The 288358-nt window shown below is 44.9% G+C and overlaps 3 protein-coding genes across 29 annotated transcripts; 2 read left to right on the forward strand and 1 right to left on the reverse strand.

Moving 5' to 3' along the window:
• The first annotated feature begins 23499 nt into the window (after positions 1–23499).
• Positions 23500–190623, forward strand: CAMK2B (calcium/calmodulin dependent protein kinase II beta). Of its 26 annotated transcripts, none has more exons than XM_073653781.1 (24): positions 23500–23626; positions 23837–24089; positions 45140–45234; positions 110721–110780; positions 113673–113727; positions 136405–136470; positions 148217–148289; positions 149267–149369; positions 150225–150308; positions 152860–152954; positions 153073–153195; positions 153333–153416; positions 153501–153543; positions 155730–155804; positions 161975–162012; positions 166033–166104; positions 168778–168822; positions 172016–172064; positions 174015–174143; positions 178256–178375; positions 180852–180927; positions 183909–184003; positions 185496–185730; positions 189819–190623. In XM_073653781.1, the coding sequence occupies exons 2-23, from the start codon at positions 24031–24033 to the stop codon at positions 185726–185728; spliced, it is 1872 nt and encodes a 623-aa protein (XP_073509882.1). In that variant the 5' UTR covers positions 23500–23626; positions 23837–24030; the 3' UTR covers positions 185729–185730; positions 189819–190623. The 26 variants fall into 26 exon arrangements, with proteins under 26 accessions (XP_073509882.1, XP_073509884.1, XP_073509883.1 ...); XM_073653783.1 differs by having other exon boundaries at positions 23575–23626; positions 23993–24089; XM_073653782.1 differs by lacking the exons at positions 23500–23626; positions 148217–148289 and adding an exon at positions 137654–137726 and having other exon boundaries at positions 23633–24089.
• Positions 190624–204700: 14077 nt separating this feature from the next.
• MRPS24 (mitochondrial ribosomal protein S24) lies at positions 204701–214013 on the forward strand. Its single transcript, XM_073650882.1, has 4 exons — positions 204701–204828; positions 205687–205767; positions 207838–207949; positions 213590–214013. The coding sequence occupies exons 1-4, from the start codon at positions 204715–204717 to the stop codon at positions 213871–213873; spliced, it is 591 nt and encodes a 196-aa protein (XP_073506983.1). The 5' UTR covers positions 204701–204714; the 3' UTR covers positions 213874–214013.
• Positions 214014–232837: 18824 nt separating this feature from the next.
• Positions 232838–252155, reverse strand: SLC20A1 (solute carrier family 20 member 1). 2 transcript variants are annotated; one of them, XM_073653806.1, is made up of 11 exons: positions 251997–252155; positions 242748–243369; positions 242519–242659; positions 241538–241623; positions 240292–240388; positions 237199–237318; positions 236598–236867; positions 234721–235282; positions 234170–234355; positions 233851–233935; positions 232838–233755 (listed from the first exon to the last, which is right to left on the reverse strand). In XM_073653806.1, the coding sequence occupies exons 2-11, from the start codon at positions 243091–243093 to the stop codon at positions 233594–233596; spliced, it is 2055 nt and encodes a 684-aa protein (XP_073509907.1). In that variant the 5' UTR covers positions 243094–243369; positions 251997–252155; the 3' UTR covers positions 232838–233593. The 2 variants fall into 2 exon arrangements, with proteins under 2 accessions (XP_073509907.1, XP_073509909.1); XM_073653808.1 differs by lacking the exon at positions 251997–252155 and adding an exon at positions 245027–245155.
• Between the last annotated feature and the right edge of the window lie 36203 nt (positions 252156–288358).

Below are 288358 nucleotides of genomic sequence, written 5' to 3' on the forward strand. Positions count from 1 at the left end.
AACACACCCTAGCCAGAGACCGGAGGCCGTGGGCAGCATCTGCCACGGCCACCCATCACATCCACCCCGAAGGCACACCACACGAAGGGTCAGGGAACCCAAGGCCAAGGGTGTCCCAACAGAAGGCCCGAGGGAGCTGGACCTAGGTGGATCACTGGTGGGGACGGCCAGAGAACGGGACAGAAGGAGAGCTCAGGGCCACGCTCCGGACTTGTTTGGGGGTTGGCTGGATCCAGGACCTGGTGGACGCAGCACGGCTCGGGTGGTCACTCGAAGCTGGAGTGACCAGTACAACATCTGCAGTAAGTAAACACCCTTAACTGCACAACCCGACTCTGTCTTCATTGCCGGCTGCACTGCACCACCACAACCCCCATCCTCTGCACCTGTCCCCCCTGAGGCTATACCCCTCCCGTTGGGGGTTATCCCACCAAGCTGCGCACCCACCATCAGCCTCAGCGGACCCTGCAGCAGCGGCGGCCACAGTGACCGCATCACAACGGGTGGCGTAGTCGACACAAAAGAACTCTTAATAACATCTGTAGGACTGCCACATAACACTGAGTTTGACGCCCTGGGCACGGGCCGGGTCACAGCCGCTCGGAGACTACAACCCCCCATCTGATCCGGTGCCGGGTATTCCCCTCAAAAAGGAATATGTCCCAGGGGGCGCGTCAGTAGCATGAGATGGACTCTGCAACCCACAGAAGTTGCTCAGGTGGTGCAGCTCATCCAGGATGGCACATCAATGCGAGCTGTGGCAAGAAGGTTTGTTGTGTCTGTCAGCGTACTGTCCAGAGGCTGGAGGCGCTACCAGGAGACAGGCCAGTACACCAGGAGATGTGGAGGGGGGCGTAGGAGGGCAACAACCCAGCAGCAGGACCGCTACCTCCGCCTTTGTGCAAGGAGGAACAGGAGGAGCACTGCCAGAGCCCTGCAAAATGACCTCCAGCAGGCCACAAATGTGCATGTGTCTGCACAAACGGTTAGAAACCGACTCCATGAGGGTGGTATGAGGGCCCGACGTCCACAGATGGGGATTGTGCTCTCAGCCCAACACCGTGGAGGACGCTTGGCATTTGTCACAGAACACCAGGATTGGCAAAGTCGCCACTGGCGACCTGTGCTCTTCACAGATAAAAACAGGTTTACACTGAGCACATGTGACAGACGTGACAGAGTCTGGAGACGCTGTGGAGAGCGATCTGCTGCCTGCAACATCCTTCAGCATGACCGGTTTGGCAGTGGGTCAGTAATGGTGTGGGGTGGCATTTCTTTGGAGGGCCGCACAGCCCTCCATGTGCTCGTCAGAGGTAGCCTGACTGCTATTAGGTACCGAGATGAGATCCTCAGACCCCTTGTGAGACCATATGCTGGTGCAGTTGGCCCTGGGTTCTTCCTAATGCAGGACAATGCCAGACCTCATGTGGCTGGAGTGTGTCAGCAGTTCCTGCAAGACGAAGGCATTGAAGCTACAGACTGGCCCGCCCGTTCCCCAGACCTGAATCCGATTGAGCACATCTGGGACATCATGTCTCGCTCCATCCACCAACGTCACGTTGCACCACAGACTGTCCAGGAGTTGGCGGATGCTTTAGTCCAGGTCTGGGAGGAGATCCCACAGGAGACCATCCGCAACCTCATCAGGAGCATGCCCAGGCGTTGTAGGGAGGTCATACAGGCACGTGGAGGCCACACACAATACTGTGCCTCATTTTGACTTGTTTTAAGGACATTACATCAAAGTAGGATCAGCCTGTAGTGTGTTTTTCCACTTTAATTTTGGGGGTGACTCCAAATCCAGGCCTTCATTGGTTAATTAATTTGATTTCCATTGATGATTTTTGTGTGATTTTGTTGCCAGCACATTCATCTTTGTACAGAACAAAGTATTCAATGAGAATATTTCATTCATTCAGATCTAGGATGTGTTATTTGAGTGTTCCCTTTATTTTTTTGAGGAGTGTAGTATCAGTGATCAAAAAAATCACAGGTTCAAGTCTCCTAAGAAGATGTAAAAATTGAAAAACATTGTTAAATATATATATGGTATACAAAAAATCAGTTCAAAATTAAAGTAACTGAAATATTTAAAAAAATTCAAAATTGCAAAATTACAACTGTGTTGAAGAAATAAAAAGTGAGGTTTTGAAAGAACAGAAGTAAAAACTGTAATCACATACATTAAAAATCACCAAGTCTTAAAAGGGTTAAAGCATTATAAAAAAATAAATAAATAACTGTCTTTGTGCCAATAACAGCCAATTACAGAGCAGCTTTTATTTTAACAAAGTAATTTGAAAAATGAATTCTGACCTCTAACTGGTTGTTAAGGCAAACAAAGACAGTTTTTCTTTAGTCAGTTTTGATAAATTTGCCCAATGATATCAAATGCAAACAAAACACACTGGGAATAGGTAGATTTACTTAAAGGGGTTGTCCAAGTTTGTCATTAAAGTCTCCAGTCACTCTATGTGACTGTAGACTTCCAAATACTCACAGAGTGCACATTGCTTTGTCAGGATTCTCTGCTGCCAGCACCGGGAGCAGGCGGTCATTTGACTGCAAGTATGCAATATGCATAAGTCTGGCCACATACCAACTAGTCGTGTGCAGCCTCACTCCATTCATTTGTGACTTTCATGATGAACCTGGTCAGCCCCTGTAAAGGGGTATTCCAGTTGGTAGAAGTTTTTACCTATATACCTGATAGGTGATAACTTTTAGATTGCTGGGTAAACAACCAGTGGGACCACCCACTGATTACCAGAATTGAGCACTTTATCCCTTTTAGAATGGCACGGCACCGCACGTGTGTAACCGCTGCTCTATTTACGCCCTATGGGACTGCCAGAAAAAGCCAAGTACAGCCAGTGTCGGACTGGGGTGCCAAGGGCCCACCAATAACCAACTCCAGGGCCCCAGTGTTCACCTACATGCAAATGAGACATTATCCTCAATCACAAATTTATATAACAATGAGCTGGGTAGGTTATTAAATGAATAATGAAATGCCTTTGTCTGTACAGAGTGACTCAAGTATATTGTGCCAAGTACTGCTCATATAAGAGGGTGGTGGCCCACCGGAGGATTCTCCTGTTCTCCTGTGGGCCAGTACAAGTCTGAGTACAGCACTCCGGCAGTCTTATGGAGATTCAACTCCATTCTAAAAGTGATATAAATGCCTATTCTAGAGATCCCTGGAGTTCCTAGCAGTTGGATCTGACGTGCCCCCTGGGCCGTGGGGTACTCGGCAGCCGGGCCTCTGGTTGCCGGGGAATATCACGGCGTCCGGCCCGGTCTGTGACCCAGGGCGGTCAGTAAAAGGGGGATAGATATGGGGAATTTGGACAGTTAGTGACGCCACCTGTGGAATGCGGCTAAGGGATGCCGCCGCTGCGGAGCAGCCCTCTGGAGCTGGTGTTACGGCAGCAGGGATGGTGTGGCTCTCCACAGGAAGAGCTAGCTCCAGGGCAGCGTGGGGTGTATAATGGATGGTGGTGCAGGGGAGAGACGGCAGGACAGTCCCGGAGGAAAGACGGACACTCACACAGGGATAAGCTTCAGTACCTTTACTGGTGATGCTGCAGGCACGGTCCAGGGTACTCCAGGTGAAGGGCGCACTTTTGGACTCTCCCCAGTGAGCGGGTATAGGGCCTCCTGATCCATTGCTTTACTCTCTAAGCTTCTGGCCTGCCTGGAACTAGGCCTAACTTGGTTACTGTCTCTCTTGGCACCTGCTGACTTGGTGGTAGGGCCTTCTCTTTGGAGATCACTCTCCCTGGACGCTGGGACCTCCGTGACTCCTAGCCCTGGTACTGCAATCAGCGTTTGGTGAACCTGGGACCTGTAGTCCTCCAGGGGTTCCGGTGGTTCCTATTGGGTATAAATGTCCCTGTAGGCGCGGACCCGGTGTCCGGTATATATATTGGGGTGAGCCTGGTATGCTCCTCTGCCCCCCCTTGCTACTTCTTCCTTCTCCTCTCGCCTTCAGCCCACTCTAGGCCCTCACTAGGCCTTCACATGTGCTGTAGGCCTCGGCTTGCCTAAGCACAGCAGCCAGCGTGCTGCTCTCTTCACTGCTCTCTGAGCGTCAGCACGCTCTCTGCTCAACTCTGAGCTGTGTTCCTCTCTGTCTCTGAACACTAATCTGAGCTGCCTGGCTCAACCCTCCCTATATATATCCCTAACGGGCTCCCTCTGCTGGTCTGAGGTGGTAGGGTGGAGGTGTGTGAATGTGTGAGGGCCTCTTGTGGAGAAGTCCATCCATGCACCCTTCTGGGTTCTGTGGCACCAATGCGCAGCAGGGCGCCACAGATCCCTACTGGTCTAGAAGTTATCACCTATTCAATGGATAGGTAACTTCTACCTGCAGTATTCTGTCTCAATGTATCCCAAATAAACTGTTAAAAATGTCTTTGTCAAATTTTTTATGTGTATTAGATACTCTTTAAAAATACAAGTTTAAATTTTAGGGGGTCTAAAGTATTTAGACTAAAAGGTGGTATTATAAAAAGAAGTATCTAACGTGTAGAAAGCTGGACCAAGTCGATCACACTGTGGGTGCCACCATGATACATTTTGTGCATCTTCAGCTTGCCTGGTCCAGTTTTACAATTGATTGATGCTACCCGAACAACAGACAGCATGAATTTAGAGTCTGGCTCCATCATTTCAGACAAGAATGTTTTACGCTGAAATGTTTCGGTGTTTCAGAGAAAACTTACATTTAAAAGCCAGTTGGAAACCATGTTACTCAGATGACTAGTCTAAGAGGCTTGTCCCCTGTGGCTTTTCCCCACCCCGCAAGAGAAGACACAGGAAACCAGCCTCTAGGACTAGTTTTCTGAGCAGCAAAGTTCCAAACTGGCTTTTAAATATATGTTTTCTCCTGCAGTTTTTCAGATTAAAATATACCTGTCTGAAACTACAGAGTCCACGTCTGATACTTGCGGGTCGTTCAAGCAGAAAAAGTCAGTTGTCAAGTTCACTTTAAACTGTATGAGTTTGCGCAGGCGCCGGGAAAGGTCAAGGAGCCCCGGCGCCTGCGCACTGCAATACTTTACTGTACCCTAGTTAGGCCAGAACAGTATGCCTGCGCAGGAGCGCGATGTCAGGAAGACTGTGTGGATGATGTAGGGAAGCATCATCCACACAAAGCGAGAAGGATGGCATTGAAAGAAGAAGGGAGGCTTGGGACCAAGACAAGTGACGCCCCTCGGACCAGAACGCCCCCCAGGTGAATGTAATAAAAGCTCTTTTTATTGTCTTGCAGGTCGGATCGGGGGCATATCCAGCATTATAGAATACTGTATATAAGGGATGAAAGGCAGTGGCTGTATCTCATATCGGTCAAACGTGGTGACAGGTTCGCTTTAAGAAAGTAAAAGTGAGTTTTTGTCTTTCTTAGGAGAAAATCTAAATGAGCAGAATTATTATGTAACTAAATGAAAAATGAAAATTTTTCCATCTCACTTGTTTATTTGTATCTGTTAAAGTGAGAAAAATAACCAAACAGCTCACAATGTACAATTATATATATTTCTGATATTTGGAAAAAAAAATATCAGTGACCAATATAGCCGGCTTTCTTCTTAATAACCGTCATAAGCTCTATCCATGGGTTTCCTAATCTGTTCCTTTTTGAACAGCACCAACCACAGCCCCCAGACACTGATCAGAGAGGTGACAGTTTTCCTTCACTGTAAATCTCCAGAAGGGTCCACAAGTTCTCAATAGGGTTTAAGTCAGGTGAGGAAGGGGCCTTGTCATTATTCTTTCATCTCTAATAAAAGAGTAGCCGTCATTTTAATTTTTATTTCGTAAACCAATCATACAGGTTAAAATAAGCAACTTTGCATCATATCTTATCAGAAAAATTAGCTTCTTTCTCTGCCAAAATTGATCAGTTATTATTACCAAAATTCTCAATTCTGAGGTAAAATCTGTATTCAGTGAAGACAGACTTTCCTATTACTGAGATGGGAGATGGCAGCTGCTACTGCTTCTTTGGCAGAGAAAGAAGCAGATTTCTCTGATAAGATATGTTACAAAGTTGCTTATTTTCAGGTGTTCTATTGATGTATGAAATAAAAATTAAAACGATGGTTACACTTTAAGGCGTTTACTGGCAGCTGAGCAGTGGAGACTGTAATACTGTGATGGAGCCTTGTCCTGTATCATGGTTTTCTTGAATGATGCAGACTTTCCCTGCACCACTGCTTGAAGAAAGTGTCTTCTAAAAACTTGCAGTAGGTTTGGAAGTTAAAGACGTTATCCACTACCCTATCTCATTTGATTTTTATTCATTAATCTTGCTATTATGTGCCAGTAAATGCAACCATATTCTTATTGGAGTAATATATACCTTTATCACAGGGGCGGACCTACCGCCGGTGCAACTGTACCGGGGTCTGGCGGTGCAGGGGGGCCCTTGCCGGGCAGCTAATGATGAGGGCAATCTGGCCTGCTTCTCGGAGCCCCACGCTCCGGGGGCCCATGGCCAGATTGCCCTCATAATACCCGGTGGGCAGGGAGCGATCCCTCCAGCTCCGCTGCTGACAGGAGGAAAATGGCAGCAGAGCTGGAGGGATCCGTCCTCACCTCTGCTTCCTGCCAGATGCTACCTCCCTGACACAGGCCCGTGCTGCTTGATGATGTCATAATGTAGCGCGCGCTTGTGTCAAAGTGGAAATTACCGGAGACGAAGATGCTGCAGGGGAGCGGGCTGAGAGGTAAGTTGTGTCTTTTTTTATACTAAAACTCTGGGGAGAGGAACAGGAGTATGAGAGGAGGTGGGGGAGAGCAATGGTGGCAAAGCGGAGAGCAATGATGGGGCTGGGGAGAGCAATGCAATGATGGGGCTGGGGAGAGCAATTATGGGGCTGGAGAGAGCAATGATGGGACTGGGGAGAGCAATGATGGGGCAGGAGAGAGCAATGATGAGGCTGGGGAGAGCAATGATGAGGCTGGGGAGAGCAATGATGGGGCTGGGGAGAGCAATGACAGGGCTGGAGAGAGCAATGATGGGGATGGTGGGGATGGGGAGAGCAATGATAGGGCTGGGGAGAGCAAAGATGGGGATGGTGGAGTTGGGGAGATCAATGGTGGGGCTGGGGAGAGCAATGGTGGGGCTAGGGAGAGCAATGATGGGGCTGGTGAGAGCAATGATGGGGATGGTGGGGATGGGGAGAGCAATAATGAGGATGGTGGGGATAGGGAGAGCAATGATGGGGCTGGGGAGAGCAATGATGGGGATGAGGAGAGCAATGATGGGGCTGGGGAGAGCAATGATGGGGCTGGGGAGAGCAATGATGGGGATGGGGAGAGCAATGATGAGGATGGTGGGGATGGGGAGAGCAATGACGGGGCAGGGAGAGAGCAATGATGGCGGTGGTGGGAGAGCAATGACAGGAGTTGCTGGGAGAGAGCAGTGATGGGGGTGGTGGGACAGAGCAATGATGGGGTGCTGGGAGAGAGCAATGATGGGGGTGCTGGGAGAGAACAATGATTGGGGTGCTGGGAGAGAGCAATGATGGGGGTTTCACTTTGCTCGTACTGTGAAGCCTTGTATGTTTTCCGTGTGCGCATAGCCTTACAGTTAATTGGGGGGAGTCACAGAAACTGAATATTTTATATTATTGGCCGGTGTAGATTATAGTTAATGGGGACACAGTGCTGCTTATCACTTTATATTTTGATTACTAAGTGGCTAATAGTATATTAATGGGGGGGTTACATATCTGTAGTCGAGGATGCAGAGCGGGGGAGACACATGTATGCATACAATATGTGACCTTGTTATTTTCTAGGCTGGAGATCATCGTGACAAGACGAGTCGTGGCTGGGAGATGTTGACATGAAGGTCTGACCAGATGGAGAAGAAGCAGCAGAAACCGACTCTGATCAGATGAGACGTCAGCGGTAAGTGCCTGGATGTAAATATTATTCTATATCTGCACTGTGTGATTTGAAGTGATAATGTTATCTGTAAAATTCCTTAGGCAACATTCTCACATGTGTGTGAAATGCCTGTGTGCTGCCAGATTTTTTTATCAGATGGTCCACAGACTCATAGAGTTTTATAGATCCATTCACACATCCATGAAAATCATGGATCTAAGAATGAGATCTAAGAGGGTCAGAGAATGTCCTGTTCTGATCCGATTTTGAGGATCAGAACAGGACATGCTCAATGCGTCTGTAAAAGCGGGCAGCACACCGACACTGCACACAGATGCAGGAATGTAGCCTTATTATGTATAGCACAGTCCCTTAGTATATAGTGTACTCACTTATTATGTATAGCACCATCCTTAGTTACATAGTTTCCTCTTTTATTATGTATAACACCCTCCCTTATTACGTACCATCCTCTCTAGTTATATATGGAGCCGTCTGTTATTATATAGCTTCCTCTGCTGTTATGTACAGTGCAGTTCCTTACATAGCGTATTATTGTTATTTTTGTTAGTCACAGCGCCCTCTCTTTATTAAAAAGTCCTCTCTTGTTAGATATAAAATGACTGCTGATGGAGCAGCCAGTGACTAGAAGACCAGTCCATCAGCTCCTCCATCAGAAAAGAAGCTTTCCCATGCTCCATCAGCCGTCACTGTATTATATATCTAACAAGAGAAGACACTATATAATAAAGAACAGGGAGCTATAGACAATCCGATATGTAAGGGACGGTGCTGTACATAACAAGAGAGGGCACTGTGTAATAAGGGACGGCAATATACATAATAAAGGAGGCTATGTAAGAGGTATATATGTGTGTGTGGTTATATATACATCTGTAGCCTGTCGCCATAAAAGGTGGGGGGCCCAGACAAATTTCTTGCACAGGGGCCCCAAGCAGTCAGTGTCCGACCCTACTTTATCATGCAGATAGCATCACTTGGTGTCAGCCATCTGCAGCTCTCATGCTTACCTTGATCACTTCCTGTCCCCAGACAGACTACAAGTTCCATCATCCATTCTTCACCCAAACTCCTCACTCCCTCCTCGTTCTTCAGGACCCATGCTCAGCCAAGCTCTCATTCAATCCAAAACTTCTACACCCACCACCAGGAGCACAGTGATGACTTCCAAACATTTTGTACAATTCCTGTGCCAGAAAAGGAACTATCAGACAAAACAGGAGGAAGAAGAATCTCCATAACTATCCAGTACCATGTGATCCCAGCTGAGATGCGCTCGTAGAAGCTATACATCTAATACAAGTATATTACAGAATGTATTGTTTTCAAGAGCTATGATATATAATGGGGGTGAAAAAGTAGTAAAAAAAACATTTAATATTGAATCCATCTTCAATTTGAAAAGGTCCAACTAGCTAATCTTTAATAATCCCAGCCCATAGCAGTACCCCACCTCCATCTTGCTGGCATCTGAGTTGAAGTGGAGGTCTGTTCCTGTTACTGATCCAGTCATGGGGCCATCCACCTGGTCTGTCGAGAGTCGCTGTCATCTCATCAGTCCATAAAACCTTTGACAATTCTGTCTTCAGATATTTCTTGGCCCAGTCTTGACATTTCACCTTCTGTGTCTTGCTCATTGGTGGTCGGGTGTCAGCCTCCTCACCTCAGCCATGTCTCTGAGCACTGAACACCTTGTACTTCTGTGACTTGCTCAGTGGTGGTCGGGCTCAGCCTCCTCACCTCAGCCGTGTCTCTGGGCACTGAACACCTTGTACTTCTGTGACTTGCTCAGTGGTGGTCGGGCTCAGCCTCCTCACCTCGGCCGTGTCTCTGAGCACTGAACACCTTGTACTTCTGTGTCTTGCTCAGTGGTGGTCGGGCTCAGCCTCCTCACCTCGGCCGTATCTCTGAGCACCGAACACCTTGTCCTTCTGTGTCTTGCTCAGTGGTGGTCGGGCTCAGCCTCCTCACCTCGGCCGTGTCTCTGAGCATTGAACACCTTGTACTTCTGTGTCTTGCTCAGTGGTGGTTGGGCTCAGCCTCCTCACCTCAGCCGTGTGTCTGAGCATTGAACACCTTGTACTTCTGTGTCTTGCTCAGTGGTGGTCGGGCTCAGCCTCCTCACCTCGGCCGTGTCTCTGAGCATTGAACACCTTGTACTTCTGTGTCTTGCTCAGTGGTGGTCGGGCTCAGCCTCCTCACCTCGGCCGTGTCTCTGAGCATTGAACACCTTGTACTTCTGTGTCTTGCTCAGTGGTGGTCGGGCTCAGCCTCCTCACCTCGGCCGTGTCTCTGAGCATTGAACACCTTGTACTTCTGTGTCTTGCTCAGTGGTGGTCGGGCTCAGCCTCCTCACCTCGGCCGTGTCTCTGAGCACTGAACACCTTGTTCTTCTGTGTCTTGCTCAGTGGTGGTTGGGCTCAGCCTCCTCACCTCAGCCGTGTGTCTGAGCATTGAACACCTTGTACTTCTGTGTCTTGCTCAGTGGTGGTCGGGCTCAGCCTCCTCACCTCGGCCGTGTCTCTGAGCATTGAACACCTTGTACTTCTGTGTCTTGCTCAGTGGTGGTCGGGCTCAGCCTCCTCACCTCGGCCGTGTCTCTGAGCACTGAACACCTTGTTCTTCTGTGTCTTGCTCAGTGGTGGTTGGGCTCAGCCTCCTCACCTCGGTCATGTCTCTGAGCTCTGAACACCTTGTACTTCTGTGTCTTGCTCAGTGGTGGTCGGGCTCAGCCTCCTCACCTCGGCCATGTCTCTGAGCTCTGAACACCTTGTACTTCTGTGTCTTGCTCAGTGGTGGTCGGGCTCAGCCTCCTCACCTCGGCCTTATCTCTGAGCACTGAACACCTTGTACTTCTGGGCCTCCAGGGAGGCTGCAGCTCTGGAATATGACAGCACTGGAGGATAATGGCTTCCTGGTCGCTTCACGTTTGATTCTTCTCAACTCTTTCTGCGTCTTTTTCTCTCAACTCATTATTTGCTCCCTGATGACTATTTACACCAAAACCTTTGATTGTTTTGTGATCGCCCCAATATCTTAGCAATTTCCAGACTGCTTTTCAGAGTCAGGTAAATCTCTTTTTTGGTCCACTTTGCCTGAGGAAAACAAGCAGCTAATAATTCTGCCAGGGGCGTACATAGGAATCATGGGGCCCCATAGCAGAAGTTCTAATTGGGCCCTCCACACACACAAAAAAATAAATAAATATTTGTCTGTGTCACAGAAGAGCAGATGTCACAACTTTGCAGCCTTTACACAGTAATTTTCCTCCTGCTGAAGTCCTAGATTCTTCTTTCATTGCCCCATAAAGTCTGATGCCAACAAAAGTGCCCCCCCCCCCCCCCAACACAGTATGGTACCCCCATGGTGAATTCCTCCATATGCACAGTATAATGACCCTATTGTACCCAACTTCAACTCCCAAGGCAAAGTATGGTGACCCCAACACAGTATGATCCCCCAACTGTGACCCCCAAAGCTCTCCATACACTATAATGTGCCTACATACAGTATAATGGCCCGCACGAGCCCTCCAAACAGTATAATTGACCCCACACAACCCTTCACACTGTATAATTGCTTTCATACAGTATAATGGCCCCCCACATAGCCCTCAAAATATTATAATGGCTCCACAGCCTTCCATAGAGTATAATACACCACCGATAATCCTCCATATAGTATAATGCGCCCCCCATAATCCTCCATATAGTATAATGCGCCCCCCATAATCCTCCATATAGTATAATGAACTTCCCATGGTCCTCCATGGAATATAATGCACTCCCCATAGTCCTCCATACAGTATATTACACACCCCATAGGGTAAAATGCAGCCCCCATTTAGTATAATGCACCCCACAGTCCTGCAGTATTATGGGCACCACGTACTCACTGATTTTAAAATACCATATATTTTAAATAAGCCGACCCACGTATAAGCCGAGGCCCCTAATTTTACCACAAAAAACTGGGAAAACGTATTGACTTGAGTATAAGCCTAGGGTGGGAAATGCAGCAGCTATTGGTAAATTTCCCCATCCTGGTATGTGTGGCACCCCCTCATCCCCCAATCCTGGTATGTGTGGCCTCCCCAACCCTGGTATCTGTGGCCTCCCCAATCCCCCAATCCTGGTATGTGTGGCCTCCCCATTCCCCCAATCCTGGTATGTGTGGCCTTCCCAGTCTCCCAATCCTGGTATGTGTGGCCTCCCCAATCTCCCCCAATACTGGTATGTGTGGCCTCCCCAATCCCCCCAATCCTGGTGTGTGTGGCCTCCCAAATCCAGGTATGTGTGGCCTCCCCAATCCCCCCCCCCAATCCTGGTATGTGTGGCCTCCCCAATCCTGGCATGTGTGGCCTACCCAATCCCCCCCCCCAATCCTGGTATGTGTGACCTCCCCAATCCCCCCCCCAATCCTGGTATGTGTGACCTCCCCAATCCCCCCCCCCAATCCTGGTATGTGTGGCCTTCCCAGTCTCCCAATCCTGGTATGTGTGGCCTCCCCAATCCCGGTATGTGTGGCCTCCCCAATCCCCCAATGCTGGTATGTGTGGCCTCCCCAATCCCCCCCAATCCTGGTATGTGTGGCCTCCCCAATCTCCCCCAATACTGGTATGTGTGGCCTCCCCAATCCCCACAATCCTGGTGTGTGTGGCCTCCCAAATCCAGGTATGTGTGGCCTCCCCAATCTCCCCCAATACTGGTATGTGTGGCTTCCCCAATCTCCACAATCCTGGTGTGTGTGGCCTCCCAAATCCAGGTATGTGTGGCCTCCCCAATCCCCCCCCCAATCCTGGCATGTGTGGCCTCCCCAATCCCCCCCCAATCCTGGTATGTGTGGCCTCCCCAATCCTGGTATGTGTGGCCTCCCCAATCCTGGCATGTGTGACCTCCCCAATTCCCCCCCAATCCTGGTATGTGTGGCCTCCCCAATCTCCCCCCAAATCCTGGTATGTGTGGCCTCCCCAATCCCCCCCCAAATCCTGGTATGTGTGGCCTCCCCAATCCCCCCAATCCTGGTATGTGTGGCCTCCTCATTCCCCAATCCTACTATGTATGGCCCCAATCACTGCACACATAAAACACTTATACTCACCTTCCTTCCTCATCTCTGCTCCAGCACTGAGTCCTGTCTGCTGCAGTTCATGTCGGCATCTGAGCAGCACGCGCTCTCAGAAGCTGAGGTGAGCTGCTTCGGCTGCCGGCACATTCACGCTTCTCCATGCCGCGACTATGGGCATGGAGAAGCGTGAATATGCTTTCTCTTTAGCAGTGGACACTGACAGCAGGAGCTGGGGCTCAGCGCTCCTCCTCGGCCGCTACTTAAGAGAATGAATGACGCACCCCCTGGGCCATGTGCAAGGGATACCCGGAGCCGGATCTCGATGGGGGTAGTAGTCCTTGTGGCGGTGACCCGGTCCGTGCCCAGGGTGTCAAACTAAGTGGCAGTCTATGGCAGTAGATGTTAATTTGATCGACTACGCCACCCGTTGAGTGCGGCTTTGACGCCGCCGCTGCAGAGCAGTCCGCTGAGGCCGGTGGTATATGTGCAGCAGTGATGGTATAACCCCCAACGGGAGGGGTATGGCCTCAGGGCAGCAGGTGTGGATGATGGGGGTTGTGATGATGCAGAAAGAAGACTCAGAGTCAGGAGATGCAGTTCAGGGTTTTTACTTACTGGTGTTCTTTTGGTCACTCTGGCCTTGAGTGACCACCCGAGCCGTGCTGCGTCCACCAGGTCCTGGACTCGGCTAACCCCCAGGCGATTCCGGAGCGTGGTCCTGAGCTCCCTTCTGACTCTCTCTCTCTCTCTGGCCGTTCCCACCAGGGATCCACCTGTGTCCGGCTCCCTCGGGTCTCTTGTTGGTTGAACCTTCCCTGGCTTCCCTGACCCTTTGCTCGGTGTGCCATTCTGGTGGATTTGGTGAGGGTCGTGGCAGATCCTGCCCATGACCTCCGGTTCCTGGCTAAGGTTTGTTTTGGCCTCTGCCAGCTTGGGATCCGGTACCCTTGTCCGCCAACCCTTCACCCTTTTGTCTTTATTCTGGGGTCTTGGGGTTCCCTTCTTGTCTTTCTCTCTGGGTCCTTCTTTTCTCCTCTCTCCCTCTGCAGGCTTGGCTCTGGAGCTGGGCCCAGCCGGAGCCACAGCTCCCTGTCAGCCCTCCTGGCTGAGCTCCTCTGCTCTGCTCCTCAGGCTAAAAAGACCCTGTCCTAAGATGGTGCCCACCATATATACTCCCTCTATGTGTGAGCCCAGGTGACTAGCACCCAATGAGCTCCTAGCTTTACCCAGACTACTCCCCCTATCTGCCCCTACACTACTGGGATGTTCCACCCCCCTCCCACTCCAGCCAGGGACAGACGCTGTCGTACCTGCACATATACTGGTGGGAGTGCCGTAGTTCTGTCCCCTGGAAATGGGATGTATGTAGTGCATGCAGCCTACTGAGCTCAGTCCCACACTCCATCCTTACCCGGGAGTGGAATACCACACCTCTGGCTTGAGGTGTAATACCCCTGTAGCAGCCGAATCCTCAGGGTGCTACATGAATATTCCCTTTTCTCCACGCCCATGGGAGTAGAGAAGAGGGAATATTCATGTCCCTTTAGCAGCGGGCACATGAGGTAGCTGCAGCAGCGGATACTGGATGTGCCCGCTCCTCCACCGCCGCAACCCGATCCTCCGCCGCAACCTCCCTCCCCTCAATACTCACCTATCCTCCTAGTTCCCACGCTGTTTGGGGCCCTCCCGGCCCCCTTCCGGTCACGGGCCCCATAGCAGTGGCGTGGCCTGCCGCCATTGGCGGTACGCCACTGAATCCTGCACACCCTGATAAATGGTGTTGTATCCTTAGGTCTCATTCTCCTCATTACACAAATACACATCACCTGATCTGCTTCATCCAATAATCACTCACGTTTATACAGAGCGGAGATGGAAAATCGGCATAAAAATTATGAAATTAATTTTATTTATTTATTATATTCACTTATATAGCACCATTAATTACACTGCACTTTACATTTATTATCATCACTGTCCCCATTGGGGCTCAGAATCTACATTCCCTATCAGTATGTCTTTGGAGTGTGGGAGGGAAGCAGAGAATCTGGTGGAAATCCACACAAACACGAGAACATACAGACTCCTTGCAGATGTTGTCCTTGGTGGGATTTGAACCCAGGACCCCAGTGCTGCAAGGCTGCAGTGCTAACCACTGAGCCACCTTGCTGCCTATGGTCACAGTCCTCACTTGCCTAATAACAGCAGTGTTTCTTTGGCTTCTTGGGACATGGAGGGGACACTGAGATCATCGATTTTCATCTCTGCAACCACTGTTGATCACCCATTCTAAACCCATAGCCATTGATATGGAGTTGGGGACCTTTCGTACTTTTACAGCTTCCAATCGTCTACAAGATTTCGAAGTGTTTCTGTCGCAATTTGTCCATCCAGAAGAGTATTTGTGGATATTAGGGCCTAGCTTGAAATCTGTTGTATCTCAAAGATGTTGGTTGGATTGAGGTTGGAGTTTTGTGCGGACAGTAATGTGCTTAAACACCAAAGTTACCCAACCATGTCTTCATGGACCTTTCTTTGTGCTGGAACAGAAAAGGGTCTTTCCCAAACTAATCCCACAAAGTTGAAAGCTACAATTGTCCAAAATGTCTTGTGTGCTGAAGAATTAATATCTCTCTTCACTGGAACTAAGGGGCCTCGGCTGACCCTGAAAAACAGCCCCGTAGCATTATCCTTCCTCCATCATATTTACAGTTGGCACAATGCGGGCAGGTAGGTAATGTTCTCCTGGCATTGGTCAAACCCAGACTTGTCCCTCAGATGCCAGATAAAGTGTGATCCATCACTGCACACTACACTTTTCCACTGCTCCAAAGTATAGTGATGGTGGCTTTACACTACTCCGTCCAACACTTGGCATTGTGCTTGGTGATGTAAGGCTGCATGCAGCTGCTCAGCCATAAGGCTCCCATTGGGGACACAGATTTTGTGCTGATGTAAATACCACAGCAGGTCTGGACTCTGCAGTTATGGAGTCAGCAGAGGGTTGGTGACTTTTCTGCCCTCTGCTCCTCAGCACTTGGTGACCCCGCTCTCTAACATTATGGGGTCTCCACTTTGTGGCTGAGTTGCTGCGGTTCCTTCCACTTCTCACTGAATATCAGTCACAGGTGATGGGGGAAGATTTAGGAGGAAGAAATGTCACAATCTGACTTGTTACCCCGGTGGCTCCTATTACAGGACCGCGGGGGTATCAAGGAGATCTTTAGAACGGTTAAGGCAGACGGCATGGCGAGGACCGGATGTTATTGACGCGCCCCCTGGGCCAGTGTTGTTTGGGGGATACCCGGAGCCGGATCAGATGGGGGTTGTAGTCTCCGAGTGGCGGTGACCCGGTCCGTGCCCAGGGTGTCAAGCTCAGTGTGTGGCAGTCCTACAGATGTTGCTGGATGTTCTTTAGTGTCGACTACGCCACCCGTTGATTTGCGGTCAATACGGCCGCCGCTGCAGCAGGGTCCGCTGAGGCTGATGGTGTGTGTGCAGCTTCTGATAGTATAACCCCCAACGGGAGGGGTATAGCCTCAGGGGGTCAGTTGTAGAGGGTGGTGGTTGTGGTGGTGCAGTGAGGGTGGTATTAAGACTCAGAGTCGGGCTGTGCAGTTCAAGGTGTTTACTTACTGCTGTTGTTCTGGTCACTCCGGCCTTGAGTGACCGCCCGAGCCGTGCTGCGTCCACCAGGTCCTGGACTCGGCCAACCCCCAGGTAATTCTGGAGCGTGATCCTGAGCTCCCTTTCTGACGTTCCTTTTCTCTGGCCTTCCCCACCAGGGATCCACCTATGTCCGGCTCCCTCGGGTCTCTTGGTGGGTACACCTCTTCTGGGTTCCCTGACCCTATACTTGGTCTGCCTTCCTGGTGGATTTAGTGGGGGGTCGTGGCAGATCCTGCCCACAACCTCCGGTCTCTGGCTGAGGATTAGTGCCCTCCACCAGCTTGGGATCCGGTACCCTTGTGCCAACCCTTCACCCTGTTGCTTGTATTTGGGCTCTTGGGGTTCCCTCTTCTTCCCCTCTGGGTCCTTCTGACTCCTCTCTCTCTTCTTCCAGGACTGCTTGACCCTCTACAACAGACTGACTAGTAGCTGTCTGCCTGTCTGACCCTGATCTAAGATGGTTCCCACCTTATATACTCCCTCTATGTGTGAGCTCAGGTGACCAGCACCCAATGAGCTCCTAGCATTACCCAGACTGCTCCCCCTATCTGCCCCTACACTACTGGGATGTTCCACCCCCCTCCCACTCCAGCCAGGGACAGACACTATCGTACCTGCACATAAACTGGTGGGAGTACCGTCGATCTGTCCCCCGGAAATGGGATGTATGTAGTGTATGCAGCCTACTGAGCTCAGTTCCACACTCCATCCTTACCCGGGAGTGGAATACCACACCTCTGGCTTGAGGTGTAATACCCCTGTAGCAGCCGAATCCTCAGGGTGCTACATTCCCCCCTGGTAAATCACAGCACGTCCTCGGGCTGTAAGAGAATAAACATCCAAAACATACAAATTTTTTTCATAAAACATAAACATATAAAACAATATATATATCAGCATAAACTTTTCCATAAATAACATTCTTGTTCCTCCGGCCACGGTGCAACTTGTGACCGGGTAAAGTGCGACAGTCTCTTCAAGAAAAACAACAGTTTCCTATAAAACCGGTAGGGGGCGCCTTAGAAAGCGCAACTATATACAAGGGGATATGGCCGCTCTCAGTCCTCGGCCAGGTATAAGGAAGGAATGACCGCTCTCAGTCCTCGGTCAGTTGGATTAAGGGACACACAGGTTAACAGTTTACACTTGTCCCAACGGGGACATATTTAAAGCAGCAACAGTTCACTGTACCCCGACAGGTAACTATTTACAGTCTCTTTACCGTACTTTAACGACGGCGTCCTCCTGCTCCTTCTTTATCTTCAGACCCGTCCGGGTCCTCTTGCTCCTCCTCACACCGCAGCTCCTCCTCCGTCAGGCGATGCACATGGAGGGCGTAGGGTCCTTTGGCACATTTGTGCCGGGTGAACGTGACCTCGTCCCCTACGTACAGGTCACGACCTCTGTGTCCCTCCGGCAGATGGCTCTCTACGTCTCTGCGGGTTACAAAGACGTCGCCGGGGGTATGATGGTCTCTTATGAAGCCCCACCCATGCTGCAGGTTGAATTTAATCACAGTCCCGGTGGTACGGGGACCATGAGCTGCACGGGGGTTCCTCCTGGTCCGGCTCTTCTGCCCTGCGCTCTGTTCTTGCAGCCGCTGCTCTCGGATCCGCCTCTCTTTCCGTTCTTGCTCAAAGGCTGCCAACTGCTGGCGGCAGCACTCCACTCGCTCTGCTGCGGCCGCCCGCGTTTCTTGAGTGAACCCCATGAGATCTCCTCCGGCGGGGTCCCACTCGAATTGTGCTTCTTCTAGCGGGAGCGGGGTTCTCCTGACGGGCTTCGGAACCGGAATCAGGGGCTCGCACAGGGGCCTTGCTCTTTGGAGTTCCAGTTGGTAGTACTCCTGGGGCCATACAAAGGGCTGCCCATCCGGGCACGTGTGCTGGGCAAATAGATCTTCGCCCAGGTGCGGCACTCGAGATGTTGAGGGCGCGTTGATGGTAGCGGCGCCCGGGTTGACCAGGCCTTGCGACCAGGCTTGGGGCACCCTAAAGGTAAAGGGCACCGTAAGGACGGCGGCGCCCGGGGGTACTCGGCCCTGCGACCAGGCCGGTGGCTCCGCGGAGGTAGGGGGCGCTGTTGGAATTGCGGCGCCCGGAGGTACTAGACCTTGCGACCAGGCCGATGGTATTTCCTGCTTCGCCGCGCTCAGGGTCGAGGCGTGTGACGTCACAGGGGTCGCGGCCGCGGCTTCTGCTTGAGGCCTAATCCGGCACGGTGACGATGCAGTGACGGGCACGGCAGGGGGAATTTCGGGCTCTGCGACGGGGAGCTGGGACAGGTACACGGTTTCTCAGCTCGGGGTAGAGACGTCCCCTTTACCTGCCTTCGTCCGTTCAGCTCCCTTCTCGGCGCCGTCTCCGGCCTTCACTCCTCCTGCACCATCCTCAGAGGTGGTCTGTCTCCTCGTCTCGGGTGGCGTGCTCCGCTGACGGGTTCCGGTCTGCTGGGCCATCTCACGGCTCCACTCCGCCAGCGTGTCTTGCTGCACCTGGGCCATCCTCCGTGCGAGGCCCTCCAGCGCGGTCTGTGCACACTCCCGGTCTCAGGGGAGCTGTGCCAGGATTTCCACTAAGCCTAGTGGCGTTGTTGCTTGCAGCAGGCTCCTGACCACTGGGTCGGTGCTGCCTGTCTCTCCCTCCATCTCCGGGTACGCTTTCTCCGGAGTCCTCTCCAGACTTCTTTCCTCCGGGTGCGCTCTCTCCAGACTCCTCCAGGCTGCACCCATCTTCGTTCTTTTCTTCTGTCTCCGCCCACATTGAGGGTGGTCCCGGGGCAACTTTGTGATTGTCAGTTCCAGGGGCAGTTCTCTTACGCTGATGGACACTTCCAGCATCACAGTCTCTGTTGGTGGGCGCGGTTTCCGCTTTTGGCGCCATTCTTCGACCTGGCCCACGATGGGAGGTGGCCTCTTGCCACCCTCTGGCACGCCCATAATGGCGTCCGCTCTTCCAAGGCGGGAAATCTTTGGAAATGGCGGGAATCGTCTCCCAGTGGCGGGAAACTCCATGGATGGCGGGAAAAAGCTGCAAATGGCGGACAACCGGCGGGAAACGACCTGTGATGGGGTCCGTTGGCGGGGACCCTCCGGAACCGGCGGGAGACTTCTTTTTGAGGTAACGATGAACTTTTCTTCAGGCACGCAGTACCCGGTTGTTGCGGGCACGTTATCCTGCCGACTACGCCAAAGTTGACGCGCCCCCTGGGCCAGTGTTGTTTGGGGGATACCCGGAGCCGGATCAGATGGGGGTTGTAGTCTCCGAGTGGCGGTGACCCGGTCCGTGCCCAGGGTGTCAAGCTCAGTGTGTGGCAGTCCTACAGATGTTGCTGGATGTTCTTTAGTGTCGACTACGCCACCCGTTGATTTGCGGTCAATACGGCCGCCGCTGCAGCAGGGTCCGCTGAGGCTGATGGTGTGTGTGCAGCTTCTGATAGTATAACCCCCAACGGGAGGGGTATAGCCTCAGGGGGTCAGTTGTAGAGGGTGGTGGTTGTGGTGGTGCAGTGAGGGTGGTATTAAGACTCAGAGTCGGGCTGTGCAGTTCAAGGTGTTTACTTACTGCTGTTGTTCTGGTCACTCCGGCCTTGAGTGACCGCCCGAGCCGTGCTGCGTCCACCAGGTCCTGGACTCGGCCAACCCCCAGGTAATTCTGGAGCGTGATCCTGAGCTCCCTTTCTGACGTTCCTTTTCTCTGGCCTTCCCCACCAGGGATCCACCTATGTCCGGCTCCCTCGGGTCTCTTGGTGGGTACACCTCTTCTGGGTTCCCTGACCCTATACTTGGTCTGCCTTCCTGGTGGATTTAGTGGGGGGTCGTGGCAGATCCTGCCCACAACCTCCGGTCTCTGGCTGAGGATTAGTGCCCTCCACCAGCTTGGGATCCGGTACCCTTGTGCCAACCCTTCACCCTGTTGCTTGTATTTGGGCTCTTGGGGTTCCCTCTTCTTCCCCTCTGGGTCCTTCTGACTCCTCTCTCTCTTCTTCCAGGACTGCTTGACCCTCTACAACAGACTGACTAGTAGCTGTCTGCCTGTCTGACCCTGATCTAAGATGGTTCCCACCTTATATACTCCCTCTATGTGTGAGCTCAGGTGACCAGCACCCAATGAGCTCCTAGCATTACCCAGACTGCTCCCCCTATCTGCCCCTACACTACTGGGATGTTTCACCCCCCTCCCACTCCAGCCAGGGACAGACACTATCGTACCTGCACATAAACTGGTGGGAGTACCATCGATCTGTCCCCCGGAAATGGGATGTATGTAGTGTATGCAGCCTACTGAGCTCAGTTCCACACTCCATCCTTACCCGGGAGTGGAATACCACACCTCTGGCTTGAGGTGTAATACCCCTGTAGCAGCCGAATCCTCAGGGTGCTACATTATACTCTGGGGTCAATGGGACTGAAGAAAAAACTCAATTCAATGATTAACCCCTTCACGCCGTGGCCCTTTTCTATTTTTTGCACTTTAGTTTTTTGCTCCCCTTCTTCCCAGAGCCATAACTTTTTCATTTTTTTTCGGTCAATATGGCCATGTGAGGGCTTATTTTTTGCGGGATGAGTTGTACTTTTGAACGACATCACTGGTTTTACCATATCGTGTACTGGAAAATTGGAAAAAAAATTCCAAGCGCGGTGAAATTGCAAAAAAAGTGTAATTCCACAGTTGTGTTTTTTTTTTTTTATACCATGTTCACTAAATACTAAAACTGACCTACCATTATTATTCTCCAGGTCATTACGAGTTCATAGATACCAAACATGTATAGGTTCTTTTTTATTTAAGCGGTGAAAAAAAATCCAAATTTGTAAAAAAGTCGCCATTTTCTGAGACCCGTATCGTCTCCATGGTTCGAGATCTGGGGCCAGGTGAGGGCTTATTTTTTGCCCGCCGAGCTGACATTTTTATTAATACCATTTTGGGGGTAGATACAATGATTTGATTGCCCATTATTGCATTTTATTGCAATGTTGCTGCAACCAAAAAAATGTAATTCTGCCGATTTGATTTTTTTTTCTCATTATGCCATTTACCGATCAGATTAATTATTTTTTTATATTGATAGATCCGGCGATTCTGAACGCAGCGATACCAAACGTGTATTTTTTTATTTTTTTTCATTGTTTTATTTTGAATGGGGCTAAAGGGGGGTGATTTGAACTTTTATATTTTTTTTATATTTTTTAACACTTTTTTCCTACTACTTTTCACGTGCTTCAATAGTCTCCATGGTAGACTAGAAGCTGCGATCATCCGATCGCCTGTGCTACACGTAGCAGGGCTTCAGCCCTTTTCTGGTTACTGTACAGTATACTTCTCAGTATGGAGCTGTTTTAGGAGATATACTCTCTCCTAGGCGCAATGCTTCATGGGAAAAATATCTCCGTTATTCAATAGAGCGTGTTGCCAAATTAAGAGGATTCTTTTATTCAGCATTGCTGATGCTGGATTTCGTCTCATTATTACAGCCAATGGAGCATGCAATCATTTTTTTTTTGTCTGATATATACAAAATGCAACAGAAAAAAAAAACTTTGTGTGGCTATTTTTGACATTTAAAATATAGCTTGGGGGCCGAAATATTCTAAGGTTGCAAATATTACATTAAAAAGCTGCCGTAAAACCACAGTGGTCGCTAATATAGTGTATAAACAGGGATTGGTAAGTTCCCGTCACATCTGATTCCAGCAGTACAATGCTATCAAGGCAGAACAGCGGCCAAAATCATTTAAAATTTGCTTGAACAATTCCGGTGCTGATAATTATTTATTGATTTTATATAAACTGTATTTTATATTTGATTTTAAACTGATTTTATACTTTATCTTTACTATTTAAACCCAAACTGGCCAGAGACATATAGTAATTTTATATATTGATTGATGAATGCTGCTTCTCCCCATTCTCCTACAAGCAAAATAATTCATGGCATCCACTTAAAGGGAATCTGTCACCAGGTTGTTGCTACTTAATTTGAGAGCAGTATCATGTAAGGACAGAGACCCTGATTCCAGCGATGTGTCACTTACTGGGCTGCTTTGTGTAGTTTTTCTAAAATCACAGTTTTATCAGCAGGAGATTATCACTAGAGGACTAGTAAACCTGCTCTCAGGTAGTCCAATCCCACCCCCATCACTGATTGGTAGCTTTCAGCTTAATCTGCCAATCAATGGTGTGGGCGGGATTATACACAGCTCAGCATTCAGAGAACTGCTAGATCTGCAGCTGAGGGATTTTATCAAAATGGCAGCAAGCAGCCCAGTAAGTGACATATCACTGGAATCAAGGTCTCTTCCTCTACATCATGCTGCTTTCAGATGGGAAAGTAAAAACCTGGTAACAGATTCCCTTTAATTGTTTGCTGTAGATCCAAGAGACTTTTTTTTTTTTCAATTTGGCACTTGAGTTAATCATGTCTACCCGATCGCTGTGATTCCACGGATCAATTTCCAGTTTCAGCTAAATTGGAATCTTATGAAATTCTCCCAGTTTTGTCTAACAAATTAGATTGCCTCCTCCCCCTCTCGTCCCGGGGGGGACATTAACTGATGTAAATGTCTTCTCGTTATAGAGCTCTGGAATATGGGGGGCCTATATAAATAATCCATCTAGAATAGTTCATGCTATGGATGGCTCAGATGTAACCCGTCATATTGGGCCAAATATCATCCATACATTCTGACATTATTATATAGTTAGACATCCAGCAGTTTGTTGGTCTGGTGTGATGCTGGTGGCCAATGTTAACCCTTTGCTTCTGCATCTGCAGTGCTATAGGCGTGAAAGATTGGCCAGTAAATTTGAGCTTCTGTCCTGTCCTCACACTTTCTCTCCTGTCTCTCCCTCTGGTTCTGTCATCCCCCTGTATCTCTACTCTATCTCTGCCCTCCCTCTCGCTCGCTCTCTCCTTTTCTCCCTCCCATCCCTCCCTCTTGTTCTCTCTCGGTCTGAAATTAATACAGGCAAGGCACATTCAGAGCAGCTCCTGACTACCTTTCCTCTCTTTCTCTCTCTCTCTCTTTTTTCTCCCTATCTCCCCTAATTCCTGCAATCTCCCCTCTCCTCTGTCTCTCTTCCCATTACCTCTCCGACCTTTCTCTATTTTTCTTTATTTTTTTCTGGGAATTTTTTTTTATTATTTTTTATTTATTTATTTTTTTTGTTCCTGGTAGAAAAGAGACGCAGAGATCCCTACAGGAGGGGCACACGGGGAGAAAAAAAAAAGAAGCAAATAATAGGACTAGAAGGGTTGCAAATTACCCAGATCAGAGCCACTTGCCCCTGCCACTCTCACTAAATCAAGGCTGAAGAGATCTCTTCCTTCCTAGAGCCGAGAACCTCTGCAGAGCCCGGATCCCATGCAGACATGGCTGTAACCTGCACACGTTTTACAGATGAATACCAGCTGTATGAAGAGATTGGCAAGTAAGGCACCATCTGATTCCTCACCTGCAGCTGGAGCAATAAGGCACCCCGTGGGGAGGGTTACCCATAGAAGCCACCCCTTGATTCTAGCCCTTCATACCTCTGTACGCTATATGCACCATTTATGGGTTGTTGTTTTTTTTTAATACCGGGGGATGCAAACCCAGGCCTTCTGGCGCAGACGGGGACATGTAGGGTGTGTGATGCAAGGGGGGTCATTGGTGCTGAGTGAAGAATTTGGTAACACAACTCATGATGCTACTGCAGATATCTATACCTGTAGTACATGGAAAAACCGGTTGCATTCCCCCTACGTTGTGGATCTGTATACACGTCCACGTATAGATTTGCACAAATAATGTGTTTATGTCTGGGAGCCACTGCTGTGTGTCTGCGTATATTCCTTCGGGGGAGGTGATTCGATTCAGGGTGAGGTTTGGGGTGATGGGGGCTGGGGGTGGATGTAGAAAGCTACAGACTATTCATGGATTGCAGGGGCATTATCATAGGTGACGACTGGCACCCACTACTGGGCAGAAATAATGTGGGGGGGGAGAGGAGGAGAAGGTTGCGTACTTGTCAAATAGCCAGGGATAATTTAGCATTAATATTGATGATCCTGGGTGTACCGGTTGGTAATTGGTGAGCTATGTATGGAGCGTATTGAGTTATTGATACATCATTATTTTCCGGCTACCTATGTATGGCATGAGCTATTGGCAAAGTCTGGAAATGCAGAGACTGTCAATTAGGATATCAGAGGGAGTATCTGAGAGTGATTGATACAGCTAAAGTCCCTGGGGGGCGGATTACGGCATTTATTAATTAGTGTATTCGTTTTAAAGTAATTGATGGATCTAGTTCATAGATAATGGACTTCATTACTGATAAGTAATCGTGCGCTATGGATATTAATAATCTGAGTCGGATATCGATGAACAGTTAGGACGTATGGATGTGAATTACGGCCATATATGGCCATCTAACGGAGTTGTTCTTCGGCTACGGTATTGGATGGGCGATCGGTACGACTGTCTATGAAGATGAAGCTTTGATTGGCAGGTGCACTGGTATATCTCTGTCCCCTGGATGCTCTCCCCCTACCTCCTCCTCCCGCAGGTCCTCCTGGTTTCCTGAGCGTTATTCCGCCTCCTGTTATGATGTCACACTTCGCTCTCACATGGATGAGGTTTTCAGGACAGGGCCTATGAGATATAGGGTCAGGGAGCCACCAGGGATCCGAGACGAGGAGATAGGGAGAAGGACCATCAATGAATCAACTGCATACATCATTGAGGCTTGCAGTAGAATATGGCTAAATGTTTGCACCGATGCATCCTTTAATCAAATGCACTAAAGGTCCACTAGATATGTGATTTTTAAACATGTTCTTGCCAAAATATCCAAAATCCAGGACAGACTTTCTGCCTAAGCACCCCTGCCGTACAGGAGCTAGGTACTGTTTGGAACATCACAATCTCAATCTGCTCTGCGGAGAAGATGAAGGTCCAGGTGTTTCTTCATAGACATATTAATTTATGTCATCTCGAGAACAGGCAGAAGGTAACTGTGTTGTGGGGTCAGTAGAGACCTATATATAGATCCATGATGGATGCCGCGTGTACGAGGCTATCATACATATCTGCAGTTTCCATTGCTGTGCACCCAGCTGTCATTGTGCTACCACCATCCTTCTTCACACTCCATAATATATCACTGTACTATACTCATAAGGGACTATATCCATTTCTTCAATATTTTCCATGAATCTTAGGGCTATAAATTGGTTTTCTGCAGATACAATACTCTGGCTTCATTATACAGGGGTCATAGACCTAGAAGTAATTCACATTTAAGCAATTTATACAATTATACTCAGTGATCAAGCCAATGGAAAGAATACTATAAAATGGAAAGGAACCTGTGACAGATCATGATGATGACTATGAAGGGGATATGAATACGTTGCTGTTCATTAACATCTAACCTCTTGTGAATAATGGTTAATTAATTGAGACATGAGGTACGCCAGTGCCCTTCACAGGGTCCAATAAAAAAGGAGGGAGATTCTCCCCCACCCTTAAAATTTGTGTCTCAAATTTTTGTTGAGGACTCATTCTCTTTAATAGAGTTTGCCAAACTCCTTAGCATTCATGAAAGCCCCGCAACTAGATGTTATGACCTAAGAAAATGCTTTCCATGTCTTTTTGTCTTTGGTGCTGGTTTTGGAAAATGTAGAATTGCATGCCATGGTGCCCAGCAAAATTAATGGGCAAGCACTGTTACTGGTGGATGTTGGTGATGCCCATGAGTTGTGTTTCTCGATCAACAGATTCCATTGTTAGGCTTTTGATAAAGAGCTAAACTAGTAAATCTATACAAAGTTGACCTGTTACCCATATCAACGTAATATTTCTTACTAAACCAATTATATTCGGAAACTATATATGATGTATCAAATTCAACTAAGTAAAGGGAAGAGAGTGTTAGAGGTAAAGAACAAAAATTTATAGTCAATCCTGAGTGATCTATAATAACTCCCACAATGTGACCTACAAGTGATAAAAATTAATCAATCTCCCAATCGATCAAAAATCAATTCTGACCCTACTTGCGATCAGATTAGATCAATGGTTTACTGTGAGATGAGCGGATCGATCCGCTAAGTATTGAGTTCGGGTCAACTTTCCTGAAAATTGCGGTTTCAAGTGAATTCGAACATGTTGAGATTCGATTCACGGTTCACAAAAATGACTTGCCCGGCACCATTTCCCACACTGCTGAAGCATCAGAGAGCGGGCTAACATCATTATGTGTGGCCACGTCGGATTCCCCATAATACCCTGCGGCAGTGACATCTAGCGGATTACGATACCTTGTACATTGGTGGTCAGTACCGGGGCAATCACAGATCAGCAGTTCCCAGCGGAGCACAGTTTGTATGGCAGAGTCATTTTCCATCTTCAGTCTCTCTTTCTCTTCCTTCTCTACAGTGTAAGCTCTAATGATCAACAGGGTTCTCTCTCTCTTTCTCACTCACCTGTAAAGTGTAAGCTCTTATAATCAGTGGTGTCCTCTTTCTCTCTCGTCTATAGAGTGTTACATCTTATGGTCAGCGGGGTGCCCACTCTCTCTCTCATACACTTTTCCTCTCTTCTGTAGAGTGTAAGCTCTTATGGTTAGAGGGTTCTCTCTTTCTCTCTCTCTCTTCTCCCCCACATATATTCTTTGAGCAATTACAAGCTTTCCAGTATGAAGATTTACATGAATTTATCTGGTGCTAATCAAATTTTGGGGAAAATTTGACAGATTTGTTCAAAAGATCAGTTAATACACTGTATACAGTGGCTTGCGAAAGTATTCACCCCCTTGGCATTTTTCATGTTTTGCTACCTCACAACCTGGAATTTCACTTGTTTATTTGAGGGTTTGCATCAGTTCATGTAAGTAACATGCCAACAACTGTGAACATTTGTTTTTCTTTTTATTGTGAAGCAAACAACAAATAGGACAAAACAACTTAAAACTTCAGTGTGCATAAGTATTTACCCCCCTAAAGTCAGTACTTTGCAGAGCCTCATTTTGCTGCAATTACAGCCGCAAGTTGCATTGGATAAATCTCTATGAGTTTTCCACATCTTGGCACTAGGATTTTTGCCCATTTCTCAAGGCAAAACTGCTCCAGCTCCTTCAAGTTAGATGGTTTCCTTTGTTGAAAAGCAATCTTCAAGTCTGACCACAGATTCTCATTGGATTAATGTCTGGGCTTGACTAGGCCACTGCAAAACATTTACATGTTTCCCCTTAAACCATTCGAGTGTTTCTTTAGCAGTATAGTTTAGGTCATTGTCTTGTTGGAAGGTGAACCTCCATCCCAGTCTCAAGTTACTGACAGACTGAAACAGGTTTTGCTCAAGAGTATCCCTGTATTTCGCACCATCCATCTTCCCCTTGACTGGGACCATTTTCCCTGTCCCTGCTGCCAAAAACATCTCCACAGCATGATGCTGCCACCACCATGTTTCACTGTTGGGATGGTAATCTTCAGGTGATAAGCTGTGTTAGTTTTGTGCCAGACATAGCATTTATTTTGGTGGCCAAAAAGTTCAATTTTGGTCTCATCTGACCACAGCACCTTCTTCCATACATTTGGGGAGTCTCCCACATGTCTTTTGGCAAACTAAAAAGGAGCTTTACAATTTTTGTGTGTAAGTAAAGGCTTTTTTTCTGCCCACTCTCCCATAAAGGCCTCCTCTATGGAGTGTACGGCTTATTGTGGATGTATGGACAGATACTCCAGTCTCTGCTTGGGAAATCTGCAGTTCCTTCAGGCAGGGCCGGCGTCAGCACCCGGCGCACCCGGGCAAATGCCAGGGCCCTGAGCAGGCAGAGGGGCCCACTGGCGGTCGCGCACCCCGCTGGGCTATGGGCGGAGGAGAGCGGTGTCAGCGCCCGCCCTTCTCCGCCGCTTGCTCAGGGCCCCGGCAGGCGGATACTTACCTCTCCCCGTGCCTCCGCAGATCAGCTGTCTTCCTGCTCTGCGCTCCCTGTGACGTCTCAGATCAGAGGGCGCGGTGACATCTTTACACCGCGCCCTCCCCTGAGCCGTCACAGGGAGCGCTGAGCGGGAAGACGCCGACAACGCTGGAGTTCGGACCCGAGCAGCGGGCAGCAGGTAGCAGGTGAGGAGAAGGGAGGTGAGTATTTGATTTTTTTTTTTTAATGTATGGAGGCATGGGACAGTATAAAGAGAAGGGCGGGGGGCATCCTGCATGGGGCATTATAAAGAGAGGGGGGGACATCCTGCATGGGGCATTATAAAGAGAGGGGGGGACATCCTGCATGGGGCATTATAAAGAGGAGGGGTGACAGCCTGCATGGGGCATTATAAGGTGGGGAACAGCCTGCATGGGGCATTATAAAGAGGGGGGGGGACATCCTGCATGGGGCATTATAAAGAGGAGGGGTGACATCCTGCATGGGGCATTATAAAGAGGAGGGGTGACAGCCTGCATGGGGCATTATAAGGTGGGGAACAGCCTGCATGGGGCATTATAAGGGGGGGGGGCAGCCTGTATGGGGCATTATGTGGGGGGTAACAGCCTGCATGGAGCATTATAAGGGGGGGACAGCCTGTATGGGGCATTATATGGGGACCGGTATCCTGTATGGAGCGTTATATGGGGGCCAGTATTCCGTATGGGGGCCAGTATTCCGTATGGAGCCTTATATGGGGGCCAGTATTCCGTATGGAGCCTTATATGGGGGCCAGTATTCCGTATGGAGCCTTATATGGGGGCCAGTATTCCGTATGGGGGCCAATATTCCGTATGGAGCCTTATATGGGGGCCAGTATTCCGTATGGAGCCTTATATGGGGGCCAGTATTCCGCATGGAGCCTTATATGGGGGTCAGTATTCCGCATGGAACCTTATATGGGGGTCAGTATTCCGCATGGAGCCTTATATGGGGGCCAGTATTCCATATGGAGCCTTATATGGGGGCCAGTATTCCGTATGGAGCCTTATATGGGGGCCAGTATTCCGTATGGAGCCTTATATGGGGGCCAGTATTCCGTATGGAGCCTTCTATGGGGGCCAGTATTCCGTATGGAGCCTTATATTGGGGCCACTATTCTGTGTGGAGCGATTCACCGGTTTCTGAGCTATTGTGGAATTTACAGTAGATATCACTCATGTAATGTAAGAAGTGAAATCTTTGGCAGTGTACTATATATATATATATATTTATCTGCTTTATCTGTACATCATGAATCATGGTATGTGTTAAAGGGGCCCACTGAGACTCTTTCGCCCGGGGCCCAGAAAAACCTGGAGCCGGCCCTGCCTTCAGGGTTACCTTTGGTCTCTGTGCTGCCTCTCTGATTAATGCCCTCCTTACCAGGTTTTCGTGGGTGGCCCTCTCTTGGCAGGTTTGTTGTGGTACCATGTGTTCTTTCCATTTGATGATAATGGATTTGATGGTGCTCTGGGAATCATCAGAGATTTTTGTTAGTGGTGCCTTTTACTTAATGGTGTTGCAGCCTTTGTGGCCTTTCAGAAAAGGTAAAGTGTATATACTGACAGATCATGTGACCCTTAGATTGCACACAGGTGGATGTCCTGTCACTAAGCATGTGACATGATTGCTTGCACTATAAATTTTTAGGGGCTTCATAGCAAAAGGGGTGAATACATATGCACATGCCAATTTTTAGTTATTTGATCCCATAAATTTAATTTATGCCTATATTTTTCTCACTTCACTTCACCAACTTAGACTATTTAGTGCTGATGCATCACACACAAGTCAGATTACAAAAATATTTAAGCACAGGTTGTAATGTAACAAAGTAGGTAATAAGCCAAGGGGGTGAATAATTTTTTTTATTGTCTCAATCACTTTGCTACTACTATAACCTACTGCAGATTGCATATGTGTATGTAGACAAAGCCAAAATTATCACCAGATGTCAAGAAGCTTATTATTCTGAGAGTGAAGTCAGGCAAAAGGCAAAATGAGGTAGATATGGAATTCTCCTGTTCTCAGAGTCAAGTGTCACGTTACTCACATATATTAAATAAAGAAATAGAAGGTTATGGAACAGCTGACAAACCTGGAAGTGGACGACCCCAGAAAACTTCCTCCAGAGTTGATCACATTATTAAGAAAAAGTCAGTATCTGATGTCCATAAAAGTGCTGTACAGATTTCACACGAAATGGACGAAGAATATGGGGTCAAAGTGAGTCACTGGTGCAATGGCTAAGAGCAGTAGGGTTGAACGCACAAGGTCCAGTCAAGAAGCCTTTCATCTCTGCAAAGAACTGACTGAGTTTGCCAAAGAACACAGCCAATGGAAAGAGATAGATTGGTCTAAGGTGTTGTGGTTGGATGCGGTGCAGTAATTAAAGCAAGAGGTTATGCTACAAAATACTAAGTTATAGCATTGTAAGCAATGAATTACTCTCTACGTTGTGATCAATAAATAGTAGATGCAAAACTTTTGCAAGTCAGTTTTCTATAATTAAATGACCAGACCTACTGTATATGCAAAAGCATTTTGGTTAAAATTAAGGTCCTGCATGGTGACAACTTCCTGCACTTTCACTTCATCACCAGGGAAATGGCAGCACAACAACCAGGCAGAAGTCATCACACTTTAAAAAAATGAAAAACTTTTGGTCTCCACTGTATATATATATATATATATATATATATATATATATATATATATATATATATAGCATTTCAATAAACAAAAAAAATGGTGGTGAGGTGAAGATGACAAGTTTGGTTCTGCACCCTTGTTCCGGTCAAAAGACGTATCCACCACTAAATCTATAGGCTGCATTCTTTATCATTATAGTTTAGCCAACAAAATGTCTGTCTCTGGAATTTGGAAGTATGAACTTTGTCTCCTATCCTCAACACACTCACTCATCATCTAGTCTTCTGGTTACTCCTGAAATCATATAACATGTCCTAAGTAAGTCACTATTGTCCTCTCCTAATACTTTTCCCTCTGGCATGGCACTGTTTCTTAACGCAAGTCTTGCAGTACCTTCTAACATGCCATGCACTGAGGATAGGAAGACTCTGGGTACCACAGCCTTAATCAAAAGCAATGCAAACATAACCACCCTGCTGTTGGGAAATCCTTAAACCATGATCTGTTGAGGGCCATGAGGATTAGTGTTCCGAAATCTGTTCTAGACCATTTTTTCCACATGGCACACAGAAATAACAGATCAAGGATAAATAAATTAGACAAAAATATCTGCATACTAATACTTGGCCACTTGGATTCAATTTCCATTTTCAAGATTCGACACCATAGCACTAATTATGATGGTGGTGATTTTGTCCCAATTGTTATACGTTTTAAATGCCAGCCCATTATGGATAAATAATAGTATATGTAAAGGAGGATCTGCCCCTAGATTTCACAACACAAACGGTATACATTATTAAATAGATCACTAAGACCTGGTGAGGCTGGTGCACTTACTTTAAAAAATCCATTTCAGAATGGCTGACATTATAAATTAGTATTTTATGAGTCCAGCAAAAGAATGAGAGAGCTCAAGTCTTCAGTCTCCTCCCATCTAGCCTGATTGATAGTTCCTCAGTGTCCCTCTTCCTTGCTGCTGCTGCTGCTTAAATCTCACACTGCTCAGTACAGTAAGCTAGGTGGGAAGAGATTAGGTTTATCTCATGAGTAAGCTTAGATTCTCTCACTCCATCAGGTAGTAAGACTATAAAAAGGATTATACAGCCATTCTGATACGGGTATTCAAAGTCAGTACCCCGGTCTCTTCAGGTCTAATAGATCTATTTAATAATGAAGTACTGGCTACTTTAATCAGATGACAGGTCCTCTTTAAAGATTTTTTCATATTTCCGGACACAAATTGTGGAAAAAGAATTAGGAGTCTCTCATTTGATATTTAATTTATAGAAGGTCAAATGATCATGTTTGATTCTCTTCAGATTATATATAATAAAAGTGCTAAATATCATTTTAGATGTTACCAATTTTATCAACTAGAAAACTATTGTTAAATTCAGTTCTCATCAACTTTACACTCGCTCTTGTTCACTTAATCATTGAGGTGGGGGGGGGGGAATTTCCTTTGTCATTTAAGAAATATCAGACCATTATATATATATTGTAACAAAATCACTGGCAAAGTACTGGAGAGGAGATATGAAGCACTGAGATTGTTAGCTCCAGTAATATAAACATAGGAAAAATGTTCCAGCAAAAGAAGTGATGACTGGTTAATCAGCCATCTTTAGTGCTAGGGTGATTAAACACCTGCACAGAGCGAGGAGGTCAGAGGATGAAATCTAGCTTGTTAGAGCATTTGGTGTGGGGAGGGCCTGGGGGTGAAAGCTCTGGGCTGTTTGGCATGTGAAGGAAAGATAAACCTTGGGTTGTTTGTCCCTGAAGCAGGCGGTTACCCCGTAGCAACAAGGACTGTGCCATATGTTATGTTTTGTTTTTTGCTGTTAGGCCGGGAAGGCCGTGTTTGTTTTTGCTAACATTGCTGTGGTTTATGCAGCAATCTTAATAAACCCAGCAGAAGATTTAAAGAGACAGTGTTCCTGTGTATACCTCTATGTGCCACCAAGTGAGCCGAACTACCTCAATATATATATAGATACATATAACTATATATATATATACATAGTGGGAGCAGGACATGGATCGCTGCTCAAGGCATACCCAAAAATTATTTCAAAAGTTCTCTTTTTTTTGGCCATCCTTCTAATTAGCATAATTTGGTAATGAAAAGATTCACCGGAGATATAGAAATGAAAAAAAAATAGATAAATGTATTAAAGGAATAAGAAACAATTGATATAATAATGAAACAAGGAGCAAATAGTGGTCTGGTAAAAGTAAAATCTGCTACTAGAATACAAATTGTGAAATAAAATATGAAATGATTTTTTTCTTTAAGTTACTCCATAAATCCATAAGTTTATGTCAAATTACTAAAAGCTCTAGTCAGATTCAAAGAAAAATGTTATTGTCTCTGCCTTCACCACAGAAGCTTTTCATATTATTAACTTTCTTGGTAAAACATTCCATGAACTACTCTTACTGCAAAAAAACCCTTTCCTTTATCAATGATGGAAGTACCTGTCCTTCATGCCTAAATAAAGGCAATTCTATTATGCAATACAGTCAGTGTCACTAAAACTAATTAAATTATCCTATCCTAAATCCTGGTCACCAGACACCAGAAAGTCATCAAAATAAGGATCACCCACAATCATATCTCAATGCCATTCATTCAAAAATGTCACATAAAGTAAGGCAGCATGAAGGATCTCTGCAGGTCTGAGAAGACCTCTCCATGGCACCTGCTGACTCTGGCATCTGGTGTCAAACAATAGCCTGAATATAATTAGGCCGTTCCTTACTAAATAGCAGCAAGGTGCCCATAGACTTTAGATTTTAGAAGATTAAAATGGACAATTTCAACTAAAACGATTATTCGTCATGGAAAGCTTAAGAATGATCGTTTTAGGTGACCGACCACACACCGTCATCGTCTGAAATGAAGTGGACCATCTTTGATTATTTGGTCATGCTAAAGACCTTTGGTTAAACGGAAGATCTTTTCATCCACAAATGATCTTTCTTTGAAAGAATATTCCCAGAAAGATTGTTTGTTTCTCGCTATGTTATTGATCGTATACTGTATGGCCAGGTTATAAGTTATAAAGGTCAATGTGAACCAATATGTGGATGGCAGCATCGGCATAACGATCGTTCACCAGATCGATTGTTCAATCTTCCAGCTAATGAGCGCGGCCACCTTTAGTGAATTCTCCCATTTTTTCGCTGGCATTCGATCAAGATTCACATACTTTATACAGTGGGTTAAAGACGGTAGCAGAAGTGATACCTTCCCATTGAATGTTAGATGTAATTTTATTAGAAGAAAAACAAACTTAAAAAAATTAATTAGAAAAGTCAGCAGGAAATATAGTTGGCCTCTTGGTTTGTTAGTCTAAAGCAGGGATTTCAAGCTCAAATATACAGAGGGCCAAAATTAAAAGCTTGGCCAACCTTGATATTTATTAAAAAAAAATGTCTACAATTGAGGACGTTTTGCCTTATCATCAAATATAGTTATGAACTTTTTCATATGGAAACAAACTTAAAGGGGTTGTCCCACGTACGTTTTCATTAATAGATCTTAAATAAAATATTGGAATAATATAATATGTTATGTAAGAGGAGTAAAAAGCATATGGCCCAATGGCCTAATTTAAATATGTAATAACATAGGATAGAAAAACCTTGAATTATACACATAATAAAGTATGAAGTAAACAAAAGTGCCCCCAAACACAGTATGATACCCCACAGTGAATTCCTCCACACGCACAGTATGATGACCATACTGTACCCCTCCTCCCTCAATCCCCCCGACAAAGAATTGTGACCCCATCACAGTACGATTTTCCAACTGTAATCCCCACACAGCCCTCCATACAGTATAATGACCCCACATAGTCCTCCATACAGTATAATGGCCTCACATAGTCCTCCATACAAAGTAATGGGCCCACATAGTCCTCCATACAGAATAATGACCCCACATAGTCCTCCATACAGAATAATGGGCCCCACATAGTCCTCCATACAGAATAATGGGCCCCACATACTCCTCCATACAGAATAATAGGCCCCACATAGTCCTCCATACAGAATAATGGTCCTCCAAACCGAATAATGGCCTCACATAGTCCTCCATACAGAATAATGGGCCCCACATAGTCCTCCATACAGAATAATGGGCTCCACATAGTCCTTCATACAGAATAATGGGCTCCACATAGTCCTCCATACAGTATACTGGGTCCCACATAGTCCTCCATACAGAATAATGGACCCCACACAGTCCTCCATACAGAATAATGGGCCCCACATAGTCCTCCATACAGAATAATGGACCCCACATAGTCCTCCAGACAGAATAATGGGCCCCACATAGTCCTCCATACAGAATAATGGGCCCCACATAGTCCTCCATACAGAATAATGGGCCCCACATAGTCCTCCATGCAGAATAATGGGCCCCACGTAGTGCTCCATATAGAATAATGGTCCCCACACAGTCCTCCATACAGAATAATGGGCTCCACATAGTGCTCCATGCAGTATAATGACCCCACATAATGCTCCATACAGTATAATGGGCCCCACACAGCCCTCCATACAGCATAATGGCCCCACATAGTGCTCCATACAGTATAATGGCCTCACATAGTTCTCCATACAGTATAATGGCCCCACATAGTTCTCCATACAGTATAATGGCCTCACATAGTGCTCCATACAGTATAATGGCCCAACATAGTGCTCCATACAGATTAATGGCCCCACATAGTCCCCCATACAGTATAATGGCCCCATACAGTGCTCCATACAGTATAATGGGCCCCACATAGTCCTCCATACAGAATAATGGGCCCACATAGTGCTCCATACAGTATAATGGACCCCACATAGTCCTCCATACAGAATAATGGGCACCACACAGTCCTCCATACAGTATAATAGACCCCACATAGTCCTCTGTACAGTATACTGGACCCACATAGTTCTCCGTACAGTATAATGGACCCACATATTCCTCCATACAGTATAATGGGCCCCACATAGTCCTCTATACAGTATAATGGGCCCCACATAGTCCTCCATACAGTATAATGACCCCACATAGTCCTCCATACAGTATAATGACCCCACATAGTCCTCCATACAGTATAATGACCCCACATAGTCCTCCATACAGTATAATGACCCCATATAGTCCTCCATACAGTATAATGACCCCACATAGTCCTCCATACAGTATAATGACCCCACATAGTCCTCCATACAGTATAATGGCCCCATATAGTGCTCCATACAGTATAATGACCCCACATAGTCCTCCATACAGTATAATGACCCCACATAGTCCTCCATACAGTATAATGGCCCCACATAGTGCTCCATACAGTATAATGGGCCCCACATAGTCCTCCATACAGTATAATGACCCCACATAGTCCTCCATACAGTATAATGACCCCATATAGTCCTCCATACAGTATAATGACCTCACATAGTCCTCCATACAGTATAATGACCCCATATAGTCCTCCATACAGTATAATGACCTCACATAGTCCTCCATACAGTATAATGACCCCACATAGTCCTCCATACAGTATAATAGGCCCCACATAAAAAGTAAATAAATAGCCTTGTTACACTTATGGAGCAACACAGAGAACCCTAGTGAGAAGAAAAGAGACCCACCCACATTGCTCCACACCCTGCTTATACTGGCAAAAAAACAGTTACTTAAATATTGGCTAGACCCTAACACTCCCCCAATTGAAGAATTGACAGCTCAAATGAAACATTTTATGGGAGTTGAGCAACAAGACGCCCTTAGTAATAAGGAAACGCAAGCTGGCAAATTTCTCCCGAAATGGAAACAGTTTATTGTGAACTGTTGCTCATTAAATGAAAAAAAAAAATGGTGGAACCCTTCACTTCTACAGCTTGGTACATTTTTGAGGATCTTAAAAATAGTCTGGGACCACTGCGATTAAATTAAAGAGGGGGAAGAAAGAGCAGGGTAAAGAAATCATTAGGTAAGGGTTTATAGTACGAGTGTAAATAGACTATTTTACCAAGATGGCTTCAATAAATTAGAATATCAGCTAGATTGTATGTCAGCTAAGTTGACGTAAGTTACAAAGTTATATAGTTCTTAATGTTTGTATTGTTTTGTATTACCAGTCAATCCTATGAACAGTCATTATAAACCTTGTCGACGTACGTGTATCTGATTTTCACTTTAATCTGGTTTGTTATGTTTTATGAAAATACTAATAAAAATTATATATTAAGAAAAAAAGTAAATAAATACTCACCTCTGCCCGTTCCCCCGCTGCTCCTGTCTCTTCATGGTGTCTTCTGATCCTCTGCACATCTATAGCCGGCATCACAGGCCAGATATACTCAAGGGACCTGCCCAGTGTCGAGGGCCAAATATACTCACCCTGTGGGCCAGATTTGTCCCTTGGGCCAGATTTTGACATATGTGGTGTAAAGCAAGTTCCTGAAACACACTCTGCCAGAAAGGGGGGAGGCTCCTGCTGCAGCCAGATCACACAGGATTACAAGGAAGAGGGGGATAGATAAATGGCTGATTTCAAGGGGAATACAGAGAAAATGTGTTTTTATATTTATCAGTTTTAATTGTCAAATGACACAAAATAGAATGAAAGGAAGGGAACAGATTAAGAAAGGAGAGTTGGAATTTTTTGAGGGATTTGTTTTTATACTTTTGTGCATTTGTGTTCTTATAGTTAATTTTATTCTTCAAATTGATAATGTAATTCAATATTTTCACAAGTAGTAACATGACCCCATCACTAGTATTCTTAGGTCTCCTTATAGGTCACGTACATACGCTGGTTTATATTGCACCTCTCAATGATCACATGAGGTTTTCCCCCATTATCTGTACCATTCACGCTCTGACCGAGGACTGGAGGGATTTGTCTAGTACTTGGCATAGGGAAACAAGGGGGAGCTGGAGGGGAGCTCTTCATTGCACTGTTGTAAATGGAGTCAAATTAGGAAATTCAGGAGGAAAAGAATTACAAATATTGGTGGTAGGAAAAAATGAGAAACAAAACTGAAAAACATGTTTTCTAGTGAGTTTTGTTTTCCTAAACCAACCGATGATGATGACACCTACTGCTCTACGTACCAGGTCCCAAAGATGGTAGATGATATAGACGTGAAATTCAACCAATAACAAAAGTGCAATCATTATTTCTGTGGTCCCAATATAATCAGGTTAAGACATTTCCAACATCTGAAAGATTTATCAGCCAGTTTTTCATTATTTTGTTAAAAAAAATTCCAGTTCTAGTTATTCTAACGTTTTTTTTTTTTTTTGTTTAATCTGTGTAATTGCTGAATGTTGCATTGTATCACAGAATCTGGGGTATGCTACATTTTCTAAACATTAATTTTTTTTTGTTGTCTGTGATTTCAATATGGAACTTTACTATACAGCAAATTGCATATACAGTGGGTACGGAAAGTATTCAGACCCCTTTAAAATTTTCACTCTTTGTTTCATTGCAGCCATTTGGTAAATTCTAAAAAGTTATTTTTTTTTCTCATTAAAGTACACTCTGCACCCCATCTTGACTGAAGAATACAGAAATGTAGAAATTTTTGTAAATGTATTAAAAAAGAAAAACTGAAATATCACATGGTCATAAGTATTCAGACCCTTTGCTCAGTATTGAGTAGAAGCACCCTTTTGAGCTAGTACGGCCATGAGTCTTCTTGGGAATGATGCAACAAGTTTTTCACACTGGATTTGGGGATCCTCTGCCATTCTTCCCTGCAGATCCTCTCCAGTTCTGTCAGGTTGGATGGTGAACGTTGGTGGACAGCCATTTTCAGGTCTCTCCAGAGATGCTCAATTGGGTTTAGGTCAGGGCTCTGGCTGGACCAGTCAAGAATGGTTTCAGAGTTGTTCTGAAGCCTCTCCTTTGTTATTTTAGCTGTGTGCTTAGGGTCATTATATTGTTGGAAGGTGAATCTTCGGCCAAGTCTGAGGTCCAAAGCACTCTGGAAGAGATTTTCATCCAGAATATCTCTGTACTTGGCCGCATTCATGTTTCCTTCAATTGCAACCAGTCATCCTGTCCCTGCAGCTGAAAAACACGCCCATAGCATGATGCTGCCACCACCATGTTTCACTGTTGGGATTGTATTGGGCAGGTGATGAGCAGTGCCTGGTTTTCTCCACATATACTGCTTAGAATTATCACCAAAAAGTTCTATCTTCGTCTCATCAGACTAGAGAATCTTATTTCTCATAGTCTGGGAGTCCTTCATGTGTTTTTGAGCAAAGTCTATGCGGGCTTTCATATGTCTTGTACTGAGGAGAGGCTTCTGTCGGGCCACTCTGCCATAAAGGCCCGACTGGTGGAGGGCTGCAGCGATAGTTGACTTTGTGGAACTTTCTCCCATCTCCCTATTGCATTTCTGGAGCTCAGCCACAGTGATCTTGGGGTTCTACTTTACCACTCTCACGAAGACTCTCCTCCCACGATTGCTCAGTTTGGCTAGATGGCCAGGTCTAGGAAGACTTCTGGTGGTACCAAACGTCTTCCATTTAAGGATTAGGGAGGCCACTGTGCTCTTAGGAACCTTGAGTAATGCAGAAATTCTTTTGTAACCTTGGTCAGATCTGTGGCTTGCCAAAATTCTGTCTCTGAGCTCCTTGGGAAGTTCCTGTGTGCCTTTCCAAATCAAGTCCTATCTGTTTAATTAAACACAGCTGGACTCCAATGAAGGAGTAGAACCATCTCAAGGAGGATCACAAGGAAATGGACAGCATGTGACTTAAATATGAGTGTCTGAGCAAAGGGTCTGAATACTTATGACCATGTGATATTTCAGTTTTTCATTTTTAATAAATTTGCCAAAATTTCTACATTTCTGTTTTTTTTTCAGTCAAGATAGGGTGCAGAGTGTACTGTAATGAGAAAAAAAATGAACTTTTTAGAATTTACCAAATGGCTGCAATGAAACAAAGAGTGAAAATTTTAAAGGGGTGTGAATACTTTCCGTACCCACTGTAAATACATTGTCACATTTTTATAGATTTTTTTTATAGGAATATTACCCTGATTTGATTAGTTTAAGGAGAAAGAAACTATTTTGCGATACAACTAAGCCTCCCAGCATTAAGCTTCAATCACAAGTCCGGTTTTCACATATGAGTGCTATCTGTGTTTTTAACAGATCGCCCTCATAGCTTTTGGTAATCTATGGGGCCATTCACATGTCTGTGATTTTTTGGTCCGTGACTAAACCAGGAGATTTGTTCGATTTTGATCCAAGGGTTGGATCAAAATCTGCAATGCAAGTGTCATGGGTATACTGAGACTGAGATGGACCAGAATACCTTGGTGTCTGATTTCATGTACTCCTGCACTGATTAGAAGAACTTCACCATCATATTAAACAGTGCAGGTTTCTGCTAGCAGTGCAAGGGTTAATCTGTTCAGTTGAGAGCTCCAGGTGCTTTCCTGCTTTGATGAGCTCAGCTGTTCAGTGTTGGCTACTCGCCTCTGCTATATACTCACCTTTGGCAATCAGGGATCACCAGTGTTAGTTCAAACTGCCTGGTTCTTGAGTTGGAGGTGTTGGTTGTTGGAGGTGGCGTTTGGAGAGTTGTTCAGTAGACTGTTGCTTGGTGTTTGTCTATGTGCACATCCTCATCCTCTCCGATTTGGTTTCTCCTTCCTTAACTTTCCGGTGTTCCACTCTGTTGTTTGTGAGTACATATTTGTATGATTGGTATTTTCCTTTCTTTTAACCCTGTCTGTCTTCCCTTGTTTGTCTGGTTGGTGTATTCTCATACACTTCTACACCCCACTTCCCTGGGTGGGGGAGGGCACAGATAAGGTTTGATATAGGAGCACAGCAAGGCACGTGGCCCCGTCATCTTCATCATCAGAAGTAATCTGGGGAGCAAGAATAAACTAGGGCGCCCCCTTGCTTGAGGGATAGGGAAGAAGCCCCTAGCCTTGGGATATTCTGCAACAGTGCCGTGACAGCCAGTCTATGGTTCCATGAAAAAATTGGACTACACTCAGATGACATGTGAGTGTAGTCCAATTTTCACGGATAGTCACATAGGAGAAGATGGAGAAACTTTTTATTTTTTCAAATAAAAGAAAAACTGATGACACTCGGGCCACACTCTGATCAAACTCTGATGAAAGTCTGATCAAAATAATTGGTAGTTTTTCTTGTACATGAGAAAAATGGACACCTGATTGAGCCCTTAAGCTGATATTGGTTGGGAAAGATGTTGATTGCCAAACATATAGTTCTCCAATGCATGTATGATAGGGGAATAGGATCATTAGTTGGGAAACCCCTTTATGAAGAAGTCCATATATTACAGTAAGGCATACAGAATGGGTTTTCCTGCTAGGATACCATCTTACACTGGGCATAAAAAAACATATATGTGGGCCAAATAACAGGCTGTTAAGGTACAGAAAACTTTTCATGATCGTATTGGAAAATCTCCTTGCAGTGGCCCCAAGATTACTTGTTTATGTATGTGGATCACTACTGAAGTCATAGCCACGTCCTCTTGAACTTACACAGATAGAATAATTACATTAAAGTAGATCTGTCACTGGATTTCACAAAAAACTATATACATTATTAGCTAGACTTGATGAGGCTAATGTACTTACTTTTAAAATCTAAGTCTAAGTGTATTCAGATTCCACCCACCTAGACTGACTGACAGCTGGAGCTTGTACTGAGCAGAGTGAGATTTCACCAGCACCAGGGGCACTGAGGAGCTGTCAGTCGTACTAGGTTGGTGGAGATATTAAGTTTAAACTTTCAAAACGGACTATACGGCCATTCTGAAATGGATTTTCACCGGCCTCATCAGGTCTAAGAGATCTATTTGATAACCTATTTATTTTATATTGTAAAATCTGCCGTCAGATACAATTTAAAGGGAACTTGTCAGCTTGGAAAATGCTATTTAGTTATATAAATATAGAGTTAATCTGCAGGTAAATAGCATAACAATGCTGCCCGGCCAACTTATTGAAAGTGCGGCTACCAGGAAAAAATGAACTTACTTCCTCCCTGCAGTCTCCAGGGTTCAGTCACAGAGGCGTGCACAGAGCAATTACAGTAATCACTCACAATACCATTCACTATAATGTGTGCGGCAGCTGTGTGCACGCCTCGGCACTTTGATTGACAGATCAGATCACTCTGCACAGATGCGCTGCAGAGTGAGTTACCCATCACAGTGCCGAGCGTGCTTACAGCCACCATTCACTGTGTACTGAGCGGTGACTGTAGCAGTTTGGGCACGCGTCTATGACTGAAAGCCGGCGGCTCCTGGTAAGAAATAAGTTAATTTTCTCCCAGTAGCTGCACTTACATTAGAACGGCCGGGCACCATTGTAACGCTACTTACCTGCAGATTTACCCTATATCTACAGGTAAATATCATATTTCGAGGTGACAGGTTCCCTTTAATTTTTAGCCTACATAGATGAATCCCACCCATCTACTTGTGCTGACATGGCATATTTCACAAACAATATCATATACTGTACATTTGATGTCCATTGTATATTACCATTGCCATTGTTCTGCACCTATGATGTATGAATTGAGCCTTAAAGGATATGGAGATGACTTGCCCAGGGGGATATGGGGGACTCGGTACCCGGGCCTTTACCTTCTTGGGATGTCACAGCGGTCGGCTCCCGGGCCCGTACCCTGGGGTTCCTCTTAAAAAGGGGTTGTTGCTTGAAGGGATGATAACAGTTTTGTCTCGTGACGCCACCTGTGGTTCCCGGTAATGGGTACCGGCGCTGCTGCAGACCTCTGGAGCAGATGTTAGGGCAGCTTGGTTGGTGCGGCTCTCCACAGGCAGAGCACAGCTCCAGGGTAGTGTAGGTGCAGATGGTGAGGCTGGGCGTCGTAGTGCAGGAGCGATAACGTGGTAGAAATAACTGACAGAAACAGTGGGGTGCAGTCATCCGAGTTTACTCACAGTTATTTAGGTTCCTCAGGTAGCACTAGACAGCTGACAGTCTCCCACGTCGCGCTGGGTTCACCAGGCAGGGGTTCAGCACTCCCTCAAGTATCTCAAGAGCACTTAACGGGACCCCCTTTCTGTATGTTCCTTTCTTAGCCGACTTCCCGCACTGGGTCTCTCCCTCTTGTCCTGCGCCCCGCCACACAAAGTCCCGATCGGGTACCTTGAGATCCCTCTGGGCAACTTGAAGTTCCCGGACCTTGCTTGGTGTCCTTTTCGGCAGCTTAGGTGTGGATGTGGCAACTGCACCTTGAAAGTGCAGAAGCCTCCGGTTTTCTAGCTGAGACTTAAAGTAACTCGGCTAGTCCAGGGACCGGTTCCCTTCTTGCGGCCTGATCCCTCTGGCGCCTGGCAGATTTGGGCGTACGGGTGCCGTCCTGCACTCACCGTACCCCCTGGGATCCCTTCCGTTACTGGAGCCTTCCTCCCTCGCTCCCACTGCTCTCTCAGTCTTGGGCATGACTGGCCAAGCCTGCCTCCCGAGCAGAGCTCCTGAAGAGCCTCTGCTCCTCACGTCCTCTCACTCTGTCTCTCTCCGTTCAACTCCCCAAAAGATGGCTTCCCTATATATATATATCTTCTTCAAGTGCTCCCCTGGTCTGCGTCCTCCACCCACACCCACTACTTGGTTCCCCCTCTCTTTTGGTTCCCCCCACTCCAGCCAGGGACGGGGCAGCAAAAGAAGTGCATATTGCCCTTCCAGCCGGCCTGGAGTAGTGTAGTGTTGAGTGCAGGTGTTAGGGTCCCGGGCAGTACTCCACCCTTACCTGAGAGAAGGAGATGCCACACCTCTGGGTGAGGTGCAGTACCCCTGTGGCGATTGAACTCTCAGGGGCGCCACAGATACCTTGGTGGAAATGTTTTATCTAAATGTGCATATTATTGGCTAAAAATAATTAGTGAATTGGGTTTCATAAAAAAAATTTGCATTGTTTTCTTTCCAAAGCATGTGTTGCACTTGCTTTTGCTGGCTGCAGAATGAGTTCATTGAGAATCCATCAGTGGGCTTATTCTGGGATGGTTTACAACCCTTATATCCATTCTTCTGAGCTCCACTGTGCTGATTTATGATAACAAAGTTCAGCTCAACTTTTAAGTGATTAGAAATCAGATAAGAGGAGCTCAGAAAAACACTATAAGTGATAAATCGCTGGAATCTGGATCTCTGTCCCTACATCATGCTGTTTTCAGATTACATAGCAAAAACCTGCTGACAGATTCCCTTTAAATGAAGGATGAGATCCTGCCTTTGTCTGTACATACTGAACCAAGTGTATTGTGCCAACTACTTCCCATATAGGATGATGGATGTGCACTAGTGCACAGAGGCCCACCGCGGAATTTACCTGTTCCCCAGTTGGCCAGTCCGAGCCTGTGTACTTGGTTACATTACAGATCAGTAAAAAGGGGAAGTTTTATAAAGCTGTAACACAGCACCTATAAAAAACTATGGTCTTGATTTTTCAAAGCAATTTTGTCAGAATTCTGGCATAAATTGCATTGGAAAATTCGCTAAATTTTTGAGCAATTTTTGCGGCTTTTGCCATTTTCACATCTGTTTCTTCCAGCTGTGCCAAAATGGGACATCAAGGCCGGCGAGAAAATCACCAGTCTTGATGAATCAGGGCCTAAGGGTACATAGTTTGCCTCCAAATGTCTATGCTGATCTTTAACAAAGGTATAAAGAAGATCTTTCTCTATAATCTGCGCAGAACTTGAGAGAACAAGTGCCAAATTGTGCCATATTCCATTGAAGGCACTAAATAGATGCTCGGACATTGTAATGAAAGGCGATCTATTGATCTATTGCACCTAACCGTCTGTTTGTTATTTCCAGGGGCGCATTCTCAGTGGTCAGAAGATGTGTGAAGCTCTGCACAGGGCACGAATATGCAGCGAAGATCATAAATACCAAGAAGTTATCGGCACGGGGTAAGTGACAATAAAAATTAAAAATCAGTTTGACGTTCTGGTCCTGATGTTATCATACTCTGAACTAAAATAACAAATTCTAAACAAAAGTGAAGATTTAAACTGTGTAATAATTTTAGGATGAATTATAAAGAAATAGAAAACTATATTAAGTAATGAGGAGCCATTATCTGGATGAGAAGACTTATCACTAGGATCAGAACCATCTTCTAGGAAGGACCTCCACCCAAGATGCTACTTTGTTCTTCATTAGTATTGATGTAGACACAATTATTGTCTTGCTTTGTGAACACACCTCGTTACAATGCTGCAGTAGCTATTATATAATCCAATATATAAATGTACAGCACTCATTATTTGACATACCCACGGGAGACGCTATCCATATGCATCATTATCCTGGTGTAGCATATCCAAGGGATCAAGAGGATGGATGGCGCCTGGGCATGCCCGGGGTCATCACAATACAGAAATTGGGCAGAACACATGACTGCCCTGGCAAGACCTCTTCTGCCTGATGTGTTTGCTGCTTTTCAGTCCTTCATCTTTAATTTATATATTGTTGGCATTCTGTCTTTAAGATCTGGGCTCATTGGTGACTACAAACACGCAATGTAGTAAAGAAACACCGCCATCCCCATAGAAATGGGTAATACAATTTGTTCAACCTAGCAGAACTAAATAGGAAATATAAGTCTATGGGTAAACGAATGGTAAGTCTGGCCCTACACATTGGATGGCTGTAGGCTTCGGGTCGATCGGTCGTCCGAGAGCCATCTCGGCCGACTCTCCCATACACAAGAGAGCTCATTCGACCGAACGCTTCTATGTTCTCTATGAGAACGCTCAAGACTGACAAGTCGGCCTACAGTTTATTTCAAGCAGTGCGCGATCAACATCTCCCCGACCATCAGTTGGACGGCGCCTCCATACACGTTGGACCATCGGCCGAGCCCGTCGATATCGGCAAGTTCTGACGGCTTTGGTCTAATGTGTATGGAGGTCCTAAGTGTTCTTCATGTCTGAGCTGTCATGCTCACTATCTCTAGAACTTCTTCACTGTTTCATGGCTCTCTCTTACAAAACCGAGCTGTAATCCTCCTGTGGATGATGCAATGTGTAAAATGGCAGCAACATTCAAATTTTCCAGGTTCAGCAGATTCCTAAAAATTAAACAACAATTAGATTTGCATTGAATCGATTTGGCCATCTCTATCCTTCACCATTAAAACGGCAAAACGGATGCTTTGTTTACTATGCTAAAGCTTTTATGGAATTTTCCCTGCTTTCCCTGATTTTTTCTGATTTCAGATAACTCATTTAAAAGGGTATTCTGGATTGGTGGCCAGTATCTACCATAAGTGGTCAAAGAACCGGCAGCTGTAGAGCCTGCTATCAGGTCGTGGATACCAAAACCTCACTAGCATAGACGTAAAAAAAAAAGTTTTTGTTTTGTGTTGACATTTTTTGAGACCTGTAACATTTTTATGATTCCTTCAATGGAGCTGTGTGGGGCTTGTTCTTTGCGTGGTGAGCTGATGTTTTTATTAATATAAATTTGGAGTACACACAACATTTTGATCGCTTACTATTTAATTTTTTTATGGGAGGAGAGGTGAGAAAAAAAAACGCATTTCTGACATTTCTATTTTTTTTCGAATTATTTTATATTTTGATCATTTTAAAAGAACAGATTTTTACAGATACAGCGACACCAAATATATATATTTTTTTATTTAATTATTTTTAACAAGGGAGAAGGAGGTGATTCAAGTTTTTATTTATGTATTTAAAAACTTTTTTTATTTTTTTACTTTAACCCCTTTAAAGCCCAAGATGTATTAATACGTATCTGCGCCCTGGGCTTTAAGAGCCTGATACGTATTAGTACGTCTTTACGATCGCGCCCGCACACAGGCTGTACAGGCGCGATCGCCGCCGGGTGTGATCGCCGCCGCAGTCACAGCTGACACCTGGTGCTATGTTCTGGAAGCGTTCCCGCACCACTCCCGGCTCATTAACCCCCGCAATGCTGCTATCGAAGTCGATCGCAGCATTACGGGGGCAAGGGGAGGTGATCGGGATACTCACCTCTCCTGCCAGCGTCCAGCGATGTCTGCCACGGCTTCCCGGATGTGGCCATGACGACCCGATGTCGTCATGACAACATCCGGGTCACCAGAGAGCAGGAAGATATTTTGGTCATGCACAGTGCATGACCAAAGTATCTTCTGCATCTGCAGCACTGACAGCCTGTATAGCACAGGGATGGTGCTGCATTCCTGTGCTATACAGGCGATCAGAATAAAAAAAGTGAAAGTCCCATAGTGGGACAAAGAATAAAAGTAAAAAAAGTGTCAGAAAGTGAAAAAAAAAAAATTGTAAAAATAAAAAATAATCCACCAAAAATAAAAATATAATGTACCCATCAATAAATATTATTATGAAAAAAAACAAAACAATGAAAGTACACATATTTGGTATCCATCCGGAACGACCTGACCTATAAAACTGTCCCACTACTTAGCCCCTTCAGTGAACACGGTAAAAAAAAAAAAAAAGCAAAAAACAATGCTTTATCATCATACCACCAAACAAAAAATGGAATAATGGAATAACACGCGATCAAAAAGACGAATATAAATAAAAATGGTACCGCTGAAAACGTCATCTTGTGCCGCAGAAAACAAGCCGCAATATAGCTCCATCAGTCGAAAAATAAAAAAAATATAGCTCTCAGAATAAAGCGATGCAAAAAAATATTTTTTTTCTATAAAATAGCTTTTTTTGTGTAAAAGCGCCAAAACATAGAAAAACTATATAAATGTGGTACCGCTGTAAACGTACTGACCCGAAGAATAAAGCTACCTTATCAACTTTACCACATGCGGTTAAAAAAATATAAAAAAAAAAAAAACAATTCCTGAATTGTTGATTTTTGTTTATTCTGCCTCCCAAAAATCGGAATAGAAAGCGATCAAAAATGTCACGTGCCTGAAAATGGCACCAATAAAAACGTCAACTCATCCCGCAAAAAACAAGCCGTCATATGACTCTGTCGGCCAAAATATGGAAAAATTATAGCTCTCAAAATATGGCGATGCAAAAACTAGATTTTACAAAAAAATGTGTATTTTAGTGTGTGACAGCTGTCAATCATAAAAACCCGATATGATTCTGGTATCGCTGTAATTGCACCGACCCGAAGAATAAAGTTGTCTAATCGCTTATACCGCACAAGGAACGGCATAAAAAATAAACTCTAGGGTTAGGGTTGTGCTAGTGTTAGGGTTAAGGTTGGGGATAGGGTTGGGCTAGGGTTGGGCTAGGGTTAGGGTTGGGCTAGGGTTAGGGTTGGGATTTTTTTCAAAAGAAAAAAAAAAAAAGATGACGATATGGAGACTAGTGTTGAGCGCAAGTGCTCGCTACTTGAGTTTGTATCGGGTGCTCGGGTATGCACTGAGTATCACGGGTGCTCGAGTAACATGCTCGAGTCTCCGCCCCATATGCTTCGCAGCCCAAAAAAACTCGCGGGGATTGCCTGCCATGCACGAGCGATCCCCGCATGTTTTTTCTTGGGCGTCTAATAACAGTGAATATGCGGGCGGGGACTCGAGCATGTCACTCGAACACCCGCGATACACGGTGCATACCTGAGTACCCGATGCTAGCGAGCACTTGCGCTCAAGACTAATGACAACTTATTCAATATGATGACCTAATGTTATCAAATTCTGTGTCGTACCTCTGGCTTCAAAATGTTCACTATACCCCTTGATAAAATCCTTGAGGGGTGTAATTTCCAAAATGGGGTCACTTGTGGGGGGTTTCCACTATTTAGGCACATCAGGGGCGCGACATGGCATCCACTTTCAATTCCAGCCAATTTTGCGTTCAAATAGTCACACAGTTCTCCTTCCCTTCTGAACTCTGCCATGTGCCCAAACACTGTATTTTCCCCCCACATATGGGGTATTGGCGTACTCAGGAGAAATGCACAAAAGTTTTTGGGGTCCATTTTCACCTCTTACCTTTGTGAAAATAAAAAAAATTGGGGCTAAAACATCATTTTTGTGGAAAAAGTTTGATTTTTTTATTTTCACGGCTCCATGTTATAAACTTCTGTAAAACCCCTGGGGGTTCAGGGTGCTCATCTAGATAAGTTCCCTGAGGGGTCTAATTTCCAAAATGGTGTCACTTGTGAGGGGTTTCCACTGTTTAGGCACATCAGGGGCACATCCGCTAATTATTCAAGCTAATTTTACATTCAAAAAGTCAAATGGCGCTCCTTCCCTTCCGAACCCTGCCGTGCGCCCAAACAATGGTTTTCCCCCACATATGGGGTATCTGCTTACTCAGAAGAAATTGCACAACAAACTGCATGGTGCAGTTTCTCCTGTTACCCTTATGAAAATGCAAAATTGGGGGCTGAAAAACATTTTTGTGGGAAAAATGTGAAAATTTTATTTTTACGGCTTCTGTGAAGCACCTGGGGGTTCAAGGTGCTCACCACACATCTAGATAGGTTCCCTGAGGGGTCTAGTTTCCGAAATGGTGTCACTTGTGGGGGGTTTCCACTGTTTAGGCACATCAGGGGCTCTCCAAACACAACATGGCATCCGCTAATTATTCAAGCAAATTTTACAATCAAAAAGTCAAAATGGCGCTTCTTCCCTTCCGAACCCTGCCGTGCGCTCAAACAGTGTTTTTTCTCCACATATGGGGTATCTGCGTGCTCAGGGGAAATTGCACAACAAATTTTGGGGTCCATTTTTGTCCTATTACCCCTGCGAAAAAAAAAAAAAATTGGGTCTAAAGTAACATTTTTGTGAAAAAAATAAATGTTAATTTTTTTCTTCCACATTCTAAAAATTCCTGTGACGCACGTGAAGGGTTAATAAAGTTCTTGAATGAGGTTTTGAGCACCTTGAGGGGTGCAGTTTTTAGAATGGTGTCACTTTTTGGTATTTTCTGTCATAAAGGCCCCTCAAAGTGACTTCAAATGTGATGTGGTCCATAAAAAAATGGTTTTGTAAATTTTGTTGGAAAAATGAGAAATCGCTGGTCAACTTTTAACCCTTATAGCTTCCTAATAAAAAAAATTTGGTTCCAAAATTGTGCTGATGTAAAGTAGACATGTGGGAAATGTTATTTATTAACTATTTTGTATGACATATCTGTCTGATTTAAGGGCATAAAGATTAAAATTTTGAAAATTGCTAAATTTTCAACATTTTCACCAAATTTCCATTTTTTTCACAAATAAATGCAAGTGATATCAAAGAAATTTTACCACAATCATGAAGTACAATATGTCACAAAAAAACTATCTCAAAATCAGGGGGATCCGTTGAAGCGTTCCAGAATAATTACCTCATAAAGTGACAGTGTTCAGAATTGTAAAAATTGGCCTTGTCATTAACGTGCAAACCACCTTGGGTTGTAAAGGGGTTAATTTTTAGTTCCTTTAGGATACTTGAACCTGATCACCTGGTTGCTTATACTATACACTTCTATACTGTAATATTGCAGTATATCAGACAAATCCTGGTACAGAACCAGCACCAACATCAGTACAGAAAAACAGAACCAGAACCACCATCAGTACAGAATTACAGCACAACAACCACCTCCCCATGCTGCTCCCTCTCTATAATGTGCCCTTACACCCATCCCTTGTTGCTCCTCTCACACTATTCATCCCTCTGCATACTGTCCCCCCACACTTTGCCCTTAACCCCTTTAAAGCCCAAGACGTACTAATACGCGTCAGTGCCCTGGGCTTTAAGAGCCTGACCCGTATTAGTACGTCATCGTGATCGCGCGCGCACACAGGCTGTGCGGGCGCGATAGCCGCCGGGTGTCAGCTGATTGTCACAGCTGACACCCGGTACTATGTGCAGGGAGCGTTCCTGCACCAGACAGCAGGAAGATTTTTTGGACATGCGCAGTGCATCTCCAAACTATCTTCTCCCTGTCCAGCGCTGACTGCCTGCATGGCACAGGGATGGTGCTCAATCCCTATGCTATGCAGGTGATCAGAATAAAAAAAGTGAAAGTCACATAGTGGGACAAAGTAAAAAAGTAAAAAAACACCCAGAAAGTGAAAAAAAAAAAAAAAAAAGTAAAAATATAAAAAAAAAATATAAAAAAAATTATCCACTAAAAATAAAAATATAATGTACCCATCAATAAATGTTATTATGAAAAAAAAGCAAAAAAACAATAAAAGTACACATATTTGGTATCGCCTCGTCCGTAACGACCTGAGCTATAAAACTGTTCCACTAGTTAACCCCTTCAGTGAACAGGGTAAAAAAAAAAAAAAAACGAAGCAAAAACAATGCTTTATCACCATACCGCCAAACAAAAAATGGAATAACACGCGATCAAAAAGACGAATATAAATAAAAATGGTACCGCTGAAAACGTCATCTCGTCCCGCAAAAAACAAGCCGCCATACAGCTCCATCAGCCGAAAAATAAAAAAGTTATAGCTCTCAGAATAAAGTGATGCAAAAAATAAATTTTTTATATATATATATATATATATATATATATATATATATATATATATATAAATTTTTCTTTTATTGTGTAAAAGTGCCAAAACATAAAAAACTATATAAATGTGGTACCGCTGTAAACGTACTGACCTGAAGAATAAAGCTACCTTATCAATTTTACCACACGCGGAGTAGAATAAAAATTTTTTAAAAAAACACAATTCCTGAATTGTTGGTTTTTGTTTATTCTGCCTCCCAAAAGCTGGAATAGAAAGCGATCAAAAAATGTCACATGCCTGAAAATGGCACCAATAAAAACGTCAACTCATCCCGCAAAAAACAAGCCGTCACATGACTCTGTAGGCCAAAATATGGCAATACAAAAAGTAGATTTTACAAAATATGTCTTTTAGTGTGTGACAGCTGTCAATCATAAAAACCCCATATGATTCTGGTATCGCTGTAATCGCACCGACCCGAAGAATAAAGTAATCTCATCACTTATACCGCACGAGGAACGGCGTAAAAAATACATGCTAGGGCTGGGGTTGGGGTTGTGCTAATGTTAGGGTTGGGGTTGTTTTTTTTTTTCAAAAGTAAAAAAAAAAAGATGACGATATGGCAACTAGTGTTGAACGCAAGAGCTCGCTACTTGAGTTTGCATCGGGTGCTCGGGTATGCACTGAGTATCGCGGGTACTCGAGTCTCCGCCCAATATGCTTCGCGGCCAAAAAAAACCTTGCGGGGATTGCCTGCCATGCACGAGCGATCCCCGCATGTTTTTTTTGGGGTGTCTAATAACCGTGAAACATGCGGCGGGGACTCGAGCATTTCACTTGAGCACCCGTGATACATGGTGCATACCTGAGTACCCGATGCAAACTCAAGTAGCGAGCACTTGCGCTCAAGAGTAATGACAACTTATTCAATATGATGACCTAATGTTATCAAATTCTGTGTCGTACCTCTGGGTTCAAAATGTTCACTATACCCCTTAATAAAATCCTTGAGGGGTATAGTTTCCAAAACGGGGTCACTTGTGGGGGAGCTCCACTGTCTAGGCACATCAGGGGCTTTCCAAACACGACATGGTGTCCGCTAACAAATTAAATGGAAAATCGGCTCAAATTGTTAGCGGACACCATGTTGCGTTTGGAGAGCCCCTGTGTGCCTAAACATTGGAGCTCCCCCACAAGTGACCCTATTTTGGAAACTAGACCACCCAAGGCACCTATCTAGATGCATAGTGAGCACTTGGAACCCCCAGGTGCTTCACAAATTGATTCGTAAAAATGAAAAAGTGTTTTTTTTCCCACTTTTTCATTTTTACGAATCAATTTGTGAAGCACCTGGGGGTTCCAAGTGCTCACTATGCATCTAGATAGGTGCCTTGGGTGGTCTAGTTTCCAAAATGGGGTCACTTGTGGGAGAGCTCTAATGTTTAGGCACACAGGGGCTCTCCAAACATGACATTGTGTCCGCTAAGAAATTGGAACCATGTCGCGTTTGGAGAGCCCCTGTGTGCCTAAACATTGGAGCTCCCCCGCAAGTGACCCCATTTTGGAAACTAGACCACCCAAGGCACCTATCTAGATGCATAGTGAGCACTTGGAACCCTCAGGTGCTTCACAAATTGATTCGTAAAAATGAAAAAGTGGAAAAAAAAATACTTTTTCATTTTTACGAATCAATTTGTGAAGCACCTAGGGGTTCCAAGTACTCACTATGCAACTAGATAGGTGCCTTGGGGGGGTCTAGTTTCCAAAATGGGGTCACTTGTGGGTGGTTTCCACTGTTTAGGCACATCAGGGGCTCTCCAAACGCAACATGGCGTCCGCTAATTATTCAAGCAAATTTTACAATCAAAAAGTTAAATGGCGCTCCTTTCCTTCCGAGCCCTGCCATGCGCCCAAACAGTGGTTTTTCCCCACATATGGGGTATCTGCGTGCCCAGGGGAAATTGCACAACAAATTTTGGGGTCCAAATTTTCTTGTTACCCCTGCGAAAATAAAAAAATTGGGTCTAAAGTAACAATTTTGTGAAAAAAGTTAAATGTTCATTTTTTTCTTCCACATTTCAAAAATTCCTGTGAAGCACCTGAAGGGTTAATAAAGTTCTTGAATGTGGTTTTGAGCACCTTGAGGGGTGCAGTTTTTAGAATGGTGTCACTTTTGGGTATTTTCTGTCATAAAGACCTCTCAAAGTGACTTCAAATGTGATGTGGTCCCTAAAAAAATGGTTTTGTAAATTTTGTTGGAAAAATGAGAAATCGCTGGTCAACTTTTAACCCTTATAGCTCCCTTAGAAAAAAAAATTTTGGTTCCAAAATTGTGCTGATGTAAAGTAGACATGTGGGAAATGTTATTTATTAACTATTTTGTGTGACATAGCTCTCTGATTTAAGGGCATAAAAATTCAAATTTTGAAAATTGCAAAATTTTCAAAATTTTCGCCAAATTTCCATTTTTTTCACAAATAAACACAAGTGATATCGAAGAAATTTTACCACAATCATTAAGTACAATATGTCACGAATAAACAAACTAAGAATCAGGGGGATCCGTTGAAGCGTTCCAGAGTAATTACTTCATAAAGTGACAGTGGTCAGAATTGTAAAAATTGGCCTGGTCATTAACGTGCAAACCACCCTCGGGGGTAAAGGGGTTAAACTAACCACCCCCTCTTCTCTACAATAAAGGTTCTTTGTTTCTTCAGCTCCACTACAAAGTGTTTATCTTCCCTATGTTTCACAAACTCTACGGCGAAGCAGTGATGTGAACATTATGATCTGGTGACCTCATCACAATGCTATACTTTACCTCTGCCCCTGTAGTGTCGGAGCGCTGCTCATATCTTTAATTGTATTCACGCCTAAAAGATGCAAGTAAATTTTAATTCAGAAAACAAAAAGTCATGTTCTCTGAGCCAGAGTCAGTTTAACAACTGTTTAGAAGAACCGCTGAGAACCGTCCGAATCCCACTCATGTAGGGGGTGGCAAAATGAGAAACACCTCAGACTGCCGCCTGAGGCAAGATGATGCTCATTTTGGGTCATTACAGAAGCAGTCCTGGTTATATGCATGTACTTGTCAAGTCCAGATTCTCTTTATAATATTATAAAACTATATCAGAGCTAGATCTGTCATCAGAATGAAGGCGCCATTTATGGCAGCCTGTGGTCTATCTGTGGCCTGTTCACAGAGGCTGATGCACAGTAGGTATGCCCCCAGAAGAAGCAACGGCCAAACGCGCGTCGGGGTGGAGGGATGCAGCTCCTATTTGTAATCTACATATGTGAACATCATATTTAAGACTCAGGTAATATACCCATGCTTTTATTCTTATGATCACATCACTGTAGATACATGTACTGCTGCAGGGATATGTGTTTTGGTATATGTATTTTCATTTGATTTTCTCTACATCAGTCTAATTATTTGGGAAATGCCTGAGCACAATGTGCATCTATTATGATTATACGTATTTAGCACAACCATTGATTAATTGGAGCTGGGCTCCCTCTGAGCTAGAGGCACCCTTTTTGATTTTTAATATTTTGTATTATTGCAATAAACTAATGAAGTGAATAATTTTTTTTTATAAATATTTTGTTTAAAAAAGACACTTCTTTAAACACCCAGAAAAATGTCAAACTATTCTGGATAAATATATTGAACCTAAGCCATTATTCAGTAAGTCTTGAACCTATTATGATTCCGTCTTAATCTGGAGTATGTATTTATATTTATATGTAAAAAAAAACAGTATGTTGCGACTAATTCCTCCATTTCAGATTGACCAGTCGAGTTCCTGTTTGTTGCCATGATAATTTTTACTATTTTGTTAATACTTAATGTTGTCTATCATGTCTATCAGATTTTTTGTCTGTTTATGTTAAATTCTCGTTAATATGTTCGAATTTGATGTTCCTATTGTTTTACCTTTTGTTTAGAGACACCTTGATAAAGACCGATACAGGTCGAAACGTCGGCATATGATTGGCGATTTTTTTTCTGCCATTTAGGGGCTTTTTTGTTTAAATAAATAAATAACTTTCTTGCATCCCAATTGGAGTGCCGAAGTTCTTTATACTTATTGGATTTCTCTTTCTTCTTCAGAGCACCCTATTATTACAGTGAGCGACACTTCATTAGACTTTAAACTATTCTGGATGTTATTATGTTCTAATTCTTGTGCAGTGAAGAAAGGGATTGGTTTTTGTAGACTATTATGTTTATCATGTGCTTGGAAGAGGCAGAATAGAGATTTCCTCACAGCCCTGCAAGTTTGTAGCTAGAATTGCTCCTTCTTGGAAAATGAGTTATTCTCATAACACTATGTCCATATAATGGCTAAAAATAATAGTCAGGAACCAGTGGCAAATTTAATAGACCATATGTCACAGACTGTTCTCCAAACCTGCCCCCTTACCCACCATCACCCTGCGTCTATAGTTAACTCCATCTTACTGAGCGAGCATTGTCAACTGGGTATTACTATTCCCCTATGCTGACAATGCCCAATTATCACTGACAGTATCAGCCTTCTTGTGGAATACTACTATCATACTATACTATTCAACCAGTGACTCATAGGTAACATCTTGTCAGTGTTCTCTTTTCTTTTTTCTTCTCCATTAGGCCCACACAGCCCTGACAACCTCTCCTGATTACTACAGAGTTTGCTTCTGAGACATCTTTATCCCTTCATTTCCATAGAAAAAACAAGCAATTATAATAAATTCATACACCAGACCAGGCCCTTAAATATATTCAGACCCCTGACAAACCTATAATTAATACATACTCAAGACCACTAAATAAATTTAGAACCCAGTCTTCCACATTAAACCAAACCCTGGATTAAACCCTAAATTATTACCGACTCCAGACCAGGCCCTTAAATTAATTCAAAGCCCAGACTAGACCTCTAAATTAATGCAAAACCAAAAGAATGAGCCAGAACATACTGTGTAGGTGCACTTCCACATCGTGGCCATTTAACAGACGGAACCCAAGATAAAAACAAAATGAGCAAATACCCTATAATAAGTAGATAGTAATAGGGCATGTAAATAACATAAGGTACTTAGTTAACGCTATTTTGATCAAAAAAGAGTAAAAAGAGTAAAAGCCATCCCTCCGCGACAAGGTGTACCCAATCGGGATGGACCCTAACTTTTGTAGTTCACCCTCACTATGTGTCAGCAGACATCAAAATAGATGAGGTCAGAGCAGGACCGAGACGTGACTGTTCAGACACCTACCTGGTTGCCTAAAGTTCCTTTGCAACATAACTTTATATCAGATCAAAACATTAACATTGTTCAAGACAACAGACAATCTGGAAATAGAGAGTGACTTAGATTTGGAGCGGAAATGGCAAAAATGAAGAAAAATAAAGGAAACAGCAGAATTGCTGATAACCGAAGTAATGCAAAATTCAGGAATAGGAGGATGAACCATGTCTCCAGGGAAGAGTAAGACCGTGTTCACACTAGGTGTTTTTTTAGCGATTTATTTTATGCTTTTTTTATGCAAATTTTCAGCTGCGTTTTACAGTACCAGCAAAGTCTATGAGATTTCAGAAATCTCATGCACACACATTGGTTTTTGTGTCATGAGTATTTTTGTGTTTTTCAGCCTCTGAAAGTGATAGGTGGTGAAAAAAATCTGAAAAAACACCTAGTGTGAACATAGTTATCACGTTTTGCTGCGATTTTAGTGAAAAAAAGCAAGGAGATGCAGTATGTGAAACTCATTTATTTTTGTGATTTTACCATCTTGTCTTGGTCACCTGAGATGGCAATTTGGATTAGGACAGTTTTAATTAAATTTGTGATGTGTACAATTTTAAACATGGGCTGGGCTAAGTGTGAAATTGAAGAATCCCTGAGCAACTCAATGACAGGCCATAGTGTGAAAATAATTAATGTTCTACAAACTCAATGCACTGCCAGTGTCTTAGGTGAACTATTCCTGAACAATTCGCCTCCCCCCCACTGTTACATTTTTAATTCTGGTTAATATGGTTTCACATATGTCTTGCATTGGTGACCTGTGTTCATGCTTCTGTGGTGGAAGCAAAGCTGAACTTTGGGATCTTGAAAAACGCATCAAAAATGCACCAAAAAATGCACCAAAACCTGCGTTTTTGACGCAGCTTCTTTCCTGCCAAGAGATCAGGTTTTGCTGCAGAAAAAAAAGCTGAAAAAAGCCTAGTGTGAACATACTCTTATGATGATGAGAGGAGGTAAAAGAAGACTCCCCGAAACCATCACAATGACCCTTGTGAACAGACCCTGAATCTGTCATTACTAGAAAGAAAACATATCTATTCTGACGATATTTTCGGAATTGCTGATTAGGAATTTATGTGGTGGAATGGGATTATTAATGAGACTACCTTTGGAAAGCCGGGTAAGATGCGCTTACAATATAAAATGCTGACAAAAGCCTGAATCTGAGTAAGTTGCCAACATCTGTTGGGTAAATCCTAATAGCATGTGTAGCGTATCGCCACCGTGCACTTGCAGACAGGGCACTTTATCATACAGGAGGACATTTATTACAAATTGGGTCATGGCTGCATAGGTTATAATGTACACCGTCAACTATAAGGTACCTTTTTTATGTCCTAGAAAAATTAAGAAGTGTGATTGGTTGTAGTAACAGTCCCTTGATGTGCTCAGATTCATGGGACACAGGATATTTATGACATGAATGAAGGTGCTCCAGTTTTCATGAGCTTTGGTTATTCATAAAGATCAAGTTAGAGATAATTTTGCATGTACATACAGTACATAGGTTTATACCGTACACACTCTATCTAGGGCATTTAGAAGGCAACTAGAGACATAAAATTCTTCACCTTCATCCAACCATTATTGATCTATATACAAGGTCATTACTGTACTTATTAAATTAATTCAACCCCAATAAAAAAGACTTTGGTTTAATCCCAATTACAGCTAGAAGGACATTTCAGCTGTGCTAAAGAGACAGTGAATAAAACCGCAATAAGATAACATCAACTGTTCTCACCTATCTGAATACAGCCCCTATAGCTCGTAGAAATGTGGGACCATGACGGTGTTGGCAAGTTATGTACATACTATGTTAGCGTAACCCCTTCCCAACCAGGCGATTTATCTTTTTTGCATTTTGTTTTTAACGAGTCATAACTTTTTTTACTTTTACATCAACATTACTGTAGAAGGGCTTGTGTTTTGTGCGGAACAAGTTGTACTTTTGAATGACACCATTCACGTTACTATATAATGGGGAAAAAAATGAAAACTATTTTTTTCAGCCTCTAATATTTTGCCTTTCAAAATTTAGTGAGGCCTTGAGCGGAATGGGGAATTAAAGAAGCACTGCCATCAAAGTTTTTATCCTCTTAATGAATTGCAGCCATCTTATTATACAGCACTGTGTACTTACAATTGCTCATTTTGCCCTTCTACTCAGTTAATTCTTCTCTTTTCTATTAGGCCTATGACATCGAGTTGTTAAAAACAGACTAGCTGAATCCTTCTAAGCTCTATGTAGAAACAGGAAGTTTCTTTTCCCTGCATGAGTCATCAATAGAACTACAAATCTACTTCACTGCAACGGCCCTTGCAGGGGGTGGAACGGAGAAACTGGGTCAGGAGTTGAAGAGGAAGTGGAGCTGGGCTTCCATGGACTTTGCAGTGATGTAGAATTGTAGTTCTAATGATGACTCACTCAAGGAAAAGAGACTTCTTGTTTCTACATAGAGCTTAGAAGTATTCAGATAGTCTGTTGTTACTCACGTGATGTCATAGACCTAATGGAGAAGAGAAGAATTAACTGGGTAGAAAGGCAAAATGTGCAATTGTAAGTGCAAAGTGCCGTATAATATGATGACTGCAATATATTAAGTGGATAAAAACTTTGATGGAAGGAGTGTTTCCTTATTCTGTTGATGTGATGAGTTTTACTGGCATGTCGTATCAGTAATACAATGGATTTTAGCGATATACACACACGCACCAGTGCCTGAGCCCTAAATAATATCTGTGAGAGGGCTCCTGGATATATTGCTTAGGAAAGGGGAATTGAGCTGTGATTAATCATTAGAAGTTTATAGGTGGAGAGTAGGAAGGTGGTTGGAGAATGAATAATTTACCGTGATGAAGAGAAGCTCAATATGCGGCATCATCAGTCACTGCTTCATTCTGGAGACGGCATTGAGAGATTAATATTTTACAGTCGTTATCATTGGTACAAGCTCCTTTATTTCTGGGGCCGTAAAATGTAATGATGAATATAGTAACTTCAGTGATCTTCCTTGATCAAGGTGAGGTGGCACATGCCCCACTTTACCTTTTGGTGTCTCTATAACACCATTAAGATTTTCCAGCTGTAAGGGTTGCGATATGACATAGCATAGCATGGGTAGCACCAGTTACCCCCTTTAACAATGGAGTCCTAGATTCAGATCCATCCTTATGTTTCTTTGGGTTTTTTCTATATACTTAATTTTTCTACCATACTTCATAAACCAATGGTGTAGCCTTGGGTTCTCGGTATCAGGACAGTGGCACCAAAAAAGGAATCTGCTTTGGCAAGGGTAACTCCATATAGGGCGGAAAATTCAATCTTTGCCCCAGATTAAGGAAAAATTTAGCAGAAAATGAAGCTAGAATTAGTTTAGTGCCTCTCACCCTACAAAAAAATCCCTGTGTTAGGCTGTTTCGGTGCAGCAGGCAGATGAGGCAAGCGGGAGACAAGTAGTAGAGGTACCCACCCATAGGTGGACAGGAGACTGGGGGACTGGAAGACGCAGGCAGCCAGGAGATGTCTTGGAGACTGCAGACAGGTTGCAGAGATACTAAAGGCCGCAGACAGACAGGAGACTGAGGGACTGGAAACTGCAGGCAACTAGTAGACGTCTAGGACACCGCAGACAGGTTGCAGAGATACTAAAGGCCGCAGGCAGAGAGGAGACTGTTAAACTGGAAGCCGCAAGCAGCCAGAAGACGTCTTAGAGACTGCAAACAGGTTGCAGAGATACTGAAGGCCACAGACAGACAGAAGACTGAGGGACGGGAAGCCTCAGGCAGCCGGTAGAAGTCTAGGACACCGCGGACAGGTTGCAGAGATACTGAAAGCCGCAGGCAGACAGGAAACTGATAAATTGGAAGCCACAGGCAGCCAGGAGACATCTTGGAGACTGCAGACAGGTTGCAGAGATACTGAAGGCCACAGGCAGACAGTACTAAGGAACACTAAAGTCTTAAGACTTAGCGTGTGTGGTGTTTCTTATATAGAGTCTCGGGCGAATGCTCACATGGTATCACACCGGGCCATCTGTAAAGCCTGACGTGGAGCACAACAGAGTCTAGAGTCCCGAATCCAAGACAAGTGATTAACACCCTGTTTGCTGACATGCATACACGTATTTATAATTTAGCACTGTAATCATGAGTTTGCCCTGCTGGTGGGTACCTGGCTATGCAAAATGAGTCTATTGCCTAAATAGTAAGGTTCCCTATTAGAGAAGAGCAAATCGATTTGCAGTACCCTGGTCCAGCAGTCATGTAAATATTCCATGGCCATCAAATGAGAGGCCTGCAAACCTCCTCCTACCAGTTTGCAGAGTCCAAAAGATGCTGCAGAGCTGTGCATGTCAGAAAGCACACTGTAGCAGTGTAGCATAGCCCAGCGACATAGTAGTTCTGGGTATGTCTGGAGGCCCAGTAGTGCAGATCGGCAGATAGAGTTCCCAGCAGTATAGGAGAGCTGGGTATGTCAGGAGGCATTATTAGAGCTGGCGCAGCAAAGCAGTTCATGGTAGCGACCTAAACGTCAACTACCTAAATACTCAGGCGGCATCCAGCTGCCTGAGCCACCCTATAAGGCCAGGAAGCGTGATGTCACTGGAGACCACTGGGTCACTATGATAATCCGACACGCAGAAGAACAGAGGGAGCCAGCCGCAGCAGGAGGGAGATGGGGAGCCTAGTACTGGGTGAGTATCAGGTATATGGTTGGTGGGGACCCTATTACAGATTTTGCAATAAGTCCCATTAGCTTCAAGAATACTTAAAATAGAGTGATATATTGAAAATTCAAGATTTATAGTATGCATAAAAACTGGTCTGAATGAAGAATAGGATATCTAAGTAAGTATAAATATAGCTATTTTTTTTCTCCTTTAAGCCTATTATATAATTGAGAGAATATGGTATCGATGGGTTCCAGATTCTAACGATTTTATTGCATATTATTATGTCAGGATGGAGCCCCTGGGCCCTTTTGCAGACAATGTCATTGCTATAGCTGTTTCTGCACCATTGCCGCCTACTCAGGTTTTTTTTATTACCTTCTTAATTAATTAGATCATGCATGTTTCTTTTAAAATCCTGCTTGTTACAACATAATTTATGTCATCAATGAGTCGTGGCAGTAACAGAGCATCCCACCTGTCTTCATTTCATGTGTCTTGTTTGTACTTTCTGCAATGATTTTATTAAAGTGGTAAAATGAAGCCCAAACAGGGTCATTCAATAAGGTGAAGGGAGAGTTCAATCGTTCTTCTTCAGTCTTGGCGAAAAACACAATCTGGCAACAATTAGTCTAGGGATTAGGAGTAATAGGTATCGGTATTACCTATTTTAGGGCTCATATACACTGGCCGATCCGTGGCCTTAAACAACTACTGATCGGCTACATGAAAGTCGATGGGCAGTCGTTTAGTAGCACGTTCAGACAGGCCGACCGTGCTTCTGATGCGTTAAGAATAGAGATGGTGTAAATCGTTTTGGACGTCCCATTCCATTGGTCTATGGTTGCTGGTTGAAAGCGGGAGAACCGCCTCTTACCCGATGGCATCTGCGGCTCATCTTTTGATTAGCTGGCCTAGTGTGATATCATATGTGTATCATACCATAATGATGACGTAGCGGCAGGCCGCTAATCAAAAGAAGAACCGCAAGTAAGAGGTGGTACTCCCGCTCCCATCCAGCGGCACAGACCACTATCATGGTCTGTTGGAATAGGACGTGTGAATAGATTTCCACCAACTCTAGTACAGAACGATCACTCAAAGATCGTTCTGTGCTCATAGGCCGTCGCATAGGTTGTTTACGCAGGATGATGTGAACAATTTTTAAGCAATCTTAAAAATAATTTAATCTGATGAAAGAGTGTTTTGCTCGTTCGTCGGGTGATCCGCCGCTTGTTTACATTGCCCAACTATTGGAAAACCAACGATTCTAAGAACAATTGTTCCTGATAATCGTACAGTGTAAATGCACCTTAAGTGGCCATATTTATAGTGATTGGCCCATCAGCTAGACCACAGCATGGTGGCCCAAGGTTGACTATGAGATGCTTCTTCTTTTTTCTTTTTTTTAATTTGAGATTTCTAGAATTTTTGAATTTGTTGAAAGCTCCACATACACCAAGATTGTAGTTGCCTTCAGTACAACTTTGTGCTCCAGCAAGAAGCAGAGTAATAAAAAATAATGGATGATTCAGATGTACCTAAAAAGGGATAACTACACTACGCCCCATTTTTTGGTTTCCAAAGTCGTTGTCATTTCACTCCCTTCCAACTGGAAGCGAAAGGCATATGGAAATTTAAGACCCATGCTAAAGTTTGATATACGAAAATATATGAGAATATATATAGCTATATATATGTATTAATAGATTCGGAGTTGGGTTGTAGAGCATTGGTCAACATATGGTCGGTACTTTGGTAACAGCTAAAGAACAATGCTGCTATTTTAAGGCAGTAATAATTATGGTATTTCGCTATATCAGCCAGGTCATTCTGTAGTAAACTTACCATAAAGGGGCAGTCTTGAGATTTTGTTTAGAGAAACTGTTCCTCAGAGGCGGTGCTAATATGTGAAGAATGTCTGATTCATAAAGAATATGGAACATATCATTGACTCCGGCACATTGATGTCATAGAATATTTTTACTGAATAGGATTTAATTTCTTGGGTTTAGATTACTTCTCACCCAGTATTTTTATATTGCGTAGATTCCAACGTAAATTAGGGTCTTTTTTCTTCAGTTCTTCTTAGATCCTACATGAATACCCCTGCCGCCAATGTTCTCCATCCACTTTGGATGCTAATTTTGGGGTTCACACCACCCATTGAGGCCTCCTCACCAAACATCCAAAGAGCAATCACAGGGATTGCCTGTCCGTACCTGACATGGCTATTTTACGTTTTTGTTTTTTTCTCTCCTTCCAAAAGCCATCATTTTTTTATTTTTCCATCTACATACCGTAGCTATATGAGGGCTTGTTTCTTGCAGAACGAGTTTACTTTTGAGTGGCACCATTCATATTATCCTGTGATGTATTGGAAACCAGAAACAAAATTCCAAGTGCAGCAAAATTGCGAAAAAAGCACAGTTCCACAATTGTTTATTTTTATTTATAGCATTCAATAATATGGTAAAAATGACTTAACAATATGATTTTCTAGGTCAGTAAGAGTACAACAATACCAAACATGAGTCGTATTTTTATTTTAGTGGTGAACATTTTTTATTTAAATTTGTAAAAAAAAAATTTTTGCTTGTGTCGCCATTTTTGCTTAACCTGTAACATTTTCAATTGTAGGTTGATGGAGCCGTGTGATGGCTTGTTTTTTGCGCTCTGAGCTGACAATTTTATTGATAAGATTTTAGAGTATATGAAATGCTTTGATCATCTCTTATTCTATTTTTTTGCAGTGTTGTAGCCGGTGAAAAAAGTACTTCTGGCGTTTCGATTTTTTCTTCCATTACGCCACTTACCGGTTGCGTTAATTAATTTTATACTTTGACAGATCGGACTTTTACGGATGTAGCAATACTAAATATATGTATTTTTTTATTTCTTTATTTTTAATGGGGGAAAAGGGGTGTGATTAGAACTTTTATATTTTTTCTATTGTTTTCATATTTTTAAAAATATTTTTTTTTCACTTACTACTGTATTTATTCGTCCCCTTAGGGGACTTGAACCTGCAATCATCCAATCGCCTATACTATACAGATCAATACTACAGTACTTTTTGCGGATAGTGAAAATCACGGTCTCCTATGAATGCCAGCTACAGGCTGGCTTTCACAGGAGTACCATCATGACAGGCATGGGGATCTTCACCAGACCTCTGGCCATCATGGCAACCCATCAGCGCCCTGTGATCACGTTATGGGAGCGCCAATGGGCGCATAGAAAGATTCCCCCTCTGTCGTCGCATAGTACATGATGCTGTTGGAGACTGACAGATTTAACAGCTCCACCTGCATTGTTAGAGGCTGATGATGGCTGAATATTATAGCCATCATCTGCCGGGAAAGATACGGGCTGTGCTTGCAAGCCCGCATCAAAGTCAGGGAGTCGGCATATGACGTAACTGTACGTCAAATGTCGTTAAGGGGTTAAAGAGGACCTGTGACCAGGATAAAAGTGTCCAGTTTTTGTTCTCATTTTATTCCACAGCTCTACTGAATATTCTAGGTTCTTTTTTGTTTTCTATTTTAAATCTGCCAGAGATATGGACCTTTTTTTTTTGTGCCAGTTTTTATGGTCTTTATAATGAGCTGTGACTCACTGGATCCTCTGGGGCATGTCTTGAAGAAGCTACTCTGCATTATTAGCCTGTGAGCCACACCCCCTTGGTAAAGACCATCAAAATTATCACTGAATAAAAAGGCACCGTAGGGCTGATTTTTTAAAAAAAACGAGGAACAGCAGGAGTAAAATAACAGCTAAAACTGGACACTTTTGACCTGTTGGCAGGTCCTCTTTAAAAGAGTCACAAATGGTGGTGGTCTAGCTCCTAGGCCACCAACTTAAGAGCCTAATTCTACATACCATTTCTTCATCTATACTGGGACTGTAGATTATATTAGTACAAAATAAATCAGAGCAATATACCTTTCTCATACTATGCTAGTCTGGTCTGGGAGCAATGCTGCGAGCGTCCCTTTATCCCATACCCCACCTGTGCACTGGACAGATGGTGCGAGGCACAGATGGTGGAATGTACGGGCAGCTTCCCACACACTGGGAGGAGAGCTGCACCACAGCCAAATGTAGGGTGGAGGTTGGGAACATTTTGCTTCTGTTGGGTGGTCTGGATGAATTCTGCTAATGGGAAATGAATTCAGGTTCAGGGGAGAAGAAGGAATAGGGGTGTGGGGGTATTAGGTGCCCTGATGGGTAATTACCATGATAATCACATAGCGTAAGGGACGCTAATTCACCTAACATTAGGATTCTACGAGATTGAGCAAAGGTCCATAGAAATATTATATGTAAGAGTGGATGGAGGCTACAAGGCCGGCGTGGGTCACATCTGGATGAGTGGTGGCAGCGGCTGTGGATTCTAGGTCAGTACAGGAATAGCAGAGGATGGCGGATGGCACTGTGATACAGTACAAATGTGAGATCGAATCTATGGTTATAAATATTTCTCCTGCTGGCGCGTGCTCTGCTGACTGTGTGATGCTGGTTACCATGGATACCACTCTGTCGCATCTATGCCCCCCCCACCTTAGCCGATTCCTACAGCACCCCCTCCTCTTTACATCCCCCACCTCGTCGTCGATCTGGGAAATCAGCTTGTATACTGGATTTAACCCATCCCTGCAAAAAGAAAAAAGAAAATAAAATGGGAATAAATTCAAGCATCGGCATACGCATGTCCTAACATAAGTGTGTACGAGGCATCATTTACAAAGGAGTGAACGTTTGCGATAGCGGGAGCAGGAGACCTTAACATCAACGCATATTTCTGATTTTTTTTTTTCAAGGTGTAAATTATGTTAGACCTTACATAAGTCGAAAAAGTATATCTGCTGACCGGGTGTAGATAGGCTCAATCCTCAGGGCGGACCAAGTACCTGTGTAGCATTCCTACGAGAATCCATAAATCCATCTTTAGTCCAGCCACAGGAATAGAGCATCTAACCTTCATTACTGAGTGTTGAGTAAAAACGTGTTGCAACAGAGTAACATCATAAAAATAAGGTACAGAGCCTACGTGTTTTCAGAGGTTAACCTGCTCTTAATCTTGACGTACAGTGTTCACTGCAAATACACTGTGAACACTGTATGCAGGCTTGGACTGGCCCACAGCGGAGCAGGAGAATACTCCGGTGGGCCCCTCTAAAGGACTGTGAACTCTGTATGCAGGCTTGGACTGGCCCACAAGGGAGCAGGAGAATAATCCGGTGGGCCCTTCTGAAGGACTATGAACACTGTATGCAGGCTTGGACTAGCCCACAGGGGAGCAGGAGGATACTCCGGTGGGCCCCTCTGAAGGACTGTAAACACTGTATGCAGGCTTGGACTGGCCCACAGGGGAGCAGGAGGATACTCCGGTGGGCCCCTTTGAAGGACTGTAAACACTGTATGCAGGCTTGGACTGGCCCACAGGGGAGCAGGAGAATACTCCGGTGGGCCCCTCTGAAGGACTGTGAACACTGTATGCAGGCTTGGACTGGCCCACAGGGGAGCAGGAGAATACTCCGGTGGGCCCCTCTGAAGGACTGTAAACACTGTATGCAGGCTTGGACTGGCCCACAGGGGAGCAGGAGAATACTCCGGTGAACCCTCTGAAGGACTGTGAACACTGTATGCAGGCTTGGACTGGCCCACAGGGGAGCAGGAGAATACTCCAGTGGGCCTCTCTGAAGGACTGTAAACACTGTATGCAGGCTTGGACTGGCCCACATGGGAGCAGGAAAATACCCCGGTGGGCCCCTCTGAAGGACTGTGAACTCTGTATGCAGGCTTGGACTGGCCCACAGGGGAGCAGGAGAATACTCCGGTGGGCCCCTCTGAAGGACTGTGAACACTGTATGCAGGCTTGGACTGGCCCACAGGGGAGCAGGAGAATACTCCGATGGGCCCCTCTGAAGGACTGTGAACACTGTATGCAGGCTTGGACTGGCCCACAGGGGAGCAGGAGAATACTCCGGTGGGCCCCTCTGAAGGACTGTAAACACTGTATGCAGGCTTGGACTGGCCCACAGGGGAGCAGGAGAATACTCCGGTGAACCCTCTGAAGGACTGTGAACACTGTATGCAGGCTTGGACTGGCCCACAGGGGAGCAGGAGAATACTCCAGTGGGCCTCTCTGAAGGACTGTAAACACTGTATGCAGGCTTGGACTGGCCCACAGGGGAGCAGGAAAATACACCGGTGGGCCCCTCTGAAGGACTGTAAACACTGTATGCAGGCTTGGACTGGCCCACAGGGGAGCAGGAAAATACACCGGTGGGCCCCTCTGAAGGACTGTGAACACTGTATGCAGGCTTGGACTGGCCCACAGGGGAGCAGGAAAATACACCGGTGGGCCCCTCTGAAGGACTGTGAACACTGTATGCAGGCTTGGACTGGCCCACAGGGGAGCAGGAGAATACTCCGATGGGCCCCTCTGAAGGACTGTAAACACTGTATGCAGGCTTGGACTGGCCCACAAGGGAGCAGGAGAATTCTCTGGTAGGCCGCCCCTGTAAAGGAGTGCTGAATGCTAATGAATAGTGCTGTTACACTTGATTCATAATTTGCAGAAAAAGGTATCACCTAATCATTCATGAAACAAGCTAGCCAAATGAATATTACATAGTACTGCGGTCAGGATATTTTTGCATGTAGCTGAAATGGACTCCAAAGATCAATGTTACTGCTGAGCCTTTGCCAAACCAGTTTGATACTGACTATATGCCATGCTATGATTAACCCCTTAAGCCCCGAGGGTGGTTTGCACGTTAATGACCAGGCCAATTTTTACAATTCTGACCACTGTCACTTTATGAGGTAATTACTCTGGAACGCTTCAACGGATCCCCCTGATTCTGAGAATGTTTTTTCGTGACATATTCTACTTCATGATTGTGGTAAAATTTCTTCAATATCACTTGCGTTTATTTGTGAAAAAAATGGAAATTTGGCGAAAATTTTGAAAATTTTGCAATTTTCAAAATTTGAATTTTTATGCCCTTAAATCAGAGAGATATGTCACACAAAAGAGTTAATAAATAACATTTCCCACATGTCTACTTTACATCAGCACAATTTTGGAATCAAAATTTTTTTTTGTTAGGGAGCTACAAGGGTTAAAAGTTGACCAGCGATTTCTCATTTTTCCAACAAAATTTACAAAACCGTTTTTTTAGGGACCACATCACATTTGAAGTCACTTTGAGGGGTCTTTATGACAGAAAATACCCAAAAGTGACACCATTCTAAAAACTGCACCCCTCAAGGTGCTCAAAACCACATTCAAGAACTTTATTAACCCTTCAGGTGCTTCACAGGAATTTTTTGAATGTGGAAGAAAAAAATGAACATTTAACTTTTTTCACAAAAATGTTACTTTAGACCCAATTTTTTTTATTTTCACAGAGGTAACAAGAAAAAATGGACCCCAAAATTTGTTGTGCAATTTCCCCTGGGCACGCAGATACCCAATATGTGGGGAAAAAACACTGTTTGGGCGCACGGCAGGGCTCGGAAGGGAAGGAGCGCCATTTGACTTTTTGATTGTAAAATTTGCTTGAATAATTAGCGGACGCCATGTTGTGTTTGGAGAGCCCCTGTGTGCCCAAACATTGGAGCTCCCCCACAAGTGACCCCATTTTGGAAACTAGACCCCCCAAGGCACCTATCTAGATGCATAGTAAGCACTTGGAACCCCCAGGTGCTTCACAAATTGATTCGTAAAAATGAAAAAGTGAAAAAAAAAACACTTTTTCATTTTTATGAATCAATTTGTGAAGCACCTGGGGGTTCCAAGTGCTCACTATGCATCTAGATAGGTGCCTTGGGTGGTCTAGTTTCCAAAATGGGGTCACTTGTGGGAGAGCTCCAATGTTTGGGCACGCAGGGACTCTCCAAATGCAACATGGTATCCGCTAACAAATTGAATGGAAAATCGGCTCAAATTGTTAGCGGACACCAAGTTGCGTTTGGAGAGCCCCTGTGTGCCCAAACTTTGGAGCTCCCCCACAAGTGACCCCATTTTGGAAACTAGACCCCCAAAGGCACCTATCTAGATGCATAGTGAGCACTTGGAACCCCCAGGTGCTTCACAAATTGATTCGTAAAAAGGAAAAAGTGAAAATAAAACCACTTTTTCATATTTATGAATCAATTTGTGAAACACCTGGGGGTTCCAAGTGCTCACTATGCATCTAGATAGGTGCCTTGGGGGGTCTAGTTTCCAAAATGGGGTCACTTGTGGGGGAGCTCCAATGTTTGGGCACACAGGGGCTCTCCAAACGCAACATGATGTCTGCTAACAATTTGAGCCGACAGTTTGTTTGCGGATACCATGTTGCATTTGGAGAGTCCCTGTGTGCCCAAATATTGGAGCTCCCCCACAAGTGACCCCATTTTGGAAACTAGACCCCCAAGGCACCTATCTAGATGCATAGTGAGCACTTGGAACCCCTAGGTGCTTCACAAATTGATTCGTAAAAATGAAAAAGTGAAAAAAAAAACACTTTTTCATATTTATGAATCAATTTGTGAAACACCTGGGGGTTCCAAGTGCTCACTATGAATCTAGATAGGTGGCTTGGGGGGTCTAGTTTCCAAAATGGGGTCACTTGTGGGGGAGCTCCAATGTTTGGGCACACAGGGGCTCTCCAAACACAACATGGCGTCCGCTAATTATTCAAGCAAATTTTACAATCAAAAAGTCAAATGGCGCTCCTTCCCTTCCGAGCCCTGCCGTGCGCCCAAACAGTGTTTTTTCCCCACATATTGGGTATCTGCGTGCCCAAGGGAAATTGCACAACAAATTTTGGGGTCCATTTTTTCTTGTTACCTCTGTGAAAATAAAAAAAATTGGGTCTAAAGTAACATTTTTGTGAAAAAAGTTAAATGTTCATTTTTTTCTTCCACATTCAAAAAATTCCTGTGAAGCACCTGAAGGGTTAATAAAGTTCTTGAATGTGGTTTTGAGCATCTTGAGGGGTGCAGTTTTTAGAATGGTGTCACTTTTGGGTATTTTCTGTCATAAAGACCTCTCAAAGTGACTTCAAATGTGATGTGGTCCCTAAAAAAATGGTTTTGTAAATTTTGTTGGAAAAATGAGAAATCGCTGGTCAACTTTTAAACCTTATAGCTCCCTAACAAAAAAAAATTTTGATTCCAAAATTGTGCTGATGTAAAGTAGACTTGTGGGAAATGTTATTTATTAACTCTTTTGTGTGACATATCTCTCTGATTTAAGGGCATAAAAATTCAAATTTTGAAAATTGCAAAATTTTCGCCAAATTTCCGTTTTTTTCACAAATAAACGCAAGTGATATCGAAGAAATTTTACCACAATCATGAAGTACAATATGTCACGAATAAACAAACTAAGAATCAGGGGGATCCGTTGAAGCGTTCCAGAGTAATTACCTCATAAAGTGACAGTGGTCAGAATTGTAAAAATTGGCCTGGTCATTAACGTGCAAACCACCCTCGGGGCTTAAGGGGTTAAGAGCTGGTAAACCACTTGAAACGCGTAGGCTTGGTACCTCATTTATGATGTTACACTGTTACAACATGTTTTCACTCACCACTCAATAAAGTAGATTTTATGCTTTATCCATGTGGCTGGACTAAAGATGAATTTTTAGACCTCACATAAGACAACATAGGTGACTTCTCTATTTGCTGATCGACATATTTATTTTCTTAATCCATTGAATTCAGTGATCAAAAAAAGCCAAAAGGTTTTACACCTTGAATACCGCACAATCTAAAACCAGCTAGCTGTAAATCGTAATTCCTAAAATTCCATTTATTATAATATTGACCTGGTCAGAGGTCAATTCAGGCTATCCAGGTGTCACTGTTCGAGTGCAAAATGTGATTCACGGACTGGCTGTAGGTCTCCTGACCCAAACTTGACAGCCTCAGGCTGTGTGCCCACGTAGCGTTTTTCAAGCGTTTATGCTGCGGAATTTCCGCAGCGGAAACGCTTGTGAAACGCTAGGTGATCCGCACCCCATGGACCCCAAGGGGATTCCGCATGTTCTATGCACATGCTGCGGATTTTTCCGCAGCGTTTATGCTGCGTACAAAAATCCGCAGCATGTCATTTAATTTTGCGGAAGCGCAGCGGAACTCCCGCCATTGACTTGCATTGAAACGCATAGAAACCGCGACTGTACATTTGTACAAGCGGCTTCTATGCGTCTCTATGTGCAGATGGTACCCAGTTCTGGAGGAGAGGAGACTCTCATCCAGACCTGGGTACCATTGTACCTGTAAAAAAAGAATAAAATAACAAATAAAGTTTATACTCACCTTTCCGAAGGCTTTTCTCTGAATGCCGGCATCGCTTGAGGACCTCCGGTGACGTCACAGTCATGTGACCGCAGGCCCTTCACCGCTCTGTCTCGCGATATGCCGGCAGCCGGGAACCAGACAGGAACGAGCGCTGCTGCACACACCGGGGCCTCGGGGGTGAGTATAGCTTTATTTGTTTTAATTTTTACGGTTCACACTGTATAAATCCATGCCGTTTGCATGGATTTATACAGTGTGACCTAGTTGTCAAGCACTTTCCAAGTGATGCTATCGCCTGGAAAGCGCTTGTCAATCTGCATGCGGAAACGCATGTGAACCCGCATGTATTCTGCAGGAAAAACGCATGCGCAATCTGCATGCGTTTTTTCTGCCAGGGAGATGCAGAAATGCTGCAGAAATTTTCTGCTTCATTTCTGCATCGTGGGCACATAGCCTCAAACCTCAATGGCATATAGGAGGGTGTCAAGTTCAGGTCAGGAGAACCCACAGCTGGTCCATGATTTACAGTCCGAGTCCATACTTGGACCGTGACACACGGATGTGTGAATGCGGCTGTAGGGTATATACACATGGTGTCTTCTAGATGTCGCCGTACCTTCATCGTTTCTAAACCAGAAGACGTTTCAGGAAAATATGGGGGTGTTTTCCTTGAACAGTTTTTCCTAATGTCTTTTTGGACATTTTCCGAGGCGGTTTTGCCATCAGCGAGGTTTTTCATATAAAACATAGTGGTCGAAGCCGCCAGAAGAATGGAGTGGTCAGTTCTTTTAGCAGATTCATGGCTTTCAAAGCTTGAAGCATTTAAAAGAAGTAACAAAAGATGAAATATGTTCCCAGCATATACACAAAGTTTTTATACTGGTGCATGATGTTCATTCTTTTGGCTATTGTTAGAGCTTTTCCAGGTGGGTTCCAGGTGGAATCCACCTGGAAAAACCGTCGTGTGCACATAACATTAGGCTGAGGTCATACACAAAGGTTACATTGTGGTAATGAGTTCAACTGAGATATTCTCTTTTCTGTAGTTCTAGCAAACAATATTTAGAATGTGTTCACATGTTGAGGGTTTGACGCAGATTTTAGCATCCAATTCTCTGCTGACGACAATCCACATCCTATGCATGAGGGTTTCGCCACCCTGATTATATGCTACGAAAAATCTCTTTGCAGGAAAAAAAAAAGGCAAGAATCGGTAGCGTTCAGTCCGTAATCTTTGGGAATTCTTTGCAGATTTCTAGTACGGGCTCCTTCAGACATCAGAGATTTTTCTCGTCTGCAAAAAACGAATTTAATCAATTTTTTAAATCAGATTTTGGCCAGTGGGTCAGTTTTTAGCATCAGAGTTTGGTCAGAATTTCATCAAGTTTTTTTCAGATAAAAAAAAGAAGAAGGCTTCTAAAGCTTCTCCTGTCAAACAACCCATGAAAAACAGACAGCACACAGATGACATCCAAGTGCTGTCCGATTTTTTTTTCATGGACCCACAGACTTGCATTGGAGAGTTTTATCCAAGACTTGGATCAAAATCAGGCACGTCCTCATGCTTTAGTGTGGACTAAGGAAAAAAAGGCGCATGTGAACTACCCCATAGAGGTACGCAGTCTTGGACTTGCCCACAGGAGAACAGGAGAATCCTCCGGTGGGCCCCTGTGCAAGAGTGGGCCACCACTGTCTTATATGAGCAGTACTTGGCACAATACACTTGATTCACTATGTATTGACAAAGGCAGCATCTTATTTATTCAACAGTCAACCCATTTTATTGCTATAGAAATTTGTGAATGAGGATAAAGTCATATTTGCATGTAGCTGAAAAGTGGGGCCCTGAAGTTGATGTTACTGGTGGACCCTTGGCACCCCAGTCCGACACTGGAGGAACTAATGCTATCCGTGAGTACATGTCGGATACACAAAGTGCAAATCTGCCACTTGTGAACATACCCACACCGCACAACTACGACTACAGGTATTTTTCATGTTTAGACCTATAGTACCTACAGTTGAAACCAGAAGTTTATGACGCGCCCCCTGGGCCAGTGCTGTAGGGGATACCCGGAGCCGGATCTCGATGGGGGTAGTAGTCCTTGTGGCGGTGACCCGGTCCGTGCCCAGGGTGTCAAACTAAGTGGCAGTCTATGGCAGTAGATGTTACTTTGATTGTCGACTACGCCACCCATTGAGTGCGGCTTTGAAGCCGCCGCTGCAAAGCAGTCCGCTGAGGCCGGTGGTGTATGTGCAGCAGTGATGATATAACCCCCAACGGGAGGGGTATGGCCTCAGGGCAGCAGGTGTGGATGATGGGGGTTGTTGTGGTGTAGAAAGGAGACTCTGAGACGGGAGGTGCAGTTCAGGGTTTTTACTTACTGATGTTCTTTTGGTCACTCTGGCCTTGAGTGACCACCCGAGCCGTGCTGCATCCACCAGGTCCTGGACTCGGCCAACCCCCAGGCAATTCTGGAGCGTGGTCCTGAGCTCCTTTCTGACTTTCCCTTTCTACTGGCCGTTCCCACCAGGGATCCACTTATGTCCGGCTCCCTCGGGTCTCTTGTTGGTTGCACCTTTTCTGGGTTCCCTGACCCTATGCTTGGTGTGCCTTTCTAGTGGATTTGGTGAGGGTCGTGGCAGATCCTGACCACGACCTCCGGTTCCTGGCTAAGGTGTGCTTTGGCCTCTGCCAGCTTGGGTTCCGGTACCCTGGTCCGCCAACCCTTCACCCTTCTGTCTGTATTCTGGGGTCTTGGGGTTCTTTCTTCTTTCCTCTCTGGGTCCTTCTGACTCCTCTCTCTCTCTCTCTCAGCAGGCCTTGCTCTGGAGCTGGGCCCAGCCGGAGCCACAGCTCCCTGTCAGCCCTTCTGGCTGAGCTTCTCTGCTCTGCTCAGACTCTCTCAAAAGACCCTGTCTCTAGATGGTGCCCACCTTATATACTCCCTCTATGTGTGAGCTCAGGTGACCAGCACCCAATGAGCTCCTAGCCTTACCCAGACTGCTCCCCCTATCTGCCCCTACACTACTGGGATGTTCCACCCCCCTCCCACTCCAGCCAGGGACAGACGCAGTCGTACCTGCACATAAACTGGTGGGAGTACCGTCGTTCTGTCCCCCGGAAATGGGATGTATGTAGTGCATGCAGCTAACTGAGCTCAGTACCACACTCCATCCTTACCCGGGAGTGGAATACCACACCTCTGGCTTGAGGTGCAATACCCCTGTAGCAGCCGAGTCCTCAGGGTGCTACATTCCCCCCTGGTAAATCACAGCACGTCCTCGGGCTGTAAAAGAATAAAATATCCAAAAACATACAATTTTTTTCAAAACATACAAGAACATATCAAACATTAAACATTATCAGCAGCATAATAAATATTCTTGTTCCTCCGGCCACGGGACAACTTGTGACCGGGTAAAGTGCAACAGTCTCTTCTTGAAAAACAGTTTCCTATAAAACCAGTAGGGGGCGCATTAGAAAGCGCAACTATATACAAAGGAAAATGGCCGTTCTCAGTCCTCGGCCAGATATTAGGAAAGGATGACCGCTCTCAGTCCTCGGTCAGTGGGAATAAGGGATATACGGGTAACAGTTTACACTTGTCCCAACGGGGAACATATTTTAAACGGCAGCAGTTCTTGTACCCCGACGGGTAACTATTTTACAGTTTCACTATACCGTACTCTAATGACGGCGTCCTCCTGCTCCTTCTCGCAAGTAGGCTTCAGACCCGTCCGGGTCCTCTTGCTCCTCCTCACACCGCAGCTCCTCCTCCGTCAGCCGGTGTACATGGAGGGCGTAGGGTCCTTTGGCACACTTGTGCCGGGTGAATGTGACCTCATCCCCTACGTATAGGTCACGACCTCTGTGTCCCTCCGGTAGGTGGGACTCGACGTCTCTTCTGGTCACGAAGACGTCGCCGGGGGTGTGGTGATCTCTTATGAAGCCCCACCCGTGCTGCATTTGGAATTTAATCACAGTCCCGGTGGCACGGGGACCATGAGCTGCACGGGGGTTCCTCCGGGTCCGGCTCTTCTGCTCTGCGCTCTGTATCTGCAGCCGCTGCTCACGGACCCGCCTCTCTCTCCGTTCCCGGTCGAAGACCTCTAATTGCTGCCGGCAGCACTCCGCACGCTCAGCTGCGGCCGCCCGAGTTTCTTGGGTGAACCCCATGAGATCTCCTCCAGTGGGTTCCCACTCAAACTGTGTCTCCTCCCACGAGAGCGGGGTCCTCTTGACGGGCTTCGGAGCCGGAATCAGGGGCTCGCACAGGGGCCTTTCCTTTTGGGGCTCAAGTTGGTAATACTCCGGTGGCCATATAAAGGGCTGCCCATCCGGGCAAGTGTGCTGGGCAAACAAGTCTTCACCCAGGTGCGGCACTCTAGATGTTGAGGGCGCGGTGGTGGAAGCGGCGCCCGGATTGACCAGGCCTTGCGACCAGGCCTGGGGCACCCTAAAAGTCAAGGGCACCGTAAGAACGGCGGCGCCCGGGGTTACTCGGCCCTGCTACCAGGCCGGTGGTGTTTCCTGCTTGGCCGCGCTCAGGACTGAAGCGCGTGACGTCACAGGGGTCGCGGCCGCGGCTTCTGTTTGAGGCCTAGTCTGGAGCAGTGACGGTGCAGCGACGGGCACGGCAGGGGGAATTTCGGGCTCTGCGACGGGAAGCTGGGGCAGGCACGCGGTTCCTCGGCTCGGGGTAGTAGCGTCCCCTTTACCTGCCTCCGTCTCTCCAGCTCCCTCCTCGGCGTCGTCTCCGGCCTTCACTCCTCCTGCACCATCCTCAGAGGCGGTCTGTCTCCTCGTCTCGGGTGGCGTGCTTCGCTGGCGGGTTCCAGCCTGCTGGGCCATCTCTCTGCTCCACTCCGCCAGCGTTTCTCGCTGCACCTGGGCCATCCTCCGTGCGAGGCCCTCCAGCGCCGTCTGCGCACACTCCCGGTCTCGGGGGAGCTGTGCCAGGATCTCCACCAGGCCTAGTGGGGTTGTCGCTTGCAACAGGCTCCTGACCACAGGGTCGGTGCTGCCTGACTCTCCCTCCATCTCCGGGTGCGACTTCTCCGGACTCCTCTCCAGACTTCTCATCTCCGGGTGCGCTCTCTCCAGACTCCTCCAGGCTGCACCCATCTTCGCTCTTTTGTTCTGTATCCGCCCACATTGAGGGTGGTCCCGGGGCAACTTTGTGATTGTCAGTTCCAGGGGCAGTTCCCTCACGCTGATGGACACTTCTATCATCACAGTCTCTGTTAGTGGGGGCGGTTTCCACTTTTGGCGCCATTCCTTGACCTGGCCCACGATGGGAGGTGGCCTCTTGCCACCCTCTGGCACACCCATAATGGCGTCTGCTCTTCCAAGGTGGGAAATCTTCTCAAAATGGCGGGAATCGTCTCCCAGTGGCGGGAAACTCTGTGGATGGCGGGAAAAGACTGCAGATGGCGGGCAAATGGCGGGAAACGATCCGAGATGGCGTCCGATGGCGGGGACCCTCCGGAATTGGCGGGAGACTTCTTTTTGAGGTAAATGTGAACTTTTCTTCAGGCACGCAGTACCCGGTGGTTGCGGGCACGTGATCCTGCCGACTACGCCAAAGTTGACGCGCCCCCTGGGCCAGTGCTGTAGGGGATACCCGGAGCCGGATCTCGATGGGGGTAGTAGTCCTTGTGGCGGTGACCCGGTCCGTGCCCAGGGTGTCAAACTAAGTGGCAGTCTATGGCAGTAGATGTTACTTTGATTGTCGACTACGCCACCCGTTGAGTGCGGCTTTGAAGCCGCCGCTGCAAAGCAGTCCGCTGAGGCCGGTGGTGTATGTGCAGCAGTGATGATATAACCCCCAACGGGAGGGGTATGGCCTCAGGGCAGCAGGTGTGGATGATGGGGGTTGTTGTGGTGTAGAAAGGAGACTCTGAGACGGGAGGTGCAGTTCAGGGTTTTTACTTACTGATGTTCTTTTGGTCACTCTGGCCTTGAGTGACCACCCGAGCCGTGCTGCATCCACCAGGTCCTGGACTCGGCCAACCCCCAGGCAATTCTGGAGCGTGGTCCTGAGCTCCTTTCTGACTTTCCCTTTCTACTGGCCGTTCCCACCAGGGATCCACTTATGTCCGGCTCCCTCGGGTCTCTTGTTGGTTGCACCTTTTCTGGGTTCCCTGACCCTATGCTTGGTGTGCCTTTCTAGTGGATTTGGTGAGGGTCGTGGCAGATCCTGACCACGACCTCCGGTTCCTGGCTAAGGTGTGCTTTGGCCTCTGTCAGCTTGGGTTCCGGTACCCTGGTCCGCCAACCCTTCACCCTTCTGTCTGTATTCTGGGGTCTTGGGGTTCTTTCTTCTTTCCTCTCTGGGTCCTTCTGACTCCTCTCTCTCTCTCTCAGCAGGCCTTGCTCTGGAGCTGGGCCCAGCCGGAGCCACAGCTCCCTGTCAGCCCTTCTGGCTGAGCTTCTCTGCTCTGCTCAGACTCTCTCAAAAGACCCTGTCTCTAGATGGTGCCCACCTTATATACTCCCTCTATGTGTGAGCTCAGGTGACCAGCACCCAATGAGCTCCTAGCCTTACCCAGACTGCTCCCCCTATCTGCCCCTACACTACTGGGATGTTCCACCCCCCTCCCACTCCAGCCAGGGACAGACGCAGTCGTACCTGCACATAAACTGGTGGGAGTACCGTCGTTCTGTCCCCCGGAAATGGGATGTATGTAGTGCATGCAGCTAACTGAGCTCAGTACCACACTCCATCCTTACCCGGGAGTGGAATACCACACCTCTGGCTTGAGGTGCAATACCCCTGTAGCAGCCGAGTCCTCAGGGTGCTACATTTACATACACTATATAAAAAGACACATATGCAGGTTTTTCTCAATATCTGACATGAAATCAGAATAAACCTTTCTCTTTCTAGGTTAATTAGGATTACTATCATTTTTAATATTTGCCAAATGCCAGAATAATGAGAGAGAGAATGTTTAAGGCATTTTTATTACTTACTGCAAAGTCAAAAGTTTACATACATTTCATTAGTATTTGGTACCATTGTCCTTAAGCTGAATGACTTGGGTCAAACGTTTGGGATATCCTTCCACAAGCTTCTCACAATAGTTGGTCAGAATTTGGGCCCATTCCTCCTGACAAAACTGGTGTAACTGATCCAGGTTTGTAGGTCGCCTTGTTCGCACTTGCCTTTTCAACTTTTCCCATAAATTTTCAATAGGATTGAGATCAGGGCTTTGTGATGGCCACTCCAAAACATTGACTTTGTTATCCTTAAGCCACTTTGTTACCATTTTGGCAGTATATTTTGGGTCATTGTCCATTGGAAGACCCATTTCCGCCGAAGCTTTAACTTCCCGGCTGATGCCTTGAGATGTTGCTTCAGTATTGCCACATAATCTTCTTTTCTCATGATGCCATCTATTTTGTGAAGTGCATCTGTCCCTCCTGCAGCAAAACAACCCCACAACATGATGCTGCCACCCCCCGTGTTTCACAGTTGGGATGGTGTTTTTAGGCTTCCAAGCTTCTCCCTTTTTCCTCCAAATCTAACGATGGTCATTATGCTCCAAAAGTTCAATTTTAGTTTTATCAGACCACAGGACATGTCTCCAAAAATTAAGGTCTATGTTCCTGTGTGCATTTGCAAACATTAATTGCTTTTTTTATGTTTCTTTTGGAGTAATGGCTTCTTCCTGGCAGAGTGGCCTTTCAGCCCATGTTGATACAGTACTCATTTCACTGTGTATATTGACACAATCTTACCATCTTCCGCCATCATCTTCACAAGGTCTTTTGCTTTTGTCCTTGGGTTGATATGCACATATCGGACCTAAGCACATTCATCTCTGGCACACAGAACCCGTCTCCTTCCTTAGCGTTGTGATGGCTGGACATTCCCATCTTGTTTGTACTTGCGTATAATTGTTTGTACAGATCAATGAGGCACCTTTAGGTATCTTGAAATTGTACCCAAGGATGAGCCAGACTGGTGCAAGTCCACAATTCTCTTCCTGATATCTTGGGTCATTTCTTTACACTTTCCTATGATGCTAAACAAAGAAGCAGTGTGTTTCAGGTGTGCATTAAAATACATCCACAGGTGTGTCTCTAATTAACTCAGATGCTGCCAAAAATCCTACCAGAAGCTTCCGAACACATGACATCATCATATGGGGAGTCCAGAATTGTTTAAAAGCATAGTGATCTTAGTGTATGTAAACTTTTGACTTTGCAGTAAGTAATAAAAATGCCTTAAAACATTCTCTCTCATTCATTATTCTGGCATTTGGCAAATATTAAAAATTATGATAATCTTAATTGACCTAAAACGGGAAAGGTTTATTCTGATTTCATGCCAGATATTGAGAAAAACATGCATATGGGTCTTTCTATATAGTGTATGTAAACTTCTGGTTTCAACTGTATAGAAATTAATTTTAATCAAGAGTTTACTAGATGCTGCATCTCCTGCCATGTCCTATCCTGTCAGAAAGGGGTTAACACATAGTTGGGTTTTATCCCCCAAGTGAAGGCTGCACGAGATAGACGATATCCTTCTACCTGTACCTGGTTAACAGATGTTTTCGCTCCACCTGGCAGGAAATGGATTAAAGCCCAGAGGATCTTCATTTAATTTGCAGGAAACTGGATCAGGAATAGATATTTAATTTCTAGTTTCCGGAAAGCAAGATAACAGGATAGATGTGTCTTTACACCCAGAGAGTGGGGGGTTTCGAGAACATAAAACCCTATTAATACCCAACATGTAGTAGGAGTACGATTCTAGGATCGCCTGGGATAGAAAAGGTTGAAAATGTTCTAGTTTTTATAATAAAGAACCCAATAATGCGATCCAGTCTTATCTGCGATGGTTTATTGACTATATAAAGATATATGGATACAATATTACTATTTTTTATTATTATGAAAATGCCTTATAACAATAATAATATAATTATTATTTGCATTATTCTGAAAATGTCTTATATGGTATTCATGTATCTTTATATAACTTATTATTATTATATACAGTATATCGTCATCATATGTCATATATCAACATCATATATATATATGTATATATATATATCAGCCTAAATTCACATTAATCAGTCTTGATATGGATGCAGCGCCATTACGGCCACAAGACCTGGACTGACGGCGGCTCTAATGACCTGAAATATAGATGATGCCTGTATGACATTAGTCTGAAACTGGCCTTTATTTACATGTACAGAGGATGTCTTACCAAGCACCGACTTTATAAATTATAGATTAGTTTGTCAGTAAAGCCAGATGTCTCCTTCTTTCTTAGGTTAAGTTCCCACAATGTGTTTTTGATGTTGTGTATTTTCGCTGCACAAAAAAAAAACCGCAGCGTCTTACAGTTCCAGCAAAGTGGATGGGATTTATAGAAATCTCCTGCCCATTCTGCTTTTTTTTTAATTTTTTTAAAAAATATATTGACCTGCGGTGCGTATTTCAAATCAGCAAAATGTCAATCTCTCCTGCGGAGTTTTACGTGCAGATTTTCCCCATAAAATTGCAAAATCCACAGGTAAAAAACACATCTGCGTTTTTAGTACATTTCCACTGTGGAAATTTACTAAAAATATTTGTAATCCGTACATGAATGTATCAAAGAAAATCAGCTTAATTTAAAGCATTACATAACATAAAGGAAACGAAAACTGCAGCGTCAAAACGCGATTAAAACCCAATGAAAAAAAACCCTGCAAGTAACCTAATTTACATAATAGGTGCAGAAATGCTGTAAAATAATCTGCCACATCAAAAACTCACCAAATACACATCGTGGGAACGTAGCCTTAATGAGAAACACGTGCAAATCTTAATTTAATTGTATTTATCCATATGAAAAATCAGACGTTAAAGAGAGTCTGTCACCAGGTTTTTGCTGACGCAGTATAATGTAGTGAGTGCCAGCAGACAGCGCCAACATCGCTGGAACAGGTGGAAAGGGTTGTCCAGCAGAGAACAACCCCTTGTGGTAAAGCGACTTGCTCAGCTCTCCGAAGGCAGACACAGGACACACGGTTTGGGTAAACTTCCTGTGGGTTTATTGTGCGGCATAAACTCCAGCAGTGTCCCATAAAAGTAAATAGTCCCTCTTGGGGTTAAAGGGGAAACAAAAGATGAAATATAATAGAGTCCTCTAGACAGCAAGGCCTTTGCCTGATGCAGAAAGTCCTGTGGAGTTTCAGCAACACCAGTCCTCCGGTGTTGCTCTCTGGCATCAGCCAAACACAGCCTGGAAACTTCAATTTCCAGGCCACACACTCTACACTGGAAAACAAACTGACTAAACATTTAAGCCCTGTTCAGCCACACCTTGAGGTGGAGGTATGGGGAATGACTTCCCTCCCATCTGTATGTCATTCCCATAAAACCACGCCCTTTTAAAAAGGTAATCCCCAGCAAATAACATGCTGGCAGAAATTTTGTAGGTCTTAGTTCACACAGAAGAGCGACACATACCTCCCCTCGCATATACCACCAGTGACTCTGTCACACCCTTTAATGGCTGACGATTCAGTGCTGTCATTTAATTCTGATGATGAAGCGTCACATCAGACATGATGTCATGTCCTTATCCAAGTGATACAGCCCGTATAACGACTAGTTGTGCCAGTTGCATTGCTATCACCTGGTACCGGGTGCAAATACGTCCTGGATCTTTTGCCAAGTGTACTTATGGATGCCATTCATTATCTCAGTTTTCCTTTATAGTCTCACTAACTTCTATGTTAAAAACAACAGATGAAAAAAAAAATAGTCTTTCGGGTTTTTCCGGCCAATGAAAATTTCTACATACTTTTATTATTTTTTACTCACAAATCAATAGAGTATGAGTATAACTTTTGAAAATTCATATTCGCCAAATTCTCCCAGGAAACTCAATTTGTGGCTAATCAATTTGCTGTGAATCAAAAGTACTACAAATATGACACTATTCTCCTTTCCTCAGACTCTAGTCTTCTTCACTGCTCTGCTGTCACCCACTATCTGTATAGTTTTGTCAATGTTTTATGGCTTTCTCTCTATATTTCTATAAGTAAGCAGTGATGTCCTTTCACTATCCAGATTCACTATAAAATAACTGCTGCATTCCCTGTCTCGGTTTTTATACAAGCTATGATAGTCTCTTGCATTGGCTGTTCTATATCATGTGTTATGATAGCTGCAAGGTATTATGGGAAAGCCCACCCAAGGTCACGTGATCCTTCTCAAACTGACGCAAACTTCTGGAATGTGTAAAAAATTCAGTGGCCATTTCGGACGATTTGAGCAAAGCAAATCGCAATTTGGTCGAATTTGCAGAGTTCATCGAATTCCAAAAAATTCAATAAAAATGTAACTTGCATTGAATTAGTTCATTCATCTCTAATGACAACTGCTCTTTTTCATACCTATCACCTCACTGACTGTAAAAAGTTACAGATGGAAAAAAGTGGCTATTTTTCCAATGTTGTGAATCACACATCATGTTACTTTACTTAGATATTTTGCATATACTGAATGTAGTTAAACAAGAAAAAGACATTAAATACTATCCAATCCATGATTTCTTTTGAGGGATTGTCTATTACTTGAACACCCCTTACCTTTCACCAAATTTTTCATGATGAACTGGACACATAATGTAAAAGTGATTGTAGAGCAAAAAAAAATTTTTTTTTAAATTTCATCTCTCTGTTGCAGAGTTATTAGCAATCAAATATTTGGCACCTAATGAGTTAGTTTTTGTTAAGTCCAAGTAGGTGTTATTAGATATTTTTCACTGGGGGCGTGTACTTCTGCCTCCTGTATGACACTGACCAATCATAAGCAGGCTGCAACATAGAAGTGTAGAAGGATCTGTGAAGTCATCAGGGTCACATGACCTGAGTCCACAGGTCCTGGCAGCTAAGGCCTTGTGCAAAAGACCATAAAGCGCATTTGTTCTTTTTGCCCTCCTTCTTATCCAATACTATGGCTGGCACCAAAATCTCCACTTATAACTGATCTCAGCTACTAATTTTTGTTCTTTAATGTGTTTTCCGTAAAAACAAATTCCAGTAAGGATGAAGCACAATGCAAGGAAGTGGCAGCACCACAGCTCCATCTATTTTTTTTAAAGCCCAAGACAATGCTCTATACCTGAGTGCACTAAAAAAGCAACTAAATGGTGCCACAAAAAAGTGCACTAGGATGCGGTCAATCATAGCCTTCTCCAACGGGAGAAAGGCCTCCAATAACCGTTCCCCGTCCCTGCGAGTCAGAAGGTCACAGCGAGGGTCAGAGACTAGCAGCCTCCCCTAGCCGAAGGGAAGGGAGACCCAATCTTGCTTCCAGCATCTGCCTGGGTTCCCACCCTAGTGAGAACTAGGAGCCATCGATGGTTGGCTCTTCTCCCAAGAGGGGAGAGCCTAGGGTCAGGGGGAAGTGGAACCTGATGGCCACACACTCTCCTCCTAGACCGTTCAGGAGGGAACCCATAAGGGAACCACACCCTGAAAAGACCCAAGGACAGACACACTTGCAAAGGGTGACAAACAAGTGAAAAACAATTAAATTATGAAGGTGTTTCTAGCGTAATACTGGCTGGAACTTCGACCGGGAAAAGTTCCTCATCCAAGCCAAAAGGCCTGATATAGGGTGTGTACTCAAAATGTCTGAAAAAGTTAAGTGCTGTATACAAGTGCCGTAAACTCAAGTTTATGCCCAGTGGGTTACGGCACTACTCCTGGGGCACGTAGCACGTCAGGCCAGACTCTCAAACTTATCCGACCTAATGGCTGCAATCATGAAGGGACAAATTTTTCGATCGGATGACTATATAGGCCACCGGCGTACTTCCCAGAGCACAGTACCCAATGTACATAATGTATCGAACTACTAGGGCGGTACAGACCAAAGCCACCTTTTCGAACTATACTACACATCATCTTAGCCAAAAGTCCAAGATACACCAGATCGCCATCATTGTACTGATTATAAGGGGTTCACTTTGTTTGGAATTGAACCAGTTAAACTCTAATGTTAACATTCTGGAAGACCCCTTTAATACTAGTGAGAGATCTAAAGTCACAAGCTTGAAGTATAAGTCCATCCACCACTGATATTGAAATAAATAAAATCCTATAAATTATTCCTAAAAAAAAAAGTTAAAACATAGGTTTTGAAAAATATATTTTTTAATTTTACTCCCATCATGAAGTGGGATTTTTTCAAATCTTCCCCTTTGATTTTTGCCCATTGTCGCCCTCTGCTGAATAATGCATATAACGCCGAGAAGTAAGTGAATAAGGAAGGAAGTGACAGCTGCTCGGAGCAGATTTTTTGGCTCATAAAAATTGATTGACAGTTTTCGAGCTCAACTACTGATCTGAAAAATGATGGAATATTTTTAGCAGACTGATGCTGCTGCTCCCTATGGAAAGGAAAATGCATCTAAGTACGTAGAAGACGTCTTCTAGTCCGAAGATCTTAGAAAAAGCTTTGCATATTGACCAGAGAGACGTGGTGGATATACAGCATATGGTCCCGGTCGTACTGTTATAGTTAATATGGTTATTACTGGGTAAGTGGTTCCTGACGGAGTGAGAACCAGGGGGTTGATTATTCTCTCTAATGTAATGGATGACTTCGCAGTATCCTCCTGCATCGAAGCCGCTGACGTTTATGGGTTTATCTTTGGCACACGATGAGTTATAAAGCAGTTGTTTAGCTACACCCTGGCAGGGAAGAGGTTACAGTGAGATGGCAGTCTCTGCATTGCAGGTAGTATGTGGAGCAGCCTCAGTGCATCAGACAGAACATTCTGTGCATAACTAACAGCCTGATCCAGACACATCCACACGCTGCCAACAGACAGGCAGACGGGTAAACGCTCAGTGCTCGCTGACCAGTCTCCTGCTAGACATCACCTAGTGGCAACTGGCTGGCAGAGGGCACATAGATCCAACCGAGGAATGGCCACCGTGTGCCCACTGACAGACTGGCTCCGAAAACAACCACCGACAAGAGCTCAAGAATGGACAGATTATAGATAATTATAAAACACAGAGTGCCCGCTGGTAGAGACTGTCCTTCATCAGTTGTGACAAGGCACATCAACTTTGACGTGGCAGCTGAATCGATGCAACACTTTGGGTTAAAATACAAAGACTCTGAGCCCAAGGAAGGGTGTATATTGCAAAGTCTGAATTGTCCTGGTCATGGTCCACGCCATTCCTACCGGCATCTTGTTTGTTCCACCTCAAATTCCCATCCCTTGGGAATTACATTTTTTACCTTTTAAAGGTTTTGGGTCTGATATGTCTCCAGAAACAGCGCCACTCTTATCCAGGGGTTGTGTCTACGTAGTAAATGATTAGAAAAATCCATAGGTTGTGTCTATGTTAAATGGGTTTTGTCACTATCATAGTTACATACAGTTATATGAAAAAGTTTGGGCACCCCTATTAATCTTAAGCTAAATGTTTTATAATGCAGATTGCACATTTTCTGTTAGTACAATAAACCTCATTTCAAGGCAGAAACGTTACTGTGTCCAACAGTTATTACATATATCAAACTGAAATAGCTGTTGCAAAAACACCAATTTTTATAAAACATTAAGCTTAAGATTAATAGGCGGGCCCAAACTTTTTCATATAACTGTACTTAAAGAGGTTGTCCACTACTTTTACATTGATGCCCTATCCTTAGGATAGGGCATCAATGTCTGATCGGCTGGGGTCCAACACCCGGCACCCCCGCCGATCAGCTGTTATCGGTGACGGAGGCAGCCGCCGGCTGGAAGTACTTACTTGCAGAGCTTGGCCGTCTACTTGTGGTGGCCACCGCAGTTGAATAGGAGGCGGTTTTAAGTTGAATAGGAGGCGGATGTGCAGTAGCAAGCCCCCGCCACTATAAGTAGACAGCCAGCTCCGCAAGTAGGCACTTCCGGCCTGCAGCCACCGCCACCGAAAACAGCTGATTGGAAGGGGTGCCGGGGGTCGGACCCCGGCCGATCAGACATCAATGTAAAAGTGTGACGCTCACAGCCCTCCCTGGGAAATGGGGTTACTCGGAGCCGGGTCAGTGTAGGTGTCTCGGGGTTGCAGTCGTGGCCCGAACCCGGTCCGTGCCCAGGGCGGTCACATAAAAGATTTAATGGGCTTTCAGGGTTGAGTGGTATTTTCCGACTACGCCACCTACGGTTTCCGGTGATAGACACCAGCGCTGCTTCAGTCCACTGAGGCCCGGTGTTTAAAGGCAGCTTAGATGGGACAGCTCCCCGCAGGCGGAGCAGGCCTCAGGGCAGTGTGATGAGGAATGGTGGGAGCAGTGCCGCGCAGAAAATAACAGGCTGAAGCGGGTTGTGAAGTCATCCAGGGTTTTTACTCACATTCATATGAATTATAGCCGCAAAGCTTCCCTCTGCTCCTCGCGGCGTACTGCGGCCTCCGGGAAGGGGGTCCAGCACTTTCCAGGTAGATCAGGAGCACCTGTCGAGACCCCTCTGGTGTGTGTTCCTCTCCTTGGTGAGTTCTCCCACTAAGTCTTCTCCTGACTGTATGTGTGGTTAGAACTAGGTGTAAGGCCGGGTCCCACTGGATAAACGCAGGTAAAGAGTTACAGGTGGCGTATACCGCTCCGTCCGTATCCCTCCTGGGATCCACTAAGCCTCCGGGCTTTTCTGACTGGGATGTGAAGTAACAGAGTCAGATATCGGGGGCTGGTAACCCCTCTTGCAGCAGGAGTCCCTCTGACTATGTGACGCCTCTACTCGAAAAGCCCTTTTCTTTACCCTGGGAGATGGGGGACTCGTAGTCGGGTCCTATGATGGAGAGATGGGGTGCAGTCGTGGCCCGGACCCGACCCGTGCTCAGGGCCGTCACATTAAAAGGATGGTGTGGGCTTATCCGGGTTGAGTGGCTGATTTACGACTACGCCACCTGTGGCACCTGGTGAAGGCCACCAGCGCCGCTGCAGTCCGCTGAGGCATGGTGGTATGGCAGCCATAGTTATTACTACTCCCCACAGGCGGAGCAAGGCCTCAGGGCAGAGGGACAGGATGGAGGGGGTAGTAGTAGAGGAGAACGGATGTCGCGCCGCGCGGTGTGGCGCAGAATAAACAGACCGGAGGCCATAGGGGTGAACTTCCAAGGCTTTACTCACTTTAGAGTTGGCAGAAGGAAGGCGACTCCCTGCTCCCCGCGGAGTCCTGCGGTCACCAGAGACGGGCGTCCGACAACCTCCGAGTAAGTCCAGCGTTCGATCGGGACCCTGCACCAGAGTGTTCCTGAACTACAGACCGAATCCTTTCCTGTCCGTGTGTGTGCGAATAGGCCGGGTCTCCCTCTGAGCTCCTCTCAGAACACGTGTACGGGTGGCAGATCCGCTCCTTCCGATACCCTGTGAGATCCTCAGGGCCTACCAGACTTTCCCAACCAGGACATGGAGTAGCAAGGTCGGGTGTCGGGGGCCGGTACCCCTCTTGCAGCCGGGCTCCCTCTGAATATATCAGCTGGTGAGGACAGGTGTCGTGCGCCGCTCCGTCTGCATCCTCCCTGGGATCCATTCGCTATGGAGCTACACTCCTAAGCTCCGGGCCTTCTTGATCATGGTCCTTGACCGGGTTGAGACATTCATTATCTGAAACCAGCCCCTCGACCCAAGGCTAAGGTACGAAGGCCGTGTCTCCGTCCTCTGCAGGCCCACACAGGATCCACGCTCAGGGAGGGAGATCACAATCCCAAAAGACCACGAACCAAAATGGCTTTTTATTAAATATGAAATTTACAGTGTCACTAAATTGTAAGTCCTCCACCCTCACCCACTAACTGGTTCCCCTAACTCTTGGTTCCCCAGTCTCCCTGTAACCAGGAGGGGAGCACCTGGTGCATACTAGCCCCCTCTGGTGGAGAAATGTGGTGTTGGATGTAAAGGAAGGGTCACGACCATCACACTGTTCTTACCTCAGAGGAGGAACACTACACTCCATTAGAAAAGTGCAGCATCCCTGTGGCGGTCGAACCCTCAGGGGCGCCACATTCCCCCCTGGTGAAACACAGCACGTCTGCGGGCTGCAAAAGAGTAACACCCAGGAAATTTTCTTTTTATATAAACATGAACTATCTTCCCTTTATGGGAGGCACATCTTCTTAAACATTGCAAAACAGGTTATACAGTACAAAAATACAAAAGTATAAAATTATAAAAGTGCTAGCATTTTCCAGAGACATTTTGTGCAAACAGACAGGTTAAGGTGCAAAGACGCAGAGTCAGTTCATAAGTGCGAGGGACCTGTCCCAAACCCTCAGCGTGGGCCCTGGGGTGGCTGCAGGGCATGAAGATCCCGAGTTGGACCTCCCAGAGAGCCATCCTGACAGGTTTTCCTTCTGAGGTCTTGAGGTAGAAATGTCCGCGGTTTTGTATAAAACCAATATGGAGCACCTAAAAAGATGCAAACTATATACAAGGGAAAGAGTCTGTCTGCTGCCAGTCCGCAGGGACACATGTCTCTAGAAACCGGAGTTTAAAGTAAGAAAAATAGATATATCAACACATTAACTTGTAAACAAATTGCAACAGCCGGGGCTGCTTAAATCTCGGGTCCTCTCCTGGGAAAAGGCTCGTTCCTCCCGACGGAGGCTGACCGGTCCCCTGAGGCCGAGCGCGAGGGGGCGTCGCTCCCGGACACTTTGTGTACATCCAGGGCATAGCACCCCCGCACCACCTGGTGGCGAGAATAGGTCACTATATCGCCCGGGAAGAGGTTCCGGCCAGGGTGTCCCTTCTTTAACCGCGGCTCGACGTCCCGCCGGCTGACAAACACGTCGTCCTGATACTGGGGACTCCTGATGAACCCCCACCCCGCCTCATGGTGGAAGCGGACAACTTGCCCTTCCACTCGGGGACTGGGACGGGTGGCCTCTTCCTGACAAGCCCGGGATTTAGCAGCTTTGGCCCGTAAGTCGAGGCGCTCGCAGCGGAGCTCCCGTTGACGTTGCTCCCGAGCGAGCAGGAATATTTGGTCGCTGCACCACTGGCTCCTCCTGTGCGCTTCAGCCCAGGTCTCCCGGAGGAAGCCCATCAGGTCCCCCCCTTGGTTGTCCCAGGCCCACTCCTCAGCCTCCGGCCAGGTTACTGCTGGTGCGGGTAGCGGTGTCATTGGGGCCTGCTGCGGGTCCTCTGCAAGCGCGGACCAATCCGGGTTGGAGCCGGTGGACACCTCTGCAGCATCAGGCACTTCGGGTTTGGGAGAAGGGCGGCATCGCAGGTCCCCACCTATAGCTGCCGCTTGCAGCTCCGGAGCCAAGACCTGCTCCCAGGTGGCCGCGCCGGGTATCAGATATTCGGCCATGAGGTCCAGGATTGGTACGGTAGGCTCTGCAGCCGGGGCAGGAGTAGCACACTCACCCGCTGCTGGGCCGCTCATGACCTCTGTCACCGCGTTTCCCTGTCCTGGGACTTCAACTCCTTGGCGGCAGGCCCGGATACGTAGCAACATCTCTTCCCGCCACGCAGCCGTCGCCGCCTCCTGGGCCTCTCTCTGTCTCCGCATGAGACCCGGGGCTTCCTGCTGGAGAAATTCCATATCTCCCAATGTTAACACGCTGCCGCCTCGCTCTCTGCCGGGTGAAGGGCCTGAACCGGGTTCAGAAGGTGCGGTGGGTTGCACTCCAGAGGCGTCCATGTCTGCCTCTGAAGATTGCCAACCTCCGACTGCAATGGCCGCACCTTGTTGCTTTTCTTCTTCCTCCTCTTTCAGGGTGGTTCTTGGGCGGCATGTTGACAGGCCCGCCTTCGTTCGGCCCATCTGGTTTGACGGGCATTACCCCGCGGACAGTCTCTGATGGAAGGGGCAGTCCACATTTTTGGCGCCAAACAGGAGCCCAGCCCACGATGGGAGGTGTTTAAAGACAGTCTTTTCACAACATTATGGCGCCTGTTCTTCTTGGGCGGGCGCCATTTTAAGTGTAAAAACGACAGTTCAAGGTACAAGGCACACAGTACCCGGTAGCAATGGGTAATTCCTTCCTTTGCTGCACGCACACGATTCTGCCGACTACGCCAGGTTTGTGACGCCTCTACTCGAAAAGCCCTTTTCTTTACCCTGGGAGATGGGGGACTCGAAGTCGGGTCCTATGATGGAGAGATGGGGTGCAGCCGTGGCCCGGACCCGACCCGTGCTCAGGGCCGTCACATTAAAAGGATGGTGTGGGCTTATCCGGGTTGAGTGGCTGATTTACGACTACGCCACCTGTGGCACCTGGTGAAGGCCACCAGCGCCGCTGCAGTCCACTGAGGCATGGTGGTATGGCGGCCATAGTTATTACTACTCCCCACAGGCGGAGCAAGGCCTCAGGGCAGAGGGACAGGATGGAGGGGGTAGTAGTAGAGGAGAACGGATGCCGCGTCGCGTGGTGTGGCGCAGAATAAACAGTCCGGAGGCCATAGAGGTGAACTTCCAAGGCTTTACTCACTTTAGGGTTGGCAGAAGGAAGGCGACTCCCTGCTCCCCGCGAAGTCCTGCGGTCACCAGAGACGGGGGTCCGACAACCTCCGAGTAAGTCCAGCGTTCGATCGGGACTCTGCACCAGAGTGTTCCTGAACTACGGACCGAATCCTTTCCTGTCCGTGTGTGCGAATAGGCCGGGTCTCCCTCTGAGCTCCTCTCAGAACAAGGGTACGGGTGGCAGATCCGCTCCTTCCGATACCCGGTGGTATCCTTAGGGCCTACCGGACTTTCCTGACCAGGACATGGAGTAGCAAGGTCGGGTGTCGGGGGCCGGTACCCCTCTTGCAGCCGGACTCCCTCTGAATATATCAGCTGGTGAGGACAGGTGGCGTGCACCGCTCCGTCTGCATCCTCCCTGGGATCCATTTGCTATGGAGCTACACTCCTAAGCTCCGGGCCTTCTTGATCATGGTCCTTGACCGGGTTGAGACATTCATTATCTGCAACCTGCCCCTCGACCCAAGGCTAAGGTACGAGGGCCGTGTCTCCGTCCTCTGCAGGCCCACACAGGATCCACGCTCAGGGAGGGAGATCACAATCCCAAAAGACCAAGAACCAAAATGGCTTTTTATTAAATATGAAATTTACAGTGTCACTAAATTGTAAGTCCTCCACCCTCACCCACTAACTGGTTCCCCTAACTCTTGGTTCCCCAGTCTCCCTGTAACCAGGAGGGCAGCACCTGGTTCATAATAGCCACCTCTAGTGGATAAATGTGGTGTTGGATGTAAAGGAAGGGTCACGACCATCACACTGTTCTTACCTCAGAGGAGGAACACTACACTCCATTAGAGAAGTGCAGCATCCCTGTGGCGGTTGAACCCTCAGGGGCGCCACAACTAGGCCAGAGTAAGAAATACAGGTGGCGTATGCCGCTCCGTCCGTATCCCCCTGGGATCCTTTTGCCTGTGGAGCTTGCCTCCTCTGCTCCCCTCCAAGCCTTCTTAGGTAGGGACCTTGACCGGGTAGAGGCAGTGGTTAACTCTGACCCGCTCCTCGCCTCAAGGCCAGAGAACGAGGACCTTGTATCTTCAGTCGGATGAGGCCTATTACAGAACTCTGGTGGGTGACCACAATCAGAGACGGAGACTACTATCACTGATGAAGATCACAATCAAAGACCTTGAACCTAAGATGGCCGTAGATTAAATATGAATTAGTAAGTGTACCCTAAAAGTGTGTCCTCCACTCTCACCCACTACATGGTTCCCCCTATCTTTGGTCCCCCCCATCTCCTATATCCCGGGCCGGGGCAGCACCCTGGTGCATTTAGGCCCCCTACAGGACAGGAGTGGTGTAGTGTTGAGTGGTGAAGTAGGGTCCCAAGAAGTGCTCCATCCTTACCTGGAAGAGGAGGTACCACACCTCAAGCTGAGGTGCAGTACCCCTGTGGCGACTGAACCCTCAGGGGCGCCACAAAAGTAGTGGAGAACCTCTTTAACATGTTTGAAAAAAAGATACGTTTCCATCAATTTCAACTGAAGGATGGGAAACGATAAAGGGAATAGGGTATGTGTACAACTAGTCTACATAAAAAAATCTCATCTTTCTTTTCTGATCCCAATACTCGTTCCACTGGACCAAACATTCAGAAAAGAGTACTACACATTTACATAATTATTTATGTTGTTTTCTTCTAAAAAAAGAGTATCTAAGCCTTTTTTGAAACCATCAATGGCTCCCGATGTGAGCAGCTCTAGTTGTAGACTATTCCACAGATTGGTAGTTCTTATGATAAAAAAGCCTTGTCTCTTCTGGAGATTGAACCTTTGTTCATTTCAGATGGAGGGAGTATCCCCTTGTCTTTTGAGGGGGTTTTACATAAAACAGCTTTTGACCATAATTTTTGTACGGGCCATTTGTGTTTCTCCACGTACCAGAAAAATGAATGACATTCGGACCACACTCTGATCAAAGTCTGATCAGAATAATTGATCCATTTTCCTCGTACGTGGAAAAATCGGACATGCGAATGAGTCCTTAGTCTATGATCTACAAGTACAGCCAGATCCTTCTCTACAAGTGACTCTCCTAGTTTTAATTTCTAGTTTTACTTCTCTTAGAACATAAGATGCCAGCACATTATTAGTGTTCATGTGCATAACTTTACATTTCTCCATATTGAACCTCATCTGCAAAGTGGATGTCCAAACCAGCCTGTAACTAATAAAGAGCCTCAAAAAACTGCACTATGCTACATAACTTGGTGTCATCTGCAAAAATAGAAACAATACTATTAATATCATCTTCTATATTATCAATAGATAAGTTGAATAATAGCGGACCCCGCACTGAACCTTAGGGGTCACCTCTTATAATCGAAGACCATTTTTAGCACCAGTCATTCACCACTACTCTTTGGGTGTGATCTTTGAGCCAGTTTTCTATGCAATTACAAACCTTAGTTTCTAATACTTAAATTTACCCTTTAGTCATGGGACAGTGTCCAAAAAGTGCAAAGTCCCAAATCACTATATCCACATTTACCCTTCTCTCCAAATTTTTACACACCGGTTCATAAAAACTTACCAGGTTAGTTTGACAACTTCTGTCCTTAGTAAATCCGGCTATCACTTATAATGTTATTTTCTATCACATACTCCTGTATACAATCCCTTACAAGCACCTCAAATATTTTTTACCAAAATGCTTATTAAACTGACAGGTATATAATTTCCCAGGAAAGACTTGGAATCCTTTTTGAAAATGGGCATCACATTAGCTTTGCACTAGTTACAGTACTAGTCACTAGAGAGTCTCTAAGAATTATGAATCAGGGCACAGCAGTAACTAAACCAAGTTCCTTAAGAACCCTTGGATGCAGTCAATCTCAATCTGGGACCTTGTCCACATTGATTTTATATATCTTTGCTTGCACCTTATCTACATTTGACCTACTGAGTATATTAGATGTCATATTAGGAGCACATCTTAGGTATTATATTAGGGTACATCTGGCAGTCTCTCTTCTTCGGAACACACAGAGCTAAAGAACTCATTTAGTAATTCTGTCTTCTTTTGGTCCTTAACCCCTTCACGACATGTGCCGTTCATGTATGGCATATGGCGTGTCTCTCCCTTTGGCGCGGACTCCAGCGATGAGCCTGCACCTTTCCAGTGACATGACAGCTGATCTTGAAGACACGTCTATTGTTATAATAAGTACAGTAGAAAAAGTTAGGGTTAACGATTGGGACTAGCCCAGAGTCGGAAGGGCTAAAGTGAAGGAACAGAGACAGTAGTCTGTCAGATTGGGCCCGACTTGTAACTGAAGCAGACCTATGGCCTGACCAGTAAGCAGAGTCGCATGTCAAGGGTGTCCCTGAAGTGAGTGGAGACTGAGGGAATGGATAGTGAGATCCAGACCAGAGGCGCAAGAAAGTGACAGAAGAAGTGAGTGAATACCAGGAGATGGAATCTGGGACAGAAAACCTAGCTACGCAGTACCGAGTTTGCAAGTACAGAAGGTAATGGAACGGTTCACGCAGGGAATGTGAGATGAAGAGAGTGCCCCGGGCGGTAGTTCCAAGGTGTCGGTCCGCAGAGAAGCTGAGTAACGGTCATAGTGGCCAAGTAGCTCCCCTAAGGGGAAAATGACTCAGAACCGTGGGTTGAAGTACAGGACTCTCACTTACTGACTGTAGTACCATTATTGGGGATGAGGGAAGTTTCTGATGTACTGTGCTGGGTGGTGGTGAAGACTGAGGCCTAAGTAAAGAAGGTTAGAGAGAATGTATATGAAGATGTTCCATGTTCTAAAGAAAACGTTCGTGAAGTTATGCACCCACTATCTGTTACATATACTGTAATTCCCACCAAGTTATTGTTCAGTAAAAGTTAGTTCCTTTTGAAGCGGTGGTCTCCGTCATTGAACTTTGTAAGACCTGGTCCTGGCCAGCTGAAGTCACAAGCATCATGCAGCCTGCAAGGGTATGACACCCCGTAGCTGAAGTCCACACATCCAGCCAGGACCCCAATCTTCATGTGGCGTGCCGGGGATTGAAAGACAAGCACCTCGCCCATGGCTACCACCCTGTGCCACGTTGCAAATAGACGCAAAATTTTTGAGCAACACACCGTTGCATAAAGATTTAGCGACGTTCTGTGTTTTCATGCAAGTTTCAAGTAGCTCTGCCAAAATAGCAGAACTGGGGAGGAGCTGGGATAGGTCATCACTACGCCCACCCATCAAATTCATGGAAACTGACGGTATTTCTTACTGCAGAAATGTTACTCCTCTCGCTGACTGGAGTAACATTTCTGGAGAGGCACATGGAAGCAAACGCCACTGATAAGATGTGCCGAAATTCACTTCTTAATGAATTTGGCGCTTCTTATTCTTACAAGGATTAAAATAGCAAATGGTAACTGCTCGGAGTCGGTGCTGGGTACAACAGGCCTTTTAGTTTTTAGGCGCATAGTAAGAAAAAAATAAATATCTAAAAGCATAAGTTACTTTTTCATGACAAATTTCCTTTGTGTTATTTCTCAGACCAATAATTTCTGTACATATATGAACACTGCATCCAGAATGATGATGAAACATCTATTCTTAGAAAATACGCACATAATGCTGTTTCCTAAAATGTAACACCCCCAGGCATGGTCTTTACAGGTACTTCTGCTCCATTAGCACGGACCCCACAAGCAGGATGACTAAGCCCACAGATCAATGGTGTGCGCTGCTGAGATCAAGAAATGACTTCATCATTAGTAGGACGGTTTTCACACACCTTGTGGAACAGACATGTTCCTTATGTAGCACAGTTACCTCATCACTTGTGCTGCGTAACCTCATTCAAGGCCCCCATGTGCTTCTCTGAGGGACTGACCTCAATTTTGGGTTATAAAAAGCTGTGTAATAGGCAGGGACGTAAAGGAGAAAGAAATGGGCTGTCTGCAATTGTTAAGAGAAATTAAAATAGAAAAATGTGCTAAAGATAGAAATGAAATAGAGATTTTTGGAGTATCGACAGAACGCAAGAACTGAGGCGGCACAAGCATATCAAAATGGCAGGTGGTGCCAGCCCACAGGTTGTAACCCAACAACCAACTTACATAGGAAATTACATAGGATTTTCCTAAATAGATAGATAATAGACAGATCTATAGATAGATGGATGGATGGATGGATGGATGGATAGATGCAGCGCGCAGATAACAACAAGGCAGGAGCAGCCAATGAATTATTTATTTCCCTCGCTATAGCGGGAAATTGCAGTAGTTAAGAAACAGTTAAACAGTATAAACAGGGTAATCACAAGTAGATTATACAGTGCAGAATATATTATGAATTTTAAAGTACAATTAGAACGGCAGAAAAAGTCTCTCAGGAATTAAACAAGTGTTCCTCTGACAGGGGTGATACACCCTTCCCTGTGGGAGCTATTATATAGAATCCTAGAATGTTAGAGTTGGAGGGGACCTCCAAGGTCATCGTGCCCACCCCCCTGCTCAATGCAGGATTCACTAAACCATCTCAGACAGATGTCTGTCCAGCCTCCGTGTGAAGACTTCCATTGAAGGAGAACTCACCACCTCTCGTGGCCGCCTGTTCCTCTCATTAATCACCCTCACTATCAGAAAGTATCTTCTAATATCTAATCTGTATCTTCTCCCTTTCAGTTTCATCCCATTGCTTCTCGTGTTTCCATGTGCAAATGAGAATAAGGATGATCCCTCTACAGTGTGACAGCTCTTCAGATATTTGTAGACCGCTATTAAGTCTCCTCTCAGTTTTCTCTTTTGCAAGCTAAACCTTCCCAAATCCTCTAACCGTTCCTCATAGGACATTGGCTCTACGTTGGCTCCTCTTGAAGCAATGGCCATAGCGGGGACAATGTTTTTTCCCGCTAGGCTGTAAGTCCTCCTGACAAAGTCTACTAATGTACTGTACGTTGAGCATCTTTCGCTCCAACTGACCCCACCCTGTCTTCTGTCTTAGCCCAGGCCGACCCCTCTACCGTACGTCAGTGCTGGAAGCGACGGCTTGGCACACTTGTGTCTTCCTTCCACCATTGCAGGCGGAGTCTCCGCAGGGTTTTTCAGTGCTTGACCGATGATGGCTGTCTCCCGGATCTGGGTAGAAGAGGGCAGAGCTCTGGATCTTGACTGGCATCGTCAGGGTTCGGTATCTTGACCGGTGCAGGTCTGGGATTCAGACATTGATCAGTACAGTCTGGACTCTGAGACTTGACTGGCATAGATCGGCTCCTTGGGTCTTAACTGGTGTAGTCTGGGCTCTGGATCTGATTTGGTGTTGTCTGAATCCTATCTACAAGCGGCCAGTAACCCGCTGGCACACGCTTTCTGGTGAGGCCTGTCACTCTGGCTGCAGCGTCTTCTCCTGTGCACGTCTGCACCTCTCTCTCTCTCTCTTTCTCTCAGAGCCAAAATCCACTCCCGTTTGGCATGCAGACCCTTTATATCCAGGAACTTTGTCATCAGTGGCGCCTGACTGGTTGTATGATATAATAGACCACAATACAGTACATAGATAATTCAGCAATCCATTATGCCATGATCCAAAATATATAAAGTGCATACATTGATTATAATCATGCACATGTGCATGTGTAGCACCCTGAGGATTCGGCTGCTACAGGGGTATTGCACCTCAACCCAGAGGTGTGATATTCCACTCCCGGGTAAGGATGGAGTGTGGACCTGAGCTCGGTAGGCTGCATGCACTACATACATCCCATTTCCGAGGAACAGGCCGACGGTACTCCCACTTAGAAATGTGCAGGTACGACCGAGTCTGTTCCTGGCTGGAGTGGGAGGGGGGTGGTACATCCCAAGTAGTGTAGGGGCAGATAGGGGGAGCAGCCTGGGTAAAGATAGGAGCTCATTGGGTGCTGGTCACCTGAGCTCACACATAGAGGGAGTATTTAAGGTGGGCACCATCTAAGAACAGGGTCAGTCTTTGCAGAGGAGTCAGTCTGTCAGAGTAAGAAGCAGAGGACCAGATGAGCCTGCAGAGAGAGAGTGGAGCAGAGAAGGAAAGACCCAGAGGGGACAAAGAGAGGACTCTGAGAACCCAAATTCAATCCCCGGGTGAAGAGTCGGCAATAGGGTACCGGATCCCAAACTGGTGGGGGCAAAAGCACACCCTAGCCAGAGACCGGAGGCCGTGGGCAGCGTCTGCCACGGCCACCCACCACATCCACCCCGAAGGCAAACCACGTGGAGGGTCAGGGAACCCAAGGCCAAGGGTCTCCCAACAGAAGGCCCGAGGGAGCTGGACCTAGGTGGATCACTAGTGGGGACGGCCAGAGGAAAGGACAGAAGGAGAGCTCAGGGTCACGCTCCGGACTTGCTTGGGGGTTGGCTGAATCCAGGACCTGGTGGACGCAGCACGGCTCGGGTGGTCACTTGAAGCTGGAGTGACCGGAACATCAGCAGTGAGTAAATACCTTAAACTGCACAACCCGACTCTGTCTTCACTTAACATCTATGCTGCACCACCACAACCCCCATCCTCTGCACCTGACCCCCTGAGGCTATACCCCACCCGTTGGGGGTTATACTACCAAAAGCTGCACCAACACCATCAGCCTCAGCGGACCCTGCTGCAGCGGCGGCCATAGTGACCGCAATACAACGGGTGGCGTAGTCGACATTAAGAACTTTATAACATCTGTAGGACTGCCACATACTCTGAGCTTGACACCCTGGGCACGGACCGGGTCACAGCCACTCGGAAGACTACAACTCCCATCTGATCCGGCTCCGGATATTCCCCTAAAGAATATGGCCCAGGGGGCGCGTCACATGCATAATTAAAAAAGACAACTAACTTGAAGGATTGACCCTCCTAAGCCGTCTATATGGTCATGCAGGTCATAGGAAGCTGAATAAAATGATACCTTGATATCTGCGATCTGACGTCTTTTTACAGAGAAATCCACTTTTTTTTTATTCAATATGTAAATGAGCTGTTAAGATCTATAAGCCGGACATAGATCTCCCTGAGAATCTGCCTCCAGAGCTTATCTTAAATGAAAGGGGTCATTACCAGTGTGAGACATGTAATGACTGACAGTCTGCTCTCCTGATCTACATGTCTCACACTGGTAACTTCCCCTTTCATTTACAATAATATCTGGAGGCAGATTCTCAGGGAGATCTAGGTCCGGCCCATAGATCTTAACAGCTCATTTACATATTAAGAAAAACGTGGATTTCTCTGGAATAAGACATCAGATCGCAGATATCAAGGTATAGTTTTATTTAACCTTTAAAGGGCCAAAGTCAGAACATCTCTTCAATGCATAATATCCCCCTTTGACTAGCTCAATTGATCAATGGCATTTTGACAACTGTAACCTTCCCCAGCAGCTAGAATAAAGCAACCATGGCTTTTAGGAGTACATGCCACGTTAGCTAAGGTCCACATGATTATCTTCTGAGTTTGTCTTCAGACAGTGGCTGAGAAATTATCTTGTCATACTATAGCAACGTCATACTAACAATTGGGGGAGATCATGACGGTCGGACGCCCATTAGTCAGCCACTGACTATAATGTGACGATCTTGCAGCCACTGAAAAAAAACGAATGAGTGGAGCCGTCTGCAGCGAACGTGTCATGTATTTCTAAAAGTCACAGCCACTTCTTTCTAGCTGCTGCAATTTAGGTCTTGTGCGATATAAGCTGAGACATGGCCATTACTAGCCCTTACAACCACAGCAATCCCTTTAAGTTGTTGTTTTAGAATCAGAAGATTGTGATATATTAGTTTATTTAGTGATGCTGGTTGCCGTATTACATTTTGTAGATGGAGGGTTTTGTTTGCCTGATGAGGCATTTTGCCCTGCGCAGTCATGGTACTCTCATTGGTGAAGTCACCATCAGTCAGGCATACAATGCCCATCAATCAATTTCCAGCATTGTGCCCCCAGCCACAATACAGCTGGCTGGGGGCACAATGCTGGAAATTGATTGATGGGCATTGGCCAATAGGAAGCAGGATGTGATGTCATGTGGAGGACGTGTACTGACTTATTGCTGCCTAGTGCTGGCTGTGCTGGCAGCGGCCGCTCAGTATTTTGTCACTTGGTATCTCAACCTGGGGGCTGAGTGCTCATAACTGCAATTTCGGCACAATTCTCTGTCCAAACAAGCAAAAAATAAAGATGAGTCATTGCTGTCACACAGTCGTCACTAGACCTAATCTCCTGGGACCGTCACAGATTTTAAACATTTTTCCCTGGAATTATCCCAGTTTCCTAGGGAATGAGTGAATAATGGTTAGAATATTTTAGAACATTGCAGCACTTCGTAGTTTAGGACTCCAAAAGGTATCGTTGTATCTCTGATTATAAAAGTCTACGTCATATGAGGTTCCAATGATACTTAAAGCGATGCTCCAACCCTAAAACTAAGGGTCACTTTAAGAATGCCATACTATCATGCAAGGTGAGGGAAGGCACAAGTGTACAATCACGAGATGAGGGGGGAAGGGAGCCCAACAATTAGGGAAAGGGAGAGTGGAGGAGACCCCTAGGCAGATCTAATATCACCCTGCCTACCCCATCGTCCCTATATAGGTTCCACACCTATCGCCAAGCAGGAACCTAATCCCTGAATGTCCCTAGAGCTAGGCCCTAGATAGGGAAGGGACGGGGTGAACATTAGTCTGGCCCCACTACAAACTAAAGACGACAAGGTAAACAAAGAAAGGGGATACACTTAGCTTGAGCAGACACCATAGAAATAACGCTAACTGTCCTCTAAAGGCACCAAAGAAGAAACTAGCCGACTGCTAGGACTCCAATCCTGCAGAGGTACATAAAACTATCACCGTCGACTCTCTGGAGAAACTGAGAGTTTTTAAACTACCAAGCAAGGGTGTGTCAACCAACAGCAGAAGGTGGAGGTCGCTGCTGGGTCCTAAAGGAAGAAGGATATCACTATACTACAGAGATGAGAGGATTAAGAAGGCATCTACAATGCCAAGCGCAGTGACCTTCTAGAGCCGGATCCAGAGAGACTGTCTGTCACACCCGTAACACATACAGACAGCAGTGATCCTATAAAATTTCTCTTAAAGTTATCCTCTATCTATAGTAAAGAGCAGCGACGTCAAACTCAAACACGCAGAGGGCCAAAATGAAAAACTTGGACAAAGTCGTGGGCCAACCAGTATACAGGATAATGGGCCCCACAAAGTCCTCCATACAGAATAATGGGCCCCACATAGTCCTCCATACAGTATAATGGCCCCACATAGCTTTCCATAAAGTATAATGGGCCCCACATAGTCCTCCTTATAGTATTATGGGCCCCACATTACCTTATATACAGAATAATGGCCCCACATAGGGGTGGTGGTCCTGGTGTCGCGGGCCAAATATAATCACCCTGCGGGCCAGGTTTGGCCCATGGGCCAGAGTTTGGCATGTGTGGTATAGAGGATAAGTTGCTGATCGCTGAGGGTCCGACCACTGGGTCCCCCATTGTTACCAATATTGGTGCTCTGCAGCCCCGTTCTGCATGGAGCAGAGATACACATGCTCTACCTACACTCCATTCATTTCTACAGAGAAAGCCAAGAGCAGTATTCGGCGATTTCCAGCAGTTCCATTGATATTGAATGAAGCGGAGATGCGCAGAGTCCTTATCTTGAGATCGCTGCGGGTCCCAGCAGTCAGTCTCCCAGTAATCAGTCAGCAACTTATCCCCTACCGCATGGATTTTGGCAATAACCACTTAAGGCTGCGTGCCCACTATGCGTTTTTCAAGCATTTTTGCCACGGAATTTCCGCAGCAAAAACGTTTAAAAAACGCTTGGTAATACGTGCCCCATGGTCCCCAATGATAATCCGCATGTGCTGGGCACATGCTGCGGAAATTTCCGCTGTGGATTATCATTGCGGAAAAATCCGCAGCATGTCCATTAATTTTGAGGACACGCAGCGTAATTGCCGGGATTGACTTGCATTGAAACGCTTGATATCCGCATCACTACATGTGCACACGAGGATGTGAAGCGATTCAATGTATGGATGGTACCCGGGTCTGGAGGAGAGGAGACTCTCCTCCAGACTCGGGTACCATGGTACTTGTAAAAAAATGAATTTAAAATAAAAAATAAAGATTTTACTTACCTTCCGATGGCCCCCGGTCTCGTCAGCGATGCGTCCGGTGTGTTGGGCGGCTCGCGGTGGTGTGAAAAGACCTTCCATGACGTCATTTAGTCATGTGACAGATCATGCGACCGCTGACGTCGGCGGTCGTGTGACCTGTCACATGACTAAATGATGTCATGGCAGGTGCTTTTACACAACCGCGAGACATCGGAGAAGGAGACCGGGGGCCATCGGAAGGTGAGTATAGCCAAGTATTTACTTGGTCACACTATATAAATCCATGCCGGTTGCATGGATTAAAAATAGTGTGACCAAGTTGTCAAGCACTTTCCAAGTGATGCTAAAATCTCTTGGAAAAGCGCTTGATAACCCGCATGCGGAAATGCATGCAAAAACGCTTGACAAACGCTTCTACCTGGCAGAAAAAATGCATGTAAAATCCGCATGCGTTTTTCCTGCCCGGGAGAAGCGGAAACAATATGAAGCATTTCCGCATCGTGGGCACATAGCCTAAAACTATCTTTTGACGTGTCATACAAATAATAACATTGGTGGAAGTTTATGATCTTGGATTCCAAAACCAAAAAGATGCAGTATTCCATAAAGCATGCACTTATTTAAAGGGGTCGTCCAGGATCGGGGTACAAGTCTTCAGTCACTCTGTGTGACTGCAGACTTGTGAATCCTCACAGTGTGCAGTGTGTGCACTGTTAGGATTCATTAATGTCGGCGCTGGGAGAGGGCGAGTGACCACAAGTATTTGCATACATATGGTTGCATGCCGACTAGACTTATTCGGCCTTGCTCAATTCACTTGTACTGAGCTAGGCCGGACATGTCTAGTTGGAATGTGGCCAGAAGCATGCAAATTGCATACCTGCGGTCACATGACCTCCCCCTTCAGGCACAGGCACCATCGAATTCTGACAGAGCGCACTGTGCGCGCTGTGAGGACTCACAAGTCTGAAGTCACATAGAGTGACTGTAGCCTTGTACCCCAAGACTGGACAACTCCTTTAAGGTTGTCTATCACTGGATAGAAGAGCTACTAAAAATGTTCAAATGGGAGAGAAAATAGGAAAAACTTTTTTGATATCATTTGTGACAATGTCAACTTTCATCGAGAAGTGGTTTCCACGATTCAGGAGTATAGTCAAAGAAGTTCCTTTATCTTGATCCGACAAAGGGGATTCACTCCCTGAAATGCTTTATCCTTGTGAGATGGTACCATTAAAGAAACTTCTTTGAATGCAGTTCTGAGATTGTGCGCACCAGGCAAGCGGTCTTCCTAAGTACTTAAGCCATCTTTACCTCTCTAAAGTCATATTACATGTGGTGCCATAGTCTTTTTGTTAAATTGACTATAGTGGGGTACGCTGCGCTGCACTACAAGGTTTGGGAGGCAATGGGAAGGATATTTATTCTTAGCAAAGACAAAAATGAGGATCAGTAGCTAGGCTTCCTTTCCAAAGATCAATTTTCTTTCATTCCTCTGAATCTAGTTTGCTTTTTGTGCCCCAATTGGCTCCATACCATCCGCCAACGGAGATGGGTCTTCATGACCTAACTAGACACATTGTGTTGGCAAGGGCACTATACTTCCAATCCTGTGGCAAAAAGTGGACCTCTGATTGCTCACCCTCCTACATACCCTATATAAGCACAAGGAGGTTGTCCTTAACATCTCAATGCCCCTGGAGTATCAGTGGTAGTGATGTGCGTGCCAAGGAGCCTTTGCCCTACCTCAACTAAAACCCATGGCAAAAAATATTTTAATATTTAAGCAATTGACTAAAAGTATTCACCAAGTTCTACGAGATGTTCATCGTTCTTGATAGAAGAGATCCTAGATGGTCTCCCACCTGAGAGATTAATAGGAAATGATAAATACATTTTGCTACTGGAGGTACCTGTCAGTGACATAGAGGGGCATACAGGGCTTGGAACAAAACAAATGTGTTTACAGAATATAAAAAGGGCTCAGCAAATTTATTTTGGTACTGCTATGGGCACTGCAAAGTCCTAACTCATACGTGTCAAACTCTGGCCCGTGGGCCAAATCTGGTCTGAAGGGTGGTTTTATTTGGCCCGCAACACCAGAACCATCACCCCTATGTTGGGCCCATTATTCTGTATGGAGGACTATGTGGGGGCCCATTATTCTGTATGGAGGACTATGTGGGGCCCATTATTCTGTATGGAGGACTATGTGGGACCCATTATTCTGTATGGAGGACTATGCAGGCCCATTATTCTGTATGGAGGACTATGTGGGGCCCATTATTCTGTATGGAGGACTATGTGGGACCCATTATTCTGTATGGAGGACTATGCAGGCCCATTATTCTGTATGGAGGACTATGTGGGGCCCATTATTCTGTATGGAGGACTATGTGGACCCATTATACTGTATGGAGGACTATGTGGGGTCCATTATTCCTTATGGAGCACTATGAGGGGCCATTATTCTGTATGGAGGATTATTCTGTATTGCTTTCCTCTGGATCAACATGTTAGGCTATGGGTTGAACTAGATGGACTTAGTCTTCCTTCAACCTTAAAAACTAAAACTATGTCTATGTGGGGCCCATTATTCTGTATGGAGGACTATGTGGGGCCCATTATACTGTATGGAGGACTATGTGGAGCCCATTATTTTGTATGGAGGACTATGTGGTGCCCATTATTGTTACGGATCCAGGTGGTGGAACCTCTGTGCGGCGGTGCAAGGAGGGACCAGAGGGGCGTAACCAGGTATCAACTCGGACCGACCAAGGTCGTACGGCGGCTCAATCGACTCCGTGACCAGGGAAGGACCGAGCAGAGGGACCAGGTGCTACTCTGGGCCAGACCTTGTATGAGAGCACGTGACTCCCACGGGTCAGAAGGCAGGGACTGACCGGTACAGCAGATGAGCACGACAGGCTGGCTGACGGGTGAACCGGGAAGACAGACTGGCAGACACGGCAGGCAACAAGCAGAAGCCTCCAGGTAGGCTGGCTGGTAGGCACGGCAGGTAACAAGCAGGAGCCTCTAGGAAGGCTGACAGGTAGGCACGGTAGGTAACAAAGCAGGAGCCTCCAGGTAGGCTGACAGGTAGGCACGGCAGGTAACAAGCAGGTGCTTCCAAGTAAGCAGGCGGGCAGGGCCCATAGACAGACTGGCGGACTGGACTGTAGACAGATTGTCGGGCTGGAGAGTAGACAAGCAGGCGGACAGGACTGGTAGTCAGGCTGGCGGACTGGACTGGTAGTCAGGCTGGCGGACTGGACTGGTAGTCAGGCTAGCAGCGGGACCTGAGGGCTCAAGCAGAGTTTAACACACAAAGCTACAACCTTGCACGGGCACCTCCATTTTGGAGGAGGTGCATTTTATATGAGAGGTCCTCCAGCCATTGGCCGGGGACTCCTTAGGACGGCGCACGCGGCCCCTTTAAGAGGGAGGGAGTGCGTGCGCCCTAAGCACAGTGCCCCGGAAGCTGCGCGCGCCGGCAGCAGCAGAAGCAGGAGCGCCGGAGGACGCCGGGCGGGGAGCGCGGCGGTAAGAGGGACGGCGTCTCTGCTTGTCAGGGGGCAGAGACGCCGATACTACAATTATTCTGTATGGAGGATTATGTGAGGCCCATTATTCTGTATGGAGGACTATGTGAGCCCATTATACTGTATGGAGCATTATGTGGGGACATTATTCTGTATGGAGGACTATGTGGGGCCATTATACTATATGGAGGACTATGTGGGGCCCATTATTATGTATGGAGGACTATGTGGGGCCCATTATTCTGTATGGAGGACTATGTGGGGCCCATTATACTGTATGGAGCACTATGTGGGGCCATTATACTATATGGAGGACTATGTAGGGCCCATTATTTTGTATGGAGGACTATGTGGGACCCATTATTCTGTATAGAGGACTATGTGGGGCCCATTATACTGTATGTAGGACTATGTGGGGCCCATTATTTTATATGGAGGACTATGTGGGGCCCATTATTCTGTATGGAGGACTATGTGGGGCCTATTATTTTATATGGAGGACTATGTGGGGCCCATTATTCTGTATGGAGGACTATGAGGAGCCCATTATACTGTATGAAGGACTATGTGGGGCCCATTATTCTGTATGGAGGACTATGTGGGGCCCATTATTCTGTATAGAGGACTATATGGGGCCCATTACTCTGTATGGAGGACTATGTGGGGCCCGTTATACTGTATGGAGGACTATGTGGGGCCCATTATTCTGTATGGAGGACTATGTGGGGCCCATTATTCTGTATGGGGGACTATGAGGGGCCCATTATACTGTATGGAGGACTATGTGGGCCCATTATTCTGTATGGAGGACTATGTGAGGCCCATAATACTGTATGGAGGACTATGTAGGGCCCATTATTCTGTATATTCTGTGTGCTTGAGTTTGACATCCCTGTCCTAATTTATGGTACTGCCTAATAGGCACAACAGTGTGGAGATAGTCTGTCGTTAGAGTCAGAATTTCGAAGCATTTTTTGTTATTTTTAATTTTTAGACGCATTTCTAAAAGTTGTGCGCCACTTTTAAACCATTTTGCACCAAGACTGTCATTTTTATGTTTGAGCTTTCTAAAAGAGGAAGGTTCACAGCAGTTTCATTGATTTTCCAATATCTGAATGTCATAAATATGGCTAAAAAACAATCTAGTAGAAGGATGGCATAAAAAGAGGAAAATCAATTCTAATTGAAGAAGGGCTGGAAAAAACAATAGCATAATTGGGTCTTATCCCAGAAACAAAGGAAATACTAGGTAGGGAGTTTGCTCACCTGACGAAGTGGTGTGACCACAACAACATAAAAACGTTTGGTTATGGCTGCTGCCGACCCGCAAGGTAATCCAGGATGAATAAATAAAAAGGAGTGGGGTTTTTATTCTGCGCTGCTGGGAAAACCAGTAAGGAGACTGGAGATTGTCGGTGGATGAAGCCAGGAATCCAGGAGAAAATTAAGTGTGGGTTTATTGTCAATGAGTTTCGACATTAACACACTTCTTCAGGACTGTGGTTTGCCCTGAAGAAGTGTGTTAACTTCAAAACGCGTTGACAATAAAGTCGCACTTAATTTTCTCCTGGTTTCCTGGAGACCATACACCGATGATCTCCAGTCTCCTTACTGGTTTTCCTGGCAGCAATATGTGGGTATCCCTCTTCCATAGACTGCGATGGTTTGGAAAATGGATACGGTTTTCATGTTTTCATCCATTTTTTTTTAGGATGAAAAATGCACAGCATAGTGGTTTTTGGATGTGGGTTTTGGTGGAATATACATTTGAAAAATATATTTTTAAGTGATTCTTTTTTTCTAAGTTTGAAGCTACTGTATGGCAGCTAACCATGATTATGGATCCCAAGAGCTACAACCTAAGGGCTGTTGGTAGTTTTCTTGAACCAGAATTTAAAGGGGTTATTCAGGACCATATTAATTTTTTTACTGTGGTCCTAAGATCTAACAGGTAGGTAGCTGCTAACTACCTGTCTGTTGTGCCCAATGCCGATCTTAGCCTGCACACAACTCCTGCCTGCGATTCTGCGTCACTTCACAACAACAACAACAACAGATCAGTCAGGGCAAATAATCAGTTCTGGACCTGGGGATAGTGAGAAAAGCACAATATTATTTTTTTTTTCTTCAAATAAACTGCAGCTGGGGTACAGAGCTTTCCAAAACTGGAAAACCTCTTACACTGTAATGAATTATATTATATATTATCTTGGTAACATAATATATACTATTTTAGGTTTTGTGCTATATTTTTTTTTTAGATATGTTAACCACCACAACATTAAATCCACCTGGAAGTGTGGCCTAAATGGATTAGACTTACATTTCCAGGACGTCCCACAGATGCTCGATCAGAGTGCGATCTGTAGACTTTTTCTGTCCACTGGTTCTCCTTCCTTGGACCACTTCTGGTAGGCACAAACCACTGCATCCCAGGAACATCCAACAAGCGCGGTCACAATTTGGTCCTTGGAAAGTCACTCAGATCCTTAGACTTGCCCATTTTTTCTTCTTCAACACTTCTGCCTGTGCTTTTAACTTTCTGGCCAACTGGTTGTAAACTGTATATAGGGATGCACGTGCTATTATATATGGTGGGCACCGGGAGTCAGGACTGTGCGGCATGCTGAGTTGTTTATGATGAATATTGAGACTGTGCAACTTACTGGTGACTTCAAACGTCTATGAAACTTGGACCGTGTACAGAACGTATTGTGCAGACTCTCCGGGGATCTCTGACCTAAGCTCAACAGCCTCATATATGCCTAAGAGGCTGTCATGTTTCATGCACATCGGAATGAGGCTTAAAGTTGTTGTCCGGCCTTAGGCTACAAGTCTGCGGTCACTTTATGTGACTACAGACTTGTGAATCCTCACATCGTGCACATCACGCGCCGTGAGGATCCTCTAAGTGCTGGGAGCAGCAGGTGCATGACCTCAAGTATGTGATTTGCATACATGCGATCACATGCCAACTAGATGGGGGCGGCAATGCAAGTATATTGAGCAAGGCCGGATACAGTCTAGTCGGAAAGTGGCCGTAAGTATTCAAATTGCCACGGAGAATCCTCACAGCGTGCGGGGTGCAATGTGAGGATTCATAATTCTGCAGTCACATAGAGAGACTGCAAACTTGTAGCCTAAGGCCGGACAACCCCTTTAAGTCTGTAAGTAGTAACTAATACCGTTTAATACTTATAAAAAAAATTGAGCGTTCATCACCAATAAAATGTACACTGCTACATCACATGCAGCTGAAGTCATATATAAAAAAAAGAGAAGGAAACATACTGTGCAAAACTAAGATGTGCAGCCAGAATATAATGAAAATATAATGAAAAAAAAAGATATCTTTATTTAAATTTAGGATACAAAACAATTAGAAGGCATCCAATTGCTTGCACACAAACGCAACAGGTCAGCCATAATAAGAGGTCCTATTCTGTTCACAAGAGGTATATATCAATACATACAATAGAGTGTATCAGTAACATACACCATGACTTTGTAAAAAAATAGCCAAAGTACCTCTTAACTAACTCAAGATATAACACCAGTAAACATACGTTAAAAAAAAAAATATATATATAAAGAAATCCCAATTAGGGTCAAACAGAAATTAGAAATGTTTATAGATAGACAGAATTGCCACACGTATCACCAGGACTGTGGCTTCCTCAGGGGTCCCATTTACTCTTCCATTCCTGCACAATTTTCATATACATTCTATTGTTGCCAAAACTCACCCTAACCCATAATTATCTGAATTTTGTCTGTATGGACAACATGTAAAAGGACCCTCTATAATAACTGATAGACTTATGTTGGACATTTGGTGGTCAGGAGGATTTTTGTACTAGTATCTTTGGTTCCTCCTTATAGATCACGGTTCTTATAGAAGTAGATGACCTTGGAGTTCTTCTTCTTGCTAGATAGATGCTGTTTTTTTATTATCTTTTTTGTAAATCCTGCTTAAGTTTCTTGTCTAGAGATGCCAATGGGGTTCATGTAGATGAGGCTTCCTCCTTGGTTTTTATAGAAAACGGTTAGGATCTAACTATGGATGACTGATGGGTAGTTTGCAAGTTGCCCTTAATAATTATGGACATTTACACAGTTCAGGACTACACTGTCCAGTATATAGTTGTCAATTCTTGGTAAGGATATAGGGTATAAAAATCCTCCTTACAATAGTATTATGGAAGATTGGAGCACCCAACAACACTTTAGTGCTGTAGGTGAAGGTACGGTGAAGGTACCATTGTCTTCTCCGCCATTGTCCCTCCATTATCTTCAGTATATCTGTATTTAGAAAAAAAACTTACAGATAGCCCTCTCTTTATTTACAAAATCCCCCTTCAATTATTTCAGATCTTCTGCCTCCACTATATATTCCACTCAGTAGAAAGCGTCGTCCTGTTCTGGAGATGAACAAGTATGCTATCTGTTGTCTTGTGTATTAATAGCTGTTGTTTAAAGTGTGAACAATGCAGATCTTGGCACACAGACCGTCACCGGAAAATCTGCCTAGAGCCTCTGTGCTAACCTGAGCCGTCTCTTCTCACTATACAGATCATCAGAAACTAGAGCGAGAAGCCCGGATCTGCCGCCTGTTAAAGCACCCAAATATTGGTAAGACCATTATTACCTTTCTATTGGGCAGATTCACCACTTCACAAAATTTGACTTAACCTGGCCAGATGTATGTGCTAAACCTGGCGATTTTAGTTAATGTTCAAGGAGGGCTCTCAACTCTCCCCTGACAGTGATCCAGTGCTTTTCCATTTCCACTGCTCAATTCTTTTGTCCCCAATGAAATAAGCCATCGTCATTGTCGTAACCATAGTAGGTACAGGGGTTGTAATTGCACCCGGGTCCTGGAGCCTAGAGGGACAAACCGGTCCCTTCGAGACAAATGAAAAGACTGTTACTTTGAAAGACCTGTGATAGTTAGAGGCCTTGTTGAAGATTTAGCATTGGGGTCCATGAACTTCAAATTATGCCACTGGCCACCGCCAATGGTATCTGACAGTGGCTTACTCCCTTCTTCCTTCTGAGAACACATGCATACTTGGCTGGGCATGCATATGGAGGATGGGTTCGGGAGGAATAACTGTCAGATGACAGCTCTCTAATGTGAATGGCTAGCCCTTCTTGGGGTCCCGTAATGTAAAGATCTTTAAGGTGGTCATACTTGTTAGAAAGTTGTTGGCCGAACATAGCCTTCAATGGGGTAGCTCTCCAGACCCCCCATAGACATACAGTACAGACCAAAAGTTTGGACACACCTTCTCATTTAAAGATTTTTCTGTATTTTCATGACTATGAAAATTGTACATTCACACTGAAGGCATCAAAACTATGAATTAACACATGTGGAATTATATACTTAACAAAAAAGTGTGAAACAACTGAAAATATGTCTTATATTCTAGGTTCTTCAAAGTAGCCACCTTTTTGCTTTGATGACTGCTTTGCACACTCTTGGCATTCTCTTGATGAGCTTCAAGAGGTAGTCACCGGAAATGGGCTTCCAACAATCTTGAAGGAGTTCCCAGAGATGCTTAGCACTTGTTGGCCCTTTTGCCTTCACTCTGCGGTCCAGCTCACCCCAAACCATCTCGATTGGGTTCAAGTCTGGTGACTGTGAAGGCCAGGTCATCTGGCGTAGCAACCCATCACTCTCCTTCTTGGTCAAATAGCCCTTGCACAGCCTGGAGGTGTGTTTGGGGTCATTGTCCTGTTGAAAAATAAATGATGGTCCAACTAAACACAAACCGGATGGAATAGCATGCCGCTGCAAGATGCTGTGGTAGCCATGCTGGTTCAGTATGCCTTCAATTTTGAATAAATCTCCAACAGTGTCACCAGCAAAGCACCCCCACACCATCACACCTCCTCCTCCATGCTTCACGGTGGAAACCAGGCATGTAGAGTCCATCCGTTCACCCTTTCTGCGTCGCACAAAGACACGGTGGTTGGAACCGAAGATCTCAAATTTGGACTCATCAGACCAAAGCACAGATTTCCACTGGTCTAATGTCCATTCCTTGTGTTCTTTAGCCCAAACAAGTCTCTTCTGCTTGTTGCCTGTCCTTAGCAGTGGTTTCCTAGCAGCTATTTTAACATGAAGGCCTGCTGCACAAAGTCTCCTCTTAACAGTTGTTGAAGAGATGTGTCTGCTGCTAGAACTCAGTGTGGCATTGACCTGGTCTCTAATCTGAGCTGCTGTTAACCTGCGATTTCTGAGGCTGGTGACTCGGATAAACTTATCATCAGAAGCAGAGGTGACTCTTGGTCTTCCTTTCCTGGGGCGGTCCTCATGTGAGCCAGTTTCTTTGTAGCGCTTGATGGTTTTTGCAACTGCTCTTGGGGACACTTTCAAAGTTTGCCCAATTTTTCGCACTGACTGACCTTCATTTCTTAAAGTAATGATGGCCACTCGTTTTTCTTTACTTAGCTGCTTTTTTCTTGCCATAATACAAATTCTAACAGTCTATTCAGTAGGACTATCAGCTGTGTATCCACCTGACTTCTCCACAACACAACTGATGGTCCCAACCCCATTTATAAGGCAAGAAATCCCACTTATTAAACCTGACAGGGCATACCTGTGAAGTGAAAACCATTTCCGGTGACTACCTCTTGATGCTCATCAAGAGAATGCCAAGAGTGTGCAAAGCAGTCATCAAAGCAAAAGGTGGCTACTTTGAAGAACCTAGAATATAAGACATATTTTCAGCTGTTTCACACTTTTTTGTTAAGTATATAATTCCACATGTGTTAATTCATAGTTTTGATGCCTTCAGTGTGAATGTACAATTTTCAAAGTCATGAAAATACAGAAAAATCTTTAAATGAGAAGGTGTGTCCAAACTTTTGGTCTGTACTGTATACCCTTGGCCAAGCCTACCCCCAAGGAGAACAACAAAAGGATAGGTCATATAAATTCAACATGTCCAACTCTTCTTTACTGTGACAGCATCTGTAGAGTTGAGATGCCACATTATGGTCATACAGTCCCTCCAAAATTGTTGGGTACGGCCAACTTTATGTATGGCGTATGGGGCCATAATGGTTCTACTTGCTTGCTCTAGAAAACCTTTATAGGTTATAAGAATCATGTAGTCATGATTAGCCCATCCTGTAACCACAAATACTTCCTCTGCCAGATAGATTACATGTACATATTATTTTAATATCATGGCAAGGTTACAGTAGCTACTGGCAATGTATGGGGCGGGTTCCTCTATGTTGAGTTAGTATTACATTATTTATGGACTATTCTATTTGTGGTATTATCACAAATGATGCACCGAATATCAAAACTGCTTCCACAGCAAAACATGGGATCGGTTCTAGTATCAGTTTCCTACTAGGGTTTCTATGCTGGAGAAAACCAGTACCAGATCAGCACAATTCTGTCATAACAATTGGTATTTTGAGATTGGCGACGTAACACAAAACATCAATGATTGCTGTCTCTACTCTATTCTTAAATGTCTCTTTCTCTTCTCTTTCTAGTACGCCTCCATGACAGTATATCAGAAGAAGGGTTCCACTATCTCATTTTCGATCTGTAAGTAATTGGTTAATTTTATCATTACCACTTTCAATAAACAAAACAAAAATATGTTATTTTAATACCAAATTAAAGAGAACCTGTCACCACCCCTAACATGTCGGTTTTAGTAAATATGTGTTTATTTTCCATTGAATAATTATTTTCTTAGCACTTTGTGTTAAACTGAAACTTAGTTATTCCTTCTGGAAATGCAAGAATATTTCAGTATATCTGTTCTAGTAAATACTTCTTTTCCCCATGTAACAACAGATTTGGAGCATCTTCTCTTAGACCTTATCTTGTGCGGTTCCTCTGTTCTTCCTTTTGGAAACACATGAATAGCTTGTCAATTGGATTTAAAGGGGTTGTCCCATGGACATAGTACATTTTAATCAATAGGTCTTGGAATAATAATCATTTCCACAATTGATTGTGTTTAAAAAAATGTTCCTGTGTTGTGCCCCTGCTGTGTACTGTGTAATGGCTGTGTCTGACCATGAAGAGCTGCTGCAGCTCATGGTCATATGTATGCAGCTCATGGAGAGGGGAGAAAGTGACTCTACTGGTAGCACTACAGAGACTCTTAGCTGCTTATTTGTGTAAGGGAACACATTTCCCTTTCTGTTTGTTTTATCACAGGAGTGAGTGTTTCTGTCATCACCAGTCCAGTGAGCTCATCATAAATTAAGTCAGTGACATAAGAGCTCAGTGGCTGCTGGAGCTCATACGTGGGATATAACCCCTCAGGCATTCCTGCTGCCACCGTCTTACAATGTCCAATCAATGCTGACATAGACAAGGGAAAGGATTCGTGATGGACTCTTCATTAACCCCACGTCACAGCTCCCAAAGACTAACATGGTACAGGGCAAGATGGCAATGGAAGCTAGAATGGGGGTCTATCCTCTTTAACGATGAGTCCCACTTTTGTCATGGATGCAATGATAGTCAGAGACTGGTCTGGAGACCACGAGAGCAGCGCCATGAAGAGAACTTCAATGATGGAACGTCACACCAGTCCTACTCTTGGGATCATGGTGTGAGATGGCATAATCTATGGTAGCTGGGCCTCTCTGGTCTTCATTCCAAGTACACTAACAGCTCAGCTTTACATTGACTTAGTTGTGGGAACAGTGGTACAGCCATTTCTCCAAAGAGTCCTAGGAGCCGTTTATCAACACGACAACACCAGGCCACATATTACGCATGCTACTGTGAGCAGCCTGCGTGGCCTAAACGTGCTACCATGTCCCATAGCATCTCTGGACTTGTCGCCCACTGAGCACATCTAGGACGCCATTGGTCGGCAATTGGAAAAAGAGCCGCCAGCAGCGGATCTTGATAATTTGCCCAATTGCATTCAGCGTGGCAGAACCATCCTCAGACAACCATTAAAAATCCCATTGATAACAGCCAAGCCGTGTAAGTGTGGGGATTTCTGCACGTGGCGCTCGTTAATGAATAAATCGAGAGATTTTGAAAATTGTGTTTCCATTTTTCCATCATTTGCATATCATTAACATGTCTATTCATTCTGTGATTTGCATAATACAAAGACTTTTCCTTCTTGATGTTGTAATTTCAATCTTGAGGTGTCTATATTATTATTATTATTATTATTATTATTATTTATTATTATAGCGCCATTTATTCCATGGCGCTTTACATGTGATAGGCGTATACATAGCAAAAACAAGTACAATAATCTAATAATCTTGAACAATACAAGTCGGCTACTGGTACAGGAGGAGAGAGGACCCTGCCCGCGAGAGCTCACAATCTACAAGGGAGGGGTACAGTAGGTGAGGGCAGAGTTGGTCATGTAGCGGTATGGTGGAGCGAGGGTTACTGCAGGTTGTACGCTTGTCGGAAGAGGTGGGTCTTCAGGCTCCTTTTGAAGGTTTCCACAGTAGGAGAGAGTCTGATATGTTGGGGTAGAGCGTTCCAGAGTAGGGCGGAAGCACGGGAGAAATCTTGTATGCGATTGTGGGAAGAGGAAATTAGTGGGGAATAGAGAAGGAGATCTTGTGAGGATCGGAGGTTGCGTGCAGGCATGTACCGGGAGACTAGGTCACAGATGTACGGGGGAGACGGTTGTTGATGGCTTTATATGCCATGGTTAGGGTTTTGAACTGGAGTCTCTGGGCAATGGGGAGCCAGTGAAGAGATTGAGAGAGAGGAAAGGCCGGGGAATAGCGGGGGGAGAGGTGGATTAGTCGGGCAGCAGAGTTTAGGATAGATTAGAGGTGTGAGAGAGTAGTAGAAGGGAGGCCACAGATCAGGGGGTTGCTGTAGTTGAGGCGGGAGATGATGAGGGCGTGCACTAGTGTTTTTGCAGATTCATGGTTGAGGAATGTGCGGATCCGGGAGATATTTTTGAGTTGGAGTCGTCAGGAAGTGGAAAGGGCTTGGATATGTGGTTTGAAGGAGAGAGGAGAGTCCAGGATTCCCAGCGAGCTTGCAGGACTGAGGAGAGTGAACAGGCATTGACTTTGATGGACAGGTCATATGGGGGGGGGGGGTTGAATGAGATGGTGGAAAGATGATGAATTCAGTTTTATCCATGTTAAGTTTTAGAAATCTATTATTATTATTATTGCTGTTATTATGTACCATGAATATATCATTTTAACAATTGCTTAGAAACAAGTGAATTGTGACAATAATTGTTCAGTGTAAATGGACCTTTAATGGACTTGGATTAAGCTGTGTTCACACACTGTCGTCGAGCTGCATTTTTTAAATGCGATCACAGCAAAAAAAAAAACGTACTGCAGCCACAAAGTGGGACCATCTTGGGCTCAGTACAATAAAGCCATGCAAGTAATATGGTTTTAACAATAGAGTGAAATGGCAGTGATATGTTTTAGCCCAGGTAACAAGTTCTAGAAATGCTGTCACCTCCCTGTTCCCACTAATGCACAATGAGTTGCTGCTATGTGGGAAGCCACATGTGGCTCCTGAACAACTGGTTGGGGTACAGTGTTTTAAAGGGCTATCCCATTTACAGTAAGTCAGGATATGCCATCATATAATAATAGATAGGGGTCCGATTTCCGGGATTTCTCTGAATCCTCAGAACTGGTGGGGGGTCCCAGAGTTCAGACCTAGCAATATGCCAGTACTTACTATAATATGAATACTCCATTAATCAAAATACTATCAATTATAGCTAATTTCATAGTTTTTGTTTTAAATGCTATGGACACATTTGACATAAAAAAATATTTTTACATGTAATATTGGTTACCTTTTGATAATAAAATTGCAAGTTTCAGTCTGCATTCTTTATTCTTTGATTGTTTTCAGACCCCACTGAGTAGTTTGCAGTCTGATCCAAGTTTCAAATTGTTCTCTTGTGGTAGTGTCTCTCCCAGTACTAAAGGGTGGATGTTATATCTCTATGTATCCAGGGTATTGCTGTCTCTTAAGTAGTATATATGTCAGCTTCTATTTTGCACATAATTTCTCTTCATGTGCTTGCCTCTCAATTTACAGCCTATTTTCTCTGTCCTCCCTGAGACTGTAGATGCTTTCTCCCCTCTCCACATTGTGTAGATCAGCATACAACCTCTTCCGCTCTCTACTGCTATTTCTAACGCAAAGGAAAGGGAGAAAGTGTAGCAGAGAGAGAGCCATAACAACCAGGAGTAGGAGCTCTGAAAGATTTGAATTTTTTTTGCAGAGCTAGATAACAGGCTCTGAACAGAAGCAAAAAGGTAGAACGTTGTAATGAAGACTGTTTAGAAAGTTTCTTTAAGGAGTTATCCAGTGAAGATATGTTATAACTTATACATTGTTGGGGTTCCGACCAGTGGACCAGCACCGACTGTCAGAATGGGGCACTTTTATCGCCATTTGGGCTCACTCAGATGAGTTTGGTAATTGTCTGCGTGCTGTCATAAGTTTTTTTTTGTAGATGAAACCTTGCTTTATTCGTGCAAAAAAAACTGGAATGCAGCACTCACCGGACCTATAGAAAATGAATGAGAAGGCAGTCGGGCATGCGCACTGCCGCTCCATCCTAACATAGATGAAAGTTCCCCGTGAGAATTGGTGTGGCTCCCAATGACTGGACCCTCGGGATCTTTATGTTATTATCCCCTATCCTGCACCCCTTTAACTTTGCATTTACAAAGCTAATGAACAATGAAAAAAAATTGTGTGTGAATGTGGCTTTTAAGGACCACAACTTAATATTTTATCGCATGCAGATAAAGTTCTTAATCACAAACTGGTGGCAAATTACAGTTCGTATTGCGATATTAAACAGGTGTCACTTCATGTAAATTCATGTATTCCAATATGATGAGAAGTGATGAGCTACATTATACTGTACTGCCCCCTAGCATGGACATCAGAAGGCGCCTGCATGATGGTTGTCTTCTGATCTCCAAGAAAAGTTCCCCGTCTTTTCCCGTTGCAGAAAACATGACAAATGCTTTGCTGTTGTGAACCCTGAAAAATATCAGCTACTTTAATAAATGTGGTGCAGACTTTTGCAAAATAGGAATACTTAATAATAAAACATATGCCTTACTACCTGCATACAAGCGTATGCTTAGACTACTGCGTATATCTCCCATTAAAGAAATTTAGTATTGGACATACCATTGGTGCAACCTGTGCAGCTGCACAAGGGCCCAAGATGTAAAGGGCCACATCTACTTCCAAAGCAGGTGGAATTGTGTATTATGATGAGCTGCTAGACTACAAAGGGCCCATACATTGTTCTTGCACAGGAGCCCTCTTCTGTCTGTGTCCGCCCCTGATTCATTTGTATAGTTGTATACTTTTTTTTACATACAGTTGCACTGGAAAGCATACTCTACTACAGTACATAACTGAAGAAAAGATATACTGGCATATACCTGACGCGCCCCCTGGGCCGTGTGTGTGTGGGGATACCCGGAACCGGACCTTTTGTGGATGCTGGGGGTTGTAGTCTCCGTGGCGGCGACCCAGTCCGTGCCCAGGGCAGTCAAACCAAATGGCAGTCTATATGCTGAATGTCCGACTACGCCACCCGTGGATTGCGGTAAGAGTGAACCGCTGCTGAAGGGCAGACCGCTGAGGCTGGTGTTGTGGGTGCAGCAGAGGGTAGTATAACTCCCCACGGGAGGAGTATAGCCTCAGGGCAGTAAATAGGGATGTTGGTGGTGATGGTGCGCGGGAGCAGCAGTAACCACACGGAGTCTGTCATGCAATTCAGGGTCTTTACTGTTGGTGGTATTAAGGGACCCGTCCGGAATACAGGTTAACAATAGAGGCCTGGTCAGTCTGAGAGCAACTGGGAAATCCCGCTGGTCAGGGGAAGTTTGTAGGCCTACCGTGCTGACTTCACTCTTTCTGGCTACCCTGCTGTAGTCGTGTAGGTAGCTCACGTCTCTGAGTGTACCGTGTTGTTCTCACCCATATGACTGGCGACTCGGGCCTTCCGTACTTCTCACCCCTCCGGGGTAGTAGTGGGCCCTCTCGTGTGGCTGAGCCTCCGGGCTTCCTTGGGCCAGAGGACTTGAAGTCCCCTGCGTGGTGGTTTTCTGCTGCTGGGCTTATAACCCTCACAGCCTCGGACTCCAGTGTCCGGCTTTGTAAGTCTCTAGCCAGGATGAGCTCTGCTAGCTCCCCTACTGGCCTCGTGTTCCTCCTCTGCCTACAGGGACTCCTCAGCCTGCTGCTGACCTGTCCCTATCTGCAACTTCACTGGAACGTGTCTCTAACTGGTCTCTAACTTCTCTCTTTAACCCCGCCCCAGATCCAGTTTATAAAGGGCAGATTTCTCCCCTCCCTGGACTGAGGCAGGAGGTGCTGCATGCTAATTGTCCCCAACCTGGGAACCTTCCACCTGCTCTCAGACATGACATTGCTGCCACTGTGGCGACCAGACCTGGGGTGCCACATTCCCCCCTAGTGAAATTTAGTACTCCGGGACTAAACACATTTTGCAAAAACACAACAGGTAATAACGATACAGTAACATACATACAAGAAGTTTAGTCTTTTTAGGTCACGGCGCTCCCGTAACCAGGTGTCCTTGTCACCCATGATGCATTTTGAGGGACCCGTCCCAAACCCTCCACGTAGGCCCTGGGGTGGCTACAGGGCTTTGATGATCCGGAGTTGGACCACGTCTTCAGCCACCTCCACGGGTTTTGTGTTCTGTGGTCGTCTTCAAAAGAGGGCACCTTACCAGGTGCAACTATGTACAAGGTACAGTTCCTGTTATTCATTGTCCATAACCTGTTAGTCCATGAACCCTGTCGGGTAACTAGAAAAACATAATTAGTGTACAAGCAACAAACATTTTAACATTTGTAATTTACAGGCATTTATATCACATTTTTAAATTCTCCAGCGAGCTGGTATTTGACCTCTAGTGCTACTGGTGGACCTACGTAACCCACTGTCTGGTGGTACTCTACTCGGGTCCCCTGTTTCCACCCCCTGTGTACTGGGTGTGCTCGTATCTGCACTAGAGGTGTTTGCAGATGTTACGGGTAGGTTGGGCATACTCTTTGGCTCACCATGGGCATGGCAGGTTCACTACTAGCAGAGGGTTGATTCTCCTGAGCTGCTGGTATGTACTCTTCTGCCTCCGGGGCCACTTGCTCTTCCAACACTACTTGCTCTTCTGCAGGCCCTTGAGGGGCTGGCTGGAGAAAGGTAAGGACGGGTACCACTATAGCGTTGTTGATTTGTGTCCAGGACCGGGGAAATTCTCCGAGCACTGTACTGACCATTTCTTCCCTTTCCTCTGCGGGTTGAGGGCTATCTTGGTCTTCATTAGCGCTTTGCAGCTGCTCGGGACACTTCTTCAGGTGGTCTCTGGAGACAGTGGCTGTGGTCTCTCCTCCATCCTTACGGATACAGGTCAGCTCGTGTGTTCGAGAGTTGACGGTTCTGCGGCACAGCCTCCCCTCGTAGAGAAACAGCTTGCTCCTCTCCTTCCACAGCTGTTTGGTCTCTTCTGTAGCATCCGGATCAAGGTGGGCATCAGCCTGGGTCAGCATCTCTTTTACCAGGCGGACTGCGGGGTCACTATCTTGTGTCTCTGCCCAGCCGTGGTGGGGTAAGGGATTGAACGTAGCGGTGGCAGAGCACCTCTCCTTTACGCAGTGGGAACACTGGGTGATCCCATGATGGTGGAGTGCAGGGAGTTCAATTTCTTCCAGTTCTTCTGGATCCTCTCCCCCGTCCTACAAGTGAGGCATTCTGGACAATGCATCTGCGTTGGCATTTGCGCGCCCTGTCCGGTATTTGATAGTAAATTCATAATTGGACAGCCGGGCCATCCATCTCTGCTCTAGGACACCAAGTCTTGCAGTGTCCAGGTGTGTCAACGGGTTGTTGTCCGTGTACACAGTGAACTTAGAAGAAGCCAGGTAATGCTTGAAGCGTTCGGTGACCGCCCACACCACTGCCAGGAACTCTAGCTTGAAGGAGCTATAATTCTCAGGGTTTCTCTCTGTGGGTCTCAGCTTTCTGCTAGCATAAGCAATTACCCGTTCTCTGCCCTGCTGGATCTGGGACAGTACGGCTCCTAGCCCCACGTTACTGGCGTCGGTATGGAGGATAAAAGGCTGGCCATAATCAGGGTAGGCCAGGATCTCCTCCCCCGTGAGGGCCATCTTCAGCTTATGGAAAGACTCCTCCTCCAGCTTGTCCCACTTAAAGGGCGGCTTCTGACTTTTAGTCTTTGACTGACCTAACAGGAGGTCCTGCATAGGGGCTGCCATTTTGGTGAACCCGGAGATGAATGTTCGGTAGTAGCCTACCAACCCGAGGAACTGCTGCACTTCCTTTATGCTGGAGGGTCTTGGCCAGTCCTTAATCACCGTGATCTTGTCAGGGTCGGGGGCTACTCCGTCAGCACTCACCACATGTCCCAGGTACTGTACTTTTGGCTTCAGTAGATGACACTTGGAGGGTTTCACCTTTAGGCCGAAGCCTGCCAGGGCATCGAACACCTCTGACAGGTGCTTTAGATGGTCCCCATAGGTCTTGGAATACACGATGACATTGTCCAGGTAGAGTAGGACCGTCTCAAAATTTCTGTGCCCCAGACAGCACTCCATCAGCCTCTGGAAGGTCCCTGGTGCGTTGCAGAGTTCGAACAGCATACAGTTGAATTCACTGAGACCCATCGGGGTGGTGAAGGCGGTCTTCTCCTTGTCTGACTCTGCTACAGGAACCTGCCAGTACCCGCTAGTGAGATCCAAAGTAGAGAAGAAGTTAACAGATTTTAATGCAGCCAAAGACTCCTCTATTCTAGGTAACGGGTATGCATCTTTGTGTGTTATTCTGTTGACCTTTCTATAATCTACACACATCCTCATCGTGCCATCTTTCTTTTTTACAAGAACTAGAGGAGCTGACCAGGGGCTACAGCTATCCCTGATCACCCCAGCCTCCTTCATTTCTCGTAACATACCCTTGGCATTCTGATAGTGTGCAGGGGGTACAGGCCGGTATCTCTCTTTCATGGGTGGATGGTCTCCTGTGGGGATTTGGTGTTCTACCCCCTTTACTTGCCCAACGTCTAGCGGGTGTTTACTAAAGACTCTTTCGTACTCCTGAACCACCCGGTAGACTCCCTGTTTCTGGTGTGGGGGAGTGGAGTCAGTGCCCACGTGCAGCTTCTGGCACCAGTCCTCCATTTTTTTTTTTTAGAGCCGTTACCTTCCTCTGGGGGAGATGGAGGCAAGTGTTCCACGGCTTTTACAGAGTTTTGGTTAATGGTGAACAATTTGGCTAGTGTGGCATACCGGGGCAAGTGTACTTCTCTTTCCCCAATATTTAAGATGCGGACTGGTACTCTCCCATGGCGGACATCAACCACCCCCCCGTGCTGTCAAAATGGTGGGCCTACTGTCTGAGTAAACGGGTTCTACCATAGCTTGGTAGTCTCTACCTCTTAACCCGATTGCAGTCCGGCACCAGATCATCATTTCGCTTTTTGGGGGCATGGCGATAGGGAATGGGTCACTCATCCTAACGCTACCAATCTCACCACCAGACAGTTCTACCTGTTGCCACTTCATCAGGGCTCTGATCTCCTTTTGTAAGACACGCTGCTGGCTGGAGCTGGCATTCATTGCAACCTGCTGTAATATAATAATTATCTCTGAAAGACAATTTTCAATAACGTTAGTACCCAAGGTTATTTTAGGGTGACTTTCACGACGGTCAATGTCCACAATAATCAGTCCTTGCGCCGGCAGTTCGACTTTACCAATTTTGATGGTCACCTCCTTGAACCCCACCTGCGGCACGGGCTGACCATTGCTGGCGATGATGCTCAAGTCATTATCTGGGTAGTGGGTAATATCCGTGTCATCCCAGTACCGCTTGAAAAGTATATAGGGGATGGTGGTTACCTGTGACCCGGTGTCCAACAGTGCACTCATGGGAATGCCATCCAGTACCACAGGCAAGACCGGTCGTCCCCCCACATACTTGTCACGCCAGTTTGACGGACCTGATGATCTTACGCCTGGGGGTTGGCCCTCTGCCCCAGGTTGGGCTCGTTTAAATTACAGTACCTCGCCATATGTCCTGGCTGGCTGCAGCGGCGGCAGATGGGTTGTCCATTCTGGTCGTAGCGGTCCGTTGGCTTCCCTCTGGACGGTGGGATCCTCTTCTGTCGGCGCCACGGGACGTCCTCCGGACTGGTAGCCAGCTGGATCTTTCCTGGAGAAGATACCTGTAACGACTGCTCAGTCCTGGTTAGTGCGGCAACGCTTTTAGTCAGCTCTTGGACCTGATGGTGCAGGTCTGCAGCCAGGTCTTTGCCCAAAGCCTGTGCATCAGCTCCCACAGGCTCTGCGGACAAGGGCGCCGCCTCCTGGTAATAGGTGATAGCAGGGCGCCTATGGGTTACAGCGCCACCTGGTGCCGGTTCCCGGAGCACCCGGATGGCCCTGTCTTTGAACTGTGCAAAGTCTAACTCAGGGTTCTGCAGGGCCATTAGGCGTAACTGGGTTCGGTGGGCGCTGGACAGCAGACCCTCAATGAATTGTTCAGTCAGCAGTTTATCTGCATTCCGCACACTGTCAGGGTCTGCCTGTTTAATGGCTCTCAGGGCCTCTTGCAAATTCAAAGCATAGTCTCTTATACTGTCTTGGGCCCGCTGCTTGCACCCATAAAATCTCATTTTGATCTCTGCTGAGGTGCGGGTATCAAAAGTGTCCTTTAGACGGGCTAAAATATCCTTCACGGTCCCTTTGTCCCTGACTGACCAGGACTTTACTTCTCGTTGGGCCGCGACGGTTAACTGGCCTATCAGTATGCTCACTTTTTGTTCCTCCGTCAGGGGGTATACTTTAAATAGGCTATATAGTCTCTCTTTAAAGTCGCTCAGGGTATGCGACTCCCCTGAGTACTGAGGCAACCAGGCCGCTCCGGGGATGTAAGGCTTCGTGAACGGCATTACTGCGGCAGCGGCCGCGCTGGCAGTGGCAGTTCCTTCCGCTTCCAACATCTTCTTCCCCCCTAGTCAACCGTGGCCTACCTTCCGTTGCTTTTCTTCTGTAGGCCGCGGCTCCGCAGGCGACCGTCGGGGTTGAGGACCTTGCGTCGCGTCCTGGTGACGTCAGCGTCCTCTCGGCTCCTTTCAGGACCTTGCGCAGCGTCCGTGCGTAAAGCGGGGCTCCAGTTCTCGCGCGCTTTCGTCGTCCATGCCCCTCTTCTTCCCGCGCGGCGTCCCAAAGATGGCGCCCGATGGCGGGAAACGGCTGCGGATGGCGGGAAACTCCACCAAGGTAAGTATTACAGTCTTTCTTCAGGCACGCAGTACCCGTTGGTGGCGGGCACGAAATCCTGCCGACTACGCCAAAGTTGAGGCGCCCCCTGGGCCGTGTGTGTGTGGGGATACCCGGAACCGGACCTTTTGTGGATGCTGGGGGTTGTAGTCTCCTTGGCGGCGACCCGGTCCGTGCCCAGGACGGTCAAACCAAATGGCAGTCTATATGCTGAATGTCCGACTACGCCACCCGTGGATTGCGGTCAGAGTGAACCGCCGCTGCAGGGCAGACTACTGAGGCTGGTGTTGTGGGTGCAGCAGAGGGTAGTATAACTCCCCACGGGAGGAGTATAGCCTCAGGGCAGTAAATAGGGATGTTGGTGGTGATGGTGCGCGGGAGCAGCAGTAACCACACGGAGTCTGTCATGCAATTCGGGGTCTTTACTGTTGGTGGTATTAAGGGACCCGTCCGGAATACAGGTTAACAATGGAGGCCTGGTCAGTCTGAGAGCAACTGGGAAATCCCGCTGGTCAGGGGAAGTTTGTAGGCCTACCGTGCTGACTTCACTCTTTCTGGCTACCCTGCTGTAGTCGTGTAGGTAGCCCACGTCTCTGAGTGTACCGTGTTGTTCTCACCCGTATGACTGGCGACTCGGGCCTTCCGTACTTCTCACCCCTCCTTGGGCCGGAGGACTTGAAGTCCCCTGCGTGGTGGTTTTCTGCTGCTGGGCTTATAACCCTCACAGCCTCGGACTCCAGTGTCCGGCTTTGTAAGTCTCTAGCCAGGATGAGCTCTGCTAGCTCCCCTCCTGGCCTCGTGTTCCTCCTCTGCCTACAGGGACTCCTCGGCCTGCTGCTGACCTGTCCCTATCTGCAACTTCACTGGAACTTGTCTCTAACTGGTCTCTAACTTCTCTTTCTAACCCCGCCCCTGATCCAGTTTATAAAGGGCAGATTTCTCCCCTCCCTGGACTGAGGCAGGAGGTGCTGCATGCTAATTGTCCCCAACCTGGGAACCTCCCACCTGCTCTCAGACATGACATTGCTGCCACTGTGGCGACCAGACCTGGGGTGCCACATACCAACACATGTATTGCAAAATTACACTTTTTTGGCATATATTTGGGAATTACATTGTACCTGTCTGGTCAAGGGACTTGAATATATAGAATATTCACGTGTACATGAGGAAATATATTATATTTAAAAATTATATTACCTGTTTCTGATTTTTTTAACTGATTTCCCTCGTCTGCAAGATCTAATTCTATTTTTCAGTTGTCTCTGGCTGGAGATTAGCTACTCCCCTAATCAAGAGGACATGAGAGGGATTATGCTCCCCTATCTTTCCAAAAAAAGAGGAGACAAGTGGGGATCCCGTATCCCTATCTCTGGGAGACAAGAGAAGATCCTGCTCCCCTATATCTTTGAGACAAGTGGAGATCCTGCTACCCTATCTCTCTGAGACAAGTGGAGATCCTGCTACCCTATCTCTCTGTGACAAGTGGAGATCCTGCTACCCTATCTCTCTGTGACAAGTGGAGATCCTGCTACCCTATCTCTCTGAGACAAGAGAAGATCCTGCTACCTTATCTCTTTGAGACAAGAGAAGATCCTGCTACCCTATCTCTTTGGGACAAGATGAGATCCTGCTCCCCTATCTCTTTGAGACAAGAGGAGATCTCGCTCCCCTATCTCTCCGTGACAAGAGGAGATCCTGCTCCCCTATCTCTCCGTGACAAGAGGAGATCCTGCTCCCCTATCTCTCTGAGACAAGTGGAGATCCTGCACCCCTATCTCTCTGAGACAAGTGAAGATCCTGTTCCCCTATCTCTTTGAGACAAGAGGAGATCCTGTTCCCCTATCTCTCTGAGACAAGAGAAGATCCTGTTCTCATATCTCTTTGAAACAAGAGTAGATCCCACTCCCCTATTTCTCTATAACGAACACTCTGAAGCAACAGCTTCAATGAAGACATATAAAGTATTATTGAGCCGTGTAACTGTAAATCCAGCACTGAGGTGAAGTAATACATTTACTAAAAAGAAGCAGCAGTGTTAGTGTGCATAGAACCCTAGATATGGAAACATTCAGATAAAACAGTCTGTAGTCTATAAAGTATCTGTAATCTGCAAATAGATTTCAAAGACTAGATACTTTAATCTGCTGAGAAGGAAAAAAATTTGCCATGTAATGTAATAACCCACTCCCAAGCAGGGCACCTCCTTTCTTGACATCGTGTCATAATGAAAGGGACTTTCTTCATGAGACAAGTTCTTGGAGCACATATATGAATGTATGAAAAGCACAAATTGGTGCAAGTGGCAAGTGGCACTATAGATTGGACACTTGTACATACAATGGCAACCAAAAGTTTTTCATTTTTTTAAAAAAGTGTGATTACTTCTGTCTGGTTGCTGTGCTGCCATTTCCCTGGTGATGAATTGAAAGTGCATGAAGTTGTCATCATACAAGACCTTAATTTTAACCAAAATGCTTTTGATTATAGGTCTGGTCATTTAATTAAAGAAAACTGACTGCCAATAGTTTTGCATATACTATTTATTGAGCACAACGTAGAGTAATTCATTGCTTACAATGCCATAACTTAGTATTTTGTAGCATAACCTCTTGCTTTAATTACCGCACCAACGGAGCATTGAAGCCACTCGGGTATTCAAGACATCTTGAGGGATCTTGCTCCATTCCATTTGCAAATCTGAAAACAATTCAGCTTTATTGCTATGGGTACGGGTCCCAACTCGTCGCCCTAACTCATCCCAAAGGTTCTCTATAGGGTGTAAATCAGGGGATTGGCTTGGCCATTGCAACAGGCGAACATTTTTCTTTGCTAACCAATTTTTGACTAAATTGGATGTGTGCTTAGGATCATTGTCTTACTGGAATTTCCATCCCCTGGCTACTTTGGCTTTACCATGTGGCAGCATTACATTCTCCAGTATATCCTTGTACATGGTAGCATTCATATTGCCATCAATTCTATGCAGAGGGACAATGGCAGATGCAGAAAAGCAGCCCCAAACCATGACATTGCCACCACCATGTTTCACTGTAGGTGTTTGGCACCTTACATCATTACGTTTTCCAATTGGGCAGTATATATAGTGCTGCCATCACTACCAAACAGACTGAACTTGGATTCATCCAACCACAACACCTTAGACCAATCTGTCTCTTTCCATTGTCTGTGTTCTTTGACAAACTCAGTCAGACCTTCCAGTTCTTTGCAGAGATGAAAGGCTTCTTGACTGGACCTTGTGCATTCAACCCTCCCATGTACTAATGTGCCACAAACAGGAAGTTGATATCATCAACCATTCCCATTTAATTTAGGTGTATCCATATAAATGGCCCACCCTGTATAATAAGGTGTAGATTGTTGGACCTGTTCACTGTTAGTCATTTAATCTCCTCACTGGAACATGTTCTAGCAAAATGCAAAAAAATAAATAAAAGGACATATAAATAATCATTAATTTGGTAAATGCAAAATTGTCCAGTAACCTAGCAACACTGACAATTTTCCTTAATAAGACTGTGCACGTCTTCCACTGTGTTTTACAATGGCATGGTGCTAGTCCCTGGTCTGAGGATGCAGTATGCATATGTTCTGGTTAATGAGTAGTCTGGGGTACATGTATCTGAGAGCGATGTTTTAGCTTATAAATACTCATTGCAAGAAAAATAAAAAATTACAATTTACCTTGAGGTGTTGACTATAAAGACTAACACTGGAAAAAGCACTACCCTAAAAATCTAAATGCAAGTTTTTGTTGCTCACTAAAAGCTGAAGTCTGTATAATAGTGTAATGTAGGAGAGCAATAAGACATCACAGAACTGTGATGCCACAAAAGACACGCTACTGATATCTCGAGGTTAGATTAGTGGTTAGTTTCCTCTGCTATGTCTCGACATTTTGCCAGTCAGTTTATCACCAGATTAAGGTTATAAAACTGTAATTAGAGATAAGCGAACCTGAATTTAAAAATTTGGCATTCGTACCAGACAGTTAGTGTCCGGTGCTAAATGAAGAACACGGACTTTCCCCGGAAGTCCATTGCAATGTTCGGAGTTTCGGGCTAAGTCTGTTGCAGAGAGCGAGATATATATATTTTTTTTACCCAGACCCAAAGTTCAGGTCTCCATTGTTTTCCATGGTGTTGGGATTCTGGTTCAAGTTTGTGTACAGTCCTGGTACCCGAGTCAAACTTTGGAATAAAGTTCGGATCAGATACTAGTACCCGAACTTCCACGGGTCTTCTCATCTCTACCTGTAATACAATAGAGCATTAAGCTTGTGGGTAATTCCCCCATCTGGGTCCCTATAGCTCTGTCCCTTCCTCAGAGGTTGGCACCCTAAGATATCGCTATGGCTGTCCCCCTCACTGATCATAGAACATAGAATGTTAGAGTTGGAAGAGACCTCCAGGGCCATCGTGTCCAACCCCCTGCATAATGCAGGATTCACTAAACCATCTCAGACAGATGTCTGTCCAGCCTCTGTGTGAAGACTTCTATTGAAGGAGAACTCACCACCTCTCGTGGCAATCTGATGACTCTTTCTATAAAAAAACCCTCTACAATATTTATGCCCTGATTCATCATTTGCACTTTTTTTTAAGTCACTTTTTTTGTGTTATTGTATTTGGTGACGTTTGTTGTGCCAAATTCATCAAAATGGCGAACGCGATTCATGAATTTTGTGCACAGTCAAAAATGGGTTTTTATCCTGTCATTAACCATTTTTCCAACTTTTTCAGCAAAAAGTCGCAAAAAAATAGGGACTTTTGTTGACATGTACTGTATAAAAAAAAAAAATCACTCCTGGGAGGTACTGGAGAGTACTTTTTAAAAACTCGCAATTAAAGCTTCAGCCAAATACATCTGGAGTCACTAAACTTCACCTACAAAGCGGAAAACAAAAACAGGAGAGCAAATGTAAAATAAACTTCGAAAGAGGCGCAAATAGAATAGTGTATTGGGTGCAAGCAAAAAAAAGGCGCAAAATACACAAAAGTATACAAAAAACAGGTGCAAAGGGCAATGATGAATGGCGGCCGAAAAGTACCGTAAATGAGTTCCTGATGCTACTCAATGTCCAGATGTACAGACAACTAGGAGACTTCTTTAAATGTCCCAGAGGTGTAGTCTCCAGTGATCCGCAGATACCTGCATCCATCCCGACATATTTCTCCCCTCCTTTTTGAATTATGGGTCCATCAGGGGACATGTGAAGAATTCAATGTTTCCAAATGACTCTGTCAATATGGCGCACTGATGGGGTCACATGGATATGGGGGGAAACTGGAGCTATTATTTGTGACTATCTTTATAAGTGAGTGAGCGGGGGTGCCATATAATAATAATTTAGGGAGCCAACTTTCACAGGACAGCAAAGGACAGGGCAGAGAGGGAAATTACCCACAAGGGTTGTCCATCATCAGCTAATGCCCCATTGTTTTGCAGGTTAAGGGCAGGCGCAGATGGCCGTGTATTCTCTCATCTGAGAGAATCGGGCTGATTATGTGACTCGCCCCCTGGGCCGTGGGGTACCCGGAGCCGGGCCTGTAGATGCTGGGGGTTGTAGTCACCGTGGCGGTGACCCGGTCCATGACCCAGGTGGTCAATCTAAGGGTAGTTTATGTACGTCTGTTATGTATAGTCCGACTACGCCACCTGTGGAATGCGGTTATTGGGAACCGCCGCTGCGGAGCAGTCCGCTGAAGCTGGTGGTATGTGCAGCAAAGTGATGTAACTCCCCACAGGAAGAGTGGAGCTTCAGGGCAGCGTGTATGGATGATGGTGGTGGTAGTGCAAGGTATCAGTAATGACAACACGGAGTCTTTGCAGTGCAGTCCCAGGGTCTTTACTATTGGCAATTATATGGGCCCCAACGGGAGTACCGGCTAGTGATGAGGGCCTGATCAGTCTGGGAACAATCCTAGAGTGCTCCTGGCCAGGTGAAGTTGTAGGCCTGCCGTTCTGACTATACTCTTTGGCTATCCTGCTTATAGTCGTGTTGTAGCCCACGTCCCTGAGTGTAACGTGTTGCGCTCACCCGTATGGCTGGCGACTCGGGCCTTGTGTATTCCTGGCGGTACTGGTCGTGTGGCTGAGCCTTCGGGCTCCTGATGGGCCAGGAGACCTGCAATCCCCTGCCCTGCGGTATCTGTTGCTGGGTATGCAAACCCCACAGCCTCAGACTCCGGTGTCTGGTCCTCTGTAGATACTATCCAGGACGAGCTAACTCCAGCTCCAGTCCCTGGCTCTTTTCTCCTTCGTGTCCTACTTGACTTCTGACACTAGACTGCCCTAACCCCGCCTCCAGATCCAGTTATATAGGGCAGGATCCTCCCCTTTCTGGTCTGGTGCAGGAGGTGTTGCATGTAATGTGTTCCTGACCAGGAAACTCCAATGCTCTTTCATGGACCGACTCAGTTTGAGGATAAAATCTGACATGTACACAGCCCCATAGACTAACATTGGTCCGAGTGCAATCTGATGTTTTGTTGGATCACACTCGTGTAAGAGGGTGTACCGCAAAGTATGACATTCCCAGTGCACCACGGCATTTGTGTCTGAAGACTGCCACCTACTGCCCAATGGGAACCCTGCGGAACTACTTGGAAAAGGAAAAGTTTTGGGAAGGAAGAGTCTCGACGAAACACAGGATCATGTGGCCTTGATAACGCGGTTCCCTGATATAAGAGGCCAGTGGGGCAAGGCGGGAGGGAATTTGGCACCAACCGGTGAGACAAGCAGGATGTCTGTGCAAGGGGATGTTAAGGCCAAGATCCCGGAATGAGCCAACAGGCCTGAATCAGTGTGTTATGGTGTGCCCGTGAGCAGGGTCCAGACGACGCCAGTCAAGGTCCATGAAGCGAGCAGGGTCAAGACGATGCCGGTCTGGGTCCACGAACCAGACCACGCCAGTCAAAGCCTGAGGTCCAGGTCCACACCAGGCAAGATTCGAGAACCAGTCTGCACCCGTCAAGACCTGGGACCAAGTCCTCGCTTGTCCAGGCCCAAGATACGACCATTGCAGGACAAGACCCGAAGATCCAGTGGGGACCCTGATCCGGAAGTGGATGTCAGTGTCGGTGAATCGGAGGCGCAGCAAGCGGAACAGGGACTGGCCAGTGTAAAAAAGGCCCAGAGAATATTGCTTGACTTTGTCAGAAGGACCCATCCTTTCCATCCCCACGTCAGGAGAATAAACTGTTAAGTTGGTTACTTCCGGCTTTCTCTTATTGCATCCCATAACCTGTGAAAATATAGCCATGTACATGAGCCCTTATAATCAGTAGCCCTCTTAATATGGGGATATAGTGACTGCCGCAATGTCTAGTCATAGAGTAGGAAAGTAGCCACTAATCTAACCTCTAGATACCACTATCGTGTCTTTTGTGTCATCACAGTCTGGTATTGTCTCATTGCTCTCCTACGATATCCTACGATTATTGGAATATTAGCCCTATTGTTTGTCTGTGTGTAAATATATTATGTGTTCTGTACTTGGGCAATAAACTTCAACATTTAGTGAGTGTACAATAAAAGCTTCTTTTTAGATTTATAGGGCTGTGTTTTATCCAGTGTTGATGTGTTACCCTGTCCGTACATCCGTCTATATGTATCTGTGTGGCATCAAACATTGCAGGGCTAGTGATGCCATTTACTGACGTAGCAGCAGGGGCTACAATCACACCCGGGCCCTGGAGCCTAGGGGGCCCAAAAGGTCCCTTTGGCCCATATGAAAAAAGACAATTACTATTAAAGACCTGTTGGAGATTTTGCATTGGGGCCCACGGGCTTCAATTTGCTGACTTTGTCATTTGGCACAACTTATTCGGATATCGTGAAACATCATCTGTGGCTGGTAAATGTAAAGAATAAAATAAATGAATGATGCATATGTAATGCAGAGCTACGTGCATGTCCAGACACCTGCATCGTTGGTCAAGATGGCTTTCGATATGAGAATGAAGCCACAGTGTGTAGCAGAGCTCACTCCGTGCTGCTCTTTCTGCAGAGGATTTTGGTGCAGGCACAGAGGAGGGGGGACGCAGCCTATAAATACACCAGGCTGTGTTTGGTGTTACAGCTCTGTGGGCGTTAGATGAAGACAAGACATGAGTGTATCTGCTATTCCCTGCATCTCAATCCTCCCCTGCAGCCACCTCTGCTATTCTTGTGCTGACCTCATCCGCAGCTTTAGCACCCATTTCCCCGCTATGCCAGTACACACCTGTCACTGTCTCTGCTGCCCAGCACCCTCCACCTACGCCTCTGCCACTGCATTTCCTCAATCCTCTATTATTACCCATCACATCTACTTCTTTACTTCTATCTTGCATCCTCCACCCACATGATTGTCAGTCTCCATCATGTGCACAGTTCTGTGCTATTCCTCAAACGCGCGCACCTCTTGGTACGCCTCCGTCCTGCCATGTACACGCCTTTGTTCTTTCCTGGTGCACATTTTGTGCCCCCACTCTGGCACAATTTATGCAGCTCCCCTCCTTTTTCTATTGAAAGCAGGTGCTGCAGTGACACATTTTAGAACTCATCATTCTATATATAACCCAGTGTGTAGCTACTAGCACCCGAACCATCTTTAATTAGACAGAGCCTGTAACAGCCCCCACCCTGCGGAGAACCAGCACCTTTTGCTTTCTGCAATTCTTTATTTTCAAGTAATAGCTATTCTCGATCACCCTCCCAACCCATTGGGGTCCAGCGCCTCACCACGGACGATGACCCCTAATTGTACTATTATCCGAGGCAGTCATTTTTTATGTGGGTCTCAACAATCCTACACTGCAATAATCTACTCTATCATGGCCATACTAAGAGAATGAAACCCTTGACTTCTGGAACATCTCTTACCAGTGGCGTAACTTGAAGTTTGAAGCCCTAATCAAAATCTCCAGCTGGGCCACCATTACAGGGGCTTTGATAGTGTTGGACTTCTCATATTGGACAAAAAGCTCTTTTGGGCCCCCCTTAGGTTCCATGGCCGAGTGCGTCTGCAACCCACTGCACCTTCTATATTTCTGCCCCTGTCTTCAACCCTGCAAAATGGTCAATCGGGGATAGATATCCCACTCTAAATGTGCGTACTTGCCAATTCTCCCAGAAAATCTAAGGAGCTCCAAGAAAAAAAGGGAAAACCTCACACTCAAACTCCCAGAAGAAATGGCAAATCTACCCACCTTACAAAGCCTCCAAAAACCTCCCGGAAAACAGAACTTCCCAAAGGATGCAAAAAAATCGGAAAACGAATCCACTACATGAATAGGTACATTTAGGATGAAAAAGAATTTGTCTTGGATTTTGCAACAAATTCATCCCAAAACCTGCATGAGAATAACTATAAACTCATAGCGTGCACTGATAAGTGTTAACAGACCAACTCGTAGGGGTGCAAAAATCTTGTAACTTTTGGCATTTTTACATTTGAGCATTTGAAAAATCTGCCAAATTCGTTAAGAGTCACACGCCTCTGAATGAGTTTAGTGCCTCTTACTCCAGCCCACCTTTCTTGATGAATTGGAGCCTACATATTACTCTTATTTTTGTACTTTTTGGAGGTTGTGATTGTATTAGTAGTACTTGAATTATCTTCTTGGTATTTCATAACTAGAATTCCAAAAATAAAATTGGTTTACAGGATTTTTTTACGAGCGGCCTTCATAGATCATTATTTGGCCTTGTTCTCCAAGACACCAGTAGACACATTGCTTTCGCCTTGGCAGGTAGTTACTTTTCCTAAGGAGATAAGCAATTAAGTGGCCTAATTAAGCACTGTGTGCTTTAGTTGAGCGCCTATTAGATACTCTAGATCCCAGGGACCCACTTCCCTAGGTTTCTGTTTGTCTGCTCATTACCCTAAAACCTCCATTATGCTTTGTAATAAGATCATATGCAAACCAAATTACAACGCCATGGTGGGACACTGTGTAAAATGTAAAGAAAATAAGAATGCAATGATATGGAAATGTATTATGGTCATACAGTATTTTATTTACAGTAGAACATAGAACACATCAGAAGGTGAACGTTACACATTTTTCCATTTCATTTGAAAAAATTAAGTCATTTAGAAATTGATGGCAGAAACACTTCCCTTTTTTCTTACATCAGACTTTAAACATCTAGGAAGTCATAAGACCAATTGCTGGAGTTTTGGGAGATCAATGTTGTCCCATTCTTATCTGATGTGGGATTCTAGCTGCTCCACAGTATGACGTCTTCTTTGCCGGATTTTTCATTTCATAATTCGCCAAATATTTTCTGTTGATGAAACGTCTGGACTTCAGGCAGCCGGTTCATCACTTTAATTTTTCTTTCGCGAAGCCATGCTGTTGTGATGAATGCAGTACGTGGTTTAGCTTTGTCTTGCTGAAATATGCAAGGACTTCCCTGAAACGGACATTGTCTGGATGGGAACATATGTTGTTCTAACACCTCTATATAATGATCAGCGTTGATAGTGCTTTTCCAGATGTATAAGCTGCCCGTGCCATAGGCACTAATGCAACCCCATACTATCATGGATGCAGGAACTGTGCGCTGATAACAAGCTGGATGGCACCTCTCTTCTTGAGTCTGCAGGATGCGGCGTTTGTGGTTTCCATAAAGAATTTCACATTTTGATTCATCTGACCAGAGAACAGTTTTCCATTTTACCTCAGTCCATTCTAAATGAGTTTTGGCTCAGAGAAGACGGCAGCGTTTTCGATTGTGTTGATCTATGGCTTCTTCTTTGTATAATAGAGCTTTATCTTACATTTGTGGTTTGCACGGCGAACTGTGTTCACAGACAATGATTTCTGAAGGTATTCCTGAGCCCATGCAGTGATTTGCATGACTGAATTTTGCCTGTTTTTAATGCAGTGGCGTCTGTGCGTCCGTAGATCACAAGCATCCAATATTGACCGCCGGCCTTGTCCCTTCTGCACATGTATTTTTCCAGAATCTCTGAATCTTGTGATGATATTATGTACTGTAGATGGTGAGAGATTTTAAATATTTGTAGTTTCACGTTAAGGAACATTTTTCGGAACTTGTTCCACAATTTTTAGACGCAGTTTTTCACAGAATGCTGAACCTCTGACCATCTTTGCTTCTGAGAGACTCTGCCTCTCTAACACGCTCTTTTTAAACACAGTCATGAGACTAAGTTGAAAATTGCTCTTCTAGCTGTTTTTTTATTAGTACGGCTTATTTTTCTAGCCTTTTTTTAACCCTGTTCCATCTTGTTGTTGCCAAAAATTTCTAAATGAGTTTTTTTTACTTCTGATCCGTGTTCTATGTTCTGATTAAAATATAGCTATAAGAGATTTTCAGATCATTGCATTCTTGTTTACACAGCGTTTTTGGAATCAGAGTTGGACATAGAAATTGTTATTTGCACGTGTCCCCTTTAAAGAGGACCTTTCACTGGATTTTTTTGTTTAAACTGTGAATCTCCTCTGCTCCACTGATTTTGGAACATTTTTTTTTATTTCAGTGTCCCTCCATTCCAAAGTCATGTCCTCCTGGCAATAATGCTGCAAATTTTCCGTTCAATCAACTGAGTGTGTATACCATGGATCTTCTCTATGGGCGCCGCCATGTTCTGACTGGTCAGTGTCAGAGAAGAAGAAACGCAAACACCCAGATAGAAGTTCTGTAATATGCAGCCAGTTGGTTGAAAGGAAAATTTGCACCATTTTTACCGGGTTGCATAACTTTATAACGGAGGGGCACAGAAGAAAGAGAACAACTGTTCCGGAATCAGCGGAGCAGCTCTAACTGGAGAAAATACGTAGTTTAAATGTAAAAATCCAGTGAAAGGTTCTCTTCTTTAATACCAAAAAAATTGCTGCATTTTTGGTATTTTATGGTGTTTGGAAACTATGTTATTAACTTGTGATCTGTGTTCCAGGGTCACAGGCGGGGAGCTATTTGAGGATATAGTGGCAAGAGAATATTACAGTGAAGCTGATGCCAGGTGAGTACCCTCCTGACCAAGAGTACCCGTCCCCTTACACCTCCTCCCAATCCCCTTCCAGCCAATGTCAAATTGACTTGTTATCGTGCCTCGGTGTATATCACATACATATTTCCTGAAAAAAAAATTAAATCTGAATGTGTTAACTATTTGAGGGGCTGTAATTTTTTTATTGAAGAAGGGCTATCGCTCTATATTTCAGGTGATCCAACTGTCTTTTGGCCTCCAAATTGACAATAGACATATAATTCAGTACAATATCATCACAGTTTCTCCATATCCAGGAGCCTGCAGTTTCATTTTGCCCACACAGCAGTATTGAGGATTCTCATATACACAGTGTGCCTCGTTTATTAAAACCAACAGTACGTTATCTTTGTTGCTCATAGCAACCAATCAGAGAACAGCTTTGATTGTCCCACAGCAGTTTGAGAAATGAAAGCTGAGCCCTGATTGGTTACTTACACTGTTTTACTGTTAGTTTGGATAAATGAGGCCCTATAGGCCTCACCTATCAAATGTGTTTCCCATAGAAATCAGAGTCCAGTTATCTTGACCCATGATGTCCCATTGGTGATAATTAATTCCCGTAGAAACCGAATGAGTCGCTCGTTGCTATTAAATAAGTTATGGCCTCTGGTTGCTATGGGCAACAGTTATTTTTTGTCCACAGCAAATATGATAAATGGAGTCTTTTTTTTGTAATTTTTTTTTTTTGTATTACCAGTGATGACTGGCAAAGCATGCTGAGACTTGTAGTGTACAACCCACCACACAGAGCCGCCGCAGCCTGTCTGTAGTGCGCAGTCCCTGTATAGTCCTGCATGCTGCCTCTATTCTAATGTGATGTTTCGTGATGTTAAGACACTGTGTTTTCTCCTCTTGTCCCCTTCTTCCTTTTCTCAATCTGTTTTCTCCCTCCGTCTCTTTTCCCTTTCTGTGATATATTGGTGGTGTTTATACTGTTGTTACCATTCATATTGTCTGCCTTTTTACCTTGTGCACGCTCTGCCCACGTGCCCCCCGTGCCATCCCTCCTTTTCCACGTGCCACCCATCACTTCCTTACTACGGTTCCCTTTCCCGCCATTATATACCCAAATGTCATATGCTTTCTATCCCTAATGTGCCCGCATCTCATCGCCCCCCTATACCCTGTGGGTCTGCTGGTTTTTGTTTTACAGTCACTGTCTCCATCAGATATTAGAAAGTGTTTGTTTCACACACTCCTGTGACATTGTACACAGGGACTTGAAGGTTAGTATTCCTGAAGGGGAGGGGGTGACATGGCATGGGGGTCCCAGGTGAGAACTGGCACATCGTGGGTACTGCACCCTTCACATCCCTCTATCATCTGGCTCTGGAGACACAGTGCATGGGGGAGCAAGAAAGGGTGGTGCAAAGCAATGACAGGAATGTGCATCCAGGCGGGCATGAAGGGGTGCAACTGAAAACTGCTTATCTATTAAAAGGCTGTGCAGCAACAAGTGACGTATGCACCCGTACACCCTGACACGTGTGCTGGGGTCTGCCTAAGGAACTGAATTAAACATACATATATTGTAGGTACTACTTAGCCATAAAAACAGCACACGTTAAGTAAACACGAAGAGCATGCTTGCATGAAAAAAGTCCATTCGGGCACCATGTTATATACCCCAATAACACTGCATGCCCTGCTTGATCTTATAGCTGACCAGGTATGCCCTTTTGTCTAAAACTGGCAATGTGGCATGGTTAGAGACATGCAATGTGATCAGTAAATCTGGGGTTACATGTCAATTTTGGCCACGAACCAGGTTGCGCTGCCAAAGCTCACTCTATGCCACTGCTACATTGCAGCATAATGCAAATGAATGGGGTTGCATTACGTCCCACAAAGTTCTGCGACCACGAAAAGCAAGTTGCAAAAAATCCAACTGGTTCCGACTTTTTGCAACTTGCTTATCACAGTCAGGGCTCATTCACACGAGTGTATAAATTGGCGTAAAAATTGGATTGCACTCAGACCAATGTTATACTATGGGGCACTGCAGATCTGCAATTATTTGCTCATGCCGAACCGAGTGCATCCCAGAATCGGATCGCACACACACCCATACATGTCTATGGGTACGGTGTGACCCCAGCCTTACACGATCTTGCGGCCCCATTTATTTGTGCTGTGTTGCAATGTAGCAGTGGCATAGAATGATCTTAGCTCGCGCGTCCAGGTTCACGGCTAAAGTCACTGTGTAGCCCAAGCCTAGGTGCAGGTGCTTGATTGTCTAAGGTACTGGATGAACCAATATTTCTAAAAAAGTAAATCAATTTATTGAAAACATCAACAGCAAAAAGACATAAGACGGGTCATGGGGTCGAAAAAAAAAAGGCCTATATCATAGCGATACCAATTGGTCCACTTTTAACCTGTCTGGTAACAGTACCGTGCTGACTGATAGAACCGTATACTCACTTAAATAGTGCCACCGATCATCTTCCAGAAGGTATGACACTGAATACTTACTGCATTAATTAGGAATTTCTGCAAATCAATCCTGCAATATATGTATGTTTCTATAGTATGCATTGTATGAGTTGTGGCTATCCTAGCACAATACTCTCTGTTTATTTCCCCCTGTTTGTGCCATGTTGCATTATTTTTTCTAGCTTTATTACTGCCATCTCGGTCCCTGTAGTCACCCTCTCTTCCAGCTGTTTCTCTCTAAGCCCTTTATCCACTTTTTCCTACCCAATAAACAGAGAGTCTGCATTACCCAATTTTTGAAAAAGAAGTACAAGTTCCAGCATGCACAGCTCTGCGCACCTGCCCATGGGACATGGGGATGGATAGCACTGCTGGAGAACAGGACAGAGTATCTTACAGCCTGTGGTGTGATGCTCTGTAAATGCGTTGCATGATGTGCACTGCATCCTATGGACTCATATCTGCCCTCTCTTCTCTCTCTCCTTCAGTCAATCATCCGTACTCTTCTTCTTCCCCTTTATAGAGTTTTACTCCAGTCCTGTTTTCTTCTTTCTTGCCTCTTTAGTATATAGACTTATTCCTCATCTTCTCCCCTAGTTCTCTCATCACATTACACTTCTCATTCCCTCCCCTCCTCTCCGCTTTGTGTCTTATGCTTGTTTTTTGCTCGCTTTGGCACCTATTTTTAGTCTCTCTCCTCCTCCATCTGTCTCTTCTATGTCCTCCCCCTCCTGTGCTCTCTCCTGTCTCTTCCATGTGTCTCTCAATTATGATATTTTCTGTCCTATACCCATCATAATGATCATCATCATCACCGCATGTGTGCCTCTACTCCATTACTGGACTCTACTATAAAGTTGAGGTCAAGGACCAGATGCCACAAAGCTTTTCATAGTTCAAAATTATGTGATCCCATGCACCGCTCCGAGGTCCGTGCAATCTTGGTGCAACTCCTCACAATCTTGCCAAATAACCAAAACTCGAAATATCCAAAGCACCAGATGTTCTCCTCTAAAATTATCTTTATTTCTCACAGTATACACAGGATAAACAAAATGACAACGTTTCGGTCACATAGGGCCTTTCTCAAGCCATATATATATATATATATATATATATATATATATATACACATATATATGACTTGAGAAATACCCCATGTGACCTAAACGTTCCATTTTTTTATCCTGTGTATACTGTGAGAAATAAAGATAATTTTTGGAGGAGAACGTCTGGTGACTTGGATATTTCAAACAAAACGTTCATAATTAGTGCATCTATCTATCTACTTATCTATCATCTATCTACTATCTATCTATCTATCTCATATCTGTCTATCTATCTATCTATCTATCTATCTATCTCATATCTGTCTATCTATCTATCTCATATCTGTCTATCTAGCTGTCTATCTATCATCTATCTATCTCATATCTATCTATCTATCATCTATCTATCTCATATCTATCTATCTATCTATCTATCTATCTACTATCTATCCATCCATCCATCCATCTATCTATCTAAAATACAATGTTGTAGATAAAAGCAGACAGCACTCCAATTAAAGTGTAAAAAAGTGTGGGTACTTTATTGACCCAACTAGTACCTTGACTTGAAATGGGTCAGTCAATAAAGTGCCTTCTCTTTTTTACACGCTTTAATTGGAGTGCTGCCTGCCTTTCTCTATTTTATTGAGTGGACCACAGGTCGATGTCCAGGCACTTACACCTAACATCTATCTATCTATCTATCTATCTATCTATCTATCTCATATCTATTATCTATCTATCGATCAATCTATCTCATATCTATTATCTATCGATCTATCCTCCAACCTATCATCCACCTTTAAAGGGAATTTCGCCCCCAAACTAATTATAAGAACTTGTAGCTCTTTGAAAGACAAGTCCAGAATTACCTTTACATGGTCAGTCTGTTCCTCAGTTACTGAGAAATCAGCATTTGAATTGATATGCAAATAAGGCTGAAGAGCTATGGTAGATCTGAAGCCTCTGTCACTCCAGCTCTATTCCCCACCCAGCACCTCCTTCTCCTGCTTTCCTGACTACTCCTTGACTGATGGCACATTATCTATCGATCTATCTATCTGTCTATCTGTCTATCTATCTATCTATCTATCTATCTATCTATCTATCTATCTATCTATCTATCAATCTTATCTATGTATTACACCCACCTCTCTGGTTTCAGGGTCTTCCTGTCACATTTTACCCTTACTGCTGCTCTTCCCTTGCCATGTCTCCCTATGTAGCTCCAGATAAGTAATTCCTACCTTATTACCACACATTAGTAATATGTTGGTACCCTACAGGTATTCGGGGAAGGAAACAGTAAAATGATTCACATGCCAGCTTTTGCCTCCAGTCAGGATTTTACATTCACATCTATAAGATGTTTACAGTCCTTTGTGTCTTTGTGATTTGTGCCAGTCCCTTATGTGTAGCTGTGCTGCCTCAATGCTAAACTCAATGTCTATATTTGAACACCTTTATTTTTTTAATCTTAAAATGTAAAAAAAAAAAAAAAAAGGAGTTTTTGATTAAAGGGGTTGTTCTCCCCTAGGTTCGATGTTAAATTATTCTTATTTTTACCCTAATCAAACCCTTTAATTTCAATATTTAAATGCTTTCCGCTGCCATTAGGGGGTGCTTAATAGTTTATTTCTGAGGGCAGCAAAAGATAGAGACAGAGACCGTGATTCCACTAGTCTATCACTTATTAGGCTACTTGGTGTAGTTTTGATGGTATCACTGTTTTATATACTGCAGCTCTGCTAGTCTTCTCTCCGACGAGCTCAGTCTAACCCCACCTGCACCATTGATTTACATCTTTCTGCATACTCCGCATAGTAAGCTGCCAATCAGTGGAGCGAAGAAAGGATAGCCAGAGCTCATAAATAAGGAGGACTACTTAGCATTAGCTCATCATTGAGAGTGCTAGCCGAGCTGCATCAAATAAAGCAGTGTTTTATCAAGAAGCCAAGTAAGTAACACAAATCTGGATTTAGGTTCTATGCCCCTACAAATTATTTTAAAGATCACATGGTGAACCCCTAAAAGGAAAATCTGACCATATATGTGGAGCGGAGTAAGGATAGCCAGAGCTCATAAATATGGAGGTCTACATAGCAGGAGCTCATCATTGAGAGGACTAGCAGAGCTGCAGAAAATAAAGCACTGTTTTATCAAGAAGCCCAGTAAGTGACACGGTGAACCCTTAAAAGGAAAGTCTAACCATATATATGTTACACTATTTCTTTTCAATATCAAATTTATGCACACATTATAATGTCAATTAGCTGAAAATATACTATTTACATGCACATATAGAGGTAATCTGCAGGTAAATAGTATATAAAGGGGTTGTCCGGTACTTCAATATTGATGGTCTATTTTTAGGATAGGTCATCCATACCAGATCGGTGGAGATGCAAGGCCCAGCACCCCCCACCAATCAGCTGTTCCCAGTGTCGGTGGCCGCCGAATGTGGTTACTTGCAAAGCACAACAGTACAGCTCCGTCAACTGCATAGTGGCTGCAGCAAGGTACTGCAGGTCTATACGTATTCATCCTAATAGGGGCAGGACCCAACTGCGGCCACTATGCAGTTGATGGAGCTGTGCAGTTCCACAATTAATTACATCCGGCCACCACCGTCACCAAAGAACAGATGACTGGCGGGGGTGCCAAGCGTCGCACCCCCGATCTGGTATTGATGACCTATCCTAAGCATATGCCATCAATTTTAAACTGCAGGACAACATCTTTAAATTCTGTTTAGATGGCATATTGGAGCAGCGGCTACAGGGAAAACATTGTTATATTCTCCCTACAGCCACTTGCTTCCAGTTGGCTGAGCAGTGCAAGCATCTGGAAAACCTGCTGACACCTATGTTAAACGAAGGCTCTGACGGAAGTCTAACAAGAGCATCTGTCAGTCGTAGACCCTCCATCTTAAAAGAAAAAGTATCCGCTTAACAGATGCATTTCTTACTGGATCCCGCAGGATAGAAAAGTGCAGTCTACTCCACTATTCCATACTTTGTTTTGCGCTATACATACATCTACTGACCAGACATTTTTATATGGCCTCCATCTGACAATAAAGTCCTAAGAACATGTTATCTTTTGGTTTACACACTAAATGTAGAGCGAAAATATGGTATGAACGCAGCCAAGTTGACAAATTACAGCTTTCATCAGTATTTTGAAACTAAAATAACTGGAACTGGACTGAAAGAAGCATAAATCTTTCTATTTTATTTCCCCCTTTAAGGTTGCAATCCTGATTTTGGCTTCAAAATACTGATTCCTATTCACACTGTGCGAATGTGATAATGGTTTCACACATCTGTGTTCCTCTGTCTGTACTGACAGCCTCCTAGACATACAGTCATGGCCGAAAATGTTGGCACCCTTGAAATTGTTCCAGAAACTGAAGCATTTCTCCGAGGAAATTATTGCAATTACACATGTTTTGTTTTATAAACATGTTTTTTTTCCTGTGTGTGCATTGGAACAACACAAAAACAGAGAGAAAAAGGCAAATTGGACATAATTTCACACAAAACCCCAAAAATAGCCCAGATGAAATTGTTGGCACCCTCACCTTAATATTTGGTTGCACACCCTCTGGAATAAATAACTGCAATCAATCGCTTCCTATAACCATCAACAAGCTTCTTACACCTCTCAACTAGAATTTTGCACCACTCTTCTTTTGCAATCTGCTCCAGGTCTGTCATATTTGAAGGGTGCCTTCTCCCAACAGTAATTTTAAGATCTCTCCGGGATGCAAACCCAGCTTTCTGACACTGGGCACTACATTGCAACCCAAAATCCTTTGGTAATCTTCAGATTTCATGATGCCTTGCACACAGTCATGGCACCCAGTGTCAGAGGCAGCAAAACAACCCCAAAACATCTTTGAACCTCCACCATATCTGACTGTAGGTACTCTATTCTTTTCTTTTAGGCCTCATTCCATTTTTGTTAAACAGTTGAATGATGTGCTTCACAAAAAAAGCTCTATCTTGGTCTCATCTGTTCACAACATGCTTTCCCAGAAGGATATTGGCTTACTCACGTACATTTTGGCAAACTGCAGTCTAGCTTTTTTATGTCTGTGTGTGAGCATTGGGGTCCTTCTGGATCTTCTGCCATAAAGTTTAATTTCATTCAAATGTCGACGGATAGTTCACGTTGACACTGAGGCACCCTGAGTCTGCAGGACAGCTTGAATTTCTTTGGAACTTGATTGGGGCTGCTTATCCACCATCTGGACTATCCTGCATTGCAACCTTTCATACATTTTTTGTCTGCCGTCCACATCCAGAGAGATTACCTATAGTGCCATGGGTTGTAAACTTCACTATGTTGTGCATTGTGGACAAAGGAACATCAAGATCTCTGGAAATGGACTTATAACCTTGAGATTGTTGATATTTTTCAACAATTTTGATTCTCAAGTCCTCAGACAGTTCTTACCAGTGGCCAGTAACAGTGTTACTTGTCAAAGTTGAGTTTGAACGAGCATCACATGCTTGAAACAAAGTTGTTTACTCATAATTTTGGAAAGGTGCCAACAATTTTGTCTGGCCCATTTTGGGGGTTTTGTGTGAAATTATGTCCAATTTGCCATTTTTTCTCTGTTTTTTTTGTGTTGTTCTAATACACACAAAGGAAATAAACGCGTGTATAACAAAACATGTATAATTGCAATCATTTTCTGGGAGAAATATGGTACTTCATTTTCTGGAACAATTTCAAGGGCGCCAACACTTTTGGCCATGACTGTATATAAGGCTTCAGGACTGGATATCTGTGGCCAGTCCATGCATCGCAGTCCGAAGCCCAGATTTGTGAAATCGGACTGAGGTCTAATTTGCCATATCAGATAGTTACATGGGATTTCACATACTTTAGTTCTTGTGATTTCATTCACCTTTGTCTTTACCAATAGTTTCCTTGTAAGTGTCTACAAATACAAAGAAATTAATATTATTATATTATAATAGGTACATTAGCTACTTTCACTTGGTACATACAGTACAGACCAAAAGTTTGGACACACCTTCTCATTTAAAGATTTTTCTGTATTTTCATGACTATGAAAATTGTACATTCACATTGAAGGTATCAAAACTATGAATTAACACATGTGGAATTATATACTTAACAAAAAAGTGTGACCCCAAACACACCTCCAGGCTGTGTAAGGGCTATTTGACCAAGAAGGAGAGTGATGGGGTGCTACGCCAGATGACCTGGCCTCCACAGTCACCAGACCTGAACCCAATCGAGATGGTTTGGGGTGAGCTGGACCGCAGAGTGAAGGCAAAAGGGCCAACAAGTGCTAAGCATTTCTGGGAACTCCTTCAAGATTGTTGGAAGACCATTTCCGGTGACTACCTCTTGAAGCTCATCAAGAGAATGCCAAGAGTGTGCAAAGCAGTCATCAAAAGGTGGCTACTTTGAAGAACCTAGAATATAAGACATATTTTCAGTTGTTTCACACTTTTTTGTTAAGTATATAATTCCACATGTGTTAATTCATAGTTTTGATGCCTTCAGTGTGAATGTACAATTTTCAAAGTCATGAAAATACAGAAAAATCTTTATATGAGAAGGTGTGTCCAAACTTTTGATATGTACTGTATGTAAAGAAATATCACGGCCTACAGACACCATATTGAGCCTCAAAACATGTAGAGGCCTAGTTGTCAATAGCAACCAGTCAGAATCCACATTTCCCATAGAGTTTAGAAAGCGGAACCATGGTTGCCATGGGCAACAATGATAATTGTTCTCAAGAATATTGGTTTAGACCAAAAACATTGAAAGTTTTTGATATAAGAACTGTTCACAGTCCCCTGCATCTCCTACCATCCCACACAAAACACTGATGGTGGCCGCTGCCTGTATACACTGTGGGAGTTGTGAGTGGGATGAGGAGTGCTATATACCTTCTCCATTGTCTAATTCTGGTCAACCCCTTTAAATTTATTAACACTTTACTGTCATCTGACTACAAGCTGCAGTCTGTAAAAGGAACACAAATCAGTCTTAAAATACGTAATATTTTTACCTGGTATAAATGCAGCTCAATTTGGCGCTGTTTATTTTTTGGCTTCTGTATGTCTTCATTCCTGAGATATGTCCTTCTTGGCCTAGTATATAATTCTAGTATTTTAGCTAAGTAGGCATGATCGTCAAGAAGAGAAGTCTTGATGACCACGCCCACTTGGATAACAAGACTAGATTTACATATAGGGAAGAGGCGGCAATATCTAAGGAGGGGAGAGGCGCAGGAACAAAAGAAAAACATCTCCAGATTCCGGAGAACAGCGGCATTTACACCATTTTTAAAAATTATATTTATGGCAGGTGTCAGGTCCCTTTTAAGGGTCGGGTAACACAACAGTATAAAAAAATCGTTCCAGTTTTCATCCAGAAAAGTAAGACGATTTTTTTCTCACTTGTTATCCATGTGCAATCTGTTTTTTTATTCAGCAATATGTGCTATATACCTACTGCATTGTCTAATCCTGGTCAACCCCTTTAAATTTATTAACACTTTACTGTCATCTGACTACAAGCTGCAGTCTGCAAAAACAATGAATCCTTTACACGACTAGTTGTAGTTTTCTATGAAGCAGAACTGCAATGTGTCTGTGAAAATCGGCAGCTATACTGCGCTCTGTATGGGATCCGATTTTTTTTCTCATACCTACAAACTTGAATGGTTGAATCTCATCTGATGTATGGAAGAACATCGTGCATGCTACAATTTTTTTCACACGCAGATTGAGTCAGTGAAAAAAATCGTTCATTTGCACGGCCCCATTATATAACATTGTTTTGTTTTTTTTAAAGGATCGCACTCAGACCAAAAATACGGTCGTGTCACCAGGGCATCTTCCCTTTTATTTACGGGCTGCTAAAAAAAAAATCTTCACCCGCTAAGTCATCCCTTTCCTCAGATCCTTGTTTGCCATAACTCTGAAGAGTGAGCCTTGTTTGTTATTTTATATCTAAATTTTCTCATGCTTACTGTGCTCCTGTTGCAAAGTGTCAGGGTAAGGCGATGTTCACATGTTGCGTTTTTGATGCATTTTTTTTGCTGTGTTTTTTTTAATGCAAATTTTAAGCTGCATTTTACAGTACCAGCGAAAGCTATGATATTTCAGAAATCTCATGCGCACACATTCGTTCCTGACTGATTTGGAAAACTGCTGCGTTTTTGCAAACTGCAGCATGTCGCTCCTTTCAGCGTTTTTTGCAGCATTTTTTCAACCAATGAGTAAGGGCAAAAACGCAACAAAAATCGCAGGCATCAGGTTTTGTTGCATTTTTGGTGCAGAAAACGCAGGAAGTTGCATTATGTTTTTTTTTTTGGGGGGGGGGCACTAAACTTTATCAGCATGCACAAGAGAAAAATCTTATGCAGCAAAAACTCAGGAAAACCCGCTTTTTGTAAGCAGCTTCCTTACTGCCGAGAGAGCAGGATTTTGCCTGCGGAAAAAAACGCAGTAAAAACACAACGTGTGAATATTGCCTTATAGACCTCGAATGTGTATGTAACTGGGGCAAGACTGGACCTACACCTTTTCTTAACTAAAACCATGAATCTGTTATGGGAGTCTTGACGAGAGTATGGTTGATAGAATTCCCTTAATTCTGTGCAGGACACACTTCACAGGGGGTGGAGAATTTGGCCCAATGGACATGGACTGGGCATTAATGGAGAAATAAATACCTAGGCTTTCTGTCCTGAGCACAGTAATTGGGTCCCTTCCAGTTTTTTCTTTGAAGCCCCCTCTGTTCTGCGTATGCTGCTAGCAAAATTGGTGCGTGAATCCAAATGGAAGTAAAACTCCAATCCTTTGTTTGGCTCCATAGAGCAAGTCCCTCTTTATACGCTGTAGGATAGGGAATGGGACAATATTTTCTTCTTTAAAAAAATATTTTTTACTTAGTTTAGTGTCCTTTATTCAGTGCATGTGAGACCTACATCTAAGAGTCAGAATGAACATGACCAGCATATTGCGTTTTAGTATCAGATCACAAGTGGATTCTTTAATAAAATCAGGGAGGAATCACAAATCGCAACATAAGGGTTTTACCCCTTCCTGTGCAATGGTTGATTTTGGTTGGCAGGCATCCCTTCCCTCCCCTCCTGCCCCCCTCCCCTCCTCCATCAGCTCGCAGGGAGCACACAGACCTTACTAACGCCCCCCCCTGCTGTTTGCACGCAGTCATTGCATCCAGCAGATTCTTGAAGCAGTCCTCCACTGTCACCAAATGGGGGTTGTCCACAGGGACCTGAAGGTGAGTTTTGTATCCCCCGTGCCATCTTCTTTAGCATATGCATGTCAGGCTGGACATCGCCCATCTCTCCTTCCAATTTAACGCCTGTCCTGGGAGTGTCCCTTGCATGCTGGTGGCGAGTTGTATCTGGCTTGCACTGTGGATGGTGGTACCGTTGTGGTTATCATAGCATGTGGAGGATGGGGCTGGGAACCGACCTCTTTAGGGGCAGGGATGCATGGCATGCTGTGGAATATGTTATCTATTTTATGTTTCTATGTGTGATTTAGTGCCAAACTTCAACTTATCCACGTTTTGTACCTAAAGAATAAAGAATCAATCTGTATTCACACCATCATTATCCCAATGTTCTCCATCCTTTCTAATCTTCCCCTACTCGGCAACAGTATGCTCACCATCTCTCTGATGCTACCTGTCCAACCAGCTAGAATAGAGGTTCCCAACCAAGAGTCATTTCTTCTAGTTGTGGTGGGCAAATGCAACCGTGCCTGAAAAACATCAATGAGCAAGAGAATGTGTGATCTTAAAGTTAGGTCATTTTTCACTCCTATCTATAGTTTCTCTAAATTATCCAAACGAATGCATTCTAATGGATTGCGTTGACCACGTTCAATGGGCGTTTGCCAAGCAGGTGGCCCAATTGTTTGATATCATTATACAATCTCCTACTCATTGAATGGAACCAACACAGGCGGACCATTACCAGATACTAGTTTTGGTGTTCTCCTGTGGGACATTAGGTAGCAGAGATGGAGACCATGCAATGAAATGAAGAGAAGGTGACCAGACCTACTTACGGGAAGGTTTCAAGGCAGCGTAAAGTTGTCCAATATAATTGTTATCAAACATCCTTGGTTTGGCTTTAAGTCTGGTTACCTTTACTGAGGGCACCTAAATCCACCCTGAGTGATTGTACCTGACAACTATGAAAAGTCCTGGCTTGTCATTGCCTCTAACCATATCTCTGTTAACAACAGCCAGAAAACCTTCTCCTTGCTAGCAAATGCAAAGGAGCTGCAGTCAAGCTGGCGGACTTTGGCCTGGCCATAGAAGTTCAAGGAGAGCAGCAGGCCTGGTTTGGTAAGTTCTGCTTCTGCATGGGAATAACTACAGTATATCTATTTTCTGGTTCTAGAGGTAGGTGAACAATGACACATTGGGGTAGGCTACTAATGTTAAGCTATCATCATATATGGACAACTTGCTAAGCATCACAATTTTGCAGAGACAATTGCAGTAACTGGACTGCAAAGAAACGAGGTCTGTAGTAACCTCGTCCAAAGGTGGGCATGTTTGGCTGTTTTGAGGATGGTTCCAGGCTGGGGCTGAGGGCAGGGGTTACATCAGGGGCGGGCATGCCATTTGTGCAACCTGTACAGCCACACAGGGGCTCAAGAGGTAAGGGAGCCCAATTCTACCTCCAAAACAGGTGGAATTGTGAATTCTCATGAGCTATTGGACTGCAAAGGGCCCCTATATACATATGCTTGCACAGAGGCCCTCTTCTGCCTGTGTCTGCCAGCACATATACACATGTATAAGCCCGCTGACCAGGGGCCGACACTGACAGCTTGGGGCCCGTGTGCAAGAAGTACATTACATTAGTACAATAATGATGGTGCGTGATACCATTCAGGTCTGAAGCCTGTTCACAAACTCGTGGATTAGTCAGGTACACTTGGTGCTTCTTGCCTGTGGCATTAATCGAATGATTGACTAGTCCTTTTAATCCACCTTAATCCTTCATCTGTTCAAAGTTATTTAGTTAAAATCAGGCTGTTTGTGTTTGTGTCTCTGAAACAAAAAAAAAATATCTTCAATACAGGAGTTATCATAAGCGAATATGCGACCAAGTCCCCTGGCACGCAGCTCTCTGTATAAATTGCTGGCAGCTGGAGGTAGGGGCTGGCTCTCATTATGTTCTCTCTGTGCCAGGCTTTGCTGGAACCCCAGGGTACCTTTCCCCGGAGGTGCTCCGAAAAGAGGCATATGGAAAACCAGTGGATATTTGGGCATGTGGTAAGCAGACACACGTTGCAATGACTGTGACATTATAATTCAGTAAGCCATATGGAGCGAACGCCGGGTGTCATTTAGAATTCAACATGTGTTTGGTTCACTAAAAGTGCTGTGTCTATCTATCTATCTATCTATCTATCTATCTATCTATCTATCATTGAAAAGCATGGATATGCCAGATTTGGTTGCACAAAATGTAAACCAAGTATTCAGCTTAATGGGCCATTATGTCTATTTCTTGACCCCACAGGCTGGATGGTTGGATCTGGCTATATCTATCTATTATGATTCTGTTTATCTTTCTATTTGCTACATCTCTCCGTTACACTTATCAATATATATAATGTGATTTCTGTATCTATCTATCTATCTATCTATCTATCTATCTATCTATCTATCTATCTATCTGTAACACAGGTACTTTAGATGCAGTGACACAGAAACACAAAGCAGCCAGTACAGGGTTAAATAACAAGGGGGATTTACTGTAACAGGGTCAATCTCCACACAGGGAGTAACAGGGAATATATGGGGACAACAAGGGAAGTAGCAGGTAATATGCTATAACTGACAATCCACAGTTGGGCTAGATGTAGCAGAGTCGACCCGGTTGTAATCGGCAGTTTTTTCACTTAGCTGACTCTTGCTCCTCACATGGCAGTTGCCGGCTGATGCCAGTGCTGCTTTCTTCTGGCTTCCCCGCCTAAACAATGCTCCGTCTTCTGGCGGCAGCGGGCGGTCTCCGGTTTGACCCGCTGAGCCCCTAGTCCATAACAGTGCACCTCACTTGCTCGGCTCCAGGGATCCTGCGTCTCTTCTCCCTGTAGTCGGGCTTGACTCCCACTGTCCACTGCCGCTTTTCCCGCGCAAAAACTCCTTTTCCACCCTCTTCCTAAACACGAGCTCAGCTCCCCGGTCACCTGACTCCTCCGCTATCTCTCTGGACACACCCCCAGCTTCCCAGTCACCTGACTCCTGTCTCGCAGTCTGTCTTCCCCCTGCAACAAGAGGCACGGCCCCGGCAGTTCCGGATCCCTTGTTTTGAAAGTCCTTACACCCCGGTCTTCCCCCTTACATATCTATCTATCTATCTATCTATCTATCTATCTATCTATCTATCTATCTATCTATCTATCTATCATTTCTATCTATCTATCATTTCTATCTATCTATCTATCTATCTATCATTATCTATCTATCTATCTATCACTCTATATAAATGTTAAAATGCACTGATACTCAAGATCCACTTGTACGATGTGTAAACCAAGTATTCAGCTAAATTTACCTTTATGTCTATTTAAAAAACAGGAAAAATGGAGGCAGCACTGCAAAAATAATGTGCAATTATAGGACTTAATTGGATCATGTGGCGATGTCTCAGTTCAGTCTAAACCTTTCTCAATCTCTATCTATCTATCTAAAGAAAAATAGAATCAGTACTCTAATGTAATAAATCAAAGGAAGAGTATTTTTTTAACGGCAATGTTTCGGTCTAAGCTTGAGAAAGGTCCTCACATGGAGCTGGAACATTGCCTTTATGGGCCATTAAAAATTACTCTTCATTTTATTTATTACATTGGAGTGCTGCTTCTATTTTTTTACTTTATTTGGAGAACTGGTCTTTACCTTGTGCCAAAGAATCTTTGCTGGTTCTGCACCTATTTTTTCTTTTTTGTATCTATCTACCTAACTATCCATATCTATTATTTATCCAGACCTATTATCTATATATCTATATTTATCCATATAGCTATCTATCCATATCTATTTATCTATCTATCAATTAATCTATCTATCTATCCATATATCTACAGTTCAGGCAAAAATTAAGAGACCACTGCAAATTTTTCATTTTCTCTGATTTTCCTTTTTATAGGTCTATAATTTTTGAGTAAAATATACATTGGTGTTTTAGTCTATAAACTACTGACAACTTGTCTCTGAAATTCAAAACTAAAAATTTTGTATTTATTTGCCGCAAATGATAAAGCGTCAGAATACTAAAAAAGAAACAGTGCTTTCAGACCTCAAATTACTCATGTTTTAACTCAGGAAGAGCTCAGAAATCAATATTTGGTGGGCTAGCCATGACTTTTAATCACAGCTTTCATGCGTCTTGGCTGCTTTCCACCAGTCTTTCCATGCTTTCCAATAGAAAATTGTTCAATGGTCTCTTAATTTTTGCCAGAGCTGTATATCTATATATCTATCTCTCATCTGTTGCCACAACCAATTACACATTAGCATTGGCAAAGCAAATGGAGAGCAAGGGATAGGGATAGAGGCTGTGAGGATGTGGGATAGGGGCAAATTCAAGGAAGGAGCTATAGAAGTCCATGGCTAAATATCATAACCTCTCCTTGAATGGCAGTAATGATAGATTGATCCAGCTGTACCCGACATAAACCAAGAATACCCCTGAATTGACCATTTCGTTCCTCTCCTGGCCCCTCAGACTGGATCTGACTATGTGATGGAAACATTAGCTTTATTAAATTAGAAGAGCTCTGGATAATACTATGTATATATTTTTTAAATCTCTGAACAGGTGTCATCCTGTATATTCTTTTGGTTGGATATCCTCCATTTTGGGATGAAGATCAGCACAAACTCTACCAGCAAATTAAAGCTGGAGCTTACGATGTGAGTGGACAACCCGTCCTCGTGTATCTTGTGCAATAATCTGTAGGGTTACCGGAAGAGACGTAAGGCTATATTATGTGAGAACATGTAGTCAGGCCTTCTACATCTCTCCCTCCAGTTCCCTTCTCCAGAGTGGGACACGGTGACCCCCGAGGCGAAGAATCTCATTAACCAGATGTTGACCATTAACCCTGCCAAGCGTATAACCGCACACGAAGCTCTCAAACACCCATGGGTCTGTGTAAGTAATGCCGGCTTGTGCTGACTTTCTGCTAGGACTATAGGACTATATTTATGGATATTATATTCTAGTGTAACTTTTTTAGCAAAGTCATGCAGGGATATCTTTTGATTCTGGCTTAATTTCCCTCTACATAGCAACGCTCAACCGTGGCCTCAATGATGCACAGACAAGAGACTGTGGAGTGTCTCAAGAAGTTCAATGCCCGCCGAAAGCTGAAGGTGAGAATCAACTCCATTACACAGGATTGTAGGCTCCTGTGTCTTCAAAGACACGACATTAATGCTCATTATGTACATCCGTAGGGGGCTATCCTAACCACCATGCTGGCAACAAGGAACTTTTCTGGTAAGCGATTGCTCACTGAGACAAAGAAGCGGTATTTGTGCCATAGAATTAATATTAATATGGATTGGAGGCCAATGTAATGCCCCCATTACTGAGGATCCTTCTCTGGTATACCCAGTGCAATGCTCTGCAGATAACATGTTAATGCTATGCTATACCCTGCTATATACTGCAGAGCCCATTGTGATATAACCAGTGCTATATACTGCAGAGCCCATTGTGATATAACCAGTGCTATATACTGCAGAGCCCATTGTGATATAACCAGTGCTATATACTGCAGAGCCCATTTTGATATAACCAGTGCTATATACTGCAGAGCCCATTATGATATAACCAGTGCTATATACTGCAGAGCCCATTTTGATATAACCAGTGCTATATACTGCAGAGCCCATTGTGATATAACCAGTACTATAGGGGCCCATTATGATATAACCAGTACTATAGGGGCCCATTATGATATAACCAGAGCTATATTATCCCATTCTGATACAACCAGTACTATATGAGCCAATCCTGATACAACCAGTGCTATATGAGCCCATCTTGATATAACCAGAGCTATATGAGCCCACCCTGATATAGCCAGTAATATAGGGGCCCATTCTTATATAACCAGTACTATAGGGGCCCATCCTGATATAACCCTTGCTGTACAGTGCAGAGCCCAATCTGGAAATTACCATGCACTGATGGTATTGCTGGAGCAATTCAATACGCGCTGCCCGGTCCAGCATCCAGTTCGGTCATCCACAACAGCCCCAGCTCAGCTTCTGGCACTCCTCAGGCACTTACTAGTCATGATGTTGCAAGCCCTACTAAGCACCAGAAGCTCCCATGATGCTGGGCCGAGGATACAGAGAAGAAGTGAAGACCGGCTGCCACGGAGGACTGGACTGGACGCAGGTCCAGGGCAGCACTAATCGAATTGCTCATCTCTAACTGGACATAATGTGCTGATCTCTCTGCTGTACTCTTTTTTTATTTTCATTCTGCCTTACTCTACTTACTTCATCTCTCCTCTTCCTCCCTCTCCTCACTATCCCACATTTCCACATACCCACACTCCTCACCTCTCCTTGGTGGTCCTCTTCTCTTGGGTGTCTGTACTCATGTGTTGCACACTCCTCACCTCTCCTTGGTGGTTCTCTTCTCTTGGGTGGCTGTACTCATGTGTTGCACACTCCTCACATCTCCTTTGTGGTCCTCTTCTCTTGGGTGTCTGTACTCATGTGTTGCACACTCCTCACCTCTCCTTGGTGGTCCTCTTTTCTTGGGTGTCTGTAACTCATGTGTTTCACATTCCTCACCTCTCCCTGGTGGTCCTCTTCTCTTGGGTGTCTGTACTCATGTGTTGCATACTCCTCACCTCTCCTTGGTGGTCCTCTTCTCTTGGGTGTCTGTACTCATGTGTTGCATACTCCTCACCTCTCCTTGGTGGTCCTCTTCTCTTGGGTGTCTGTACTCATGTGTTGCACACTCCTCACCTCTCCTTGGTGGTTCTCTTCTCTTGGATGGCTGTACTCATGTGTTGCACACTCCTCACCTCTCCTTGGTGGTCCTCTTCTCTTGGGTGTCTGTACTCATGTGTTGCACACTCCTCACCTCTCCTTGGTGGTTCTCTTCTCTTGGATGGCTGTACTCATGTGTTGCACACTCCTCACCTCTCCTTTGTGGTCCTCTTCTCTTGGGTGTCTGTACTCATGTGTTGCGCACTCCTCACCTCTCCTTGGTGGTCCTCTTTTCTTGGGTGTCTGTAACTCATGTGTTTCACATTCCTCACCTCTCCTTGGTGGTCCTCTTCTCTTGGGTGTCTGTACTCATGTGTTGCATACTCCTCACCTCTCCTTGGTGGTCCTCTTCTCTTGGGTGTCTGTACTCATGTGTTGCACACTCCTTATCTCTCCTTGGTGGTTCTGTTCTCTTGGGTGTCTGTACTCATGTGTTGCACACTCCTCACCTCTCCTTTTTGGTTCTCTTCTCTTGAATGTCTGTACTCATGTGTTGCACACTCCTTCCTCTACCATCCTTCCTGCCCCATTACTTCATGTGGTGTCTGACTTTCCCTTTCGCCTGTTTACCACAATGGCCTTCTGGTAACCTGTCCCTGTACTGCTCTCTATTCTCCATTCTCAACAATCCTGCCCCGTCCTCTTTTTCTCTGATCTCTGTCATCCTCGCAGTGGGCAGACAGACCACAGCTCCTGCCACAATCACCACCGCTGCCACTAGTACAGCCCTGGGGTTGGTGGAACAAGGTAGTAGTGTCTTATGGCACATGCCCTTATCCCCCACACCTGCCCCTTCTTTCCCCCCTGAGAAGTGACTGCATGTGGCTGCTTTTCTCCTAGCTGCCTGCTTGATTGGGTCATTACAAAGAGACTTAGATGGAAGACGCACATTAAGGCTGGGTTTGCACATTGCTATATGGCGCGGATTTTACAAAACTGAAATCCGCAGTGTTTCTACATCAAAAATCCGTACATATTTTCCTCACTGATTCGATAGTTTTAAGGAGACACACATATAAGGTGCCAGGCCAGCAATATTCACCTTAGAATTTAGGGTCCTTATCGAAAAAAATAAATAAATTCTGCACTAAAAAGGATCATTTACTCAATAGAAAATGCCACAAAAGTCAACTTACCTTCAGAATTCCCAGTAAAAAAAAAAATCAAAACAAGTAGATGAGATTAAATTAAAACTCATCTAATTCGCTGGCACTTTAGGACGCTGCGGATTTTATGTGCAGGAAAATCCGTGTGTAATATCCGAACCAAATGCGCAGTGTGTGAACCCAGAATTAGAGACCAAGATCTAGTAAAAGATTACACCTGAGAATAGTAAAGTAGGTATTCATGTGAATGCAAAAATGATCAAATCCATTCATTATTTTTGCAATTTACGATTCAAGAATCAGTTTGTACATTTTTAGCCAGCCCATGTTTGCCATGTATAGCCGGCCCTGACTTTGTATACATTTCTCCTACTTTGTCCCAGTGTTTGTCTGTGCCGTGTTTAGGCTATGTAGGCAGTATATGTGGGCTCCTATCTGGGTGACCCCTGGAGATGCTGCATGTAGTGTGTATGTACATGTACCATGACGCATGCTGGGTGCTTGGGCATGTCCTGTGCATGGCACGTGCTGAGGAGTTACTTACAGCCGCAGTCCGACAGTGTACATGGCACTCATGATATAACAAGCTCACTGTGCTCTTTACATGTATTGTGCATGTGTGTATATGTTGTATATGAGTGACACAGTGCATAAAACTATTATTAGGGTGAGGAAGGGGTCAGTGTCATCAGGCCTGCCAAATCTCGCAGGTTGTGACAGCTCTCACAGATATCACTTGTACCTATGACAGTCTATGGGGCTGTTCACATGTCCGGGATTTTTCGCGGACCACAAGTGCAAAATCACGCAGACATGTCCGATATTGATCCAAGTGTCGGATCAAACTTGGCAATCCAAGTCAAAATCTGAAAACACTCGGATGTCATCTGAGTGCTATCCGTTTTTGGCATACTGTTATATAGGAGAAAGTAGAGAAACCCTTTATTTTTTTCCTTTACGAGAAAAACTGATGAAACTTGGACCAAACTGATTAAAAAGTGGATGAAACTCTGATGAAATGCAGTCCAAATTTCTTGTATGTAAAAAAAGCTTACGTCTGAATGAGTCCTCATTATGCAGCTATAAATTCTGCAATTTTCTATTATGTATGAACCACCCAAATTTATGCCCTGAACGCCTATATTCATAAAGGGTATAAAATATACAAACACTCAGGCAATTGCCGGAGATTGTTGGAAATCACAGTATATTGATTACTATTCATAACATTTAAAATACAGCCATAAAAATATACAGTACAGACCAAAAGTTTGGACACACCTTCTCATTTAAAGATTTTTCTGTATTTTCATGACTATTAAAATTGTACATTCACACTGAAGGCATCAAAACTATGAATTAACACATGTGGAATTATATACTTAACAAAAAAGTGTGAAACAACTGAAAATATGTCTTATATTCTAGGTTCTTCAAAGTAGCCACCTTTTGCTTTGATGACTGCTTTGCACACTCTTGGCATTCTCTTGATGAGCTTCATAAGGTAGTTACCGGAAATGGTTTTCCAACAATCTTGAAGGAGTTCCCAGAGATGCTTAGCACTTGTTGGCCCTTTTGTCTTCACTCTGCGGTCCAGCTCACCCCAAACCATCTCGATTGGGTTCAGGTCTGGTGACTGTGGAGGCCAGGTCATCTGGCGTAGCACCCCATCACTCTCCTTCTTGGACAAATAGCCCTTACACAGCCTGGAGGTGTGTTTGGGGTCATTGTCCTGTTGAAAAATAAATGATGGTCCAACTAAATGCAAACCGGATGGAATAGCATGCGGCTGCAAGATGCTGTGGTAGCCATGCTGGTTCAGTATGTCTTCAATTTTGAATAAATCCCCAACAGTGTCACCAGCAAAGCACCCCCACACCATCACACCTCCTCCTCTATGCTTCACGGTGGGAACCAGGCATGTAGAGTCCATCCGTTCACCTTTTCTGCGTCGCACAAAGACACGGTGGTTGGAACCAAAGATCTCAAATTTGGACTCATCAGACCAAAGCACAGATTTCCACTGGTCTAATGTCCATTCCTTGTGTTCTTTAGCCCAAACAAGTCTCTTCTGCTTGTTGCCTGTCCTTAGCAGTGGTTTCCTAGCAGCTATTTTACCATGAAGACCTGCTGCACAAAGTCTCCTCTTAACAGTTGTTGTAGAGATGTGTCTGCTGCTAGAACTCTGTGTGGCATTGACCTGGTCTCTAATCTGAGCTGCTGTTAACCTGCGATTTCTGAATCTGGTGACTCGGATAAACTTATCCTCAGAAGCAGAGGTGACTCTTGGTCTTCCTTTCCTGGGGCGGTCCTCATGTGAGCCAGTTTCTTTGTAGCGCTTGATGGTTTTTGCAACTGCACTTGGGGACACTTTCAAAGTATTCCCAATTTTTCGCACTGGCTGACTTTCATTTCTTAAAGTAATGATGGCCACTCGTTTGTCTTTACTTAGAATTTGTATTATGGCAAGAAAAAAGCAACTAACAGTCTATTCAGTAGGACTATCAGCTGTGTATCCACCTGACTTCTGCACAACACAACTGATGGTCCCAACCCCATTTATAAGGCAAGAAATCCCACTTATTAAACCTGACAGGGCACACCTGTGAAGTGAAAACCATTTCCGGTGACTACCTCTTGAAGCTCATCAAGAGAATGCCAAGAGTGTGCAAAGCAGTCATCAAAGCAAAAGGTGGCTACTTTGAAGAACCTAGAATATAAGACATATTTTCAGTTGTTTCACACTTTTTTGTTAAGTATATAATTCCACATGTGTTAATTCATAGTTTTGATGCCTCAGTGTGAAGGTACAATTTTCATAGTTATGAAAATACAGAAAAATCTTTAAATGAGAAGGTGTGTCCAAACTTTTGGTCTGTACTGTATATATTCTGCCAATTGATTTGCGTTGATTGTCAGGTCTTTCTGTAGGGAGTGACCTGTCAGTCAAGCCGAGCTGGGCAGGGGGAAGCCTGAGAGGAGCTGCACAGCAGACACTAAAAAGCAGCAGATCTTGCCCTATGGATTCGGGCTGTCCATTTTACTAGGGTCTTTTTGGGGGAAATAAATGTCTGTCTGGCTGTGGTTTCACCTGGCAAAATCAGATGAGCACCTAATTGCTATGGCATCTCCCATATACAGGAGGTTGGCTATGATTAGACAACTCCTCTAAAATATAAAGGTGCCCGTACAAATAAGATAAAAGCCATATTATCTATCTCTTCCGACCCCCATCCACCTGCACATTCAGCTCGCTAGATGGTTGTCCAGTCCCGGGTTTGGATGACATTAATCTAATTTGTGTATAGGGGCCTTTACGGCATAGGACACTGTCCTTACCGAACTACCTTAGATTCATATTTGTGGTATAATAGTCCACCACTTATGTCTATTAGCATATTTATACCGTATATGGCTGTGAATCTACTATTTTGTGTTTATTTTGTTACCGTCGATACTAACAGGCATACATGTACATCCGTGCAGATTTAGCATCTGCATGCAGTTCTTGTGTACATACATGTGCAGTTTACTATGTCCAGGCCTATCAGGAGTGTAAGACTACGTTCACACGTTCAGTATCTGGTCAGTATTTTACATCAGTATTTGTAAGCCAAAACCAGGAGTGGAACAATCAGAGGAAAAGTATAATAGAAACACGTCACCACTTCTGTATTTATCACCCACTCCTGGTTTTTGCTTACAAATACTGATGTAAAATACTGACCAAATACTGAACGTGTGAACGTGGCCAAAGGCAGGTTACATGCATTTAACCAAAGGGCAGTGGATATGAGTGTTGTGGTTTGGACGGTGTCTCAGTGGCTGGGCATGTGTTGGATGTCCTGTCTTGCTGGCCTGCCGATGCCCGAATTTTGCACAAAATTGCCATTTAAAGTGCCCACTCTGTGTATATTACGTCTGTGTATCTTTTCCTCTTCCCCCTGTCTTTTTCTCACTGTTTCACAATTTATCTTTTTCTCTCTCTTTCTCCCCCCTTGTTTCACTGTCCTATTTCTGGCGTCCTACTTTACCCTTCTCTCCCTCTCTTACGTTCTCTCTGCTCTCATCCCTACCTCTGTCTTTCTCCTGTGTATTCTTCCGTCCCTTTTTCTATTTCTTGCAAGGTAAGTTCTAGTACTTTGGTTCCCGTTTTATAATGGCTGGCATTCATTTTCACATGGCGGAAATGTTTATTCTGCTTATCCCACATGGTGTCTGAGAAGAGCAGATTCTACAGTCAGGGGCACGAGGCATAAGCAGGGCTTGAGTTGCTGACCTAAACGCAGCCCCCTCCAAATTTGTTACTAACATTAGATGAAATGGTGCCAATATTATTTGCTATGAAATAAAATAAATTACAAAGTCAGGATACCATGAAAAAAATTGTGTGCTTCAATACATGTACTAAACCTTCCTAGCGCCACTGACTAGTGCCCTAGCGCCACAATTCACAAACCTACTGATCTATGGCACAATGGTAGTTCTCCAGTAGTAAAATTAGGTAGGTATTGCAGAAATAGGAGAGCAAGGACAGATTTGTATATGATGATCATCTAGAACCTCAAAAGAAGTTTAATATTGGTGTCTTCTGATTTGGCACAGAGACCCCCTCAGGCATCGAGTGCCGCATGGGATTCCTACCTTCGCACACCCATAGCTCTGCCCCTGTAAAGCTCAGAAAGAGGCAGCTGAAATTAGACTTGCCAACTCACCTGGAACAATCGAGAGACTTGCATAAAAAAAGGGAGTCTTCCCAGACTTCCGGAAAAGTTGGCAAGTCTCACAGGCAATGTCGAAACTCCCTACATGACCTGGAAAACCAACATTTCGAAAAGGTTTCTTGTGCTTGATGCTGGGATTCTTCATCCTCAGAGTCCCTGCATCCAATCATACAATCAGGCGGGTATAGAGGGTGAGTGGCCTTAAAAAGGGCTCTTAGCTACAGGTAAAAATTAGCACATTGAGTCCTCCTATTCACCCAATACCTAAAATTAGGTAAGTATGGCAGAAACAGAAGGGAGTGGTCAGAATTGTATATTTGACGTGAACGTGTGTAGAAAGAAATGCCAGTGCTACCATTCTGCTTTCACTATTTTTTGGAGATTATACACAAACAAGACAGATATAATATATTTGTTAGTCTTTTTATGATTTTATTCAATTCTTAAATAACTTTTAAAGAACAATTTACAACATTTTAGATTTCGGGTTGATTTTGCCCTACTTCTCTTGCATGGATTTTGAAGAGAACAAGTTCTGACATAACTTCATGGGATACTGTTAGGCTCTGTTCACATGCCTAGTTGTCATCCGTTTATAAGGGATCTAGAATTAAAGGGGTTGTTCAACCTTAGGCTACAAGTCTGCAAACACTCTATGTGACTGCAGACTTGTAAATCCTCACATTGTGCGAACTGCGCGCTGTGAGGATTCTCCGGTGCCAGCAGTGGCAGTCATGTGACGGCAAGTATATGATTTGCATACTTCCGGCCACATTCCGACTAGACGTGTCCAACTTTGCTGAATACACTTATATTAAGCGAGGTGCACACATCTAGTCGGCATGTATGCAAGCTGCATACTTGCGTTCACGCACCTATTAATTTTTGGAAAGTTTGCACATCTCAAATATTATCTATAATGCACACAGTAGACAATTTCTAGACATATAGCCAAGAGACCATATAAAGTACTCAGCTCCTGGTTAGTGAATAACGCACGTATTCTTTGGCAAAGTGTATTGGGTCATAGAGCGTATTACTGATGCTGACCATATTCTCTCTGTCTCTCTTGGACCCTTTGCAGCAGCTAAGAGTTTGTTGAATAAGAAGACGGATGTTGGAAAGGTAATGTATAAATGTATACTCATAGTCGACTCTGTAAGACATTCTAGAACTTTTCTCTGTTAACGTTACAGACATGCGCTGGCATGATTTGGGGCTGCTCAGACGACCGTATAAATTGGACTGAGATCTAAACGCAATGGACGGACTGGCCGGTGGCTCTCCCAACTTGAGTGTGACAGCTTTATGTATTTCTTTTCAGCTGTTACGCTCTGGGGAGCCGCCGGCCAGTCCGTGCATTGCGTTACGATCTCAGTCCAATTTATACTGTCGTTTGACTGGACACATCCTATCTCTCCCTGATCTGTCAATCAAGCGGGTTTACCTGTACACAACATTTATAAACCAGAACTACATTTAAAATTTATCAACAAAATTGATGATCAGTATATGATCACTAGAGGACCGATCACTGGGACCGCCACTGATCCTGAGTCCCCTGGGTGAATCAACTGGGTGTGCCACCAATGAAACCATCAGTATTATAGAAGTGAATACAGCAGTGGTCATTCATGCTCACTACCACTCTATAAACCCAGGAGACATATTCTATGGTCCCACTTATTGGAGCTGCAGCAATAATACATTTAACACTTATATTTTTGTGTGAAAATAAAATATATTTTTTTTGTCAAGTTTTACGTATGTAAAAAAGTTGCTTCTATTAAGAGCAAGTTTATCGATACTGTCTAATTTTTAGACTGGACAGTGTAAAAATAAACCAGATTTATCAAAGTTGCTCTTGCTGTTCAATCTTAAAGGGGTTGTCCCCTTTTATAAAATGTTCATTCGTTGTTATAAAATAACAAACCACTCTTTACTCACTGTCCCCGAGTCCAGCACTGAGTCTCTGAATGTCATGCCAGGTGTGGGAAAGACTTAGTGCAACACAGAGGGAAGAGGAAAAGGGATGCCCAGACACTAGGGAAAGGGGTAAGTGGAGACCTCCTAGTCTGGTCTAGTGTCACCCTGTCTCAACTACAATTCCTATAATGCTTCTTCAGCAATCGCCGCACGCGTGCCTAGCCCTGTCTTTCCCTGGCGTATGGCTAAAAGTAGGGATGGGAGGAGATGAGCAAAAGTCGATCTCCACTAAACTCTATAGACAACAAGGGAGGACAAACAGGGGGAGAATGCTTAGCTTTAGTTGACTCCAGACAAATACGAACTTGGCCTCAAACTCCAGAGAGGACGAAGTACTGCTCTTGCTAAGCCTTCACAAGTAGAAATGAATATAGCCGGCACCTCCCTCTCAGACACACCAGGTATATATACACCCAGGCCAGGGAGCTAATTACCAGAGGGAGGTAGCCGCTAGGTCCCAGAGACAGCCTCTCATCTAAGAAGATGTCTGTAATGCCAAACGTAGAGATCTCCTGCAACCAACTGGAGGGCGACTGTCTGTCACCTCTGATAAACCCGTGACACTGGCGCTGATCCAGGTGTCTGGAATTGGCTGGTACTGACTAGTCAACAGCGCAGCAGCCAATCAGTAGGCTCAGGACCTCTGTCTGTGTAAGCAGGACGCCCCCTTTGAGCCGCTGAGCTAAATGACTGGCTGCTTCCCTGTCGACGTGACATCATTGCTGCAGCCCATATCGCACACAGGGAGCAGCATCAGAGACTCAGCACTGGATCCGGGGGTAGTGAGTAAAGAGCGGTTTGTTATATCATAACAAACTGCAGCCAGGGACAAAAATTTTCTAAAAGGGGACAACCCCTTTAAGAGTGTGTAATCTAAGTTTGCACTACCCATTAGTTGTCCAGCCTACTTTGTGCAGAAATTTGCACCAAAATTTTGTGGCATGGAGGTTGCAAGTTAGGCAGAGCACCTTCCCTGCTAAACCCCCCGCCTTTCAATTAGGTCATGCTCCCTTGTCAGACCAGGCACAAAAAGTGTCTTAGACATATGACTGACACAGAACAAGTCATGAATTATAGTTTTTGGCACAAATTATGCCAGAATTCTGGCACATTAGGCTTGATGAATATGTCCCATAGTGTCCAAACAAGCTTAGGAAAATCTCGTTCACATGATAGATCCAAAAATGTTAGGTTATTTCTTCATTACCACTATTAGGCAAAAATCAAGAGCAATAAAATGACAAGTATGTTTATTGCCTAGAAACATTTTTTTAGACTCATTCTTCCTGTTCTTTACAAAGGACTTTTCAGAAGTCTCATTATCATCAGAGGTAGGATTACATTGACAGATAACACCTCGATACTCAACTGATAACACAGGATCCACCAGCAAAAAACAGGAAATATGAGTCTAATTTTTTTAATGTTACTCATGTCATGATATATATAAAAAAAAAGACATTGAGAAAAAAAAAACATTACAAAAAATGTTTAGGCCATACATGTAACATAAAAAAACCCGATTTAAACACCATGGTCCTGATTCATCAAAGAATTATGCCAGAATTGTGGCATAAATAGCTTTGAAGAGTTGCAAAATGTTGCACCTTTTGGCATTTTTAATTCGAGGGTGTGACATCACAGCTCATCGAATTCATGATGAGCTGTGACTTTCCTTACTCCAGAAATCTTTCTCCAGTCCACGACTGAAATAAGGTTTGTGGTGTGGCTCAAGAAGGCACACACCACTTGTCAGACTCTCCTGATTCATTAAGATGTGCGTGCCTCTTAAAGGGAATCTGTCAGCAGGTTTTTGCTAAGTAACCTGAGATCGGCATGGTGTAGGGGCAGAGACCCTGATTCCAGCGATGTGTCACTTACTGGGCTGTGTTTTACTGTTTCAATCAGATCAGTGTTTTATTTCCAAGAGATTATCAATACAGGACTAGGTGTCTGGTGCCTCCTGGTCAAGTTGTTCTGTGTAACCACTCCCCACCACTGATAAGCAGCTAATCAGTGATGTAGGCAGGGTTATACAGGGCTCAGCATTCTGAGCACTGGTAGATCTGCAGCAGAGAAAACTGTGATTCTGTCATAACTGCTGCACCTAGTAAACTAAGTGATGCATCACTGGAATCAGGGTCTCTGCCCCTACATCATGCTGCTGTCAGATTACATAGCAAAAACCTGCTGATATATTCCCTTTAATGAATCAGGAACGTCTGACTCCAACCCGCCTCCTCATGAAGACTGGTGAATCAGGGCCTATGTCTTTTTCCTTCCTGTGAGATAAGTGCTGTCATAGGCTTTATTTAGTAGCTTATCTCCCTTCCCCCAAATCATAATTAACTTGCAATAATGGGCGATGTGAGCAGAAAATTGTGGTCGAGCTGAGAGCATATTACAGCACTCACCATGTGGATGAGATTTTGCCTTTCTTATCTGCACGCTGTGAACATTTTTTGAATCCGCAGCATTAATTATACATTCAAGCCTCCGCCGCTCCAGAGACACGACTCTGGTGGTCCTGAGATGTCGTCATGTCCATCCTTAATGTGACCGCTGCAGCCAATCACTGTTTTCAGCTGTGATGTTAGAATGCAGGAGTAAAGCTGTTACCCTATTATTTTAGCAGCAACATTGATCACCTATCCAATAATGTATGATGTGTGTGCGGCCAATCTCTGAAACCCCCACCTTCCTTAAGAAAGGGGGCTCTGTGCCCCTATGTATATAGTGTGGTGGTGCACATGTGTAACCACCATTTTATTCACGTCTATGGGAGTGGTAGTGCGAGTGCAGGACTATAGCTGGTGCCAACAGTGCTCTGGTCTCATATTCCCACAAGGGGGACAGGGGACCTCCATTCCCAGCGGTAGCACCCCTTTATCGCCTATTCTGTGGATTGGTATTAACCTAAATCAGTAAAATAACCCCTTTAAGCCCTAAGTGTTAACCAAGGTCACCAATTGCGGACAGTTGATAAAATGGGGTCTGCCAGGGAGCATTTTACCATCTCCACCATATTCACCATGTGCTCGGAGAACCTTTAACATGGCAGCGTTTGCCCTTGTTACTGATTGGGGAACTAGTTGATGGTTGGTTTGTTATAAAATGTTTTGTACGTGTAATTCTCTCTCTATATCTCTCTATCTCAAGCCCCAGACAAACAGTACCAAGAACAGCGCTGGAGTGACCAGTCCGAAGGGCCCCATTCCTCCAGCTGCCCTGGTATGAGGACAGGGAAAGGACGGAGCAGCACTTTGTGTATTTGTGACATTGTGGGGGACATAATGGAGGGGGACATTGAAACGTCTGGTCCTCTTGTATGTGGAGAAAAGCCTTCTTGCCGTCCTTTCCTCGGGAAAGTTTGTTTTGTGTCTGTGGTTCTGAGACGTCTGTGGTCTGTCTCAGGAAGGTGTCTCTGTGGGGTCCTGGACTTCTGTTGTAATCTGTCTGTGGCTCAGAAAAGTTTGTGCTCTGTCTCTGGATTGGGAAGTCTGTCATTTGTCTGTGGTTTAGATTAGTCTGTTCTCTTTCTGTGGGGTAGTTAGAGGTCTGTCATTTGTCCAGTAGTCTTTGCCTGTCTTTCCACTCCTCCATTTTTTCAGTCCTCCTGACCCGCCATCTCTTTTATAGCCCTCACCTGTATCCCCCTCTGGTTTAGGCTGGGTTTATATGAAGAGAATTTGGTTCCAATCTGACAGATATCCTGATTAGTAATTAATCAGGACCTAGATCTGAGCTTGACATTTGTATATAGAGATCATTTGTGGCCATATACAGTACATAAGATCATTTTTGACACCCGTTTAGGTACATAGCTGCCTCCTCTGACCACCCTGTATACATGCATTAGCTTAAAGGGGCTGTCCAGTGAAAACAAGCTATTACCTATACCTATATAGGTGATAACTTGCTGATCGGGGAGGGTCTGACGACTGGGAACCATGTAATGGGGATAAATGTTTCCCGATTGATATTACAAAATAAAGCGGCAGGTCTGATGCCCGACCACCTCTCCATTTATTCTCTATAGGGCTGCTGGAAATAAGCTCAGCGGCCCCATAGGGAGCAGTGGTCAAGCATCCAACATGGATAAAATTGCCCCATTCTGATGATCGGTGGGGCTCCAGCAATCGGACACTCACCAGATAAATGTAAACTTCACCTCTTTAATCGAGCCTGCATTTTTATTTCAATGGGAAGAGGGAGACACTTCCGACATGAACCTACCTCTGAAAACAATACTGCATTCTTGTTTCTCCAAACATCTGCCATTTTGCTATAGTCGGAGCGCTCCAATACATAACAGATGGTTGGCGGATCCTGTGATCAAGGTGATGAAATAGGGAAACTATCATTGCAATACACAATAAGGCTCCGTGTCCACTATGAGATTTTGATGCTGTGTTTTTTCAATCGGTCAAAAAGGCAATATACTACAGTTCCAGGAAAGTGGATGGGATGTATAGAAAACTCCTGCCCTCTGTGCTTTTTTTTTACTCAGCGTAAAGTGACCTGCGGTGCATGTTTAAATATCGAAACATGTCAATTTTTCTTGTGGGTACGAGTTTTATGTGCGGATTTTATCCATAGACCTGCATTAGATCTGTATAATTTGCAATGAATGTAATCTGCACATGAAGTTCTGTCAAAGCCAAATACCAGCTTTATTTATAACATTACACACCAAAAAGAGACAAAAAATGCAGCGTCAAAAACGCAATAAAAATTTATGTTAAAAACACCCACTAAAAAAGCAATGCAAAAAAAACGTAAGTAAGCTAATTTACCGTATTTTTCAAACTATAAGATGCACTTTATGTCCCCCAAAATTTAGGAGGAAAATGAAGGGAGGGGTCTTATAGTCCAAATGAAGGCTTACCGGGGGGTTCTGGCGGTGGTGGAGCAGGGTCCGTTCCTCAGGAAGCCGGCGGCAGAAAAAGGGTGGCAATGCCACGGGTCTGGTGATGGTGGTGAGTAGAGTGGAATGCATCATTGCTTTCCCAGCGGCCATCTACCTGAAGCCATGGGCCGCTGGAGGCCCAGCTGAGATCTCAATCTCCGGCAGCCATTTCCCTAAAGCCCGCTGCTCTTTTTTTTTCCTATTTTCCGCCCCAAAATTTGGGATGCGTCTTATGGTCTGGTGTGTCTTATAGTCCAAAAAATACAGAAATGTTGCAGAGAAGCTGCAACATCAAGAGCTCATAGTGGGAACATAGCCTAGACATAACATCCAGCAGCTGATATACAGACAGGCATCCCAAACCTTTATATAAACAAACGTACCAAGGATATTAATACAGACTGGACTTAGGGTTCGCTCACACAAATGTAGATTCTCTCAAGCAACAGGATCGGATCGTTTATGTTAATGACACTGTCAGAGTTTGGTCAGAGTCTCTTGGATGAGCACAGGTGGGGAGAAAATGAAGAACAAGATTTCTTCATTGTGTGAATCCGTAGAAATCGGACTGCACTCGGATGTCATCCGAGTGCAGTCCGGTGTTTTCCATAGACTTGAATGGGTGATCTGATTTGCGGAGACGCTCGCATCATGCTGAATCGGTAAGAGAAAAAAAACTCTGATCAGCACTGCCCCATAGAATAACATTTGTCCTAGTGCTATCCGATAAAACATTGGATAGCACTCGTCTGATGGATACGCTCGTGTGACCGAACCCAGGCAGGGTTAATAATGATAGGATCAACACATTTTTCCCATCTAGATACACAAACATGGCAATTACCGCTGTGATCTACTGTTTCCGCTCAGACTGACATCTAAATCCAGCCTTACCACCCTCTCTCCTGCCATCCTAAATCTACCCTCGTACCCATCCCTCCTCCCTATTCTAGTTCTCTCCTCCTTCCCATTTCTCATTCTTTCTTCCTCTATAGGAGCCTCAAACCACAGTAATTCATAACCTGGTGGACGGGATAAAGGTATTTGCCATATCTTTACCTCTCTCTTCATATGTCACGTCTCATGCACCTCTTTAGGCACCAGTAGGGGGGTTGTTATTATATATGGTGCCATGTGCATTTCTTTAGAGTCTATCATGGGTGCGGCTGGTAGTTTTTCTTGATTGTATCTTTGGATGAGCCACAAGACCCTTTTTACCTAGTCATTTTTTTAGGGGCAAAAACTGAAATTCTTCAGCCCCAATGCCAAATCTGTAACAGGGCCCCCGCCATGTGCCACTTATATCACTGGTATCTTCTTATATGGCCCCAACCTCCTGTACTCCTATTAATCTAAATGTATCTGAGATGGTGTTACTGATTTTTGTCTGTTTTTGTGATAAAAAACTGTTTTTCTTGCACATTGCAGTCATTTTACCATTTAAACCCCTTTGGGACCCCCCATCTTGAGTTTTTGTGCTTTTGTTTTTTTCCTCCAGGAGCCATAACTTTTTATTTTCCTGTTTGCATTAATATATATATATATATATATATATATATATATATATATATATATATATAGGCTTGATTTTTTTTTAGCTTTTATCATTCACTTGATTTGAAGAAAGGAAAAAAAAATCCAGTTGGGATGAAATGCTAAAAAAAAAATATAATTCCACCATCATTTTTTGGGTTTCCTTTTCGCAGCATTCATTTTGCTGTAAAAATGATCTGGTAATTTGATTCTCCAGGTCAGTACGGTTACGGCGATATTAAAATTATATATATTTTTTAAAATTATTTTAGTAAATAAAAATAAGCCTTGTAAAAAAAATGTGGCTTATGTCGCCATTTTCCGAGACCCATAATTTAATTATTTTTCCATTGATGGAACTGTATGAGGGCTTGTTATTTGCATTGAGAGCTTTAGTTTTTATTGGTACATACTGGTGTATTGGTAGTATTTTTGGAGATATATAAGATGTTTTGAGCGTTTTTATTGAATTTTTGCAGAGGACTGAAAAATGTCAATTTTTCGCTTTATTAATTTTTTAGCCATTTTACTGCATGGGTTAATTAATTTAATCGTTTCGAAGATTTGATTATTAATGGATGTGGTGATAATAAATATCTTTATTTTTAATTTCTTTATTTTCAGATAGTAAAATAGGGGTTGATTCTATTTTTGATGCTTCTTGAAATACTTTTATAAACATTTTTTGTAATTTTAAATGCTATTGTCAGTGATTGTCAGCAGCTTCTAAAAGGTTAACTAGCATTGATCTAAGCTTTTTAGCTCCAGTCGCTGCTCTTAGAGGCAGATGCCGTCTGTTTAACGCCGTACCCGCATCTGCCTTGTATGGAGGGGGCTCAGTAACACCCTGTGTATGACGTATAGGTATGTCAGGGTGCGAAGAAGGGGTTAAAAATAAAAGGTGAGCTGTAGGCAACAAAAAACATATTTGATTTTAGACCGTTCTGATAAATGAGGCACTATCAAAACTGCCTGTATGAAAGGTAGTCTTTGTTGCCCATAGCAACCAATCAGAGCTCACCTTTTAGTTCTTAAACGGCTCTAGTAAAATGAAAGCTGCGCTATGATTGGTTGCTATGGGTCATAGAGACGGTTGTTCTTTCTGACAGTTTTTAGAAATCTGGCCTTATGAGAAATCTATTATTATTACTGTTTTAGGATTTTCTTACCCCAACCATCACTTCTATCGAAATCCAAAAAAACATTTTCAATAAATTTTCAATAAAAATGTTGCTTTAGCTGACCATGCATCAGTTACGTCACGGTCTGCCATTTTACACGTAGGTTGACAGATGATCTGCCATACTTGTCAGGATCTGTTCAAAGGGGTTTCCCCATGTTATAAAGTGATCACTAGGACATGTGATCACTTTATGACCTGTGGGGGTCCGACTTCTGACTTTTAGGACTCTAATCAATTCTGAGAATGAAGGGGATGCAGCACTGATGTAGTTTTTCCTGCATAGTGGTGATCAATACCATATAAATGTGCATGGTACTGCAGCATGGCCCCATTAACTTAAAGGGGTATTCCTATCTGTAAGATCCTATCCCAATATGTAGTAGTTGTAGTAATAATAATATTAAACAAATACCTCTAATTAGAAATGTAGTATAGTTCTTCTGATTCGCTATGTCACTTACCCCATGTGCAGGGCATTGCAGTAGCTTAGGTATCCATGGATATGACCACTAACAGCTAACTAACTGTCACTATATGAATTGTTGTAACTAGGAATGAGCAGACCCGTGTAAGTGCCAGTGATCTGGTACCCGACCCGAACTTTATTCCAAAGTTCGGTTCGGGTACCAGAACTGTACCCGAACTTAACCAAGAAGCCGAACCCCAAATTTTCTCTCTCTCTCTCTTCTCTCGGAACTCTGAACATTGCAACGGCCTTCCAGGAAAATCCGTGTTCGGCACGAAAGCCGAACTTTTAAGTGTCTAGTCGTAACCATGGATATCTAAGCTACTGCAATGCCCTGCACATGGGGTAAGTGACATAGCGAATCAGAAGAGCTATACTACATTTCTAATTGGATGTATTTGCTAATATTATTATTATTGCACCTACTAGATATTGGGATAGGACCTTGGAGATGGGAATACTCTTTTAATGGGACCGTATTTCCTTTCCCTGCACAGCCGTGTCCTGCCCACTCGCGCAGCTACAAAGGAGATGCAGCACTACATGAGCGCCAGCGATATATCATCATTTTATAACATGGGTTTACCCGCTAAGTAGAAGGCCATGAGCCCTTAATTTCTACCGATTGGTTTCCATTTTGCACTGTGGTGAACAAAGTACAATTTTATTGTCATTGTCTTAGGTATATCTTTTTCATAGCTTGACTTGGTTTGTTCTTTAAAGTTCCTCCTGGTGTTGAAGTCTAAGATAATAGGGTATCAGTGTGAATCTGGATATATATGGAGCATCCCATATGTCTACGATCACAATTCCTTCCAGTAGAATAAAACAATGGATGTGTGGTTTTTGTAATGTCGGCTTTGAGGGTATTTTTGGGTTGTTCTCCAGGGGATAAGTTGGCATGAAGCTCCGTAACGTCAAATAAAAACTTTGTTGTGATTACGGGATCATATGACTGTCCTACACTCGTCTGTAACCGGTGTGATTTTCTCTTTCTATAACTCTCACGACTTTCCAAACATCCCACGGTTTTGTTCTCTCTCTCACGCAGGAATCCTCGGACAGTACACACACCAACCCAGAGGATGAGGAGATGAAAGGTATGGTGGATCTAGTCTGCATCCAATAATCTCGTCTCTCTTCCTACAACTTCTATCGTGGACTGACCATCTGGTTGACCAATGAGTCTTTAAAAAAAACACATCTCCGCCATCTTTCTTATAACCATGTCATATGCCTCGTTATAAAATGACAATAATGACACAACACGGACTCGTACCTTACAAACATAGGGACATGTACACGGTGCAGTCACCATATAACGTCTGTTTATTCATGCCATTGTACTTTCCAGTTATGTGTTATATGTGTTGTCCCTTTAAAAATGTTTATCATATCCTAATTCATTCATTCATTCATTCAATGAACTGTTTACTCCATTCCTTTTTTTTCTAAGTCATTTTTATGTTTTTTAGAGCTTTTCCCATTAATACCAATGCAATCACAAATATATATGTATATATATATATATATATATATATATATATATATATATATATATATAAACACGGTATATGTATTGCCGATAATGTCTGTTAATTGTCTGAATTGCAAAGCGCTGTGGAATATGTTGGCGCTATATAAATAAAATGATGATGATGATATATATCCCCCTCCTTGTATTTTAGGGGATTCTAAAATATTCCCATATAAATTTAAGTTATAATAAATAAAAAGATATAACTTTTTTTGTTGTCCATCCCTGCCAGTAATGTACAGGATATCTGATGCTACTCAAAACATTGCAAACATTTTTTTCTTAAAGGGAATCTGTCACCTTGTTTTTGCTAAGCCATTTGAGAGCAGTATAATGTAGGGGAAGAGACCCCAATTCCAGCCATGTGTCACTTACTGAGCTGCTTGCGGTAGTTTTGATAAAACCACGATCAGTTCTCTGAATGCTGAGCTCTGTATAACCCCGCCCACACCACTGATTGGCAGCTTTCTGTGTACAGTGTGCATAGGCAGAAAGCTGCAAATCAGTGATGGACTGGCATTATACAGAGCTCATGAATTTGGAGGACTACATGGTGGCGTTATACAGAGCTCATGAATTTGGAGGACTACATGGCAGCAGGTTTACTAGTCCTCTGGTGATAATCTCCTGTTAATAAAACTGTGATTTTATCAAAGCTACAGTAAGCAGCCCAGTAAGTGACACCTCGCTGGAATCAGTGTCTCTGTTTGTACATCATGCTGATCTCAGATTAAATAGCAAAACTTTTAAAAACTGGGTTCATATTATTTTTCGACTGTTCAGATGGAAGCCCCCCTGGAAGCTGAGCAGAGAGGAGCACATGGTGTGAATCCAGCTTAATGGTTGAAAGGCTATGGACAACTTTGACTTAGAAAAATTATTTTTTTTACTTATGTTACTGGTTTGGATATTAAAAGTGCAAAAAGTTTCAGTCTCCAATATTCATCCCTTCATTTATGGTCAAAACAGTGCTATGATGTGCGCAGCTCCTGCATGATCTGTGTATGGACTCATAGACTTATATTGAGCCCTTAAACCGGTCGATATAAGTCTATGCCCTTCAGAGCAGTGTTTTGATCGATCTGTGGGGGTATCTGGACTCCCCCAATCAGCAGCACATATCAGTTCCTATAAGATATAAAAAATGTTATTGAATGATAGTCACCCTTTATAAACTATTATGATACTGAGTTTATAGTGCATTGGTAATTTTATGGCCAAGGGGTACAAAAAACAAATTTTGCCTGTGAAAACTTCACAATCAGATCATCACATTTAAATTTAGATTTTGACCCATTCAGACATAATAGCTCATTATTTTGGGATTCCTATTTTTTCCCACTCCCAGTTTTCTTTGTCTTTAATGCTCACCCATCATTATTTTCTACAACTCATCATTGGCCTGCCACCATTTTCCTTATCAATTGCCGTACTCATTTCCTCTCCATGCCCCACTGGAATATACTTCTTCTCTGTCCGGCTTCAACTCCTCTTCTCTCCCGGTTCTCTCTAGTGCTGAAGTTCTCAGACATTTTAAGCTCAGTGAGACGGGGCTCGGGGGCTCTGGATGCTGAGGGACCCCAAGCCGCGGTTGCTCAGCAGCCCCTCTCCCCATCCTTCCCCCATTCACCTCTTGCACAGCGTAAGTAATAGGATGGAGAAATAGGAGAACCATAAAAACTATGCATGAAAAATGTTTTATTCAATAGTACTCTTCTTTAGCAATGTACGCTTCAATGCTGCATTACAATATATACGGTGTTTTTAACTACAGTGACGTGTAAAAGTTTGGGCACCCCTGGTCGAAATTACTGTTATTGTGAACAGTTAAGCAAGTTGAAGATGAAATGATCTCTAAAAGGCCTAAAGTTAAAGATGACATATTTCCTTTCTATGCAAAAAATATCTATATATTGTGATTATTTACATTTTAAAAATTACAAAGCGGAAAATGGGCTGATGCAAAAGTTTGGGCACCCTTGGAGATTTGTGTGCTCAGATAACTTTGATAAAGGTTTCAGACCTTAATTAGCTTGTTAGGGTTATGGCTTGTTCACTATCATTGTTAGGAAAGGCCAGGTGATGCAAATTTCCCAGTTTTATAAAAACCCAGCCTCCTCTAACTTTGTGCCAAAAACAGCAGCCGTGGGATCTTCTAAGCAGCTGCCCAGCACTCTGAAAATGGTGGAGGCCCACAAAGCAGGAGAAGGCTATAAGATGTTAGCAAAGCGTTTTAAAGTTGCCCTTTCCTCAGTTCGAAATGTATTTAAGAAATAACAGTTACCAGGAACAGTGGAGGTCAACATATGGTCTGGAAGACCAAGCAAAATTTCAGTAAGAGCTGCTCATTGGATTGCTAGAGAGCAAATCAGAACTCCCGCTTTACTACCAAAGACCTTCAGAAAGATCTAGCAGACTCTGGAGTTGTGGTACATTGTTCTACTTGTTACGGATCCAGGTGGTGGAACCTCTGTGCTGCGGTGCAAGGAGAGACCAGAGGGGCGTGACTAGGTATCAACTCGGACCAACCAAGGCCGTACGGCGGCTTAATCGACTCCGTGACCAGGAAAGGACCGAGCAGAGGGACCAGGTGCTACTCTGGGGACCGACCTTGTATGAGAGCAGGTGACTCCCATGGGTCAGAAAGTAGAGACTGACCGGTACAGCAGATGGGCACGGCAGGCAGGCTGATGGGTGATCCAGGCAGATGGACTGGCAGGCATGGCAGGTACCAAGCAGGAGCCTCCAGGTAGGCAGGCTGGTGGGCACGGCTGGTAACAGGCAGGTGCTTCTAGGTAAGCGGGCTGGCAGGCACGACAGGTAACAGGCAGGAGCCTCCAGGTAGGCTGTCTGGTAGGCATGGCAGGTAACAGGCAGGAGCCTCCAGGTAGGCTGGCTGGTAGGCACGGCAGGTAACAGGCAGGTGCTTCCAGGTAAGCAGGTGGACAGAGCCCATAGACAGACTGGCGGACTGGACTGTAGACAGACTGTCGGCCTGGAGAGTAGACAAGCAGGCGGACTGGACTAGTAGTCAGGCTGGCGGACTGGACTTATAGTCAGGCTGGCGGGCTGGACTTGTAGTCTGGCTGGCGGGCTGGACTTGTAGTCTGGCTGGCGGGCTGGACTTGTAGTCTGGCTGGCGGGCTGGACTTGTAGTCTGGCTGGCGGGCTGGACTGGTAGTCAGGCTAGCAGCGGGACCTGAGGGCTGAAGCAGAGTATCACACACAAAGCTACAACCTTGCACGGGCACCTCCATATTGGAGGAGGTGCCTTTTATAGGGGAAGTCCTCCGGCCATTGGCTGGGGACTTTTTAGGATGGCGCGCGCAGCCCCTTGAAGAGGGAGGGAGCGCGCGCGCGCCCTAAGCCCAGAGCTGGGGAAGCTGTGTGCACCAGCAGCAGCTGCAGGGAGGCCAGAAGACGCCGGAGCAGGACCGCGGCGGTAGGGGGGACGGCGTCCCTGCCGGGCAGGAGGCAGAGACGCCGATGCTACACTACTGTTCAGAGACACCTGCAGAAATTTGGCCTTCATGGAAAAGTCATCAAAAGAAAACCTCTCCTGCGTCCTCACCATAAAATTCAGCGTCAGAAGTATGCAAAAGAAAAACTAAACAAGCCTGATGCATTTTGGAAACAAGGCCTGTGGACCGATGAGGTTAAAATAGAACTCTTTGGTCACAATGATCAAAAAAATGTGTGGAGAAAAAAGGGCACAGAATTTCAGGAGAAGAACATCTCACCAACCATTAAGCATGGGGGTGGATTAATCATGCTTTGGGGTTGTGTTGAAATTTTAACAAATTCTTGATGCAAACATAACACAATCTGTAAAAAAGCTGAAGTTGATAAGAGGATGGCTTCTACAAGTGGATAATGATCCTAAACACTCATCAAAATCTACAATAGACGACCTCAAAAGGCGCAACCTGAAGGTTTTACAATGGCCCTCACAGTCCCTTGATCTGAACATCATTGAAAATCTGTGGTTAGACTTCAAACTAGCAGTGCAGCCAAGACAGAACTGGAAGAATTTTCCAAGGAAGAATGGATGAAAATCCCACAATCAAGAATTGAAAGACTCTTGACCATGCAGGGTGTTCAAACTTTTGCATCGGCCCATTTTCCTTTTAGTAATTTTTAAAATGCAAAACATGACAATATATATTTTTTAAGCCTAAAATACAAAGGAAATGTGTCATCTTTAACTTTAGGCCTTTTAGAGATCATTTAATCTTCAACGTGTTTAACTGTTCACAATAACAGTCATTCTGACCAGGGGTGCCCAAACTTTTACATGCAGCTGTATATTATGTAATTCCTAATTGATGAGTAGAGACATATGTAAAACTATGGCATGATTGTACAATATAATGGAAATATCTGAATATTAGGCTGTTGTGTTGTTAATTGTAGGGAAAGGGTAGACTAATCGAAGCGGCCCTCGTGTTTCTGTCACTGTGATGTGTGTGGGGATTGGCACTGGCATTACTAACCTTACCGGGGGAGTGGGGATGGAGATGGCACTGTCCTTGCCTGTTCGTGATGAGATGTTGTTTGTGTTTCTTGTCACTCACATTGCTGCCGTGTCTCTGCTCTTTCTGTGTTGATATCTGTTTTCTTCTTTTTTCTTTTTTTTTCTTTTTAAATTGGTTCTTCCCCTACTGGTCCGACCCCTCTAAATCCTTTTATTTTTGCACTCTTCTTTCCAATATCAATATCTCTAACTGCTCTTCCTGTCTTTTTTCTATCTTGATTTAATCTTGATTTTCCTGTATATTCTGGCCTTCTGCCCTGATTCATTTCTGTATCTCAAACTCTTTATCTTTGCACTTCTGTCTCCATTTCTTGGCATCTTTCCTCTGTATCTCTTCTCTGTACCTTTGCCAATTTCTCTTCATTCTTTACATATTCTCTCTGCCTACTGTCTCTGCCTTTCCCTTAATTTATCCTTTATCTGTCCACCTCGGCCTTTGTCTTGTTTTTCTATCTTTATCTCTGATGTCTTGTCACTGCTTACCTCTTTTTCTTCTTATCCTACTTTTTTGCTACTGCTCTGTCTCTGCTTCTCTATTTCTGTCCTATATGAATTTATCACTGCATCTCATCCAATCTTTGACTCTACCTCTCCACCCTTACTCCTCTCTCACCTTTACTAACTCTGTTACTGTCTCTTGCCTTTACCTCTCTGTTTTGCTGCCACTTCTTCTGTCTTATCTTTCCACTGTCTCTCCTTTACCACCTTGGTATCTGTCAATTGTTCTTCTACCTTTGTCTTTGCTGCTTTCTTGCTACCTTTACTCTACCTTTCCACCTTTTCTCTGTACTCCTCTCTCACCTTTACTAACTCTGTTACTGTCTGTTGTCTTTACCTCTCTGTTTTGCTGCCACTTCTTCTGTCTTATCTTTTCACTTATGTTTCTCCTTTACCACCTTGGTATCTGTCAATTGTTCTTCAACCTTTGTCTTTGCTGCTTTCTTGCTACCTTTACTTTACCTTTCCACCTTTTCTCTGTACTAACTCTGTTACTGTCTCTTGTCTTTACCTCTCTGTTTTTCTGCCACTTCTTCTGTCTTATCTTTTTACTTGTGTCTCTCCTTTACCACCTTGGGAACTGTCTCTTGTTCTACCTTTGTCTTTGCCAATCTGTTACTCTTCCTGTTGACTTCTGCTTCTGTCTCTTGTCTTTCTGCCTCTGTCTCTTGTCTCGGTTTCTATCCCTTTCCCTGGTACCTGTCTTTTTGTCCCCCTCCCAGCTGCTAGATTTACAGATATATTTAACACAGTCAGACGAGGCTCAGAAGCAGAGGGAGTGCAGTACTCCAACACGCAGCATCGGCTTTCCCAGCCCCACCTAAACTCTCCGTTTGTACAGCGTAAGTAGAACTCGCGCATACAAACGCATCTCACATGGGCTCCCACCGCCTTCCAGCTATGGACCTCTTTCTTATTAATTGACTTCCATCTTATCATATCTTTGCCTTTCTTCTACGCTATGTTCTGGTTCCTTTCAGATGCATGTCTACATCATCTTACCGACATCAACTTCCAAAGTGTTCTACCATAATGAACAATGTTTATTGATCTCCAGTTTTACTTGTTGAATTCATCCTCAATTTTTGTCTTTAACACTTTGTAAGTTGTACTTCTCTCTGACACTCAGAAATCACGTTTCATCATTTTAAACTAGTTTTTATTATTTCTTGAATTCTTATTATTACACAAAGCACAAGACTCTTTTATTACTCTCAAAAACTTTCACAATCTTCTGTCTTGTCCTACCACAAACCTTTCCTATTCTTCTACAATTTTTCTAACCAGAATGGTCGTCTTCTGTAGTTTTATTTTCTCTTCTTATGATGATTTTTAACTTTCCTCTATGCTTTTCCATTTCTCGCAAGCCCTGTCTGACCCACTTAAGACAAGTTCTGTGCTCTTAATCATCACATATCTTCTCAGTATGATGCTCTTTTTCTTTGTTCTCCTTCTAAAGCATATTCTTTTTCTTTAGACATGTGATTTTTTTCATACCACTTGTACTTATTGATGCCAGTTGTCTCCAGTTGTCTATTTTCGACTCATTATTTTCTTTTCCTTTTTATCTCTCTTTTATTCTTCTGCTCTTTGCTTTAAATAGAATTGTCTTCCATATTTTTCATATGCTCTCAAATAATTTGTTTATTTTCCTGAAATAAATTAAATCTTCTTCCTCGTATTCTCTATTATTTTGTTTAGAGTTTTGAAAAACTTTCTCATCACTTTCTAATTACTATCCATTAAATTGGTTATCTCATCAAATTGGGCACTTATTAGGGCACATAAGGCTTCCTACTCAGGACCTTCAGTGGATGTTTAAAGAAAACAGCAGCTCACACCCAGATGTTCCAGATTCATGGCTGACTAGAGATGAGTGAATTCGCAGGACCCTGGTTTAGCGGCCATGTCAAAATTCCATAGCTGCTGGACGGGAACTCTACCAATCATCTCCTACCTGCTGACATCTCCGGCTTTTCTTTTTGCTTAGCCGGCCTGGTGCAACATCATTATTGTGGCATCATGTACACACAACATCGTGCCTGGCCGGTGAATCAAAAGAGGAACTGGGGATACTGACAGATAAGAGGTGGTGACAGGGCACTGGTCCAGCGGCCATGGAACACTGGCCTGGCCAATGGACCATGGTCCTGTAAATGTTTTCACTGATCTCTACAGGCCATTGATTTGTTTTCTATCCTAATTTGTCAATATGGTCAATTAAGCACTAGCTCTCCTGGGGCTCACTTGACATTATTATGTCACACAATCCCTGTGGCCAATCAGTGCTGGATTCACCCTCCCCTCCTCCGGACAAACCAAGACATCCGGAGGAAGTGAGAGTTGCTGCTGCTATATCACTTACTTTGGATGTAAATTACGTACGTAAAGAGACTGAAGCCATCGCTGATTGGCCGCATGGATTACGCAACATAACAATGTCAGGAGAGCCCCGGGAGAGCCAGGGCCGACACCGTTGGAACAGTGTCGGCATTATTTTAGTAGGGGGAAACATAGGTATTGAGAAGGGGTTGTCCAAGTAGTGGAAAACCCTTTTAAGAGAGGGCCTTATTACTTTTGAAGTAGACTAGGCCCAAACTTTGGTTTGTAAGGGGTTAATATTTAGGATTAGGATTTAGAGTGGGAATTGTGGGGGAGGAGAATATGGATGAAGAGCGGTGTAGGGCTTACCTGATTGGTGGGTAGGTGGGTTTCAATAGAGGGGTATAAAAGGAAGGTTCATCAGGCACTGTTCATCTTCTGTGACTGACCGTTGACTGCGGAACATCCCACTTGTCCCTCTTATTCAATCTTGTATTGTGGGGAATTGTGCTAGTAAACTAATGGATACTGGTCTAATAGGACCGGGGTCACTTTATGGCCATGTTCACATGTTCAGTATTTGGTCAGTATTTTACATTAGTATTTGTAAGACATGATGTAAAATACTGACCAAATACTTAACGTGTGAACGTGGCCTAAAACTGTATCCGGTCTATTAATCGATGTGACTGCAGTCTATGGTAACACAATGTCTTCAGTTTACAATATGTCCTTTTCTTTTACACCACAGGTTCCATTGGGTCAACTAACATCAACCACTTTTTACACTATTAGTCTTCATAACTGTGTTCTTGCTGCTGAGCATTTTATTTTTGCATTGTACTTGATTTATCTTCTTAATAATCCACCATTGTTCCCTACATCCACTCTCATCATCTTGCCATCTTCTATCACTTCCGCTGACCATGTTTGTGCCGCTCTCGCTTATCCTCTGTGGATTTATTTCTCTATTTAATGGCTATTTTGTTATTCTAGCTCGAAAACAGGAAATCATTAAGATAACAGAACAACTGATCGAGGCAGTGAATAATGGAGACTTCGAGGCATATGCGTGAGTTATTCATGGCACTACTGTATAGTAATGGGGGAGGGGGGATTGAGGTCATATTCACTATACATAGTTTAATTCTTAAAGGGAGTCTGTCACCACCAAAACTCAAACTAAACCACTTCCCACAGTCATAAAGGGGACTTAGCCCCTAAATAAAATCATACCTGCAGTGTGAATGTCACTACTTTAGTTTTAGATAAAAGGTCTCCGTGCACCGTTCCGCTCCCTGAACTAGCATCCTGCACATTTCCTTAGCTTGATTGACAGCACTCGCTTGCCCAGAGTGACAGCTGACTGACCCAGAATCTTGGCCCTGTGTGTGCACACTGACAGTGCAGGAGCCCAGCAAGCGTGCGCACACACAATGTCAGTGCAGGCGCCCTCTCATCCCTCTATTTTGTTTGCGTCGGCTGCCGGCTACTTTCTGATCTTTAGTGCGGCGAGCGGCCGCTGCAGACAGGAGAGATGGAATCGAGCGACTCATACTGACACTGACACTGTGTGTGTGCTCGCTCGCTAAGCTCCTACAAAGTCACTGCAGACATGCAGGTCTGGAGCTACGTCCACTATATGACTGCATAAATTGTTTAATTTAAGTTTTGGGGGGTGACATACTGCCTTTAAAGAGAATCTGTCAGCAGGTATCTGCTATGTAATCTGAGGACAGCATGAGATTGGGGCTGAGGCACAGACTTCTGGGATATGTCACTTATTAGGCTGTGTGCTGTTGTTTCAATACAATGAATGTTTTATCATCAGGACTGCCTGGACTTACAGCTCCTGTGAGCGCTGGTCTGACCACGCCTCCTCCTCTGATAAGCAGCTCACTGTCAATAGACAATGGACACAGAGAGCTGTGGCTTGGGTGGGGTTAGCTTTCTGAGCTCTGCTACATCTAAAAACTCTGTGTCACAACTGCTGCACCCAGTAAACTAAGTGATACATCGCTGGAATCAGGGTCTCTGCCCCTACATTATGCTGCTGTCAGATGAGGTAGCAAAAATCTGGTGACAGATTCCCTTTAAATGCTGCCGTATACACTATATCAAATATGACAATTTTTATACATGACTTGTACCAATTATGTAATTGTTATATAGTGGATTAATACAATGGGCGCGCATCACTGCTGGGTCCATTTTCAATAAATTTGAGAAAAAAAGATCAAAACAAAACATTAAAAAAAAAATAAAAAATCATTTTTGGGAAAAAAACAATGAACAGCAGCAAATACATTAAAATATGGGCAGCACGGTGGCTCAGTGGTTAGCACTGCAGCCTTGCAGCGCTGGGGTCCTGGGTTCAAATCCCACCAAGGATGACATCTACTAGGGGTTTGTATGTTCTCCCTGTGTTTGCATGGGTTTCCTCCCAAACTCCAAAGACATACTGATAGGGAATCTAGATTGTGAGCCCGATGGGGACAGTGATAATGTCTATAAAGCGCTGTATAAGTGAGTAAAATAAAGAAATAAACAACAACAAAAAATCAAACCTCACCATTTTAATCCTGCGCCGATCTACTGCAGATGCTTCTGTGAACATTCCTGTGTTTGTTAATCAGCTGCCAGGAATGATATAAATACTGCAGCTGATCAGTGGTCTCAGCCATCATTTTACTGCCATCAACACCCGCCACATGAGGCCTGAAGACACTGATTGACTGCAGTGGTCATATCATTGCTGCCAGCTTGTAAAAACAAGGACTGGAAGACACTTGCACTACACAGTGAATTGTGGGTTGCAGCTGTATTTTTTTTGTTATTTTGGAGCATTTGGTCTTTTTCTTTTTATAGTTTTTTTTTTTTTAAATCCCATTTAAAGTCAATGGAGGTAAAACAGATCCAGATATGGTCAATCATTTTTCCCCATTAAAGTAAATGAAAAACAGATAAGAAGCATATACAGGCTTCTTGTGCATTAGTTGTCAAACCTTCACTCACTGATCAAGAGATTAGAAAGATCTCGGGTTTCTCCCGCCCACTGCCAATGATTGACAGGTCTTTCCCTGCATGCTTGTATGAGGAGAGACTTGTCAGTCACTGGTAACCGGCAGGAAGAAGCCACTTGGGATCTGCTTTTATGACTAGTCTTGAGTGCGCTCAGTCCCCAGCGGGCATATAAAGTATGTTTTTCTCTAAAATGCCCCAACGCAAACATACAAGATTGAAATTAAGCAACCAGTATCTGATACAGGCTTGGGCAGCATGTATCAACTTTCAGGTTCTTCTTAAAGGTTATGGGTTCCTCAGGGGTAATTTTTTAGTAAAATACACATATTTTTTGGGCTAAAAATGATTTTGTAATTGGTCTTTATAAAAAATAATCAATTGCTTGTCTTTTGTGGCCTGCATGTATTCCTATACATTGCACGCTGCTCAGTCCCGTATCATGTGAAATCCATAAGATAAGTGCTCTGATTACACAGTCTCTATTCTCTCTCTTTGTTCTCCTGAATGCCCATAGAGCAGTTATTCCTTTCGATCCTTTTTTTTTTTGGTAAAGATATCAGCTTGGATTTGTTCTCAAAGAGCGAGAGAACAAAGAGTGAGGTTATAGACCGGACTGAGCCATCAGAGAGTTAATGTGATGCATTTCACTCTAAGCAGTACTGGGCAGCCTGCAATGTATGAAAATACATGCAGGCTGCAAAAGACAAATGGTTGATGTTTGAACATTTTTAATAAAAACAGATCAGAAAATTATTTATTTATTCAAAAATATATACTTTTATGTAAAAAAAAACAAAAAAAAAACTTGCATATATATATTTGGAATCTAGACACCTTCATGGCATCAGCATTGAGTTAATACAAATGCAGAGACTGTTGTGGTCATGCACTGATGTAGGAAATAAAGTATTGTGACCACACTTTGACTTTTGCTGAGTGTAATCTTTAATGAATGACTATATTTAGTTGATACAATATACTAATGCCTTCCCAGAATAATGAGACCTCTCACTTAACTTTTATTTTCAGGAAGATTTGTGACCCAGGATTGACCACTTTTGAGCCAGAAGCTTTGGGTAACCTTGTGGAAGGAATAGATTTTCATCGATTTTACTTTGAGAACTGTAAATATGACAATTATTTGATATTCTCTTTCTGGGAACATGTTTGTGTTTGTCTTTTGTGTGACCACTTTTGGCAATCCTTTTCTGTTCAAAGGGTTCCCCAAAGAAAAGGAGGTCACAGAGGCCCACCTGGCTGCAAAAACTCTAATTCTTTTAGTAATAATCTGCTCCTGGAATCCATGGACTTGTATTGCCTCTTAGGTTAGGGTCACACCACCGTATTTTCTCTCGTCCAAGAAAATCGGTCCGATTAAGCTAATCACACTATGATCAGAATTTGATCGTATTGTGATCCAATTTTCTCGGATATGGAGAAGATGGAAAAAAAATTATGTATCTTCTCCAATATGTCAGTCCGTGAAAATCGGACTGCACTCAGATGCCATCCGAGTGCAGTGCAATGTTTTCTGCTGATTCATTGACTTGCATGGCCAAGTGCGATTTATGGATGCAAATTGTGCATGCTGAAATTCTGTTCCTTGAACAGACACGGTCCAAGGAAAAAATTGGACATGTGCCCCATAGAATTACATTGGTCTGAGTGCGATCCGATGTTTTGTGGGATCGCACTCGGACCAAAAATACGGTAGTCTGCACCTGCCCTTACACATGGACACCCAGGTCTTCTAGACAGGGCGGCACGATTTGGAATCACTTTTATCCCTATATAAGATGAGGATCATGGCAAAGATTTCCTTCTAATAAAGCTGGCCCCACACATTAGATAGCTGATTGCCGAGCGCTCGTTTGGTCGTCAGCTATCTCTTCCGACTTCTCCAAAAACCTGAACGTTCAGCTCGGCTGAGAGTACATGAGTTTTCAATGGAGAAAATTGAGCAAGCAGAAAGGGTTAAGGCATTAAATTTCAAACTGCAGAGTCGACTCCATACATATTAGACTTTCCTCCAACACCGCCAATATTTAAGTCTAATGAGTACGGGGGCTTTAAAGGGGTATTACCAATTCCAAGATCCTATCCGAATATATAATGGGTGTAATTATAACAATATTAGCAAATACCTCCAATTAGAAATGTAGTATAGTTCTTTTGATAAGCTATGTCTTTTACCCCATGTGCAGGGCATTGCAGTAGCTTGGTTACGACCACTGATATAGTTGCAGTTAGTTGTCAGTGGTCTTAACCATGGATACCTAAGCTACTGCAATGCCCTGCAAATGGGGTAAGTGACATAGCTAATCAGAAGAACTATACTACATTTCTAGTTGGAGGTATTTGCTAATATTATTATAATTAAACCCACTACATATTGGGATAGGGTCTTGGAGAATATGTCGGACAGTAGAGATTCATATACCAATACAAAGCCACAATCCAGCAGTGTGCCCGAGGTCTAAACCAAACTCTACAACTCTAGAGTCAACAGGTACGCCACAATTCTATCATTTATATCAAATAACTTATTAATGTTACACCAGGAACATGGATTTCATTAGAATTCTTTCAAATAACTTACCTTTTTCCTTTGTCTAGTGCTGTCCAAGAACAACAAGCCAATCCACACGACCATCTTGAATCCTCACGTTCACGTGGTAGGAGAGGACGCCGCCTGTATCGCCTACATACGCCTGACACAATACATCGATACACAGGGTCGACCTCGTACCAGCCAATCCGAAGAGACCCGTGTTTGGCATCGTCGTGATGGCAAGTGGCAGAACGTCCACTTCCACTGCTCAGGGGCCCCAGTGGCACCCCTCCAGTGACAGTAAGATTTTTTTTTCTATACTATACAGTACAGACCAAAAGTTTGGACACACCTTCTCATTTAAAGATTTTTCTGTATTTTCATGACTTTGAAAATTGTACATTCACACTGAAGGCATCAAAACTATGAATTAACACATGTGGAATTATATACTTAACAAAAAAGTGTGAAACAACTGAAAATATGTCTTATATTCTAGGTTCTTCAAAGTAGCCACCTTTTGCTTTGATGACTGCTTTGCACACTATTGGCATTCTCTTGATCAGCTTCAAGAGGTAGTCACCGGAAATGGTCTTCACTTCACAGGTGTGCCCTGTCAGGTTTAATAAGTGGGATTTCTTGACTTATAAATGGGGTTGGGACCATCAGTTGTGTTGTGCAGAAGTCAGGTGGATACACAGCTGATAGTCCTACTGAATAGACTGTTAGAATTTGTATTATGGCAAGAAAAAAGCAGCTAAGTAAAGAAAAACGAGTGGCCATCATTACTTTAAGAAATGAAGGTCAGTCAGTCCGAAAAATTGGGAAAACTTTGAAAGTATCCCCAAGTGCAGTTGCAAAAACCATCAAGCGCTACAAAGAAACTGGCTCACATGAGGACCGCCCCAGGAAAGGAAGACCAAGAGTCACCTCTGCTTCTGAGGATAAGTTTATCCGAGTCACCAGCCTCAGAAATCGCAGGTTAACAGCAGCTCAGATTAGAGACCAGGTCAATGCCACACAGAGTTCTAGCAGCAGACACATCTCTTCAACAACTGTTAAGAGGAGACTTTGTGCAGCAGGCCTTCATGGTAAAATAGCTGCTAGGAAACCACTGCTAAGGACAGGCAACAAGCAGAAGAGACTTGTTTGGGCTAAAGAACACAAGGAATGGACATTAGACCAGTGGAAATCTGTGCTTTGGTCTGATGAGTCCAAATTTGAGATCTTTGGTTCCAACCACCGTGTCTTTGTGCGACGCAGAAAAGGTGAACGGATGGACTCTACATGCCTGGTTCCCACCGTGAAGCATGGAGGAGGAGGTGTGATGGTGTGGGGGTGCTTTGCTGGTGACACTGTTGGGGATTTATTCAAAATTGAAGGCATACTGAACCAGCATGGCTACCACAGCATCTTGCAGCGGCATGCTATTCCATCCGGTTTGCTTTTAGTTGGACCATCATTTATTTTTCAACAGGACAATGACCCCAAACACACCTCCAGGCTGTGTAAGGGCTATTTGACCAAGAAGGAGAGTGATGGGGTCTACGCCAGATGACCTGGCCTCCACAGTCACCAGACCTGAACCCAATCGAGATGGTTTGGGGTGAGCTGGACCGCAGAGTGAAGGCAAAAGAGCCAACAAGTGCTAAGCATCTCTGGGAACTCCTTCAAGATTGTTGGAAGACCATTTCCAGTGACTACCTCTTGAAGCTCATCAAGAGAATGCCAAGAGTGTGCAAAGCAGTCATCAAAGCAAAAGGTGGCTACTTTGAAGAACCTAGAATATAAGACATATTTTCAGCAGTTTCACACTTTTTTGTTAAGTATATAATTCCACATGTGTTAATTCATAGTTTTGATGCCTTCAGTGTGAATGTACAATTTTCATAGTCATGAAAATACAGAAAAATCTTTAAATGAGAACGTGTGTCCAAACTTTTGGTCTGTACTGTATATATGGCACACTCTTATAATAATATTGTATATTTTGTATTTTGTAATACAAATGCACTGGCACGTCCGAGATATCGTCAGTCTACAGAATATTGCTGGGTAATCTTATAATAAATAGCTCAGCGCTTGGCAAGCTTCCTGCCCGTAAAAGAACATTCATTTTATCTCTGTAGAAAAAGCCTTTGCGCTTCCCTCACTAATATATGGAGGGATAATTCACGCCCTGTGTTTGCCGAATGATATATGGGATCTAAAGACAACTTATAAAGCTGCTTTTTATTATACCGCTTGATCGTTTTATAGTCATTTATTGCTTCCATAGTTTGGGGGGATTTATGTATTTTTATTGAAACAGAAGCTAAAAGAATATAAAAGATTACACTAATGATGATTTTATGCCTTAAAGAGGTATTCACATCTCCAAGAGCCTATCCCAGTATGTAATAGGTGTAATAATAATAATATTAGCAAATACCTTCAATTAGAAATGTAGTATAGTTCTTCTGATTTGCTATGTCTCTTTCCTCATGTGCAGGGCATTGCAGTAGCTTAGGTATCTATGGTTACGACCACTAGGAACTAGCTAACTGTCACTATATGAGTGATCATAACCTTGGATACCTAGGCAACTGCAATGCCCTGCACATGAGGAAAGAGACATAGCGAATCAGAAAAACTATACTACATTTCTGATTGGAGGTATTTGATAATATTATTATTGTACCTACTACATATTGGGATAGGATCTTGGAGATGGGAATACTCATTTAATAATAGTTCTTATTATCTACAGTGCCTTGAAATAGTATTCATACCCTGTGAACTTTTCTCAAATTTTTTTCATGTTACACCCACAAACTTAAATAATATATTTTATTGGGATTTTATGTGATATACCAACACAAAGTAGCAAGTATCTGTGAAGTGTAAAGGAAGTGATACATGGATTTCTAATTCCTTTAAAAATATAAATAAGAGAATTGTGAGGTGCATTTGTATTCAGCCCCCCTGAGTCAATACTCTGTAGGACCCACCTTTCGCTGTAATTACTGCTGCAAGCCTTTTGGGGTCCGTCTCTTCCAGCTTTGCACATCTAGAGGCTCACATTTTTGCCCATTCTTTTTTTGCAAACTACTGTCTAGCATGCTCGCCTGGCTGGTCCTATTGCCCTTAGCACCAATCCAGGCATTATTGGATTTTTGTGTTTAGTAATGCAAATGTTCTTATACATTTACGATTATACCATGTGAAGACACGGGGTCTTCTGTGGGCATGATACTACTCAGACAACACAGGGTGAGGGTTAAACAGTGTGGCAGTACTTTATGGAACCACCAAACAGACAATAACATATAGAACAGTCCCAGCAAATACCCAAGATGGTGCAAAATTACACAGTCTCACCCTTTCGCTGGCCTGCCGGGAATAGAGCAACTGCGACTTGGAGACTTCCAGGGCCAACCACCTCAACCAGTGGCCCCCCGCTTTTGTCAGGCACCCAGAGAGAGGAGGTAGCGGCAAGCTTAGGAAGCTGACAGTCCATTGAGGTATGTGGCCAGGAGACACGAAGATCCCACCCTGGTTTTCTCCGAACATATCCATGGATCCAGGTGACCGGATTGTTCCAACATGGATTTCTCCGGGTGTTTCCATGGGTTCCCGGTGACCGGATGGTCCCAAGCTGGCTAACCCAGCATATCCATGGGACCAGGTGAACAGAGGGTCACAATCCTGGCTTTCTCCAAATGTTTCCATGGGACCAGGCGACCGGATGGTCACAACCTGGCGTCTCAGAACATATCCGTGGGACCAGGTGACCGGAGGGCCACAATCCTGGTTTCCCCAAACGTCAGTCAGTGATGGTCAATGGAGCAGATCTGTACCCTTCCAGCCAGGGCAGTGTTCCCTTAGGCTGGCATCCTGTAAAATCCAAATCTGTGTCCCTCGGGATGGAGCCATGCTACCAAGCTGCTGTCCTGAAGAGTCTCTCTGATTCTCTTAGCAGCACTATAGAAATCCCTTTTTATATATATCCATCTGTGGCTCAGGTCATCATGCACAGGTCAAGGGGGAAAGTGCAGGGCTCATGTCTCATTGTTTGAACATTTAATCAATTTGCATAGTTTGTATCCCCCTGCTCTGTAAATGAATAAACTAGCTGATCTAGTACAATATGTAATTAGCATATTAACAAACATCATTGTTCCCCAACCCTGAGTCGCTGTCCTTCATACAATAAGTTGCAAAATATCAACTCAAATGTCAACTTTCAGGGTTACACAAATACTAATCTGTCCTTCTTGACCCACCAAAGATAAACACATAAATTCAAAAGTCAACACAAATATAATAGCGTATTTCTCCTGGCTTAACAAATCTAGCTGTGTCGTCTCATACCGCCACTAATGTTTTTTATTGTTTTTTTAATGCAGCCTCCAGTAATGCTCTCCTGGCTTCACCAGAAAAGAGGAAGTGCCAGAGACTTTTGGCTCCGCCGCTCAGAGAGTTCCAGCGGCGAGGAAAAGCACGTGACCGCATGCTTGTGCCGTTCCCTCTCATCCCTCCTCCCCCTCAACCCCTCCAAATCCAGACTTCTTCTATTCTTGTGGCCCTCAATCCCCCCATGTGCACACGTATCCCAGACATCCACTGCCTGGACTCATGAAATGTTTGCAAGAGGACAAGACAAGGTCGTAGGACTAAGCCTCCTGTGTGTGTTTCCTTTTTGACCTTTAAGCATTACCCCTTCCAAGCTGGGGAAGAGGGCAGCTGTAAGACCCCCCTACTATTGTACGGGGGAGTAAGTGCATTCATTGACTTGTTGCCGAGAAATATTCAGCCCTCTTCCCTTCTTGTCTTTTTTGGCTTTATTTGGGGGGGTGCTGTGGAGGGGTGGAGGGATTGTCTGAAATCTTGAGGGGCTGGGGGGAGAGAACTGTGACCTTCCCGTGGAGCCGTTCCTTCCCGTGTGTTTGCGCGTCCAACGTGAAATGAGTCGTCCAAACAGAACAAAGAGAAAACAAAGAAAATAAATTGTTCTAAAAAAACAAACAAAACTTAAGTTAAAAACAAAAAAAGATATATTTTTTTTTATTCATTTTCCGCAAACCGATTCTCCCAGGGGCCCCCACTGCCACCCCTTTATGTTGTTTTATTTTGCTTTAGGAATGCAAAAAAAAAAATAATAATAATAATATATATATATTACAAGACAAACAATATATATATATATATATATAATTAACAACCGATCCAGCTCCGACAACTCGACGCCCTGTAAATAATGGTTTTATCCATTGTCTGCAGTGGGAGAGCCAGTCCCCAAGCATGGCCGGCGCATTTTATGGAGTGTGTTTATTGTCCGTCAGTTCTCAGTGAGTGCGAATCTCCTCTGACATGTGGGGTCAGCACATTGGATCCATGATGTCACCTTTTAATACTGAGACGCATATACATATATATAGCAGGGAGTCCAAAGTATACCTTATCTATATATATTTCCTTTAACGTAGCCTGGGTTTCATTCTTTGGCCCGCAAGGAGATATTTTAGTGAATTCTAGTTTTTTTTTTGTAGGGTATGGCATTTTTGCAGAAGGTTTAGGTTTTATAGGATTTCCTGTGTTTGCAGGGGTGGGAAAGCGTAACCCAAGGGTAATTTGGGTTAGTATTGAATCTTCCAGAATGCACAGGTTGCCCTTGAAGTGGACCAGTCAACTATTGCATGAAGATAGCCATTGGAGGTATGTCAACCCCCCTGATGTCTCGGTGGTGTCACTACAAAAAGGGCATAGATATGTGGAGTCTCGAACCACATAGGTGAGCGTTGGGAGTCCACTTTAAATGTGCTGGAAAGAAGCAGCAACCAAATCTTCAGGGATTGATGGAAGCAGAAATGCAATTATCTCAAATGTGCCTGATCTAGATTGGTGGGACAGAGTCTTCTACGGAACCCCAACAGACTAAGAGTGGGGTGCGTGTAGCACTCCTACCCCTATTGCCAATTAACTCAAGTTTACAGGGTTCAGAGCAGTGACCCCAAGGGAGAGGAGAGGCGAATCTCCGGCCTGACTTGTTTTCATTTGTTGCTGTTTAATTTTCTGCATGCCCTTTAAACAGAAATCCTATAAATACATATATATATACATAAATCTATATATATAAGAGAAACAAGAGGACAGCTTGTTCGTTTTATGAATGCCAGTGGGGTTCTTTTGCTGCTGTCTTCCTTTACATTTCTGTTTTCTCGTCTCTTTATCACTCTTTTTTTCTGAGCCTTGTAAGTGTCAAAATAAGGGGATCAAGACTAACGGAAAAAAAAACAAACCTTCCTCTTGATTTGTTTCAGAATATTGCAAATTAAAAAGAAAACTGTATCACGTGTGACTTTTCTTTTCTTGCCTTGCCCATTCAATAGTCTATACCGCTACTTCACATACATGCGGCACATTGCAAACGCACAGCTGGTGGCTCAGGTCCCATCATTGCTTACCTTTTTTGGTAACAATGTGGCAGAGTGGAGCGCTGTCAGGGGCGTACGGTCGCAGAGGTTGCCACCGCCACCGGGCCTGGAGCGTGAGGGGCCCGCCGACGCCGAGAAATACTCAGCTGGATGTGTGTTCTCGGACGCACATTCAGTTGAAGTGTATTGCGGCACAGAGGTCCGTCAGGTCCGTGCACGACAATACACGCTGCCGGCCAATCAGAGAACAGCAGCTGACGTCGGAGTGCACGTGACTGGGGACGCATGGCAGTGACATCTCTTGCACGCAGAAGTCAGCTGCCGGCTTCAGAAGAGGATGCCACGCGGCGGGGGAGCAGAGGGAAAGCGAGTATAATGCTTTATTTTTTTCTATACTTTAAAGAACAATGGCGGAACGGGGGACATATACCCAGATGGGGGATATATATACCAGGATGGGGGAACATACATACCAGGATGGGGGATATATATACCAGGATGGGGGACATATACTCAGATGGGGGATATATATACCAGGATGGGTGAACATACAAACCAGGATGGGGGATATATATACCAGGATGGGGAATATATATACATACCAGGATGGGGAAACATACATACCAGGATGGGTGGGGAATATACAGTACAGACCAAAAGTTTGGACACACCTTCTCATTTAAAGATTTTTCTGTATTTTCATGACTATGAAAATTGTACATTCACACTGAAGGCATCGAAACTATGAATTAACATATGTGGAATTATATACTTAACAAAAAAGTGTGAAACAACTGAAAATATGTCTTATATTCTAGGTTCTTCAAAGTAGCCACCTTTTGCTTTGATGACTGCTTTGCACACTCTTGGCATTCTCTTGATGAGCTTCAAGAGGTAGTCACTGGAAATGGTTTTCACTTCACAGGTGTGCCCTGTCAGGTTTAACAAGTGGGATTTCTTGCCTTATAAATGGGGTTGGGACCATCAGTTGTGTTGTGCAGAAGTCAGGTGGATACACAGCTGATAGTCCTACTGAATAGACTGTTAGAATTTGTATTATGGCAAGAAAAAAGCAGCTAAGTAAAGAAAAACGAGTGGCCATCATTACTTTAATAAATGAAGGTCAGTCAGTGCGAAAAATTGGGAAAACTTTGAAAGTGTCCCCAAGTGCAGTTGCAAAAACCATCAAGCGCTACAAAGAAACTGGCTCACATGAGGACCGCCCCAGGAAAGGAAGACCAAGAGTCACCTCTGCTTCTGAGGATAAGTTTATCCGAGTCACCAGCCTCAGAAATCGCAGGTTAACAGCAGCTCAGATTAGAGACCAGGTCAATGCCACACAGAGTTCCAGCAGCAGACACATCTCTACAACAACTGTTAAGAGGAGACTTTGTGCAGCAGGCCTTCATGGTAAAATAGCTGCTAGGAAACCACTGCTAAGGACAGACAACAAGCAGAAGAGACTTGTTTGGGCTAAAGGACACAACGAATGGACATTAGACCAGTGGAAATCTGTGCTTTGGTCTGATGAGTCCAAATTTGAGATCTTTGGTTCCAACCACCGTGTCTTTGTACGACGCAGAAAAGGTGAATGGATGGGCTTTACATGCCTGGTTCCCACCGTGAAGCATGGAGGAGGTGTGATGGTGTGGGGGTGCTTTGCTGGTGACACTGTTGGGGATTTATTCAAAATTGAAGGCATACTGAACCAGCATGGCTACCACAGCATCTTGCAGCGGCATGCTATTCCATCCGGTTTGCGTTTAGTTGGACCATCATTTATTTTTCAACAGGACAATGACCCCAAACACACCTCTAGGCTGTGTAAGGGCTATTTGACCAAGAAGGAGAGTGATGGGGTGCTACGTCAGATGACCTGGCCTCCACTGTCACTAGACCTGAACCCAATCGAGATGGTTTGGGGTGAGCTGGACCACAGAGTGAAGGCAAAAGGGCCAACAAGTGCTAAGCATCTCTGGGAACTCCTTCAAGATTGTTGGAAGACCATTTCCAGTGACTACCTCTTGAAGCTCATCAAGAGAATGCCAAGAGTGTGCAAAGCAGTCATCAAAGCAAAAGGTGGCTACTTTGAAGAACCTAGAATATAAGACATATTTTCAGTTGTTTCACACTTTTTTGTTAAGTATATAATTCCACATGTGTTAATTCATAGTTTTGATGCCTTCAGTGTGAATGTACAATTTTGATAGTCAAGAAAATACAGAAAAATCTTAAAATGAGAAGGTGTGTCCAAACTTTTGGTCTGTACTGTATATACATACCAGGATTGGAGAACATACATACCAGGATGGGGGATATACAGGATGGTCCAAAAGTAGGTGGACAGAAAGTGTAATAAGGTTATGAAGGGGGAGCTTTATCAAACAAAATCCAGTAATTTTAGATAACATTATGTGGAGTGATGAAGCTTCTTTCAAATTATCCGGCCATATTAACAGACATAATTGTATTTACTGATATAATGAGAACATGCATTTAACATTAGAGCAACAACTAAATGAGCCTGGTGTCAATGTTTGGGGTGGTATTTCAAGTTTTGGTGTTTTAGGACCAATATTTTTTGATGGAACAGTCACAGGAGATAAGTATCTCAAAATTCCAATGAATCAAGTAGTTCCCCAGTTACAGCAACAGCCTAATTCAAATGACCTTTATTTCCAACAAGATGGGGCCCCTCCACATTATTCAAGAGTAGTCCGCGAGTATCTTGATGAAACATTTCCTAATAAATGGATTGGCTGAAGAGGTCCACTTGATTGGCCGGCACGTTCACCAGACTTGACCCCAATGGATTTTTTCTTTTGGGGAGTACTCAATGACAAAGTTTATAGTCGAAAACCAAAAAGTGTCAGTGATTTGAAAAATTACATAAGAGACCTGCATTGATAAAATGTAAGGGCTTTTGTATTATTGTTCAGAATAGAATTTAATTGTCAATGTTATGCTTGTGTTAGTAAATATAATTTTAAATATAAATCAAAATAAATGTTATTATTTTCTGTACACCTACTTTTGGACCACCCTGTATATACCAGGATGGGGGATATATACCCAGATGGGGGATATATATACCAGGATGGGGGAATGTATATACCAGAATGGGGGAGCATACATACCAGGATGGGGGATATATATACCAGGATGGAGGAATATACATATCAGGATAGGGGATATATATAAGAGGATGGGGAAAATATATACCAGGATGGGGCCCAGGATAAGGGACATATATACCAGGATGGGGGACATATATACCAGAATGGGGGATATATATATATATATATATATATATATATATATATATATATATATACCAGGATGGGGAGCATAAGTCCAAATCTTGCACTGGGGCCCATCAGACTCTAGTTATGCCACTGAGCACTATATAGGTCCCTTCTAATCACGGGGTATAGAGAAGATGCTAACATAGCAGAATGTTCTTAAAGGGGTTGCCCCGACATATGATTGTGGGGGGTTCAACACCGAACACCACAGACGTTCAGCTGTTTTAAGCTTTGACAGTGGCCAAATATAAATCGTGAACAGAGCTGGGACAGCATAGCTCCGTACCTGTGTTGTGCCCATTGCTTAGAACTGCAAAATAGCTCCTATTTATATGCCATCACAACCCCTATATTGATTATGTGGATACTGAATTATGAAAGGTCCTCATAGTGTCCATGAATTCTGATGTCCAGTCGTGGCCAAAAGTTCGCACACAAATTTGGGTTTTCACAAAGTTTCTTGCTTCAGTTTTGTTTGTGTGGCAATTTGCATTAACTCTACATTGTCCTGAAGAATGATCAGATAAATTGCAAAAAAATGTCATTCCTGGCCATGAAAATTAACTTACAGTAATCGCAAAAAAACAATTTCCACTGAATTTAAGCACTGCCAGAAAATGAGCTGCTTACATCAGTTCAGTGATCTTCTGGTTAGTTCAGGAGAAAATGTTAGAGGGATAGCTGATACATGCTGCCCGATCCACCATTTCAACCATGGATGTTTAATTCTGAAATGCTGTGGCCTCTCCCCGCCCGCTTCCCTGGAGTGATAGGTCTCTTGTTATTCCCGCACACCTGTCAGTCACCAGCGGTGAGAAGGGAGTAAATGCCGGAGACAAGGCTGCTGATATCACTCTGTAATACTGAATGAATTATAAGAGCAGACTTGTTGCTTTGAAAGGGGGCTGGTGCTTGAAATCATTCTTCTTCTGTTAACCATAGTAAGGACATTGTTGCTTGTAAGATTGCCCCTAAATCAACCATTTATCTTTAAGAACATCAAAGAGAAAGGTTCAAATGCTGTGAAGAAGGATTAAGAGCACACTAAGAAAGTCCAGCAAGCGCAAGGATGGTCTCTTAAAGAGGATTCAGCTATAAGATTGGTTCAACACCAGTGCTGAGCTTGCTCAGGAATGGCAGCAGGCTGGTGTCAGTGGCTTTTGGAGTCTAGCCTGGTGTCAAGAAGGGCAGCAAAGAAACCACTTCTCTCCAAGAAAAATATCAAGGACAGACTGATGTTCTGCAGGAAGCACAGGGATGGGACTGTTGAAGACTGGAGTAAAGTTATTTTCTCTGATGAAGCCTCCTTCAGACTGTTTGGGACATCTTTAAGAATGATTGTCCGGAGAAGAAAAGGTGAGCGCTACCATGATTCCTGTGTCATGCCAACAGTAAAGCATCCTGACATCATCCATGTGTGGGGGATTTTCATCCATGGAGGGGCTCATTCACTGTTTTGCCATGAATAAAGAATGGGATCTAAACATCATTCAAGAACAACTTCTCCCAATGATTTAGGAGCAAAGTGGTGATGACAATGCCTTTTCCAGCATGATGGAGACCATGTCACAAGGCAAAAGTAATAGCTAAATGGCTCAGTGAACAAAACATTGACATGTTGGGTCCATGGCCAGGAACCTCCTCAAATATTGAGTCTTTATATAAACTTGACATATTTGTCAATAAAACAATAAAAATTTAAAAACGTATGAAATGATAAATTGTACTTCATTAACCATAGAAACATCTGATTAAGGTGAGCTTGTGAGCAGGACCCTCACTCCTCTTGGTATGTGATGAACTGTATGTTGCTCTGTAAAGTCCCCTCTGAATCATAAATTGCTGCGGAATATGTTGGTGCTATAGAAATAAAAAATTGTAACTATCATCAAAAACACTGAAGCAGAAAACTTAGTGAAAACTAAAATTTGTGTGAGGCTCAAAACTTTTGTCCACGACTGTATGTAACATGCCACCACACTTGTGTGGTCCTGAACAGAGTGGAGTCAAGATCAGCTCAAAAGGAATTCATAACAATGTTGGTTCTCAAGTGCAACAAGTCACAATTACAGCGTACCCATCCTAACACACAAAACCTGCAGAAAATCATCCCGAACTGCAAGTTAAAACAAGTTATGTCCAGGAAACTTCTTGATCTTCATGCTCTGTAATATTCCATTCATTCTTTTTGTGTGGATATATCCACTTGGACAGCATTCCGACAGCACTATAGGTGCAGTAACTTCCTTCCTTTCTTTCTTAGGCATAAGTTGGAATTACAAGTGAGCAGGTCCCGACATAGAGTTATTAACAGAAACTAGCAGATCTTTTTTTTTTAATCCATCTTACATTACATTGTGTTAATCTTTCAGAAACGTTGGGACAATATTAGGGTTGTAGGGTGCAGAGGTAGTAGTTGCACCAGCACTATGTTGCCCAAAAAACTATTTTCTATGCAAGAAGATGTGACTCAGAAATGGAACATATTAGGTGGGATCTTGTTACAGTTCCTTACAAAAGGACTATGGAGAAGGTGATACAAGCAGGAATTGCTCATATGAAAGCAGCCTATAGCCGGCCATACACATTAGATGGCTGTAGGCAGAACGATGCTTTGGACGATCATCCAGCCGACAGCTATCTCAGCCAAGACTCCCATATACAGGAGCACTTGTTTGGTCGAGCGCTCCTGAGTTCTCCATGAGATAGCCGCTGACTGACTCGTTGGCCGTCGACTTATCTCAGGGAGAACAATGCAGTTACTCTATGTAACTGCAAACTTGTGAATCCTGGCAGTGCGCACTGTCAGGATTCTTCGGCGCCGAGAGTGGGCGGTCATGTGACCGCAGGTGCGTGATTTGCATACTTCTGGCCACATTCCGACTAGATGTGTCCTGTCTCGCTCAATACAGGTGAACGTCTAGTCTGGACTTGTGTGTATGCAAATTACATATTGCAGTCATGCGCCTTCCCGCTCCCGACACTGGAGAATCTTGACAGTACACACTGTGCGCTGTGAGGATTCACAAGTCTGCAGTCACAAAGAGTGACTGCAGACCTGATCCAAAAGTCTGGGCAACCCCTTTAAGGCTTTGTTCATGTCTGTTTTCGAAAAGACAGATGAAACAGAATAGATAAACGAAATTAGCATGCTATGCATTCCTGTTTCAAACGGAAGAAGAGGGGTCCAATTGATTTATGTGGGGTCCGTCAGGTTTCTATTTGGTGAGTTTTTTAGAACAACAACAACAAAAAGTCCTGCAGACAGAATGCTTTTTTCTATTCTACAAATATACAATAAATGGAAACCAGACGGAACCTATATACAGGTGCTTCTCACAAAATTAGAATATCATCAAAAAGTTAATTTATTTCAGTTCTTCAATTCAAAAAGTGAAACTCATATATTATATAGAGTCATTACAGACAGAGTAATCTATTTCAAGTGTTTATTTCTGTTAATGCTGATGATTATGGCTTACAGCCAATGAAAACACAAAAGTCATTATCTCAGTAAATTAGAATACTTAACAAAAAACACCTGCAAAGGCTTCCTAAGTGTTTAAAAAGGTCCCTTAGTCTGTTTCAGTAGGCTCCACAATCATGGGGAAAGACTGCTGACTTGACAGATGTCCAGAAGGCAGTCATTGACACACTCCACAAGGAGGGTAAGCCACAAAAGGTCATTACTAGAGAAGCTGGCTGTTCACAGAGTGCTGAATCCAAACATATTAATGGAAAGTTGAGTGGAAGGAAAAAGTGTGGTAGAAAAAGGTGCACAAGCAACCGGGATAACCGCAGCCTTGAAAGGATTGTTAAGAAAAGGCCATTCAAACATTTGGGGGAGATTCACAAGGAGTGGACTGCTGCTGGAGTCATTGCTTCAAGAGCCACCACACACAGACGTATCCAGGACATGGGCTACAAGTGTCGCATTCCTTGTGTCAAGCCACTCATGACCAATAGACAACGCCAGAAGCGTCTTACCTGGGCCAAGGAGAAAAAGACCTGGACTGTTGCTCAGTGGTCCAAGGTGTTGTTTTCAGATGAAAGTAAATTTTGCATTTCATTTGGAAATCAAGGTCCCAGAGTCTGGAGGAAGAGTGGAGGGGCCACAATCCAAGCTGCTCGAGGTCTAGTGTGAAGTCTCCACAATCAGTGATGGTTTGGGGAGCCATGTCATCTGCTGGTGTAGGTCCACTGTGTTTTATCAAGACCAAAGTCAGCACAGCCGTCTACCAGGAAATTTTAGAGCACTTCATGCTTCCCTCTGCCGACAAGCTTGTTGGAGATGGAAATGTCATTCTCCAGCAGGACTTGGCTCCTGTCCACACTGCCAAAAATACCAATACCTGGTTTACAAACAACAGCATCACAAGTTCAAGACTGGGCGATATTTATCTTTTTTGTTCATGATATGTGGGGCCTTATTTCAAGACAATGCCAAGAGTGTGCAAAGCAGTCATCAAAGCAAAAGGTGGCTACTTTGAAGAACCTAGAATATAAGACATATTTTCAGCTGTTTCACTCTTTTTTGTTAAGTATATAATTCCACATGTGTTAATTCATAGTTTTGATGCCTTCAGTGTGAATGTATAATTTTCATAGTCATGAAAATACAGAAAAATCTTTAAATGAGAAGGTGTGTCCAAACTTTTGGTCTGTACTATATATATATATATGTATATATATATATATATATATATATATGGAACTGGAGATGGCATTTCACCCCAGTTACAGGGAAAATTCAGCCTCTCGCCTGCACTGCAGAGATGATCTGCGTTTGCTAGGATACAGCAGATCCTTTTCCCACCCAGCACCGGATGATCACAAAATTGCAGGGCGGAGGAAATGGTGACCACAGCAATAGACCACAAAAAAAATAAAACCATCAGAATTGCTCTTTTTTGGTCAACACATCTATGCAAAAACAATGAAACCAAAACAAGCACCTCAAAATGGCATAAAATAAAGTTGTCAGCTTTCAACATAAAAACAAACAAAACTTTTACATAGCTCATTCAATAGAAAAATAAAAATGTGACGAGTCCCAGTAAATGGCGACACAGGCACAGACAGTGGCATTTAAAATGCGCTGTAAAGCACCAGAACTGACATTTTTCAATCACTTTTTAAAAAAAAATGAAATAAAAAAAGTTCAAAACATCGTGAATATATCATCTGCAGAAACGTAGGCTCGCTGTGCAAAAAAGCAACTCTTAGCACAGCTCAGTTGACGGAAAAATAAGAATGTTCTGGATCTCAGAAATTGGCAACACAAACCAAATGTAGTTATTCTTCACAAATTTCTGATTTCTTTCCACCACAAAAATAATGACAAAAAAAAACTGTACAAGTTTGATATCGCCGTAATTGTACTGACCTGGAGAATCAGATTTACGGATCGTTTTTATCTCGCAATGAGCAGCGTAAAAAGAAAACCCCACAAAACAATGGGGGAATTGCAATTATATTTTCACAATTTCCCTGCACTTGGAATTTTTTCCTGGTTTTCCAGTATATTGTATGGTAAAATGATTGGTGTCATTCAGAAGTACAACGTATCACATAAAAAAACAAGCTTTCATAATGGTATGTTGACAGAAGAATAAAAAAAAAGAGTGCACACGAGATAGAGCGTGTGAGAGAGCGAGAGAGAGAAAGTGAGAGAGTGCACGATAGAGCAAGCGAACGAGAGAGATTGAGATATTTTGGCTCAAAAGTCCGTTCAATGGGGTTTGGGTTCAAGTTTGGGTACAGTTCCGGTACCTGAACAGAACTTTGGAATAAAGTTCTGGTCAGGTACCAGAACCCGAACTTCCACGGGTCCGCTCATCCCTAATGATGACAATCAGCAAGCTTTCAAGACTGCTTAGGTGTCTTTTAAAAGGGTTGTCCGACAGTAGGGTACAGGTCTGCAGTCGCTCTATATAGCTTCAGACTTTTGAATCCTCCCTGCACTGTGCGCTGTGACAACTCGCTGAATATGCAATTTGTATACACTGTGTTCCAAATTATTATGCAAATAATATTTTCTCAGATTTTCCCAAATTACCTATATGAATTGCAGTCATTGTAATTTTCCAGTCAAATAACTATTAGAGTACAACTGAAAGGTTTTTGTACAAACTGCCTATGATAACAGTATATTTTTAAAAAAATAAAAAACTCAAACTGCACTCAAAATGCATGTTCCAAATTATTATGCACAGCAGAGTTTTCGACCTTTTCATTTTAATAAAGAACAAAAAAATGGTCATTTTTGAAATTATAAGCATTAGCAGGTTATTACAAACTGAAATCAAACAGTTTTCAACTCAAAACTTTATTCTAGGTGATGTTACATTTGCACATAGGACCCCTTGTTCGAAAGGAGCTTCTGAACTCTCTCGTCCATTGAATTTGTCAGGTTTTGGATGGTTTCTGCTTCAATTGTTTTGCATGAGGACAGAATACCCTCCCAGAGCTGTTGCTTAGATGTGAACTGCCTCCCGCCATCATAGACACTCCTTTTGATGATGCTCCAGAGGTTCTTAATGGGGTTGAGGTCAGTGGAGCATGGGTGCCACACCATAAGTTTGTCCCCTTTTATGCCCATAGCAGCCAGAGATGCAGATGTGTTATGTGCAGCATGAGACGGGGCATTATCATGCATGAAATGATCTCGATGGTCCAGATGGATGGAGTGGAGGATGGCTGGTTGATGGACACCCCATGCAAACACGGCTACGGCGCTAACAAGGAGGAGGTGGAGTAATGTTTTGGGCTGGAATCATGGGGAGAGAGATTGTTGGCCCTTTTAGGATCCCTGATGGGGTAAAGATGAACTCCATAATGTATGTGGAGTTTCTCAAACAGCACTTTCTTCCATGGTTCAAGAAGAAGAACCGTGTATTCCGCAGCAAGATCATTTTCATGCATGATAATGCCCCGTCTCATGCTGCACATAACACATCTGCATCTCTGGCTGCTATGGGCATAAAAGGGGACAAACTTATAGTGTGGCACCCATGCTCCCCTGACCTCAACCCCATTGAGAACCTCTGGAGCATCATCAAAAGGAGTGTCTATGATGGCGGGAGGCAGTTCACATCTAAGCAACAGCTCTGGGAGAGTATTCTGTCCTCATGCAAAACAATTGAAGCAGAAACCATCCAAATCCTGACAAATTCAATGGACGAGAGAGTTCAGAAGCTCCTTTCGAACAAGCGGTCCTATGTGCAAATGTAACATCACCTAGAATAAAGTTTTGAGTTGAAAACTGTTTGATTTCAGTTTGTAATAACCTGCTAATGCTTATAATTTCAAAAATGACCATTTTTTTGTTCTTTATTAAAATGAAAAGGTTGAAAACTGTGCTGTGCATAATAATTTGGAACATGCATTTTGAGTGCAGTTTGAGTTTTTTATTTTTTTTAAAAATATACTGTTATCATAGGCAGTTTGTACAAAAACCTTTCAATTGTACTCTAATAGTTATTTGACTGGAAAATTACAATGACTGCAATTCATATAGGTAATTTGGGAAAATCTGAGAAAATATTATTTGCATAATAATTTGGAACACAGTGTACTTCCAGCCACATTCAGACTTGACTGTTTCTGGCCTCGCTCAATTCATTTGTGCTGACCGAGGCTGTACACGTTTAGTTGGCATGTGACCGCATGTATGCAAATCACAAACTTGCAGTCATGGGGAATCCTCGCAGCATACGTTTTGCATACCTCCCAACCGTCCAAGTTTCCACAGGACTGTCCCTCTTTGAGAGCTCAGTCCCTCGTCCCGTCACGGCGTAGCTGTTCTCCAGGATGTGGAGGGTGGTGGGGGGTGTTGCGGCGGCGGAGCAGCGGATACAGGTAGTAGCCAGCAGCTGCAGCTACCACGTGTGCCGGCTGCTAAAGACAATTAATATTCACTCTTTTCCATGCCTACGGGAGTGGAGAGCAGTGGATATTCATTCTCCTTAATAGCGCACACTGTGAAACACAGCTGACGGCTTCCTGCTGCGGCTCCGCGATCCTGTGTGGCCGCTATTAGAGAGAATGAATATTCACTCTTCTCCACTCCCATGGGCGTGGAGAGGAGTGAATATTCATTCTCTTTAGTAGCGGGCACAGAGGATCGCGGAGCCGCAGCAGGAGCGCGGCCGCTGCTGTGTGCGCTATTAAGGAGAACTATTCACTCCTTTCCACGCCCATAGTCCCGGCGTGGAGAGGAGTGAATATCCCTGCAGCTCACCTCGGCATCTGAGGGCGCATGGCAGTGACGTCATGCGCTGCTCAGATGATAACATGAGCTGCTGGAAGACAGGACGCAGAGCTGGAGCAGAGCAGAGGGGAGGGAAGGAAGGTGTTTATTTTTTTCATGTGTGCAGTGATGGGAGGCCATGTATATCAGGACTGGGATGAGGGGGCCATGCATACCAGGATTGGAGATGAGGGGGCCATGCATACCAGGATTGGGGATGAGGGGGCCATGCATACCAGGATTGCATCTGAAGTGGCCATGCATACCAGGAATGGGGATGAGGGCCGTCTGCTGAATGCCCTTCATTACCAGCGCCCGTGTGACAACTCCTCCTGCCAGGGGAGAAAGAAATGGTAAATGGGCGTGGACTGGGGTGTGGCCAAGGCGTGGCCAAAATTTGCCGCAATGCGATATGCCCGCCGCATGATCTGTTTTTCTTCTTGAAAAGTTGGGAGGTATGCATTTTGTGAGGATTCAAAAGTTCTACCCTAAGGCTGGACAACCCCTTTGAGCCACCATCAGACGATCGTATGAAACATAGCCTGATTTTCATCCTTTTCAGATGATTTTTATCCGTATTTTACATCCGTGTGACATCTGTTTTTATACATCTACATTTAAACATGTGCATGATCAAGTCCAGTTTCCTAGGTTAATAATAACAATGTAGCCATAAAAATCGGGTGCTATACAGATGGTCCGTATAGGATCCCATGTTTTTTGCGCACCCATACACTTGTATAGGCGATTCTTACCCGAGATACGGAAGAGATTAGATAGCGCCATTATATTCATCTGAACAGTCCTATTGAATTACATGTGTCAGTGTGATGTCTGATCTGTACTCGGACAGCACGCGCCCGTGTAATACACTAGTCTGAACGAGCTCTAAGCTTTATGAGGTATTATATATATATATATATATATATATATATATATATATATATATATATTTTTTTTTTTTTTTTTTTTTTTTTCATGAAGTAGGTTTTGCTCCAAAAATGGAGACTGTCATAAATTTGGGTGGAAAGCAACGCCAGCTCATAATGGAAATGTACATGTGGCTCAATGGCGGCCCAAGAAGTATCATAGTAATTTAATCAGCATGTGCCCAGGTATTGTGGCCATGGCCATTTTGGATATACATATAGAATATGGTCAATCACTGCCTATATGTAATGCTATCTCTTCTGGGAGCAGCACTAATATCGCCTAGAGGACACCATTATCCAGCAACTGCAGAGAATTCGGTGCAGCGTTGCAGTCACTTCCTGGCTGTGATAATTCTGCGATTCTTCACTTCGTCCTCTAGATGTCGCTGTGGTCAGTCAGTGGCAAGGTCGTGTATGCTTCCTCCCCGCGGATAGCGCTGTGGTACATTCCAAAGATGGCGGCGCCCATGTGTAGCGCAGTGAGCCGGCTGCAGGTAGCGGGACATTGGGGTCACTGGGGGGGCCTTTCTGTCACCTGCGGGTGCTGCTGCAGTAACAGGCGGGGTGTGATGGCATTTCTGGAGCTTTGCTTCCTGTAGATGGATTTTGGGCTATGGCTGCTTCTATTACACGCACCACAGTTGTTGTTTGTTCTCTCTTGCACGGTTTCCTGTCATATCTGACCATTTGGGACCATTTTTATAGATGGATATAATCAGGTAATAGCAGATTTGCCATTTTTCTAAATTTGCAGCCATTCTTCAGATAGTAACACTTTTATTTACTGCCTGTTGCTTAGGAAACCAACCACTGCTGCTGTCTATCTTGTAAGCACTGCGCTGAAGCTGGCCGGGATTAGGAGGTAACAGCGCCCTCCAGAGATCCTGGCCGGCTTCAGTACAGCGCTTACAAGCTGAATAGAAGAGCCCTTGTAAGCACTGCACGTGGTCTGCTGCTTTGCAGCGGTGGTCGTTCTCCAAGGCAACAAGCTGATAAAAAAAAGTGTTAATATCTCAAAAATGGCTGAAAATTTGAATAAGCAGTAAATTGCAAAACTGCTTGTATTGCCAGGCACTGGCTGACCATATCCATTTGTGAAGGTGGGGAAAACGGATCCTTTTTTTAAATTTTTTTTTTATAACATTGCAGTCTATGGAAGACGGGGCTGCCAAACGTTAGCGAAACGTGGTGTGAATCAGGCCTAAGCGTCTACGCTCCCCCCATCTTAGCCAATCATAAGTGTAAGCTCCATGTATGACTACCCACCGCCTACAGGGAGTTACACGTCACATTCTCAGGTGAGGTCATTAGACAGCAAGGCCGAATCTTCATTTTATACTTTTTCTTTGTAGGTTTTGGTCCGAGGACTAGAAGGCATTTTCCCCCGACATTCTCAGATCCGCTGTATTCAGACGAGCTCGGTTTGTTTAAAGGTAAGCACAATATGTTCTGGTCCTTATTGCTCTTCCTTACAGTAACATTTTACCACACAGACTTGGGCCTGGTTTCTACTTGTTTAACGGTAATTACATTATAGAACAATGGGAAGTTTAAGACTGAGCGTGATATATGCCCTAATGCACACAATAGCAGAGAAAATTGCGGAACTCACCACCGATGTATCCTGTGACACCTCACATGGTCACAGGATACAAATAGACTTTCACGTGTGAAGCGGCCACTGTATGTCTGACACCCCAGATGAAGCTCGGTTAAACAGCTTTCTATTTGTATCCTGTGACCATGTGACTGCAAAAAAGTATGGAAAATGATACAATGGTGGTGAGCGCCGCAGTTTTCTCTTCTGTTATCTGTATTGTTTGGAATGTTCTAAAATTGCGGAGCACCTCTGAGGATGTACTGGAGCGCTGAGTGACCGATCCACTGTGGATAAATGTGGAGGAGAGCAGTGCCAGTATTGGATTGATGTTTTCTTTCTTTATCAGTTGTGATATTTGCCCTTGACTACATGGAGGCTCGGTAAATGAGCGGTGGTGCAGACATGGCAGTCAGCATATCTGCAACAGACATCATCCGAAAAATAATCCACCTGAAACTGCTGCAGCGACTGAGATCAAAGATAACTACTACCCCGGCCATCTCACCCCACAGATACTCTACTCAATCTCTGGGTGGGACAAAGAAAAAAAAAAAGTAAACAAAAGTTAAAAAAAACCCTCAAATTCTGAATTCCTCCATTAAAAGTTTCTTAATACATTATATATAAGCTCAAAATGTTGTCATTGAAAAGGGCAGCTCTTATAAATCTGGATTGATGAAAAAATAAAACAGTGATGACTCTTGGAGACCATTAATGAAAAAACATTGCTGCGTCCTTAAGTTTGAAAGTTACGTCCTATCCATGGGATAGAGTATAGCTTCACGATTGTTGGAACCCGAGAGCCGGGGCTATGACGAGCCCCGTGTGAATGGAATGGTGGATGATTATTCGCAGTGTCGCCCCATTCATTCTTATGGGAGTGCCGAAAACCTGCCGAGTGCTGCGCTCAGCTATCTCTGGCAGTTCAAGCGGCAGTGTGAATGATCAACCACCACTCCATTCACATGGTGCTTTTGAGAGCCCCAATTCACGGGATTGGTGGGGGTCCTAGTGGTCGGATTCCCAGTGATTGGGAAGTTGTTCCCTATCCCACAGATAGAGGATAACTTTCTAACTTGAGAATACCCCTTTAAGCGATTATAGGGTCTGTCCCATCAGGACCCTTCCACTGTATCTGCCCATTATAGAATAGTATTATCTTGTGACTGCCCCTATGGGACAGATGAGAGAGATCACATATTTGCACACACAATCTGTCATGTATTTAGATAGCCGCACATATTACTACCTTTTCCAGCGCCTGTACTCCTTGGTGACCTGCACATAAGTAGGAATCGCTCTGCTGACCGTCATTATACTATGGGATTTGGTTTGTGGGACTGAGCCGCTGAGCATGTGCGGCAGTCGGCACCCCCTTGCTGAGCATGTGCGGCCGTCGGCACCCCCCCCTCCCCCCCTGCTGAGCATGTGCGGCCGTCGGCACCACCCCCCCCTGCTGAGCATGTGCGGCCGTCGGCACCCCCCCCTCCCCGCTGAGCATGTGCGGCCGTCGGCACCCCCCCCCTCCCCGCTGAGCATGTACGGCCGTCGGCACCCCCCCTCCCTGCTGAGCATGTGCGGCCGTCGGCACCCCCCCCCCTCCCCGCTGAGCATGTGCGGCCGTCGGCACCCCCCCTCCCCGCTGTGCATGTGCGGCCGTCGGCACCCCCCCCTCCCCGCTGAGCATTTGTGACCGTCGGCACTGTAAACATTAGGAGGACATTCTGAGTAAGCATGGCGAGAGCTGTAGGGGGCACCATAACAAGTATGTAACATCAATATCTACATACAGGGGCATTTTTTTCAAAATTTAAAAATGTTGTTTAAATGTAATAACTAACAATGGCCCAAACATTTTAAAATCGACTTATTTTTATAAATATATATATTTTTTTATTTTTAGAACCGTGCAGCTCGTGTACGTGTGGGTAAAGGAGACAAACCAGTGACCTATGAAGAAGCTCATCCCCCTCATTACATTGCCCATAGGAAAGGCTGGCTTTCTCAACACACAAGTAAGACTCTAATAACTGTTCTGTATACTGTACATAGCCAGGATGAGAAGTCTTAAAGGGATTGTTCACCTTTTGAATACATTTTTTTCACTACATATATGGATGTAATTGGGGATAAAAATAATTTTTGCAATTGGGTTTCATTAAACATTTTACACTGTTTGCTTTCTATAGTCTTTGTGTTGCATGGTCTTTTGCTGGCTGCAGAATTAGTTAAAGAGAATGTGTCACCCCCCCCCCTGGGCGATATCAGACCTCTACTATGGCCATACAGGTGAGAGAAAAGTAAATCTATACTTACCTGTATGGCCCATAGCAGAGAAATCTGGTTTTATAAAGTCTGTTTTCCAGAGGCTTGACATCCGGGGGATGCCAAGCAAACCCCTCCAATCTGCTTACTATTGCCCTAAATCGCCGCCTCTGTGCTAAATTACCATATCCCCCCCCCTCTCCTGCACATCACAGGGCCCTGTGATGTGCCCTGCTCTGCCTCCCATGGAGCGCGCTTTCTTTCCCTCCGGCCCCGTTTGGCTGCGTACTGCCAGCGGAGTGAAAGTCTCAGTGACTCACGGTCGCTTGCGCAATACAAGGCTGCGGCGCAGTACACAGCTAAACGGGGCCGGAGGGAAACAAAGTGCGCTCCATGGTTCGACAAAGGATCATGCAGGTCTGAAACCTGTTTCCTGGGAGCGCAGTGGATATTTCTTTTCTGCCTTTATATTTTTCGAGCTGTTGTGTTCAACTATTTTTTTGCCTTTTATACTACTGGATCAAAATAAGCAATTATTTTAAGAAGATGTGCTTGCCGGCTATCATTTTTTTCTGTACTGAATGTAACTTTACAATGGCAGTCTTGGAATGTCAGGGGATTTATTGTTTGTTTAAACCTAAAAATTCTATAAATTAAGATAATAATAAAGAAGTCCCTAAAACCCATCTAAGGGCAGGTTTATTCTTTGATCATCAAGATATCCTGATCCTTCAAAAACGGACGTCTTCTCTATCACAGAGTAAAGCCCCCATACAAATAAAGTCTAATATGTATGGGGGGGCCTCCTGACTCTCCCCCAACAAACAATATTAATAAAGTGAAGACACACCAAAGATATCTTTAAGCCATTAATCTAAGAATTCAGTTGGCTTCTTTTTACGAAGATGGTTCTCTAGATCGTCAGTTTTGGCTCGTAAGGAAGTAATTTGCTGATTGTGTCTACAAGAGTCTCTGGACTGCGGAGGGAATTTATCCGCAACATCGCTCACCCTTCCCTCCATCACAGCAACTCATCTATTAATTTTCTTTTAGATCTTGCCTCATCAGAGAGAATGCCTCCTTTAACGTGCCCATCTGTAGATTTAGTGTGGATAAAACAGGATTACATGGTGTTTCTGCTGTTAGGACATTACTCGGTGTAGGATTTTTAGTGGATTGTGTTTACCATACGGGGCTACTGGAGGCCGTATCTCCATCATCATCCATGACAAGTTCTCCTACCTCCCCACTTTCCGTCGCTTTTCCTCATTCATTGGAGGACTCTAAATATGAATTATGGTGTTTGCTGGGTGCTCTGACAAAGTTTGCCAGTACCCGCACCTAGTGACTGAGTTGGAAGACCTACAAGAGCGCCATATTGGGTCCTCTGATTCCTTATTCTCCTTACTGTGCCTCTGGCCATAATCACCAAAGATCCAACAAAAAATATATCTTCAGCGAGGTCACAGAAGATCATATCTCACAACTTTACAAAGCAGTGTTCTTCCTGCATGAGTCCTAGATTCCCCTTTCATTACCCCCATAAAGTATGATGCCAGCAAAAGTGACAAACAAACACTGTATGACACCACCACAGTGAATTCCTCCATAGTACCCTCCTCACACATAGTATAATGACCCTATTGTACCTTCACTCCCCCCAGCGAAGTATGGTGACCCCAACACAGTCTGATCCCCCAACTGTGACCCCCACACAGCCCTCTCATCTAGTAGAATGGGCGGCTACATACAGTATAATCGTCCCACACCTCACCAGATTGTGTAATGGCCCCCATTAGCTCTCCAAATAGTGTAATGTCCCACACATAGCCCTCCAAAAAGTATAAAGGCTCCTATATAGCCCTCCAAGTATTATAATGGCCCACACATGGCCCTCCAAAGGTTATAATGATCCCCACAGCTCTCCAATTATTATAACAAACCCCATATAGTCCTTCATATAGTATAATGCGCTCCGCATAGTCCTCCATACAGTATAATGCGCTCCGCATAGTCCTCCATACAGTATAATGCGCTCCCCATAGTCCTCCATACAGAATAATGAGCCCCACATAGTCCTCCATACAGTGTAATGGGCCCCACATAGTCCTCCATACAGTGTAATGGGCCCCACATAGTCCTCCATACAGTGTAATGGGCCCCACATAGTCCTCCATACAGTGTAATGGGCCCCACATAGTCCTCCATACAGTGTAATGGGCCCCACATAGTCCTCCATACAGTGTAATGGGCCCCACATAGTCCTCCATACAGTGTAATGGGCCCCACATAGTCCTCCATACAGTGTAATGGGCCCCACATAGTCCTCCATACAGTGTAATGGGCCCCACATAGTCCTCCATACAGTGTAATGGGCCCCACATAGTCCTCCATACAGTGTAATGGGCCCCACATAGTCCTCCATACAGTGTAATGGGCCCCACATAGTCCTCCATACAGTGTAATGGCCACCACATAGTCCTCCATACAGTGTAATGGCCACCACATAGTCCTCCATACAGTGTAATGGCCACCACATAGTCCTCCATACAGTGTAATGGCCACCACAATGTACTCACTGATTAAAAAAAATAAATCAGTACTCACCTCTCCTCATTTCCCTGCTGCTCCGGTCTCTGCAGCGAGTGTCCTGAAGCGCTGCACATCTCAGCGGAGCTGGTGCCATGTAGTGACCTCATCGTGTCCGCTGCGCTAAGATGTCAGACGCCAGGGAAGAATGATGGCGGAGGGAGCATCAGCTGACACACCCTGTTTCATCATTACTTTCATCTTCACCGCCAGTCGCGTGGCCTGCCGCCATTAGTGGTACGCCACTGCCAGAGGTCCACTCTGCGAAATAACCAATGGCGACTACCTCCAGTATTGTCCAGGAGTACTGTCTGAGCAAGCAATAAGCTGCCCTTGTCCGCACTGCATTTCCAATGGGAGCAGCTCGGCTTCTGGGATCTTCTAGGCTGTTGGAGCTCCACTCCAGCAATCGAGGCCCCGGCTGTAGAGGGCAGAGAGGCCGCGACACCAATAATGTTTATAAAAACTGCCAGACTTTGGAGCACACAGTTCCCATTGGTCTATTTTGTGTTTTTGGGCTGTTGAACCCTTTTTCTGTGACCTGAGAGCAGGATTATTCACAGGAGCTCTTAACGTGTGCAGCTGCTCACATCCCCATCCCCTGTTTTTTGGGACTTTAATATTGATGACATATTCTTAAAGGCTATGGACACCAATATTTTTCATTTGTTGATAGTTACCTCTAGTTAATAAAATTGCCCTATGTTTCGATCTGCAGTCTTCATTCGTTTTCAGATGCATTTGACAGCCTAATCCAAATTCAAGATTTTTCTCTTGCTGGGAGCGCCTCTTCCAGTAATATAGGCTGGATGTGAGAACTGTGTGTAATCCAGGGTGCTGTTGTCTTCATTGGCTAATATAGCAACACCTCTTCTATCCTGCTCTTATTTCCTTTTCAAATGCTTTCCTCCTTACCTATAGCCTGTTTTCTCTACCCTCCCTGAGACTCTAGATACATTCTTCCCTGTCCACATTGTGGAGATTTGCTTTCAAACCTTCTTTGCTACAAACACTGAGAAAAGGAAGGTGGGGGAAAGCAGAGAGTTGTCATAAGCAGGATGATTTATCTTGCCCCCAGCTAAAGGACTTACAGATACTCTGCGCGGCTAAAGTCACTTAAATGGATAATCCCAGAATTTTCTTTTTTCCTCACTCCCTGTAGTCTATTAACTCGCTTTATTAAGTAGCCCGACCAACCTTCAAATACTCACTGGCTGATTTCTTACTCCTCTTTTTGGTTCCAGCTGCCCTATAAATAAGATTTATATTGTGGGAATATCACTTTAAATGTGCCGTAGCCCGCTCAGTCAGCTTGATCGGTGGAGGGTGACATTCTGTCATGGAGATGTGGATTTTTCACTTTTTTTTTTTTTTTAACTCTGCTCCTTGCAGTAAATGTCAGCGATAGACTCAGCACAGCGCCACCTTGTGGCCATATACAAGTAATCCTGTAAGCAGCTCCATTTTTCCCACGCTGACCTGCTGATGCTTGCCATTTCTAACACATTTTGATTATAGATGTGGTTTTGTTTTTTTACGTGATTTTTTTTTTTTGCATTTAAAAAAGAGTGGATTATGAATCCCATTTTTTATGAAGGCGTCTAATTTTGTAACCTGCAAGTTTTACAGTTAAAAAGGTGGTGGTAGATATAACATGAGATTTTAAAGTGGAGTTCACCATATTCCTGAAAAGGAATGTCAGCAGGTATTTGCATAATGTAGGGGCAGAGAGCCTGATTCCAGGGACGTGTCACTTGCTCAGCAGCTTGCTGTAATTTCAATACAATCAGGGTTTTATAAGCAGGAGATTATCACTGCAGGACTAGGTGTCAAGTGCAGGCCAGTCTAGCTAATCTTTGTAGCCCCGCCCTCACTACTGATTGGCAGCTTCTCTGTGCATTGTCAACAAGCTGCCAATCAGGGGTGGGGGCTGGGTTATACAGAGCTCAGCATTCTGACCACTGCTACATCTACAGCAGAGAAAACAGGGATGCTATCAAAACTGCACCAAGCAGCCCAGTACTTGACGCATTGCTGGAATCAGGGTCTCTGCCCATACATCATGCTGCTGTTAGATTACACAGGATAAGAGTAGCTCAGCAAGGCACTGAGGGACCTTTCATTGATCCATTTTACGGTCACACAATAGCCCTTTGTACATTGTGAAAATGCTATTTTAAAACTTGCCATTCGTACTTCTTGAGTTGCAGGTCTTTCTTCATAAGAATTCTGTCAGGACTATAGGTGCTGGAACTTTTCTCAACTCACTTCACAGCATGCATTGCCCCTGAATAGTGTTGAGCGAGCATGCTGGTGTGTTTTCCGAGTATCTTCGGTGTGCTCTGCTGACCTATTAGGCAATCCCTGCATGTTTTGCGGCTGTCTACTGCTTCAAAACATGCAGCCACAGGGAGTCAAACATATAAGCAGAGCATGCTGAAGATACTCGGAAACACCACGTTATCCGAGCACCTTCTCTCAACACTATCCCTTGTCAAGATGACATTTCTAACTTGCCTTCCATGCTTCTGGAGTTGTAGGTTTTAAGAATTCTGTCAGCACTATAGGTGCTGGAACTTTTCTCCTAACATTTTCCAGTGGCTTGTTTGTCCTGAACCAAAAAAGCTCACTTCTCTGTTATACCTGGATGTAGTGACAGGCAGGAGACCAGGAGGATTTGCAGATTGTTTACAGCCAACTTCATCTCAAGTCCGAAAAATAGATGGTGACCATTCAAGGCTGCTTTGTATAGAAGAACATCTCCACTATTTGATGCTCATGGTGTGTTCTTACTCCTTCAGGTAACCTAGATGGTGAAGAGGGCGCTGGAGAGCGCACCATAGAGGACGTCTATATCCGCAAATTTATGTACGGCACGTTCCACGGCTGCCTGGCCAACGAAGTGGTGATCAAGCGCCGTGCCAACCTCATTGTGATATGTGCCATACTAATCCGCAAGCTGCCCGCTCAGAAGTTTTACTTTCTGACTGGCTACACTGAAGAATTGCTGTCCTACCTGTACAAGTGTCCTGTGAAGCTGGAGCTGCAAACCGTGGAAGAGAAAGTCATTTATAAATACCTTTAAGGTCCGGACCGTCCTGAGACTACGAGCAGAGCGCGGCCGACGCTCAGTGGGTACGGACGGCTCTGTATTGTTCCTACTCTGCTCTTCAAGAGCCACATCAGGTTTTTGTATGATAGTAAATAAAGCTGTATATAAACTAATGTCAACTATACCATAGCTCGGGAGCCATCACAACATGCTGATGGTCACAAATTATTTTTCAGCAAAGTAACACATTCAAAAATTCCTATTTTCAGCAGTTTGAAAGAAAAAAAATATATACACAGTGGGTACGGAAAGTATTCTGACCCCTTTAAATTTTTCACTCTTTGTTTCATTGCAGCCATTTGGTAAATTCTAAAAAGTTCATTTTTTTCTCATTAATGTATACTCTGCACCCCATCTTGACTGAAAAAAACAGAAATGTAGAAATTTCTGCAAATTTATTAAAAAAGAAAAATTGAAATATCACATGGTTAGAAGTATTCAGACCCTTTGCTCAGTATTGAGTAGAAGCACCCTTTTGAGCTAGTACGGCCATGAGTCGTCTTGGGAATGATGCAACAAGTTTTTCACACCTGCATTTGGGGATCCTCTGCCATTCTTCCTTGCAGATCCTCTCCAGTTCCGTCAGGTTGGATGGTGAACGTTGGTGGACAGCCATTTTCAGGTCTCTCCAGAGATCCTCAATTGGGTTTAGGTCAGGGCTCTGGCTGGGCCAGTCAAGAATGGTCACAGAGTTGTTCTGAAGCCACTCCTTTCTTATTTTAGCTGTGTGCTTAGGGCATTGTCTTGTTGGAAGGTGAACCTTCAGCCAAGTCTGAGGTCCAGAGCACTCTGGAGGAGGTTTTCTTCCAGGATATCTCTGTACATGGCTGCATTCATGTTTCCTTCAATTGTAAGCAGTTGTCCTGTCCCTGCAGCTGAAAAACACCCCCATAGCATGATGCTGCCACCACCATGTTTCACTGTTGGGATTGTATTGGGCAGGTGATGAGCAGTGCCTGGTTTCCTCCACACATACCGCTTAGAATTATCGCCAAAAAGTTCTATCTTCATCTCATCAGACCAGAGAATTTCTCATAGTCTGGGAGTCCTTCATGTGTTTTTGAGCAAACTCTATGCGGGCTTTCATATGTCTTGCACTGAGGAGAGGCTTCCGCGGGCCACTCTGCCATAAAGGCCCGACTGGTGAAGGGCTGCAGTGATAGTTGACTTTGTGGAACTTTCTCCCATTTCCCTACTGCATCTCTGGAGCTCAGCCACAGTGATCTTGTGGTTCTTCTTTATCTCTCTCACCAAGGCTCTTCCCCCACGATTGCTCAGTTTGGCTGGGCGGCCAGGTCTAGGAAGACTTCTGGTGGTCCCAAACTTCTTCCATTTAAGGATTATGGAGGCCACTGTGCTCTTAGGAACCTTGAGTAATGCAGAAATTCTTTTGTAACCTTGGCCAGATCTGTGCCTTGCCACAATTCTGTCTCTGAGCTCCTTGGGCAGTTCCTTTGAGCTCATGATTCTCATTTGGTCTGACATGCACTGTGAGCTGTGAGGTCTTATATAGACAGGTGTGTGCCTTTCCAAATCAAGTCCTATCAGTTTAATTAAACACATCTGGACTCCAATAAGGAGTAGAACCATCTCAAGGAGGATCACAAGTAAATGGACAGCATGTGACTTAAATATGAGTGTCTGAGCAAAGGGTCTGAATACTTATGACATTTCAGTTTCTTTTTTAATAAATTTGTAAAAATTTCTACATTTGTTTTTTTTTTTTTCAGTCAAGATGGGGTGCAGAGTGGACTTTAATGAGAAAAAAAAATGAACTTTTTCGAATTTACCAAATGGCTGCAATGAAACAAAGAGTGAAACATTTAAAGGGTCTGAATACTTTCTGTACCCACTGTATATACGTGCACAGTCTGTGACTACTGCAGCATTATATCCACAAGCCTCTGATGATGCCATTTAGGTGAAACATGTTGGGAAAGCTGCGAGCTAGCAAGTGTAGTTGCGATATACTTAGTAGCCTTTTAAGCAGATATAGTTGTCATGGACTGCTGCCAGGACAGTATTCAATATAGGTTTTAATATGAGTTACACTAAAGTATATAGCTAGCCTAATAGATCAAGGAATGGATTATCAGATTAATATAATAACTACACTATTTTTAATAGTTAGAGCTTCTTAAAAGTTAAGTTTTTTCAGTCCTTTAGATAAAGGTTTTTTTTTGCCCTGTGGCAAATATAATTTTGTGAATACAGCAGCAGAGACACCTGGAGACATGGGATCCATGCGGAGCATTGGGTTAATCACGTCTCCTCCCGATATAACATTCTTATAAGTCAGTCATGTTGCTAAACCAGATTTCTTTCTCTGGAGAGCAGCCCATGCAGCAAAACTGTGCCAAGATTTAGAGGAGCCTTGTGCCTCGACCTTGGGGCTTCTGAAGGGACCTTGCAATCTCCCACCATTGAGTTCCTTATCTGTACAGCCCATGACGAAGCTTTGTGCCATGCATAGTCCAGCAGTCGGCCGCCAGATGGAGTTTTACAGTCAATATGGTGGACAGAACTCTTTCCCCTCTGCGCTCTAACCCATGTCTGTTACATGACGATAAGCTGCAGTTTTGCCATCTCTTCCAGGATATACAATATTCTGTGACACTCGCTACAGGGGTGGAGGGTTATTTAATGACTAGACACACAAGGCGCAGGTCTATTGACTTGGCGCACATAGCTCTGCAGCAGAGCTGTGTACATTCATGTTGCTTTTAAGAAAAAAAAAAAAAAAAAAACCCTCAAGTAGAACAGGTTTGTTCACCTTTAGATGACAAAAATACAAACTCCGGCATAAAGAAGCCATCGCTGCAGAGCATTTAATTACTGGAAAATCCATACATGCAGGGTTCAGATGTAGTCATCAGGCGAGTGGATAACACCCAGCATGGATTGTGATTCTGTTCTTACATAATTGGCTCTGCAGACGGCATCCTCCGGTGTTATACAGAGGGGAGAAGCCCCTTACAGGTGTTATGCAAGGGGGTCTTGCTGCCCCTCCATTATTTCAATCTGACATATCAACCCCACAGCATGGAGACAGAGCCACCGCTTTGTGGCACCGGTGTAAGGACTCCTCTTACCCTGATGTGACATTTTATTGCTTAGTGTTTAAGCTACGGTATTAATTGGTTTGTTGGACCAGTCCAACTTTGATTTGGTCATAAATTAGCCCAGTACTGGACACATACTAGCACCTTCTCCCCCAACATCTGTCAGGAGGCCCCATACACAGACTGTCGGCTGAGCCTTCAGATAGAACGGAGTCACTCAACATTAGTCTGGTTGGAGGCTATAGGCAGAGTTGGCCATACGGGTCAGATCCCATAGTGTAGTACCGAGTAGAGAGCAGTCCGACCTGTGGACCTGCCACCAGGACATCTTACAGCCATCTCATTGTGCTGCCTGCCATGTAAATTGAGGGAGTAGAAGCCAAAAATGGTACTAAAGTTATTGCAAAAATAAGCATTCATTTAAATTGTCCCTGAAGGTCAGGACTAGTGTTGAGCCACCCCCATAGTGTTCGGGTTCGGTTCGGTTCGTCGAACACCGGGATGTTCGAGGAACTGTTCGTCGAACACCTTAGAACACCGTCGAACACCGTTAAAACCAATGGCAGGCAAACAAAAACACATAGAAAACACCTTCAAAGGTGTCCAAAAGCTGACAAACTGCTCAGAAGACACTCTCTTTAAAAAAGCCGGCCGGCAATTCAGCAGCGGCATACACCGGTACCCGACAATTTAGACAAGAAGGAATAGAGCATCACACATAGATTAGATAGATAGAAACATGTCAGTCACACATATAAGAAGCACAGTGACAGTGTTGGTTACTGCACTTGTCATTTAGTGTAAAGGATTTATTAAAAAAAATATTAGTGTTTTCATGCACCGTCTCTTTAAAAAAGCCGGCCGGCAATTCAGCAGCGGTACTCGACAATTTAGAACAGAAAGAATAGAGAATCACACATAGATTAGATAGATAGAAACATGTCAGTCAGATATATAATAAGTACAGTGATAGTGTTGGTTACTGTACTTGTCATTTAGTGTTAAAATAAAGGATTTATTAAAAAAAAATTAGCGTGGGGTTCCCCGTAATTTTAGTCTCTAGCGGAGGTTAAGCAGACGGCTGGGGCAGATGTTTGAAGCCTGGGAAGGGGGTAATACCCACGGAGCTTCCCAGGCTACTAATATCAGCCCCCAGCTGAATACCTAGCCTTTACTAGCTATTAAAATGGGGGACCCCCCAAAAAAATGACGTGGGGTCCCCCCTAATTTAATAGCTAGCAAAGGCTAGGCAGACAGCTGGGGGCTGATATTAATAGCCCAGGAAGGGTGCCATGAATATTGGCCCCCTCCCAGGCTAGAAACACCAGCCGTCAGCCGCCCCAGAAATGGCGCATCCATAGGATGCGCCAATTCTGGCACTTAGCCTCGCTCTTCCCACTGCCCTGTAGCGGTGGCAGTGGGGTAATAGGGTTGGGGTTGATGTCAGCTTATAATGCCAGCTGACATCAAGCCCAGGTTAGTAATGGAGAGGCGTCTATAAGACACCCCCATTACTAACCCCATAGTGAAAGTTAAAAGAAAACACAACACCCAGAATAAAGTCCTTTAATTGAAATAAACACACAATTCTTTATTGTTCTAAATTAAACCATACTTACCATCACGCCCATTCCAGCTGAAGCCAACGATCCCCTGCAATAAAAGAAAAATAATAAAGCAACCTCATCCTTACCTTTCGATGGTTCCCAGGACAGCTCCAGCTCTGCTACATCGAGATGACAGGCTGGACCGCAGCAGAACGCTGCCATCCAGCCTGTCAACCCGCAGACACTGAGAAGAGCAGGCTTGCTTCGCTCCTCAGTGTCTCGCTGTGACGGCATCCAGATGAGCCGAGGTCATGTCCAATGAACTCTGCTCACCTCATGCACGTCACTGACAGCGTGGGAAAATTCTCCTGCACTCAGCGCTTCAGCGTGGGAGAATTCTCACGCTGAAGCGCTGAGTGCAGGAGAATTTTCCCACGCTGTCAGTGACGTGCATGAGGTGAGCTGAGATCATTGGACATGAACTCACCTCATGCACGTCACTGACAGCGTGGTAAAATTCTCACGCTGAAGCCCTGAGTGCAGGAGAATTCTTCCACGCTGTCAGTGACGTGCATGAGGTGAGCTCATGTCCAATGAACTCGGCTCACCTCATGCACGTCACTGACAGCGTGGGAAAATTCTCCTGCACTCAGCGCTTCAGCGTGAGCATTTTCCCACGCTGTCAGTGACGTGCATGAGGTGAGTTCATGTCCAATGATCTCAGCTCACCTCATGCACGTCACTTACAACGTGGGAGAATTCTCACGCTGAAGCGCTGAGTGCAGGAGAATTTTCCCACACTGTCAGTGACGTGCATGAGGTGAGCTGAGTTCATTGGACATGAGCTCACCTCATGCACGTCACTGACAGCGTGGGAGAATTCTCCTGCACTCAGCGCTTCAGCGTGAGAATTTTCCCACGCTGTCAGTGACGTGCATGAGGTGTGCCGAGTTCATTGGACATGAACTCGGCTCATCTGGATGCCGTCACAGAGAGACGCTGAGGAGCGCAAGCAAGCCTGCGCTTCTCAGTGTCTGCGGGATGACAGGCTGGATGGCAGCTTTCTGCTGTGGTCCAGCCTGTCATCTCGATGTAGCAGAGCTGAAGCTGTCGTGGGAACCATGGAAAGGTAAGGATTATGTTGCTTTATTATTTTTCTTTTATTGCAGGGGATCGTTGGCTTCAGCTGGAATGGGCGTGATTGTAAGTATGGTTTAATTTAGAACAATAAAGAATTGTGTCTTTATTTCAATTAAAGGACTTTATTCTGGGTGTTTGTGTTTTTTTTTAACTTTGACTATGGGGTTAGTAATGGGGGTGTCTTATAGACGCCTCTCCATTACTAACCTGGGCTTGATGTCAGCTGGCATTATAAGCTGACATCAACCCCAGCCCTATTACCCCACTGCCACCGCTACAGGGCAGTGGGAAGAGCGAGGCTAAGTGCCAGAATTGGCGCATCCTATGGATGCGCCATTTCTGGGGCGGCTGACGGCTGGTGTTTCTAGCCTGGGAGGGGGCCAATATTCATGGCACCCTTCCTGGGCTATTAATATCAGCCCCCAGCTGTCTGCCTAGCCTTTGCTAGCTATTAAAATAGGGGGGACCCCACGTCATTTTTTTGGGGGGTCCCCCATTTTAATAGCTAGTAAAGGCTAGGTATTCAGCTGGGGGCTGATATTAGTAGCCTGGGAAGCTCCGTGGGTATTACCCCCTTCCCAGGCTTCAAACATCTGCCCTAGCCGTCTGCTTAACCTCCGCTAGAGCCTAAAATTAAGGGGAACCCCACGCCAATTTTTTTTTTAAATAAATCCTTTATTTTAACACTAAATGACAAGTACAGTAATCAACACTATCACTGTACTTATTATATATGTGACTGACATGTTTCTATCTATCTAATCTATGTGTGATGCTCTATTCCTTCCATTCTAAATTGTCGGGTACCGCTGCTGAATTGCCGGCCGGCTTTTTTAAAGAGACGGTGCATGAAAACACTATTATTTTTTTAAATAAATCCTTTACACTAAATGACAAGTACAGTAAGCAACACTGTCACTGTACTTCATATATATGTGACTGACCTGTTTCTATCTATCTAATCTATGTGTGAAGCTCTATTCTTTCGGTTCTAAATTGTCGGGTACTGGTGTATGCCGCTGCTGAATTGCCGGCTTTTCATGTTTCACTGTGATCACAGTTCCCATCGATTTGGGCAATCACTCTAATGCCACAACCACCATGGCTGTGGCATTACAGTGAGTGGCAGACAATCCCTGCATGATTGGTGCTCTAAATAGCGCCAGACATGCAGGACACGCTTTTGGTGCACGAACAGTTATCAAACATAACCTCGAACAGCCGAATTTTTTGCAAATCGTTCGGGTTCGTCGAACAACTCGAACACCGCCCAAAACAGCTCAAATTTGAGATTGGCGAACAGTTCTAGTCGAACACCGCTCATCTCTAGTCAGGACCATCTGAGATTCCACGCCATACATTATTTTTGCACTAGTTTGATATGGGACAAATAATTGGATTGTATTTATAAAAAAAAAAAAAAAAAGACTCTGTAGCTAAATGTTAGGATGGTGCTCACTGCGTCCACGCACCTAGCCACAGTATACATCTTTCTGGACGCTTTTCTAGACGTATACTGGAACATCACCGTAATATACTAGGGATGTTTTGAGTTCAAGCAAACTTTAATCCGGGTATTATAATTTTAAGTTGAAGTCGACTCCCATAGGAGTCAATGGGGACCTGGTGCTGTAAAATGGTCGTAGTAAGGGTTAGGGGGCTGCAAAAGTGTCTCATGCGAATGCTAAAACTGACTTCTGGGAGAAGTCAGAGTTCAGCACCGGACACAGTGTCCTGTATGAACCCCGAATGTTACAGTATAAGAGGCCATTTCACCAGATGAGGCCGAATGTGTGTACTCTGTATGCAGGTGCCACCGAGCAAATGGAGACTAGTTGTCTGTGTAGGGAAGCATAGACTGCGCTGTCCTATAGAAAGGGACACTGCAAGGACATTTAAAGAGACTTATGGTGGCTGGATGCGTGATGTGGACCCAGCCTTACATTGGTGCTGCTATGGGTTTCTTTTCTATGGCATCTCCATCGAGCAGAGAAATCTACATGTGCAATAGCTGCTGCCTTTGTCTCCGGCTCATCAGATGGCAGGACGGAGCATCAGCAACAGGGCACCATGAGCAATCCTGAGAGGCATCAACAAGACGCTCATTGGGGGCACGGCTGCCCTTCGCACCTCAGCTCTATTAAGTAAAAAATGTGCAAATCAAAACTTTAGAACTTTTGTTTTCCCCTCACCCATGACGGCACACCTTGAGAGAGGGATCCGCCCCATCAAGGACAGCAAAGCGTCTGAAATAAAAGGGCGGTACCTCTCCCTCGCTTCAGTTGGTTTCCTGTCCTTGATGGGAACCTGTCTGGAAAAAGAAGACTTACCTGGGTCTGTTCCAGTGTGAAAGACCGGGCACTGCCCTGTTCACCGGGTTCCAGCCTCCAGAAGCACCGTCCGCAGCTCCCCTGGGGTCCTGTATCCGTGCGGGCGCACTCGGTGAGGCAGGCCCTGGCCTCCCGTAGACCGCTGCGCCGCCCTCCCCCTGCCGCTCCTGTTGGCCGCGCTCCGGAGCGGCAACTTCCAGGTATGACGCGCCTGATGTCACGGCGCGGGGCACGCTGGGAGAGGGCGTGCCAGGTGACGTCAGGGGGCGGCGCCCGATCCAAGATGGCGGCGCCCTGTAATGCGCTCAAGGCCGTTTTTATTCTGTTTGGAGCCCCGGCCTGGGAAGGGGGAAGGGCCCTTGAACCGGAGGAGGTTCTGGATGGCCCTATATTGGGGGGGGGGGGGTTATCCTGGGAGCGTGGAAACATGGCTGACCAGGATAGCCAAGAGCAGCAGCTAACCCTCCCCCCTCAGCAACGGACGGATGCCTCTTACACGGACGGCCGCTTGAGCAATCGCAGTGGCAGCCGCAGGAGCAAGGTGTCAAACACCTCTGGACCATCCAGAAAGGAATCCTCGGTTCCGCTACAGCCTCCGAATCAGGTACCTGTTTGTGACTTCAGGGGTGAGTGATCTTCGTGAATGTCACCTTTTAGTAATGGGAAGTCTCTTATGTGCTTCCTTTTGTAGGAGCCTAGGAAGAGTAGCGCCAAGCAAAAGCACAGGATTTGTGCCCTATGCCAAACTTCCCTTCCCATAGACTGGCAAAAGCCGCTTTGCCCGAACTGCATTGCTAAAACTATAGCAGAAAATTCTCTGGATTTCGCATCTAATTTGAAATCCATAGCCCACGCAGAGGTTCAGGGATCCCTGAAAGGGTTGTTGAGGGAATAAAAAAAACCCCATAGAGATGTCTCCTCCAACTCTGATTCCTCCCAGTCCGAGGATCTATGGCTGAGTGATTCATCATCCTCTTCCTCATCGGATAACGGTAGACCCTGCTTCCCCATTGAGAGTACAGATAGACTGGTTAGAGCAGTCATATCAACCATGGGTCAGGGGCAGGAGAGAGAATCCAAAACCAGGGAAGACGTTATGTTTGCAGGCCTTGGAGAAAAAAAGACGCTCCTTCCCAGTAAACACTAAAATTCAGGGCCTCATTGACCGAGAGTGGAAGAAACCAGAGAGATCAGGGGCCTTACCCTCCTTCTCTAAAAGAAGGTACCCGAGCCTTGGGATAAAATCCCCAAAGTTGACGGGACTGTAGCCAGGTCATCCAAAAAAATCTTCCCTACCCTTGGAGGATTCAGGCGTCCTAAAGGATGCCCTGGATAAAAAGGCTGACTCCTTTCTGCGTCACACTTGGGAAGCTGCAGCAGGAGGCCTGAAGCCGGCGGTAGCTGGCACCTATGTGGCGATATCTCTAATGGTGTGGCTCCAACAATTGGAAGACCAACTTAAGAGATAAAAAGATCCCTAGGGATAAAATCCTTTCAAATCTACCCCTAATCCAGGTATCGGCCTTCCTGGCAGACTCTTCAGCGGACTCTGTCAGGCTTTCAGCTAGATCAGCAAGTCTATCTAATGCTGCCAGACAGGCCTTATGGCTCAAGGGTTGTCCAGGCGACCTACAATCCAAACAAATTATGTTCCCTCCCGTGTGACGGCAGACTCCTGTTTGGCCAGAAGCTGGATGACCTTTTAGAAAAAGAGGGCGATAGGAACAAAGGGTTCCCAGGATTTTCAGGGGACTCAAAAAGGTTTAGTTTTCGGAGGAGAAAATTTAATCGGGGTGGCCCTCTGGGAGACAGGAGAAGATGAGAGTCCAAATCCAAGAGGGAGTCAGGCTATATATTTGGAGGACCGTCCTCAAATAAAAAAAAGTCTTCCCAATGATGCCAGGCTGGAGGTAGGGGGAGGCTTTCCCACTTTCTTCCAGCTTGGAAAGCCATTACATCAAACCCCTGGATTCTGAATATTGTGAGTGGTCGCCTGAACATACGGTTCAGCCAGATTCCTCGCCAGACCTTTATGATTACCCCCAAAAGGAAGGTCCAGGAAGAACAAATAGCCCTGGAGTCGGAAATATTAGGGCTAGTAGAGACACGAGTCCTTCTCGAAGTTCCAATACCACAAAGGGGGAAGGGATTCTATTCCCCTCTGTTCATGATAAAAAAAAAAAAAAACCAAACGGGTCCTTAAGGACCATCATCAACCTCAGGAGTCTAAACCAGTTGATAGAAAAAGGGAATTAGTCCTACCGGTAATTGGGTTTCCAGGAGTCCAGCCTGACAGCACACCAGGAGGTAGTCCTTCATGTCCGACTAGGGGCAGGAACACACGAGAGGTTAAAGGCCCCTCCCCACCCTCCATCACCAGTGTTTTTCCCATGTACCACACCAGGATGGATGCAACACAATTTTATCGAAACTACCGATACATGTTAAATGCTCACATGCTCTGGCAACTCAAAAAGGGGAGGGAATATAAGGGTGCTGTCAGGCTGGACTCCTGGAAACCCAATTACCGGTAGGACTAATTCCTTTTTTCCAGGACGTCCCTCCTGACAGCACACCAGGAGAAATGCCAACTAAATGGTCCTAGGGAGGGACTACAGCCTGGAGTACTTTCCTCCCACAGGCTGTCTGCTGATTGGACAACAAATTTAGTCTATAATGCTTACAAAATGTATTCAACCCTGACCAGGTGGCTGCATTACATATCTGCTCTGACTGCTCTCTCTGCCCATGAGGTAGATATGGATCTGGTGGAGTGGGCCCTTATGCCTTCTGGCACTAACATCCCCCTAGAAACATAAGCATGGGAAATGGCCGCTTTGATCCATCTGGCCAAAGTCAATTTTGAAGCAGTCTTCCCTTTGTTCTTCCCCCAGAATTAGACAAACAAACTAGAGTCTTTCCTCCATCTTTTGTGGCGTCTAGATAGTGGAGAACCGATCACCTGACATCCACCGAGTGGAAGTTCTGTTCTCCTGGGTTTCCTGGCTGATCGCAGAAGGCGGGCAAAATGATCTCCCTATTCAGGTTGGAGTCCGACACCACCTTGGGTAAAAAAAGAAGGATCTAGTCTAAGGATTAGGCGGTCGTCCAAAATCTGCATATAAGGGAATACCACTGAGAGGGCCTGAATTTCCCCCAGTCGCCTAGCCGAAGTTATGGCCACCAAGAACACGGTTTTAATTGACAGTGACTTGATACTAATATCCTGCAGGGGTTCAAAGGGGCTTTTACATAGGGCGTTTAGCACTAAATTTAAGTCCCATGGAGCCACCCTTTCCCGTATAAAGGGCCTCAATCTACCCACTGCTTTCGAAAATCTGGACACCCACGGATGTTTAGCCAACGGATAGTCTAGGTATGAACTTAAGGCCGAAATCTGGACTCTAAGCGTGCTGGGGCTTAGTCCCTTGTCATACCCTGCCTGGAGAAATTCTAAGACTTCTGGAACTGGTGGGGCCTGAGCCTCAATTAATGTGTTCCCGTATATCGAACAGAACTTCTTCCCTACCTTTGAATAAATGGCCGATGTCACTGGTTTCCTACTTGCCTGAAGGGTTGTGATGACCCTATCCGAGAGGCCCCTGGACCTCAAGATCAACCTTTCAGGATCCAGGCCGACAGCTGAAGCCACTCCACCGCAGGATGCTTCAGAGGTCCCTGTGACAGAAGGTCGTGTCGCAGCGGGAGAGGGAAGTGATCTTCTACTGTCATCCGCATCAAGAGGGGGAACCAGCTTCTTTTTGGCCAGAAGGGCACCACTGCGATCACTGTGGCCCCGTCCTCCCGAATCTTCCGTAGCATCCTTGGTATTAAGGATATGGGAGGAAAGGCGTAAGCCAGTGGCATATCCCAGGTCTGGGACAACGCGTCGACCCCCACTGGATTGTCCTGTGGGTACCTGGAAAAGAATTTTTGGGTCTTTGCATTTTTCCTTGAGGCAAAAAGGTCTATTGAAGGGGTCACCCATCTTTTTATTAATTGCAGAAAAACTTCTTGGTGAAGTTCCCACTCTGATGGGTCTATCCTTTCCCTGCTTAGGAAGTCTGCCACCTGATTTTGGGAGCCCCTGAGATGAAGAGCTGAGATGGAGGAAACCGTCCTTTCTGCCCAAGTGAAAATTTCCACTGCTATCGCCTGGAGCCATGTATGTTTTGGTCCTCCCTGATGTTGAAGGAAGGCTACCGTGGTGGAATTGTCCGAGAGAACCCTTACGTGCTTGCCTGCTAGTAGTGACTGACACCTCTGTAGGTACTCCCAAACTGCTCTTAGCTCCCTGTAATTTGAGGACCGGTGTCTGATTTCCTGAGACCAAGCCCCCTGTATGTATCTGCCCTATACATGGGCCCCCCAACCCCACTGGCTTGCGTCCGTGGTAAGGGTAATACAAGGGGATTCTATCCACTGGACTCCTCTTCCCAGATTTAAAGGGGAAACCCACCAGGCTAGGGATCTTTTTAAGACTGGAGCTAAGGGCATCTTTTTGTCCAGGCCTGACTGACGTTTGTCCCAAGCGGAGCTGATTTCCTTTTGAAGAACTCTGGAATGTGCCTGACACCACCTTACACAGGGAATGCACGATGTCATGGTCCCCAGAACACTCATAGCTTCCCTGACCGTTACTTCCCTCTTTCTGCGAAAGGAACCGAACTTTCTTACTATGTCCCGAGCTTTCTTTGGAGGGAGACTGGACAAGCCCTGGTGCGAATCTAATAGCACTCCCAAGAATATTTTCTGGTTGCTTGGAGCTAGGTCTGATTTCTCTAAATCTAGAACCCACCCCAAGTCTGACAATAGTTGCCTTACCGGACGCTGATGAAGAATTAATTGTGCGTCTGAATCTGCTACTAGAAGGAAGTCGTCTAGGTAGGGAATTATGACTATGCCCTCTCTCCTTAGATGGGAGACTACTTCCGACATTATTTTGGTGAAGATACGGGGTGCCGATGACAGGCCGAACGGAAGATATTGGAACTGATAGTGGTTTACGCCACCTTTCCCTCTTGTTGCAAACCTGAGGTATCTCTGTCTTGAAGGGTGTATGGGAATGTGATAATACGCCTGCTTCAAATCCAAGGTACACATCACCGCGTCTTTGGGTATCAGAGGTATCACCGATCTAATCGACTCCATCCTGAACCTCTTGTACTTTACCCACTGGTTCAGGGGTCTGAGATTTATAATTGTCCTGTACTGTCCTGATGGCTTTTTTATGGAGAACAGTCTGGAATAATGGCCCTTGTATCTCTCTGAACAAGGAACTGGTGCTATTGCTCCGTCCTGGAGGAGCTGCTTGATGTCGGTTTCCAGTCTTTTGAAGGCTCCTGCTGAACTGGCTTCCGTGATCTGAAAACGTCGGGGGGGAAACTGAGAAAACTCTATCTTGTACCCGTGTTTTATAAGCAGCAAAATCCACTGATTTTGGGTTCTACTCTGCCAACTTCCTAGGAAATGCTGCAGCCTTCCTCCCACTGGTCCGGCGTCATTGACGCGTCTCCCTCTGACTAGGCCCGGGCAAGTCTCTGCGGCTTCTACAACCCTTCGGGTAGCTCCATCTACCCTCCTTCCCCTTCCCTCTATAGCTCTGGGGCTGGGTGGGGCGGCTCCTTCGAAAGGAAAAGGGGCGTCTAGGTCATCCCTCCGGAAACCCCGTCTTACTATCGGCTGCCTTTTGCAGAATGCTGTCTAGCACCGGCCCAAAAACCTGCAGGCCCGAAAAGGGAATATCACAAAGTTTGTTTTTGGACTGCATGTCGCCTGGGCAGGATCTCAGCCAGAGTGCCCTACGGGCTGAATTTGACAGCGCATCATTCCTTGCCGCGAACCGGACTGACTCTGCTGACGCATCCGCCATGAAATTAACTGCCACCCGGACCATGTATAACACCTCGGCTATATCTTCCCTGGAACCACTCTGTCAGTTGGCTTCCAGGTCCTCCAACCACAAACCTGCTGATCTGGCTACGGACGTGGCCGCAATATTGGTCTTGATGATTGCCGCTGAAGCCTCCCAGGCTTTCTTAAGTAGACCATCCACTTTTTTGTCCATCGGATCATTTAGACTCGCATCCTCAAAAGGGATTGTTGTCTTCTTGGAAACTCGGGCTACTGGTACGTCAATCTTTGGCACTTCCCAAATTCTGGACTCCTCCGATTCGAAGGGGAGACGGGACCTAAACTCCCCCGGAACTGATAAACGTTTTTCCGTGTTCTTCCATTCCTCCAGAATCATGGATCTGATGTGCTTATTCACTGGAAAACATCTACTTTTCCTTGCCTGTAGCCCACTAAACATCTGATCCTGGATGGACTGAGCTACCTGTGGCTGTTCAATGTTCATAGTATTGAGTACCTCCTGTAATAGCTCCTCTGTGTCAGCCGAGGAGAAGAGGTATCTTTTATTTTCTTCCCGCTGACCACAAGGTAAATCAAAATCCAGCTCCCTGGACTGGTCTGAACCATAGGCTCCTCCTTCTTCCGAAGAGACTATGAAATCCTGTCTGGGTTTTTTGCAGGGAGGTTCGCTTGTAGAGGCCTGTGCTGCTAAAAGGGTGGACACCGAAGACTGGACTTCCTCTTTAATCATAGCCTTTACTTCGGCTCTAAATGTGGCCTGCTCCTCTGCCATAACTTTTGCTATACAATCCTTGCACAGCTGTTTATTATGTGTGTCCGGCAGCCTGGTATTACAGGTTGGGCACTTAGCACTCTTCTTAGAACCTGATCCCTTTGGGGTCCCTTTATCCTATGGACAATATAGGCACAGGCAGACTGTCAAGATAACTATAAGAGCTCAGTGACAAAAGGGGCCTTACAGCTGCCTCACTTACGTGACCCAGGGAGATGGCCATGGAATCCGTGTGTTGTGCGGGGCTAACCTCCATAGCTCACACTAGGTGTAATGCCTACACGACAGACACACATGGACCGTTTTTACCTCTTTGCCGTCACCGCCATCTTCTCCTGGGCTCTCCTTCCTGCTGACCTCCGAACCGGAAGTGCGTTCCAGGGTGGAACGCACGCAGCAGCCGCGTCACCGGAAATGCGCCGACCGGCAGAGGCAGCGCGCCCAGAACCCTCCGAGGAGGGAAGCGGCGCCTTCCAGGAGCTCCGCACCACTGGGCTGGCTGAGGGACCGGGACGGGTTTCAGCCTGTCTTGACAGCGGGAGGAGACAGGTATGAGAACCCCTCCGTCCCCTGGGCTGCTCCTATAGTTTTCTCGCTGCTGCGCCTCTCATGTGCCTGTCCAACTAGGGACAGGAAAAACACTGGCGATGGAGGGTGGGGAGGGGCCTTTTAACCTCTCGTGTGTTTCTGCCCCTAGTCGGACATGAAGGACTACCTCCTGGTGTGCTATCAGGTTGGACGTCCTGGAAAACCAGACTTTCAAGATGGAGTCAGTGAGCTCGGCAGTGAAGCTCTTGCACCACAATTGCTTTATGGCAGTAACAGACTTGAAGGACACATATTATCACATCCCAATTCATCCAGACTACCAGAAGTATCTGAGAGTAGCCCTGTTCAATCAGAAAGAGCTGAGACATTTTCAGTTTACTGCCCTACCCTTCGGCCTCTCCATAGCCCTGAGAATATTCACAAAATTAATAGCAGAAGTAACAGCCTTTCTACGAATCAAGAGCGTAGTGATCGTTCCCTATTTAGACAACTTTTTGGTAATAGAGAAATCAGAAGTCCAATGCTCCAGTCATCTTCTAGAAGTCACGGCGGTGTTACAACAGCTAGGGTGGTTGGTAAATTTCCAATAGTCAAAACTAACCCCCCTCAAGGACTCAGATCTTCCTAGGTCTAATCCTGGATTCTCATCTCCAAGCCTGCTTCCTCCCAGAAGACAAGGTCAGCAAAATTATCAATTTAGTCTTGAAAGCCATGCGGTCTCCAGTGATATTCCTAAGGCTGTGTGCCCACGATGCGCTTAAATGCATCGTAGAAGGTCTGCCATGTTCCCCAATGATAATCCACATGTGCTGGGCACATGCTGCGGAAATTTCCGCTGCGGATTATCATTGCAGAAAAAGAATGCAGCACTACCAATTTTGCGGAAGTGCTGCGTTTTTGCTGCCATTGACTTGCATTGAAACGCATCACTGTATATGTAGATGCTCATTCTACGCGTTTCAATGTGCGGATGGTACCCGGGTGTGGACAGGAGACTCTCCTCCGGACCTGGGTACCATAGAACCTGTGCAAAAAATAAAATAAAAAGTTATATTTACCTTGTGACGGCCTCCGCTGTGCTCATCCTTCCATGCCGGCAGATCGCGATGGACTGAAGGACCTGCGCTAACGTCATAGTCATGTCCTTCAGTGCAGTGTACCGCGATCTGCCGACAAGGGAGAACGGAGCGAAGCAAGACTCCGGGGGCCATCGGAAGGGAAGTATAGATTTATTTTTAACCATTCTTTACGGTCACACTGTATAAATCCATGCTGGTTGCATGGATTTATATAGTGTGACCAAGTTGTCAAGCACTTTCCAAGTGATGCTAAAATCGCCTGGAAAGTTCTTGTCAACCCGCATGCGGAAATGCAAGTGAAGAACGCTTCACATCCGCATGTCCCTGGCAGGAAAAGGCATGTACAATCCGCATGCGTTTTTTTCTGCCAGGGAGATGCAGAAACGCTCAGGAAAAAATCCAGAGCATTTCTGCATCGTGGGCACATAGCCTCTCTTACGCTATGTCCCTCCTGGGCTCTATGACGGCTTGTCTCCCAGCAGTCAAGTGGGTTCAGGGGCATATGAGACTTCTTCAGTTGGAGGTCCCGTCAGCGCAGAGGTCCTTCTATGGGCGTTTAGAAAGCAAGTTCTCTCTCTCCCCAGAAGCTGTCGATTCCCTTTCATGGTGGACAGACAGGGGAAATCTGACCTTCATCTGGCAGAGAAACACCTCCCATCCCTCAGTGCCCTTCACAGAAGGGGGTGGGAAAATGTAAGGGCAGATTTTCTCAGCCACCACACCTTAAGACAGGGGGAATGGAGCTTAAACCCGGGGGCCTTCCAACAGATTGTCCAGTTATGGGACAGCCAGACATAGATCTGTTCGCCACAAGAGCAAACAGGAAAGTAGACAGATTCTGTTCCTTAAACCCAGCAGAAAATCCCCATGCTGCAGATGCCCTCCAGATTCCTTGGAAGTTCAGGAAGGCTTTCCCCCATTAGTATTGGTTCCAGCAGTGGTGAGAAAGATTTGGGAGGATGGCGCAAGGATAACTCTTGTAGCCCCTTTTTGGCCCAAGAGGCCGTGGTTCTCCCCACTTCAACTAATGTTGGTTTCAGATCCCTGGGTTCTACCAGAGAGGCCGGACCTTCTCATTCAGGGACCAGTATTCCACGCCCAAGCCTGAGGTTTCCATCTTGCGGCATGGAATTTGAGAGGTCACTACTAAGTAATAAGGGGTTTTCACCAGGGTTAGTCTCTACCTTGCTGGGTAGTAGGAAACCAATAACTAAAATTTATAACAGTCGGGAGGAAATTTCTAGAATTTATTGATGCCCCGTTATCAGACAAGCCTCCAATCAAGGGAATCCTGGAGTTTCTGCAAAAGGGGCATGACCTGGGTCTATCCATGGGGACTCTTAAAGTTCAGGTGTCAGCCTTGGGGGCACTCTATAATTATAACTTGGCTGGGAACAGGTGGGTCTCTAGATTTATCAAGTCCTGTGCCAGACCGGTTTGGTCCCTTAGAGTTCCTTCCTGGGACCTGAATTTGGTCTTGAACGCACTTACCAGTGACCCGTTCGAGCCCCTACAGATGTCTCTCCAAAGATCCTCACCCTTAAGACCATCCTTTTAGTGGCCTTAACGTCTGCTCGTAGGGTGGGTGACCTGCAGGCCCTTTAGTTTGATCCTCCCTACACAAATTTATGATAGGGTCACCTTGCGACCAGATCCAGCATACCTTCCCAAGGTGGTATCTAGATTTCACTGTAACCAGGAGATTGTACTACCCTCATTTTGCAGCAATTGAAAAAAAAAAAAAAAAAAACAGGGGAAGTTAGGTTCCATAACCTAGATGTTAGAAGATCCCTACTACAGTACATTAACATGACTAGTGTATGGAGGAAGGACCATTCCTTGTTCCTGGCCTTTCAGGGGAAAAGGAAAGGTCACGGGGTGTCCGAGGGTACCATTTCTAGGTGGCTGAGGGAGGCCATTTGTTTAGCATATACATCCACAGGAGTTCCAGCCCCGGACAATGTCAAGGCTCATTCCACCAGAGCAGTCGCAACCTCCTGGGCGAAGAGGGCAGACGTCTCAATTGATCAGATATGTAGGGCTGCTACTTGGTCTACACCATCCACCTTCTATAAACACTATCTGTTGGATCTGTCCTCCTCTGACCTCACCTTTGGGAGAAGGGTACTTCAGGCGGTGGTCCCTCCCTAAGGTGCTCATAATTCTCCAAAATTCTCTCATGTGCAGTCATGGGTGAGGGGAAAACACCAAGGTTACTTACCGGTAGCTTGTTTTTCCAGAACCCATGACAGCACCTGTAGTCCCCCCCCTATTTTTCTGTTTCTCACACCCTGGTGTGCACGGTTTTGGGTGTTTGTTATATGTCTAACCTTTTTTGGGAGGTCCTCTCAATGCTCTGCAAACAACTGAAGCGAGGGAGAGGTACTGCCCTTTTATTTCAGACGGTTTCCTGTCCTTGATGGGGCGGATCCCTCTCTCAAGGTGTGCTGTCATGGGTTCAGGAAAAACTGGCTACCGGTAAGTAACCTTGGTGTTTTTACAGCATGGCTGCAAGCAAGATTAATGTCCCTGCGGAGATGAACCTCTAATAACTGAGCAATAATGACCATTCTGCACAAGGTGGTGGATTTAGTGCTCTTTTTATTTGACTTCACTAGTAACCAAAAAAAAAAGTTGATAAGAAACCAGTGAAATGGACACTATGCAGGACAGGATTCCCCATCATCACAATGCTCCCGAGTTACTGGAACTGCACTTTTAGCTGGGGCCTACACATCCCATATAGACAGCACATCTGCAAGATATTACATAGTTTAGATTCTTTATTAAAAAATAATAATCATGGACTCCCAGATTTTAAGATAAAAAAAAAAAAAAAAGTCTAAAAATCTAGACATGGCTGCAGAGGTAAACCCTCGGCCACCGCACCCAGTCTACTGCCGTGATAGAGGGCAGCGGATGGGAAAATAAAAATCCTGTGAGATATAAACAAGATGCTCAGACATTTACAGTGAAAGGCAGACACACAAGCAGGTCTATGTACAGAGAACATTAATACTGAGGAATGATCGGTACATGTATAAAGGTAGATTGGGTTGATTTGTAGTATTCTAGCGCATTAAAAGCAGTTTTACAGCACAAGGGGAGGAGGGGGAGAGAATCTTGTTTAATCCCATCTTCTACTCCTCCGGTATTTTTATCCATCCCTGACAGAGCGGACATATTGCATATTCCAGGTCTGTTATTTTGAGCCTCTCATTCAGGGACAGTGAGGGAGCAGAGGACAGTTTCTTGCATCCTGTTGCATTGCACTGATGAGATATGTGCGGCGGATATGGAGGTCCTGAGTGGAGATTTCGGATAAGCAGGCGATTCAGGATCATACTCTAAGGATTGCGTACTTGAAGAGCGCCATGATGCCAGCACTGATCAGGCCTGAAATTGGCACAGTGACAAACCAAGCAAGGAAGATATTTCTGAAGAGACGCCAGTCCACAGCCTTTTTGGATCGGAGCCATCCAACAGATACAACAGACCCAACCTGAGGGCAGAAAAGAAGGTGGCATCTCATACTGCAACTACTCCGTGAACACATGTGAGCTCAGGCCACTCGCCAGCGGAGGATATGCCACTCACCTTACAATGGGTCGTACTGATGGGGAGACCAACATTTGAAGCAATTACGACTGTCAGGGCAGATGCCAACTCAATGCTGAAACCACTGAAATATAAAGACATTAAGTAGTTCACTCACAAGCCAAAGTTTAAATCACATAATCTATAGGATTATAGTCTATGTAAAATATAACATATGGTAGAAGGAGCAAATTATAAGGCAAGGTTTCACAGAAGCAGAATTGGACAATGAGTAGTTCAGATTTGTATACAAGAGACTTTAAAATTTCAGCTAAAACTTCTCATGGCATGAAATTTAGGAATAAGACTGTCGGATTACCTTGAGGGTGTAATGGGGGTCAGATCTTTGCCCATTGTCTGGATAACTCTTCGTCCCCAGACCCAGAGACCAATGCAGATACCAATTCCTCCGTACAGGAGCAGCCAAATAGGGGTAGCAGCCTTGCTGGTCACATCTCCAGTCTCATAAACGAGCCACAGAGCGACCAATGGACCGATGGCATTGCTGCAAGGGACAAGAAGAACAGTTAACCTCCAGCAGGAAGGAAGAATGAATGCAAAACTTGTACACAGCAGTTTGGACAGTCAGGCTCTGTTCACATGTTTTGGGATCATAAGTAAAAACTGGTGTCTATGGGAAACAGGTCATTAGATCTGTTTTTTTGTTTTATTAGCAAAGCACATGCCCATAATACTTATTACTCAAAACACCTTTGTTAACTACAAATCCATAAGCTCAAAATTAAAACTAAGATTAGTTTTGTTAATACTGGATCTGTTACAAATAGACATGTGAACACAGCCCAAAGATCTCATGGACCACTACAGTCCACCGCTGCCCAGTCTAATGATCTTCTCACGCCAACTAACCTGACATCATTTCCACCATGTGCAAAAGAGCCAAAGCAGGCAGTGAGGATCTGCAAGAACTGGAACAGCTGAGACACCTCGGGCTTGTCTTGGTCATGCCATTCTTCTAGTGAGGAGTTGCTGCTTTTCCTGTCTACAGCCTCTTCTACGCAGCCTTCTTCCTGTTCTTCTGTGCTGATATCCTGGGGTGTATCCGCCACGGCATTACAATAACTGGTGTAGCTGTCCATGCGAGTCCTCTTCTTCCCGTCTGCCGAGTGCCAGGTTAGTTTCTCAGCCTCCTCTGGGCGAGCCTCGGCCTCCCTGTGCCGGAAGGAATCTAGCGGCATCCCGCAGATGGCCATGGTGTACGAGGTGTAGCTGTTGTTGCGGCGCAGTGGCTTCTCGGCAGAATCTCCCATGCAGTCGCCCACTTTGGCCAGGTGCAGCTTGTGCAGAAGCTCCTTGTACAGACCCGAATCTTTGTGCACGGTGTGATACTGATAATGCCCGCTGGAGGTCATCTGGTTGCTGACGGTCTGGCTGAACTGTACATGATTTCCATTTGGCAATCGCACAGATCCTGGCCAAAAAAAAAAATTGAAGTTTACAAACTTTAAATAATTAAAACTTGCATGAGTAGGTGTAAAGTGCTGTCTGGGTAATGACTACAGGTGGCGCTAGAGTGCAGCCATGCCTTATGTGGAGGTTTTTCTTGTTGTAATAGCAAACAACCCATCAAGTGACTTCACTTCATTGTGGAAAGTTGGTGAAAGGGGAGAGGATCACATTACAATGAGTCCAATCAGGGTCACAGCCAAAGTAAATCTGGGCTGGAAGAATTACTATTACAAGAATCTGCAGCTTCTGACTTCCTGATGTAGTAAAAAGCCTTAAAAAAAAATAAGTACACCCATCACACCATGCAAGTGGGTTTATAGTGAAGTGCCGCAAAGATCCCCATCACCATCCTGTGTGGCAGCCTACATACTAATACCTAGATATTCACTAAACCACTCACATGAATAGTAAAAGTCTAGGGTCTTCACACTCACCTTGTTAAAGCACCTGTGCGAAACGTGCGTCAGGATGGCTGTGGTGGTCTTCATTACACTATGGCTAAGGTACAATACCTATCTATATAGATATATATCTATATAGTCATAAGGTATTGTACCTTAGCCATAGCGTAATGAAAACATGAAGACCACCACGGCCATCCCGACGCACGTTTCGCACAGGTGCTTTAACAAGGGGAGTGTGAAGACCCTAGACGTTTACTATTCATGTGAGTGGTTAAGTGAATATCTAGGTATTAATATGTAGGCTGTTATATGGAGTAATACACTCCTGATTTCTTTCTAACCAATTGAGTGACAGCAGTGTATCCTGTAACAGTGTATCCCGTAGAGGCTCCAACATCTTGAACTCACATTTCTACCTGTGCTTCATACTCCCAACATCTGCTGAAAAGGGGGGGGGGGGTATACATACACCCTCGTTCAAATTAGAGGGTCATCTAATGAATATAGCCAACCAAAGGGAGTTACAGCCATCTATAGGTATCGTATACCTTACTGTAAAGTAAATGTCATTTCTTCTGTCACATGTCGGGCAATGTTTGCCCTGTGGCTACGTGACAAAGGCTGCAAACAAATCCCTTGGAGCGGAGGGTGGATTCTAGAAATGCAGTGAAGGGTGAGAAGTTTACAGCAGGTTTCAGAGACCTGAAGCTGCAGTAAAGAAAACCTGTGTGACCTCTGAGAAAGAAGTGTAATAGCTGGAGGAGAGCAATTCACAGCAGTATGGACCCCCCAGCTCAGACTACAGCACATTTTTTTTTTGCTATACGGTTGTGTGCATTAAATCTGAATATTTCATCCTGATCGTCCACTCACCATTTACTGCCTGGTCAATGTTTGTCTCCATGCTCCGGGATTTCTCTCTCTCTGGGATATCAGCATCATCGCCCATCTTGAAGGTTACTGTTCGCTCCTCTGCGGCCCGAGATGGCACAGATACCAGGTCCAAAATAGGCACCTTGATTTCTGCAGCGATGCCACACTCGATAGGCAGCTTGACATCTGGTTCTGGCCTCAGTATGTGACATTCGTCCAGGTTCTTCTTGTCCATCAAGGGAGATTCTGACGGGCTGGATTTTATTTCACCTGAGGAATAAGGCGGTACAGTTAATAGAAGTGCAGAATTTTGCTAGCTCTAACTCAATGTTAGGTGGTTTAGGGAGGGATATGCCCCTCTAAAATGCTAAATACAACAGCTTGCAGGACAGCGCTGCACCAGGAGAACAGCTGCAGGTGCTGGGCCTGTCAGACTACATACAGATCAGGCTTTTTACCTTTCATGCACATGACAAGTCTCTTCTCCCCCACCCCACACCCTCAGGTCTTTAATTCTGGACTTGAGTCATCACAAGATAAAGCTATAAGTGCATTACTCTTAACCATCGGCTACGTGACCATACGGAGGGGAGACACTTACGTTCTATTTTCTTCTTCATTCTTGGACAGATGAAAAACCACACGACCAGGGCACAAATCACCGAACAACCCACCGAGATCAGGATGACGCCCCACAGGGGAATCTTGTCAAATCCAAGCACTAGAAAATAAAGAAAACAGATCCAAATGAAAGCCGTCCCTTATACCAGAGCCTTCCAAATGAGAGGAGTCAGCAGCACTGGAATCCACAAAGGTCTTGATGAAGCTGTGCAGCAGATGTTTCCATGTGTGTGATCAGTGGTTTAATGATCTTCCTCCAGGAGTCAGTATTCGAGATTAAGGAGAGACTTAAGGACCACTGAAGTAGCACTAATGGGATTGTCAGACTGTAAAATGATCTATATTTATTGTGTGCAGAAGTAAGTATACAGTAATCCCAAGAAGTAAAGAGTCCACCTGGGTGTATGGGGACCGTTGTGGCCATTCAACCAGCCAGGCCTAGTCTACCTAGCCACTAATAATTAACAATATGAAGAGACACAGAGACTTAGGAGAATAAGTAGTCATTTACGCTGAGGATAGTTTTCGCAGTATGTAGACAAGTGCTACAGTGTTGAGCAGTAAGCAATGTCCGTACCCATCTCACCCGCACCGGGCACGTGTGAATGCGTCCTTATATCTAACCTGCCAACAACCAGGGGTAAAGCGTTAGACAAGGGCTATACTGTGCCACTGGTCGCAAACCTGAAAATTAGTGTGTTGCATTGCATCATTGCACCTAAAGTCAATTGGGTCCGAAAAATAAATAACAGGCGAGGTAGTTTCCCCCTTCCATTTATAAAAACTCTACACCAGATTTGTCATGTCTTGTTCCCTCAGGAGTCATGGGGTCTTGATCAGACAGCTGTGACTATACACTAACACAAGGACTAGCACGTCCCACTGCCCAGTAGCCGCCATCAATACAACCCACCATTCAGCCATGACGGACGTGGAATGACTTGTAGGCATAGAGTTTCTGGTACAGGGCAGACCGGACAAATTTCACCACTCTGCTGACAGCCAACACATGCAGTCTAGCTCCTACCAGCCGCTAGCTAATCACTTACATGGCCATGTGCTCAGCTGCTAACCAGGACGACTGAACGAAAAGCTACAGCTGGAGACCTAAGCCAGTATGCCCGTCCTGGCCAAACTCATGAGGTCCAGCTAATAACCTTCAGTGTAATCAGAGCATGGCAGAAAGATTATACACTGGCCAACACGGCTCGCTTCCAGAAAGCCACCATGAACAACCTGAAGTCAACATGCCATAGGAAATGGAGAGCGTTTCCCTTTTGTTGGCAATTTGGCACAACCAAACGCAGGTAAAAATCCCCTAAGGTCTTAATTCTTTACACGTCTAAGCTAGTTACAGGGAACCTGTCACCAGGTTTACTGATCTGATATACAGCATTCTATAAAGTTGTATATAAGCCCCGATCCAGCCTGCAAGACCACAAAAAAAAAAAAAAACCTTTCTACGCACCTGGGGGGGTAGTCCGAGGAGTATTGATGTTCTTGGTCTGGCGCCTCCCTTCTTGCTTCATGTGGCTGACGCGTCCTACATCATCCAGTCTCCCCGCTCATGTCGAGGCCAGAGCAAAGTACTGCAGTGCGCAGGCGCTCTTTGACCTTTCCCGGTGCCTACGCACTGCAGTACTTTACGCCGCCCTAAAAGCAGAGAAGTACGCCTGCGCAGGAGCGCAATGCCGGGGAGACTGGATGATGTAGGACGCGTCATCCACACGAAGCAAGGAGGAGAACAGCATCGCAAGATGGGAGGCACTGGACCAAGACGAGTGACACATCTCAGACCAGACAGCCCCACAGGAGTATAATAAAAGCTCTTTTTCTTGTCTTGCAGGCCATATCAGGGGCTTATATACAGCATTATAGAATACTGTATATGAGGACTGAATGGCAGGGGCCATATCTCATAACGGTCAAACCTGGTGACCGGTTCGCTTTAAAGGTGCTTGCCCTGAAACAGTCAAAAAATTTACATCTTATGTAATTTGGACAATGTGGAAAGATGTACAAAGTTCTTCAAAAAGGGGTTTCTCAATAGGTAAATAATGGGATAAAAAAAAAAAATCATTGCATCATGCAAAAGTTCTGCAACGTTGTAAGTTTACTTTGGCCCCAGGTCATCTAGATTGGCGTTTGTTCCCAGACCTTTATGAAGGGTCTGCTGGAGTAAGATACTCAAAATTGATTAAAAAGTCATGCGTGCCCCTTAATAAATGTTGTGGCTTTTTCCGTTACCATGCGTCAGGGTCTGACGTACACGTCTGTGGTATAAATTATTAGTTTATCAACTGTGCTTGGCCACAAGATCCCCCGTCTAAAATCCCCCCCACACACTTAAAAAAGGCAAAGTTTTTTGTGCAACCCTAGCAAGAGGGATTTTGTCAAAACAGGGCCTTTGTGTTTGGTCTTAATCTTGCCATTTTGGAGACACTTGTTTCAACTCACAGACTGCAAACCTTCTGGTTTACAGTAAACTGTCATCTGTAAGTAGTAATGGATCCGTATAGGTTGTTACAACCTGTGGATAGAAGACCAATTCCACTCACTAACAAGGTGAGATCTTGAAAATGGTGAGAGATTAAGATGCCAAACAGAAAGGTGCTTGACTTTAGTAGTCAATGACAATCCCTTCCAGTGAACGAGTCAGGTTGGGAAATCATCATCCGTCATCTTATGGGTAGTGCAGGGTAATTTTTCCAGACTTTGCAGGATTAGGAGGGCAAAGGGGGAAAAAGATAAAATTAAATAAAACAAAATAAGGGTCAGGGAGGGTGTATGTCATCTTCTGCAGGATCTTCATAGCCATCGCTGATGGGGAGGTGGGGGAGTGGCTCTGCTGGAGGAGCGGGGAGGAAATGGCTGCGGTGACGCGGCCAGGTTGGTTAACTAGTTAGGTTAGAAATGTCAGCATACACTAGCCTGCAGCCTTCTGTAAGGGGCTCAGGCCAGCAGACTTCTAGAAGATTTCAGTCCTGCAATGTAAAAGTAGTAAATTGTGGATTTAATAACAGGCTCCAGAGCAAAAGCCAAAAAGACCTAGTGATGTGCAAGTTGTACTCACGGGGTGCGCCGGTGTACATGATGGAGAACAGGTTGATGCCGATCGTACAGGCGTAGAATACAGGCAGGGCGCGCAGTCCATTGGGTACAGGGTCCGGCTGCAATAAACACAAGAGGTCAGCAAATCTATAATGTGACCAACTGGCCAGTTATGCCACTGCTCCCTCCTTAGAGATACAAGGCATAGCCAATCCCATAAAATAAGTTTTTAGTATCAGATAATGTAAGGCTAAGAATATCAAAGAGGCCACTGATCTGTCTCATGGCTATACCTGCCTCAGAGACTGGAAACAATCAGGTATATAATACTTTCTATAAGTAAAGAGCTGATCTGTCCTTATGCCCGTTATCTGGCCTCTGGACTAAGGACATACAACGGTGGTGCAAGTCATTTCTTCCCCATGTGAAATAAAGTTGGAGGCAGAACGTGCATTTTAAAAGGGTATACTGGTAAAAGCATAACTAGGAGTCACCGGCTGCATAGCATGCCCGCTCATGGGCAGAGGGCTGGGCACCAGCAGCCGTACTTTGGATGTATATGGGTAGGAAAGATGCCGGCTAGCAGGGACGTAGGACAATCAGCACACAGCACCATTTAAAGTACTCGGATCACTGATGATTGATGTGCAGTTTTAGCTTTGCAAGAGAAACAAAACCTTAGAAGCGGACTGTACACGAATAGTTTATCCTAAATAATAGCATTAGGCTCACACCACGTCATACAAGACATTGTAGAACCAGGCCAAACATTTGGAGCAGAATTTACACTGCACCACATTAGAGCTGTAATAATCATTGACACTCCCGCAGCATGCCATAAGCAGATCTAGAATACAGCCTCCTGACATTTACTTTATTCGCTTATAGCACCATCATGATCCACAGCACTTTACACATTACTGTTCACATGCTATATTCCCTATCAGCATGTCTTTGTGGAGGGGAACTTCACATCATCTCCTATACTGTTTATTACCAGTGTCATACCCCATGTATTCCCTTGTTCTTCATTTTAATGTTAATCATACAGCACATTAAGGGTCCTGTAGTTTCCAGAAACGCCTGGAGCCAGTTATGTACTTAGCAGATTCTGTGGCTTTTGCATACTATCCTCTACAAACGGCATTACACCGCCTCACGCCACATTTTTTTTTTTGTGTGCTGCAGACTCCTCACTCATGCCAACAACTTTTCTGTATTATATTAAATGCTGAAGCAAAAAGTGCCTGGAAATCCTGACAGCTTACCTTGCGAAGGATGAACATTCTGACGAGGAAAAACAGAAGCGCAGACATGATCCCAGACAACAGAGGGGAGACAAACCAGGACAGCACTAGGAAGAAAAAAGACGTTTATTGCTTTTCCTACACGACTGAAAGGAGTTGTCTGGTCTTCTGCTATTTGCAATATCCTCAGGACAGGTCATAAATATCAGATTGCTGGGGGTCTAACACCCCCGCTCTGACCAGATGTACCAGAGAATGGAGCTGGAAGAGCTCAGCTCCCAACACGTTCTCATGTCAATCGCCAAAAATTGCGACTCTGCTCTTGGCTCAAGTGAATAGAAGCCAAATTACTTATGTGAACAGAGCTCAGAGTTATAAACAAAAAAAACGCACATTTCTGAAAAACTTCAGAGCGGAAATACAATGTAGCTTCACCCTCAGTGAATATTCTTTGTGAAGCTTACAGAACATTAACCCCGACATGAAAGCACAGGCCCGGGCAGATTTAAAGGTCATGTGTAGCGGAAGATTAACAAGCGATTTGCTGGTATGAAATATTTACGAAGATTAGCGCATACAATTATTTTCCCATGAAAGTCGTGTAAATGTCACGTGAAGATTGTATGTCGACTACTAGTTCCTTCCTGAAGTTAATTTTTTACATGCAATAAGCACTGTAAAAGGATCAACTTTACAGTCTGTCATAAATCATAAATGTAATCAAACCAAGAAAAACATCCCCAGAGCTAATCTAACCCAACTATCCGGAATTTCAGGGATTATTCACCCCCCCCAAAAAATATATAAGGATAGTAAACCCCTTTCCACAGGCGGACCCCGGCCAATTAGACATTGATGACCTATCCTAAGACGGATCCCGCATGTACATGTGAAGGAGACCCGAGACGGTATGTAAGGAAAGTCACATGGACAATCAACCTGGTTTCCAAAAATTGCTTAGCTCCCTCCACATCACCCACCCACGATATGATTAAGACTTACCAATGCGAAGCAGCTCAGTCCACTTCACTCCTTCCTGGCCTTTAGCCACCAAAGAGAAGCCGATGGTGGCGCCAACGATGCAATGGGTACCGGAGATTGGCAGTTTCAGGAAGGAAGCAGCGAGCTGCCATACAGCAGAACCTGAAATAATGCAACATGGAAAAGTCAGAATACACTAAAGGAGATATATTTTCGGTACCGGAGACCCCCTTAAATACCCACTACTTACCAAACATGGAGCTGATGGATCCGGCCATCAGCAGCTCCTGGGTAGAGTTGTACATGGTGACGTCGATCAGTCCTTTCCGGATGGTTTCACTCACTTTAGCGCCCAAGAGAACAGATCCGACGGTTTCAAAGATGGATGCCAGGATGCAAGCTTGTCTTAACGTCACCACACCAGAGCCCACAGCCGTGCCAAAGGAGTTTGCTACGTCGTTGGCACCGACCGAGAAAGCGAGCACAAAGGCTATGATAAAACCCACCACCAGCAACCAGAGGAAGGCGGACATGGGACTTCCTTCGTGGAGGCCGAGGGTACTGGTAACTTTGCTGAAAACAGTTGTCGATTCCATGGTGATTAGATTTTTTTGGCTCAATGTGGAAATAGATTAAAAAAATAAAAATACTATGTAAACAAAAGAAATGTGAGGTATGAAAATAAATTCAATAAATTACTATAAAAAATTAAATATGCAGTAAACTGAATAAGGGCCGAGAGTCTCGGTCTAAAGTCTTTGCTATTTGCTCTGTATAGAAATTGGCTTTTTACAGTTCCTTTGGCTCTGGTGGGTTAGAGGTGAAGAAACTTCCATGGTGCAGAAAACAAGGAATCAGGCAGACTCTTCATTCTGGAAGACAAGGAAGAAAGCATTAAAGACCGGACAGACGCCAGAGGAGCGCGGCAAGTGTCACCTTCACCGAAATAAGGCCAGATCACATGCAGGGCCCTATTTATGGGCATTTGGCTATCGTTTGGCATCAGGATGATGGGTGTGAGCTTCATTATGGCAAGTATAGGAAATAACAGGTTAATGATCAGGTGAATTGGGGGCTATAAAAGCCAATGACTCTAATGTGACAAAAACAGGCAATTGTATGAGGTGAAGCTCTTCATGGGGGAAATTACAACATCCTGTAATTAACCAATATCATAAAAAATGAGAAGCAAATATGTGCCAGGACCACAGATGCCAGGATGGGCACCCATGGGTGCCCCCCCCCTGGAGGTATACACCAGGCATCCCCGATGTGCACTGTGGGCAGATGCCACCACATAGCAAGAAGTGGCACAGAATCTGCCGTACTGTGGCTAGTTTGTATTCTTGGGCCTAATACAGACATGTGAAATAAGGTGTAAGAGTAGGTAGTGTCTTTCAGAGCTGAAACTTTTTTAGGCTATTTGGAAAGTTTCCGCTCCAAAGAATGGAGTGTGCACATAACCCAACAGAGGCCACTTCACCTCAGTGTATGGGCCCCTATGGTGTATGCACAGACATAGCAAGCCATGAAAACTATGCCTGCATTTGGGGCATCACCGTGCACCGTTCTCCCTGTCAGATATTAAGGGTCCCCCAATCACCGATCCCATCCCCGACGGGGGATCACTGTTCTGCCCGTCACTGCCGCACCTATAATAACCACAAATGCTTAACTAGCCGCTTGCAGAGCTGCCCATTGGCATTAGTGTTGGCACAGAGGGGGGTCTATGGACTTCAGCCACTGGGTTATACGTGGTGTGGGGGCTGCACGTTACCTGTACATCTCCATAATGAAGGCCCCTCTACACCTCCACAGGCCAGAACCTGCAGGATTTACTCTCTAATCTCTTAATCCCATTAGGAATTTATTTCTTTGCAGATTCATTCCCTCCGCCGCAGAGTGATTAAGAACATTGCAAGTAGTCTCCTCCGGAGCCCAGAAGCCCCCGATACAAGTCACTACGCCAGACAGGCGGGTACATGCCCGGAGAGAAGCGCGATCACATCATCGCTACAGGACCACCAGCACCACATAAGGTCCCTAAATGGAGACTAAACCATTTTATATGGAAAATCCATTTACCCCTTTCACATTGCACAGCTGAGATCAGCGCCAGCTCCGACCATCCTGGCTACCATTGGCACATAAAGATAAAGTCAAAATGCTATGAACCCTTCATAAAACCAGCAGGCCCTCACATGGCCCCCATAGGGCTGTACACCAGCAGTCTCTGCAGTCAGGGCATGCTGGGACTTGTAGTTCTGGAACCACCACCACCGGCTGTAGACCTGCTCTGCACTGTGTACAGGTAGAACTAGAAGTCTCAGCACCTGGAGCCCATAGTAAAATGGAGGAGAGGACGTCTTGTAGCCAGGCAGAGGGGGCACCGGGGCCCACAGCCGCCACAGAGGTGACTGCAGACCCCGAGGTGCTCGCCCCCCGGCAGCATGTTACCCCCGGCGCACTACAAGGCTCAGCAGAAGACTCCCGGCTCCGTCACACGCCGCTCAGCACCGAGCTCCTTACCGTGGCCGCCGTCTCTCCCGCAGTCACTTCCCGCTCGATTTTGCACAAAGGCGCTAAAGTGCTGGAGGAGGAGACAGATGGGCGCCAAAGCCAGGGTTCAAACAGGCCAGTGACGGCGGAGGGGAGGCGGCCATAGTGTATACATCCCCTCTGTATACACCCTCAGCGCTGCCACACGGGCAGTACACACTGTATATACGGATACAAGATGGCACCTCAGGCAGCCCGTACACACAGTGCCGCCATCTGTATACCCCATGTACAAGTGTCCGCCTGGTACAGCTCTGTACACCATCTATACTCCATCCCATTTACTGTATACTCCTCATATACCATAGATACAGAAGCCCCCAGCTGTATATACCATGTCTGCGCTCCATATACTCCCCCTCCTGTGATATATGATGAAATATAATGGACAGAGGTTTTTTTAAACACTTAGGCAGGTGCTAGATTATATGAACAACATCTGCCACAATGTCATCTATCCGTGTGACATACATGTGACCCGCCATCTTATTGCTGTATACACCTCCTCTTTATAACAAGGTCCTTTTTGTTGGCCCTGACTAGTTCTGGCTGGTTTGGAGAGCCCACCTTCCACCGCCCTGGATTTCCACATCAGCCCCTGGGGAGGTGCAGACGATGCGTCTAGAGGAGGGTACAGAAAATACCCACAAAATCCATTCCCTCCAGACGTACAGGAACATAATCCTGCTTCACATCCCATTTATACCTTTGGAGACAAAATCAGCCCTAATAAAATTGGTCAAAAGTCCCATTTTCATCTATGGGTCCACCGCCACTGAATGCAGATTTGTGATGTGCAGGTGTATACAGCGCTCCCCGCATTCACTAATATATATATATATATATATATATATATATATATATATATATATATATATATATATATATATATATATATATATATATATATATATATATATATATATATATATATATATATATATATATATATATATATATCAGCTCCAGACAACATGAAGTATAATAAGTCCCTGCAGCCCCAAGCCATCATTACATTTCTGACAGTTTTTGGCTGTGAATACGTCAATTAGCGACTGAGGAATTGGTCAAACTATTTGCACCCCATTTCAAGTCGTCTTCTGCAGTTTAGTGAGTTTTCGGATTTTGTGTGTCATGGTCACCTTTCCAGATGTTTCAGATTCCTAAGGGTGTGTGCACATGGTGCGGATTTGCTGCGATTTTGACGCTGTGTTTTTAGGCAGAGTCAAAACCGCAGCAGCCAGATGTGACAGCATAGTGGATGGGATTTCCAGAAATCTCATGCCCACTGCACATCTGTGCACCTGCAAAAACTGACATGAGGTGCGTTTTTCAGATCCGCAGCATGTCCATTTCTCTTGCGGAAACGCATGTGGATTTTCCCCATAGACTTGCATTAGATGAAGAAAATCTGCATGCGTAAAAACCACAGCGGAAATGCACACAAAACCACTACATGATCAATAAAGTTTGTTTAAAAAAAAACAAAACAACTATTCTCTAACTTCAACATGAAGACATGAAAAACACATGCAGCAAAACCGCATGTAAAAAAACTGCATGTAACCCAATTTGCATATCAGGTGCAGAAATGGTGCAGAAATTCTGCAGCGTCAAAACCACAGCAAATCCGCACCGTGTGCACATAACTTTGATATAGAAAAGTTGCACTTGACAAAATTGGTTACAACTGTACTAAAGCCAAGCATCTGAGATATATATGGCCGCCCTCAGAGCTGAAATCTGACAACTGCATGCGGCAGAGATCACTGCAGGGACTGTCAGCACAGATTGACTGTTCAAACCAAGGGCAGAAGCTAGGCGCTTCATTACACAGCCAAATATTTAAGTGCACCCTCCACACACACATTTTGCTATACAGTTCTGGCTTGATGGAGACAGAAAATAGTATAGTATAGAGGTGCACCCCCGCCATGGAGCACTGAGCTCCTGTGCTTGGTTTGAACAGTCGTTCTGTGCCGAGTCCCTTTAGTATAGTCCTGATGCAGACAGCCCCTTTACTGCCCACCAATACTGGGCGATCAGTAAATGAGCACACAGGCGCTCCTGTGATGACGTTGGATAGCCAAAGCTACTTTCCAAAACACCAGGGGCCGAGATCTGCATGGTCCGGACTGATCGGTACATTCAGTTCCACTAGTAACAGTTCCCTTGTTACTTTCCCTACAGCCATAAATCCTACTTGCAATAAACATGTGGCACATTGTTGCAAAATCTCCACAAACAACATGGCTCCTGGCATCTGACAGCTTTCATTACCGGTGTGGCACCGGCCAACTACGCCCTACAATATGTAATAAACATTAACTTGTGCTGAACCCATCCCTGCCAATCTAGAATTATGAGGGCAATAAAAAGGTGGCACATCTGTGCCAAGATGATAAAAGACATTTATGAGGATTATTTCTGCCATATTCACAGCTCAACAGATCACTTTTCAAGCAGAGACCATCAACATAAGATTATGGAAATCTCAGCCGATGTTATGTAACCAGGAGCCGGGCAGATCCTAAGTAGGGTACAGGCGATCAGTGACCGCACATCTGTGGATGGAGCTTCATCCCAGACACCTAAAGAAAGCGCTAAGCATCTACTACTCTAGTAAAGCCAGGGGTAGATCACGGCTGGGGTCACACAGCGCCCGTAGGACAAGTCCGAGGTGCATCTACTTAGAAATCGCTTCCTAAGGCTACAGATTGTGGCAACACATTGGGGCGGTGACCGTCACAAACGTTCTAAGAGAAAAAGAAAATCCAGCACCAGAAAAATATGTAGAAAAATATTTATTGATCCATAGCAAGGATTAAAATACAAATTGGACATAAATGAAAAATGAGAAGTGGGAGAAAAATAAAGCCTCACGCGTTTCAGACACATGTCCTTAGTCATTTGTATTTTATTACACTCAATATTGATCAATAAAAACTTTTATAAAGGACATGCATGTCTGAAACGCGTAAGGTTTTGCTTCTGTACTCCTCCCCTTCTCATTTTTTTCCACTTATGTCCTATTTGTATTTTAATCCTTGATATGGATCAAATTTATTATTTTTTTTTTTTTTTTTTTATTCGCATTTTCTCAGATGCTGGATTTTCTTTTTTCTTGTGGCTCTATGGCTGGTGCCTGTGACTTGCCTAGAGCGGTTGACTACTGAAAAAGGTTTAGATAGGCAAGCCTAGTGCTCCCCGGCACCTTGCTAGGGAATGAATGGAGCGGGGGTCAGGTGTGCGCACTGCTTTAAAAAAAAAAAAAAAGCGTGACAGCAATTTTTTTGGACACCTGACTTGTCTGAACTTGTGTGGCCTTCACTTTGCTGTGTAGCTCCAACCTAAGGCCAGAGTCACACTACCGTATAACACCGCTGAGTGCTATGCAATAAAACATTGCACAGCACTCAGCCCAGTGTTATTCTAGGAGGCTGCTCAGATCAGCGATGATTTTCTCATGCCGATCCGGCATGCTGCGAGACTCATTTTACTCGCACCCATACAAGTCGATGTTTCACATGCACCCATAGGACTGCACTCTGATGCAATCCAAGTGCAGTCCGATATACACCAAGTCAGGCCATGAAGGAGATGGGAGAAATTACTTTATCTCCTCCGCAGCTTCTCACCAGATGCTGAGCGCCATGTGTGACACAATCTATGGGGATCACAAAAAAAAAAAAAAAAAAAAAAAAAGAAACGATTTGTCCTCCATTTCCACTTCAGCAGTGATTCACATTTACAAGACCAGAAACAGTTTCCAGTGTTCTAATAATGAATGGTTAAAAGTCAGATGGTATATACAGTATGGGGGGGGATTTTTTTTTTTATTATTTTCTGCACACCCAAATAGGAGAGATCTGAAATATGAGAGACTAGTGCATGTCACCACTGTTTTATTGCTCATACCGGGGGGGCAGGAGCGGGTTTCGGAGGGGGGTGATGTGAACAGCATCGTTGAATAACATCAGTCCGAGCGCAGTCAGGGTTCGGACAGCACTTGTCATGTGAGCGTAGCCTTGGAGCGGGTAATGGGGCCCTTACCGACCACTAAAGCAATAAGACTTGATTGTACTAATCAGGCACCCTTACCAATGCCCCCTCTTTACAGACATGGTCATTCAATGGGGCCAATCATTGGCTTTTCAAAAGTAGGTTCCAATTGAATTTTAAAAGTGTTGCGGAAAAATTATTTATCTGCACGGTACGCCAGAATGCCGACATGTGCAGGTATTTGGAGACTGGCAGCACCTGGAATACTGTTGCACATGTGTTGGCAGATCGTGGTGCCAGTACAGGCACCACTATCCCTACAGTTTCCAAGAAGGATCCCTAATCATAGCAGCAGCACGCTTCACGAGCTAGGTGTGGCCATTGATAGGACGCCATGCATTCTGCATTGGCGTGCATGTATGAGCAGCGGATTGGCATGTGTGATGTTGCACCAGGCAGACCTCAGCATGCATTGGAGACACAGTGTGCAGCTGGGCGGACACGGAGAGGCTGACTCACTCCTGCTGACGACATTTCCTCTATTGCAGAATCCCTCCTTCATTGCACAAAGAAGCAACCGGCAGAGTCTGGATGCCCCATTGCTCAGAAGCAGCACCTCCTCCCATACTGATAACTAGGTGCCTCTCCCAAGGCCAAGATCATGTGACTGAGACAAAGGGGGCAGCTGGGACAGTACACTGATCATTAATCACATTTCTGTGCACACAGCAGGATGGTGAAAGTGCCCTTCAGTAAAAGGAGAATCTGCTGCAGAGGCTGAATGACACAGAAGTCACCAGACAGGGACGCCGGCCACGTACATCCATGACCCATCAGGGGACATTGCTGGACCTGGCTGCGCAGCTTCCTGCAGAAGTGCTGAGCCATCAAGGCGGGATTAGGAACTAGTCACTCACCCAGAGGGCTTTAGTGCCCAAGGCAGATCTATTTAGTTCCTTTTGGGATGTTTGGTCCAGTGGATTGACAATTGGGATAAGGAGGGAAAGATTAGCCCTTTTGGGGCAGACTGGATTTGTGCATTGTGGTTGTACATATAACCCTTCCCTTGGTCTTTCCCCGTCAATCAGGCTAACTTGACAGATCGCAATATCGACAGTTATGGAAAATAGATTGTTCCGTCTACCTTTGGAGCAGCAGGGGTGAACAGCAGTCAGGTTTCCAGTTCACAAGTACTGGTTAAAATATAACTGTGCAATCACAAGACTGAACTATGAAATACCCACCGCTATCAGACAGATAACACGCCTGTCTACACAGCCGCACTACTAGAAAAACCGTTATTAGCAATGGCCGGTCTGTCCTCATGTCCCTGCTGGAAATCCAATGGGCATCGTCAGGAGATTGGACCCTGGGCGCAGCTCTATCACCCAACATCTGCTGCCAGGAGTACACAAGAGCCAGACCGGGAAGTCATCAAGTCACAATGCCAACTATATACAGCTGCCACAAGAGGAAGTGATGTGCGCCGGCAACGAATGTAGTGTTTGTGCTACAAGTCGAGGGGCCTGCATGCGCCCCTCTGCTCGGCCTATAGGGCGACGGCCGTTGGAGCGCACAATCCATCACACCACATGGCCAAAGTAATCAACATCTAGGGACCTTGTTCTTGACACTGCAGTCAAGAAACAGAGCATTTCCATTGATGGACTTAGGAGTTAGATCACCTAGCCACAGGATAGATAACATCTGACGGACAGACCCCACCAATCTGGAAAGGAGCACTTCTATTCCCCTTAAGGGATGGAGTGGTAGTATGCATGCTCGATCACCACTCCATATATTCTCTATGGGGTTGCTGGAGAAAGCCTAGGGCAGCCCCATAGAGAATGTATGGAGCGGCAGTCAAGCATGCGCACTACCACTCCATCCTTAATGGGAATAAAGACCCTCACTGACAATCAGCACACTCTCACCAGCCTAAGAGATAGCACCCAACTGGTACACCCCTCCCTGTAAGGTGCACGCCCCAGGACAGCTGGGGGTCCAGTCAGAGTCCCTTGCGTCGAAGGAGCAGTGGTGGGCATGCATGACCATTACTTAGTTCTAGGGGACAACAGGAGACAATCATTCCCACACAAGTTAATGAAGTGGTGGTCACACAGGGGGCCCCTGCAATTGGATAGCCTTATAACAAGGATTGGACATGTCGACGTCCTACAGCCCAACCTCTCATCAGTGGGGAAGTCAGGGTCAGTGAATTTCCTTTTTTCCACCTGCCCCAAATTTTAAGAGAAATGGTGTTATATGAGCCCCATCTCCCGCTACTGGAAAATGAGCAGGAAGGGGTTAAATAAGGGAACCATAAAGCCGATCAGTCAGATACTTCAGCCTTCTCTGTGACTGACCACCGCAGCGCCCAGTCACCCCACTATGGGGGACGGAGCGAGCGACATACTCCATCTCACAGCAGCCCCTCGGACACCACATGTCCGGCCCACAGAGAGCTGGCAGATCACACAGGGGCACTGCCAACAGCTCCTAGGCCAGGGGGGCACTGCCAGCCACCACAAGAGAGACCCCACTGCCAAATAAAGGGGGCACTACAGTCACAGGGCTGACCATCAAGGACCCAGAATGGCCACAGATATAGACAGAAGGAGGGGATATACATTTCACCATTATAATTCCCCCAATACTTGGGGCACTACAAGGATCACGATCATGTATAGCGGAAATATCGCACCGATCTGATCGGCAGCCCAGCTGTACAGAGGATCGCACATACAGATCCCATAGAGGGAATCGCTGCTGTTCGCGATTTCACCACCGATGATCATCGTGATCGTTATTTCTAAACCTGTCCAATTTTTATCGGCCGGAATCGATCGTCAGCAATCAGCCGAGCAGACCACAGCCAGTGCGGGAGATACAGGGGCCGATCACCCCCTCCATACAAGGAGGAGGCCGGGGGACTCACCACTGTGTGCCCGGTAGGTTGCAGCTCCGCGTCCTCGCAGTCGGTGGAGTGAAGCCGGTTGTCAGATCTGCCTGAGCGCCATATTACCGGCCGTGACCTCGTGTGCGCAATATAAGAGGCCAGAGGGGGAGGAGCCTACCCCGCCCAGAGGGGAGGAGCCTACCCCGCCCAGAGGGGAGGAGCCTACCCCGCCCAGCCCTCATTCATTCCGCTCCAGCCCCCGGGCACCGCTCGGTTGGAGGCGGCAATTACCGGCTGCACTCATCTTACGGAGCTAAGCGGCTGCACACGGAGATAACGAGGCGGACACCGAACACCGGCGGGACGGGGGCGGGCAAACGGCGGAACACATGACAGACCACGCCCACAGAGAACTCTGATTGGAGGGTTGCAGGGGTGGCGGTTGACGTCATTGGTGACATAATTCCAGGGGGGGGATTCGGTGGGTGAGAGGAATGTGTGCGGTCAGTGGGGCGCGCAGCTGAGATCCCAGCAACTGCCCTTGTGGTCCTGACACCAGTGGACGTGACTGTGAGCCGCCCGTCTGCCCTGGTGGAATGTCACTACCGCGCACATTCACGGGATGCGAGCGAACACCTTAGAGATCATGGCCTGCACTGATAATGGGGGATGTAACACGGTGTTCTACAGGTTATAGAGATCATGGCCTGCACTGATCATGGAGGATGTAACACGGTGTTATACCGGTTATAGAGATCATGGTGTGCACTGATCATGGAGAATGTAACACGGTGTTATACCGGTTATAGAGATCATGGTGTGCACTGATCATGGAGGATGTAACACGGTGTTATACCGGTTATAGAGATCATGGTGTGCACTGATCATGGAGAATGTAACACGGTGTTATACCGGTTATAGAGATCATGGCCTGCACTGATCATGGAGGATGTAACACGGTGTTATACCAGTTATAGAGATCATGGCCTGCACTGATAATGGGGGATGTAACACGGTGTTATACCAGTTATAGAGATCATGGCCTGCACTGATCATGGAGAATGTAACACGGTGTTATACCGGTTATAGAGATCATGGCCTGCACAGATCATGGAGAATGTAACACGGTGTTATACCGGTTATAGAGATCATGGCCTGCACTGATCATGGGGGATGTAACACGGTGTTATACCGGTTATAGAGATCATGGCCTGCACTGATCATGGGGGATGTAACACGGTGTTATACCAGTTATAGAGATCATGGCCTGCACTGATCAGGGAAGATGTAGCACGGTGTTATACCGGTTATAGAGATAATAGCCGGCACTGATTATGGAGGCTGAGCATGTCCAGGCATCAGATATCTGGGTGGAACAACATTATTCTGAGATATAACCCAAATTTCAAAGAAAGAAGCAAACTATAGAATAATGAAGATTAAATACAGTTGTAGTAACTATTTTAAAAAAAGTTATATGAGAACAGACATAGCGGCCGTCAGTGGTCCCCCGGCTGCCGAGCCCCTTTATGGCGTGTGACAGGGTCATTACGATCAGAACTTCTCTTTTTTGTAGCTATAATAGGTGTATAATCTACTCTCACTAGATGATTAATCCTCCGGTGCTTTTTATGGGGGATTTTTATCTGACCTTTGTCTTTATTCTTTTGTCCAGATAATTTTATCTCAAGTGTTGTTCACTTTCCACAGAGAATTTATTGATGTTTTTTTGTGTGTGAAATCCTTGTAGTTGTCATCTATGCACTTAACGGGAATCTGTCACCACTTTGGAGATATCAGACCTCTACTATGGGCATACAGGGTATAGAAAAGTAAATCTATACATACTGTATGGCCCATGGTAGAGGTCTGAATGCAGAGAAAAGCAATTTAATCAATTCTATTTTGTACAAGCAATCCCCACCTATGTGCTTATTATTCCGCCAAATCCACGCCTATATGCTTAATTATCATATTACCCCCTCTCCTGCAGGCGCCGGGAAGTGACAGTGACTATCCTGTGATGTGCAGGAGAGGGGGGAATATGATAATTAAGCATATAGGCAGGGATTGCTTGGCGTCCCCCGGACGGCAAGCCTGTACAAAATAGAATTGATTAAAGCACTTTTCTCTGCAATCAAACCTCTACTATGGGCCATACAGGTATGTATAGATTTACTTTTCTATGCTCTGTATGGCCATAGTAGAGGTCTGATAACTCCAAAGTGGTGACAGATTCCCTTTAAGTGTTCACCGTATTTTGCGGAAAATAATAATACAGATGAATATAAGAGACTTTGTAATATCTTTTATCAGCTTAATGTGCTTCTTTCCCCACTTAGTTACAAGACTCTTCTCCCCCTGCTTCCCGAACTCCTCATTCACACCGAAAAACAGGTAAAATCCATCTAGGTAAAAAAAAAAGGACTGCTGGGTCACTGAGAGATCAGATTACAGCTGCCCATTGAAGTCTATAGAGAGGAAAAGGTGAGAAGCAGAGGCGGAAATTCCCTCAGATGCTACTGCTGCTCTCTAGTGTTTTATCTCACCCCTTAGCTACAGTCACAGTAAAACAAATACCGTCGATTTTCCAGTCGATTCTTGATTATAATATTTCAAAAACATTCCATATCGTAAAACTTGCCGCTCATAATAAATCCAAGCATGATGTAGTTTCCGAGTAAAAAAAAAAAAAAAAAGTTCTTAATCATTGACCTCCGCCTTTTTTTAAAGTCTGAAACGCGTAGTTTTTGAAATTTTAATCAAGAATTGGCTGGAAAATTTGTTATGCAGTCTTTGGCCACAAGGGGCAGGGGTGGCATTTCAGTGCTGAGAATCATTGAAAGCCTCAACCAAGGTGAGCTGCACTACACCTGTTTGCACAGTCACAGCTACACTGCTCAGTACTACTGTATAATGACCGTCCTCCACGCTGCAGCTGCAACTGCTTCTGAACATGTGCTACATGGAGTCAGGAGAGCAGGAATCCCTGATGTCTGTGTATGGTACACATCATAGGAGTTTCAAGCTTGTGATGTTTCAAGCATGTGATGCTCGTTCACTCACCTGTGGCAAGTAACAGGTGTGGGCAATATGAAAATTACACATGAAATAAGAGCAAAAGGGAAAAGTTGACTCAGTCTTTGCATGGTGTGTCTGTGTGTGTCACACTAAACATGGAGAACAGAAAGAGGAGAAGAGAACTGTATGAGGACTTGAGAACCAAAATTGTTGAACAATATCAACAATCTCAAGGTTACAAGTCCATCTCCAGAGATCTTGATGTTCCTTTGTCCACTGTGGGCATCATAATCAAGAAGTTTACAACCCATGGCACTGTAGCTAATCTCCCTGGGCGTGGACAGAAGAGGAAAATTGATGAAAGGTTGTAATGCACGATAGTCCGGATAGTGAATAAGCAGCCCCAATCAAGTTCCAAAGAAATTCAAGCTGTCCTGCAGGTTCAGGGTGCATCAATGTCAGCACAAACTATCCGTCAACATCTGAATGAAATTAAACGCTATGGCAGGAGACCCAGGAAGATCCCACTGCTGATACAGAGACATAAAAAAGCTAGACTGCAGTTTTCCAAAATGTACGTGAGTAAGCCAATATCCTTCTGGGAAAGGTTCTTGTGGACAGATGAGACCAAGATAGAGTTTTTTGGTAAATCACATCATTCTACTGTTTGCCGAAAACTGAATGAGGCCTAAGAACACAGTACCTACAGTCAAATATTGTGGAGGGTCACAGATGTTTTATGGTTGTTTTGCTGCCTCTGGCTCTGGGTGCCTTGACTGTGTGCAGGGCATCATGAAATCTGAAGAATGCCAAAGGATTTTGGGTTGCAATGTAGTGCCCAGTGTCAGAAAGCTGGGTTTGTGTCCTAGGTCATGGGTCTTCCAGCAGGACAATGACCTCAAACATACTTCAAGAAGCACATAGAAATTAATGGAAACAAAGCACTGGAGAGATCTGAAGTGACAGCAATGCGTCTGGATCTAAATCTCATTAAACACCCGTGGAGAGATCTTAAAATTGCTGTTGGGAGAAGATGCCTGCACACATGAGAGACCTGGAGCAGTTTGTAAGAAGAGTGGTCCAAAATCCCAGCTGGGAGGTGTAAGAAGCTTGTTGATGGTTATAGGAAGTGATTGATTGCAGTTATTTATTCCAGAGGGTGTGCAACCAAATATTAAGTTGAGGGCCGTTCTTGGGGTTTTGTATGAAATTATTTAAATTTGCCTTTTTTTTTCTCTTTTTTTTTGTGTTGTTCCAATGTACACACACAGGAAATAAACATGTATAAAAAAATGTGTAATTGCAATAATTTTCTGGGAGAAATACTTCATTTTCTGGAACAATTTCAAGGGTGCCAACACTTCCGGCCATGACTGTATGTGCTGACAAGGTCCCTTTAAATGTCAGAAGTAGACTGATTTGTTATGTACAGTGTTATAATCAATTGCATGAAAAGAGAAGCCGACAATTGGTTACAACCCACATGATAATTCAGCATCTGGATGCAAATATCAGCGATGAGACAGATCTGTCACTTTACATCCTGTTATGTGGATGCAGCATAGGCTTTGATCTTCGTATCGTATCCATATAGCACCTGCAGAACTGTGCAAAAGTTTTAGGCAGGAGTGGAAAAACTACTGCACAGTAAGGCCTTATTCAGACGTCCATTTGGCATGTACACGTTGTATCCGCTTTTTTCACAGATACCGCACGTACCCATGGGCTATCTGCTAAATGTGAACAGACCCATATTTTCTAGCAAGATTTTTTTACATGGTATGGATTCATTACTCCTGTGTTTGTTTCGGGTTTTTTTTTCCTTTCTCTCTCCTTCACTGTTTTATGGCCTATTTGTTCTACAATGGTTTGTTTATCCTGCATAGCAATATAGCAATGCCTGTTCTGGCCTTGTGCTAATTACTCAATGTGGCCAATTGGTGCTGGAGTCTCTAGCATATATTTTATTTCATATATCTTCAGTCCTGGCTAGGTGTAGCACACTTGCTAGTCACGCGTGCAATAGATTTTAAATGCAAAGGTTTAAAGTGCTTTTAATAAGCAGTTATACATGGCAGTTGGACAGGGCAGGAGACAGGTGAAGTGCATAAGACATTCAAACAAACATGCTTCAGTTGTACTGCACTTGTATTGGTCATATCACTCTGCTTCTTATATGTTTTAACTCTCGCCCTTTAACACATTCTGTGCATTCTCTCCATATCCATCCATCCCTTCTTCCCTCTCCCATGTATAACTCTGAGTCTCTACTGACATTTCTCGCCCACTCCAAACCATCCACCACCTCCATACAGCACTCAAAACGTTCATACAAATCATTGCACCACCTGCTCCTTCTTTTTTCTCCTTCTCCTAGTCGTTGGTGACATCTCCCCCAACCCTGGGCCTCCCTCCACTAACATACACTACTCTCCTCTGGCTGCATATACTGTAGAAACCCTGCTAATCTTATTAACAATCAGTGCTTGCCCTCTCCTATTTCTTTCCATTGTGCTCTCTGGAACGCACAGTCTGTGTGTAACTAACTTACATTCACGATTTTTTCCTCTCTAGTTCCCTTAACATTCTGGCTATTACAGAAACCTGGATCCAGCAGTCAGACACCAGCGTGCTGAGCGTCAGTGGAGAAAATCACTTTTAGCAGAAGACTTCATCCACTATAAATTCATGCTCAAAACCTATAACTCTGCCCTTCATCTGGCCAAACAATCCTACTTCACCACCCTCATCACTTCACTGTCCAACAATCCAAAACAACTTTTTGAAACCTTAAACTCCCTCCTGAAACCCAAAGCACAGGCCCTCATCACTATCCTCAGCGGGGAGGATCTGGCCACTTATTTCCTAGAATAAATCAACCACATCCATCAGGACATCTCAGCCCAATCTCCTCAGTGCCTGGATCCCCGTCCCTGCCGCACTTCAAGCTCACTTGCCATCTTTGCGCCTGTTACAGAAGAAGAAGTTACCCATCTCCTCGCTTCTTCTCGGCCTGCAACAGTGACCCCATTCCCTCACATCTCCTGCAGTCCCTCTCACCGGTGGTCACCACTCACCTGACTAAAATATTTAACCTCTCTCTTTCTTCAGGTATCTTTCCCTCCTCATTTAACCCCTTTAAAGCCTGGGGCGTATTAGTACGCCCCAGGCCATCAGTCCCCGGTTCAGTGAGGGCTCCAGCGCTGAGCCCGCACTGAACTGGACACGTCAGCTGATCTATACAGCTGACATGTGCCCACAACAGCTGCGGGTGGAATCGCAATCCACCCGCGGCTGTTAACTAGTTAAATGCCGCTGTCAATCTCTGACAGCGGCATTTAACATCGCCGCGGCATTAGCCCTGCCCATCGGTGACCCCTGCCCATGGTCACCAATGCGTGTGCATGACAACCCGGGGTCTGCAGCAGACCCCTGTGGTTGTCATGTAAAGATTGCACATGAACATTTTTGCTACACAGAGGCGATCTGCTCATCGCCTCTATGTAGCAGAGGCAATCAGAAAACTGCAGCTTCTAGTCTCCTATGAAGACTATAGACGCATGCAAAAAGTGTAAAAAAATATGTTTTTTAAAAAATATATAAAAGTTTAAATCACCCCCCTTTCGCCCCATTCAAAATAAAATAACAAAAAAAAAACCACATACACATATTGGCATTGCCGCGTTCAGAATCGCCCGATATATCAATATAAAAAAATAATTAATCCGATCGGTAAACGGTGTAACGAGAAAAAAATTATAAACGCCAGAATTACATTTTTTTTGGTCACCGCAACATTGCAATAAACTGCAATAACGGGCAATCAAAACATCGGATCTACCCCAAAATAGTATCAATAAAAACGTCAGCTCAGCGCACAAAAAATAAGCCCTCACCCGTCCCCAGATTTTTTTCACCACTTAAATCAAAAAGAACCTATACATGTTTGGTGTCTAAGAACTCGTAGTGACGTGGAGAATAATAATGGCAGGTCAGTTTTAGCATTCAGTGAACATGGTAAAAAAAAAACTGTGGTAGTGCACTTTTTTTTCAATTTCACCGCACTTGGAATTTTTTTCCCATTCACGATATGGTAAAACCAGTGATGTCGTTCAAAAGTACAACTTGTCCCACAAAAAATAAGCCCTCACACGGCCATATTGACCAAAAAATAAAAATGCTATAGCTCTGGGAACAAGGGGAGCAAAAAACGGAAAATCCCAAGGTCCTTAAGGGGTTAAACATGCCATAATAACCCCTTTAGAAAAAAAAAGGGAAAGTTATATAAGTGGGTAGGCACAGATATATATATATATAGATATATATAGATATATATATACAGTGGTGGCCAAAAGTATTGGCACCCCTGCAATTCTGTCAGATAATACTCTGTTTCTTCCTGAAAATGATTGCAATCACAAATTCTTTGGTATTATTATCTTCATTTAATTTGTCTTCAATGAAAAAACACAAAAAGAATTGTCCTAAAGCCAAATTGGATATAATTCCACACCAAACCTAAAAAAGGAGGTGGACAAAAGTATTGGCACTGTTTGAAAAATCATGTGATGCTTCTCTAATTCGTGTAATTAACAGCACCTGTAACTTACCTGTGGCACCTAACAGGTGTTGGCAATAACTAAATCACACTTGCAGCCAGTTAACATGGATTAAAGTTGACTCAACCTCTGTCCTGTGTCCTTGTGTGTACCACATTGAGCATGGAGAAAAGAAAGAAGACCAAAGAACTGTCTGAGGACTTGAGAAACCAAATTGTGAGGAAGCATGAGCAATCTCAAGGCTACAAGTCCATCTCCAAAGACCTGAATGTTCCTGTGTCTTCCGTGCGCAGTGTCATCAAGAAGTTTAAAGCCCATGGCACTGTGGCTAACCTCCCTAGATGTGGACGGAAAAGAAAAATTGACGAGAGATTTCAACGCAAGATTGTGCAGATGGTGGATAAAGAACCTCGACTAACATCCAAACAAGTTCAAGCTGCCCTGCAGTACGAGGGTACAACAGTGTCAACCCGTACTATCCGTCGGCGTCTGAATGAAAAGGGACTGTATGGTAGGATACCCAGGAAGACCCCACTTCTTACCCCGAGACATAAAAAAGCCAGGCTGGAGTTTACCAAAACTTACCTGAGAAAGCCTAAAACGTTTTGGAAGAATGTTCTCTGGTCAGATGAGACAAAAGTAGAGCTTTTGGGGAAAAAGCATCAACATAGAGTGTACAGGAAAAAAAAGAGGCATTCAAAGAAAAGAACACGGTCCCTACAGTCAAACATGGCGGAGGTTCCCTGATGTTTTGGGGTTGCTTTGATGCCTCTGGCACTGGACTGCTTGACAGTGTGCATGGCATTATGAAGTCTGAAGACTACCAACAAATTTTGCAGCATAATGTAGGGCCCAGTGTGAGAAAGCTGGGTCTCCCTCAGAGGTCATGGGTCTTCCAGCAGGACGATGACCCAAAACACACTTCCAAAGGCACTATAAAATGGTTTGAGAGAAAGCACTGGAGAATTCTAAGGTGGCCAGCAATGAGTCCAGACCTGAATCCCATAGAACACCTGTAGAGAGATCTCAAAATGGCAGTTTGGAGAAGGCACCCTTCAAATATCAGGGACCTGGAGCAGTTTGCCAAAGAAGAATGGTCTACAATTCCAGCAGAGCATTGTAAGAAACTCATTGATGGTTACCGGAAGCGGTTGTTCGCAGTTATTTTGGCTAAAGGTTGTGCAACCAAGTATTAGGCTGAGGGTGCCAATACTTTTGTCTGGCCCATTTTTGGAGTTTTGTGTGAAATGATCAATAATTTGATTTTTGCTTCATTCTCTTTTGTGTTTTTTCCTTGCAAATGTAGCACCCTGAGGATTCGGCTGCTACAGGGGTATTGCACCTCAATCCAGAGGTGTGATATTCCACTCCCGGGTAAGGATGGAGTGTGGAGCTGAGCTCAGTTAGCTGCATGCACTACACACATCCCATTTCCGGAGGGCAGACCAACGGTACTCCCACTTAGAAATGTGCAGGTACGATCGAGTCTGTTCTTGGCTGGAGTGGGAGGGGGGTGGACCATCCCAGTAGTGTAGGGGCAGATAGGGGGAGCAGTCTGGGTAGTGCTAGGAGCTCATTGGGTGCTGGTCACCTGAGCTCACACATAGAGGGAGTATAAAAGGTGGGCACCATCTAAGATCAGGGGCAGTCAGTCAGTCAGCCACAGTCAGTCAGTCAGTCAGTCTGTGAGAAGTAAGTCTTTGCAGAGCAGTGGAAGAGAGCAGAAGAGCAGAGCAGCCCCAGCCCAAGAGTGAGAGAGGAGAGCAAGAAAGACCCAGAGGGGGAGAAAGAAGGAACTCTGAGACCCCAAATACAACCACAGGGTGAAGAGTTGGCAACAGGGTACCGGATCCCAAACTGGTGGGGGCTACAGCATACCTCAGCCAGAGACCGGAGGCCGTGGGCAGCATCTGCCACGGCCACCCACCATATCCACCCGGAAGGCAGACCACGCATAGGGTCAGGGAACCCAGAGGCAAAGGGTTCGCCAACAAGAGGCCCGAGGGAGCCGGACATAGGTGGATCCCTGGTGGGGAAGGCCAGAGACGAGGACAGGACAGAACGGGAGCTCAGAACCACGCTCCAGAACTACTTGGGGGTTGGCCGAGTCCAGGACCTGGTGGACGCAGCACGGCTCGGGTGGTCACTCAAGGCCGGAGTGACCGGAACATCTGCAGTAAGTAAAGAACCCTGAACTGCACAACCCGACTCTGACTCTCATTACCATCATCCCTGCACCTCCACAACCACCATCCTCTGCACCTGACCCCCCTGAGGCCATACCCCTCCCGTTGGGGGTTATACTACCGAAGCTGCACAAACACCATCAGCCTCAGCGGACCCTGCTGCAGCGGCGGCCGTAGTGACCGCAATTCAACGGGTGGCGTAGTCGACATAAAGAACTTTAGTAACATCAGTAAGGACTGCCACACACTGAGCTTGACACCCTGGGCACGGACCGGGTCACAGCCACTCGGAGACTACAACCCCCATCTGATCCGGCTCCGGGTATTCCCCGAAAGAATATGGCCCAGGGGGCGCGTCAACTTTGGCGTAGTCGGCAGGATCTCGTGCCCGCAACAACCGGGTACTGCGTGCCTGAAGAAAAGAACAAGTTTACCTCAAAAAGAAGTCTCCCGCCGGTCCCGGAGGGTCCCCGCCATCGGACTCCATCACAGATCGATTCCCGCCGGTTGTCCGCCATTAACAGCTTTTTCCCGCCATCTGCAGAGTTTCCCGCCACTGGGAAGCGATTCCCGCCATTTCCGAAGATTTCCCGCCTTGGAAGAGCGGACGCCATTATGGGCGTGCCAGAGGGTGGCAAAAGGCCGCCTCCCATCGTGGGCCAGGACCGAAAATGGCGCCAAAAGTGGAAACCGCCCCCACCAACAGAGACTGTGATGCTAGAGGTGTCTGTCAGCGTGAAAGAACTGCCCCTGGAGCTGACAATCACCAAGTGGCCCCGGGACCGCCCTCGAAGTGGGAGGACTGAGAAGTAGAGAGCAAAGATGGGTGTCGCCTGGAGCAGTCTGGAGAGAGCGCACCCGGAGACAAGAAGCCTGGAGCAGAGTCCAGAAAGAGCCTACCCGGAGATGGAGGGAGAGCCAGGCAGCACCGACCCAGTGGTCAGGAGCCTGATGCGGGCCGCCACTCCAGGCAGCACCGACCCAGTGGTCAGGAGCCTGTTGCCGGTCGCCACTCCAGAAGGCCTGCTGGAGACAACGGGAGGAGAGCAGAGCAGCACCGACCCGTTGGTCAGGAGCCTGCTAGAAGCAACGACCCCACTAGGCTTAGTGGAGGTCTTGGCACAGCTCCCCCGAGATCGGGAGTGTGCACAGACTGCGCTGGAGGGCCTCGCACGGAGGATGGCCCGGGTGCAGCGAGAGACGTTAGCGGAGTGGAGCCGAGAGATGGCCCAGCAGACAAGAACCCGTCAGCGGAGCACGCCACCCGAGACGAGGAGACAGACCGCCTCTGAGGATGGCGCAGGAGGACTGAAGGCCGGAGACGGCGCCGAGAAGGGAGCCGAACGAAAGGAGGCAGGTAAAGGGGACGTCTCTACCCCAAACCGGGAAACCGCGTACCTGCCCCAGCTCCCCGTCGCAGAGCCCGAAGTACCCCCTGCCGTGCCCGTAACCGCAACGTCACCGCCACAGACTAGGCCTCAACCGGAAGCCGCAGCCGCGACCCCTGTGACGTCACACGCCTCGACCCCGAGCGTGACCAAGCAGGAAGTACCACCAGCCTGGTCGCAAGGCCTAGTACCCCCGGGCGCCGCAATACCAACAGCGCCCCCTACCTCCGCGGAGCCACCGGCCTGGTCGCAGGGCCAAGTAGCCCAGGGCGCCGCCGTCCTTACGGTGCCCTTCACTTTCCAGGTGCCCCAGGCCTGGCCGCAAGGCCTGGGCAACCCAGGCGCCACCACCACCGTGCCCATAAAACCAAGAGTGCCGCATCTGGGAGAAGATCTGTTCGCCCAACACACATGGCCGGACGGGCAGCCCTTTGTCTGGCCCAGGGAGTACTACGAACAAGAGCTCCAAAAGAGGGCAAGGCCCATGTGTGAGCCCCTGATCCCGGCTCCGAAGCCCGTAAAAAGGACCTCGCCCCCGCTGGAGGAGGCACAGTTTGAGTGGGACCCCCCCCGGAGAAGATCTCATGGGGTTCACTCAGGAGACCCGGGCAGCTGCAGCGGAGCGTGCAGAGTGCTGCCGGCAACAGCTCGAGGTCTTCGAGACGGAGCGGAGAGAGAGGCGGGTCCGGGAACAACAAGCCCAAATAAAGAGCGCGGAGCAGAAGAGCCGGGCCAGGAGGAGTCCCCGTGCAGCTCATGGTCCCCCTTCCACCGGGACTGTGATCAAGTTTAATATGCAGCACGGGTGGGGCTTCATCCGAGATCACCGCACCCCAGGCGACGTCTTCGTGACAAGAAGAGACGTTGAGTCCCACCTACCGGAGGGACACAGAGGTCGTGACCTTTATATAGGGGACGAGGTCACCTTCACCCGGCACAAGTGTGCCAAAGGACCCTACGCCCTCCATGTGCATCGCCTGACGGAGGAGGAGCTGCGGTGTGAGGAGGAGCAAGAGGACCCGGACGGGTCTGAAACTGAAACTGTCCACAAAGAAAGAGCAGGAGGACGCCGTCGTTGAGTACGGTAGTATAGAGACTGTATATAGTTGCCCGTCGGGGCACAGTGAACTGTTGCTGCTAATATAGTCCCCGTTGGGACCAGAGAATTGAACTGTTACCCGTATTTCCCTTAATCCCACTGACCGAGGACTGAGAGCGGTCGTTCCTTCCTAATACCTGGCCGAGGACTGAGAGCGGCCATACCTTCCCTTTGTATATAGTTGCGCTTCCTAAAGCGCCCCCTACTGGTTTTATAGAAAACCATTTTCTTAAAGAAACTGTTGCACTATACCCGGTCACAAGTTGCACCGTGACCGGAGGTACCAGAAGACAAGAAAGTTTATATGAAAAGTTTATGCTGATATATATGATGTTTTATATGTTTTATATGTTTATGTTTATGCAAAAATTGTATGTTTTGGATGTTGTTTATATCTTACAGCCCGAGGACGTGCTGTGATTTACCAGGGGGGAATGTAGCACCCTGAGGATTCGGCTGCTACAGGGGTATTGCACCTCAATCCAGAGGTGTGATATTCCACTCCCGGGTAAGGATGGAGTGTGGAGCTGAGCTCAGTTAGCTGCATGCACTACACACATCCCATTTCCGGAGGGCAGACCAACGGTACTCCCACTTAGAAATGTGCAGGTACGATCGAGTCTGTCCTTGGCTAGAGTGGGAGGGGGGTGGACCATCCCAGTAGTGTAGGGGCAGATAGGGGGAGCAGTCTGGGTAGTGCTAGGAGCTCATTGGGTGCTGGTCACCTGAGCTCACACATAGAGGGAGTATAAAAGGTGGGCACCATCTAAGATCAGGGGCAGTCAGTCAGTCAGCCACAGTCAGTCAGTCAGTCTGTGAGAAGTAAGTCTTTGCAGAGCAGTGGAAGAGAGCAGAAGAGCAGAGCAGCCCCAGCCCAAGAGTGAGAGAGGAGAGCAAGAAAGACCCAGAGGGGGAGAAAGAAGGAACTCTGAGACCCCAAATACAACCACAGGGTGAAGAGTTGGCAACAGGGTACCGGATCCCAAACTGGTGGGGGCTACAGCATACCTCAGCCAGAGACCGGAGGCCGTGGGCAGCATCTGCCACGGCCACCCACCATATCCACCCGGAAGGCAGACCACGCATAGGGTCAGGGAACCCAGAGGCAAAGGGTTCGCCAACAAGAGGCCCGAGGGAGCCGGACATAGGTGGATCCCTGGTGGGGAAGGCCAGAGACGAGGACAGGACAGAACGGGAGCTCAGAACCACGCTCCAGAACTACTTGGGGGTTGGCCGAGTCCAGGACCTGGTGGACGCAGCACGGCTCGGGTGGTCACTCAAGGCCGGAGTGACCGGAACATCTGCAGTAAGTAAAGAACCCTGAACTGCACAACCCGACTCTGACTCTCATTACCATCATCCCTGCACCTCCACAACCACCATCCTCTGCACCTGACCCCCCTGAGGCCATACCCCTCCCGTTGGGGGTTATACTACCGAAGCTGCACAAACACCATCAGCCTCAGCGGACCCTGCTGCAGCGGCGGCCGTAGTGACCGCAATTCAACGGGTGGCGTAGTCGACATAAAGAACTTTAGTAACATCAGTAAGGACTGCCACACACTGAGCTTGACACCCTGGGCACGGACCGGGTCACAGCCACTCGGAGACTACAACCCCCATCTGATCCGGCTCCGGGTATTCCCCTAAAGAATATGGCCCAGGGGGCGCGTCACAAGCAAATTAAATGAAGATAATAATACCAAAGAATTTGTGATTGCAATCATTTTCAGGAAGAAACGGAGTATTATCTGACAGAATTGCAGGGGTGCCAATACTTTTGGCCACCACTGTATATATAGATATAAAGGGGGTGGTACGTGGGCCTTGCAAATAATTATCGTAAATTGAAGAGAGAAAAGAATCAAGGCAAAAGCCATGCACTCACATTAATTTAGAAAAATAAAAAAAATCTTTATTGAACATTTAGCAGACAAAACATGTGCAAAAAGCATTAAAAACATTTAAAACAACCAATATACAAGTTATTCCATTATACATAAAGGGTTCAAGTATGATAACTCAAAAACCTTCTTAATCTTGCTGAGCAGGAAATAGAACAATATTACCACAAATAGTAAAAATTATTATTGAGAACCTCTCCCCCCATAGGAATAAGTTTCAAGTTAGTTATTTTATTTGATCAAGATAAATTTAAACCTGGGGCACAAAATAAACAAACCACCAAACAGCACTCCCAAAAATCACCAAAGGAATTCCTCTGGGTGAGTGGTGGAAATACATCAGGGAGGTTGACTAAATACCCTATTAAAATCGCATGAGTAATATAAATTGGGGAAAAGGTTTTACCTGCAAGCTGGAACACCCACCACGTATCGCTGCTCCAAGGCAGCTTCGTCAGTTAGCATATGAGGCGTCTGCTTTTTATATCCTACCTAATTAGTACAAGTGACCAACAACAGTGGCAGCAGCTGATTATCTGTGATCAGGGGGCGTAGCCCAAAATGCGGTGTGCCTTTCAACTGGTGAAACGCACTAACCTAACATTTGTGTTACATAGTGTTCTGCTGGCGTCACGTCCGCTATTCAGAGGCGCTCCAGCCTGGTTGTTTTAAATGTTTTTAATGCTTCTTGCACATATTTTGTCTACTAAATGTTCAATAAAGATTTTTTATATTTTTCTAAATTAATGTGGATGCACGGCCCTTTACTTAAAAAGCCATCCCTGGACCAGAACTGCACTGCTAACTACAGACCGGTCTCTAAACTTCCTTTCATCTCTAAACTCCTGGAACGCTTGGTCCACTTCTGTCTAATCCGCTATCTCTCAGGTAACTCTCTCCTCGACCCTCTACATTCTGGTTTCCGCTCTTTGCACTCCACTGAAACTGCCCTCACTAAAGTCTCTAATGATCTACTAACAGCTAAATCTAATGGTCACTGCTCCCTGCTGATTCTCCTGGATTTCTCTGCAGCATTTGACACTGTGGATCACCAGCTCCTCCTCACTATGCTCCGCTCTATAGGCCTCAAGGAAACCGCTCTCTCCTGGTTCTCCTCCTACCTCTCTGACCGCTCCTTCACTGTATCTTTTGCCGGCTCCTCTTCCTCTCCTCGTCCCCTTACTATCAGGGTTCCGCAGGGCTCAGTCCTAGGCCCCCTCCTCTTCTCTCCATATACTGCCCCTATTGGACAAACAATCAGCAGATTGGGGTTCCAGTATCATCTCTATGCTGACGACACCCAATTATACACTTCTTCCCCTGACATCACCCCTACCCTAATACAAAATACCAAGGATTGCCTGTCTGCTGTCACTAACATCATGTCCTCCCTCTATCTTAAACTGAATCTCTCCAAAACTGAACTTCTTGTGTTTCTCCCCACTACTAACCCAACTCTACCTAACATCGAAATGACCTTGGAGGGTTCAACCATAACTCCCAAGCAGCACACCCGCTGCCTCGGGGTCATGTTCGACACTAAACTTTCCTTTATTCCCTATATCCGATCACTCACTCGCTCTTGCCATCTGCATCTTAAAAACATCTCCAGAATCCGACCATTTCTCACCTTTGAAACTGCTAAAACTTTTACTGTCGCTCTTATTCACTCTCGTCTGGACTACTGCAACTCTCTTCTGATCGGTCTCCCTCTAAACAAACTCACTCCTCTCCAATCCGTCCTGAATGCGGCAGCCAGGGTCGTATTTCTGTACAGCCGCTTCACTGATGCCTCCATCTTGTGCCAGTCATTGCACTGGTTACCTATTCGCTACAGAGTCCAATATAAACTCATCGCTCTCACCCACAAAGCTCTCCACAGTTCTGCACCACCTTATATCTCCTCTCTCATCTCAGTCTATCGTCCTACACGTGCCCTCCGTTCCACAAATGACCTAAGACTAATATCCCCCATAATCCGAACCTCGCACCTCCGTCTCCAAGACTTCTCTCGTGCTGCGCCAGCTCTCTGGAATACTCTACCCCAGACGATCCGACTGATGCCTAGCCACCACGTCTTCAAGCGCTCTTTAAAAACCCATCTCTTTAAACAAGTCTACCACCTCAACTCAGTAAACTAACTTTCCCCTGTTCCCTCCTTCTAAATATTCTGAATCTGCACCCTACTATATATCTGTCTCCACACCCTCCATGCACACGATATCTGCACTCAATACTTGATTATACTTGATTATTGCACTTAAGCATACTGGTTGATGACCTGATCATGCAGCTATATATGAAAATCCCTATTTACTATAATTGCCAGACCTGAAATAACAAGCACTTTTCACCTATTGTGTCCCCCATTTCCTTGCAGACTGTAAGCAGCGAGCAGGAACCTCACTCCTGATGTAACTGTTAAACTGTCTCACCTTGTATTGAATTTATTGTCTGTACATGTCCCCGCTTAATTGTAAAGTGCTGTGGAATATGTTGGCGCTATATAAATAAAAATTATTATTATTATTATAATCTATGGTGATGTTTGCATGTCCTTTTTTTTTCAGCAGCACGGATAAAAAGGGCCAATACAAGTCTATGGGTCTGTGAAAAAACACGTACAGCACACGGTGTTGCCATCCGTGTGCCATCTGTGTGCTGCAAATGTTTAACATTGCAAAGTATAGGAGCTTTGTCATCTATTTATTTCTTTATCCACACGTGAAAAACACTGATGGTAAAAACGGACATCCGGAAGCACAACACTAATGACTCCGGTACCATTTTTTTTTAAACAAGGACGTGTGAATGAGGCCATAAAATGCTTTAAAAAATAGAAGTGTTAATAGTTTATTTTGGTCAGTTAACCAACAATAAAGTGAATGATCAAAAGAGAAATGAAAATCACATTAATATTTGGTGACCACCTTTTGCCTTCAAAACAGCATGACTTCTTCTAGGTCACTTGCCGGGAGGTCGCGCCAAACATCTTGGAGAACTAACCACAGATCTGCCGTGGATGTCTCTTGTGCAAATCCTTCTGTCTTTTCATGTAATCCCAGATGAGACTTTTGCATTCGAGCAAACCTTAGTCTCCAACGTCAGCTCCAGGAATTGTTCTTAAAGGGATTTTCCAGGATGAGAAAAACTTTCTGCTGTCACGGGTGTGTCAGGTTTGACAGACCATCATTCTGGATCCAGCTGTAGAAGGTCGCTGCGCTTGGCCTTCCAGACACTTTCTTGATCCTTTTAACATCCCTCCCTCTCTAGGACCCAGTGGTGATCTCCACCTTCTGCTGCTAATTAACACACTCTTGCTGGATCTTCAAATACACTCGCTTTCTCCAGAGAGTTGCTGGCGATAGAGTAAATTCCTCTGTTCAGGTCTGGAATTCTAGCAGTCGGCTGGATTCTTCTTGGGGTTCCTTTGTGGATTGTAGTCGTGATCTCTCTGGTGTCTTCTCAAAGCTAAGTGTATCCCCTGGTCTGTTTCCCTGGTTTTTCTTTAGTTGCAGTGGGACTGACTAGTGCTCACACCTCCACCTCCCTACCTAGGGTCTAGCTGTGGGGTCAGCTGGGGCTAAGGTATCCTGCTCGGCGATAGCTGCAGAACCTATTTAGGGACGATAGGGGAGTCATGGTGTTGTTAGATCTGCTTAGGGGTCTCCACTCTCCCTTTCCCTAGTTGCTGGGCTTCCCCCCTTTTCCCATCGTCGTACCCTTTTCATGAGCAGGTTGCTTTCTGCAGGAATCTGACTTTGCTGTTTTTGTTTGTTTGTTTCTGTGCTTCACTTGTGTTCTGGTCATGGTAAGGCATGTGAAAGCGGGCCGCACACATCACGACCCGGATAAGGCACGTGAAAGCTGGCCGCACACATCACGACCCGGATAAGGCACGTGAAAGCTGGCCGCACACATCACGACCCGGATAAGGCACGTGAAAGCTGGCCGCACACATCGCGACCTTGAATATTTGCGTACTCTTTACTCTTCCTGTACTTGAAGCAGCTTTCCAGAATTTTTTTTTGCCTAAGGCTGTGTGCCCACTATGCGTTTTTTAAGCGTTTCCACAGCTGCAATTCCGCTGCAGAAACGCTTAAAAATTGCTTGGTAGAAGGTCTGCCATGTTCCCCAATGATAATCCGCATGTGCTGTGCACATGCTGCGGAAATTTCCGCTGCGAATTATCATTGCGGAAAAATCCGCAGCACGACCAATTATTTTGCGGAATCGCGGCATTTTCGCCTCCATTGACTTGCATTGGGCCGCATGACATACGCATCACTACATGTGCACATGCGGATATCATGCGGTTCAATGTGCGGATGGTACCCGGGTTTGGAGAAGAGGAGACTCTCCTCCAGACCTGGGTACCATAGTACCTGTAAAAAAAAATAATAAAATAAAAAATATACATTATACTTAGCTTCTGATGGCCCCCGGTGTCCTTATCCGACCCGTCCTGGCTTGCCGGCAGCTCGCGATGGTCTAAAAGGACCTGCCATGACGTCATTTAGTCATGTGACGGGTCGCGTGACCGCCGACATCAGCGGTCGCGTGACCCGTCACATGACTAAATGACGTCATGGCAGGTCCTTTTAGACCATCACGAGCTGCCAGCAAGCCAGGATGGATCGTATAAGGACACCGGGGGCCATCAGAAGCTAAGTATAATATTTATTTTTATCATTCTTTCGGTCACAGTATATAAATCCATGCCGGTTGCATGGATTTATATAGTGTGACCAAGTTGACAAACACTTTCCAAGTGATGCTAAAATCGCTTGGAAAGCGCTTGTCAACCCGCATGCGGAAATGCATGTGAAGAACGCTTCACTTCCGCATGTACAATCCGCATGTACAATCCGCATGCGTTTTTTCTGCCAGGGAGATGCAGAAACGCTCAGGAAAAATCTGGAGAATTTCTGCATCGTGGGCACATAGCCTAAATGAGACAGCATAGACTATAATTAAAGAATAATCTCAAGGTTTTGGTATACTTTTGTTAGTTGATGTTCCACGTCTGGATCGATATGTTTTTTCTAATATCGTCTATATTGGCCAGGATGTCTCTGACTTTGCGGAGTGAGCAGAGTCACTGCACTGCCTCTCCTCTGACTCCTATCTAATGGCATCAGAGATAGATCAGCGATCTAAAACTGCTGTCAATGTACAGTATGGGCAAGTCCAAATCTTCGTTGGACGTCCTTTAAGAAGTCTCCATTGTAGAATTCACCAAAAATGCTGGAGAAAGTCAATGAGCTTCATTCATCTGGTATCGTTGGTGTCCGTCTTAGGACGAAGCAGAACCACAAACCTCAGGAGGACATTTTTTTTAATTATGTGCATGAATGGGCTAAAAATGATTTTTGCAAGGCAATATCTGTGTCGGAGGCTGCCGGCCAAAAGTACTCGCTTGCGGAATTGGCTGTCTTCTGAGGCACAGTACTGCACATCCACCTATTGATTTGAATAGGATGTGTAGTGACCGCTGCAGGGTACTATCAGAAGATGGAGCTGATCGGCGGGGCTGCCGGGTGTCGCACCCCAACCGATCAGACATTAATGACCTATCTTAAGGATAGGTCATCAATGCTAAAGTAGTGGACAACCTGTGTGGACAACACAGTGCAGCATAGAGGATATTGAAGGCAAGCGGTGAAAAATTTTGAATGAAACCCACTTGCAAAAATGATTTTTTTTTTAAATCTCCTATTACATGCATATAAGTAAAACAATATCCCAAAAGTTGGACACCTCCCTTCAAGGGCCTATAAAATATTTAAAAAATTGCTCAAAAGTTTAGTTACACTTTAATGCTGGCCATAATAGAAAAGTTTAAAAAAAAATAATAAACAAAATCAGTTTTTATGGTCTATCCACAAACTAGTCATACTGTCCACACTGAGCCCTGTCCACCCCCAATGGGCACGCGAGCCTTCGAAGTGGATCACGGCGCAGTGGTGGAATGTGGTCTGGTCTGATGAATCTCGCTTTGTTGTACAGCAGATACTATGTGATCACTTACCTGGGAAAGAGATAGTAACAGGAGATATATGAATATATTTCTTTCACAAAGCTGCATGAATCCCTTTGGCTACAAAGCCATTAAATAAGCCTGCATTGTAGGAACATGTAACACATCACAAAGAGAAGCTTCAGAAAAATTCTAGAAATCTTGTGAAATGTTTTTGACCCGGCCCTTTCCTTGCATCAGTCTAATCCACCAAAATCTCCCTCTGAGAAAATGGGCTGGAAGGTGGAAAAGCCTACTTAGGCCTTTACGCTTAGTGACTGATTTCAAAGAACTAACCAGTCAGCCTTGATGTTTGGACGACATGATCACACAGGCTTTTACCAACTTTTGTCACAGGAGCAGTCGCTCCTGGGAATGTGTCCGCCATTACAAACACAATTGTCTATGGGGGAAGATTTCCACCTTTTATATTAACCATGTCTGGACAAAGTGGTCTTTTGTTTTTATGCCTCTTACCACTTTTATGGAAAAATGCAAGAGCGCAATAGGGTCTTATCCAATTAATAAATGTTACATAAAAGTATTAAAAACTGCTCACCTACTAGGGTTGTGTGGGACACAACACCTGTAAAGCCTGGACTCCAAATGCTGCCGCGTTCTATGGATATGTCAGAGATAGATGCTGGGAAAGGAAGTTGTTTCTGCGCTCTCTGGAGTCACGACAAACCATTAGTATGGATAAAAATGTAGGTTTATTGTCTACGCGTTACAGAGTCCACCGACTCCTTCCTCAGGACAACCATACAAGCTGGAAACTACTTCCTTTCCCAGCATCTATCTCTTACCACTTTTAGTCCCATTGGATCTGGAGGCAGAAATTATGGGAGCTGGCATCAGGAAACCGACCACTGATTTGGGCAGATAAACTGTCTTCATTGAAAGTCAATTTTACATCTTCAACAAGAGTTGGTACCTGCAATAGAGCCCTTTTTTCCTGGCATATAATTGGCACCTGTAGTAGAGCCCAATGCCTTATTTCCCAGCATAGAGTTGGTACCTGTAGTAGAGCCCAATGCCTTTTTTCCCGGCATAGAGTTGGCACCTGTAGTAGAGCCCAATGCCTTTTTTCCCGGCATAGAGTTGGCACCTGTAGTAGCGCCCAATGCCTTTTTTCCCGGCAAGGAGTTGACACCTATGGTAGAGCCCAATTCCTTTTTTCCCAGCGTAAAGATGGCACCTGTAGTAAAGCCCAATGCCTTTTTCCCAGCATAGAGTTGGTACCTGTAATAGAGCCCAATGCCTTTTTCCCCTGCATAGAGTTGACACCTGTAGTAGAGCCCAATTCCTTTTTCTCCGGCATAGAGTTGGCACCTGTAGTAGAGCCCAATGCCTTTTTTCCTGGCATATAATTGGCACCTGTAGTAGAGCCCAATGCCTTTTTTCCTGGCATAGAGTTGGCACCTGTAGTAGAGCCCAATGTCTTTTTTCCTGGCATATAATTGGCACCTGTAGTAGAACCCAATTCCTTTTGTTCCCGGCATAGAGTTGGCACCTGGAGTAGAGCTCAATGCCTTTTTTCCTGGCATAGAGTTGGCACCTGTAGTAGAGGCCAATTCCTTTTTTCCCCAGCATAGAGTTTGCACCTGTAGTATTTATTATTTATTTTACTCACTTATATAGTGCCATTAATTCCACAGCACTTTACATACAATATCGGCACTGTCCCCATTGGGGCACACAATCTACATTCCCTATCAGTATGTATGTCTGTACTAGAGCCCAATTCCTTTCTTCTCGGCATAGAGTTGGCACCTGCAGTAGAGCCCAATGCCTTTATTTCCCGGCATCCTGCCATTAGAATTGTGATTATCAGGAGCCATCCTTGGACTTAGCCTTTACCCTGCAATTTGATTTAGTCATCCTGTCTGTTTTTTGACCCTTGATTTGTATCTGGACTTTTAGATTTATTGGCATCTGTCTCTCCAGTTTGACCTACAGTTTAGACTTTTGACTGTCCCATCTTGTCCTCTGAATTGAACCTTGACTGCCTTCTGACAGGTCTTCTGTGGCTCATCACTGACACATCCTGCTGACAACACGTGACATTTGCAACCTATTTTCTATAGAGCTTGTAAGCGCTGCTTTAAAGCTCACCGGATCGCGGGATCCAGACAGCTTCAGTGCCCCTGCACTCCCAAGTAATCCAGCTCACCCACATCTGATGTCCTTGTAGTTCTGAGCACAGGAGATGTCTTTGTCTGAACGTCTCTGCATTGACTCCTCCAAAGCTTGTAGGCAAGTGAGGGAGGATAATTTTGGCCAACTGCATGACAATTCTGCTAGTCCAAATTGTCAATTCAGGAGCACAGTGCCCCCCCGCTAGCAGGAAGCCAGAAGGGTGGGGCGCTTCTGAAGATCAGGCTTGAGCACAGCCCTTTAAAAGCAGTGCAGAGGAGATCTGGCGCTTGTTGAGGAAATCCAACATAATATAGAAGCTTGTTACGCCGTAGGAAAAAAATATGCAAAGTAGGTCATACCAGCCAAACCAGAGACAAGAAAGTGTCAAATGGGAACCTGATCTCAGAGATCTATAGCATAATGTAAAATCCCGGGCGGCGTGCTTGCATGGCTTACCATCTCCCACCATGCAAGACCGCAATCTTACCTATCAGGCCAGGCTGCACACTTTGCTCCAGTACCTGCTGTTTGTATGTCTCTTGTCTGCTGGCTTAGGGCGTCGGCGCTGTTGCTTCCTGATTCTTAAAGCTACAGTGTGCGCAGTCCTAATGCGTCCCCAGCCTATTGCTGTGAGTCACTGGATAATTAAACCCCCTCCACCCAGTAGGAGGGGCCTGAGCAACACTTTCTTACAGTGTGTTCTGTGCAACTGTGAGTTGCCAGGTCCTGTCCTGACTCTAGTCTATTTCCGCCACCCGGGGGGCTGAGTACCCAGGGCCGCTACCTGTATCTCTGATTTCTAGTCTGTTTCCGCCACCCTGGGGGCTGAGTTCCCAGGCTCGTTCCTGTATCTTGTTCCCGGTTCAGTTCCTGTCTGAACACTGTCCTAGCCCGTTACCTGTTTGACTCTATGTCAGAACCTTCCCTTTTCCTGCAGTGTCTGAACCTGCACCTAACTCCAACTCGTTGTCTCTGTACTTCTGTTTGTGAGTTTTGTGTCCTCTCGCTACTTCATTGTAAGTACCTTGTGCGTATCTGGTTCTGCTTGTCCCCTTTCCCTTCCTCCGTATCTACCTCCTGTGTTCTAACCATCTTCCTGTATTTTCCAGTCTGTTCCATGCGAACAGAGCCCTGTCCTGTCTGCCTGCACCTTCTGCTCTGTTCTGCTCTGCTTGTTCACCGCACCCGCAGTTCCGCTCTGCTCTGCTTGTTCACCACACCTGCGGTTCCGCTCTGCTTGTTCACCGCACCTGCGGTTCCGCTCTGCTCTGCTTGTTCACCACACCTGCGGTTCCGCTCTGCTTGTTCGCTGCACCTGCGGTTTTGCTCCGCTCTGCTTGTTCACCGCACCTGCGGTTTTGCTCCGCTCTGCTTGTTCACTGCACCTGCGGTTTTGCTCCGCTCTGCTTGTTCACCGCATCTGCGGTTTCGCCCTGCTCTGTTTGTTCACTGCTCCGGCGGTTCTGCTCTGCTTGTTCACCGCACCGGCGGTTTCGCTCTGCTCTGCTTGTTCACCGCATCTGCGGTTTCGGTCTGCTCTGCTGTTCACCGCACCTGCGGCTCCGTTCCTGTGTCCCAGTCTGTACTGGTCCCTATCCTGCCTGCGTTCTTACCGGCCAGTACCCGCCTGTCTGCATACCAGCCGTGCCTGCCAATACCCACCTGTCTGCATGCCAGCCGTGCCTGCCAGTCCCCTCCTGTCTGCATACCAGCCGTGCCTGCCAATACCCACCTGTCTTCATACCAGCCGTGCCAGCCAGTACTCACCTGTCTGTATGCCAGCCTAACCTGCCTGTTCCTGCATTCCCCGGTGTGGGTCAACAACTGTGACCGGGGTCTGACCTGGAGTAGCACCTGGTCCCTCTGCTCTGTTCCTCCCTGGTTCACAGAGTCGACTGAGCCGCCGGGTGACCTTGGTCGGACGGAGTTGATACTTAGTTACGCCCCTCCAGGCACTCCTCGGTTCATGGTCCAGTGGGATCACTAATCAAGCTCACGCCAGTCAGTCCGGGCGCGAGCGTAACATATAATATGCCATAAATGTCTCATAATTGTCCTACTGAAAAATGAGGCCCTGTCTCACTCCGCCATTAATGGAGGGGTGGTCACACATGAGAGTGGCTGTGATAGGAAAAACCCTTTTAGTAAATTAATCAGCACAGAATTTTAGACCGATTTAAAGACTGGACATTAACGCACTAAGGCGTTGATTCATAATTTCTGGAATTATTGAAGTATTTTTTTTTGTCTTGGCTTTCTTTGTGCACTGACAAATTTTGTATCAAATTGATGTTTGATGATTTTGACACAAATACAAAAGATGCTTTTTATTTTCTGTATTTTTTTTGTGTAAAATGTCGTAAGACCCTTTCAGTAAGGTATTAATTGTTGCATTTTAAGCCAACCATATACATTAGATGGATATCGGGCAGACGATGCTTCGGCCAATTGTTCAGCCGACAGCCATCTCGGCAGGCTCTCCCATACTCAGGAGCACTCATTTGGCCGAGCTACTGTGTTCTCTATGAGAAAGTCGCCGACAAACAAAGCGATGGGCCGCTCGAAATCTGATATGCCCGATCGACATCTTCCCCATCGATCAGTTGGCCGGTGCACCCATACACATTAGATTGCAGTTGGCCAAACTCATCAATTTCGACAGCTATCTTCAGAGTCCCGAATACACAGGAAAGCTCGGCACAGCTGAGCGCTCCTGTGTTCCCTATGAGATAGCATCTACCAGACTCCTTATCTCTCTGAGAACAATAGAGTCATTACAAATCAAAATTGCTAAATCCTTCTCTCCCCCGAACATCATCTGTCTGGGTAAAGTCTGGAAGCCTCCATACATATTAGACTTTAGTCTAATGTTTAGTCTGAAGTCCCACTCTATATAAGATTTCTGATTAAAAAAAAGCGTATCTTACTGCAGAGGACCACTGTGAGCCATGTAATGTCCAAGTCGCTCAACTCCATCCAGTGACCTGATGGACACAGCATGGACAAAGAATGCGCCGCATCTGGTAGAAGCCTCGTTTATCCATTTTCATTCTTCTTAGGGCTCAAGCACACCTCAATGATTTTCTCACGCGAGAGAATCGGTCTGAGTTTCCTCAGTGTTTTTGATCAGTTTCATCAGAGTTTGGCCAATGTTTCATGAATGTTTTTCCACCTTCTATCTATCAGTCCGTGAATGGCACTTGAGTGCGCTCCAATTTTTTTTCTTGGACCCCCAGACATTCATTTCAGAGTTTGGTCCGACACTCAGACCAACTTCGGACAAGTCTCCATAATTTTGCATGGACCATTTGGTCCACAAAAAATAACAGACGTGAACCGTCCCATTGACTATCACAAGTACGAGCGTTATCCATCACTCGTACCAAACTACTGATGTGTAAATAAGCCCTTACTGTTGGGGCTTCTGGACCTGCACAAACTGATGGTGTGAACTAGTAATATTCTATTAATCATTGCTAAGGTAGGTAAAGATGTCCATACACCCAAGACAGTGATCGGTCAAACATCTTTCCCGATCCTCCATACACTTTTTGTTGGAAAAGGTTCTTACTGTTTCTTCTTTTCAGTTTACTTTTTAGTGGTATAAACCAGATAACCAGAACTATTTTTTCTCTTCCTTTTTGGCTAAACACAGAATCTTTTGGGAAACCATGAACTTGGAGGACCTGTCCTATTTATGTCTTCCTACTCCCTCGCTCTGCGGCAAGTTTACAAAAATATGGAATGACAGAGAAAAAAAAATATCTTGAGAAAGAAAAGAGTGTAGCTTTAGATAAAGGAGCAAAACAAACAGTGTGATAACAGGAAGAATTAAAACAAGACTTGTGGGAATGCTACAAGTAGCTCTCTAGATAGGGATATCAAGGTAAGAGGGTGATAGAGGAGATAATGGAGGCTTCTACAAGGCTGCGCTAAAGTCATCGTTGTGTGGATAAGCAGAGACAGCCACACTCCGCTTCCATCTTTATCTCTTCTCTCTCTAGTTTACAGCCTGTGGAGTCTTCACTTATCTGATATCTCAAGTCTGATGTACACATGCTATCGCTTTTCAGTCTAACGTCAACTAAAGGGATTGTCCGCTTGACCAGATCTTTTATTTTTAGAAATGTTTCTGCATGAAAGAAGAGACCCCATCAATTAACTATAATGACAGTATAGATTGATTGCCACCAATGAGAAATTTTGCTTAAAGTTACACCATGTGTAGCTGAACTTCTGGGTCCTCCACAAAAAGAGAGGGGTCCAAGAAATTCAGGTAAGTCCCCCCATACAATGCTAATGTTGGCTGAACCTGCCTAAATTAAGTTCAAAGCTGTGTATGGGGGTGCCGGACAACTGATCATAAGGGGAGATGTTCATCGGGCTTGTTTGATTTTAGACTGCTGATCGCTTTGTTCTTCTGGAGATAAACCGCTGGCAGAAATGTCTGTCGGTGGCTCTGTCAAAGAGAACACAGGAGCACATGGCTAAACAAGAGGTCCTGTGTATGGGAGAAATGGCCAAAATTACTCAAATATCGTTCAGGCCGACAGTCCTCAATTGTGTATGCCCGGCTTAAGTCTACCGCAAAATCTGTAGTGTCTACAGTAATAGAAGTACTAATCTCTTCGAATGGGAAGCAGAAGCTGGAGAAATGACCCAAGACTACACGATGGGCCTTGACATGTAGATCCAAGTCAGTACAGCAATACTCACATGCTGCAGTGTGTGGTATGTGACGGGAAGTTCGTTCCAAGTTTTGACAATCAGCTGGTCCGCGGGTTGAAGTAAATAAAATAAACATTTGGTGTTGTCCCAGAGGACAGCTGTGATTGGCTCCAGCCACCCGCAACCATGAACATGAGCGGTAGGAAATTAAGTGATTGAAATACATGAGAATGTTTTATGCAGGTAGGAGGCAGCTTGTAGACTAGTGTTACTTAACCTACTGTCTCGTACTGGTAACACATATGCTGGAGGCTGATTCCATGTGGGGAACAGAGATGGTGTCTTTGCTCTTAAGGGGAAGGGCAAACTGTACCCCCCCAGTACTGTGTATATAAGGGGTAACTGGCGTCCCCCTAAGTGAATGGTTACCAGAAATGTAGGTGGTATGAAGTAAGTACCTGTATTCAAGCGTTCTCTGACTGATGCGGCTGCTGATTCCCACCAGTGGAGTTTAAAATGGCGCCGCCGCTTCTGATCCGCACCACAGGAAGCATCACCCGGGATATAAGGCGCCCGCTGTCCTGACAGCTAGAGCGGCGCTTGAGCGAGCGGAGTTCAGTTGATGCTACGCTGGTGTGAGGAGAACGATGGCTGACAGTGCGGGAACTCCCTACACCTGCTGGTGAGCTCGTCTCCGGTCTGCGCTTAATGATTCTGCTCCCGACGTGACGGACAGTCACTGCCACTTCTACTCCTCTCCGGTCGTGTCCACGGAGCAATGTCAGTGGCAGTTAGATGAGCGGTCACTCGTCTGGGGTCTTTTAAAATGGTTTATGGAAGTCAGGGAGGGTTTAGGTGAGCCGCTTTCTTCTCATCTCCTCGTAGCTGATTTACTATACATCCGGCGCCATGTAGGTCCAGGCTACACCCCCATGAGAATGTTTTATATTTTAAGCGTTATTATTTTTTTATTAAAGATTTGTCTGTGAGCCAGATGCAGCCATCAGAAGAACCACATCTGGCTCGCGATCCATAGTTTCCCGACCCCCTGCCTTAGAAGGTGGGATAATGCAAGCATTGACAGGTTGTTCCACTAAATCGGAAATTGTGTAAGGCTTCAGGCAACTAATTTTGTGTAGTGGGAGCCTTTGGGTATGTTTACATCAAGATAAGAGCCTACGCCTGGAAAATCATCCATAGGGCTCCATTCACTGAAAGGAGGCCAACATATTTCATGTGTGCTTATACTTTGGGATACATAACCTTCTTTCACAAGTACAGGTCAGGAAATCCTCCTGATGAATACCCCCATCACAGGCTTAAAGGGATTGTCCTATGAACATATATAACCTATCCACAGTATATGTGTGTTCAGTCACTGGGGCTCCAACCCTTAGGACCCCACCATGTCAGAATGGAGCATTAATGAGCATGTATGATCTCTGCTACATTCACTGTCTATAGGAGTGGTTGTCCATGCTTATTACTACTCCATTCACACAGAGTAGTTTGGACTTCTCCCTACCCGTTGTTGGGATTAGTGGAGGTCTCAGCAGTAGTGTTGAGCGAATAAGGTGTTATCCGAGCATGCTTGAGTCCTAACCGAGTGTCTTTGGCGTGCTCGTAAAATATGTTCACGTTGCCGCTGCTGCATGTCTCATGGCTATTAGTTGCAACAAACAGGCAATCCCTGCATGTGTTGCGGCTGGCGAATATATTTTACGCGCACGCCAAAAACACTCTGTTAGGACTCAAGTGTGCTTGGATAACTCCTTATTCTAGCACGTTCGCTCAACACTATTCAGTAGCAATTCCCCAAGAGATCATATCGATCACATCTGTCCTATGGATAAGTGAGAAATGTTGTTAATTGGGCATTTTTTTAAGTTATGTTTCTTTTTTGCCTTGTATTCGCTTGACGGTTTTTGCATCAAAATGTCTCACGCTATTCATGATATGTGGTGCAAAATCAAAAAGGCTCAACTTTTTAGCTCCGACAACTTCAAATCCTTTAAAAAGGTCTCACATTTGTCTCAAAATGTACCAAAATGAAAAGTCAGATCCCACCAATGTTAGCGAGTTTGATGGGATCTGACAACATATTCCTCAACTATATGGCAAAGACATGACGTGACGATATCAATAGCCTTAGCTGACGGCAGTTGTCACTTTTTCTTCAGCCCATCATTATTGTATATCGTGCTATGGATTATGACCTTTTGATTCGGGTGCAGCAGCCGTGACTAACACGGCCAAACCTCCTGCCCAAAGTTTACAGCTGATACCGACGAATGGCACAGGTGAGGCCGGGGTTGGGACGTTACTACGAAAAGAGCTGAGTTCGGAGGACTCACCGGTACAACAATGGACCTGCCCTACCCCTTCGGGCAAAAGGTAGATGAGCTGGATTTCTAAGTCAATAGAGCTCTACTTTAAAGGGGACCAGTCAGCAGATTCATGCTGCCTGGTTGCAGCTATGTATGTGTTACTCTGAAAGACCCTTGTGTTTTCTAAGACAACCTACATTTAAAAAGCATCCATGGACTATGTGTCTATCCTGACAAGTCGGAGGCCGGTACCTGCCAGCTTCCCTCCTTCCTGCTCCAGTTGATTGACAGGTCTCTCCCTATGTCTGTACATAAGGTAAAATCTGTCAGTCAAAGGGATTGGGGGGGAAGGAATCGGCTGGAAACCCACTTTGGACTAGTCACTAGAGAAACATTTAAGTCTATGGGTGCCAAAATAACCTGATCCCATACAGATCATCCATATAGCATCCAATCTTTACAGATACATCGCCATTAATAACCGAGGAAACTGTATGTGATCTTGTACATTGTAAACCGTTGTGTAAATATGGATGTCACACAGAAGAATGAAAATCAGACGACTTTCCATATGCTTGTCTGACGCGGCCTTAAATAGAGACTGAATAGACTTTTAAACAACCCAACAGAAGAGGACGACCTGAGGACTTACATTTAAAGGTGATTTTGATTTTTGATTTCCTGGAGAAATAAATCTTTTTGATATATTTTGCGAAATAATAAAGACTTATGGGTGGTCTGCCAAAATTAGAATTCATCAGTTCGCTCAAATTTGGCCAGGAAATTCAATTTGCATCAAATTTATGATTTATGTTCCTTATTTTGATCAGGGTCCCGGCAGATCCCAGTGCGTAAAAAATGTAGGGGTTGAAAAATAATATAATTGTATACTCAGTTGTTCACCTTCGCTTTGTTGTCGAAGCTCCCTGCCTAGTCCTACGATAGCTCGCTGCCGTCTCTCCTGTCCTTCATAGCATTATCTTCGGTGCCTTCCTTCACTCTGAGCCTGCACTGAGTAGGTCTTGGTGTCACACGAGATGTTGACTAAGCTTCAGTCGGCTGCCATATGGCTGTGGCGTTCTACGCAAATCACAAAAAAAAATGGATTTGGGAGAATCAGGATTTTGGAAATATTTGAGGCAAATTCGCTTCTTCATCAATCAATTTGCTCATCTTATGAGTATTACCGGTGTCTTGTTATCATGCATGGTTGTTGCCTCCATTATTTACAGAGTACGTCGTGGTGCTGGTTGGCAGGTTGCGAAGTGAAAGAGCAAACTTCAGTATTTTTATCAGTTGGGAAAAGCAGGTAGTGATTACTCTTGTGTAAAATGTTCCACGTGTCATTCTTATGTAAAACTGATCAGTGATTATCATTCTTGGCTACCAGATCCAGAATTGCTAGCATACGTGACTCATTTTCTCCTGAATCTTTGAGGAAGATTGCACAATGGATCACATGTCCGACTTCACTCACTGACCAGTCATGGTCGAAAGTGTTGGCACCCTTGAAATGGTTCCAGAAAATTATTGAAATTACACATGTTTTGATATACACATGTTTATTTCCTTTGTGTGTATTGGAACAACACAAAAGAGAAAAAAAGGCAAATGGGACATAATTTCACACAAAACCCCAAAAGTGGACTGGACAAAATTGTTGGCACCCTTAATTTAATATTTGGTTGCACACCTTTTGGAATAAAAAACTGCAATCAATCACTTCCTATAACCATCAACAAGCTTCTTACACCTCTCTACGGGAATTTTGGACCACTCTTCTTTTGCAAACTGCTCCAGGTCTCTCATATGTGCAGGCGTCTTCTCCCAACAGCAATTTTAAGATCTCTCCATGGGTGTTCAATGGGATTTAGAACCGGACTCATTGCTGCCACTTCAGAACTCTCCACTGCTTTGTTTCCATCCATTTCTGGGTGCTTCTTGAAGTATGTTTGGGGTCATTGTCCTGCTGGAAGACTCATAACCTAGGATGCAAAACAAGCTTTCTGACACTGGGCACTACATTGCGACCAAAATCCTTTGGTAATCTTCAGACTTCATGATGCCTTGCACAGTGTCAAGGCACTCAGTGCAAGAGGCAGCAAAACAACACCAAAACATCTTTGAACCTCCACTATATTTGACTGTAGGTACTGTGTTCTTTTCTTTCTAGCCCTCATTCCCTTTTCGGTAAACAGAATGATGTGCTTTACCAAAAAGCTCTGTCTTGGTCTCATCTGTCCACAAGACACTTTCCCAGAAGGATTTTGGCTTACTCACGTACAAAACCAGGGGAGGAGTCCTGAGGAGATAATTTCCATATTCCCACTGCATTTTGGGGTAAGTGAAGAGTCTCCGCGAGCTCAAAGAACACTGGATTTTGGCTGTTGGAGCTGAAAAGAGGACATCGGTAAACCAGGGGAGGAGTCCTGAGGAGATAATTTGCATATTCCCACTGCATTTTGGGGTAAGTGAAGAGTCTCCGCGAGCTCAAAGAACACTGGATTTTGGCTGTTGGAGCTGAAAAGAGGACATCGGTAAACCAGGGGAGGAGTCCTGAGGAGATAATTTGCATATTCCCACTGCATTTTGGGGTAAGTGAAGAGTCTCCGCGAGCTCAAAGAACACTGGATTTTGGCTGTTGGAGCTGAAAAGAGGACATCGGTAAACCGCGCGCCGTCCGGCGCGCGCATTTTGAAGCTTTTTTTGAAGCTTTTTTCACTGTTTTCAGAACATTAACAGTAAGAACATGGAAGAGTCCAGGAGCCATTTGGTGAGCTGCATATCCTGCTACATGTTCACAGACTTGCCAGTGGAAAAGCCAAACTTCACATGCCAGAAATGCAAGCTTGTGTCCCTGTTGGAGGAAAAGTTGCGAAATCTAGAAGAGAGGTTAACTACCTTGAAAATCATTAAGGAAGGTGAAGAGTTCTTAGACAGAGCAGAATTATCTCTTCATGATTCAGAAAGAGAAGAAATTCGAACTGCACCTGACGAAACAGAGGAATGGAAGCATGTGACCCACAGAAGCAGGAGGATAGAGAGGCAGTCAGCACCCATACTGCTCAGGAACCAGTACCAGGCTCTCACGCAGGAGAACCATGAAGAAATACAGCAAAATAAGACTTTGCCAGCAATGAATAACCTTGTAAGCCCTCAGAATCCTCCTGGATGGAGAAAGAAGAATTTTGTTAAGAAAAAACGGAGAGTGGTGGTCATGGGGGATTCCCTGTTAAGAGGAACAGAGGCCGCTATCTGCAGACCAGACATAACCTCAAGAGAAATGTGCTGTCTTCCAGGAGCAAAAATTAAAGATGTGTCTGACAGGATATCAAGACTCTTCAGACCTACAGATCACTACCCATTCCTGCTAATACATGTGGGGACAAATGACACCGCAAGAAAGGACCTGGAAACCATCTGCAGAGACTTTGAAGACTTAGGCAAGAAAGTGAAAGAATTGGGAGCGCAGGTGGTCTTCTCATCCATCCTCCCAGTGGATGACCATGGAACAATGAGGTGGAATAAGATTCTACAGGTGAACAACTGGCTACGTCGATGGTGCCGTCAACAAGGATTTGGATTTCTGGATCACGGAATGAATTACCTATACGATGGACTACTTGCTAGAGATGGGGTGCACCTTACGAAGACTGGAAAACATGTATTTGGAAGTCGCCTTGCTACACTCATCAGAAAAGCTTTAAACTAGAACAATGTGGGAAGGGAAGCAAAAGGCCAGAAAAAGCCATACAACTGACAAATACTATTGAGATCTCTGCTACTGGAAGTGGAAAGGAAGAACAAAGACAAAAAAATCTAAATAATAAAAATATGGGAGGAAGAGAAACCAATCACAAACTAAAATGTTTTTATACAAATGCACAAAGCATGGGCAACAAACAAGGAGAATTGGAACTACTAATGCAGGAAAAGGAATATGATGTCATTGGAATCACTGAAACTTGGTGGGACGATACACATGATTGGAATAAAAGGCTAAAAGGATATAACTTATTTGCAAGAAACAGACTTGATAAACGAGGAGGAGGTGTCGCATTGTATGTTAGAAAAGCGTATATCTGCACAGAGATTGAAGCTTCAGAGACTGGGAGTTCTGTGGAAACTGTTTGGGTAAGAATACAAGGAGAGAACAACGGAAAGGACACCATTGTAGGCATTTACTACAGGCCACCTGGGCAAGCTGAAGATATGGATGAACTCTTTATGCATCAAATGACCAAGTTCTCCAAAAAATATGACGTAGTGGTCATGGGAGATTTCAACTATCCAGACATTTGTTGGGAATCTCTCTCAAGTAAAACTAACAGGTCAAGCAAATTCTTATCCTCTCTTGCTGACAACTTTATCTTCCAAAAGGTAGGGGAGAAAACAAGGGGATCTGCTACTTTGGATCTAATCCTTATAAACAGGGAGGAAATGGTTGAGGAGGTAAAGGTGGCTGGGACCCTAGGAGGCAGCGATCATGCTATTATAGAATTTTGGATAACTAGAGGAGGAAGACATGTGAAGACTCAAACTTCAAGGTTAGATTTTAGAAAGGCAGATTTTAAGAGACTCAGAAAGAGAATAGGAGGGATCCAATGGCTGGATGTCCTTAAGGACAAAAATGTCCAGGAAGAATGGGAAATTTTTAAAAATGAGATTCTCAAAGCACAATCGTTAACAATCCCGAAAAGTAGGAAGAATGGGAAGCATTTAAGGAAACCAGGATGGATGAACACAGAACTTAAACACATGCTAAAAAGAAAGAAATGTTTATTAAATGGAAAGAGGGAGGCATAGCTAAAGAAGATTATAATGCAGTCTGCAGATCCTGTAGGGCACGTATCAGGTTAGCTAAAGCTGACAATGAATTAAGGCTTGCAAGAGATGTCAAAAGCAATAGAAAAGGATTTTGGGGGTATGTCAAAAGTAAAAGAAAAGTCAAAGATGCTATAGGATTTTTACAGGATGAAAATGGAGAAATGGTAAGAGAGGATGTTGAGAAGGCCGAACTTTTTAATTCCTATTTTGCATCTGTTTTCTCTCAGAAAGAAAATGTAACATCAACTGATCTTCACTGTCCTTTTAAAGGAATAGAAGAATCCAAGTTATCTGTAAACAGAAAGATTGTGAGGGAATATTTAGCTAACGTAAATGAGTTCAAGTCTCCAGGTCCAGATGAATTACACCCCAGAGTACTGAAGGAGATCGTAGAAGAAATTTTAGAACCACTCTCCATAATCTTTGAAAATTCTTGGAGAACAGGAGAAGTCCCAGAAGACTGGAGAAGAGCAAATGTTGTTCCTATCTTCAAAAAGGGGAAGAAGGTGGACCCAGGGAACTATAGGCCGGTGAGTCTGACTTCTATACCAGGAAAGATCTTTGAACAAATTATTAAACAACATGTATGTAAGTACCTGGATAAGAATGAAGTGATTAACCAGAGTCAGCATGGGTTTGTAACTAACAAGTCATGTCAGACTAACTTAATTTCCTTCTATGACAGAATCACTGACTGGGTGGATCAGGGAAATGCTGTAGATATAGTATATCTTGACTTCAGCAAAGCATTTGACAAAGTATCTCACACCATCCTTATTGAAAAAATGACCAAGTATGCAATGGACCAGGCAACTGTTAGATGGATTCATAACTGGCTTAGTGATCGGACTCAAAGGGTGGTTGTAAATGGCTTCACATCCAGCTGGATGAATGTCTCAAGTGGGGTACCACAGGGCTCCGTCCTGGGACCTGTATTGTTCAACATCTTTATCAATGATTTAGATGAAGGAATTGAGGGTAAACTGATTAAATTTGCTGATGACACAAAGCTAGGAGGGATAGCTAATACTAGAGAAGAGAGAGAGAGGATTCAAAAAGACCTAAATAAACTGGAGCAGTGGGCAGCAACCAACAGAATGGTTTTTAACAGGGAAAAATGCAAAGTACTACATCTGGGCAATAAAAATGAAAAAAGCATATACAGAATGGGAGGAATAGAGCTAAGCAACAGTACATGTGAAAAAGACTTAGGTATACTAATAGATCATAGACTGAACATGAGTCAACAGTGTGATGCAGCAGCAAAAAAGGCAAATACAATTCTGGGATGTATTAACAGAAGCATACAGTCTAGATCACGTGAAGTAATTATCGGTCTTTACTCCTCTTTGGTCAGACCTCATCTGGAATACTGTGTACAGTTTTGGGCACCACATTTTAAAAAAGACATAGACAAACTGGAGCAAGTTCAGAGAAGAGCGACCAGAATGGTGACTGGTCTGCAAACCCTGTCCTATGAGGAACGGTTGCAGGATTTGGGAATGTTTAGCTTGCAAAAAAGAAGACTGAGAGGAGACTTAATAGCTGTCTACAAATATGTCAAGGGCTGTCACATTGTAGAAGGATCATCTTTATTCTCATTTGCACAAGGAAAGACTAGAAGCAATGGGATGAAACTAAATGGGAGGAGACACAGATTAGATATTAGAAAAAACTTTTTGACAGTTAGAGTGATTAATGAGTGGAACAGGCTGCCACGAGAGGTGGTGAGTTCCCCTTCAATGGACGTCTTCAAACAGAGGCTGGACAGACATCTGTCTGAGATGATTTAGTGAATTCTGCTTTGAGCAGGGGGTTGGACCAGATGACCCAGGAGGTCCCCTCCAACTCTACCATTCTATGATTCTATGATTTTGGCAAACTGCAGTCTAGATTTTTTATGTCTCTGTGTCAGCAGTGGGGTCCTCCTGGGTCTCCTACCATAGCGTTTCATTTCATTCAAATGTCGGCAGATAGTTTGCGCTGACACTGATGTACCCTGAACCTGCAGGACAGCTTGAATTTCTTTGGAACTTGATTGGGGCTGCTTATCCACCATCTGGACTATCCTGCATTGCAACCTCTCATCAATTTTTGTCTGCAGTCAACGTCCAGGGAGATTAGCTACATTGCCATGGGTTGTAAACTCCTTAATTATGTTGTGCACCGTGGTCAAAGGAACATCAAGATTTCTGGAGCTGGACTTGTAGCCTTGAGGCTTGATATTTTTCAACCATTTTGGTTCTCAAGTCCTCAGGCAGTTC

Source organism: Phyllobates terribilis, unplaced genomic scaffold, assembly GCF_046119375.1.
Source record: "Phyllobates terribilis strain yellow unplaced genomic scaffold, ASM4611937v1 Scaffold_11__3_contigs__length_659146591, whole genome shotgun sequence".
In the NCBI taxonomy this organism is placed as follows: domain Eukaryota; kingdom Metazoa; phylum Chordata; class Amphibia; order Anura; family Dendrobatidae; genus Phyllobates; species Phyllobates terribilis.

Bases quoted from the DNA above. Each gene is read 5' to 3' on its own strand.
- SLC20A1 (XM_073653806.1), bottom strand. From the start codon at position 243,093: ATGGAATCGACAACTGTTTTCAGCAAAGTTACCAGTACCCTCGGCCTC. The intron at 237,319-240,291 runs GTGAGTACAACT...TTTATTTTCTAG, and splicing joins CATGTACACCGGCGCACCCC to TGCTTGGATTTGACAAGATT. The intron at 233,936-234,169 runs GTAATCCGACAG...TTTATATTTCAG, and splicing joins ACCCCCATTACACCCTCAAG to TGGTTTCAGCATTGAGTTGG.
- CAMK2B (XM_073653781.1), top strand. From the start codon at position 24,031: ATGGCTGTAACCTGCACACGTTTTACAGATGAATACCAGCTGTATGAA. The intron at 45,235-110,720 runs GTAAGTGACAAT...CTCACTATACAG, and splicing joins CAAGAAGTTATCGGCACGGG to ATCATCAGAAACTAGAGCGA. The intron at 172,065-174,014 runs GTATGGTGGATC...GGTTCTCTCTAG, and splicing joins AGAGGATGAGGAGATGAAAG to TGCTGAAGTTCTCAGACATT.
- MRPS24 (XM_073650882.1), top strand. From the start codon at position 204,715: ATGTCGCTGTGGTCAGTCAGTGGCAAGGTCGTGTATGCTTCCTCCCCG. The intron at 205,768-207,837 runs GTAAGCACAATA...TTTTATTTTTAG, and splicing joins CGAGCTCGGTTTGTTTAAAG to AACCGTGCAGCTCGTGTACG. The intron at 207,950-213,589 runs GTAAGACTCTAA...TTACTCCTTCAG, and splicing joins CTGGCTTTCTCAACACACAA to GTAACCTAGATGGTGAAGAG.